We start from the raw sequence: 280,815 nt of genomic DNA, 5'->3' as shown, positions 1-280,815 counted from the left end.
CCCACTGTCATCAATAACATATGAATTTTCAAAAGTATGTAATACCACTCAAAGGGCAGGCATCCAATGCACATAACATCTTCACTTACAGTTACTGAGCACCTGTTTTTCCTAGCAAAGTAAGGTGGACCAGGGACTGCCTCTCTTAGGAAATACCCTCCATGGGGAATTCTAGGCTGAGTGGTTTAGATCAGTTCTAAGCATTCACATCATTATTCTTTTTCTTTGGAGTACTCTCACTTGGATTCAAGTTACCATTGGAGTAATAACAGAAAAGGACCAAGGAGGAAGCTTAGTCTGCTTTTGTTCTGGTGTTTATCCTCTGGTCCAGGCCAAAGGAAACTTTTTGTTCTGTGATCACCAGCTACGTTAGGATGTTGGATTGCAGCTTTTGCTGGTTCAGGTTCTGGGCCCTTAGCCATCTTTCCCTTTCTCTCTGTCACGTGAGTGGATTGAAATAATTATATTGATAGGGAGTTGATGTTTGAGAAGCAAAGCTGAGAAAAAAGAATGAGACTCCTACATTTGGAGAGAAGTGGAACTGCAAAGAATAAGAATGGAAGAGAGATGGCACTTTGTGTATATTTTGGGACTTAATTTTTGTGGAAAAAGAGGAATTATATGAAAACTGTGGGTACTATATTTTTTATAGGGTGGTGGCAATTTTCAAGCATTTTATATTGTTATTATTGTAATGTTCTTTCAGTACATATTTACTGAGTGCCTACTATCTACCAGGCACAAATACAATATTATTGGCTTATGTATGCAGTATTATGTTTTATTACATTTTAAGTACTGTAAATGTCATTGTCTAATGTACATTGTAAAATCATGAGCTTGGTTGAACCACACAGATTGAGTGTAATTCAAGGTGAGAATAGAAGTCACAGAAATGGATGACTTCTTGCCCTAGTAAGCCTAACTTCCCTCCAGGGTTAAGCAGAGATTTTTACCTGAAACTGTTCCATTGCTTGGTTTATTCCTGTTCTCTATCCTGATTCTCTCTCTCCCTTACTGGCTTCTCCTGACAGCACCTAAATCATTTGCTCACAAATTCTCACCTCAGGGTTTGTTTCTGAAGGTTCTGATTGTGTTAGTTTGGGTCTACCAATAAGCAGACACCAACAAGAATTTGTTATGGAGGGAGCAGGAGCAGGCAGAAAGCTGATGGACCACGACACAGGACTGATACCTGTGGGAGGAGAGAAGAAAGGAAGGAGGGCTAGGTAGGAAGTTTCTGAGTGAAACACAGCTCCAGGAAAGGTATGACTCTGCCAATGAGGAGTCCTCAGGTGAAACTTCTTGTCAGAAGACTCTTGCAGTTTGCCAGAATGAGCCTGAACTAGGACCTCTGCCATGCTCAGTCACTGACTAGAAATAGCCCTCGGAAAGCCTGGCCTCCGTGCCAATGTAGTGGATCCAGAGGTTAACAGCAAAAATGTCAGTCATTTTTGCTCCCTACAAGCAAAAATATCTGGGTGGAGCATTTTCAGGGCTGCTACAGTATCCTAGGGTATTCATATAATAACATTTTATTCATTCACTTTTGGAAAATATTTTCATTTGTTTATTCTCAACAAATATATATGAACCTGGCACTGTGAGCAGAAGAGTTCTTGCCCTCATGGAGTTTTTATATAACAGAATTTCATTGTGTGATAAATGCTGTGCAGGAAATAATAACATCTATTGAGTGCTGTTGTGTGCTTGAATTCTAAGTGCTTTACATGTATGAGCTCCTTAATCATCCCAGCAAACTTATAAAATTGACTCTTGGGGTGCCTGGGTGGCTCAGTTGGTAAAGCATCCTACTTTGGCTCAGGTCATGATCTCGCAGCTTGTGAGTTCGAGCCATGTGTCAGGCTCTTTGCTGTCAGCTTGGAGACTGGAGTCTGCTTCTGATTCTGTCTCCCTATCTCTCTGCTCCTACCCTGTTCATGCTCTGTCTTTCTCTCTCAAAAATAAATAAACATTAAAAAAAAAAAGTTTACTCTTTATTATTCCCAGTTTGCAGGTGTAGAACTTGAACAGTGCTGAAGTAACCTAGCCCTAAGGTGACTTGAAATCAGAGTGAGAGACTCAGGGAGACTGCTAGGGCAGTATGTAAATAGAGTTGTCAAGGAAAGACTTCTCTGAGGGAGTGATATTTAAGCTAAAACTTACAGGATGGAAAGGGATTCGTTGTGTATTTGTGAGGGTGGGATTTGGCAGGGGAAGGTAATAAAGAACATCCCAGGTAGAAGGAATAGCATGTACAATGGCTTGTGTTAGGAAGGACATCAGCATATTTGAGAACTGAAAGAAGGCTTCATGAGCAAGATAGAAAGCAGCAGACAATGAGGTTGGACAAATGGACAGAGCCAGATTGTTCAGGACCTTGTCCTTCATTGGGGTTTCATTCTCCTCTATGGTATGCTATAGCTCTCTGGAATCTCACTGAACACACAAAAGTTTGTTTTAAACGTTCTCTATTTTTTGCATAAACTGTTTCTGAGGAGAGTCATTTGCTTTTATTGGCCACCTTGCTTCCACTCTGGAGAGCTTCTGCTCTCCATGTTACTGGAGATTTTTCATTATGTATTCATGTTTATAAATGGAGGTCAAGATTGCTCAGTCCTAAGAGCTATTGCAGGGGTTATTCAGCACATTTCCCACTCCTCACTTGGCATTCCCACCCCACTTCATCCCATTCTTGTAACAGACAAAACAGTGGTGGGCATATGACTGGGCCTAGCTATCAGTAAGTTTTTGAAATTTTTCTTCTGTGTCTGGAAAATATGACTGCTATTAGAGTTCTTTTTTTATAAACAATAGAAATCTTCTCTGGTTAGTGTTTTGTAAAGCAAGCTATTTGGAGGGTATTCAGAAGCTTATACAACAAAGGCTAGAGATAAAGCTTGGGCAGGCTTCATGGGAAGCAAGACATAGCATCAGTCTTAAGATGCCCCTGATAACATCATCTCCAATGGCTTGTCTCTGCTCCTGGTTTCTGATCTCTGTGGACATTTGTTATCACATCACTGAACACTCATCACCACACCATGCTGCTGCAGCTATCCTTGCATCATCTCCAGCCCTAAAAATTTGCACCTCTTCCTCTAGGTATGAGATCATGGCTGAGAGTATCTGATTGGCTATCCTCAGGACTTGTGTTCATGCTGTAACTTCCAGAGTACAGGAAAAGTGATAACCATCCCTTCTTGCTTTCAGCTTCTGTAATGAGTCCCGTTTGGGATTTTCCTTCAGTTGGAAAGGGTCTTTGGATGCCGAGCAGTCAGTTAGAAAATATCCATTGGCCAAACTGGCTGCCCAGTACAATTCTCTGTTGTCTCAGGGGCTGTGATGAATTTTGACCTAACGTTGCCATCTTCCCCATCACTTGGATTAAGCCCATCTACGGAAAGAGAAAATGAGCCCAACACACAGAAACAGTGTTGAAAGATGGGCTATAGACAATGAAAAGAGGAGGAGAAATATATTAATTAGGTGGGGAGGAGAGATGCAGGGGGAGAGAGCAATGGGAGAGTGTTGGGAAGAGTTAACTGCAGAGAAGTTGGAGCACTAGGCGTTTTCATGTGAGGTGACTACTTCAGGGCATCTTCTAAAACAAACCATTCCCTTTTATAATAACTTAATGCTCTTTGGAGTCGGATTTCTTTTGTTTGGCATCAAAGAGTCCCAATTAATGCAGGAGCTGAGGTAGGTTTAATTTCCTTTTCATTTCTGAATCCCACAAAGTGGAGATGGGGCTACCCCATTCTGATGTTCTGAATGGGGTAGATTGACTTTTAAATGATCCAGTGCACTGGAGATTATGGTCTAGCAGGTGTGTACCTGTATTACCTCCTGTGAGCCAGGTGAAGTCTAATTGGATTTTGCTTCTGAGCAGTGATAGATCTTTTTTTCAATGCACAGGAAAGTAGCAGGAATGCCTCCTCTTGGGTAAGGCATGACTTGAATGACTGTAGACATGAATATGAGCCTATATTACATGCCAGTAAATGATCTGATAAATAGGATTCCTTTTCTATAGTAATAGTGACATTTAAGACCTCAATTTATGTCAACAAAGCTTGGGAAGTTTTGGAGCAAAATGGAAGAGTGTTTTAGTTTGGATTACCACCCTCCCCCCTCCTCCCCAGTAAATTAAAGACTTAATTTATTTGAAAAGTGATCCAAGGAAGCAGTGGAAGTAGGGAGAATGAAACAGAGGAGGAAAAGCCTTTACAAAGGTACCTTATAGTACCGGTCACTGCTATGAGTGAATGGAGCTCAATGGCACTGAAATCTTTTGAGAAGCTGTATATAATGTGCCTCAAAAGTGCCTGCCCAAAGAAAGGGGAGGAAAGCATTTATGCATTGACTTTGAATCCCTATTCATCAAAAGCTGACTTATGGGAGATCGTTGTTGTGCATATGCAGGAGCACATAGAGAGTTCCCACGGGATTTTGCAATAGTACAATATTAGAGAAGCCTTGGGGCAAAAAAAAAAACCAGGTGTATGATGCAACTGAGGTGAATCTGGCTGTGTGGAGCTGGCTGTCAACAGTGGCTAGAATAAAAAGTGGGTCCAAGGGATGTGAGGCAGGGCCAAGGGATGTCTAATATAAGGGGAGGAAATGTGCTGAATTCTTAATCATACATAAGGGGAACCAAAATAAACTCTTTAGTGGCGTCTTAGGTAAGCACAAAAAGTATAGATTAAAGCATATAGATTTTAAAAACATAAGTGATAAACATCAATAGAATCTAAAATAATATGTATACCCTTAAGATCACTGTAGATAATAAGAAAAAAATAAGTTCATATAACAAGAGTTAGAAGACAGGAAAACTGCAAAATCTCTTCTCTCTCTCTCTCTCTCTCTCTCTCTCTCTCTCGTGTGTGTGTGTGTGTGTGTGTGTTTAGATGGAGAAAGAGGGCATATGTATATCTAGTAAATTAAAGATTATGATTGTAGAAACAAAAGCAGACACACATCAAAGGAGGGATGGATCTAGCCTGAAGTTTATACAATTTGGGAGGGGTTGTCTTTAAGAAGAATAACAAAATTGTAAATACAAAATAAGATATGAAGTGAATATTTATTTGGAATGAGAAAAGAAAGGCAATCCATGACAAATGTCACAAGCATCGTGAAATTCAAAGTAATGTTAACTCTCTGATATCCCTCCATAATGCTTTCTCCTACATTTTTGACTGCATATTCTCTGATTACCTTGTCATAATACAGTATTTATATAATATTTTTATTAAAAAGAATAGAAAGCTAACTCAGCCTTTTACTTAGCATAGTGGATATTTGTTAATATTGGTAGTTTAGAGATTTTTCAGCCACACAACCCTTTATTGGGTATACCACTCTGTGATTTCCTTTGCGATTTCTTGCGCAGGTGATGTTTATTGCTCTAAGAACTTCAGTTCTTTAATTTCTCTTGGTATTAAGTCTATGTAATAGTTTATGTAAGAAAAAAAAGAAAAAAAAAGTTTATGTAAGGTAGGAAAATTAGTGGAAATTTGGTGAGAGGTATTCAGGAGCTGTCTATAGTATTTTTGCAACTTTTCTATAAATCTAAAGTTATTCCAAAATAGAATTTTTATTAAAAAATGTTAATAGACTATCAAATAAAGATCATGTCATTCTGGATCAAAAAAAGCAAGACTCAACTATATGCTGATGGTAAGAATACACTTTAAGAATAAGATCAGGGGAGGGTGGGTGATGGGTATTGAGGAGGGCACCTTTTGGGATGAGCACTGGGTGTTGTATGGAAACCAATTTGACAATAAATTTCATATATTATAAAAAAAAATAAGATCAGATAGATTTAAAGTAAAAGGATGGAAAAATACTTGTACAATCACTAATGATGAAAAATATAGCCTTACTGTATTAATTTTGTAAAATTGGAGAAATGAAAAAAAGTATCACTGGAAATGAAGAAGTTTCTTTCATAATTAAATGATACTTTCATTATGAAAATAATCTTTTTTAAATTTTATTTTATTATTTTTTTTATTTTTTGAGAGACAGAGACAGAGCATGAGCAGGGGAGGAGCAGAGAGAGAGGGAAACACAGAATCTGAAGCAGGCTCTAAGCTCTGAGCTATCAGCACAGAGTACGATATGAGGCTCAAACTCACTAATGGGAGATCTTGACCTGAACCGAAGTCGGAGGCTCAACTAACTGAGCCACCCAGGCGCCCCTGGAAAATCATAATCTTTAATGTGTGTGCATCTCAAAACAAAACCTCATAATACATGAAGCAGAAATTGGCAGAGCTAAAAGAATAAATAGAAAAATACATCATCATAGTTGGAGATCTTAATACTATCTATCTCAGTAATTATAGAATAAGCAGGAAAAAAAATGAGTAAAGCAAAGAATATTTGAATAACACTGCTTTCCAACTTGACATAATTGATACTTGTAAAATGCTACATCCAAGAAATGCGGAATGAATTTTCTCTTCAAGTGCACCTGAGTCATTACCAAAATGGACCATATGCTTAGCCATAAAGCAAGGGCAAAAACTTTTAAAGGGTTAAAATAGAATGTGTTCTCTGACAATAATGGAATTTAAAAATCAATAACAAAAGAGTATCTAGCAAAATCACTAAATATTTGGAAATTAAGAAACAAAATTCTGAATCGTGTACCAATTATGGTATATTTTGGTATTGTGTACCAATAATAACAAAAACACAATTTACTGCTATTTATGAATATAGCTAGAGTAATACTTGGAGGAAAATCTATAGCTTGAATATGTTGTGATATATATTTTATATAGCTTGTAATCATTAGAAAAAAGAAAGAGTTAAAAATCGATGATATAAATTTCCATCTCAAGAAGTGAGCAAAAGAAGGGCAAATTAAACCCTAAGAAAGTAGAAAAGTAAATAATGAATATAAAGGCAACAAAATAGAAAACGAACAGTAGGCAAATGAAGAAAACCAAAGCTGGTTCTATGAAGAGAGAAGTGAAATTGGTTTACCTTTAACAAGATAATCAAGAATGAGAAGAAAACTCAGATTGTCATTGTGAGAAATGAAAAAGAGAACATCATTACAGATCCTACAGGCACTAAAAAGATAATAGGACAGTATTTAAAATTTTTAAGGCAATAAATCTGCCAACTTAAAAAAAAATTTTTTTTTAATTTTGGAGACTTTTTGTGAAACACAATTTACCAAAACTGACAAAGAAGAAATCGGACATATGAAAAGTGCTATTTCTGTTAAAGAAATTGGATGTGTAATGAAAACCTTTCCAGAGAGCAAACTCCAAGTCTAGATAGCTCCACTGGTAAATTCTATTATAGAAGTAATAGTAATTTTACATAAGGTTTTTTTGAGAATAAGCCATGAGTGGACATTTACCAACTTGTTTTAAGAGCCTCGCATAATTCTGATTTCACAATCTTAAAAGTACATTATAAGAAAATAAAATTACAGACTAATGTCCCTATGAACTTAGGTATAAAAGTACCAAAAGAAAAAACTTAGATCCAGCCATATATTAAAAAGTTAGTAGATCATGACCAAGTAAGGTTTATCTCAGGAATAGAAGTTTGGTTTAATATGTTATTCACCATGTTATCAGAATAAAGGAGAAAAATATAAATATAAGCATCTCAATGGATACAGGAAAAGTGATAAAACTCAGCACCCATTCATAATTTTTAAAAAGATCAAGAAACTAGGAATAAAAAGGACTTTTTCAATCTGGTAAAAAGTATCTTAAAAAATCTTCAGCTAACATAATAATAATAAATTTTGAAATCTTTGCCCCTAAAATCTGGAAGAAGATAAGGATATTTATATTCATCACTTAAAAAAAATTTTTTTAATGTTTATTTTTGAGAGAAAGCGGGTGAGCTGGGGAGGGGCAGAGAGAGGGAGACACAGAATCCGAAGCAGGCTCCAGGCTCCAGGCTGTTAGCACAGAGCCTGACGCAGGGCTTGAACCCATGAACCATGAAATCACGACCTGAGCCGAAGTTGAATGTTTAACCAACTGAGCCACCCAGGCACCCCCATATTCATCACTTTTATTCAACATTATAATGACGGTCCTAGGCAATGTTTTAACACAAGAAAACAAAAACAAAGAATTCAAAAGTGTCTTTATTTGCAAATGGAATGATTTTTTAATGTAGGAAATGCAAAGGTATAAAAAAAGTATTTAAAAATGAACTATTTGTACTAATAAGTGAATTTAGCAAGATTATAGGATACAAGATCAATCAATCTATAGTTTTTTTCTTTGTGGTAATTCTAGAAATTTGGAAAATAGAGTTTAAAAAATAAATACTGTTTATAATAGCATAAACCACAACAAATACCTATGAATGATTTTTTTAAATGTAAAAGAATTTTATTTAATTTATTTATTTATTTATTTATTTTAATATATGAAATTTATTGTCAAATTGGTTTCCATAAAACACTCAGTGCTCATCCCAAAAGGTGCCCTCCTCAATACCCATCACCCACCCTCCCCTCCCTCCCACCCCCCATCAACCCTCAGTTTGTTCTCAGTTTTTTTTTTTTTTCAACGTTTATTTATTTTTGGGACAGAGAGAGACAGAGCATGAACGGGGGAGGGGCAGAGAGAGAGGGAGACACAGAATCGGAAACAGGCTCCAGGCTCTGAGCCATCAACCCAGAGCCCGACGCGGGGCTCGAACTCACGGACCGCGAGATCGTGACCTGGCTGCAGTCGGACGCTTAACCGACTGCGCCACCCAGGCGCCCCTGTTCTCAGTTTTTAACAGTCTCTTATGCTTTGGCTCTCTCCCACTCTAACCTCTTTTTTTTTTTTTTTTTCCTTCCCCCTCCCCCATGGGTTTCTGTTAAGTTTCTCAGGATCCACATAAGAGTGAAACCATATGGTATCTGTCTTTCTCTGTATGGCTTATTTCACTTAGCATCACACTCTCCAGTTCCATCCACGTTGCTACAAAAGGCCATATTTCATTTTTTCTCATTGCCACGTAGTATTCCATTGTGTATATAAACCACAATTTCTTTATCCATTCATCAGTTGATGGACATTTAGGCTCTTTCCATAATTTGGCTATTGTTGAAAGTGCTGCTATAAACATTGGGGTACAAGTGCCCCTATGCATCAGTACTCCTGTATCCCTTGGATAAATTCCTAGCAGTGCTATTGCTGGGTCATAGGGTAGGTCTATTTTTAATTTTCTGACTGCTTTCCAGAGCGGCTGCACCAATTTGCATTCCCACCAACAGTGCAAGAGGGTTCCCGTTTCTCCACATCCTCTCCAGCAGCTATAGTCTCCTGATTTGTTCATTTTGGCCACTCTGACTGGCGTGAGGTGATACCTGAGTGTGGTTTTGATTTGTATTTCCCTGATGAGGAGCGACGCTGAACATCTTTTCATGTGCCTGTTGGCCATCCGGATGTCTTCTTTAGAGAAGTGTCTATTCATGTTTTCTGCCCATTTCTTCACTGGGTTATTTGTTTTTCGGGTGTGGAGTTTGGTGAGCTCTTTATAGATTTTGGATACTAGCCCTTTGTCCGATGTCATTTACACATATCTTTTCCCATTCCGTTGGTTGCCTTTTCGTTTTGTTGGTTGTTTCCTTTGCTGTGCAGAAGCTTTTTATCTTCATAAGGTCCCAGTAATTCACTTTTGCTTTTAATTCCCTTGCCTTTGGGGATGTGTCGAGTAAGAGATTGCTACGGCTGAGGTCAGAGAGGTCTTTTCCTGCTTTCTCCTCTAAGGTTTTGATGGTTTCCTGTCTCACATTCAGGTCCTTTATCCATTTTGAGTTTATTTTTGTGAATGGTGTGAGAAAGTGGTCTAGTTTCAACCTTCTGCATGTTGCTGTCCAGTTCTCCCAGCACCAGCACCATTTGTTAAAGAGACTGTCTTTTTTCCATTGGATGTTCTTTCCTGCTTTGTCAAAGATGAGTTGGCCATACGTTTGTGGGTCTAGTTCTGGGGTTTCTATTCTATTCCATTGGTCTATGTGTCTGTTTTTGTGCCAATACCATGCTGTCTTGATGATGACAGCTTTGTAGTAGAGGCTAAAGTCTGGGATTGTGATGCCTCCTGCTTTGGTCTTCTTCTTCAAAATTCCTTTGGCTATTCGGGGCCTTTTGTGGTTCCATATGAATTTTAGGATTGCTTGTTCTAGTTTCGAGAAGAATGCTGGTGCAATTTTGATTGGGATTGCATTGAATGTGTAGATCGCTTTGGGTAGTATTGACATTTTGACAATATTTATTCTTCCAATCCATGAGCAGGGAATGTCTTTCCATTTCTTTAAATCTTCTTCAATTACCTTCATAAGTTTTCTATAGTTTTCAGCATACAGATCTTTTACATCTTTGGTTAGATTTATTCCTAGGTATTTTATGCTTCTTGGTGCAATTATGAATGGGATCAGTTTCTTTATTTGTCTTTCTGTTGCTTCATTGTTAGTGTATAAGAATGCAACTGATTTCTGTACATTGATTTTGTATCCTGCAACTTTGCTGAATTCATGTATCAGTTCTAGCAGACTTTTGGTGGAGTCTATCGGATTTTCCATGTATAATATCATGTCATCTGCAAAGAGCGAAAGCTTGACTTCATCTTTGCCAATTTTGATGCCTTTGATTTCCTTTTGTTGTCTGATTGCTGATGCTAGAACTTCCAGCACTATGTTAAACAACAGCGGTGAGAGTGGGCATCCCTGTCGTGTTCCTGATCTCAGGGAAAAAGCTCTCAGTTTTTCCCCGTTGAGGATGATGTTAGCTGTGGGCTTTTCATAAATGGCTTCTATGATCTTTAAGTATGTTCCTTCTATCCCGACTTTCTCAAGGGTTTTTATTAAGAAAGGGTGCTGGATTTTGTCAAAGGCCTTTTCTGCATCGATTGACAGGATCATATGGTTCTTCTCTTTTTTTTTTGTTAATGTGATGTATCACGTTGATTGATTTGCGAATGTTGAACCAGCCCTGCATCCCAGGAATGAATCCCACTTGGTCATGGTGAATAATTCTTTTTATATGCCATTGAATTCGATTTGCTAGTATCTTATTGAGAATTTTTGCATCCATATTCATCAGGGATATTGGCCTGTAGTTCTCTTTTTACTGGGTCTCTGTCTGGTTTAGGAATCAAAGTAATACTGGCTTTGTAGAATGAGTCTGGAAGTTTTCCTTCCCCTTCTATTTCCTGGAATAGCTTGAGAAGGATAGGTATTATCTCTGCTTTAAACGTCTGGTAGAACTCCCCTGGGAAGCCATCTGGTCCTGGACTCTTATTTGTTGGGAGATTTTTGATAACCGATTCAATTTCTTCGCTGGTTATGGGTCCGTTCAAGCTTTCTATTTCCTCCTGATTGAGTTTTGGAAGAGTGTGGGTGTTTAGGAATTTGTCCATTTCTTCCAGGTTGTCCAATTTGTTGGCATATAATTTTTCATAGTATTCCCTGATAATTGTTTGTATCTCTGAGGGATTGGTTGTAATAATTCCATTTTCATTCATGATTTTATCTATTTGTGTCATCTCCTGTTTCTTTTTCAGAAGCCTGGCTAAAGGTTTATCAATTTTGTTTACTTTTTCAAAAAACCAACTCTTGGTTTCATTGATCTGCTCTACAGGTTTTTTAGATTCTATATTGTTTATTTCTGCTCTGATCTTTATTATTTGTCTTCTTCTGCTGGGTTTAGGCTGCCTTTGCTGTTCTGCTTCTATTTCCTTTCGGTGTGCTGTTAGATTTTGTATTTGGGATTTTTCTTGTTTCTTGAGATAGGCCTGGATTGCAATGTATTTTCCTCTCAGGACTGCCTTCGCTGCGTCCCAAAGCGTTTGGATTGTTGTATTTTCATTTTCGTTTGTTTCCATATATTTTTTAATTTCTTCTCTAATTGCCTGGTTGACCCACTCATTCGTTAGTAGGGTGTTCTTTAACCTCCATGCTTTTGGAGGTTTTCCAGACTTTTTTCTGTGGTTGATTTCAAGCTTCATAGCATTGTGGTCTGGAAGTATGCATGGTATAATTTCAATTCTGGTAAACTTATGAAGGGCTGTTTTGTGACCCAGTATATGATCTATCTTGGAGAATGTTCCATGTGCACTCGAGAAGAAAGTATATTCTGTTGCTTTGGGATGCAGAGTTCTAAATATATCTGTCAAGTCCATCTGATCCAATGTCTCATTCAGGGCCCTTGTTTCTTTATTGATCGTGTGTCTAGATGATCTATCCATTTCTGTAAGTGGGGTGTTAAAGTCCCCTGCAATTACCACATTCTTAATCAATAAGGTTGCTTATGTTTATGAGTCATTGTTTTATATATTTGGGGGCTCCGGTATTCGGCGCATAGACATTTATAATTGTTAGCTCTTCCTGATGGATAGACCCTGTAACTATTATATAATGTCCTTCTTCATCTCTTGTTACAGCCTTTAATTTAAAGTCTAGTTTGTCTGATATAAGTATGGCTACTCCAGCTTTCTTTTGGCTTCCAGTAGCATGATAAATAGTTTTCCATCCCCTCACTCTCAATCTAAAGGTGTCCTCAGGTCTAAAATGAGTCTCTTGTAGACAGCAAATAGATGGCTCTTGTTTTTTTATCCATTCTGATACCCTATGTCTTTTGGTTGGCGCATTTAATCCATTTACATTCAGTGTTATTATAGAAAGATACGGGTTTAGAGTCATTGTGATGTCTGTATGTTTTATGCTTGTAGTGATGTCTCTGGTATTTTGTCTCACAGGGTCCCCCTTAGGATCTCTTGTAGGGCTGGTTTAGTGGTGACAAATTCCTTCAGTTTTTGTTTGTTTGGGAAGACCTTTATCTCTCCTTCTATTCTAAATGACAGACTTGCTGGATAAAGGATTCTCGGCTGCATATTTTTTCTGTCTAGCACACTGAAGATCTCGTGCCAATTCTTTCTGGCCTGCCAAGTTTCAAAAGAGAGATCAGTCACGAGTCTTATAGGTCTCCCTTTATATGTGAGGGCACGTTTACCCCTTGCTGCTTTCAGAATTTTCTCTTTATCCTTGTATTTTGCCAGTTTCACTATGATATGTCGTGCAGAAGATCGATTCAAGTTACGTCTGAAGGGAGTTCTCTGTGCCTCTTGGATTTCAATGTCTTTTTCCTTTCCCAGTTCAGGGAAGTTCTCAGCTATTATTTCTTCAAGTACCCCTTCAGCACCTTTCCCTCTCTCTTCCTCCTCTGGGATACCAATTATGCGTATATTATTTCTTTTTAGTGTATCACTTAGTTCTCTAATTTTCCCCTCATATCCTGGATTTTTTTATCTCTCTTTCTCTCAGCTTCCTCTTTTTCCATAACTTTGTCTTCTAGTTCACCTATTCTCTCCTCTGCCTTTTCAATCCGAGCTGTCGTCGTTTCCATTTTGTTTTGCATTTCATTTAAAGCGTTTTTCAGCTCCTCGTGACTGTTCCTTAGTCCCTTGATCTCTGTAGCAAGGGATTCTCTGCTGTCCTGTATACTGTTTTCAAGCCCGGCGATTAATTTTATGACTATTATTCTAAATTCACTTTCTGTTATATTATTTAAATCCTTTTTGATCAGCTCATTAGCTGTTGTTATTTCCTGGAGATTCTTCTGAGGGGAATTCTTCCGCTTGGTCATTTTGGATAGTCCCTGGCGTGGTGAGGACCTGCAGGTCACTTCCCCTGTGCTGTGGTGTATAACTGGAGTTGGTGGGCAGGGCCGCAGTCCGACCTGATGTCTGCCCCCAGCCCACCGCTGGGGCCACAGTCAAACTGGTGTGTGCCTTCTCTTCCCCTCTCCTAGGGGCGGGATTCACTGTGGGGTGGCGTGGCCGTCTGGGCTACTTGCACCCTGCCAGGCTTGTGATGCTGGGGATCTGGCGTATTAGCTGGGGTGGGTAGGCAAGGTGCACGGGGGCAGGAGGGGCAGGCTTAGCTCACTTCTCCTTAGGTGATCCACTTCAGGAGGGGCCCTGTGGCAGCGGGAGGGAGTCAGATCCGCTGCCGGAGGTTTGGCTCCGCAGAAGCACAGAGTTGGGTGTTTGCGCTGAGCGAGCAAGTTCCCTGGCAGGAACTGGTTCTCTTTGGGATTTTGGCTGGGGGATGGGCGGGGGAGATGGCGCTGGCGAGCGCCTTTGTTCCCCACCAAACTGAGCTCTGCCGTCCGGGGGCTCAGCAGCTCTCCCTCCCTTTGTCCTCCAGCCTTCCTGCTTTCCGAGCAGAGCTGTTAACTTATGACCTCCCAGACGCTAAGTCGCGCTTGCTGTCGGAACACAGTCCGTCAGGCCCCTCCGCTTTTGCAAGCTAGACTCTGGAGCTCTGCTTGGCGGGGAGCCGCCCCTCCGCCCGGGCTCCCTCCCGCCAGTCCGTGGAGCATGCACCGCCTCGCCGCCCTTCCTACCCTCTTCCGTGGGCCTCTCGTCTGCGCTTGGCTCCGGCGACTCCGTTCTGCTAATCCTCTGGCGGTTTTCTGGGTTATTTAGGCAGGTGTAGGTGGAATCTAAGTGATCAGCAGGACGCGCGGTGAGCCCAGCGTCCTCCTACGCCGCCATCTTCCCTCCGTTCTCAAGAGTTGGTTTTTTTTTTTTTTTTTAATTTTTTTTTTTCAACGTTTATTTATTTTTGGGACAGAGAGAGACAGAGCATGAATGGGGGAGGGGCAGAGAGAGAGGGAGACACAGAATCGGAAACAGGCTCCAGGCTCTGAGCCATCAGCCCAGAGCCTGACGCGGGGCTCGAACTCACGGACCGCAAGATCGTGACCTGGCTGAAGTCGGACGCTTAACCGACTGCGCCACCCAGGCGCCCCATCAAGAGTTGGTTTTTAAAAAAGATAAAAATTGGCAGGCTCTTAGCTAGTCAAAAAAAAAAAAAAAAAGACAAAATCAAATTAATGAAAGAGAAGACGTTGCAATTGATGTCACAGAAATAAAAAGGATCATGAGACTTCTATGAACAATGATATACCACCAAACTTGATTACTCATAAGAAATGAGTAAATTACTAGAAACATACAACTAATCAAGAATGAATCATGAGGAAATAAAGACGATTAGATCAAACTAGTGAGGAGATTAAATCAGTAATCAGAAACTTCTCAACAGACAAAAATCCCAGGGCCAGATAGTTTTATTGAATTCTACCAAACATGTAAAGAATGAATGCCAAAAAATTGAAGAAGAGGAAGCACTTCCAAATGAGGCCAGCATTACCTTGATATCAAAGCCAGAGGAAGACCCACAAGAAGGAAAATTACGGGCTAGTATCCTTGATGAAGATAGGTGCAAAGAATCCTCCACAAAATACTAGCAAACCAAATTCAATAGCATGTCAAAAGGATTATACATTGGGGCGCCTGACTCTTGATTTTGACTTAGGTCATGATCTCCTGGTTTGTTGGTTCGAGACTCATGTTGGGCTAATGCTTGGGATTCTCCTTCTCTCCCTAGCTCTCTGCCCCTCCCTCCTCTCTCTAAATAAATAGATAGATAGACAGATAGATAAACACCACAACCAAGTGGGATTTATTCCTGGAATACAAGGATAGTTCAACATATGCAAATCAATAAATGTAATAAATTCACCACGTTAATAGAATGAAGGATAACAATCACGTGATGATTTCCATAGATGCAGAAAAAAAACATTCGACAGTCAAAAATTAAGTATACTTCATGATAAAATCTCTCAACAAATTAGGTATAGAAGGAATTTACCTCAGCCGAATAAAGGTCATATATGAAAAGCCCACAGCTAATTATACTCAGTGGTGAAAAGCTGACAGCTTTTCTTCTAAGCTCAGGAACAAGACAAGGATGCCTGCTGGTTCACAAACTCCTCAGGAGCTTCCCAGTTGTAATCTGAAACTGCCCCCCCCCCCCCGCCCGCCCTTGCACACCACACATAGAGGACAGGAAAAGACTGAAGAAAGAGGCAGGCCACTCCAGATCAGTGGGTAGCAGGGTTAATAAGCAAGAGAACTTACATCTGAAGCTTGTTTTGGATGGCAGCAAGAAAAGTTGATCTCTATTCCTGTCCACTGAATCTTCAAAGTTTATATAAAGGCCTTACTTAACTGGGTTCAGTCACATATACTGACCAGATAGTCTTGACTTCACATCACTATCAGGAAGCTATGTCTTTGGGACATGCTCAGGGAGCAGAATCCATATTCCGTGGACAGATCAGAGGGTGAGAAGCCTCTGATTGCCAGGTCTAGCTCATGGATCAACTGGCTGTTATGTCTTCTTGATGACCTACCCCGAAACTTCACCTCTTGTGATTGGCTTTTGCAAACCCACATGCCCTCCTTTTCTGCAGCGGGCCCTGAGAAGTTGGCAAGATGTTTCAAGACATTGGAGGTGGCTATCTGGCTGCATTAGAGACAGATGCCACAGCAACAATACAGGCACATGTAAGAGAAAATACAGAATAAGACAAAAATTTTCAAAGTCAGTGACAATTTTTTTCACCAGAAACCCAGTGATCTGACTGATTTATTAAGTTCCCTAAGCTAGAGGGTCAGATCACAGAGGGCATTTATTTGTGTCCTCATGGGGATTTAAATAAAGATGACACGTTAGCAGACTCATCAGGTATGAGCACACAACATTTTGTTTGGATAATGGCACACGTGCCTCTTGTGAGACAGCAATAATCTCCAAGTCTGTTTTGGAGGACAGCTTTTTTCATTAGAGACATTTCAGTGTTCAGTAAGGACAGACTTTGTTGGCTGTCATCAAGGCTTTTGGGTGAATTTAGAAAGAGCTTCTTTCTATATGTGCCATAACATCCTTCAGGTCAATGGAAGGAACAAAGATGGTGGCCAAATGATCCTAACGGTGGGAAACAAAACGTGCCTACCTGGCAGTGAGGAGAGGGAGTTTGGCAGTTTTAGGAAATTGACCTAGTTGTTCATACCATACATGTTGGCTGGGGGAGATAGTACTGTCAGGTGTGAGGAGATGGACTGGGGGTGGGATATACCAGACCAGGACCCCCACCTTCTCTGCTCTTTCAATGGTGCATGTTCCATTCTAGGAGGAGTGTATTTCAGCAGGTCCAACTTGCAACAGGACAATAGGATCCCAAGGGAGATTGAGTAATTTCTCTTTACCCAAGTGTGTGAACTTACCCGTTCCAGTGGGACATCCCATTGCAAATTTTAGTAGATAACGCCTTTGACAGTTATCTGTCATGGCAGCATAGCATGTTGATCCATGGTGAGAGCCAGGGAAATGACTGTTTCCCATGATTTTCATGCCTTTACGATATTGGGTACATTGGCAGGAGTCCCCAGTCTAGCATAGGGGACAACAGGCCCTAATGTTGATCATTCAGATGATTAAGCCTGGAACAGTACTTTAGGTCATCTGTCCAAGGTAATTACTTGTTAGTGTTTAATCCACTGCTTTAATATTCTATTTTTTTCTTTTTACCAACCCTATTTGTGGGGAGATGGAACTTCTGTTTAATGTCATATTTTTTTGCCCAGTCTGATACTTGATGACTTTTGAAATATGACTCCTGATCACTGTCTAGTTGATGAGGGTATCCATACATGGTACTCAGCTTCTCTAAACCTCTAGTGATGGAAGCCTGGTTTTCACGGTGACTGGGAAAACCTTGGGTTAGGCCAGATGTGGTATCAACGCAAACCAAGATGTATTTAGAATCCTCACTCAGAGGGAGGGAGCCCATATAATCCATTTACCAATCCCTCACCGGCTGGGAAATCTAGTGGATGGCCCCAGAATCTTTTAGCACTTGCCTTGGGTGTTGTTTAGAACACACAGGACATGCTGCTACCACGTTAACCAAGTCACCATACTTCAAGGGCAATTCATCATCCTTGGCAGTATGTCATTCTACCTGAGCCCTGAGGTGGCCACTCTTTCTATGCATCCAATCTGCTGTAACTTCTGAAGGGTCATTTGCTAGGGCTTGTACCCGCACTAGGGCATCAGCTTCTTGATTGCCAGGTAGCGTCAGTGCCTTATGAGCTGGAACATGGAAGACAGTGAGGACCAGGCTCTTACAGGCGGACCCAAATGCCACCCCACACAAGCTGTTGCTCTATGGGGATATATTAGATTTCTGTTCCTTTCCAGAGCCAGGAACAGAATTCTAGGGGCACTCTGCCTTTCTTTTGTCTCTGTCACAGCACCTGACCCATACCTCCCAGAATCACAGACACATGTAACTCTAATGGTAGCCCTGCTTGGGAGATGCCCAGGGCTTTAATTGACTATACTAGTATTTTTGTCTTCTCAAAGGCGGTTTGCTGCTCTGATCCCCACCCCCACATGTGCTCTTTCTTTTCCAGGTAATACAAGGAACAGATACTGTGTCAGATCATGAATAAAATTCTTCCAACCCCCAAAATCTTTACAAAAACTTACACCTTTTTCATAATTTTAGGGGTTGGATAGGCTTGCACCTTACCAATCACAGCTTCTGGGACAATCCAAATCTTACTGAACCAAATGACTCACAAAACCTTATGAGCCTTGAGTTTTCTGGGGGTTCACTGCCCATCCTATCTCTTGTAGATGCTCTAGCAAAGCCTGTAAGGGTGTCCCACAGCGGAGGCAAATCTTCACATGTTAGCATTATATCATCAAAGTAATGGCCCATTTTACTGATGTGGGCTAAAGGAGAATGAGGACAGGTGTCAAGTGACCATCCCATGAGATATGGTGGGGCCATGTGAGTAGCTTTGGGGAGAAGCACTTGAAAGGTTTATTGTGTGTCCCTCCTACATGAATGCAAATTGATCTTAGTTATTAAAATAAAAGTCTTTTCCATAAATCTCCTCACAGATGAAGCACTTTCACAAGCACACTTTTTTTTTAGGTCAAAGCATCAGAGTAAAACAATAACTGTAAATCACAAAGACTTAAGAAATGACTATGGTTAAAGATCTGATGAGAATTCATTTTAATGTAATTGACAAGGGATTTGGTTATTGCTGTGGCAGACATTTTAAAATTATGACTGAGAACATTGTACCAGGACATATCAGATTTTTAGGAATTTGATACAAATAAACTTTAGCATCACTTATTTGACAGTACTTGCCATGAGATTTAATGAATACAAAGTCACATAGTTATATAAAAAAACTTAGCTCTTTTAATAGAGAAGACACCATTTTCTTAAAAATTCAAGGCTTGATAAAAGGCAAAACAGAATTTTTTTTCTTGGCAGATTATATTAAGGGTAAAAATGACTTTTATAATTTCTTATTAAGAGCAGACCAATAATCTAAGAAACCTTTGTCCTTTTAGTGGAGACAAAACCAAATTCTAATTTTGCACTAGTGTACTTTTAGTATTAATTTTTTTTTTCTTTTTAACCTTGCGGGCAGTGTTTTGGTTATTTCCTGGGGTTTTACATTTCAAAGATATGATAAAATTTACAATCTCAAGGGACAGAGAAAGAATGTAAGTTTTCCTCTAAGAGTTTTTTGGTAATTTCAATTTAAAAATTTCCTTTGGGGATCAGTTGGTTTGGGCATTCATCAATTTCCTCATCAATCACCACATCTTCTTTCTTCTCATCACTTCCCTGGGGATTCTCCCTCTTAGCATCCTAATCAGGCTTTATCCAAAGCATATTGTGCCCTCCTAGCTTTGCAAAACACTTGTAAAATAAAGTCTCCAACTTATTACCCTGCTCTCCCATTTTGTCTGCCATCCCCAAAGCTAGCAGACCAGTGGACACTCACATGTCCTACTCTAACCTTAGCTGTTCTGACTTTCTAACTTGAGCGTCAGCCTCGAGCTAGGCGTAGTGGCCAGCTTAACTGCCCACAGTAGAGGCCAGCCCACCGTGAAAGCCATGTGTTTCCCTTTTTCACTGCAGTGTGCTATGTGCAGTTTCTCAAACAAGCTCATTAAAGCAGCCAGTATTTTTGGGGTATCCCTGAACCGACATGGTGGTCTGCAAGCATCTGATATGCATGCTACTCCAACCCACAGAGTGGTCAATGGCCAACCTGGGATTTCCCCCATGATGCCTTTTTCCTAAGGTGCATTTTTTTGGTTTCCTGGCTGGCTCACCAATTGTTGGTTCATAAGCTCCTTGGGAGCTTCCCAGGTATAATCTGAAGCTGACTCTCATACATGGAGGGCAAGGAGAGACCAAAGAAAGAGGCCAGCCAGTTGAGATTGGTAGGTAGTAGGTTTAATAAACAAGGGAACTAACATGTGAGGCTTGTCTTTGGTGGCTGCAAGAAGAGTAGATCTCTGCACCTGCCTGCCAAGTCTTAAGTTTATACAGAGGTCTTAACTGGGTTCAGTCATATAAATCATCCAGATGATCTCAACATCACATCACTATCATAAGGCTGTGTCCTTGGGGCAGCCTCTAAGAGTGGAGAAGGCAAGCAGAATACACATTCCATGGACAGGGGAGGGGTGAGAAGCCTCCAAGTACTGGGTCCAGCTCACGGATCAACCAGTGGTCACAGCTTCTCGATGACCACTCCCAGCAATGCCTGCTCTCACCATTCCTGTGCAGTGTAGTACTGGAAGTCCTAGCCAGAGCAATAGGAAAGGAAAAGAAATAAAAGATGCCCAAATTGGAGAGGAAGAAGTAAAATTATTTCTGTCGCAAATGACACAATTTTGTATACAGAAAACTCAAAAGACTCGACCATAAAAACTGTTAGCACTAATAAATGATTTTAGTAAAGTTGCAAGATACAAAATCAATATACAAAAATCAGTTGTATTTCTATACAGTAGTACTAAACTATCTGAAAAAGAAACTAAGTAAACAATCCCATTTACAATAAAAGAAAAAGGAATAATATTTCAGAATAAACTTAACTACAGAGGTGAAAGACTTGTACATTGAAATTTTAAAACATTGGTGAGAGAAAATTCAAAAGACACATATGAAGATGCCCATGTTTATGGATTGGAAGAATTAATATAATATGCATACTACCCAAAGTGGTCTGCAGATTCAATATAATGTCAATCAAAATTCCAATGTCTTTTTTCACAGAAATAGAAAAAAATCCTAAAATTCAAATGGAACCATGAAAGACCTCAAGTAGCCAAAGCAATCTTGAGCAAGAACAAAACTGAAGGCCTCACATTTATTGATTTTAAAATATATTACAAAGTTCAATCAAAACAATATGGCATTGGCATAAAAAAGCCAAATAGGCCAATTGAACAGAATGGAGAGCCCCAAAATAAACTAGGCATACATGGTCAACTGATCTTTTTTTTTTTTTTTTAATTTTTAATGTTTATTTTTGAAAGAGAGAGCAAGTGCACAAGCTGGGGAGGGGCAGAGAGAGAGGGAGACATAGAATGCGAAGCAGGCTCCAGGCTCTGAGCTGTCAGCACAGAGCCTGATACAGTACTAGAATTCAGGAGCCGTGAGATCATGACCTGAGCCAAAGTCAGATGCTTAACTGACTAAGCCACCTAGGTGCGCTTGATCTTTAACAGAGATGCCCAAGGTACACAATTGGGAAAGAATGGTTTCTTCCATAAATGATGTTGGGAAAACTGTATATCCATATGCAGAAAAATGAAATTGAACCCTTATCTCACACCATATATACAAACTAAGTCAAAATGGATTAAAGACTTAAATGTAATACCTAAAACTATAGAACTGTTAGAAGGAAGCATAAGGAAAAAGCTTCTTGACATTGGTGTGGACAGTGATTTTTGGATATGAGTCCAAACCACAGGCAACAAAAGCAAAAATAGACAAGAGTGCATCAAACTAAAAAGCTTTTACACAGCAAATGAAGCAATCAAAAGAGTCAAGAAACAACTTACAGAACAGTAGAAAATATTTGCAAGTTTCTCAGTATCCACATAAAAGTGAAAACATATGGTATCTGTCTTTCTCTGTATGACTTATTTCACTTAGCATCACACTGTCCAGTTCCATCCACGTTGCTACAAAAGGCCATAGTTCATTCTTTCTCATTGCCAAGTAGTATTCCATTGTATATATAAACCACAATTTCTATATCCATTCATCAGTTGATGGACATTTAGGCTCTTTCCATAATTTGGCTATTGTTGAAAGTGCTGCTATAAACATTGGGGTACAAGTGCCCCTATGCATCAGCACTCCTGTATCCTTTGAGTAAATTCCTAGCAGTGCTATTGCTGGGTCATAGGGTAGATCTATTTTTAATTTTTTGAGGAACCTTCATGCTGTTTTCCAGAGTGGCTGCACCAGTTTGCATTCCCACCAACAGTGCAAGAGGATTCCCATTTCTCCACATCCTCTCCAGCATCTATAGTCTCCTGATTTGTTCATTTTAGCCACTCTGACTGGTGTGAGGTGATATCTCAGTGTGGTTTGATTTGTATTTCCCTGATGAGCATCTTTTCATGTGCCTGTTGGCCATCTCAGAAGACCATCTCTCAGAGGCCATCTCTCAGAAGACCATGGGGGAGGGGAAGGGGAAAAAAAGTTAGAGAAGGAGGTAGCCAAACCATAAGAGACTCTTAAAAACTGAGAATAAACTGAGGGTTGATGGGGGGGGGGGGGTGGGAAGGAGGGGAAAATGGGTAATGGGCATTGAGGAGGGCACCTGTTGGGATGAGCACTGGGTGTTGTATGGAAACCAATTTGACAGTAAATTTCATATTAAAAAAAAATATTTGCAAGCCATACATCTGATAAGGTGTTAATATCCAAGATATATAAGGAACTCAATTCATAATCAAAGAACCAAATAATCCAATTAACCATAAGAGGCTCTTAAACACAGAGAACAAACTGAGGGTTGATGGGGATGGGGGGATGGTGAGGAGGGGAAAATGGGTGATGGGCATTAAGGAGGGCACTTGTTAGGATGAGCACTGGGTGCTATATGTAAGCGATGAATCATGGGAATCTACTCCCGAAGGAAAGAGCACACTGTATACACTGTATGTTAGCTAACTTGGCAATAAATTATGTTGAAAAATAAAATATTAACACAACACATGCACACACATACACACACACACAAATAAATGGACAAAGAACCTGAACAGACATTTCCCCAGAGATGACATAAAAATGGTCAATAGGTACATGGAAAGGTGTTTAACATCATTACTTGTCAGGAAAGGGCAAATCAAATGGGATATTCCCTCACACTTGTTAGAATGGCTGTTATCAAAAAGAAGATAACAAGTCTTGGTGAGGGGGTAGAAAAACAGGAGCCTTTGTACACTGTTGGGGGGAATGCAAAATGGTGTAGCCACTACAGAAAATGGTATGGAGGTTCCTCAAAAAATGGAAAATAGAACTACCATAAGATCTAGCAATCCCACATTTGGGTATGTATCTAAAAAAAATGAACTCAGTATCTCAAAGAGATACCTGCATTCCAATTTTCATTACTGCACTGTTCACAGTAGCCACGATATGGAAACAACCTAAGTGTCTGCCAGTGAATGAATGGATAGAGTAAATTTATATATATATATATATATATATATATATATATATATATATATATATATATACACACACACACATATATACACACACACACACACACATATACATATTTAATGAAATATAGTTCAACCTTAAAAAAGAAGTAAATTCAGGTATTTGTGATAGCATGGGTGAACCTGAAGGGAGGATATTACGCTAAGTGAAATAAGCCAGACATAGAAAGACAAATACTATATTATCTCTTGTATATGTGGAATCTAAAAAAGTCAGACTCATAAAAGCAGAGCATAGCATGGTGGTTGCCAGGGGCTGGAGCATGGGGGAAAGGAAAAGATGTTGGTCAAAGGGTATAAACTTTCAAGTGTAAGATGAGTGAGTCCTGGGTGTTGAATGTATAGCATGGTGACTGTAGTTAATGGCATTGTGTTATATACAGATGGTCCCCTGACTTACAGTGGTTTGACTTAAGATGTTTTGACTTTATGATAGTGCAAAAGTGATATGCATTCAATAGAACTTTACATTTTGTGTTTCAGTCTTTTCCCAGGCTAGTGTTATGCCCTATGATAATCTCTCATGATGCTGGACAGTAGCAGCAAGCCACCGCTTCTAGTCAGCCACGTGATCTGGAGGGGAAACAAGCCATACACTTAAAACCATTCTGTACCTATACAACCATTACATTTTTCACTTTTAGTACAATATTCAATAAATTACATGAGATATTCAAAACTTTTTTATAAATTCTTTTTTTAATGTTTATTTTTGAGACGGGGGAGAGGCAGAGAGGGAGGCACAGAAGATCCAAAGCAGGCTCTGTGCTGACAGCAGAGAACCCAATGCGGGGCTCGAACTCGTGAACTGAACCATGAGGTAATGACCTGAGCTGAAGTCAACGCTTAACCGACTGATCCACCCAGGAGCCCCAATGCTTTATTATAAAATAGGCTTTCTGTTAGATGATTTTGCCCAACTGTAGGTTAATGTAAGTGTTCTGAGCACGTTTAAGGTAGGCGAGGCTAAGCTATGATGCTTGGTAGTTAGGTGTATTAAATGCATTTTTGACTTAATGATATTTCAAGTTATGATGGATTTCTCAGGATGTAACCTCATAAATCGAGAAAGATCTGTACTTAAAATTTGCTAAGATAGTAGATCTTAAGTGTTCTCATCACACACAAAAAAGGTAACTATATGAGAGGTAGTAGATATGATAATGAACTTGATGGTGGTAATTATTTCAAAGTGTGTATGTATATCAAAACATCATGTATCCAAAAAACACACAACCCAATTAAAAATTGAGCAGAAGACCTAAATAGACATTTCTTTGAAGAAGACATACAGATATTTAATATTACTAGTCATCAGGGAAATGCAAATAAAAACCACAATGCGATATAACCTTACACTTGTCAGAATGGCCATTATATATATATTAAAAAAAAAAAAGGAAGAAAAGAAAGAAATAACAAATTGGCAAGGATGTGGAGAGAAGGAAACCCTCATGGCACTGTTGGTAGAAATGCAAACTGGTACAGTCCTGATGGAAAACAATACAGAGGTTCCTCAAAAAACTAAAAATAGAACTACCATATGATCTAGCAATTCTACTTCTAGGTATTTATCTGAAGAAAATAAACTTTAATTTAATTCATTGCAACATTATTTACAATAGTCAAGATATATGTTCATCAATAGATGATAAATATAAAAGATGTGTGTGTGAATATATATGTATGTACATACACATACAGACATACAATGGAATATTACTTGACCATTATAAAGAATGAAATCTTGCCATTTATGACAGCATGGATGGACCTAGAGGTTATTATGCTAAGTAAGTCAGACAGAGAAAGACAAATACCGTATGATTTCACTTATATGTGGAATCTAAAATAACAATTGAGCAAACCAAAACATAAACAGACTCATAGATACATAGAAGAATCTGGTGGTTGCCAAAGGGGAGGAGAATAGAGGGGATGGGCAAAATACAGGAAAGTATGAAAAGGTACAAACTTCCAGTTATAAAGACATGGGAATGCAATGTACAGCATTGGGAATATAGTTAATAATATATAACAACTTTGTGTGGTGACAGATGGCAACTAGATTTATCATGGTGATCATTTCATAATGTATATAAATGTTGAATCACTATGGGTGACACCTGAAACTAATATAATATTGTACGTCAACTACACAAAAACAAAAAATCATGTTGTACACCTTGAATACATACTTTTGTCAATTATTCCTCAGTAACACTGGAAAAAATAAAAAATTATTATAATCATAAAAATTAGGTGCCATAGTAATGATTTAGAGAACGATAAATAGACTAAGAAAAGAGTATGAGGAGCCTCTAAACAGACCCACATATATGTAGAAGCTTTTTACTGTTTCATCGTATCACATTGTAAGACACTGTGACAGTTAGTAGGGAAATAGGAGATTGAATGATAAGTCATTCTGTGAAAATTGGTTATCCACATGTAAAAAAATAAAAATGGATCCATCGTATTATACCAAAAAAAAAAAAAAATCCAGGTGGATTAAAGACATGAACTGCAAAATTAAATTATTTAGAAAATATCCTAATTTCCTTGGAGTAGGGAGGGATTTTTCAAAATACAAAAAAATAAGCCATAGAGGAAAAGATCAATAATTTTAGCTACTTTATTAAAAATTTTTTTTTAAGTTTATTTATTTATTTTGAGTGAGGGAGGGGCAGAGAGAGAGAGGGAGAGAAGTCCCAAGCAGGACCTGGGACTCAAACTCATGAGCCACAAGATTATGACCTGAACTGAAATCAAGAGTTGAACGCTCAACTGACTGAGCCACCCAGGCACCCCTAATTTTGGCTACTTTAAAATGAATTTTGGGGGTGCCTGCATGGCTCAGTTGTTTAAGTGTCTGACTCTTGATATAGGCTCAGGTCATGATCTCACAGGTGTGAGATCGAGCCTTGCGTCGGGCTCTGCATTGAACCTGGAGCCTGCTTGGGATTCTTTCTCCCTCTCTCTCTTTCTGCCCTCCCCTGCTTGTGCTCTTTCTGTCTCTCTCTATCAAAATAAATAAACTTAAATAATTTCGGCTCATCAAAAGACACCATAATAAAAATGGAAAGATAGAACTTGAGTGGTAGAAGATATTTACAGCGCATATGACCAGTGATTAATATCTAGAATATATTGAAAACCTTAAAATCAATGAAAAAAATAGCAAATGACCAAGTTAAAAATGGCAAAAGATGTAAACAGGAAATTCATACAGAAGAGGAAACATGAAAAGCTGCTAACCTCACAAGGAATCAGGGAAAGGCATAATACAATGCTGAGATACTGTTTTCTCATCTGTCCAATTGGCATGAGTTAAAAAGCCTGATGAATGTTGCTGAGGAGGTGGGGCTCATGTATTCAAATGATGGGAATGTAATCTGGTCCAAATATTTTGGAAGAGTTTGGCACTCTAGTATTATTGAGGATGTAATATGCTTTAACCTACTAACTCTAAGTATAAAGATAAGAGGATTTCTTACACATGTATACAAAGAGACCTGTATAGGTTTGTTTCAGTACCATTGGTAATGCTGCAGATTTAGAAACACCAGTGTCAATCAATGAATTGGTGAATAAGTTGTTTTTTTTTTTTTTTTTTTTTCAACGTTTATTTATTTTTGGTACAGAGAGAGACAGAGCATGAAAGGGGGAGGGGCAGAGAGAGAGGGAGACACAGAATCGGAAACAGGCTCCAGGCTCTGAGCCATCAGCCCAGAGCCCAACGCGGGGCTCGAACTCACAGACCGCGAGATCGTGACCTGGCTGAAGTCGGACGCTTAACCGACTGCGCCACCCAGGCGCCCCGTGAATAAGTTTTAAAATATTCATTTGATGAGTGTATAAAGCAGTGAAAAATGAAGGAACTGGATGTACTTGTTTCAGTGGGAATAGATCACTGCTTTGGAGTGATCATGTTTTATACTTTTCAATAGAAATGTAATAAGCAAAATGAGAAATCCTGTGGAGGAGAGAAAGTTCTGTGGATTTCCAAGGACAAAGCATTTTGTAGACGAAGGTGTTTTGTTTTTTTTTTTTCTCCCTTAAAATATCATTTAACTTTGCCTCTTTCTATCCATAATAAGACTGATCTTAAATTCCATTGGATGCTTTCTTTGAAGTAACTGGTTCTTACCACAAGAGGTCAGCATTTGCATGGAAATATTTCCCTCAAAGTGGTACAGTGGAAAAATTGAGACCAAAAACAAAAGTGAATTTTTTGTATTTAGATGTATTCCTATCTGAAGTGGATTCTGGTACTGACCTTCAACTGCCTTAGTCAATGCAAATTTTAAGTAAGTTATTACAGAAAATGATATATATAGTATTGTATTAGAATGCTCAAGTTTTGTTAGTTCTGAGCATCTTAGTTCCCTGCTGCAGAATTGAAGAAGGCTCATCTTCACTTTGATGGTGTTTTTCTTTCTCTTAGAGGAAAATGAAGCACTTTGCCCCCAGGGCTAGAGGAGGTCTCTTGCCATTTGGTTCTGGTTAGATTTTCCACTACAATGTGTCTTCACCCAACTCCAGCTTACTTCCACCCACTTTGTAAATGGAAAATAGCAATGAATTTCCTGTTTTGAAGTCAGCACTAGACTAAATTGTCAGTGATGGCAATGAATCATAGGGACTCTAGATAGCATTTTTATTTAAACACCTTCTCTACAGTGCTTAGCACAGTGCCTTGCACTTGAATGTTTGCCCTAATGAAACAGAAACCTGATCAATCCATTCCCAGCTAAAAATCCATCAGTGACTCCAAATAGCTTTCAAGACCTAGTTGAATTGGCTCCACATTCAAAACTATTAATGATGTGGCCCTGACTAATCTGTCAGCCTTATTCAAAGGGTGTAATATTCATACCTATTACTTAGAAATATATATGAATACTAATACTTAGTTATAAAGTATGTCATCATTGTCTTTCATACTATATATACATGATCTCACTTATTCCTTTTTGAAATGTTGGATGCCAATGAGGAAACCAAGACTCCGAGAACTCAAATTTTTATACAGCTAGGATTTGAACTTGAATGTATTTGACTCCAAAGCCATAATTCTATATTACACTCCTCTCATCTTGCCTCTCCCCATAACCACATACTCTGCAGTCAGACTGAGCTACTCTTAGTTCCTTTCATGTCTAATAACTTTTGTATATGTCTTTACTTCTTCTGGAATGCCTTTCTCCTCTGTTCTAACTGGTCAAATCCTTCTTGGGTTTAAGACTTAGTTTTATCACCTGCTGTGGTTGACCCTGCCTGATCCATCTATTTGACTGTGTTCGTTGCACCTGCTCTGAGTTTCAGTCCTGAGTACTTTTTCTTAGAATGTGTGTGAGGGAGATCAGCAGAGGATTGAGGATGTAATTGCTGATGCTCTACTGGAAGAACCATTGCTTTACATGGTGCAGAACTCCATTTTTAACTTGAACTCCAACAAGGAAGTGATTCTTCCTTCCAAAGGGAGCAAAATAAGTCCACCTCCTTTGACCCCAGAATATGGTTACTAGGAGAGAGAGTACTGAGGGAAGCAGTAACTAAAGTTTCAACACAGAGCTCACAAGGTAGAGGGAATAGAAGGATACAAGGCTAGGAGAATAGAAAAAACTATCACCTGGGTTAACAAATCAAAGAAGTAGCTGTATTTGAAGACTAGACTTGAAATGAACTTTGAGCCTTTGCAAATAGAAAGACCAAAAGGACCTTGAAATTAAGGAACAACAACCCCCACCCAAACTACTACAGGGAGGATTTGCGTATTCAGAATGGGTGAATTCAGAGAAGCAACACTCCTTTCTTAAATTCTTGAGGTAGCTCATTGCTGTTTGAGCATGCTGTGTGGGAGCAGAAACTTTGGATTGATGGGTTGTATCTCCAACATTCCTTTTTATTTCTTTCTAAAAAAATTAGAAGCTAGCCTTTCGCTTAGATTTGTGGCATGAGTGTTGCCTTTCTTTTTTTTTTTTTTTAAACATTTTTATTTTATTTTTATTTTTTTAATGTTTTATTTATTTTAGAGAGAGAGACTCAGAGTGTGAGTGGGGGAGGGGCAGAGAGAGAGGGAGACCCAGAATCTGAAGCAGGCTCTGGGCTCTGAGCTGTCAGCACAGAGTCCGACACAGGGCTCAAACTCACAAACCATGAGATCGTGACCTGAGCTGAAGTCAGACGCTTCACTGACTGAGCCACCCAGGTACCTGGAGCGTTGCCTTTCTTACTTAGCTATGGCTTCTTCCTCTTTTCTATTTTCTTTGCAGGTTGAACAGTTTCCTAGTTGATGAGACTCTGGAAATTTCCAGGCAAATTATGGTTACATTTTCTTGAGAAGAAGGAATTCTCTATATTTATTTATTTTTGGGCAAGCACAAGCAGGGGAGGGGCAGAGACAGGGGGACAGAGGATCCGAAGCAGGCTCCTCGCTGACAGACTGACAACAGTGAGCCCGATGTGGGGCTCAAACTCATGAACTGCAAGATCATGACCTGATCTGAAGTTGAATGCTCAACTGACTGAGCCACCCAGGTGCCCCAGAAGAAAGAATTCTTTAAAGAAATGGCCTTATTAGTTTCTCATTTCAAGTATTTTCTTTTTATCATTTTGAAAATGTTCCCTATTTTGAAAATGTTTCCTATTGGAAAGAGAAGTGCCAGACAATTCTTTCATATGCATTTTTTTCATTTAATTCCCAACACAGCCCCTATGATGTGTTGGTATTATCCCTATTTCATAGAGGAGGGAATAAAGTCTGGTAGAGATATCAGACTGGTAGTAAGTCAGGAGCTGAGATTTGAATAACATTAAGAGTTTCCCAAATTTGGGGCGCCTGGGTGGCTCAGTCGGTTAAGTGTCCAACTTCAGCTCAAGTTATGATTTCCCCGTTCATGAATTGGAGCCCTGCATTGGGCTCTATGCTGACATCTCAGAGCCTGGAGCCTGCTTCAGATTCTATATCCCTCTTTCTCTGCCCCTCCCCCACTTGCACTCTGTCTCTCTCTCTCTCTCTCTCAAAAATAAACATTAAAAAAACTTTTTTTAAAATAAAAAATGGAGAGTTTCCCCAATTTGAGGAATAAAAACAAATTAAAAAAAATTTTTTTAACGTTTATTTTTGACAGAGAGAGAGACAGAGCATGAGCAGGGGAGGGGCAGAGAGAGAGAGAGAGAGAGGTAGACACAGAATCTGAAGCAGGCTCCAGGCTCTGAGCTGTCAGCACAGAGCCCGATGTGGGGCTCAAACTCACAGACTGTGAGATCATGACCTGACCTGAAGTCGGACGCTCAACCGACTGAGCCACCCAGGTGCCCATAAAAACATAACTTAAAAAAAAAATTTATAGTAGGGGTGCCTGGGTGGCTTAGTTGGTTAAGTGTCCCGCTCTTGATTTCTGCTCAGGTCTTGATCTCATGGTTTGTGAATTTGAGCTCCACATCAGGCTCTATGCTGATGGCTCGGAGCCTGCTTGGGATTTTTTCTCTCTCCTTCTCTCTCTGCCTCTCCCCTGCTTGTGCTTTCTCTCTCTCAAAATAAATAAGCTTAAAAAATTTTATATTTTAATCGTATCTTGAGCTTCAGAAATGATTTAAGCTCATTAGACCTCTTTTTTTTCCCTTTAATCCCTATCCTCTAGTTTCCCCCTTCCTCCCACCATCCTCCTCTCTGGTAACCATCAGTTCTGTATAGTTAAGAGTCTGTTTTGTGCTTCGTGTGTCTTTTCCTTTTTAACCCCTTTGCTCATTTGTTTTTTAAATTGCACATATGAGTGAGATTATCTGGTATTTATTTGTCTTTCTCTGACTTATTTCACTTAACGTTATACTCTTTAGCTCTCTCCATGTTGCAAATGGAAAGATTTCATTATTTTTTATGGCTGAATAATATTCTATTATATATGTACACACATATACATACCGCATCCTTTTTATCCTTTCATAAATTGATAGACGCTTGGGCTGCTCCATAGTTTGGCTATTGTAAATAATGCTTCAATAAACATAGGGGTGCATCCCTTTGTATAAGTGTTTTTGTATTTTGGGGGGGGGGGTAAATACTAGTGCAATTTCTGGATCATAGGGTAGTTCTATTTTTAATTTTTTGAGAAATCTTCATACTGTTTTCCACAGTGGCTCACCAGTTTGCATTCCCACCAGCAGTGCACAAGAGTTGCATGACATGGGACTTATACCTTATTAAATATAAATGCAGGGCCTGAAATCTCATGGTAGTAATAGATTGTTAGATGGTCATCCAGATGATTCCAAGTATGCTTATATTGCTGAGATAATATCTTGAGTTATTTTACTTATTGATTTCTCTCTGTGTTGTTTTTCTCCAGCCCTTTTCTTTCTTCTTCCTTCAGCCACTCAGGCAGGTACTTGGGTTCTATGCCTGTGACCTCACTGGAGAGATCTAGTGGGTCAGAGAAACAGAGGTTGTCTACAAGCTTTCTTGGTTTTTGTTCCTTAAGCCTCCAGATGAAAGCCATTTTTGAGTACCCTTCCTCCATGTGATGCTTATCTTCATACCTCCAGATCCACTCTCCATTTCCCTCCATCCTCATCTGTGCGTTGGAGGCTGACCCTTATGAATTGCATAACTGGACCCTCTTGTCTTTTGGCTTCTTCAGTTTGGTCAGTTGGAGGCACTGGCCTGAGATTGGAGGGGCACACCTCAGTGGCTGTTTGGACAGATGTCCTGCCTCCCACACAGTCCCCCATACTTTGGTGTTTGGGTTCTGTGAAAGGTTGTGGGGTTGTGATAAAACCCTGGGTATGTGAGGTGAGGGGAGCAAGGAGACTTGAGATTGTCTGGCTTCCTAGTGGAATGGTGGGCTTAAGTGAGAAACTAAGTTTAATTATAGAGAATTAAGTAGGAGGGAGTGCAAGATGGTGGAGTAGGAGAATCCTGAGCCCACCCTGTCCCATGATTACACCTAGATATCATTCACATCTGAATCAATAAGCCAGAGAGCAATTTGAATACTGGCAGGAAAAATTCCAGAACTAAACATAGAAAAGAAGCTGCATGGGAGAGGTTAGCAAGGGCAATAATGGTGGTCAGGAGCTGCCTGCAGGAGGGAGGAAGCTGCAGTTGCAGAGAGGGGAAAGCGCCAGGAAGCCCATACAGGGAAAATGAATCCCCATAACATCTGGCTTTGAAAACCAGAGGGGCTGAATTCCAGTGGGTCTTGGAGCCTGGAACTAAAAGGCAGCTGAGAATGTAAGAACACTAATTCGAAGGGATACATGCACCCCCATATTTGTGGCAGCATTACCTATATGGAAGCAGCTGATTGATGCCCACTGATTGATGAATGGATAAAGGTATGGCATATATACATAATGGAATATTACTTAGACATAAAAAAGAATGAAATCTTGCCATCTTCAATGACATGGATGGAGCTAGAGAGTATAATGCTAAGCGAAATAAGTCACAGAAAGACAAATACCATGAGATTTCACTCATGTGGAATTTAAGAAACAATACAAGCAAAGGGAAAAAAATAAGAGAGAGAGAGAGAGACAAAGCAAGAAATAGACTCTTAACTATAGAGAGCTGATGGTTACCAGGGGAGAGGGGGTGGGGGATGCGTTAAATAGGTGAAGGAGTGCACTTGTCATGATGAGCACCAGTGTTGTATGGAAGTATTGAATCACTATATTGTACACCTGAAACTAATATAACACTGTATATTAACTAAGTGGAATTAAAATAAAAACTTTTTAAAAAGTCAGCTGACTCAGCACTGGGTGAGCCGGGAGGGGGAGTTATAGCTGGGTCCGTACATAAGTGTACACACTGAGATTGATACCCACCCCCCATGACATTTTTTAAAAAAGGTTATCATTACAACAGAAATTCAAATTTTAAATTGTCATAGTGAATTCAATGGGACCCCATCTAAGAATGCACTTTGAGATACACGACATTATGTCACGCTAAACTTTAGGTAATAAAGTTCTTTTTTTTTTTTTTTTTAATTTTTAAATGTTTATTTTTGAGAGAGAGCATGAGTGGGGGAGGGGCAGAGAGAGAGGGAGACACAGAATCCAAAGCAAGCTCCAGGCTCCGAACCGTCAGCACAGAGCCTGACCATGGGGCTCAAACCCACCAACTGCGAGATCATGACCTGAGCCGACGTCGGACACTCAACAGACTGAGCCACCCAGGCTCCCTAGGGTTATAAAATTCTAAAAAGCTGGTTTCTGTGTGCCTGAATGAAAGTTGTGATTAAAAGTTATACTCTGGGAGGCAAAATATAGTGGATAAGAATGAGGAATCTGGAATCAGAATCTAGCTTTGCCACTTACTGGCTATGTGACTTTTAGAAGGTTGCTTAATCTCTCTGTGTCTCAGTTTCCTCATCTGTAAAAAGTACACAAAACTTTGAGGATTAAATAAGATCCTATGTGTAAGTGACTTAGGTGCACACAATAAAGCTTTCAACAAATGTTTATTATTATTATTACAAGGATTTCAGTATCACTAAAACATTCTTTGTCTCACTGATGTTTCATTGCCACTAACCCTGCAGTGCCCAGCATTGCATTGCATTCCTGCAAAAATGAATAAGGCATTTATCTTGCTTCCAAGCAGATGACTAGCCATTAGCCAAAAAGTCAATTCTTTTTCTTGGGTGTGCACCTAGACCTCTCTTGTACCCTTGTGGGTAGGCATAGAATCCAACTAAGTTCCAGCCAATGGGTTGTGAGTAGACGTTTTGCATGTCACTTTTGAGCCAGGGTTTTTAAGAGGCAGGGGTGCCTCTTCATACTTGTTCCCTTTAGTGTCTCGATGCAGAAAATGACAAGACTGTGGAGATGACACAGCCGCAAAACAGATGGAGCCTGGGTTCCTGAGTCGCCATATGGAAGAGAGCTGCCAAACAACTAGGAATCTCTCTCTCTTACGTTGAGTTATGCGTAAGAAATAAACTGCTGTGTTCGTTAAGCTATCGTATCCTTTTTTGAGGGGCTGTTTGTTATAGCAGCTAGTGCTACACTCTTTTCATAACTATAACCATGATGGAACACATGGAAAGTGTAGATTTCTGCCATCACATATGTTGTGTAGTTGGATTCAGATTTTCAGAAGGGAGAGGGAGGGGAAGAAGGTAGAAAAATGGAAATCTTTTCACATCTTGTTTTCTTTACTGAAACCTGATCCTCCTGGTCTCCCCATTGTGTCTCACCCTGGGCAGTGCCCCCCCTCCCCACTCCTGGCCCCACCTCTTTTCCATCATTTTGTTTGTTCGTCTTTCTCCCACGCAGCAGCCTCCTCAGCTCAACCATGAATGGCATCTGCTAGAAGTGCTGGCCCCTTTTTATATCTGGGTCAGGCTTTGTGTGTCTTTCTGCATTAGTGTAATAAAGCACTCTTCCTGACCCTCTGGTTCTTTTCCCAAATTATCAATTGGCAATTTTTACAGTGAAAGGTTGGTCTTCCAACAGTCCATAAATAATGTGACTTACTAATCAAAGGAATTTTGTAACTCACAGGGCACTTAAATTGTTTCATTTAAATAAGTTGTATTGTTATTTTTTGAAAATATTTTAAAATTCCAAGTTAGCTGTATATCTACCTCTGGTGGCAAAGTACCTTATTTTCAATCAGCACTATTTGCAATGAAAGGCCTATCTATACCTTCACTAAATGGCAAAAACAGGTAGTGGTTCCCATAGTATTTTATCACCATCCTCCAACCTAAATTATGGATTTGACAGAGATACTTCTCCGGACACAAACAAACACCCAGATTGCTAAAGCAAATCTGGATATACGGCTAGTCTGGCCAGTTCAGAGTGGGAGCCAGTGAAGATTGGTTCTGAGCGAGCTGCCCTCATTTGGGGCAGCACAGGGAGGCCTGTTTTGGGTCAATTCCAGTGGGGCCCTGCTCCAGGCTCTGTCTGGAGGCCTCCCCAGAGGGGAGGGGTGGATGGTGTCCAGTTCTCTCCCTTCTCCATGGCACTGCCAATCTGCATCCTTGGCTTGAAAGGTGTAATAACACAACTAAAAACAAACTGTAGGCACATTTTTACCTGTAGTTGCCAACTGTCCTGGTTTGACCGTTCTCGTCCAAGAAGTAAGCCTGAATCTTAGAGAAAAATAAGCACTTCAGAAACATTTGGAATTCTCTCTCTCTCTCTCTCTCTCTTTCTCTCTCTCTCTTTTAAACTCCCAAAGCCTGAAACCAAAAGAAGGCAATACTTCTTAAGTTGCTCTATGTAGATTCAAGAGCCTGCATTGATCATATTTGCTATCAGGACTTCATTTTACATTTTAAGATAATATTCCAACTCTGAAAAAAATTACTCTTTTGGCAGGTTTTCAGGAAATAAATGTTTACCATGTGAGGTTTTAGAAAAAAAGGAAGGGAAATTAGTCACTCAATACTTCGAAGCATCCAGCAACTTCAAAATCCCTGGAAAAATCAACACAACGCAGACCTCTTACAGATTTCTTAACTTTTCTATTCTCTCAGGAATGCCAGCCTCTCAGCTGGCTAGAACACAATTTGAGGACCAGGATTGGCCCAAACCAAACTGTGGTTTTTCATTCTTCTGTAGCAATGGCACTCAAATGGGTAATAACAGCTGCTGCCTCAAGTGTGCCCCTCAAAACTGGACAGAGTGGGATTTGGCGCACGGTTATTTTTCTGACCTGCTCTGTAGAGGGTATCATGTTCTGGCTGGTTGCTAGAGGAGTAGTGACCACCCACTGGGCAAAACATTTCGGGGAGAAGCCGTGTGTTCCTCAGCCCAGTGTTGCTCTCTGGGTTGGCAGGGTGGGTCGCCAAGGAAAAGTACAGACTTAAGTGTCAACGAGCCTCACTCATATCACGTCTCTGCCCGGAACCTACCACAGCAGGAAAGTTAACCAGACACCTACCGTCCATTTACAGACACAGTGGAAGAGAAGGATCACAGTATCTCACTGCTCACTGGGGAAGGGACTGCTGCCGTGTGAGAAGCCCTCTCATGGTGGCCTTAACAGAAAGTGGTGACAGCAATTGTTCCAGTGGGCAGAGATACAAACCGCATACTTGGAGGCTCACTTTATAAAGAGGGAGAAGTGGCTTGAGATACAGATTATTATGAACTGGAGGACAAGGGTGAATGGCTTGGCTGTTTGGTCAGGGCCATGGAGGAACCAGATTGGAAGGTCCGTGATAGGGTAATCTGGGGGAGAGTGATGAGGTTGTGGGCCCAAAGTGTGTGTTTCTTATATCCTACATTAATGCCCACCAGAGAACTTCCACTGCAGAGCAAGCTGTCAACAATGAGGTCGATAAGAGGTCTTATTTTGTGACTGTGGACAACTAGTGATGAGCCTTGAGGACACCAGACCACCCACCTGGGGGCAGAGTGATTTCAAGTTCAACTTGTCCTTACCAGAGTTGATACCCACATTGCCCCCATGTCTCTGTTAGCACCACCATCCAAGGGTGCTGTTGACATCCTGATCTATTGACATGGCATCCTGCACAACACTGTTGCAATGGGTACATGACCATGAGATCTACTGGTCTTATCAGATATTTGAGTAACCAGGAGTAGCTAGGCTAATCGGACAGTGGAAAGAGTCTTGAAGGCTCAGCTTGGGTGCTAGCCTCGGGGCAATAACCTATAGGGTTGGGGTGCTGCTGTTCTTTAGTGTGTAGTATATGCACTAAATCAGTGGCTATAGTGCTGTGTTCCCAATACCTAGAATTCACAGATACAGGAACCAAGGGGAAGGAGTATGTGTGGAGCCTCTCATAAACACTGCTTCTCAAGCTTGCAACTTCAGGCTCTGCCATATTAAAGGTCCTGATTCCCACAGTGGAAACACCAGGCAGTAATTGGACTTGAAGCTGTGGCTACTGCTAGGTCATTTAAATCGACTCATGTCCGTGGAAGAACTGACAAAGAAAAGAATCGCTGCTTTGGTGGGCAAAATTGACCCCAATTACTGCGAGGAATGGGTTGCTTCTACATAATAAAAGCATGGAGGAGTAGACTAGAACCCAGAGAACTTGCTTGGGTGTCTCTTGGTGCTTCTATGCCAGGGATAACAGTAAACGGGCAACTTCAAGAGCTATGGTTTGATGACGGCAAGGCAGTTCAAGACTCAAGGCTGAGGTCCTGGATCAGCCCATTGGGCAGGCAGCCTTGGCTGTCAGGAGCACTGGCCAAGGGTGACTGAAATTAGAATGGGTGGTAGAGGAGGGAAATAGAGTCTTTGTCCCACGATCTACTTCCCAGGGAACTGAAGAAGAAAGATCCCTAGCACCTGGCACAGGATCTGGAACAAAGCAGGGAGGCCCCGTGTGGTTGACCATATGAACGTCTTTGGTGAACGTATGATTGTGCAACTGCCTTGTGCTCTATGGTAAAGGTCCTCAAGTTAATTCATGATTGAGATGTGCTTAGGGATCTTGGGGCAAAGTCTGTATTGTGGCACGTGGCACTCCCAGCCAGTTTCAGCAAGGTTCGCTAACTGCCCCTCCCACAGAACCAGGGTCTCATGGTGAAGGCTCACACACAGCTTTGGAAATGCACCAAACCACCTCTCTGCTTGCCTCCCCAAGCCACTGTGTCACCAGCAGGAACTCATTATTCCTTCAGAGTCGGAGCGACAGAGAGAAATACAATCCTTCAGGCTTAACCATTTTCTTTCCCCCAAGTGAAAAAGCCAAGTCACACATGGCTACAATTTGGATGCTGTGTCACTTTCCCACTTTATTGCTCCACACATAAACTAGTTGAATGTTTTTGTAAGTGACTGAATGAATTTAGTTTTTCAATTACCCCATGTACCTTACCCTGATAAATTACCAAAATAAACAGCAAGCGTAGTATAATTACAGTGTTGCCAGTGGTCTGAGGCTTAGCTGGATGAAAAATTGCTTTCCCTCCACCCCTTCATTTCTCTCTCCTGGGATCGGTTGGTGGGAGATGAATTCTCCAACATCTGAGCCATCTTCTGAAATGTAATCATAAGCCTGGGTGGACCTGGAAGTGTTTTGCCTAATTGTGGAAGACTTTGAATAAGGTCAGAAATCTATCAGCTTTTCACCCTCTTCCCCACTTTTTTGCTCTCTCTACGTTTTGACATTTTGGAATCTGGTTCATGACTCTCAACTCTTAATGTTTCTAGACCATTCTCCTATTTGAGAATTTTGGTGGCATACTTGAAGAGATTGAAATGCTCAGCAGTAAACAAGCAATAAATTCCCACGTGATCACTGCTAGGTATAATGCTTTCTTGTGGCGTCTACAAAGCATCCACAATTATTACTTCATTCACCTGGCAGTTTTTCAGGCCTATGTTGTTGTTTGAGGTGACCTTTTCACTGCCCTGGCCTTTTGTTCACATGTTTAAGTTATTGTAAAATTTGCTTTTAGTACTGGATTGGTAAAAATCTACATTTTATTGCCTTACTGTAAGTTTCACACTGCTGGTCATTGCTTTTCACAACCTTCTCACCTCTGTGTTTCATCTTTTGGATAGCTCTGTAACAGGAAGTACTCTAGTTGTGCCCCAAATAAAATTTATACCTTGTGAAATATTTGGCTGTGTGTTAGCAATGGGTTTGTGAGATGCCACAGTCCTATATGTGACCTACCAGTTAGAACCATGGATCTAGCTGGTAGTGGTGATTTCTGTGAAGAAAACAGTCTGTGTTACTTTTGTTAAGAGAAAATTATCCAAAACTCGGAAATAAAGTAGAAGGATGAATGTATATATACATGTAAATGTCATCTGTCAAACTGACCAACAAACCCATCTAAGGGCCATCAAGACCTCTAGGAGAATGACACTGGGACAATATGTCAAGTATGGGTCAGACCTGTAAAGCTAGATGTTCATGAAGATAATTGATAAGTTGCCAATGATTTTTAGAACAGTTTTAGATTTACAGGAAAATTGAGAAGAGAGTACAGAGGGTGGTTTCCTCATGCCCTGCACCCACTTTTCCTTATTTTTTTTAATTTTCTTTTTAATTTTTTAAAATTTACATCCAAGTTAGTTAGCATATAGTGCAACAATGATTTCAGGAGTAGATTCCTTAATGCCCCTTACCCATTTAGCCCATCCCCCCTCCCACAACCCCTCCAGTAACTCTCAGTTTGTTCTCCATATTTGAGTCTCTTCTGTTTTGTCCCCCTCGCTGTTTTTATATTATTTTTGTTTCCCTTTCCTTATATTCATCTGTTTTGTCTCTTAAAGTCCTCATATGAATGAAGTCATATGATTTTTGTCTTTCTCTGACTAATTTCATTTAGCATAGTACCCTCCAGTTCCATCCACGTAGATGCAAATGGCAAGATTTCATTCTTTTTGATTGCCGAGTAATACTCCATTGTATATAGATACCACATCTTCTTTATCCATTCATCCATCGAGGGACATTTGGGCTCTTTCCATACTTTGGCTGTTGTTGATAGTGCTGCTATAAACATGGGGGTGCATGTGTCCCTTTGAAACAGCACACCTGTATCAGTGGATAAATGCCTAGTAGTGCAATTGCTGGGTGGTAGGGTAGTTCTATTTTTAGTTTTTTGAGGAACCTCCATACTGTTTTCCAGAGTGGCTGCAAATAATCCAGTGAAGAAATGGGCGAAAGACATGAATAGACACTTCTCCAAGGAAGACATCCAGATGGCCAACCAACACATGAAAAAATGCTCCATATCACTCATCATCAGGGAAATACAAATCAAAACCACAATGAGATACCCCCTTACACCTGTCAGAATGGCTAACATTAACAACTCAGGCAACAACAGATGTTGGCAAGGATGCGGAGAAAGAGGATCTCTTTTGCACTTTTCCTTATTTTTAACATCTTATATTAATGTGGTACATGTGTTTTACGTAGTGAACCAGCATCAATACATTATTATTAGACTCCATACTTGACTCAGATTCCCTTAGTTTTGACCTGATATCCTTTTCTGTCCTAGGATCCCACCAGGATACCGCATTACATGTAGTGGTCAGGTCTCCATGGGCTCTTCTTGGCTATGGCAGTTTCTACGTTTTTGATGACCTTGATAGTTTTGAGGAGTACTGCTCAGATATTTTATAGGATGTTCCTCTGTGGGAATGTGTCCCGTGTTTTCTCATGATTAGACTGTTTTTATGGGCTTTTGGGAAAAAGACCATGGAGATAAAGTGCCCTTTTCATTACATCATATCACAGGTATATACCATATATATAACATATATATATATGTTATATCAATGTGTGTCATATATATATATGTGTCATATATATGACACACATTGATATAACATATATCAATATGGTATATGACTACTCAGGTTGGCCCGGAGCACCTGGCAGAGGTAGTGTTTGTCACGTTTCTCTACTGTGCATGTACTCTTTTCTTCCCCTATTACACTCTGTCCTCTCTCTGGAAGGAAGCCACTGTATGCAGTTCATTCCTACAGATTGAAGAGTTTTGCTCTACCTCCTTGAGGGTGGAAGATCTACATAAATTGCTTGGAATTCTTCTTCATGGGATATTTTTTTCTTCTCCCCCACTTATTAACTTATTGAATCATGTATTTATATCATATTTATATGTACTCCTGGCTACTGGGCACTGGGTATACTTGTTGCTGATGGGGTTGTTGTTCCTCCTGGGCCCTGTCAGCTGCAGCAGGGAAATCTGTGTATGTATATTAATCTGTGTGTACACACATGTCTGTGGCTATTTCTATATGTAGCTGTCTGTAGCTATCGTAAGCTACACATGAGTTCTTACTGATGTCTCCAACTCCAACTACATGCATCATTCTAGCCTCCTTCCCTGGCTTCCCTGTAATTTTCACTTCAGGAGTAAGAAGGCTGATTTTTACCACCCACCATCCATTCACTTAATTGTTCAATTCCAGGATTCATGTAAAGCACTGTAATAACTGTTAATCTATGCCCCCCCTGGGAAACCACTTTATCTGCTGGGGGACAGTGCTTATGCCCAGCTCCTTCTGCCTTTAGTCTGTAGACTCCACTCATCTCCAGAGTTACTGAGGTCAGCACCCACCCCCTCCCTCTCCAGTAAGGTCGTTTCATACATTTGTGATACGGCCAGATTCTCATATCACAGTTAGCATTCCATCCTGGGATCCCTCAAGCTCTAAATGATTTAAAATGTTTCCCCCACACATTAGGGTGCTGGAAAGTTCTATGGGCTTTAATAAATGTATAATGTCAAGCATCATACAGTTTTACTGTCCTAAAAAAATCCTTTGTGCTTTGCCTATCCACCTCTCTCTTCTCTCTCCCCTCCCTCCTGGCAACTGCTGATCTTTTACTGTTTCCATAGTTCTGCCTTCTCCAGAATGCCAAATAATTGGAATCATACAGTATGTAGCCTCTTACTTAGCAATGAGCATTTAAGTTTTCTTCATTGTGTGTGTGTGCGTGTGTGTGTGTGTGTGTGTGTGTGGCTTGATAGCTCATCTTTTTGTCACTGACTAATATTCCATTGCACAATGTACCACAGCTTGTTTATCCGTTCATTTATTGAAGGACGTCTTGGTTGCTTCCGGTTTTTAGCATTATGAATAAAACTGCTATATTTCTGCTAGCAACCCTTTTTTTTTTCACTGACTATATTCACTTCTTGTGTATGCCTTTGAATGAGTTTTTCTGTCTTGCCAGTTCCCTCATTAACGTGTGCCCACTCCATTATTTGCATGAGAATTGTTTTTACTCTCTTGGCAATCATATGCTGACATGCTATTTTTATAAAATGCCTCTGGGATGATGTAAATATTCCTTCTGTGGCTTGGGGAACATGCTGTAGGACCTCAAGACTGGCCACCCACCTCATTTCCATAGGCATGGACCTTGATGTGGCCTTGGGATGGGTGAGCACTTCTAAGGGTGAGCCAAGGGGAGCATTTCTGATGAGTGGTGCTATGTGGTTATATACAAGAGAGTCTGTTGAAAGTACTACTTTGCTTTTAAAGCTCCTTAAGATGATTCTGTGTGCCCTTAAGACTTTCATCAGGTCATATTAAGGACATTATTAGTGTAAGGAGCATGGTGATAGAGTGGGATGGAAACTGCACTGGGTCTGAGGACCACTCTGTTACTCAGCACCAAGTCCATTAACACTTTAAGCCTCAGCTTCCTCATTTTTGTAAGGTAGGAAACATACAGCAACACAGTGATACTATGATGGAGAAAATATCCTAATCCACTGAGATGTTTGTTTAAAATAAATGAAATTATATGTGTGAAATACTTTCTAAGCTCTATAAAAGGATAAGTTATTACTGTCTAGCATAGGCGTTGACAAACTTTTTCTGTAAAGGAACAGATAGTAACTATTTTCAACTTTGCAGGCTAAATGGTTTCTGTTGCAACTACTCAGCTCTCCCTGTGCAATTCAAAAGCAGCCATAGACAGCAAATAAACCAATAAGCATAGCTGTGTTCCAATAAAATTTTATTTATAAAAACAGACAACGATCTGTATTTGGCCCACTGTAGTATGCTGTAGTATGCTGACTCCTTGTCTAGAGTAAGTGTGGAAAGACACAAACCACTCTCTGCCTCTTTCCTTCTGAAGTCTCTTCCAAATATAGCGCCGAGGAGGACATCCACTCATTTCCTGAAAGTCTTAACTCACAGACTACAAAGTCTCTAGGTGGGTTGAGGCTAACTTGTCAGCCTAACTATTTAGAAAACACAACTGCTTCCCTGCTTTCTACCTGGGGTCCCATCTTCTCTGTGGGTGGAGCTTAACCTGCTACGGGAGGAACTGCCACACTTGTCTATCCATAAAACTGCTCACCCACTCACTGGGCCATATTATTAAGTGTCTGGGATGACTGAAACCCTGTTATTTCTTTAGCTGCACCAGAGACTAGAAGAGTACCGCAGGAAGGAAAAAGACCAAGATCTTTGCCTGTATCATGTGAACCAGACACTGTGCTAGGAGCTTTTTGTCCTTGAACTCACTTAAAGCTTGCAATAATTCTGTGAGGGTAGGTATTGGCACACTTATTTCACATTTGACAAGTTTAAATTTTATAGTTAGTTCATTCAATTTTCCATGTATAAACATTTCTTCTGAAGTCATGACATCTCAGTTTCCAGAGAACAGAAAATTTCATGTTGTCAACTCAAGGTAACACAGTCACTTCTAGATTTAAATGTAGTTAATACGTTTTTACAGTTTAGTATAGTTTTCACTCAATTAGTGCAGGTTCCCCCTCCACTCCTTCACTCCTTGTCTGGGGGTGGGGTGAGCTATGTTTCTAGGGTGTTGGTTTATATAACATCCTGGTGGGGAGAGGTGGTTACCAGCCTCTGTCTCCTGTATTCTCCTAAAAAGTGTGTCTTTTCTAGTCCATGTGGTCCTCATGGTTTCTTATCATGTCTGTGAGGATCACACACTCCTCCCTCTTCTTGTCCCAAACCCTGGCTCCTTTTTGACTGTGGCTTGTGCTCAGTCACTTTCCTTTTTGTGCAGCAACTCACAGGAACCTTTTGCTTATGGTTCTATGAGGCTGCCCTGAAGTTCCTCTGACCTGGAAATATCCTTAGTCATTGTCAGGCTACCCCTCTGGGGCCATTTTGGATGTGAGGCTTTTCCTCAAGACCTGAATTCTTCCGAGTTACTTCCTGGGAAGCCAGACAATGGTCTCTTTGGCTCTGGAGATGCTTTAAGGTTATCTGGGATTTCTCTCTCCCCTTCTGTCCAAGGTTTTGGGTCCATAGAGGGGACCATTGTTCAGGGCACTTCTATTTTTTTTTTTTTTATGTTTATTTATTTATTTTTGAGAGAGAGGGGAGTTGAGGGGCAGAGAGATGGAGACAGAAAATCCGAAGCAGGCTCTGTATTGACAGTGACACGGGGCTCAAACCCCTGAGCTGTGAGATCATGACCTGAACCAAAGTCGGGAGCTTAACTGACTGAGCCACCCAGGTGCCCCAGGGCGCTTCTTATGGATCCAAACATTGGCTATAGCCCTATTTACTCTTGAAATTTTTTTTAATTTTTTTTTTTTAATTTTAAATTTTTTTTTTTCAACGTTTTATTTATTTTTGGGACAGAGAGAGACAGAGCATGAACGGGGGAGGGACAGAGAGAGAGGGAGACACAGAATCGGAAACAGGCTCCAGGCTCTGAGCCATCAGCCCAGAGCCTGATGCGGGGCTCAAACTCACGGACCGCGAGATCGTGACCTGGCTGAAGTCGGACGCTTAACCGACTGCGCCACCCAGGCGCCCCTTTTTTTTTAATTTGAGAGAGAGAGAGAGAGAGTGTGTGAGCAGGGAGGGGCAGAGAGAGAGAGAGAGGGAGAGAGAGAGAGAGACAGAATCTGAAGCAGGCTCCAGGCTCTGAGCTGTGAGCTCTGAGCTGTTGGCACAGAGCCTGACATGGGGCCCAAACTCATGAACCATGAGATCATGATCTGAGCCGAAGTCAGTCGTTTAACCGACTAAGCCACCCGGGCACCCCTGCCCTACTTACTCTTTATCCCACAGTCACTGAATCCATCTTTGGTCTTTTCAAGTAGAGAGAAATGTTTTAATGTCACCCTACATTTTTTCTGTTCTTTAGTTCATAGTATACAATACACAGAATCCTCAAGGATCCTAGTTCCTTAGTTCAACATTTTCTGTCACAAACATTTTTCTCTCTCAAACCCCCTGCCTGCTGCAGCAAAAAAGCTTTGTTTTCAAGATACCATCTCTGCACTAGGCTCTAATGAGTCCAATTCAGAACTCACAGGTTAACAATTATTTCTTTGAGTTTAGCACATTTGCCTTCCCCCTAAGAATAGTATGCATAGAGAACTGCTTTCATTTTGTTTGTTTTTTCCTGGAAACAAACATTATGAAAAGCTTAAGAACCGACTGAATACGGATAAGTTTAGGATTCTGTTTCTTTGTCTAAATGAGGAAGCCAAGGGAAGGGCACAAGGAGGGAGGAGGAGGAGCAACCTAGGATAGCATCTCAAAATATCATCCATGCATCCTCACCCGTGAGGAAACGGAGGCCCCCAGAGGCTAGACCACTCGCCCAGGGCACACCAGAGAGAGTGGGAGATGTGGAGGTCCAATCCAGGTCAGCAGCCAGCCCTGCCTGATTCCAAAACAAACCCAAAGTGGGGGGAGGGGAGAGTTATTAAAGGAAGGAGTTTTCAGTTTCAGCAGGTCCAAATGCTGCAGAGAGGCCCAGAGAGGTAAGAATGAAGACTGAGATTTTTCAAATGAGATAGATGTTCAGATAACCACTGAGAGGTTTGCTCTATGCCAGACTCTGTTCCCCAACACAAGACTGCAGACTCAGAAGTCTTGGTCCTGAGGCCAGGTGCTCCACTGAGGTATTGCTGACTGTGAGGAGCTCCCAAGGAGTGTGCATCCTTAAAATGTTTTATTCTGGGTGTCCAGGAGGGGGAGGTTCTAAAGACTAGAATGTCAGCAAGGATGTAGGGTACTTGACCATTACACAAGATACGTGGGTAGAGGAAGGTGCTGATTTGAAGAACATAGAAAAAGGTGTTGAAGGGAGTAGATAAAAGGGTTTGAGTGAGGACATGAGGGTGCCCCCAAATTTTCCACAAAAGAGAAGAGGCCAAAGGGCTGCCCCTCCAAAGATAGGCTAACAGTTGCCATCCACAATAGAATTTTTTTTTTTTTTTTCCTGGAGCTGGCATTGTCTTTTCTTTCTTTTTTTCTTTTCTTCTTCTTTTTTAAAATTTAAGTCAAATTAGTTAACTTATAGTGTAGTGGGTTTCAGGAGTAGAATTTAGTGATTCATCTCTTACATATAACACCGAGTGCTCATCCCAACAAGTGTCCTCCTTAATGTCCATCACCGATTTAGCCCATCTCCTCCCCTACCTCCTGACCAGCAGCCCTCAGTTTGTTCTCTGTATTTAAAAACTTTTTGCAAACTCTTCTAAGTAAATGATGTCAGTTTGCACACCCCCCCAACTGTCTGTGTGCTAAGCGTGTGGAGTCTTTGTCATCTTACCTCGGGAGGGTTGGCTGCTACCTGAATCTTAGAGGACAGATTTTAATTCTCTCTCTCTTTTTTCTTCTCTGAACCTGTCTTCCGTCCGTTAAGTGACAGCCAAGTTTCCAAGGCAAATGGCCTCACAGAGACCTGTCCCCTCCAGGACCTCAAACGAGGTGCCTTGCTTCACTTGTGCAGTTTCAATGGGCTTTGTCGTCTTGTGCTAGATTAGGAGTGGAGACAGGCTGGGGGAGAGGGGATGGCGTGTGCCTGGCGGGAAGAGGCAGCCTGTGGAGGAAGGCTGGCCTCTGCTGTGAGGACAAACCCTTGGCTGCTTGTTTCATTTCTTCTAGAAACAAACATTATGGAAAACTGAAGTTCAGATTAAATAGAGCTCAATTAGGATCCTGTTCATTTCATTTTTTTTTTTTTAACCGTTTCTTTTTGAATCTTATTGTGGGGAAGAACTCTTAACAGGAGATCTACCATCTAAACATTTTTTTATTGAGATATAATTGACATATAGCATTGTGTTAGTTTTAGGTGGACAACATAATGATTTAATATTGTAAAATGGTTACCATAATGGTATACTTAATACCTATCAGCACTTCTTAACCTTTTTTAAGTGCATAGCATAGTATTGTTGACTTTTGGCTTGATGTCGGCCAGCAGATCTCCAGAACTTACTTATCTGGCTTAAGTGAAACTTTATGCCTATTGATTAGTAACTCCCCACTTCCCCTCCTCCCATGTTCCTATCTTAATTCAGTTTGACTCCGGTGTATCCAGTGCCTCCTATGTACAAGGCACTGTGGCAGGTGGCTGTAGAAAGGTGAAATGAAGTCCCAGCTCCTGCCTCAAGAGGTGTCTGTCACCTATGGGGTAGGAAGGTAGACAAATATTCAGGTAACTGGCAGAAAGTCAGTGCCTTAAGAGAGGAAGAAAGAGGCACGAGAGAGTTAAACAAATTATTTCTGGTTGGGGTCTTCATGGAGGACATAGCATCTGAGGCAGAATTTGTAAGGAGAGCCTGAGTTCATTGGGTGGATAGATGTGTGGCTAAAAAGTATTCGACCCAGGGAAGCTCGCCATGGATATAGAAACTGTGGGCTTTTGCTCCTCTGTGGACCCGAGGCCACCTGATATAAAGCAGATCCCAGTTTGTTTCTCTGCCTTTTTTTCCCAGGACTGCCTGAGACTTGAGTATTGTATAAAGTTCCCAGCTACCTTGATTATGGAAATAAACCAAAAGTGCTTTCCTGGAAAGATGGGAATTAATATTGAGAAAAAGGATAAAAAATAGGTCTTGGAAGGGAAGAGAAGAGGGGGCAGAACAAACTTCACAAGAAAGAGGTGACAAGGGGAGCCTGGGTGCCTCAGTCAGTTAAGAACCCAACTCTTGGTATTGGCTCAGGTCATGATCTCACAGTTTGTGGGATCAAGCCCTGTGTTGGGCTCCACATTGATAGCATGGAGCCTGCTTGGGATTCTCTCTCTTCCCTCTGTTCCTCCCCCACCTGTGCTCTCTCTCTCTTTCAAAATAAGTAAATAAACTTCAAAAAATATTTAAAAATCGGGGAGCCTGGGTGGCTCTGTCCGTCCGTTAAGTGCCCAACCTCGGCTCAGGTCATGATTTCATGGTTCATGGGTTCAAGCCCCGTGTTGGGTTCTGTGCTGACAGCTCAGAGCCTGGAGCCTGCTTCAGATTCTGTGTCTCCCTCTCTCTCTCTCCCCTTCCCCTGCTTGCAATTTGTCTCACTCTCTCTCAAAAATAAATAAACGTTAAATATCTCTGTAGCTATGTGCCTCTGTCTCTTGGCCTAACAACTATCTCATCAATCAGTAGGCCCATAGGTGAAGGGCCATTTGGCACATACATTGAATCCTGAGGAGCTCAGGCCTGGACAGTTGGGTTCTTTGTACAGTTAGAGGTGGCCCTGTCGCTGGGAGTATCTCCACAGGTGGAGGCACAAAAATGAGATTAGTGTGACAGGAGGGAAGCGCACTGGGGCAGGTTGGTGCATGAGTAATAACAACCAGGAACACTCACATGGGCCAGATTCTGGGCTCTAAAGTCCTAACCTGTATTTTCTAACTTTATCCCACCCCCCAAACTGAGGCAGTCACTAGTGACCTTGGAGAGCATTTTTTCCAGAAGGCAGTGGGAGTGGGAGCCAGGTCTGCAAGGGGTAAAGGAGTGAGAATATGGAAGGGAAGTGGAGTCTGCAGGTCTAAGTCATTCTAAGCAATGTCTTTAATAGGAAGTGAGGGAGAAAGGGAAGCAGTTTAAGAAAGAGGAAGAAAGTCCCTTTTGATATTTTTCCTTTCATTAAAAAAAATTAGGTGTGTGTGGTGGGGGGGATAGGTGATAGAGAAGAGAAGAAGGGACATGTAGGCTGAAGATACAAGAGAAGGGTTTCTTGAGTGATGTATTCTTGGGGTAGGCAATGTGATGTGCCTCCCAGTGGTGTGGTGAGTTGGTTCTGGAAATAGGTGTGGATGAAGTCAAGGGGCACAGGGAGACAGGAGGGCTGTGGCCCAGGTGAGAGGGACTTCCTCCTCAACAAAGGGAATGAAAAGGTGAAGGCAGAGAGAGATATTAAAATGGGCAGGAGGGAATTAAAGACATAAACATGACACCTTAAACCATAAAATTTCTAAAAGAAACATAGGCAATAATTTCTTTGACATTGTTTCTAGAAATATTTTTCTAGATATGTCCCCTCAGGCAAGGGAAACAAAAGCAAATATAAACTATTGGGACTACATCAAAGTAAAAAGTGTTTGCACAGCAAAGGAAACAAGCAACAAAATGAAAAGTCAACCAACTGAATGGGAGAAATTAATATTTGCAAATGATATATCTGATAAGGGGTTAATATCTAAAATATGTAAGGAATTTATACAACTCAACACCAAAAAGAAAACATCCTGCAAATAATCCAGTTAAAAATGGGCAGAGAACCTGAATAGACATTTTTCTAAAGAAGACTGACAGATGGCCAACAGATGAATGAAAAGATACTCAACATCACTAATCATCAGGGAAATGCAAATCAAAACCATAAGAAATCACCTTATACCAGTCAGAATGGCTAGAATCAAAGACACCAGAAATACAAATGTGTTGGTAAGAATGTGGAGAAAAAGTAACCTTCATACACTGTTGATTGGAATGTAAATTGGTACAGCCACTGTGGAAAACAGTATGGAGCTTCCTCAAAAAATTAAGCACAGAATTACCACATGATCCAGTAATTCCACTACTGGGTATTTACCCAAAGAAAATGAAAACACTAATTCAAAAAGATATATGCACCTCTATGCTTATTGTAGCATTATTTGCAATAGCCAAATTATAGAAGCAACTCAAGTGGCCACTGATAGAAAAATGGATAAAGAAGATGATATATATGCATACATGTGCACACACATACAATGGAATATTACTCAGCCACGAAAAAGAATGAGATCTTGCCATTTGCAACAACATGGATAGACATAGAGGATATAATCCGAAATGAAATAAGACAGAGAAAGACAATACGGCTTCACTCACATGTGGAATTTAAGAAATGAAACAAAAATGTGACAACCCCACAGACTTTTAACTGTTTTAACAGAGAACAAACTTGTGGTTGCCAGAGAAGTAGTGGGCAGGGGGGTGGGTGAAATCTATAAAGGGAATTTAAAAAAATGGGCATGAGGAAGCTAGAAGAATGTACTTTGATTGGCCTCAACATTTTAATAAAGAGGCAGAAACAGCCATTTACTAAGAGTGAAGGAGGCATGGAGAGTGTTACAGGGCTGTATTGTGTCCCCCAGAATTCCTATGTTGAACTCCTAACCCCCTAATACCTCAGAAGGTGGTTATATGGGAGATAGGGTCCTTAAAGAAGTGATTAAGGTAAAATGAGGTCATTAAGGTGGACCCTACTATGACAAGTGCCGTTCTAAGAAGAGAAGAGGACCCAGGCACACAGAGGGAAGATCATGGGAGCTCACAACCATCTCCAAGCCAAGGAGAGAGGCCTCAGGTGAAACCTGTCAGTACCTCCATCTTAGACATCCAGCCTCCAGAATTGTGAGAAAATTCATTTCTGCTGTTTAAGCCACCCAGTGGTACTTTGTTATGGCTGCCCTAGCAGACTAGCACAGGGAGGAACTGGAGGCTAAAACACACAGGAGAAATTTCTAACAGTCAATGCAGGGAGTATCATAGAGAGTGAAGACCAGATGCTGAGGGGTGATGGTGTGCAGGTGAATTCAGATGCCACTGTAGGTAGGCATGGGAATCCTCAGCTGGGTTTCGTGTATGAGTGTGTGTGCACGTTCATAAACACACTAGTGTGTTTCAAGTGTTCGCTCATCCTCCTTTTGCAAAGATGTGATATGAACAGGTCTGATTTGAGAACTTGTCTGGTGATTAATATGTAGGATATGTGATTAATCTGAAAGCTTTGGAAAGTATTACAGCAGGGCCCCAGAATCCTAGCTCAAAGGCACAAAAAAAAAAAAAAAAAAAAAAAAAAAAGAGGGCGCTCTTCTCTCCCCTCAGCTCTCAACCACTCCTAATCTGTTCTATTTACACCAGCTTGGTATGCAGCCTTCCCGTGGTAAAAGGCAGATCCTTAAAGAAAACCACCATGTGATGATACAAAGTGTGAAAAATCTTTGCTTCCTTGTTTCATGGTGATCTTTTGCAGAGTTGTCTGATCTTGGGAGAGAAATAAAAAGTTGGTGGCTTCTTTTGCTTCTCTGCCCCCAGGGGCTTCTCTTCCCTGCCCAGCGCCCCTGAGACAGTGATATGCTAGCTGGACCCTCCAAGGGCCGGCTTTAAGTGTAGGGAGGGGCTCTCGAACCACCACGCAGGCCTGAACTTTCCTTGAGAGTTTAGGGTCTGTGTGATGTCAGTCTCCCCAGTAAAAAGGGAATTCAAATGACCAAATGTGATTTTTGGGGAGGAGAAATGGGGGATCTTTTTAAGCTTTTTTTTTTTTTTTTTCCAATGCACATTCACTTCACAGATTTTAGCAAAACGCTTCGTCAGATACCCTATTCTGATATTTTGTTCATCAAACATGGTTCACTTATAGGGTAGGCACAGGGGATTTTTAGGGCAGTGGAACTTCTGTATGATACAGTGATGATGGATACCTATTGTGAGAAGTGAGATGATTCGTTTTCATAAATACCAAATCAAAGCTGTGCTGTTAACAATAGGTTTACAGCCTATTGGAAATATATACACACCCCCTCAATGGAGTCCCAAACCCGTAGACACTTCATTTCGCAGGCTTTTTTTTCACGGGCTTTGCAATGAGCATGCGCCTAAGAACTGAAGTCTCTGCGTCACATCAGGAATGAGCATTTGTTCTAATCAGACCTTTTTTCTTCCATGGGCATAGGCAACTTCCGAATAAGGCTGTAACCTCTGTAGTACTCAGCCAATGAGGAATCAGGGGAGGGACTTGCACTCTAGGAGATAAATTGCCTGCTGTAGCTGCCCTGAGTGTGCCTGTCCATTAGACACCCGCTTTTGCAAGAAAGTTGATTAAAAGCCTCTCTTCACTGTGCTCCGAGTCTCTGCATCCCTCCTTTAACTGGGTCAGTGGGCTTATTTCTCACACCTGTCATTGTACTTTCTATGGATTTTGACAACTATAAAACACAAAAAATGAAACTTAATGTAAACTACTTAGTTAACAATAATGCATTCATATTGGTTCATCATCTGTAACAAAGGTACCACACCAATACAAAATGCATGGTGAGAACAGGGAGCAAGGGGGGATATGTACTTGCTGTATTTTCTGACCCATTTTTCTGTAAGTCTATAACTGCCTCATAGAAGTAATACCTATAGAGATAAGGAAAAAAAAATCAAGGTCCATGTATAAATGTCAGCTGCTACCCTCCACCCCCACCCACTGTTTTTATTTCCTATTCCCAGATTCCTCTACACAATAACTGAGTCCACCTTTGGAGACATGATTCTTTGGGTGAAGTGCTCCCTTCCCAGACTTTTTTTTTTTTCTAATTTTATTTTTTTAATTTACATTCAAATTAGTTAGCATATAGTGCAACAATGATTTCAGGAGTAGATTCCTTAATGCCTCTTACCCATTTAGCCCATCCCCCCTCCCACAACCCCTCCAGTAACCCTCTGTTTGTTCTCCATATTTAAGAGTCTCTTCTGTTTTGTCCCCCTCCCTGTTTTTATATTATTTTTGCTTCCCTTCCCTTATGTTCATCTGTTCTGTGTCTTAAAGTCCTCATACAAGTGATGTCATATGATATTTATTTTTATCTGACTAATTTCGCTTAGCATAATACCCTCTAGTTCCACCCACATAGTTGCAAATGGCAAGATTGCATTCTTTTTGATTGCCGAGTAATACTCCATCGTATATATATATATACCACATCTTCTTTATCCATTCATCCATCGGTGGACATTAGGGCTCTTTCCATATTTTGGCTATTGTTGATAGTGCTGCTATAAACACTGGGGTGCATGTGCCCCTTCGAAACAGCACACCTGTATCCCTTGGATAAATACCTAGTAGTGCAATTGCTGGGTCATAGGGTAGTTCTATTTTTAATTTGATGAGGAACCTCCATACTGTTTTCCAGAGTGGCTGCACCAGCTTGCATTCCCACCAGCAGTGCAAAAGAGATCCTTTTTCTCCACATCCTCGCCAACATCTGTTGTTGCCTGAGTTAATGTTAGCCATTCTGACAGATGTGAGGTGGTATCTCATTGTGGTTTTGATTTGTATTTCCCTGATGGTGAGTGATGTGGAGCATTTTTTCATGTGTCGGTTGGCCATCTGGATGTCTTCTTTGGAGAAGTATCTACTCATGTCTTTTGCCCATTTCTTCACTGGATTATTTGTTTTTTTGGGTGTTGAGTTTGATAAGTTCTTTATATATTTTGGATCCTAACCCTTTATCTGATATGTCATTTGCAAATATCTCCTCCCATAATGTCGGTTGCCTCTTCGTTTTGCTGATTATTTCCTTTGTCGTGCAGAAGCTTTTTATCTTGATGAGGTCCCAATAGTTCATTTTTGCTTTTGTTTCCCTTGCCTCCGGAGACATGTTGAGTAAGAAGTTGCTGTGGCCAAGATCAAAGAGGTTTTGCCTGCTTTCTCCTCAAGGATTTTGATGGCTTCCTGTCTTACATTTAGGTCTTTCATTCATTTTGAGTCTATTTTTGTGTATGGTGTAAGAAAGTAGTCCAGGTTCATATTTCTGCATGTCGCTGTCCAGTTTTCCCAGCACCACTTGCTGAAGAGACTGTTTTTATTCCATTGGATATTCTTCCCTGCTTTGTCAAAGATTAGTTGGCCATACATTTGTGGGTCCATTTCTGGGTTCTCTATTCTGTTCCATTGATCTGAGTGTCTGTTTTTGTGCCATCCTTCCTAGACTTTTTACCAAGGTTTGCCTTTCCCTCCCTACTCCTTCTTCTGTTTCTTGTACTAATGGTTTGAGTGGTTCATTGGGAGGTTGTTTATTCTGGTGCATATAGCACCATCTGGTGCATATAGCATATGGCTATAGAGAAAGGCTGAAATCTTGCCTGAAGGCTGAGGTCTGCCTTTGTGTTAACAGTCTGAGACTAGTGGATGGATGGGTCTGTGCAAGTAGGTGAAAAGCACTTCAGGGGGCTGGATGCCTACAAGGTGCTCTTGGATGGAAGGTTTTAAAGGTGATGCCTGGAGGCAAGCTGGAGCTAAGACAGGAGGAGTCTAGGTGAGACCTCTTTGCCCTGGAATCTTCTGTGGACTGTGAACTCTGGTAGTCTAACAATTGGTTGTTCTTTGTGACTATTTGCTTCTTATTGTGTGCTAGCTTTTATTGCAAAGCCTTCTGCAGATCTTCCAACCTTGGGAATTTGAAAGGAAGAGATTTGGTCCATACTTGGGTGTGAAGGGGCAACACTCCCCTCCCCGCTATGATGACTGTAGGGATTAGTGTGGGCCTGAGGGGAATGTGAAGTTTGGGGACACATTAGGCTGTGTGGTCTGAGACATTATCCTTCTAATCTTGGGAAATTGATTTATTTTCCTATGAGAAGTGGTATTTTCTTTCTTATATAATCTCTAGTACTAAGTATAAGATTATTTCTCAGAAATAGCAAAGGGGCTGGACCAGAAAGGATGAAACTCTGGGGTTCATTTAAAGGTTTACACAGTAGGGGTGACAGCAGACGATCAACCTTGCCTGCTTTTCATTGGTGCCAGGCAACTTCCCATGAGGGTTTTAGGTTGTTGGGACCAGTCTGCCCCTGGTGCATCTGCTCCCGGGAAGGTTCATTTTCTACCTGTATTTGGATAACACACTGGGTTCCTGGCTTCTCCTGCTTTGGTCTCCCTATGTGCCTGTTGTTCCACAGTACAACTAAGTGAGCTGAATTACAGAGGGAGGTAAATTGTCCTTGCAGGAGGAGGGATGTAGCAATCCCAAATGCCAGGGCCAGTTGACCAAGGCACCAATTCTTACTGCAAACTGGAGAATTCAATGCGTGTAGTCTTGTTGCCTGTTATGAAAACGGGGAAAGGTAATTTCTGAGGGGTGGGGAGGTCTATAAATAACTGCCAAATATTATAGCTATAGAGTATTGAAAAGTAAGCAAAAATGATTTGGGGCACATGATTTTTTCATGCCTTCAGCAAGGTATATGCAGTAGAGCCAGCTTTTCCTTATCTATTATAATTTATTTTTTTAATTTTTTTTAACGTTTATTTATTTTTGAGACAGAGAGAGACAGAGCATGAACAGGGGAGGAGCAGAGAGAGAGGGAGACACAGAATCTGAAACAGGCTCCAGGCTCTGAGCTGTCAGCACAGAGCCCGACGCGGGGCTCAAACTCACGGACCGTGAGATCATGACCTGAGCCAAAGTCGGATGCTTAACCGACCAAGCCACCCAGGCACCCCTATCTATTATAATTTAAAACTCAGGCATGGAAGCAGGTGACGGACTTCAATGGACTGGAGGGCTGTGCTTTTTCCACTGAAAGAACTCTTTCAAATGGACTCTGGGTTAAAAACTAACCACTTTTTTCTAGCCAACCCTCAATCTCTCTCTCTTTCTCTCTCCCTTCCATTCTATGTATGTATGTACGTACGTATGTATGTATGTATCTTCCTATCTATCCATCCATCTATCATCTAATTCTAGGTTGTTTTTTTTTTTCTCCTTTTTGAGAAATGTCAGGATCTGTATGAAGATGCTGGTCACTATTCCTTGTGACTGTTGATTCAGGACTTTTGGTACATTTCATCCTGTGAAGCTATAGGTATAAGGTTGAAATAAGTGAAGTTACAGTATAAAATGATTATTGCTTTACAGAGTGTCTATTAGGTGGCATCTTATAGAACCTGAAATCCAGACTATTATATAAAATGGGCCTCAGACTATACCTTTGGAGAAAAAAAAAAAAAAAAGCAGTTTCTTCTCACATGGTAGTGTCCTAATGGAGGCATAGCAAATAGTTATTTAGAAACAAGTAATTGTCACCATAAAAAAACAAGGTAGTATGAGTGGTACAACACATATGACCATTGTATATGCTGATTAAGCAAAAGAAAAATGATTTCTTTATTCATTTAACTACTTAAGAGCATCATGATAGAGTAGATTTGCCAGTCTACTGGGGGCACTTGCTTTTAATATGTGTGAGCAGGAGTTCCCATAGCCTCAGGCTTCTATGCCATTCTTCTAGCATCACTTTCCCCCCAGGTCTCCGTCAGTGCAATCTGGAGCTGCTTAGTGCAGCTGAGTTCAGCCAGCCTTGCCCATTGCACATATCCTTTAAGCTCCTCTTTAGTTGTGACCTCTTGGAGTTTGAAGTTTCAGGAGAGATACTTCCAGGGGGACTTGTGTAGGAGCAAAAAGCCATGTTCCTATAGATTATGAGCAATGGGTAGAGCCTGTGAAGAAATTGCTTATGTTGGGGGCCAGAGCCTTCTTTATCTATCTATCTATCTATCTATCTATCTATCTATCTATCATCTGTCTATGCATGCATTTGTGCATCCATTCATCCATCCATGTATCCACTCATTCATCCATGCTGTTTATCTATGCATCTGTCCATCCATGCATCCATCTATGCTTCCAACCTTCTATCAGTACATCATCCATTTCTCCATCATCCATCTGCCCCTATAGCCAAGGGGGAACACAAATTCCCTGATTTTGGAGATATTTGAATTGATTTTGTTCCTTTTGGGGAGATATAATTCAATTGAATAAAAAGTTAAAGGCTAGTGTACTGCATCAAAGTTTTCAAACTTTTTTTTAAACAGTGAATCTCGAGGCACCTGGGTGGTTCAGTCAGTTGAGCATTCAACCCTTGATTTCAGCTCAGGTCATGATCTCATGGTTCATGGGTTTGAGCCCCACATCAGGTTCTGGGCTGACAGAGTGGAGCCTGCTTGGGATTCTCTGTCTCCCTGTCTCTCTTTCTGCCCCTCCCCCACTCACGTGCACACACTCTCTCAAAAATAAATAAACACACACAAAAAAAACAGTGAACCTCAAAAGAAACCTCATATATGAGATAAATACATAGCCATCTGAAAAGTGATCTGGAGTTCCATTTGCTCTGCAAATACCCACCTCCCAACTACTGTGACAACTTCACAAGATCCCTTGGCTCCCCAGAGCACAGTTTACAGACTGCTGTGCTTTGGTATAAAGCAAAGTATTGATAATGTGCTTTGGGTGGTGGATCTTGTGGGGGATTAAGGGAAAGGAGAGCTCACTGGGGCTGGAGACTTTGGAGGAAGTGTTTTGAAGATGGGTATGTCTTGAAAGGGAGTCATGTTTGAACCAGGAGAGTTGGGGGACACACTTCTTGGCAAGGTAAAGGACAGAGATAGGATGAGTAAAGGCCCTGGAGGGGGAGATGGGGTAGAGGCAGAAAGGGTGTCAGTCAGGGTCCAATAAGGAAAAGGTGGCATAGTCAAGCTGGGTATTGAGGAGAGTGTAATGATGGGGTGATTGAGAAAGCTGCAGCAGGTTTAAGGAAAACAATAAAAGTGTGGAATCTTGGAGCTAGTGTATCAGCAAGCCATTACTAGGGGTAAGAGGAAGTTGCTACTCCTGGACCCAGGGACAGAACTGGACCACCGAACAGGAGGTGTGGCCTTTGGTAGAGAGGTCCCACCTATTCCTGGTGACCTTCAAGGAAAAGACGAGGGAAATAAATACCCCACTTAGCTCTTTCTCTTCTCCCAGTGCGTCTCATTGTCCAAACCAATTGGAAGCCAGGGAGGCCCTCTTCAAGGTGATGACAAATGTACAAGAGGACATACAGTTACTTTAACACTTCTCAAGCCGTTGGTCGTGTCACATCTGCCAATATTGGCCAAAGCAAGTCATGTGGCTGAGCCCAAGTCAAGGAGCAAGAAGGTCCCCTCCTCTCAGAGAGATGGGGAAATTGCCAGGTTGCCTGTGAAGAATTGGAACCAGTAATTCAGCCTATCAAAATTTCCCTTAAGAGGATGAGGTGGAAAATAGATTGTGCAGGAGGGGGATTAGTGTGAACAGCTTTGGGTGGTACAACTTCTATTTGTACTCCCACCCCCACCATATCCATCCTCCCTTCCTTTTATCATAATAGAATTTTTAGCTTGACACGTGACTGTATTTCACAGCTGAAGACAGTTTTTCCTAGCATTCCTTGCAAGTAAGTAAGGCTATTTGACTAAGTTCTGGGTGAAGAGATGTGAGTAGAAGTGGTATATATGGTTTCTGCCCTTAAAGGGATTAATTAACTTCTTTTCCCACCCTCTCCCCCAAGCCTGCTTCCTGGAATGTGGACGTATTGCTGAGCCCTCTTAGATCATGCTTGCTTCAGGATGGCAGAGCAAGAAGACTGCAGGAGGGCGGCTCCCCGGGCTGCTTATGTACCTATAGTCAGGTGCAAGGGAAAGAAGCCTCCAACTTTTTAAGGCTGCTGCTATTTTGGGTCTTTATTTCATCAGCCAAATCTGTAATTAATACAAATTCACAAAAACCTCTATTCCTTTGATACCCAATGGAAGGGATAACACAGAAAGAGGTACAAGTTTTGTTTTTGTTTTTGTTTTTTTCAGTCTTACTGGTATAAGGGAGAAGAGATCTCATAATTTTAGTTTTTCACCATGTTATCCCTATCTAGTATTTTGAAAGGATGCATTATCAGTGAGCTAGTTGCTGATGCAGTTTCCCTAATGATATTGGGACAGGTAGTGACAGGTCTGAACCAGTTCTGGACAATGCTGGTTCTATATGAGTGGAGGGCATGGCAGGCAAAGAGAGAAATGAGGGGAGAGAGCTCTTTGCCACTTGAGTATGTGTCATAACCAGGAAGTAGAGAGCAAGATTCCAACTTGGGCCCATTTGGCTCCAAAGCCCATCTCTCTTCATTTGGCACTAATTATATCAGAAAACTGGGAGAGGTCCAGCTACTCTAGAATCTAGAGTGGGTTCTTCAAACTAGCTTCTTTGGACATCCATGGCATTGGGGGCCTCTTTGCTAATTGACGTTGAAGGCAATGGTCTAGCACTTTTATCTAAACTGTGCAATTCAGGATTCCTACATTCTCTCTCTGGTCCTGTTAGAGAGAGGTAATCTTGGTGGTTTGAGATTTCTTGTGGCAAAGAACAAAATACAATGGGAAAATCCTAGGCTCTCAGGAAGGTCCTGGTTGGGAGTATAGAAGACAGTATGGAGGGGTGGAAGCTAGGCAGCCATGAGTTCAAATCCCAGTTCTTGGAAGATTATTTAATCAGTCCAATCTTTAGTTTTCTTGCATAAGGGTTGGAAATAGTATATGTCAAGTTCCTAACCTATAGTAGGTGCTACTATAGAGCCAGCACTTTGTGCTTGTTAATGTCAGGCCTGGCCCGGCTCCTGCTTCATGGCACAGGAATTAATTTTAAGAAGCTTGTAACTCTCTGCAGCTTCCAGCCATGATTTGGTGGGTCTTGGCAATTAGTGACATGTAAAGAATACACAAAACTCTGGGGCCAAAGGTTAGGAGACTGGTCAAAGGGCAATTCTCCATACCTGGCCAAGAAGACTAAATTGAGACCCTTGGTTATGCCCATTTTATGACCTGTCTGAATGAGTTGTTAGCAGAAGTCTCTACACTGGCAGCTTCCTCCTGCTCAAGTTGCACAGGTGACCCTGCTTTGCAAACTGAGGGCTAATGTCCTTGGATGGAGTTTGGAGGCTGGGACACAATCCTGACTATGGCAGGCTGGGGTGGACTGAGATAGTTTATTCATAGACCATTCATTGAAAAATATGAAAACCAGGAGTCCTGTCTCTGGGGAATTAATGTTAGTTTTCTTAAGCCTGCTTTTTTCTGGACTTTTGCTCAACTGGGCATGCTACATACTTATTTGAACAAGGATATCTTGGAGGAGAGGAAAAAGGATGAACAGGTGAAGCAAAATCTTTTCAACATCTGCTATGTGACTTATCAAATAAATATGACACCATGCCATTAAGGGATTCTTCTCAGGAAAATGGAACTGTTGTACAGAGAAACACCTCAAAAAGACTGAAAAGTCTATCTGTACTTGTAAAATTGTTGAGTATAATGGTAAGAAAAGAGATGCTCCATCACACTACCATTTAGAAAAGGTTTCTAAAGTTTTTCCCTGACTCAGGGCCATACTTGGGTAATAGAATGAATCTGTTTTATCATCTGATTCTTTCCACTCTATCTTCCATTCACGCTGATGGACTGATACAAATATAATAAGCATACATAATAACCAACTTTTAGCAACATGAATCCCTTCATTTCTCTTGCTTGGCTTCTTCTACTCTTCAGTTCTTTTAAGATTTCATAACTGACTGGCCACATTCACCTTTCTCTCTTCTCAATTCAGTAATTTTTAGGTCTCTCATCTAATCTGTAGATCATCTAACACATTGAAGGAGTTTTCTTCTGTTTCATCCAGATCACTTGTGCACAGTATTTGGCATGGAAAGAGGGATCTGCTCTACATTTTTTGGGAAAGGATTCAGACAAGAAGTGATGCTTGGGCTGAATCTTAAAGAAGGTACTCTCCAGGTATAAAATACAGGGAAGGAATCCAGGTAGAGTATGGGGGTGAGAAAGCCAAGTACAGGTGGCTTGGAAGGCTGTTTTGGTGCATGGGTGAGGGAGGGTAGGGTTGCAGCTGGAGGGAAGGCTGGACATGTGGTTGGGAACCTGGGATCCTTTTGAAGATTTTAGGCTAGGGATATGGGGTAGGATAGAGTTGGATTTTAAATTAAGAATGAGGAACCTGATCAGATTTGCATTTTTGAAGGCAACTATGACAGCAGTGTGGGCTAGGGACAAGTCTTCCAATCATCCTGTTTCCTCAGTTTTGCATGAAGATTAGAGGAGATAATGTATGTGAAAATGCTAAACATTTAAAAAATTATTCTTTTTTTTTTTTAATTTTTTTTTCAATGTTTATTTATTTTTGGGACAGAGAGAGACAGAGCATGAACAGGGGAGGGTCAGAGAGAGAGGGAGACACAGAATCGGAAGCAGGCTCCAGGCTCTGAGCCATCAGCCCAGAGCCCGACGCGGGGCTCAAACTCACGGACCGCGAGATCGTGACCTGGCTGAAGTCGGATGCTTAACCGACTGCGCCACCCAGGCGCCCCTTAAAAAATTATTCTTGTGTGACTTCTCTGAGTCATGAGTTAATATGCTTACTTTTTCAAGAAGAGACCAGCTTTGTCATCTGAGGCAAAAAACACATGCTTGGCATTGTTACCTGATTTATATAGCTCTCTACTTCCTTAAATATCTGGTTTTTAAAATGGGAGTGGCTATTACCATTTGTTGCCTACTTTAGCTTACATTTTAACTCCTACAAATTGGAAGGGTGAGAGGAGATTTATAATAGAAGATAATAGAAAAGAAAGGGTTTTTTTTCCCCTCCTGGTTGTGCATTCATTCTTTTAAGAACCATTAGAAAGAAAAATGTGGGGTGCCTGGGTGGCTCCGTTGGTTAAGTGTCCAACTCTTGATTTCAGATCAGGTCATGATCTCTTGGTTCTTGAGTTAGAGCCCCACATCAAGCTCTGTGCTGACAGTGTGGAATCTGCTTGGGATTCTCTCTCCTGCTGTCTCTGCTCTTCCCTGCTGCATGTGCATTTTCTCTCAAAATAAATACACTTAAAAAAAGAAAGAAAATCATTCTCCTTCTCCTAGTGTGTATCAGGTTATGTGCCTGAACAGACTTTATCATATCTCATTAAAATTCTCCTCCCAAAAGAGCATCAGTTGTGAGTAGGTGAACAGAAACCTGTTGTATAAAGAGCTAAATGTACAGAGAAGTACATAAGGTATCTTATAATGTGTGATATTCATCTAATTTTATTCAGTGTGTTATTAAGAAGGACCCCTGTTCCTCAAAAACAGAATTTTCAGAGCTCAAGTCAGAATCCTATCTCCTTAGTGATGGTGGGACCTAGGAAGTGGTGTCACCTCCTTGAGACCCTCCCCTTTTCTGTCAATGGCGAGGGTAGCAAGGCCTGCTCGATGGGGCTGTTAGGAGGATGACGTGAGATGGTCTGACTGAAGTACTTCCCGTAGTACCTGACAAATGACAGCACTGTAAGTTATGATTAGGGCTGGAGAGAACCATCTCAACTGAGAGAGCTAGCACTGTTCCCTTCTGATGATGGCATCACACATTTAAGTTGCTTCTGGGCATGAATATGAATTGACACTTAAAAAACAGGAAGAGGATGAAAAAGCAGATTGGGTTTAATCTATAAAACGTCTTGAGGGATTGGGTTTAATCTGTGGAAGGCCTTGACCTGAGAAAATACTGGAGTCCAGTGCTTGCCTTGTGTCACAGGGCCCAGATGACGGTGAGTGCTGGCAACCTGACCAGGCCACGTGAACAGGACAGCAGGGCATAAAGGTGCGAGGAGATGGTCGTTTTCAGCTACAGAGATGGCATGAATGGTGACCAAGGGTTAAGACAACATAGTCCACACGGCTGCAGGTGTGAAAGTCAAACTCTGTCTTTATTCTTTTACCATTTTATTTGGGATAGGTAGCAGCACTGCCTGGGGAGCTCCTTGGAAGGGGAGGAGAGGGAATCTGTTGGTTGGAAATCTTACCTTTGAGCATCAATTATATCTAATGCCTATTTTCCGCACATTTCATGTTAGACTTTTTGATGGCAAGTCAAGGTGTAGAAGGTAGATGGGCTCAGAGGAAAGGTTCTTTGCAACAGTTCAATGTAGTGGCCAAAAGTTTACTCTTGCATTTCATCATACGTGTACCTTGGAGTTATGTTTTTTGGAACCTGCCTTAAGAAAACACAAACTTTCCAGGTAGCATATAGCTGTCCCCATCTTGCTTGCATCTCTGCCTTGGTTGATGAGATGCCATACTTTGCTGACAGTCACTAGTGGCTCTGCTATTGGTCTGATATGAAGCACATTCATAACTCAGCCATAAAATAGGGCTTTCTAGATAGCCAGATTCTTTCCCAACAGATACCTCTCCACCACCCCTAACTCCACCAAAATGAAGTAGAAGCACATCCTGAGTTGACCACTTTCTCTGGGCCTGGCCAGGCACATAGTAAGAATGTTGGCTGGTGATGGGCTCAAAACACAGCCCACTTGACTGAGCCATGCATATGCTCAGGCTTGACCTACCCTGGCAAAATCTGCAAGGATATTTTTAGACATTTCAAGTGATTGACTCCTCTGAGGAAATGATACATTAAAAAAATATATATATACACACATATTTAATTATTTTTTTAAAACCACAACTGAAAAATTTCTTTGCCAATGGGTAGAATTAAGTCTGACAAGAAACCCTAAGAGTTTTTTTTATTAGTACCATTATTGTTTTCTTTGGCTCCATGTATTATATTGGTAAGATGACAAAAAAAAAAAAAAGAAGAAAAGGAAAAAATTGTAAAAAGGCAAATATTTTGTACAAAAATACAAAGTTTTAAAAGCTCTTTAAGTATATTTCATATCACTAAGAGTTGGCCTATATATCTGTGTGTCTGCATATTTTTCTTACATTTGGGATTTTAGAAATGTACGGTACGTTTACACAGTATAGTTCTCCGTAAAGCTCAACAACCAATGATAGTCTTTTTTCTGATTGGAGCAATCCATACTTTGGAAGATGTGATTTGCATAACTGTGCAGTTACTGGCTGAAAAAAATCTATGTGATTCAGTCCATTTGCATACTGAAAATCAATACATCATACTGGGGGGAACATTTTAGTTCTGAAATCCTTGAGTAAAGGAAGATGGTAAAGATAACTAGCTGTCAATTTTTTCAGTAATTTGTTTTCAGTGCTTTTTTTTCAATCTGGTGAGAAGATGATTCAATCAGAAAGAAGTATCCTTTGCCCTTGAGAACCATCTGAAAATCTGCTCTTGTTATTACATCACAGTCCATTATAATGCAGATGGTGGTACTACAAAAGAGGAAAAATAATGGGCGTTAGTTTTTCTTAAAGAATAACCATGTACAATTCAAAAAAAAGGAGCACATATTTTTATAGGAAAGATTCCAAAATACATCAATTATTTTTTTCAAGAAATGCCTATAAGTTCATATCCAGATTAACTAAAAGGTAAATGTCTCCTTTAAGGAGTCCATTCTGGGCTCAACTTAAATCTCAAGTGGCCAAACAAGGCAAACAAATGACAAACCTGGGTCACTTCTCACCCTCTACTGTAATTCTTTTTTTTTAATTGAATATAACTGACATACAGTATTAGTTTTGGGTGTGTAATATGATTTGATATTTGTATACATTGTGAAATGATCACCATAATAAGTCTAGTTAACATTTGTCATCACACACAGGAAAAAAAAATTACCTTTTCATTTATATCCAAATTAGTTAGCATATAGTGCCATATGATTTCAGGAGTGGAATCCAGTGATTCATCCCAACGAGTGTTCTCCTTAAGGCCCCTTGCCCATTTAGCACATCCCCCCACCCACAACCCCTCCAGCAACCCTCAGTTTGTTCTCTGTATTTAAGAGTCTCTTGCGTTTTGTGCCCCTCCCTGTTTTTATATTATTTTTGCTTCTCTTCCCTTATGTTCATCTGTTTTGTATCTTAAATTCCATGTATGAGTGAAGTCATAAGTATCTTTCTCTAATTTCACTTAGCATAATACACTCTAGTTCCATTCATGTTGTTGCAAATGGCAAGATTTCATTCTTTTTGACTGCTAATACTCCATTTTGTAATACACACACACACACACACACACACACACATATATATATATACATACATACATACCACATCTTCTTTTTTTTTTTTCAACGTTTATTTATTTTTGGGACAGAGAGAGACAGAGCATGAACGGGGGAGGGGCAGAGAGAGAGGGAGACACAGAATCGGAAACAGGCTCCAGGCTCCGAGCCATCAGCCCAGAGCCCGACGCGGGGCTCGAACTCACGGACCGCGAGATCGTGACCTGGCTGAAGTCGGACGCTTAACCGACTGCGCCACCCAGGCGCCCCCATACCACATCTTCTTTACCCATTCATCTGTTGATGGACATTTGGGTTCTTTCCATACTTTGGCTATTGTTGATAGTGCCGCTATAAACATTGGGGTGCATGTGTCCCTTTGAAACAGCATACCTGTATCCTTTGGATAAATACCTAGTAGTGCAATAGCTGTGTCATAGGGTAGTTCTATTTTTTTTTAATCTAAAAAAATTTTTTTTAATGTTTATTTATTTTTGAGAGAGAGAGAGAGAGAGTGTGTGTGAGTGGGGGAGGAGCAGAGAGAGAGGGAAACACAGAATCTAAAGCAGGCTCCAGGCTCTGAGCTGTCAGCCCAGAGCTTGATGCAGGGCTCAAACTCACGAACCGTGAGATCATGACCAGAGCTGAAGTCGGACACTTACCGACTGAGCCACTCAGGCAGCCCAGGGTAGTTCTATTTTTCATTTGCTAAGGAACCTCCATACCATTTTTCAGAGTGGCTGCACCAGCTTGCATTCCCACCAGCAGTGCAAAAGAGATGCTCTTTCTCCACATCCTCGCCAACATCTGTTGTTGCCTTGAGTTGTTAATGTTAGCCATTCTGACAGGTGTGAGGTGGTATCTCAGTTTGAATTTCCCTGATGATGAGTGATGTGGAGCATTTTTTCATGTGTCGGTTGGCCATCTGGATGTCTTCTTTGGAGAAGACATATTCATGTCTTTTGCCCATTTCTTCACTGGATTATTTGTTTTTTTGGGTGTTGAGTTTGATAAGTTCTTTATAGATTTTGGATCCTAACCCTTTATCTGATATGTCGTTTGCAAATACCTTCTCCCATTCTGTTAGTGGTTTTATCTTTTTGCTAATTAAACAGCTTTGCTGTGCAGAAGCTTTTTATCTTGATGAAGTCCCAATAGCTCATTTTTGCTTTTGTTTCCCTTGCCTCCGGAGACATGTTGAGTAAGAAGTTGCTGTGGCCAACATCAAAGAGGTTTTTGCCTGCTTTCTCCTCAAGGATTTTGATGGCTTCTTGTCTTACATTTAGGTCTTTCATCCATTTTGAGCTTATTTTTGTGTATCGTGTAAGAAAGTGGTCCAGGTTCATTCTTCTGCATGTCACTGCCCAGTTTTCCCAACACCATTTGCTGAAGAGACTGTCTTTATTCCATTGGATAGTCTTTCCTGCTTTGTCAAAGATTAGTTGGCCATATGTTTGTGGGTCCATTTCTGTGTTCTCTATTCTGTTCCATTGATCTGTGTCTGTTTTTGTGCCAGTACCATACTGTCTTGGTGATTACAGCTTTGTAAAACATCTTAAAGTCTGGAATTGTGATGCCTCCAGCCTTTGTTTTCTTTTGCAGGATTGCTTTGGCTATTTGGGGTCTTTTCTGGTTGCATACAAATTTTAGGTTTTGTTTTTCTTTTTTAAGCTCTGTGAAGAATGCTGGTGTTATTTTGATAGGGATTGCATTGAATATGTACATTGCTTTGGGTAGTATCGACATTTAACAATATTTGTTCTTCCAGTCCATGAGCATGGACAATTTTTGCATTTTTTTGTTTTCTTCAATTTCTTCCATGAGCTTTCTATAGTTTTCAGTGTATAGATTTTCACCACTTTGGTTAGGTTTATTCCTAGGTATATTATGGTTTTTGGTGGGAAAAACTTTTTTTATGATGGCTTTATTTTTATTTTTTTTATGTTTGTTTATTTATTTTGATAGAGAGCATGAGCACAAGCTGGGGGGGGGGGTGGGGAGAAAGAGGGAAAGAGAGAATCCCAAGCAGTCTTTGCACTGTCAGTGCAGAGCCCAATATGGGGCTCAAACTCCTGTATCGTGAGATCATGACATGTGCCGAAATCAGGAGTCCAATGCTTAACCAACTGAGCTACTCAGGTGCCCCTAAGTTTTTATTTTAATTCCAGTTAACATATAGTATTACATTAGTTGCAGGTGTATAGTATAGTGATTCAACAATTCTGTACATCACCCAGGGCCCATCATGAGAAGTCCACTCTTTAATTCCCATCACCTATTTCACCCTCCCACCACCAACTTCCCCTCTGGTAACCATCAGTTCTCTATAGTTCAGAATCTGTTTCTTGCTTTCTCTCTCTCTCTCTTTCCCTTTGTTCATTTGTTTCTTAAATTTCACATATGAGTTCAATCATATGGTATTCTTCTCTGACTTATTTCACTGAGCATTATATCCTCTAGCTCCAGCCATATCATTGAAATGGCAATATTTCAGTGTTTTTAATGGCTGAATAACATTCCTTTGTATTTATATATATACTGCACATTTATCCATTCATTAATCAATGGATACTTGGGCTGCTGTTGTAAATAATGCTGCAATAAACATAGAGGTGCATATGTATTTCTGAGGTAGTGTTTTCATTTTTTTCAGATAAGTGGCCAGAAGTGGAATTATTGGATAATATGGTAATTGTATTTTTAATTTTTTAGGAACCTCTATGCTGTTTCCCATAGCGGCTGGTATATTCCTACCAACAGTGTACATGGATTTCCTGTTTTCCACATCCTTGCCAGCACTTGTTTATTTCTTTCTGAGCACAGCCATTCTAACAGGTGTGAAGTGATATCTTATTGTGGTTTTGATATGCATTTCCCTGATGATTGTGATGTTGAGCACCTTTTCATGTACCTGTTGGCCATTTGTATATCTCCTTTGGAAAAATATCTTATTCAGGTCCTTTGACCACTTTTAAATTGGGTTATTTGGCTTTTTGCTAATGAGTTGTTTGAATTCCCTTATGTATATTGGGTATTGACAACTTGTCAGATATATGATTTGAAAATATCTTCTACCATTCCACAGGTGGCCTTTTTTTTATCCTCATGGTTTTTATTCAAATCTTTTTAAAAAATTTATTTTTATCCCCGTATAGTTAACATACAATGTTATATTAGTTTCAGGCGTACAATATAGTGATTCAATAATGCTATACATTGCCCAGGGCTCATCATGATAAATATACTCTGTAATCCCCATCTTCTATTTAGCCATCCCCCAACCCATCTCCCTTGTGGTAACCATCAGTTTGTTCTCTATAATTAAAGAGTCTGTTCCTTGGTTTGTCTCTCTTTTCCCTTTGTTCATTTGTTTTGTTTCTTAAATTCCACATGAGTATAATCATATGGTATTTGTCTTCACTTACTTCACTAAGCATTACATTTTCTTGCTCCATGCATGTTACTGCAAATGGCAAGGCTTCATTCTTTTTTTTATGGCTGAATTGTAAATATACACCACATCTTTTTTATCCATTCATCTATCAATGGATGCTTGGGCTGCCTTTTCATTTTTTTGATGGTTTTCTTTGTTGTGCAGAAGCTATTTAGTTTGCTGTAGTCCCATTTGTTTATTTTTGCCTCTGTTGCCTTTGCTTTTGGTGTTAGATTCAAAAAAGTCATTACCAAGACTGATGCCAAAGAGATTACTATGCTTTCTTCTAGGGGTTTTATGGTTTCAGGTCTTAAATTCTTAATCCATTTTGAGTTAACTTTTGTGTATTGTGTACATTTCATTCTTTTGCACATGGCTGACCAGTCTGCTTAACACTATTAAAGAGACTGTCCTTTTGCTGTTGTATATTGTTGGCTTTTTTGTCAGTTAACTAATGATATATGTGTAGGTTTATCTGTGGGCTGTCTATTCTGTTACATTGATCTATGTGTCTGTTCTTATGCCAATACCATACTCCTTACTATTAATCTGTCAGTTCACATATTCTGTTTTCTTTGTTATTCAGTCTTGGTAGGTTTATGTTTCTAAGAATTTATCCATTTTTTTCTAGGTTGTCAAATTTGTTGTAATTTTTCATAATAGTCTCTTATGATCCTTGTATTTCTGTGGTATCAGTTGTAATATCTCTAATTTCTGATTTTCCTTAAGTGAGTCCACTCTCTTTTTTTCTTGAAACTAGATAAAGTTTTGTTGATTTTATCTTTTAACAAACTCTCATTTTCACTGAGCTTTTATATTGTCTTCTTACTCTGTATTTTATTCCTTTCTGTTTTCCTTTTTATTTCCTACCTTCTACTAACTTTGGACTTCATTTTCTAGTTCCTTGAGGTGTAAACTATGTTATCTGACTTTTTCTTGTTTATAGAGGTGGGCATTTATTGCTATGAACTTTTCCCTTAGAACTCCTTTTGTTGCATCCTATAACTTTTGGTATGTTCTATTTCCATTTTCATTTGTCTCAAAGAATTTTTTGATCTTTCTTTTGATTTCTTCTTTGAGTAATTGGTAGTTTAGTAGCATGTTGTTTAATCTTCACATATTGGTGAATATCCCAGTTTTCTTCTTACAACTGATTTCTAGTTTCATACCTTTATGGTCAGAAAAGATGTCTGGTAGGATTGCAATCTCCTTAAATTTATTGAAATTTACTGTTTTGTGGCCTAATATGTGATCTATTCTGAAGAATGCTGAATGTTCAGTTGAGAAAAATATGTATTCTGTTGCTTTAGGATGGAGTGTTCTGTATATGTTGGTTAAGTCCTTCTGATCTTAAGGCTGATGATTCCTCATTGATTTTATTGTCTGGCTGATCCATCTATTTATGTAAGTGGGTTATTAAAGTCCCCTGCTATTATTGTATTGCTGCCTATTTCTCCCTTTAGGTCTGTTAATATGTGTTTCATATATTTAGGGGCTTCTATATTGGGTCCGTAAATATTTACAAATGTTATATCCATTTGTTGGATTGACCCCTTTGTTATTATCTAATGCCCTTCTTTGTCTCTTGTACAGTCTCTGTTTATTTATTTTTTTTAATTTTTTTTCAACGTTTATTTATTTTTGGGACAGAGAGAGACAGAGCATGAACGGGGGAGGGGCAGAGAGAGAGGGAGACACAGAATCAGAAACAGGCTCCAGGCTCTGAGCCATCAGCCCAGAGCCTGAGGCGGGGCTCGAACTCCCGGACCGGGAGATCGTGACCTGGCTGAAGTCGGACGCTTAACCGACTGCGCCACCACCCAGGCGCCCCTACAGTCTCTGTTTAAAGTCTGTTTGGTCTGATATAAATACAGCAACCCCATCTTTTGGCTTGTTTTCATGGTGTATCATTTTCCATCCCTTCACTTTCAGTCTGTGTGTATCTTTATGTCTGAAATGAGTCTCTTTTTGGCAGCATATACATGGGTCTTGTTTTCTTATCCATTCAGCCACTTTGTGTCTTTTGATTGGAGAATTTAATCCATTTAAAGCAATTGTTGATAGGTGTGTACTTACTGCCATTTAAAAAGTTGCTTTTTAAAGGGAATTAAAAGCAAAAATGAACTACTGGGACCTTATGAAGATAAAAAGCTTCTGCACAGCAAAGGAAACAACCAACAAAACTAAAAGGCAACCAACGGAATGGGAAAAGATATGTGCAAATGACATATTGGACAAAGGGCTAGTATCCAAAATCTATAAAGAGCTCACCAAACTCCACACCCGAAAAACAAATAACCCAGTGAAGAAATGGGCAGAAAACATGAATAGACACTTCTCTAAAGAAGACTTCCAGATGGCCAACAGGCACATGAAAAGATGCCTAACATCCCTCCTCATCAGGGAAATACAAATCAAAACCACACTCAGATATCACCTCACGCCAGTCAGAGTGGCCAAAATGAACAAATCAGGAGACTATAGATGCTGGCGAGGATGTGGAGAAACGGGAACCCTCTTGCACTGTTGGTGGGAATGCAAACTGGTGCAGCCACTCTGTAAAACAGTGTGGAGGTTCCTCAAAAAATTAAAAATAGACCTACCCTATGACCCAGCAGTAGCACTGCTAGGAATTTACCCAAGGAATACAGGAGTGCTGATGCATAGGGGCACTTGTACCCCAATGTTCATAGCAGCACTCTCAACAATAGCCAAATTATGGAAAGAGCCTAAATGTCCATCAACTGATGAATGGGTAAAGAAATTGTGGTTTATATACACAATGGAGTACTACGTGGCAATGAAAAAGAATGAAATATGGCCCTTTGTAGCAACGTGGATGGAACTGGAGAGTGTTATGCTAAGTGAAATAAGCCATACAGAGAAAGACAGATACCATATGGTTTCACTCTTATGTGGATCCTGAGAAACTTAACAGAAACCCATGGGGGAGGGGAAGGAAAAAAAAAAAAAAGAGGTTAGAGTGGAAGAGAGCCAAAGCATAAGAGACTGTTAAAAACTGAGAACAAACTGAGGGTTGATGGGGGGTGGGAGGGAGGGGAGGGTGGGTGATGGGTATTGAGGAGGGCACCTTTTGGGATGAGCACTGGGTGTTGTATGGAAACCAATTTGACAATAAACTTTATATATTGAAAAAAAAATAAAATAAAAAATAAAAAGTTGCTTTTTAGTTGTTTTATAGTTCCTTTCTAGTCCTTTCTTCTCTTCCTTTGTGATTTTATGACCTCCCCTACTGGTGTGCTTAGATTCTTTATCTATCAACTATAGGTTTTTGCTTTGTGGTTATCATGAGGCTTACATACAACTACTTATAGCAGTCTATTTTAACTTGGTAACAAGTTTGCTTTCTAAAGCTCTACAGTTTTATTCCCACTTCCCACATTTTATTTTTTTGAGGTCACATTTCATATATTTTTATCTTGTGTATCCTTAATTATTGTATAGTTATTTTTATTACTTTTGTCTTTGAAATGACTAATCCACCACCTTTACTATTTACCTTTACCATTAAGGTTTATACTTTTGTGTGTTTTCTTGTTCCTAATTAGCACCCCTTTTTCAGCTTCAAGAAGTCCCTTTGACATTTCTTGTAAGGCTGGTTTAGTGGTGATGAACTCTGTTAGCTTTTGATTATCTGAGAAACTCTATCTCTCCTTCAATTCTGAATAACTTTGCCAGGTAGCGTATTCTTGGTTGGAAGTTCTGTTCTTTGAGCATTTAAAAAAATATTCTTTGAATATATAATGCCACTCCCTTCTGTCTTGCAAAGTTTCTGCTGAAAAATCTGATAGTCCTATGGGGGTTCCCTTGTACATAACAAGTTTTTCTCTTGTTTCTTTTAAAATTGTCTCCTTGTCTTTAACTTTTGACATTTCAATTGTAATGTGTCTTGGTGTTGGTCTCTTTGGGTTCATCTTCTTTGGAACTCTCAAGGCATCCTGAATCTGAATGTCTATCTCCTTCCGTAGGTTAGGGAAGTTTTCTGCCCACCCCCTTTTCTCCTTCTACAACCCTTATAATGTGATGTTAGTATACTTGATGTTGTCCTATAAATCCCTTAAGGTATCTTCACTTTTTTCCATTCTCTTTTTTTGTTACTCTACTTTGGTGAGTTCCACTGTCCTGTGAATTCACTGATCCTTTCTTCTGCTTCATCTATTCTGCTCTTCAACCCCTCTAAGATATTTTTTCAGTTCTGTTGTTATATTCATCAGCTCTGTGACTTCTGTTTGTTATTTTCTATCTCTCTGGAAGTTCTCATCATGTTCATCCATTCTCCCAAGTTCAGTGAGCATCTTTTTAAATAATTATCACTGAGGTATAATTGACATACAAGGTTATATTAGTTTTAGGTATACAATATATTGATTTGGCAATTCTATACATTATTTAATGTTCTCTATGATAAGTATAATCATCTGTCACCATATGATGTTCTGACAATGTTACTGGCTATATTCCCTATGCTGTACTTTTCATTTTGGTGACTTATTTACATTATAATTGTAAGTTTGTACCTCTTAATCTTCTTTATCTATTTTGCCCATCCCTCCAAACCACCAATTTGTTTTCTGTAATTAAGAGTGTTTTTCTTTGTTCATTTGCTTCGTCTTTTAGATTCCATATAAATGAAATCATATGGTATTGGTCCTTCTCTGAATTATTTAACTTAACGTAATGCCCTCTAAGTCCATCCATGTTGTTGCAAACAGCAAGATTTCATTCATTTTTTATGGCTGAGTAGTATTCCTCTGTGTGTATGTGTGTGTCTCTCTCTCTCTCTCTATATATATATATATATGCATGCACACACACACATCTTTATCTGTTTATCAATGGACACTGAGTTGCTTCCATATTTTATCTATTATAAACAATGCTGCAGTAAACATATAGAGAGTGCATATATTTTTTCAAGTCAGTGCTTTCTTTTTCTTTGGGTAAATAGTACTGGAATTGCTGGATCATATGGTAATTCTATTTATCATTTCTTGAGGAATCTCCACACTGCTTTCCACAGTGGTTGCACCAATTTACATTCCCAACACTGTGCACAAGTGTTCCCTTCTCTCCACATTCTCACCAACAGTTGTTATTTCTTATCTTTTTAATGTTTATTTTTGAGAGAGAATGAGAGCAGGGAGGGGCAGAGAGAGAGGGGGGGTTTGAGGATCTGAAGTGGGCTCTGTGCTGACAGTGGATGCTTAACCAACTGAGCCACCCAGGTGCCCCTATTTCTTGTCTTTTCGATACTAGCCTGGCTATTCTGACTGGGGTGACGTGACATCTCCTGATGGTTTTGATTTGCATTTCCCTGATGATCAGTGATGTTGAACATCTTTTCATGTGTCTGCTGGCCATGTGCATGTCTTCTTTGGCAAAAATGTCTATTCAGGTCCTCTATCCATTTCTTAGTCAAAAAAAACATTTTTTTTTTGGTGCTGAGTTGTATAAGTTCTTTATAGTTTTTGTATATTAACCCCTTAGATATATTATTTGCAAATATTTTCTCTCATTTACTAGGCTTTTAGTTTTACTGATGGTTTCCTTTTCTGGCTCTTTAAAGGTGGGGATTCAGTTTCCTATTGCCCTCCAGCTTCCTGGGGTTTTAGCCCCACTGATGTGATGTCCCTCCCATTTTCAGTTAGTCATAGTCGGGGTTTGGTTTCCAACTATATCTCTGTCCTTCCTACCTTTTATGATGTGGCCTCCTATGACTAGTTATGAAAAGTCTGTTTTGCCACTTTTCAGGTTGTTTTCAGAGTTAAGTCACATGGTGGTAGCTGCTATCTTGGTGTGTCCTTGCAACAAGGTGAACTCAGGATCCTCCTACTCTGCCATCTTCCCTGGTGTTCCAGTTAGCATCTTTATGACCATTACTATGAGCACTTTATCAGGTGTATTACTTATCTTCATTTTATGAAGGTTTTCTTTCCCCTGAAGTTTTATCTTGTTCTTTTGTTAGGAATATTTTCCTCTGTTTCTTCATTTTGCTTGATTCTCTCTGTTGGTTTCTATGTATTAGAGGAAACAACTACCTCTCCCAGTCTTTTTTTTTTTTTTTTTTTAATTTTTTTAAATTTAAATCCAAGTTAGTTCACATATAGTGTAATCATGATTTCAGGAACAAAATTTAGTGATTCATCATGAGCACACAGTGCTCATCCCAACAAGTGCCCTCCTTAATGTCCATCACCCATTTAGCTCATCCCCCCACCAAACTCCTCTCCAGCAACCCTGTTTGTTCTCTGTATTAAAGAGTCTCTCATAGTTTGTCTCCCTCTCTGTTTTTATCTTGTTTTTGCCTCCCTTCCCCTATATTCATCTGCTTTCTTAAATTCCACATATGAGTGAAATCATATGATATTTGCTTTCTCTGACTTATTTCGCTTAGCATAGAACACTCTAGTTCCATCTACATTGTTGCAAATGGTAAGATTTCACTTTTTTTGATCACCGAGTAATGTTACATTGTGTGTGTGTGTGTGTGTGTGTGTGTGTGTGTGTATGCATATATATGTAGCACATCTTTATCCATTCATCAGTTGATGGACATTTGGGTTCTTTCCATACTTTGGCTATTGGTGATAGTGCTACTAGAAACCTTGGGGTGCATGTGCCCCTTCGAATCAGCGTTTTTGTATCCTTTGGATAAATATCTAGTAGTGCAATGGCTGGGTCATAGGCCAGTTATGTTTTTAATTTTTTGAGGAACATCCATACTGTTTTCCAGAGTGACTTCACCAGTTTGTATTCCCACCAGCAGTGCAAAAAGAAAAAGAAAATTTCCTTTTCTCTGCATCCTTGCCAACATCTGTTGTTTCCTGAGTTGTTAATTTTAGCTACTCTGACAGGTGTGAGGTGTTGTCTCATTGTGGTTTTGATTCCTATTTCCCTAAGAATGAGTGATGTGGAGCATCTTTTCATGTATCTGTTAGCCATCTGGATGTCTTCTTTGGAGAAGTGTCTATTCATGTCTTTTGCCCATTTCTTCACTGGATTATTTGTTTTTGGGTGTTGAGTTTGATAAGTTCTTTATAGATTTTGGATACTAACCCTTTATCTGATACGTCGTTTGCAAATATCTTCTCCATTCCATCGGTTGCCTCTTCGTTTTGCTGATTGTTTCCTTTGCTGTGCAGAAGCTTTTTATCTTGATGAGGTCCCAATAGTTCATTTTTGCTTTTGTTTCCCTTGCCTCCAGAAACATGTCTCATAAGAAGTTGCTGCACCCAAGGTCAGAGGTTGCTGCCTGTTTTCTCCTCTAGGATTTTGTTGGCTCCCTGTCTTACATTTAGGTCTTTCACCAATTTTGAGTTTATTTTTGTGTATGGTGTAAGAAAGTGGTCCAGGTTCATTCTTCTACATGTCACTGTTCAGTTTTCCCAACACCATTTGCTGAAAAGACTGTCTTGATTCCACTGGATATTCTTTCCTGCTTTGTCAAAGATTAGTTGGCCATATGTTTGTGGGTTCATTTCTGGGTTCTACTCTGTCCTATTGATCTATGTGTCTGTTTTTGTGCCAGTACCATACTGTCTTGGTGATTACAGCTTTGTAATACAGCTTGAAGTATGGAATTGTGATCCCTCCAGCTTTTTCTTTTTCAACATTTTTTCTGGTTCCGTACAAATTTTAGGATTGTTGTTTCTAGCTCTGTGAAAAATGCTGGTGTTATTTTGATAGGGATTGCTTTGAATGCGTAGATTGTTTTGGGTAGTATCAACTTTTAACAATAGTTGTTCTTCCAATCCATGAGCATGGAATGTTTTTCCATTTCTTTTTGTCTTCTTTAATTTCTTTCATAAGCTTTCTACCTTGTGTAGGCAGACACACATTGGAAGTCAGACATTCAGGCAATAGTGTTTAAAATATGCAAATATATACAGTCCTGTGGGACCATGAGTATAAGGTCTGCTGGCCACCAGAGCCAGGTGATCTGGAGGTGTACCCTCAGTGGCAGTTGCAAAAACCAAGGCTCTACATGAGTATACAAGCTCCTTTCTGGGAGATACCAGTGGGCTTTCATGAGGCACAGGGAGAGTACAAAGTATCCCCCAGCCTCTGTTCCCTAGGAGCACCTTAGATGTGTGCCAAACCTGATAGGTTCCCTAGCCCACCACACATGTGTAAGAGCTGTCCTGGGTACCTAGCCCACCAGGAGATTCTGGTGCTCTGGAGCACAGCAGAGAGCATGGAGATAGTGACTGCCCTCTGAGGAGAGGTCTCTGGAAATGCTTACAATCAGTCCTTAGATACGTGCTTAATTATAAGCCTGTGCCTCCAGCTGCAGCCATGATGATAAGCTAACAGGCATCTTTCACAGATAGACTGAGCTTCTGGGACTGTTACCTGTTGCTGTGCCCTGGGGGTGGTCGCTGTTTAACAACTCTTTCTCTGTTGGTATAGTCCTGTGGGACCCATGTCCACTGATACCAAGTCATGTAGAACTGTCCCCTGGTGGCAGCTGCAAAAATTAGGGCACCAGACAAGCATCTAAGCTCCTCTTTGGGAGACACCGATGAATCTGAGTGACTCTGAGGGAGAGGGCAAAGACTGAATCCACCAGCCTCTGTTCCTGAAGAACATATGTATAGGCTCCTAGATGTGTGCCAAACCAGAGGCCTGTTCCTTAGGCTCCTGGACAAGCAAATAGGCTTCTTTCACAGAATGACTGAGGGTGTCTTGCAGCCTGCTGTCTGTGCAGTGTCCTGGGGCAGTAGTCAGTCAAGAATGGTCTGATTGCTACAGTCCCATAGAACCCAGGAACCCAAGTCTTCCCGGCCTCCAGAGCTGGGTGATCAAGGGCAGTCCCATGGGCAAAAACCAAGGCACCAGACATTTATCTAGGAGATACTGGTGCCGTGGAGCAAGGCCGAGGGAGAGAGTAAGGATGGTGCCTGTCAGGTCTCAGACAGTATTCCAGCAGGCTCCTAGCTACGTATGTTAAGTTAGATGCCTGCCCCCAGGCCCATGCTTTAATATAAGCAAATGAGCTTCTTTCATGTAAATTCTGGGTGCAGTTGACTGCCTGTGAGTTGGGCCGTGGGGTGGGTGAGTCCAAGTGTGCAGGCCCTTTAAGACCCCATTTCTCAGTTTGCTATAGCCTTGTGGGTCTCATGGATGCAAGGCCCTTTGGTTTTCAAAGCTTGAGGTTTTGGGGGCTTGTCTCTCAGGTGCAAGTCTTAAAACTTGGGGTACCGGATGTAGGGTTCTCCTCCGGAAGAAGCTCTGGGTTTTGAGCTCCCCTCTGACTGAGATGTCACTGTGCAGGAGGGTGGGATTTATGGCAAGATTGTGTCCCCACCTCTCCTACCCGCTTCGATGTGGTTTTTGTTGTTGTTTGCCTCATGTGTAGCAGTTGCTCAGCCAGGCTTTAAGTTTTTTCAGAGGCAGTTATTCCATATGTAGCTGTAGACTTGGTGTGTTTGTGGGACATGCCATCATGAATTGGAAGGGGTCATTTCTTGTTTAGATATTTGTAGTTGTCCCCTGTAACTGACCAGGCTGGGAGTTCTTTGTGAGTCTCAAGACCTGTGGCACTGGAGACTATTGCCTGGTATTCAATAAATGCTGAATGGATGTATGGATAACTTGTGTCCTGGTTACTGTCAGTAATGGTTTGAGCAAATGTATTTGAGGTTTTTGTTTACCACCACCGTTTTTATAAAGGCTTTATGAGATATAATTCACGTATAAATTTTACCCATCTTAAGTATACAATTCAGTGGCTTTTAGTATATTCAAAGATGTGTAAAATTTAGAAATATCTAATTTTAGAACATATCATCACCCCCAAAAGAAATCCATACTCATGAGGATTCACTCCTCATTCCTTCCTTCCCCCACCATAAATGTTTAAACCTAGGTCTGATGAAGAAAACTAAGACAACCATTCTGCAAAGGGTCATGTATTAAATGAAACTTTAGATAGGTATCTTTTGTAATTAAAAAAAAAAAAAAATTATACACAAAAGGCTCTTAGTCTATACCCCCGAAAAGCTTCTAAGCCGATCTCCCTCCATTATCAGGCATAGCATCTGGCTCATAGTAGATGCTCAGTAAATACGCATGGAATTGAATGCTTAGTCACCTAAATTGTCCACGTATGAAACTCTATAAAAACGATGATAACACTGGTACCATATTTATTAACTGACAATATTACAAGATAGTGACCTAGAACAGTTAATCTGATATATACTTCCTAGAAGTTAGGCACATTTATTAACTTGTTTAAACTCTCGTGAAAACCCCATGAAGAGGATACTATTATTTCCCTAAGGTTAACAAGCTGCCCCACCGGTAAGAGGCAGAACCACAGGCTGTAGAACCTGACTGCAGAGTCCGCATTCAGAGCCCTTCTACTCCTCACATCTCACCCTTTGACAGAATATAAGCTGTGCAGCTCGCTCTTCAGTCCCCTCTCCTGCTTACCTGTCTCTCTGTCTTTTTCGCAAATGAAGTTATTGATGTCTTCACACTGGAAGTCATTCCACTGCCCAGCATAAATCAGCCCAGCACAGTCTTCTCCTGGCCCATGGCCATGACCCCAGTTATCTGGCTGTCCAGCTTTCCAATTTCTTTTAACAAAACAGAAATGGAGTGTTATTTGCATGTCATGCAGAAGTTTTTTTTACCCAAGAGCAGCATATAAATATAAAAAACGTAACTGAAGCCATGTCATTTGTCCTGGAATAAAAATACACTGTTTAAAAAGCTGTGCCTGCTCTTAGAATAAAAAGCAGCTGTTTTGCAGAGTGGTGTGTGATGCAGCACCTCCCTGTGGGCTTGTTATCTTTGAATGAAATCAACTCCTTGAGCTGCTTCATCACAATGCTGAGGGAGTAAATCCTTTGGCAACATAGTTAGATGAGTAACTTTCCAGTGTGTACTGGAATGCTGACTTCTGGGCGCGTGTGAATATGTCTGTGTGTGAATATATATGCACGCTGAGGACACGACACACACATACACAGTCTCTCTCACTCTTATGGGAGCCCAGAGGGATCCTTGTGCATCTTGATTCCTTGCCTCTGACAAGTCAAAGCATCACACAGAGAAAGTGAGGGACCACCAATATACACATTTACGAGAATTTACAATTAGAAACCCTTGGTTATGGGTTGTCTGGCTAAGCTGCAGATAGTTGACTGCTTTAGAAAGAAATAGTAATTGAATCTTACTGAAAATGACTCAGACATTTCACTGCCTTTTTGGGGAGGGAAATTCTCAAAAACATATTTTCTTCAGGAGTTCACTGGGGGCTTGTTAACTTGGATGCCACAGCTTAAAATACCACTTTGTCAGAGTTCACTGTTCTTGATTGTCTTTCTGTGCAATAAATTAGTTGTGCTTCCAGGACTCAAAACTTGAAAGCTCAATTTTCTCTAAGAAGCAGGTTCTTGCACAGAAATTTGTGGTTACTGCCTGAGAAGACAAGCTTGCCTTGCGTGGAGGGTCTAAAAAAACATGTGCAGCAGAAGGCTCTTCCCATAAATGATGACTCACTACCCCATCAGCCATAGGGTGTCCTAGGGTAATCTGAGGATAGAGCCCATATTGCTCTACATCTTTTCACAATAGGATCAGTAAGACTAGAGGACAGTGGGAAATGACAGGTGAAATTTACAATTAAAAGGTGGGGAAACAAGGCAGAATTGACTCCCCACACCATATAATTCATATATATGTAAATGTATATAATATATAAATATATATAAAAAATATATATGTACACAGACATATATATGGATATATATATATATGGATTTTTAAAAAATGTAAAGTGACCTCACTTAAATCTAGTGATAAACAGATAATTTAGAGAAAACCATCAACTAAAAAGAATAAAAATGGGATGATACTTAGGAGGGAGTGTTAGAAATATTCATTCACACATTCACTCAACAGATATCCAGACAGTACCTACTATGTGCCAGGGATGATGCTACATGATGGCAACATGATGGGTTAGGGTTGGGTTAGGGAGAATTCCCTCCCTCGGAGAACTTATGTAATAGGCAACAAACAAGTGAATTAAAAATCTCAGACTACCGCGGTGATTGGGCCAAAGACAGATGAAATTAGAAGGAAAAATAGTTTACTTTCACATCTGCTTTTTTTGTATATTTCCATCCACCCTGTAGGACCCTTCAGCAATGTCAACAATGCCTGAGCAGTTTGATCCTGTTGGTGTACATTTGGTTAATTTCTGTCAGTAACATGAAGGGGTTTTATTCCAATTTTGTTTATAGAATTTGAGGTCTGTAATTCCTGAATGTATAATGATGGGACATTTGATATTCTTTATCTCAGTTAATTGGGAAGTTGTATAAATAGGAGTTCTGAAAGAAGACCTGCTTAGTATTTTTCCCCTGCATTTACTTCAAGTTAAATAGATAAAAGGGATTTATAGACTAGACCAAAAGATAAGTTAAAGATAAGAGACAGCCTTTATCAGGGTGCCTGGGTGGCGCAGTTGGTTGAGCCTCTGACTCTTGATCTTGGCTCAGGTCATGATCTCATGGTTTGGTTCCTGAGTTCAAGCCCCACATCAGGCTCTGTGCCGATGGTGCCTGATTGGGATGCCCTCTCTCCTCTCTGTCCCTCCCCCGCTTGTGTGCTCGCTCACACACTCTCTCAAAATAAACAAACTTAAAAAAATTACAAAAAAGAGATAACCTTTATCACCATTCTCCATTAATTTTTTAAGTCATTGGAATTCTCTGCATATGGTACTCAAGTTTTTCCTTCGGGACCAGAAGTAGGATGCAGTTCTGTGGGTATGAGTGTGTGACTTAGGTGATACTAGTGTGGATGGGCGGTGGGGTAACCTGAAGCCGGGCTCCAGGAGGCAATTTGTCTTGCACCCAGTCTCAAAACATATCTTTGGAAAAGCCAAAATCACATGGAGTGATTTGTAGCAAAACCCCCGAGCCTGCATGCTTGTCATTAAACAGAATAGAACATGTCAGATAAAGAGAGTGTATATAGTTTAGAGAAGAATTTCAGGTTACACCGCGCCTTAACTTCCTTTACAGGTAGATTCTAGAAAGAAGATGGCTGAAGCATGGGCCCCAAGTCCCTGAATCCCATATTATAACACATATCCCAACACACATTTGTACCTGGACAGCATTCTCTAAGTACTCCAGGGACCTTGGAAGCACTTGGACTCACTGCTCTTGTCAGCTGGAAACACACAAGCACATCAGCTAGTGGGTGTGAACTCCCTCACCCAGGGTTTTGGTTTCTCCTAATGGTGGCAGAGCACAAAGTCTCAATCTTGGGAACAGCCCCTTCCAACCTCACGACTTAGTACTTTCTCATCAACCACAAGACTGACTGAGGCCTCATGGCCAAGAAACTTCTGCTGGTAAGTTTGAGCCTGGCCTCAAAACAGGAAAATCTTAGTAGTGAGAAGTATTACTTTGCTGTAGAATGTTCTCCCGATACCAGGGTCTATATAGGTTTCTCTCTGGTGGCCTAGCCAATGCCACTCTGACAGAAACATGAAGCGTCAACCAGAGTGAGTTTTTAGTGAATTAGATGACTCTGAAGGTTCCCTTCTGGTCTCCACCATTCTATGGCTCTACAGTCTAAAAACACAATACGTAATATTATAACGGAACAGTCTACATGGACAGAGGCAACCCAGGTTTTATCTTTGCAATGCAGAGATGAGAGTGTTACGCATAACAGCATATTCCTACCAAATGAGGTTCTGCTCAGGGGACTAAGAAGTGGACAAGAGGAATAGAGGAACTTCAAGTGTGTTTTGGGAAACCCTCAGGAAGATACTCACATCTTTGGTGATCTAAGTAAGGTGGGCAACAGCAAGCAGAGCGGGCTGGAAAAGGCCTTACAAGGCTCCCTTTCGGTTGTGCTCTGGGCCAAGTCAGTGGGCAGAACCTACATGCCACTTGTGTCTGATTCCTGCACTCGTACCAGGCAGCCTCTGTAAACAGTGATGATCTCTGCCAAACAACGTACTTGCATGTATTACATCCAGAGTAGAAAGATCAGCTTTGATGTGTTCCTAGGCTCACTGATCCTTTCTTTCATGTGTCTGTGTTCTGTTTCACTGCTTTCCAGTCATTATTGTTTCCTTCCTTCTACTTATTTTGGGATTGACTTGCTTTTCTTCTACCCATATAAAGTGGAAGCTTAGATCATGGATTTTCAACTTAAAAACTTTTTTTCAAGGGCTCCTGGGTGGCTCAGTTGATTACCACCTGGCTCAGCTCAGGTCATGATCTCACGGTTGGTGGGTTTGAGCCCCACATCAGGCTGTCTTCTTTCAGAGCAGACCCCGCTTTGGATCCTGTCTCCCTCTCTCTGCTCCAACACAGCTCACGCACATGCTCCTTCTCTCTCAAAAATAAACATTAAAAAAAATAAAAAACTTTTTAAAAAAACCTAAGTACTTTAGAGGAGTCTAAACACTGTTTTAACTGTATAAATTTTGATATGTTATATTTTCATTTTCTTTGAAACATTTGCAAGTTTCCTCTCTGATTTCTTCTTTGATCCATGGGTTATTAAGATGTGTGTTCTTTAATTTACAAATATTTGACAATATTGCAGATATCTTTTTTGTTGTGATTTCTAATTTAATTTTGGTCAGAGAACATACTCTGTATAATTTCAGTTCTTTTTAAATGTATTGAGACTTGTGTGATGGCCCAGCATATAGTTTATCTTGGTGAATGTACCGAATGTGCTTGAGAAGAGTGCATTTACAGCTCTTGGGTGAAACAGTCCATAAACATCAATTAAGTCAAGTTAGTTAATAGTGTCCATCATATCCCTACTGATTTTTCTACTTATTTGCTCTATCAATTACTATAAGGAGAATGTTGAAATCTCCTTTGAAGCCCCACTCTTTGCTGTGTCCACATTTAGGGTTGGTGTGTCTATTTTCTTGATTGTGACATGGTCCTGGAAATCAGACTTTTTTTTACATGAGCAGCAACAGGTCTCACTCATTGTTGCCTCTGTACTCTGGGAAAGATCCTCTAGGCCAGCACAGAGGCTGGCTCACAGTGGACTCACCAGGATAATTCACTGAATGTTGACATAGGACTATGGGCCCCTGGATTCCAATCTCCAGTCAGGGTTTGATGCTGGCCAGGAAAGAAGTTTTCACAGTTCTGTGGTGAAATGAAAAGGACAACTGTGTGTGTGTGTGTGTGTGTGTGTGTGAGAGAGAGAGAGAGAGAGAGAGAGAGAGAGAGAGAGAGAGGGAGGGAGGGCCAAGTGTCTTCTTGGAAAGGACTATAGACTTGGTTTTTTAATACCAAGATTTGTTGATAGGCAATTTTTAAAAAACATGTCCTTAAGTGGCAAATAAAATGTTGGCAATGTATTTCAGCCCTCCATGCTTTCCCTTGGAATTATATATGAGTGTGGACCCAAAAAGCATCTGGGAAACTGTCCTGGGCAGCATCCTGAGCCACCACAGATTGAGGCAGGTCGTATATTTTATTAGAAATAAATCTTAGTGCAGGTGTGTGTATGACCCAACCCTTTGGCATCTAGCATCCATTCCATGTTATTACCCTTGCTTTTTGTCTGTTTTTTTTTCCAGCAGTCTTTGTCAACTAGGTCTCAGCATAAAAATGGAGGTGGGGGGTGGGTAGGCAACAGGCAGGGAGAACCTTTTATCTCTTGTCTATTTCCACTTCAACGGTACCACAAACACCTGAAACAATTTCAAAAGGGCTGTGAGATTGAGGCTGTGGGTGGGTGTGAAGCTGTGTGTGTTGGAGGAAAATGGTAAGAGGACATCTAGGAGACATGATTGATTCTTCTGCAGCCTGGGCAAGGCACAAGGTTGTGCCTTCACAACCCTGGTGTGGGATCTGAGTGAGATAACTATGTGTGGCATCTGAGTAAGGATACGGTAAAATACGTAAATGCTAGGTAGTGTTATTCTGCAATTACTGACTAGTATGAAGATAGTTGAAATTATGACAAGAATAGTGATAATACTGATACTAGTAGGTGACATTTCTTGAGCACTTCCCATGAACCAAGTACTGAACTAAACGCTTTATATACATAATCTCATTTAATTTTCACAATACCAACATAGGTCCTTCTGTAATACTGCCAGGTGAAGACATGAGATTTCACATGGTGGAGTAACTGGCAGCTACAAATGCCACGTCAAACCCTGGAACCCGGAACTCACTGCATTGGCTCTTTTTCTAGTTTGAGCAGTGTTTATTATTCTATGTCAAATTAAATTAGCCTTCCATTATTGAGGCCTCATAATATGTCTGCCTAATTTATTCTTGCTTTTAAAACTTGATCCTGGGGACTTTTCACGTACTACATATGTGTTCCTCTGGGTGGAAAACGAGAAGTGCAGTGTGTGCTGTGGTTAGGGTCAGAAGCCAAGGCTCTCAGGAGGCTCCAGGGTGGCTGTGGCTGGGGAGGAGTTCCCAGCAAGGTGTCTGATCATCTAATCCCTCTCAGGTCCCAGGTACTGACACTGGTGCTCTCCTCCCAGTCACCAAATTCCTGTTGGAGCCCAGGGAAGAGGAGAAAAGTTCCCCTTTGGGAGAGTTGGCGCAGACAATAATGCTTCAGCTCAATCCATCCCATATGGGCCAATCTAGTTTTTTTCTTGGAGGAAGGCTTAAGATTGAATTTCTCAGTGAGTCTAACCCAGACCTTTTATGCACTTATAGTTGTGAGGAAAGTGGAGAAGGCTGATTTTTTTAAAGCTTGCCCCACCCTTTGTAATGTTTATTTATTTTTGAGAGAGAGACAGAGAGTGTGAGCAGGGGAGGGACAGAGAGAGAGGGAGACACAGAATCTGAAGCAGGCTCCAGGCTCCAAGCTGTCAGCACAGAGCTCAATGTGGGACTCAAACTCACGAACCCCAACATCATGACCTGAGCTGAGGTCGGATGCTTAACTGACTGAGCCACCCAGGCGCCCCTAACTTTGCCCACCCTTAAAAAAAAACAAAAGATCCTGGCACTCCTGTCTGTTGAAGATAAGATTTATGCTTTATCCTCTAAAGGGAGATGCCTTCCATCTCCACCACCAACCCTCCCAACTGTTTCGCGTCTCCTGAGTACATCTCTGCCACGCTGGGTGCTCAGGGTGGGCTGTCAGCCAATTCCCCGAGCGCCAGGGTGTGGCATAGCTTCCTCTCCCCCAAGGACAGGTGCAGAGGGAGCCGACAGGATATCTGTCAGGCCAGCAGGCAGAAAGCCATTTGCCCTGTGGGCACTGTGAGGCTCGCCTTCGGAGCAGACCTAAAACCTTCTCATGTTCCATCTTAATGTTTGGTCACTGTTTTGTAAAGAAATGGCCTTACTCAGGTTTCTACCTATACCCTCTAATCCTGGTCCCGTGGAAGATTTAAAAGTACAAAGCTAAGCTGCCTGTCTGTCTACCTGTGCACAGGCACACAGAAACATTTTAAAAACTCTCACTGGCTTCTCCACCGCCTCTGGCCCCTGCTTCTCCTCCTTGACAGCTACAGGCTCGGCCTCAATACCTCCGACACCATCTTAGTCCTGAAACACCTCACTGTCTCCTTCCTGGGTGCCGTGGTCCCTGCTGTCTCCAAACCACGCCTGCTTGAGCCTCTGCAGGTCTGCCTTCTCTTCTCCAGCACAGGAAAGGTTGGTTATTCGGAGGTGAGTTTGCATAAATTCTGCTCCATGTGGTGCAGCTTGTTGCCTATTTTCACATCCATTAGAGGCAAGACAGGAGTTGGAAGAAGTGAAATTCAGATTGGTACAATTCAGCCACCATATGACCCTTGGGCAGGATTAGGGAAGGAGCTGACATGACAGCCCCAGGATTGAATTAGGGGCACAGAAGTCCCCATGAGCCTGGGAGTCTGGGCAGGTTTTATAAAGGGCTTCCATTCTTTGTCTTTGCCTTTACAGAACTCAGGTCACACTGGACTTACAACACACAACTTTGTTCACGGTGCACCTGTCATAAACTTGTAGTTCATAATCACACTCTGGCCAGAAGCCCCACTGGGGTCAGGGGCAGTGACGGTGTTATCCTTAAGGGAACTCCCAGCTCTTGTCAGGAACAGGGCTGGGGCAAGTTCTGATCGTGCCTGAAGTAGTCTGGGCTTCCTTATCCTTCAGAGCACCATTTAAGGAGAACACCTCAGTCCAAGTACCATACTGTGAGCTTTTATGAGTGTCTGATTTTTTTTTCCCCCATATAAATGAAAAAAATTCACTCCATGAAAAGAAAAAGGAACCTTATGTTATAGCACAGTGATTCTCAAGCACACATGGAAATACACAACACTTGTACCAGAAGCCTCAGTGTGAGGGGCATCTAGGGCATCGGTGGTTAAAGAAGAAACTGCAGGGGGTCAGGCAAACGGTGAAAAACAAGAGCAGCCCAAGTCTTCCCAGGGATCTGGAAGGCTCTGAGCACTCACTTGTACTCTGGAGACGTCCCATCCAGCCACTTCCATTCATTTTCGTGCTCCGAGTCTGTGAGGCCGATCCAGTGGCTGTCTCTTCCTACTATCTGCTTTTTTATCCATTGCTGAAAAACAAAACAGTGACAATGTGTTATTATTTTGGGGTCACACATACCTGGGGGAATTCCCCTGTCCCCTGCAGCATTTGGGGGGAAAAAGGACATTTAAAAGAGGATGTTTGTTAGAGCACATACATGCTTCTGCTCTCTTTTTTACTGCACCTGTTTTGTTTTGCAGTGTTTTGGGGCTTCGACACTTTCTCCTCTTATAAGTTTGTAAGTAACGTTTATGGGACGCTTTTCCTCTTGTAAATCACCCAGACAACTCAATGAATCCCACCAGGCTCCATCCCTCTCCATCAGCTGTCACTCCCATGTTCTAATACTACTAACAACCGTGGCATTATTGAGCTCTTCCTTTGGCCACGTCCCACGTCCAGTGTGTCACATGCCACATGTCTTTAAGCCTTCACAGCAACCTATGTAACCAAGATAGTAAGTGGCTGGGCTGAGATTAGACCCAAGTCTACACAGTCTAAAGCCCAGGCAGCTGACTGGATGCTCATTCCTGGCCAGTTATTGCAGGAAACATCTGTTTTCAGGGTTGTATCTGCTGGAGATACTTAGGGAAAAGGAAGGAGGCCACTGGAACAGTGTGGCACCAAAGCCCATTGGCATGGTTGCTAGAGGGACCTCAGTTTCAGTCTCAGCTCTGCATTACTTTTTAATCCCATAAATAAAGCTATTGAACCTTGTGGGGCCTCAGTTTTCTTATCTGTAAAAAGGGGATAATAATACCCCTAGGTTCTAAGGTTGTTGTGAGGTGTAAAGGAGAAATGCCTTGTACCGTGCCTGGCACACAATAGGGGCCTAGGGAGTAGTCAACATCGTTATGTATGGGCTCTACCCCGTGGTCTTCTCTGCTCTTCCTGACCCTGCTGAAGCCACAGATCTGGTCCCTTGCACCCACCCCTACAGTGTTCATGCCCCTTTGTTTCTCTCTCCACAGGTGTTTGATGCCAGCCTGCAGGCTTCTTTTCCACATTACGGCTCTTTTGACAGCCACCAGAGGCGGGGTTTGGGGGGAGCCACAGATCTCCAGCTTAATAACGCAGTATCTTCCAGGTAAGAAGCAAGAGGACAGAATTCCCGTGCCATGAATGCTTCTTGTCACTGGATAAAGCCCAAATCTCCAGAATGTGGCCTTCTGTGTTTATGTGACTATAGATTCTTGATATCTTCGAATCCCCAGTAAGCATGCAATTTCCAGATGTAAAATATCCTTAAATTATAGTTTTCTCCAAGTATGCTGCAAACATACCTGTTCCTCTCTTGTGTTTATGAAAACAAGATGTGAAGACTTGTCTTCACAGAAAAGTTTTGCATCCTCAAAAATGTCTTTCTCAACCGAAAAATAGTAGCATTTGTCTGTGAAGTTCTTCCAGTGAGGTGGGCAGCCTAGGAATGCAAATGTTTAAGATTATTAATTAGGGGCGCCTGGGTGGCTCAGTCAGTTAAGTGGCCGACTTCAGCTTGGGTCATGACCTTGCAGGTCGTGAGTGCAAGCCCCGCTTTGGGCTCTGTGCTGACAGCTCAGAGCCTGGAGCCTGCTTTGGATTCTGTGTCTCCCTCCCCCTCTGCCCCTCCCTGGCTCATGCTCTGTCTCTCAAAAAATGAATGAACATTAAAAAAAAATTTTTTTAAATATTAATGAAAACACAAACACACACACGAAGCACTATGCCTTTCTTCAGTTATATGTCAGAGGCCATGGCTTTGGCCTCACTTCCCTCACAGGCCAGGAGTGAGCAGTTCCAGCGTCTGTGTGTGAGCCTGTGACTGCCCTTGACAGACACCTTGGGAGCTAAGACTGGTCCAGGAGGGCAGGCCACAGAGCACACAGTAGTCAAACCTACGTAGCCTGGAAAATTATTTTTGCTGGGTCTTAGTTCCTCTGTGTCTGGATTAGTATTTATAGTGACAGAAACAACAACAAAATGCAATGCAGATGTTCCACATCAGTCTGGAGTCAAATGGAACTAATCAGTAACTAGATAGATGGGAGCACCCAGAACCAAAACTGGGCTTGTGGAGCTACAAGGATGACCAGAGTCGTGCTTAAGGAAATCAGGTGGAACTGGGTGTGATTCAAGGGAGAGAAAAATAGGCTTGGTTGATAACCAAACACTGAGGGTTTTGCCAAGTTATCAAAATTTAGTAAGCAAATTTAATAATTATAAAAAAACTAGAAGCACCATAACACCTTCTCGAAACAATGAAATCTGGGCTTTAGTAACAAAATTCCATCTACGTAGTTACTGAGGGATGTCTATCCCCCAGATTGAAGGGCATAAAATGAGAACAAAATGGGTGGGGGGTAGCCAGCCTCAGACTGTCACAAAGGAAATGTCTGGGGACGCATTTGTCCCTGAGGGCTTGACTTAGCTAAACAAACAAGTGCTAGAGAACCTGATAGTGTTCAGAGAGAAACACATGTGCCTGAGTGACACTGCCTGCTGCAGAGGCCTGTGAGAGCAACGGGGTCCATGCCTGCCCACGTGGTGCCTTCAATGCCAAGAGAAGTGGGGAGTGGGTGGCATATGGGCTGCATGCTGGGGGCTGGGCACAACCCCACACAGTGCCCTTGATCCTGGTTGTGAGGGAGGGCTCAGACTTACCATTGGCCTCAGGTGCAGAGGTTGGCTCATTCTGTAGGGCCAGGGGCATCGCTGCCCCTGATGGGCCTGGGGGACCAGGGGGGCCCTTCGGGCCTGGCATGCCTGGCACCCCAGGCAAGCCTGGCAGCCCCCGAGGTCCAGGCACCCCCGGCTCTCCCACGGTGCCCTGCAATCCCTGGAAGCCAGGAGGGCCCTGAGGGCCAGGGAGTCCATCCTTGCCTGGTGGGCCTGCGGGGCCTGGGTCTCCACTGGGGCCCTGAGGGCCAGGCTTCCCAGGGGATCCACGGGAGCCTTTGGGGCCCTGCAAGCCTTTGGAGCCTTTGCCACCACGCTCTCCAGGGGGGCCAACTGGCCCAATTGGGCCCCTCTCACCAGCGGGGCCGGGTGGACCAGGCTCTCCCTTCTCTCCTTTTTGTCCTTTGTTGCCAGTGGGACCAGGGGGTCCCTGCTGTCCTCTGTCGCCTTTTGGACCCCTGGGGCCAGGAGGACCTAAAACATAAAAAAAATGTACATGGCGTGAACAAAAATCCATTGTGAGTGATAGTGAAGAATTTATCTTATAAAATATCTAATTAAAAAAAATCTAGACATATAAAATATATTCATTAAAGGATTGCTTCTTGTTTCACTATACTGTTGTCGCTGGTATTTTTTTCAAACAAAAAGGTTTCTTAACTAAGCTCACCCTTTCTGCTCCAAGCATTTAGAATATATTTTTTTTAATGTTTTTTTTTTTCTTCCTGTTTTTGAGAGAGAGCAAGCAAGCGCACAGGGGAGGGGCAAAGAGACAGGGAGAGAGAGAATCCCAAGCAAGCTCCATGCTGTCAGCCCAGAGCCCGACGTGGGGCTCAAACCAATGAACCATGAGATCATGACCTGAGCTAAAGTCGGATGCCCGACCGACTGAGCCACCCAAGCGCCCTGCATTTAGAATATATCTTAACGGCACACAACCCTCCGGTATCCACTGATGTTTTAGGGGGAGGGACAGCTTCACGCCAACAACCACAGCAGTGACTCACACCATTCACCTGGGCTCCCTTAGTCGTCCGGGACTGTTCCATCACCAGGAGAAAAGCGGTGCAAGTTGGGATGGGGATTCTCTCCTACTATTTCCTCTTCTTTTCATAGAGTTGAATGAAATATCCCATCCAATGTTGAGAGGCACCATTCTGCTAATTCATCCTCACCAAGTGGCAGCCTCTCCTCTGACACCTCACTCCCGCCCTCCTGGCCCCTCTGCCAGTGCTGCAGGGATGCTGCTGCCCTTGAGGCTGAGCCTTGCTCACCTGTGGAACAGCTCAGAGGGTCTCTGGGGGAAAGTGTTCTACGAGCTGGGCTAAGTGTCATTTTCCCCAGTTTGTTAGTCTAATAATGCAAATAGGGCTGTGGGCTACGGAAAAAAATAGGCGACCATCTAATTGGGCAAGGGAGAGGAAAAACAACAACATTTTTCCCCCAAAGTAAGAAGGCAAATAGCTGCTCATCCCTTGTCATCCTAGAGATGCTCACACGACCTGGGATTTTTTTATTTTCTGTAAATTCTTAGAGGTGACAGGGAACTGCACACAAACATACCACAACCAGGATTTATATGGTGACTTGACAGTTTTTGAGCTAGTTTCACATACGTTATGTCATCTGAACTGTATCTATGAGATTATATTCCCAGAGCACATTTGAGGACGTGTAGGGCCAGAGACACCAAGCTCTTATTCCATGCTAGCTCCTCAAGACAGATCTATCCAGGAGAATGAGACATGAACAGTTACAGTCTAGTGGTGGAGCTGGGATGGTAATTCCTGTCTTCTCATTGCAATGACTGTATCTAGGAGGACACTATTCTCAAATATTCTACTCCCCGGAACTTTTGAGTGTCTGAGATCTCATTGTTCTCTATGTGAATAAGTAAAAGAGATACACACTCGTTCTTTCCATAGAAGTGGAAAGCCTTTCAGGCTGGACGGGCAGAAGTACTGGGGAGAGGGAGAGTAGACAGGCCTCCCACCCTATGTTTTTCTTGATCCCCTTACCCTACTCCTCCCCCACCAGCTGGTCAGGACAGAACACTGAAGCAGGCCTTCCCGCCTCAATGGGGAGGGGGCGTCTCTCTGCCCCACTCCCCTCTCTAGGCCTTGATGGATGTCCACTGTACCCTCATATTATCCATGGCCCTAACTAGCCCACCCATCCCTGTTCTCCCGTAGCAAGAACCTTGGCTCTGGACTCAGCTTTCCTCATTTAAGGTACTCATGATGTTGCCCTGGATAGGATGTTACCAAGCTGTAAGAGAGTTCATGCTAATGGTTAGGACTAGCTTCAGTGTGTTTTTTTTGAGAACCCTGTCTAGGGGTCTTTCTCATCTGCTTGAGAAGACTTTGTAACGAAGAATTTTCTCTCCGAACCCAACTCACTGACTTTTGCCCACCAGCTCCTATTGGCTGCTCTCCATCACTAGCTCTCCTGGCCCTTATTTCCATCTCATAGTTGGACAGTCCATTATCTCTGGGATGTCCTGCCAGCACCTCCAACCTGACATGTCTAAAACTGACCTTATCACCTCTTTATTGTTTATGCCCTTCTTCCATCATCCCTCATCCTACATCATCACAACCACCTCTTCCCTCTGTCCTTCATCATGACCCAGTGTGGGGGTTCTCTTTTTGGCAGATTTTTATAGTATCCTCTATAGTAACTGCTCTTCCTACCTTTGATTGCTCTCCATTCATTCCACTCTGTATCTTTCCCTCATTTGTCCCACAGCTCTGATCTCCACTTGCCCTAAAATATTTTGTCCCCACTACCTGGTCATGTGGTATTAAATCAGGGTTTTCATGACCTGGTCTAACATGTCTTTAGTCCATCCTCCTCTGCACTTCTGCATATCCCTTCTCTTAAAATTGCCTCTGCTCATATCCATCTGGAGAACTGTCATCCACCTACCACGTAATCCTCCCAGGTGGAAGTTTTTCCTCTTTCTCTAATCTTTTAGTACTTGTTTGTTCTTTGAGAACACTTCTCCATCTAGCAGCTAGCAGTGTCTGCTATATAGCCTTATTCAGACAGTGTTTATCAAACCAATGTGCATCACAGATCTAAATGCCTAGCATGCTGATGCCAACAGTCTGGGCCCCAGGAGAGACCAGAAGGGAGAGATTTGGGGGGAGCAGCGATTTGCTTGGTGCCCCTTACCTTTCTAAGAAGTAAAGCTCCACTCAGTCTATGTATCAGGATGCTCCTGGCTGCTGCTACGGAATGGGTCCTGGGGAGATCTTTCTTGACTCTACACACATTTAAGAATTGATCCAGTAGTCTCTTCATCTGCAATCTGAGGTGTTTTTTTTTTTTTTTTCTTTTTAAGCTGAGGAGGCTCTTGGAATGTATTAGTAAAGATAGAGAAGGTGGATTTTCATTGTCAAATCGATCTTCTGTAAAAAAGTATCTTAGTTCCTTTGTGTGGTTGAGAAATAGTGCCCTAGAGATTAATAGTGGGGATGGTGGTGTGTGCATTCATTCCTCCATAATGGATGTAGTATTATGGAAGGTTCTAGCGGAACAATACTGACAAGACAACAACAACAAAATTCTAATTTAGTTAGAATAATAGCAAAAATAAAAGTAGCTTTTCTTCTCACCTGTTTCTTTTTATGGTCTATGTTTAGACTTTAGAAATCCAAATAATGAAGAGGTTTTTTTGGGGGGAAATTCAAGTGCTTTAGATTCTTTATTCTTTATTCCTTATTCTCCTTATGGGTTTTGCCAACAATTAGTGTTTCTCAATCACTCACAACTGGGTTTGGTACTATACTTGTAGGTTATGGGAAATGGGTTTACTCATGCCCATGGAATAGTGACTATTCTGGGACTTGTCTTCCTGACATGACAGGGAGTTATATTTCTTCCAGAACACCTTCCTCTTGTTTCTAACAGAACTCCGAAGACACACAACTCTCTACTCCTCTCCAGGTATGAATCCGAGACCTTCCTTACGTAGGATGACAGCTTTTCATTAATCTTATTTCTCTCTGAGGTTGGGTGGGTTTATTTTGGTGTTTAGCTATTTCCCTCTGAACTGAAGTGCTTCTCAAATGTCCCCACTCACTCCACACAAAAGTTGTGGCTTATTTTAAGAATGGCATCAAACATGGATCCCACAGTCAGTGCAAAATATCAGCAGGTGCTAACTTCCAGATCTTGGGAAGGAAGGGAAAAGATGTCAATATGCAAGGTTTTGCCTCTGATATAAAGGTCGAAAATCTCTTTTTTAAAATACTTATTTTTGAGAGAGACAGAGCATGAATGGGGGAGGGGCAGAGAGAGAGAGGAAGCCACAGAATCTGAAACAGGCTCCAGGCTCCGAGCTGTCAGCAAAGAGTCTGACATGGGGCTTGAACCCATGAACCTTGAGATCATGACCTGAGCTAAAGTCGGATGCTCAACCAACTGAAGCACCCAGGCACCTCCAAATTTTTTAATTTTATTTTTAATTTATTTGAGAGAGTGGGGGAGGGGCAGAGAGAGGGAGGGAGAGAGTCCCAAGCAGGCTCTGTGCTGTCAGCGCAGAGCCTGATGTGGAGCTTGACCTCATGAAACCATGAGAACATGACCTGAGCCAAGATCAAGAGTTGGATGCTTTACTAACTGAGCCACCGAGGCACCTTGAAAATCTTATTTGTGATGCATTTCCCAGCTGGATTAGAATGAAAACTGAATTTTTTACAGGAATTGCTACATCTCTCTTAATAAGACAAGGTTGAATATCAATGACTATGGATAAACTCCTGACAAGCACAGTGTTATCGATTTCTTCATCCATAACTGCCCCAGCCTTGGGAGAAAACCATCATGACACTAGAGAAGGAAGCTGGCACTCTACCTTCCAATGCTGGGCTAAGTAAAAATGTACTCTATGTGTCCCATATGTAAGAGGATTCATTCATATACTTAAGTATTCAGTAAGACTGTACTTTGCTCACTAAGAACTAGAAATTTCCAACTTGTTTCTTTTTTTTTTTTTTTTTTTTTTAAATTTTTTTTTTCAACGTTTATTTATTTTTGGGACAGAGAGAGACAGAGCATGAACGGGGGAGGGGCAGAGAGAGAGGGAGACACAGAATCGGAAACAGGCTCCAGGCTCTGAGCCATCAGCCCAGAGCCCGACGCGGGGCTCGAACTCACGGACCGCGAGATCGTGACCTGGCTGAAGTCGGACGCTTAACCGACTGCGCCACCCAGGCGCCCCGAACCAACTTGTTTCTTTTTAAAAATTACTGAGGAAAAAAAGCTAAAACCACTGGCTACCTGTAAAATAGCCATACTGGCTACCCGTAAAAAAATAGATTATTAATGCCAGGGGTATATCTTCTTCTAGGACCTGGGATGCTAGCATCAAATATTAGTATCTGGACGATCCCAAGCTTTTAGGTCTTACTTGAATCTTTAATTGGGCAGCTGCTGAAATGAAAAGAAGATGAAATACAAGACAAGTCACCCCTAGTGCCTTAAAACAGCAACAGTGAGATAAATGACCCAGGATTATTTATGAGCTTGGGCAGTAACAACTTGTGTTCAGAGTCGAGAATGTGGTAAATGCTACATGTGGAAGCAGATGTGATGTCCCCCTTCAGAAGCAAATTTGAGATTTGTTTTCAAGACCAAGTGAGTGGCTCCCTGGCTCAAGATTCTGAAATGCCAGAATACCCAGGTTGCTGGTAAAGCCACTGCAAGCTCCAGAAATGCCTGAATATGACCTAGACCAGATCTGTGAGCAGCCTGTGTTTTACTGCCAGCAAAACATCCTCCCTGTTCCCCACCCTCCAGAATTGGGAGCCTTGAACACCTGAATCCTCTAAACAGTTTAAATTTTTTTTTTAATGTTTATTAATTTTTGAGACAGAGAGAGACAGAGCATGAACGGGGGAGGGTCAGAGAGAGGGAGACACAGAATCCGAAGCGGGCTCCAGGCTCTGAGCTGTCAGCACAGAGCCTGACAAGGGGCTTGAACTCACGGACCGCGAGATCATGACCTGAGCCGAAGTCAGACGCCCAACCGACTGAGCCACCCAGGCACCCCAAAACAGTTTAAAGAGGACAGGGTAAATTTACATCACTTTGCTGTTTCTGCTTTGGAAACCAAACTGCAGGCCCTGAGGAGGACCAGCCCTGTGTCCTACCCCTGAGAGAAGTTTCCAATTTGTTTTCCAATAAAGCAGAAAGTACACAAACCACTTCAATTCTTACTGCCCTGCAAGATTTTGGAGACTTCATTTTAGAACCTCTAGTGGTAAGATTAGAAGATGGAGAAAACTAGTCGTATAATCTGAGACATTTTTTCTTCTCATTTTTTTAAAATATGAAATTTATTTTCCAGTTGGTTTCCATACAACACCCAGTGCTCATCCCAATAAGTGCCCTCCTCAATGCCCATCACCCACTTTCCCCCACCCCCCATCAACCCTCAGTTTGTTCTCACTGACGTGCTTTAAAAGTACTTGTTTGAGGAAATTTAAAAGATATTATTTGGCAATAATTTTGAAAAATAATTTGATTCTTAACCTCATGTTTAAGACAGGCTTCTGGAAAGCCACGGAAGCTCCCTCTCCACAAATATACCCTTGTCCTCAGGGTATATTTAAACCACCATTTCTCACCAACTGGCCACAGTTCTGTTTCTATGCCCTCAAATGCCTGCTCTCAAAGGTCCTCAGACAAGCAGTCTTCTTTGAGGAAGCATGACAAGAATGGCAGTTGGCAATGAGAGAAATTGAGGCCTCCTGCCTGATCCATTCAGCCTTCCTACGTATCTGTCAAGGTCCAGCTCAAATGTCAATCTCTTACACCTCAACCGACTGTTCTACTGAAAACAAACTCTTCCACATTTCAACTTCCCAAACATGCTATCTTTTCTCTTACATCGTTGCATAGCAGCAGGGGCTCATGTAGAAGCATCAGTTTGGGAATTAGATCCAGGGTTAGTACTCTCTGACATTGCTAGCTCCTTGACCTTGGATAAGTTACTCAGGCTCTGTGCCATGGTTCCCAGCCCTGCAAATGCGGAATGCTGGTAATTCCTACCTTAAAGAGATGGAACAAGGAAAACAGACAAATTAACCCAGTGCTCAGCAGTATGACTGGCATACTGCAGACAATGGACTGGAAAGTGAGTGAAAGCTAGCTGTCAGCAGCACCTGACTCTGAGTCCTCTCCAAGGCTAGGCACTGGGCTGCCAGCAGTAAGTACTTTTGGAACCAAATCAACACTGACCCCATCTGGACAATTTTATTCCTTGAGCACACGAAGCTGTTGTTTGGCACTGTGATGTAGCAGCTGGGGCTGCAGCAGAAATCCTGGGTAGGCACTGAACTTACTCACATTTGAGTATGAATATTAGCCAACTGCCTGCTAGGCACTGTACGAAGAGCTTTATTGACATTATCTCATGAAGTTCTCATAACTCTAAAGGTAGATGCAGAATAGGAAACTGAGGCAGGGAGAGGATGAGGAACTTGGTATTTGTGTTCAGGTCTATTTCCAGAGCTCTTGTTCTTGCCCACTAAATCTGTTGCCTCTCTCACAAGAACAGAGGAAGGGAGCCCTCTGATTGTGCTAGGAAGATGCACCTTGCATTCTTTGCTTCCTACCCGAGAGTGCACTGTGACGTTATGACGAGTGAAGTCCTCCACATACACAATGAGCATAACGATAGTTACATTATTTGTAACAAAAACAAGGCTTTTCCAATAAAGTATTTTTGGTTTATGGATAAAGAAATAATTGTTGCTGGGATTCAACCTGGGGTTTAAAATCTATTTCCAGTTATCACCTAGCTTCAGTGCAAGCAGGCAGCTTCAGCTTCTACTTCGCAATGAGGCCAATGTCTGCTGTGACCGAACGGCATGCACCATATGCGTGAGGGCTCATTAAGTGCAAGTCCAAAGGATTTCCCTGGAAGCGTCAGGGTATTCTGAATCTTGCAGAGGCAAGCCCAACATAACCCAAAGTTAATCCAATCCTGCTCCATCCTACTTTATCTCATCTTTCCCTCATCCTCAGGAACCAGATTTGCTGGGAGGGACAGAGGAAAGGCACTGGAGAAGTGCAAGGGGAAATGGAGCTCTGCCCCCAGTCTCTTCTTCCATGGGAACACCTCGTGAACATTCCTGTTCTGGAGGAAGTTGAACAGATGGAATAGAATGGGGGCAGTTTGTTTGGCCTGAGAAGTTTCATTTACCTCACAGAAAGTGCAGGTAATAAAAAGACCAAGGATAAAAGTAATATAGGAAAGGCATATGTGAAAAGGAAAAAATCATTCAGAAACCAGGATTTCAGGTGTTTCAGAAGCACGGAGTCAGAAACCTCATTCTAACAGATATGTTCCACTTAATATGTCTAAACGGGCCTCTCAACCTGAACCTCCCCAGTCTGTCCATCTACCTACTTGCTTCAGCTAAAAACTAAGGAGACATCCTGCTCCTCTCTTTCCCTCACCCTCACAGCCAATCCACCCATCAGCCTCATCTAGCCACATACACTGGCCCCTGACCCTGTGTTCAGTTTCTGTCCACACCCCTCCACCACCACCCCTACAACACACCATGCCTCACGGCTGCTCCTCTGGGCTTCGGACACTTTGCGTAGGAAATTCTAGGGTCTTGGGCATCAAATGGGGTCAAGAACAGGTTGATGTGAGCTCTGAATACTCGCAGCCCCTTGAACCTGTAGACTTCTCCCCCTCGGCAGAGTACAGCCAGAGGAAGCCAGTCAGGGCTTCTACAGCAGGGCCCTATTGACCACGGAAGGGTAAGGCTGCCCTTGAGTCTGCCTACAAGACTCCTGCTCAATGATGAGACCCATTTCTCTTATATCCACGTCACTCATATCTGGCCCATAGCTCCTCACTGGACCCCCATCACCCTGCTTGTTCCCCTGTAATCTATTCTTCTCCCACCTCACCCCCTGACCCTGCACCCAGAATGACCTTTTAAAAATATAAATCAGACCATGTCACCACCTTGCTTAAAACCTCCCTGTCGCACTTAGAACGAAATCCCAGCTCCCTGCCCTCACAGACTACTTCAGGGGCAGCTGGGGACTGTAGAGGAGGGTCACTCACTTTCAGCGATTACTGACGGGGTTGGCAGCATGGGCTCTGGCACCAGGAAGCCTGGACTTGATACTATTTAGCTATTTACCATCTCTGTAAATTTGAGCAGTTTCCTTAAACACCTCTCTAAACCTTAGTTTCCTCATCTGTAAACTGGTTATGATCTTATAAGTTCCTATCCTACAGAGCTTGTGTAAAGCACTCAGTATACTCACATTCAACATTAGCCAATAAAAATAGTCACAATAATGGAAACATTAATTTAAAGCCAGGGTCTGAATGTTCAACTATAAGCTTTTCACACACTTCCCTAGCTGACAAGTCACACTGTCTATACACACTAAATATGTCAGAAGTTTACTTGTAGAAGACAAGCTAGCAATTGGACTAATGGAATAATAAAACCATAAAACTTATAGCTGGAAAATGGCCAGAAAACTACAATAGGATTTTCTAAGGTTTTACAATGACCACAGAAATTTAGCAAGCTCTTATTTCATGTGGTTGCATTATCTATTGAGATATGCCCTCATTCTGAATTTGAGAAAAAACAGGGAAAAACTAGCCCCCTAATACCTTTTTTATCATTTGAAAACCTGTCCCTTATTCAGAGTATGACTTACACCCACAGTGTCCCTGCAACTGTCCACCCCCCAGTTGGGACACCCATATTTCTCAGGGAAGCCATTATATTTACAGGCAATGCCAATTTTTATAAGCAACATCATATAAAACCAAAATGTTTTCTATTAATGAATACTCATTAGTCTTTGTTTCACCCTCCTCAGATGTCATTTAAAATCTCTTCCATGTGACAGTCTTTAAATAGCTATAGATAGCAGCCTTGTCTCCCACTAAGCAGTCTCTCCTACAGGTTAAAGTTCCCAGGTCTTTCAATCTTTCCTTGAGCACATGTAGACTGCATAATCCTGGGCAAATTTTTCTGAACATGCTGCTCTGTGAATGTCCCTCTTGAAAGGGACCCCTCCAAAGTACACACTATCCTCCAGGGGTAGTCTTGCCACACTGAATGGAGTAAGATATCACCTCCTTCATTTTGGACATATTTCTATTGATATAGTCAAAGATCACATTAGATTCACTGGCAGACACAGTGACTTGCTTACAATCAACTAAAACCACCATGCTTTTCATGCATACTTCTTTAAGCCATGCTCTCCCATCAACATTGTTCTATTTGTTTTTTCTACCTACCAGCAGGATTTTACATGTATTCCCTATCTCCTTCATTTGTTGGTATCTTTTTATTATTCTAGCCTCTCCAGGTCATTTTGGATTATGATTCTGTCATCCATGGGCTAGTATATATAGTTTCATGTCATACAAGTATTGGATTACCAGGTCATCCATATCCTCATGCTAGTCACGGACAAAGCTATTGAGTGGGCCCCTGCCATCTGCCATCCAGACTTGCTGCCAGCCTCACAGGGGCTCATTAACTACCATTCTTTAGACCCATTCTGTGGTAGACACACCCTAGGGTCATCTCCAATGACTCATACCCTCGTGTAATCCCTTCCCCTTGAGTGTAGAACCTGTGACTTGCTTCTAACCAACAAAACATGGCAAAGATGATGGCATGTCACCCCCTTGACTTACATTAGATGAGATGACGTTACATAACACAGTCTCAGCAGACTGGAGCGAGAGACTCCCTTGCCAGCTCTGAAGAAGCTGCAGTGTTGTCAGATGGTCACATGGCAAGGAACTGTAGGTGGTCTCTAGGCCAGTACCCCTTACTCCCCTGAAATCCCCCAGGAACCTCAATCTCACATTTGCAAGGACATGAATTCTGTCAAGCACCTGAGGGAGCGTGGAAATGGATCTTGACCCAGTCAAGCCTCTGATGAAACCTCAGCCCCTCAGTGACAGTGCACCCTGGTGAGGGACCCTAAGCAGAGGACCCAAGCCTTGCCCAGACTCCTAACCCACAGATATTGTGAGATAAGAAATGGGTGTCACCTGGGTGGCTCAGTCAGTTAAGCATCCAACTCTTGATTTCAGCTCAGTTCACGATCTCATAGTTTGTGAGTTCAAACCCTTGTCAGGTTCTTTGCTGACAGCATGGAGCCCGCTTCAGATTCTATCTCTCCCTCCGCCCCTGCCCTGCTTGCTCTCTCTCAAAATAAAAAATTAACTAAAAAAAAGAAAGAAATGGGTGTTGTCTTAAGCTTCTGAGTTTGTAATTTGTTACATAGCACAGAAAACCAACGTAACCCATAAACCCATCTAACTGTGCTATAATCCAGTAGCTATTTTTACCATCTTGTTCTTAACAGCATTAGTGACAAATGCCTTGGTAAAATCCAGATATGCTATTTTTCATTCTCCTAGTTTAAACAATCGAATAACTCTGTTAATATGCAGAAATAAGTTTAGGTTCACCTGCTTTTGTTTTTTTAATTTTTTTTAACGTTTATTTTTACTTTTGAGACAGAGAGAGACAGAGCGTGAAGAGGGGAGGGGCAGAGAGAGAGGGAGACACAGAATCTGAAACAGGCTCCAGGCTCTGAGCTGTCAGCACAGAGCCCGACGCGGGGCTCGAACTCACAGACCGTGAGATCATGACCTAAGCCGAAGTCGGACGCTCAACCGACTGAGCCACCCAGGCGCCCCATCACCTGCTTTCCTAATGAACTCCTTGTGATAACTGCTGCTTTCCTGAAGGTTCACAAATTATCCTCTTCTCAGGCTTGAAGACAAATTCCCATTCTACACAGTGTGTAGAATCCACCTATATCCTCTTTTTGAAAATCAGCATTATTTTGCTTAACAGGTAGTCTCCTGATACTCTAAATCTCTTGATTTTTTTTTTTAAAGGTTTACTTATTTTTGAGAGAGCGAGCATGAGTGAGGGAGGGGCAGAGACAGAGGGAGACAGAGGATCAGAAATGGACTCCACACTGTCAGCAGAAAGCCTGATGCGGGGCTTGAAGTCTCGAACCGTGAGACTGTGACTTGAGCCAAAGTTGGACACTTAACCGACCAGCCGCCCAGGCGCCCCTGACCTTCTATTGATTTGAGCTACCTGAGGGCAGAGACCACCTGGACTTCTCTGCATACCTCAGAGGGCTCAGCACAGCATCTTTCACATAGTACTTTCAACTTAAAACCTGTGAAGATAGTTTATGACTAAAAAATACTATTATTATATGGTTGCTGCAAATCTCAGAAGGAGACTTAATTTGAGCCAAATATTTTCAATTTAGATGGATGACCTGGATGAAAGTAAAACTCAGATTTTATATGCAAGTCACATTCTTTCTCTCCTCTGTGGCCTTATAGTTACTGGGATGGCCATCCATCCATCTGCTCATGACACTTAGGAATAGGAATCTCTGAGGTGCCTGGGTGGCTCAGTCATTTAAGCATCTGACTCTTGATTTTGGGTCAAGTCATGATCTCCTAGTTCATGAGATACAGCCCCGCATCAAGCTCTGCAATGATAGCACAGAGCCCGCTTGGGATTCTCTGCCCCTCCCCTGTCATGTTTGTGTGTGCGCGTGCGCGCACACACACACACACACACACACACTCTCTCTCTCTCTCTCTAAAAATAAATAAACTTAAAAAAAATTAGGAATCTCTGTGACCTAAAAAAATTAATCTTGCTTTCAAAGGAGCCCAATTTATAAAGACTTGAAAGAGCTAGGCACTGACAAAGTCCAAATTCAACAAATATTTAATGGACTGTCTTTGACCACTGACCACAAATTCATAGTTAAAACTTTTTTCAAGATGTGGAGCTTAATCTCCCCGGGTTGGACTTAGTGATTTATCAGATTATGGTGGAAGTGATGGTATGTGACTTCTGAGGCTAGGTCATAAAAGGCATGTGACTTCTCTTTGTGTTTTCTCTTGGATCACCTGCTCTGGAGGTGCCAGCTGCCATATTGTGAGAACACTCAAGCAACTTCACGTTGTGAGGAACTGAGGCCTCCTGCCAAAAACCATGTACGTGAGTCATCTTGAAAGCAGATTCTCAGCCCCAGTTAAGGTTTTGAGATGACTGCAGCCCTTGCCAATATTTTGACACAACCTTATGAAAGATACTGAGTGAGAATCCCCCAGCTAAGCCACTCCTGAATTCCTAACCTACAGAAATGGTGAGATAGCAAGTGTTTATTGTTTTAAGTTGCCAGCTTTTAGGGTCGTTTGTTATATAGCAATCAATAACTAACACAAATAAATTCAGAATTTTCACTTACCTTGTAGTATTGTAAAATTCTTGATGAGCTGACCATGCTTGGAGTCTACCAGCTTCATTTCTTCCATAATTACCGATAAGTTGGCTACTTCAGTATCTAACCTTGACCTCATCATGTCTTGTTGCATCCTGAGAGAAACAGAATCCAAACGGATGTTGGCCAGTGTGTTATTCAAGGAGGTCAGGTCATCTGTGTGTTTGGTCAGCGTATCTGTGCAAGTCGTCCTGACTTCATTCAGATTGCTGGTCAGCGTCCGCAGGTAGTGGGCAGTGTAACTGATGTTGCTAATGATGTTCACAATATCCGTCTCAAAGAGCTGGAAGCGTTCCTCCAACTGGCTGAACTTGATGGCTGTTCTGTTCTCCGCATCCTTGTGTACGTCCTGCAGGTCTTTCAGGTTCTGCTCATTGGCTTGTGAGGCTGTGGTGATGTTGTCCATCTGACCTGTGAATGAACTGAGCTGGCTGTTCATATCCTCCAGGGTGTCGTTGTTAGCTTTGGCCAAGGCAGAGTTATTGGCAGCCAGCGTCTGTAAACTCTGCACTTTCTCCTTCAGCCAATCAGTGTCCTTCTTGGCTTGAAGGAAAACCTGCTGCAGATTTTGGAAGTCGTTCTTGATTCGCTGGATGGCCTGGCTCGTGTCATCCACAGACCGCTGCAGATTAGTGATGAGGTTCCTCTGCTGCACCTGGGTCAGGTTCAGGTTGTTGAGGTTCATAATAACCACGTTATGAGAGTACATTTGGCTCTGCAGATTGCCCTGCAGCACGCTGGTGTCTTGCTGTAGATTGGTGACATAGCCATTATACGCTTGGAGGGTTTTGTTTACAGTGGTGATGAGGAAAGAGTTATTCTCCAAAGTTTCCTTCAGGTGACTCTGCCTGTCCACCAGCGCATCCCCACTTGCCTGTAACTTCTCCAGCGTGTCTTTGTTCTTGCTGGTTTTCTCTGTAATCTCACGAAGCTGCTGACGAAGATCCAGTATGTCTGATCTGAAGGTAGAGAGTTCTGAGTTGGTGCTTATAGCTTTCTTCCCAGTTTGGTCCCCTGGAATAAGACATGTTTTGTTACTTAGTGATATGAAGAAATGTTCACTTGAGGTCAAAGATCCCAAAGAGACTTAATTGGTATGCACTGCGTATTTCAGATATAAAATTTGTGATATATGCAGAATGGTCTATGTTAGTAAAACCCACGTGTCTATTAAAACTGGGTCCTGGAAAAGTGGAAAGGGTACTAACTTTGTAAGTGCTTTTCTCAAAGAAGGAGGGAATTCTACCAGATTCTAGAGCACTGGGCAGGGTGTCAAGAAGGCAATAAACTTTATTAAATTTACCATTAATTCCTTCCAAAAAAATGGAAACAAAAATTCAAGGATAGAACTGGAATCTTTCATTTAAAAAAAATTTTCATAATTCTTCAATGCAGTTTAGAATATTTCAAATAGGAATTGACTGGAAATTTTATAAAAGAGCTTTTATTAAAGTGTATTTGTGGTACTTTTTGATCAGGATTGGTCTTCAGATTTTTATAAACATTTTTTTTAATGTTTATTTATTTTTGAGAGAGAGGGAGAGACAGAGCACGAGCAGGGGAGCGACAGAGCGAGAGAGGGACACAGAATCCGAAGCAGGCTCCAGGCTCCGAGCTGTCAGCACAGAGCCCGATGTGGGGCTTGAACTCACGAGCTGTGAGGTCATGACCTGAGCTGAAGTAGGACGCTTAACCGACTGAGCCACCCCGACGCCCCAGTCTTCAGATTTTCAAATGCTTATTTATTTTTGAGAGAGAGAGAGAGAGAGAGAGCGCACAAGTGAGCACAAGCAGGGGAGGAGCAGAGAGAGAGAGGGAAACACGAAATCCAAAGCAGACTCCAGGCTGTTAGCTGTCAGCACAGAGCCTGACGTGGGCCCTGAACTCATGAACTGTGAGATCATGACCTGAGCTGATGTTGGATGCTTAGCTGACTGAGCCACCCAGGCGTGCCTGGTCTTCAGATTTTAACTGGCATATGGAGTAGTTTTTGGGGGTGGGGAGAATCCAACTCTAAGATTGCTCTTTAACTTTAAAACGTAGACGCCTTTAAATTAAATTGTGAGGAAAAACTCAACACACAACACAAAAATTAATGTCCTTCTGGGTGGATGTGAGTTTATAGCAATGTCATTCTAAAGAGCTTTGGTCTTTTAATGTAGAATTAGAGGATTTAGTTTAATGGGTCATTCTTGTTGCAGATTACCTAATTTTTTCAGGTCGCTTTCCACTGCTGTGAGCTTGTCATCATAGGTTTGGCGAGATGTCTCCATGCCACCTGTAACATTGTCCATTTTTTCTACAACTAAGATTTGGAAACTAAAGATTAGTACACACACCTGCTCATAATTTATTTTTCAGTTTCAACAAAAGACCATTTCATTACAGAATACAGGAAACAGATTGACACAAAAAGAGTATAAATGAAATCAAATATGAGGAATAAGCCATTCTCGTAGAAAAATAACTTGTCACAAAACCCAGTGATAGTTTATTTGGTTGAGAACTGTATGTTCTTATGATTCTGTATTGCCTCAGATGTTCCAGACATTGTTTGAAACTAATTTTTAATTTTTATGTGTTATATAAGCTTTTGATCTTTATTATTTTCTATAGGAACTTCCATAGGTAGATCATTTACAAAATCTCATCATTCATCAGACTCCCTACTATTCCTGGAAGGTGGTACTCACTTATCTGGAAGCAGAGTCCATAGCAAAGAACACCTAGCTTAATTCTATAAACAGTCTTCGTGAAAGGGAAACAGTGTTTGCCGTTCTCTTTCAGGAGGCCTGAAAAATTTGGTTCTCCTTAGTGACAAGTGAATCTGTAGTTTATCAGTTCCCAAGGAGATGCCTAAGTAGGTTTCCAAACAATGATCTACGAAGACTTTTCCTTTTTTTTTTTTTTCTTAGCATTTTCTTGATTGTACGCGATAGGGAAAGAGTTAGTGATACAATGTTAAGTAAAAGCTTCTGTTCTCTTTGTTCTCAGAAGGCAGTCATTCTCTATGGTTGTGAATATGGTTTCTTTCTAAAATATCTATGAAGAGTGTATTTCTCCAGCAGTGACTCCTGTGAGATCCAGCCTCCAGCAGCTTGAGATGCAGTCTTTCTTGGTATCAACGGCTTTCTGAAAATACGGACTTTATTTTTTTTTAAGCATGAATATGTTTTGTATGTTAATTGTGAGGTAATGGAGCCAGTTTGTTTTTATTTATCAAGTGTCCCACCCATGCAAGGCCATGTGAGAAGATTCCCCTGGCTCCTATCAGGAAGCAGAAGTATGCTGCCATGTGTCTGTATGACCTAAACTGACCCAGCCCTGTGGTGCCTAGCACCTTCCCTGGAGAACCTTGCCATGCTGTCACTGTACCAAATACCTTCCCACCCAAGCCCTTCCATGTGTTCTTTCTACCTAGAATGTTCTTCCCTGGACTCTTCACCACGCTAAGCCCTACTTGCTCTTCAAGACTCAGCTCATTACTTCCTGTGGGAAATCTTTGCTGCCGGGCATCTTGCAGAATTCTTTTGGCAGGTAGTCCTTTCCCTACTGTAGGACTTCCTTCAATGTGTTATCATGGCTTGTTTACTATTAGATCCTTTAAGGCAGGAAAATGTGTATGCAGTTTTATCCGTACCTCTTAGTGCGTGGCACTTAGCAGGCATTCAACACATATTTGTTTATAATGCTATTTATTTAAATAAATGAAAGTCTGCCTGCTGGCTACTGAGGCCTGTGAAAAACTGGCTGAGCTAGATAGAGGTCATGCAAACAAACATACAAACCAGACGCCCCAGGGAAGCCTCAGCACTGGCAACTAGTACAACATCCAGTTGAATGATGATTGTTTTTTTGGTAAGTGACTATATAGACAAGAGAGGTACAGTTACAGTAATCTGTACCTTAGGATTGTTAGATAGGCATGCACATTCATAAATCCCTGAAACTGAACAAAATGTTTCATCTGCATTTAAGCAAAATTAAACTTTTAAAAAATAAAGTATAAAATGTTTATGAGTTAAGATTCAGTTTTGATCCTCAAATCAAAACACATGCCTCAGTCTGTCCTCAAACCACACACAGGATTTTAAGTCCTGCCCTTTTTTCCCCCGGAAGCCGAAAAAACCTCTAAATATGCTGACAGGCAGTCATTTTTCTACCCTCTCTAATTTTTCTTCCATTTTAGTTTAAAAAAACACAGAACTTTCATGGACAGATAATTCAGGTTTGCGCAAAGGGAATGAATACATTTGTTACAAACAAATAACAAACCTGTTAGGTTTCTCTTCCGCTCAGCAAGGAAGCTATTTGCCCCGACCACAAATGCTAATGAACTGCTTACATGCACTGGGGTGTGTGCGTCTGTGTTTAAAAATAGGATCTGGGTATAAAGCTGCAAACTTCAGGGCTGCAAAGCTGGCAGCTTGGTATTACATAAAAATACCCAGCTGATGGACATCCAGAACCAACACTTGCTGTAATAGCACACAGCAATTTCGTCAATTTTTACTCTTATCAGCACAAGTTGTTAACCTGGAAAACGGTGGCAGAGCCATCCTCTCTTAGACTAGAAACTCAGTCTATCGATGCAGACCTCTGTCTGTAGATCCCTCTCCTGTGAGGAAAATGAACATGAAACAGAAGAGTTCCTAGCAGTCTGTTTTTTTCATGGGCTCCGCTTTACTAGAAACTGTTTAACAGAGAATTTTTCTTTAGAATATTGCTGCTTCAGATATTATAGCTAAAGGGTCAGCCCTCTTCAAGTACCCAAAGCCTAATTCCCTTGGATAATCTGACAATAATCCCTTTTCTACAAAAGCATTTTGGTACCATCCCTTGGCCTGGACCATCAACCTCCTTCTCTCTTAATGCCACCCATCCTTCAGGGTCCACTCCAAGATGACCACCCCAACTATGCTCAGCCTTCCCAGATGATCGGATTCCACACCACACCAATGATAACACCAATAACAGCCTCTCTTTATTGAGGGCCTACTCTTTGAGAGGTGCACTGTGCCATCACTGCAGTTAATCCTTAAAACTGCTATTTCACAGATGATGAAATTGAGGCTCAGAGATGTTCAGTAGCTTGCCCAAAATTACACAGCTTGTAAATGACTAGGGGGCTGGCAGGCTAGGATGTCTAATTCCAAACCCCATGCTTTCTCTATAACTCCACATTGCTACTTATTTACTATTTCTTTTTCCTAAATATGGTTTTCTCCCACAAGAGGCATAGCTCATGATGGTCCAGTCCCTGAGGAAAGGAACAGCAGCAAGGCACAGAGCTCCTGCTTGGTGCTCATGAGTGTCTGTCCCAGGCTGAATGGGGGATTGGGTGAGGGGAGATACCCCTGCATTGGTACCTGGGAATTCTGGGAATACCAGCTGCACTCCCCTGGAATGCAATAAAGACATTTCTACCTTGAACACTATTTCAGGTTTCATTACAAACACTTAGGAGATATGGTTGTATGGTGTTACCCTGGCTTCTAACGTAGCCAACTCAGTGTGATTTGATGGACGTAACTGCTAGGTTAGGAGAGCTTAGCAGCAAGGTAGACCTTCTGTGACTAGGAATGTTGAGTTATAGGAGATTCTTCTTGAGAAATATTCAGATTTCTGTCTTTCTTCTTTATCCTCATTACCTTAAGATGGATGACTGCTGGGAAGGACAACTGAGTACAATTTCCCCGTTCAGGGAATGTTCTGGAGGAAACACAACTCACTGAAATTAAAAGATGGCTTCTGCCACGGAAGCTCCATGACTGAGGATAAAAAACCCAAGCAGAGAATGACCCAAGCTGAAACTGTCCAGGAACACGCTTTCTATAAAGTAGCTCATGAGTGTCATGGTCACAGCCACTGTACAGACCTGTGTGGGTGACTCAGCAGTTCCCTGACTTGTGCAGCAAATTCTCTAGAAGGAACTAAGTTATATCCCAACTTGTGGCTGTCTGAGTGACATAAAAGGAGAAGTAAAAACACAATTTTGAGAAAAACAGTATGGAGTTGCCTTTGCTAACTCTGATACATAAAGCAGTTTCTATTTTCTTTCCTTTCTAACTTCTCCTTCAGAGAAACATCTTCTTTGTCTGAATATTTCTTTTTCTTCCTTTCTTTTTTGCAATGGACAGAGTTTCTCTAGACTTCAAAGGGAGACATGGGAGGGGAGAACTAGGTCTTATCTTTCTGCCTCTTACAATGTGCGGTTAATAGAATCTTATTAGCAAGAAAGAAGAATCACTGTACAAGAGAAAACACACCTGGAAAATATCCACACTTTAGTTTATGAAGACTATGTTTGGAAACCAAAACTGCATGTTGTATTATCTTATATTTCTAAGTAGATGCCTGAGAGATGGGGGCCCCTGAAGGAGGAAAAAGGGGCAAGACTATCATCTTGTGTCCACTTGTACTTGGTTCCCTCAACCTCTCCCCACTTCATCCTGGACAGATGACACCCACGGAGAAGGACATGCTGATCTTCAGGATTTTAGGCTTACAGGTAGGGATCTGAGTGGTAGCAATGCCTTAAGTGCAGAATGGTTTTAGAGTCCCTGGGAACCACCTGATTGTCTTTACAGAAGTCAGCCCTGATCTACAATCCATCCATCCATCCATCCATCCATCCATCCATCCATCCATCCTCTCATTAATTTATTCAGTAACTTCACTTGGTGCCTAATAAGTACCATGAGGCTAGATGCTAGATGGGAGATATAACAAACTAAAGATAGGAGTCTCTTGTCTTCATGGAACTTATAGTTTGGGTGGTAAGACAGACAAGCCCACTTGTCATAATGATACAGTGTGACAGGGGCACCTAACTCAGCCTTCAGGGGGTTCTTGCAGGATGTATGTCTGAGTGAAACATGAAGGGAAAGAAGGTGTCATTTTAGGTAGAGAGCAGAGAAAAGGTGTTCCAGGCAAATGGACCAGCACACGCAAAACATGCCAGAGCTGAGAAGGGCTTTCAAATGTCATAAAAATGGAGGAAACATCTGTACTTTAAAAACAAAGAAAAAAAAACCCTCCTCTAAATTTGGATCTTTCTGTATCATTCTAAAGGCATCAAGATCCAGATCTTACTTCTTTGCAGTGGTAAGAATTACAAAATCCCATATGGTGGTATGCTCTTCAAACCTTTGTCATCTCTCTTTCAGTAGTAAATGTTTGCTTTCATGGTATCACATAGTACTAAGCCCTAAAGGTACTTATTAAATGGCCATTTGCCAAGTTTCTCCTTTATCTGAGTTTGCTGGAAACAGTCAAGGAGAAGTGAGCAGTGACCTAAATAACTTGGTAAAGGAGGAGAGCCAGTCTGAATTACCTGGGACATAAAAGACCCTCCTTTTCCTCACTAGGATCCCTCCCTACTCCTTGTCCTGCCTTACCACAGTTTAATAACCTTTCTTAACATTTACTTTGTTAATACTAAGTTGGATTAACTAATCACAAATGGATAAAATTACATGGTAATTTTCCAAATTTCCACTGCTCAAATTCATCAGTCAACACACTATAGGACACACATAATTTTCTCCGTGTGTGACCTCAGAGATGAGACTTCCAAGCCTCACCTATATTGAGTATTTTTAACATTTTGCCATTCTAATGGCTATAGCTGTATAAATGCAGTTATGAAGAGGAAACACAGAAATATGGCCACTATCTAGTAGGACTAGATGGACAGGTGGTTCAATGACATCATCTTTGCTCATCTCAATCACCTTGAAAAATGGCATTATTAATTGCCATTTTAAGAAACAGTAAACTCAAAGAAGTTATGCTTCATACCCAGGTTACACAACCATGCAGAGGACTTAGCATGATGCCTAGAATATCAACAAGCACTTAATAAACATTAATTGTATTACAAGCAGCAGAATCAAGAATGAACTTGACCATCTGGCTCCAAAGCCCATTCTCAATTCAACACATTGGGTTTCCTCAGGAAGCTTCTAGACACTGGGAGAGAGGAGACAGAAGTTACAGCTTGGGGGGAATTCACTTTGAATCTTTTTCTCCCCAAGGAGAGTAAATCTATGAACCAAGAACCCGTGGGAATTCTCCCCTGTTAATCTGTCAGTTCTGAGGGAAGGCAGCCGAGATGACTGCTGAGTGAAGGTTTTGAAGATTAGCAGACCCCACGTCTGCCTCTTGCTAAAACCAGATGACATGCCTGTCTCACATATCTTTGGTGGAAAGGCTTCTATGGCTGTTTTCTGTAAAAAGGTTTATGTAGCTTGTGATTCTGAATCATGACACCTTTTACCTGCAGTATCTAGAATGGGTGTGGTGGTGATGGTGGTGAACCTGCTTTGTTTCCAAGTCTGAGGCAATAATTCTCCACTGACCTGAAACCAGACACATTGAAAGAATACCTAACATCCTATAAAGTATTGTTGAGGTGGCAGTGCTCCCTCTGTGTTTAACTTCTGCAGGGCAATATTTTTATGGAGCTATATAAACAACAGTGGTCACAGTAAATGTGCTGAAGAGGAAAAAAGGGAACTGGCTGCCCAGTACCTGAGTAAAGTAAGTCGTATCTCTGGAGACTGTGTTTGGCTTACCCTGTGTCAGTACAATTTTCCTGTGTGCTGACTCAGGGTTTCCATAGCACCTCTTAGAGAGAAGATGAAAAAAGAGGGTGGAACTAGAAACAGGTAGGAAAATGCAACAGTGAGAAAAATTTTTATAAGTCATAGAGGACCTTTCTTATTGTTGAAATGAGTCAAAAGGACTCTGATCCCACAGCTACAAGAGGCTCAAGACACAAAGTTTATGATGTTGCTTACTTGTGCGTTTGAACTGAATTAATGAAATACTTCATACTTGCAAACAGGGGTGTCTTTTTTTTTTTTCATGTTTAAAGTCATAAAGAGAAACCTGCCATTTGGAAGGAAAAAGGAAAGAGTACTTACCTTTGTATCCCAAAATGGCTACTGTGATTGTTAGCAAGGCACACAAAATGTATAATAATATGATAGAAAACTTCAGCGCCCAGTTATTTTTACATTTGGTACACTGCGTTCCTTCCTGGATACCTGTAAGAGAAGTCAAATTTTAATAATAGTAACCAGAGATCTCATTTTGAAAACTATCTTTCTGCATGTTGCTTCAAACACTATGATTAGGAATAATTTTTCTAGGGCGCCTGGCTGGCTCAGTTGGTTAAGCATCCAACTCGTGATCTCAGCTTAGGTCTTGATCTCAGGGTCTTGAGTTGAGTTCAAGCCCTGGGTTGGGCTCCATGCTGGGTATGGAGCCTACTTTAAAAAAAAAAAGTAATTTTTCCACATGCCTTACCATAGGATGAGTGGTATTTTTTTTAAGTTTATTTATTTTGAGAGAGAGAGAGAGAGAGAGAGAGAGAGAAAACACGCGTGCATGCAGGGGAGGGGCAGAGAGAGAGAATCCCAAGCACACTCTGCACTGGCAGTGCAGAGCCCAACATGGGGCTCGAACTCATAACCTGCATGATCATAAAAGATCATGACCTGAGCCGAAACCAAGAGTTGGATGCTTAACCGACTGAGCCACCCAGGCGCCCCAGAATGAATGGTATTTTAAAATTAAACATACCGGGGCGCCTGGGTGGCGCAGTCGGTTAAGCGTCCGACTTCAGCCAGGTCACGATCTCGCGGTCCGTGAGTTCGAGCCCCGCGTCAGGCTCTGGGCTGATGGCTCAGAGCCTGGAGCCTGTTTCCGATTCTGTGTCTCCCTCTCTCTCTGCCCCTCCCCCGTTCATGCTCTGTCTCTCTCTGTCCCAAAAATAAATAAACGTTGAAAAAAATAAAAATTAAAAAAAAATAAATAAATAAAATTAAACATACCACTTTAGCAACACAAAGACTTTGAATAATGCCATTATGTTGTAATTTAATGTTGTTGTATTTAATGAGATTGGGCATTTGCATATAACTTTGTCTCAGAATAATTTCAGATCAAATTCCATAATTATAATAAAAATCTCTACATGACAAAAAAATAATTATAATTTCAATAAAAATCTCTACATGACAGAAGATTTTAAACACCCAAATCTACTTGTTTCAGCTATTATTGGACCTATCACAATTCAAACACACCAATCAAAAAAACTGTGGCCTGTCCCTTAACGTTTGTTCAGTGGTATACTCGAGCTAGTTCCTACTGGCTTTACAAGAGTCAGCTGTTACGTGTGTGGGAATCTGGGTAGCTGGTTGTTAAACTGTTGGTAGCTTGAAGTCGGCCCAGGAGGGAGTGTTTACACCATGGAAATTAGCAACCACCATAAACTGTGACAGGCATTCATCGCCCCCCCCCCCCCCCCCGCCCTCCCGACACCGAACTGGTTTACTATGCCACTGGCTATAATGTACTATAACCTGCAGCAGAAAATATAGGTAACTTCATGATTAAAATGCTCAATATATAACTATTGTTGTACATTATACGTATACAGAAAACAGACACTGACCCTTATTTACGTTATCACAGTGACTTGAATAACGACTAGGAAACTAGAAAAACCAGACATTTTTGATGAAAGGAGGTAAATTTTTACTGCTTACAGTTCAACTTTTTGAAAAGCATTCTAGTCTAAGTGGTAAACCACCATCACTTCTGCAAGTGACTCCAGAAACTAACCTATAAAAAGGGAACTTTCCATTAAATTGATTAGAATCACAGAAGACAAAAACGGTGGACATTTAAATGTGAAAATCACATTGTAAGAAATATCGGGAGATTCCTTGTTTTCCTATGTGTGTCTTACTAATAGTGTCCCACAGGAGCAACAGCACATAAAGTACTGATCTCCTATAATTGTGCTCAATAACTTTTGATGGGTAAGTCGTGAGGATTAAGCTTCAGCCAAAGCTCCCCCCTTCTGGTTTGCAATTTTACGCATAGTGCCCTTCTTCAGTGAAAAGAGTTCTTCAGCTGTGTTTAATGCAAAATGATGAGAGAAACAGCATAGAACAATGACTCCATTTTAACTTTCAGGGTTTAACCAATCCCTCTGGTGTTCTGTGCTACAGACCCAAGGGGAGGGGGTTCAATCCATCTGTTCCATGACTTAGAGCGGTGATTCTCAAGCTCTAGGGTACATGGGAGTCGTCAAAATACAGCCTTTCTAATTCAGGAGGCCTGAGAAGGTGCCTGAGAATTTGGATTTCTAACAAGTTCCCAGGGGATGCTGACACTGCTAGTCTGGCCACCTGCTTTACAACAGCGCTTCTCAAACTATAAAGTGCTTACAAAACACACTGTCAAATGCAGATTCTGATTTAGCAGTCTGAAGTAGGAGCTAAGATTCTGCATTTCTAACAAGGTCTAGAAGATGCTTAGTTGGAGACACACATTATGAGGAGCTAAGGTTTACTGAGAAGATGATGATGCCGGATCAACCTTTGGGTAGCCAATCCCTTGAAGGTGAAGCTGTAAAGTCAGACTCCATGGTCAAACAGACCTAGAGAAAATCAACTTCTTTGTTATCAGTTTTCCTATTTCTTTCACTCTGTTTCCTTTTCATCGTCCTTCTTTAATTGCCACCTGTATGTCTCTGCACCCCCTCTCCTGTCCAAAACTACCTTGGTACCATCTTCACCAAACCAGATCTCTAACTTCCACCAATGTCCGTATTTCCATCCAACCTAAATAGTACCACTATCTGAGTCCCTCACTCAAAGACACACCCAAGTCTTCTTTTGTACTTATTCTTTAATTCACTCAGTTGCCAGGCTCTGCGAACCCTCCCTGGGGATATTTTTATCACTATTATCTCATCTATAGTTTCTTGCTGTTCATTTACTGCCTACACTGTACCAGGTTCTGAGCCAGGTACTTTCCACACAGCACCTTTATTTGTAATCACCCTTCAAGGAGGCATGGCAGTGAGAGCTGAAATGACATCCCATAGACATCACAGCCAGGATTCAAACCTGGGTCTGCCCAACTTCAAATGCCATGATCTCACTTTGCCATGGTGACTCTCTCTGGTCATCCCTTCATTTCGATTTCACTGGCCCTTCATCTCAGTGGGAGCTTCTACTTCCATTCCCACTGGAATACGGCCTCACCCTGTACTCAGATGCTGTTGTCCTCATGACAATGCCAAAGAGAAAAAAACAAAAACACTTCAATAGCTCATCCTTGAATAAAGGATGAACACACACACACACACACACACACACACACACCCATCAGCTCTTAGATTCTCTACAATTTGGCAGCTTAAAACAAAACAAAGAGCCCTTACATCAGTCAGAATGAAAATATTTTTGGAATTGGGGGGGGGGAGTGTAAATAGACCCACAAATATGCCACATCTCATGTTCAGAAACCATAAACTTGCTTTGGTGGCAACTATAAACACAGGAAGATGATAGACACAGCAATGCTGGACCAACCTCCCTTGGAAAGACTGGATGACATTTTTATGACTGATGGGGGAGGGGGTTCATTCCTTTTGGATTTTAGGACTGTGGTGGGTGAGCTCTTTATGTCTCTCCAGGGCTATTTCTTGCATTCCATTAGCAGAGCCTCAGAAGAGTTGGTCACCAGAGAGGTTAGGATAGATAACAGAATCTAGGGCGAGGAAGTTGCTTAGGGGTCATCTGGTCAAGTGTCATTGTGTTATTGATGGGGAAAGTGAGGCCGGCGAGGTAAAGCAAATCAGGAGCCACGCGTCCTCACTCTCAGGGAAAGGGTCTTTCCCTCCCATTCTGGCCATGTGTGCTAGGACTGTGTTTACCACCGGACATCTTGTGCATGTGGTATTCATGCAGACCTGCTCCCAGACCGCTGTCACTGGTTCATATTCTGAAGAGCAGGGTCATTTCCTCGTGATGTGCCTTTCTCCCTGCTGGCCTAATCAAGCATTTAATCAATATCAGATGGCACCGCCTGGCCTCCCTTTCCACTTGACACACTTTCTGTGTCTTGTTTTTTCTCTCCCCAGAGACTTATTTTTAATAAGAATTCTGTTTTATCTTTCCCTCTCTGCCCTCTGCTGGGAGGACACCTGGCCAAACATACAGATGCCTACTACAAAGAGATCCTGCTGGCTCACGTAGCTGGGGGACCCCTCCTCCTTGAACCTAGATGGTCACAAAAAACATTCGAGAGAGATATCCCCCTGTTACCAGCCTTTGTACTGTTTGTTTTCTCAGCATTACTTTCCAGAGACTGGGGACTTTGTTCCTGTTGGAGGGGCTGGGGGTGGAAGGAAGGGCAAGGGAATCAGTCTGCAGAGCGCTGGAGATAAGGCATTCTAGTTCAGGAAATGAAGCAGTTTTGCCCCTGTACCACCAGGACACTCAGCGGATCAAAAAACCTGGCCCAAATAGCACATTTGTGATTCAGCAGGCCACAGACAGAACGTGCCTGAAGGATCCATGCTTTTCTGTTGGTTATCCCTCTTAAACTAGCTCCCACTGAACTTGATTCTTGGCTCATGTTTTAAATGTGTTTTCCAGGGTCCTAGTCTTTCTTATGCAAAAGTAAGTTTGGGGGCCCAGTGAAATCAGAATCACTCCCAGTTAAGTCCTTGGGTATCGCACGGAAGTTCAGAATAGACTGACAATATGATCCCCAGGGCCCAAATTCAAAGTTCCTCGTGTTGCCCTGTTTCCAATAACACAAGTTTAAAGTAAGAAGGATGGGGGGCGGGTGGGGCCACTGATCAGGGGGCTGGCGGTTAGCTGGTTGGAGAGAATAACTGCAACACTGCAGGAATGACAGTGCAAAGGGCCAGAATTCTCCAGCAGAGAATTCCTTTCTGCTGTGGTTCTCCATAAAGAGCCCTCCCAAGTGCTGCGGTCCAGGCTCCAATCCAGTCTGTTTTCCCAATCTGTTTGGAGAACAAAAGGGTCTCCTTCATTCACTATCATACTTTTCTGCCATCACAAGGATGGCTTGTCTTTTGAAACAGACTTGTGCTGATCAATGTCCTTACTTGTCAGGTGAAGAAGCCTGGCACTGTGGGCAAGTGTGGAGTACTCCTGGTCTGTCCTAATTATCACAAGTGTCTATAAAAGCTCTGTGGTGTTGTCATAAAAATCATATTACCAGAGAGGAGCTTCAAAAAGCTGGTGGGTTGCAAAATCCAGAAAACCACAGGTTTTGATCCCAGATTTGCAGTGACCTTTTCATGTGGTTTTTTTATAGTTATTAATCTACCGCCTGGTGGCATATATTCCCATAAGCCCATGAGAATGATTTGGCTCTAACAGTAAAACTGATGATTCAAATAAACTCCTACAATTAAAATGCCCTCAAAAACAACAAAACAGTAAGAGTTAACATCCTGGTTAGTTATTTGGATATTATGCAATATCATTAGAACAAAAGTTAAATACATCAAACACTTTAACCCACAAATAATTAGTTTTTTTGCTTATTATAAAGGCCATTTACTAAATGGTGGAATATGGATTTAGTTAGCAAAAATTTTTTTTATTAATGAGTAATTTAGTTCCCCAAATATAAATCCCAGCCCTGGACACCTTATTATGCCAAATTTCCTAAACGATGTGGAGAATCATGAAAACGGAAGCAGGACAAGACTTGGGAATGAAATAACTTTCCGCACAAAATAAATGAAGCCTTACAGCATTTCTGCATTCATAAAAGTATATTCAAACCAGGAAAATTATTTAGAGGAGAGTTTGAAATCTTCAGTACTCCTTCTGAGCTTATATTAATATTCTGCACATTTAACAAGGGTATAGTTTTTTTCATTAAAACAATTATATATATATATATATATATATATACACACACACCAGAACTGACTGCCATATATATATAAATATATATATGACTGCCATATATATATATAAATATATATATATTTATATATATATATGGCAGTCAGTTCTGGTTTGGGTTTAATATTTTAAAAAAGAGTATGTATTATTTGTTTAAAATTTATCATTAGTGCCCTGCCTACTAAAAAAGAACTGCTGTAGGAAAAAGCCAGATGTAATGAGCCACTCAGAGTATATAGTGTCTGCCAGAATATATACTGTCTCGACAGAACACCATTATTTTCTCTTTGTGGCTTTTAAAATAAGAAATCCTTTATTATATGAACCGTACACAAATGCTTTCGATTCTGAGGAACGGAATCCGGGCTCATCAGGGAGCTCAACCATCACATCTCCTGCATTTGTCCCTCCTCGCTGGCCCCCCTCCTCTTGGCTCCAGTCCTGTTCATTTTATCCTATGGACACAGAGTGAGCTGTCAACAATCCTGTTGATACATTTCAGCAGCCCTGACTACTTCATTATCTGGCACTACCAAACAATGTCCTTCTGTGATTAGGCACTGAATCTTTTAATGAAAAGGACTTATGAAAATGCAGCTCCAGCTCAGGCCATCAGAGTCTGTTGTATAACTGAGCCAGACACATACACTGCACAGGTATCTGGAGGAAGGCCACTGAACATTTGTTTAGTGGGTGAGAGTCTGCCGTTGCTGCTAAGGCAAAGAGGCACTGCTGAGGACGGCTGCTCTTCCTGAGGCCCTGATATGTGCCAGGCACCCTCTCCTGGTTACTTACGATCCCTTTCACAATTCTGCAAAGTAGGAATTCTGACCCTAATGTTACAGAGTTTGGGAAAGTGGGCATCAAAGAGGTTGACTATCCAAGCCAGTGAGCGGCTAAACTGCGAGCTGAACTCATAGTTATCATATGCTGCTTCTCCAAGCTCACTGACTTCCAGAAGTGGAAAGCAAAACAAAGTGAGATTAAGGATGCCTAACAAGATAAACTGTAGAAAACTGACAGGTTAGACTCTTAGAAGCACTCTGTCAAAACAAAGCGGTGTAGAAACATCTTTTCAAACGTTGATAGATAAGCCTTTCTCAGAAATGAGCAGTAAAATTCAGTCTCCAGTAAGTTAACTATTACAGGCCTGGGGCTTCTACTGACTGTAATTTCTCTCTGGCTCTTCTGTGATGACATACTGAAAAGCAAGTTAATTCCACCCTAAATAAATGCTCATTATCTCTGTGAGAGGTCAGGACTGTCTTGAAGGTTGGCTGGTAAGGTCTATTGGCCTTTCAGGGGAATCACCCACCAATGGTGATGGAATTTTTGGAATGGGGTGGGCCGAGAAGAGAAGGCAGCTTTATAATTTCAAGGCAAACTATGAGACGTGCAGGGGGCTTGCACAGTTTAAGCTTGGAACCAAAGCAAGTTGGTTGCTCCTAAGGAGTTTTCTTCTGAACTTCTAGTACATGACACAGTAGCCACAAAAGCCGGTCTCCAATGGACCATTTAACAGGAGGTTCACACCTGCAGAAGTTGGGTGAGATAAGTTAGTGGAAAGAAGGAGGTGCAAGAAGGATTAATTAGATGGTGATAAAAAAAATAATTTATCTGTAGATTCTTAACCACCCCCTCAAACAAAAAATCTGCTTGAGTATATTGGGATAACCTTTTCACAAATACCAGCTTGACCCAATGCTTCAGAAACCCATGGTGTTCTCCACTGCCATAGTAAGTTCCAGGTGGCTCAAAGTAGATTCCAAGATGCACACCAGCTAGCCTCCTCTAACCACACAGGTCTGAAGAACCTCAGGGCCAGGAGGAGAATCAGTTGTCATCTAGGCCAACATCCATCTTACAGTGAGGAAACTACAGCCCAGTGAACTCCACTGTCTGCCCCATTCCACGGGCCAGCCTTGTCTTTAGGATTCAGGTTTCCCGATTCTCTGCCAGAATTCTAATCTAGACCCCCAAACCCTGCCCACCTCCTTATGCTTCTTTCTTGTTACATCCCATTTATTCATTTATTCAAGAAATAAATATGGAGCACCAACTATGTACCAGGCACTGGGTATAATGGTCAACAAAACAGACAACAAATCTTGGCTCTTATGGAACTTACACACCAGTAGGAAGATATAGTAAGGTGTCGGAAGGTGATAAACACTATGGAGAAAAATCAAGCCAGGAATGGGCAAAGGGCTTGTGGGAGAGGAGATGGATGGCTATTTATTTTTTTTTATTTTTTATTTAAAAAAGAAAATTTTTTTAACGTGTATTTATTTTTGAGACAGAGAAAGACAGAGCATGAAGGGGGGAGGGTCAGAGAGAGGGAGACACAGAATCTGAAACAGGCTCCAGGCTCTGAGCTGTCAGCACAGAGCCTGACGCGAGGCTCGAACTCACGGGCCGCGAGATCATGACCTGAGCTGAAGTTGGCCGCTCAACCGACTGAGCCACCCAGGCGCCCCTGGATGGCAATTTAAATAGTGTGGTCAGAGAAGGCTTCAGAGAGTAACACTGAAGCAAAAGCTTGGGGGAATGTGGGAAAGAGCACCAGGGTACCTGTGTGGAGCTCACACTGCACTCCCCAAACATTCCCCAAACATGTGCTCATTCCTTCTCCAGGTCTTGAGATCTGTCCTCCTTCTCCCTGCAAAACGTTTCCTCTCCATCAAACGACTTCTTTTAAAACTTTACTCACACATTTGTGAATCCTTTTGTAAAATTAGCCCCACCCCATGCCCAGCTGGGCCTGAACCCCTTTAGTACCTGTGTGGTTTACAGTGTATAAATCTATACTCATTTGGGTTTTTGAAGGCCATATGTATGGCTACCACCTCTTGTAGGTGTGGAAATTTTATTTCTCTGCATGATTGCTTTTGGATATCTCTAAACAAACCAGTTATTTCTCTCTAGAACCCTACACATCAAGCCGTTTAACAAAGTGAGAAAAGCAGTCTCTGTCACTCCCTCAGTGAAGGTCTCTCACACAAACCGGAAGTGGCCACTTCCCTCAGCTCTCAGGTGCTGGGATTTCACAACCTTTTCTCCCATCTTGCCTTCTACCTGATGAGTGACATGCTGATCTCACTTGCGGGCCAGGATGTATGCAGCCATCCTGGGAGAGGCATTCAGCTCAGAGGCCTGACAGTCAAAATGCAGACATTCATAACAACACTGCCTGGAACAATCAGGAGCCCACAGCCTGAAAGGAAGAGTTTTCTTTTTCACCACGGGAGTTGGGGAGTGCAGTGGGGTTTACTGACAAAAGAAACTCAAGGCATTCTTTAGACCCCAGCCCAGCCTGAAATGAATCCCAAGATCTAATGTGGGGCATGCAGCAGCATTTCTATGTTTTTTGTCCCTCAGTACTCACAAAACTAAATCCAGTAGGGCAAAGATGAGAAAAGTGAACCCGCAATCCAACATCTGCCTTGAGTGTTGTTGCTTTATTTTTTTAAAAGATTTATTTATTTAAAAGTTTATTTATTTTTGAGACAGAGAGTGTTCTCACACAAGTGGGGGAGGAACAGAGAGAGAGGGGGAGACAGAGAATCCCAAGCAGGCTCCGCAATGTGAGTGCAGAGCCCGACATGGGGCTTGAACCCAGGAACCCTGAGATCATGACCTGAGCTGAAATCAAGAGGTGGACCCTTAACTGAGCCACCCAGGTGCCCCAGAGTGCTTTTGCTTTAAAAAGTGTTATTTGGGGGGCAGCAGAGGAGCTAATATCATGATGATGGGAACCCTGCTGAGCCAAGGGGGAGTGAGTCTCAGCTAATGATAGTGTATTTGCTGTTTATCACTGAAACAGTGTTGGGACATGTGGAAATTATGCTGTGGAGCAGGTGCTGGCATAAAAAAGAGACTAATCCACTCTCTCTCACATACCTACTTGATTTTTTCAAACCAACAGAACTAGTGTTTTGATGGGAAAAAAAAGGGGCCTTGATGTAAATGAAAATATCAATCAGCCTGACAGACATTCCTCATTCCTTTATGAATATGTGTTTTTTACTTTCTTCAAGTGAACACTGTAGTGGAGGACACTTAAATTAAGGGAAAAGTGAGCCAAGACAGAGCACCAAATTTTACTGTTGGTGTTTTAAAGTAATTATCTACTCTGCATTGAATGTAGCCCCAGTTCTGAACCTTGATGAGAAAGGAGTCAATCAACTTGAAATGACCCAAATGAGGAAGAGTTGGCAAATAAATAATGAGGGAAATGGGGGGGGGGATCTATTTTACAGACTATGGCCCAGCGGTGAGAAGAATGAGGTCCCCAGATTCGGTGAAGAGCATCCCATTCACCAGCTTGTTATTCTTACTTGTTATTAAGGGCGGACAAAGGACAGAGAGAGGAAGAAATGTTTCCACGGGGCAGGCAGCTATGGTTGTAGAGGTCAAAAGAATATAAAAATGGAAACCCACTACACAAGAGAGTCAGAAGGCATGCAATGAATTATAATTGAACATAAAATAAATGGGAAGATGTATGCTTATTAAATTTTCCATGACTTTGTAAAGAGTTCGCAGAGTTAAATTTAGGAAATTATCTAAAACTGAAATAACTACATAAAAAAAAATGGATAAGTGCACACACTTGTATACATATGCACACACACACAAAGTGATTTTCTTGACAGTAGAAATGTTTTAAAAATGGATCTCTAAGTCAAAATCCAAATTCACAATTTCCCATGGATTCCTCAGGTGTGTGCCTGAGCCAGCTGACACTGACTGGTGAGAACCAAGTATTTGTATCTCTTCACAACTCTACGTTCAGTGACTTTACATTGGCAGCTTGGAACTGGTCACACTGGGAGTATTTACACCAAAAAAATCAGCAAATGCTACAAATCAGGGCTTTTGTCCCCTGGAAAGCTGGTTGTTAAACATCTGCCAGCACACTACTCAGCCTGGTTCAATTGACCCATCACATTTAAACAAATCAAACTGCTCTGTCCATCTGGAGTAATCACTTGAGAAGTTCGGGATTGTTGGACAGAGTGAAGATAACACTGGACCTTTGTTTCTTCTCTCCCCCTCCAGGTTATAGAGATCAGATGCGTATTCTTATTAGTGAATTTGTGCACATGAGATGTTTTGAATTCAAAATTTCCAGGGATACTTAATACATTTCAAATTCATAATCTCTATGGGGTACAATAATCTTCCATTCCTAGTGAAACTGACAATGTTTAGGATTCAATTCCCACATGTCTGTTAACTTCATACCATGGATACAAGTTTGACTTAATTCTGACCAACCAGCCTGAAAGTGAATTTTCTTCTCGCTTTGGAGATGATGTGCAGAAGGGTTGGCCTAGTCTGTCACCTACATGAAGTTAGTGCAGCAAAGTTAAGAGGTGGAGCATAGATGAATCAGTCTAAGGACAGAGAGTTGTGGAGGGCACATCAAATGACAAGCCTCAGTCTGGAAGACATTCTCTTTGCCTCCTAAAATTCTGAAGGAATTAAAACACCATCTGCTAGGCCAAATAATAATCATAATCATAATCATAATAAATTTTAAACATTAAAAATGTCCAAGAGTCCAAAGGAGCATAAGATCTCTATACATTCATGAGATGCACAAATATCTGTGACAGCATCCATCAGACCCAGAGACAGACAGAAACAGGAAAACATCAGAAATACACCAGCTGAGCTGCAAATAGTGGAGGCAGAATACCTTTTGAACTTGACCTCTTGTAGCAGAAAATTGCAAAATTTGGTCAGGGCCACATTAGCTCTGGTTCATTATTCAGTGGAGATCAGAGATGCAGACAGTATACACACAATTTCACCAATATGAACTTCTTAGGGTCAAATCACTTAATTCTACTCCATGCTCCACAAAATGCATTTTATTGCCCAAATGGCCAAACAGCTTTTAATTACATCAGTAAACTGGTTAAACAGATGGAAAGAAGAGGGTTAGGACAAGTTCTTAACAATGCTGTCTAACCCTCACCTAAGTCAGGGTTTTCTCCACTATGCCAGTGAATGTGGAATTTGAAATTGGTATCAGAATCACCCACTAGTGAGTCATTCATGTATTTCATTTCTAATTTGTAGCACATATTTATTTACATTAAGTCCTAGTAAGCTAGATATAGTTGGGAATGTAGTGTGAGTTCATTGCTTATTATTCTTTAAAATATCCTCTGGTCCCTTCCAGTAAAGAAGTACTTGTCTTGAGTGGTCACTGCACAGTGGGATGCGAGGGACAGGCCTGGCTTGGCTCAGCAGACCAAGGACACACACCCCTTCTGGGTGTGCCTGGGCACCTGGGCACCTGGGTGTGCCTGGGGCACCTGGGTGGCTAGGCCAAATAATAATAATAATAATAATAATAATAATAATAATAATAATAATAATAAATGCCCGACTCTTGATTTTGGTTCAGGTACTGATCTCACAGTTTGTGGGTCTGAGTTTCACATTGGGCTCTGTGCTGACAGTGTGGAGCCTGCTTGGGGATTCTTTGCCCACTGCCCCCCTGCCCCCGTCTCAAAATAAGTAGATAAATAAACAAACAAACAAACAAACTTAAAAACAACAACAACAAACCAGGGCCTAAGCAGGGATCTTCCTTCCTGGAGCGGCAAGACTTCCCCATGAAGTCTTGGAAGTGTTGGAAAAGCTCTCATCCTATTGCTAACAGTCCGGCAGTGTGATCCTACAATCAAAAGACAGTGCTATTTCATTACTTTGACGTCACAGATGGCCCTGAAGAGGAATTAAACAAGGATTCAGTGATTCACAGAACATCCATTCCTAAATGAGGAATAGAATAAAGTCTGGACTTAATAACTCCAGCTAGTATGTGATGTTCCCTCCTGCCAGAAAGCAGTTGTGTTGTAGCAGTAAAGCTAGTAAAGACAACCAACCACCTGTAAATACAGTCTACTGGTTGCCTTGAAACAATCTGTCACTTTATATAGCACTTAGGGGAAACAACACCTAATAAACAACACCTAGTAAAGCACAGGAACATATACTACAGTAAAAGGAAAAATCCCACTTACAACTGTGGTTATGACAGTCCTTATAAAATTAGAAGCACTAATTTACTAGGGTATACAGAGCCCCCAATGACTATGTGATTGTAGATTTACTCAATTGTATCTATGGGACTAGCGTGTAGAAGTAAATCTTCTTGGCTTGGAGCTGGGTGGGAAGATCTGTCGGTTTCCATCTACTCTTGCTTACTTCCCAGGCACACAAAACAAGTGGGCACAAATCACCTAATGGAAATGTTTGTTCAAGTGGGGCTGGGAGAGTCAGGGGCTCAGGGAGCACTCCTCTCAAGGCCTTCAGCTGTACAGGCTTAGAGTAGGAAGGAAAGGATCTCAGAGTAGGAGACAGAAATAACCAAAAAAAAAGTTTTTTAGAAGAAGAGCAAAGATTTGTGAGTATCTAGAAATAACAAAAGAAAGGGGAGAGCTGTAGCAACAGAGAAATGAAAATAAGCAACAAAAGGCCTTGAAAGACACTATAAGGAAGGTTGATATCACTGAGTCATTTGTGTCCCAACAAGCGGGGAAATCCTGAGGTGGAATGTCTATGCTCCATGCATTGGAACATAGAGATGATATAGATTATTTCTGTTAGTAATGAAGAGTGGGTTCTAGAAAGTAAAGAGAAAACAAACTAGAGCATGATACAAGTATCTGCACAAGTCATAGAAAATTACTTGGACATCTAGGGCATAATCAAGTAAGTCTGTTAGGTAAAGAAATGAGTACCAATGGAGCTCCTGCTGTTAAAATGCAGTGATTCTTAAGTTCCCAAATGGCCAATACTAAGGTTTTATAGCTGCACACCTGGTCCTGCACACCTGGTCCTCAGAGTAGGGTGAGACTTTGGCTTCCACTCAACCCTCACCACCCCTCCCACCACGGACATCATGGCCAGGTGCTCTTGTGTGGCCCCCACTGGGACCCAAACACCGTGGCTCAGCCCACAGGTTGGATGCTCCCTACTTGGGGTGCTATGTCTAGACAATGAAAGCATTCTTTTTTAGTAGACCCATTTCAGAGTTCTTCCTCAACCTCAATTATTTTTCCTCTACCCACCCTCATGAAACAGGTAATCAACTGAAGAGACCAAACTGACTCTATTTTTACTGCACTATCTCATTTCTAGTAAGTCAAGTACTACAGTTCTGAAGTCTCTGAGCCACAGCTGGGAGCAAACTAGTCCAACCCTTAAGATGGTGCAGAGGTGGGAGCAAAATAATTTCCCAGCTCTATCATCTTGTAGGGGATACCTATAAGTGTCATTTACTGACACTGGGCAGCACTTTTGGCAAAGCAATTTCTGACAAGTGGACATGTAACGTGACACAGGAAGCGTACTGATACCTCCCAAATAGGGGATCCAGTTTTTGGTCTGATCTTCCAGCAGAAAAAAGGTTCCGGCCAAAGAGGTTAAACCTCCTCCCATCTTTCCAGGAAACAGAGATTACAGCTTTGTAGCAAAAGATAATGAATCTTTTTGAGAGACTGGTATTGTTAAATTAATTAAATCAGGAGGCCATTAGACTGAGGTGGCTCTCATGCCCTGGCAGCCTACATAATCAAACCAAAGCCTAAGTCTGTAAATGCCTTAAGGTTACAAAATCCCAACCCAAGAGTAGCCAATCACAAACAGCCAACTAGGCCTAAGCATTAGCCAATCAAATATTTTCCTTTCCTTGCTTCCGCACCTTCTCTTTAAGTCTTTCCCTGGGCTCCTAACCACTTCTGGTTTGCCTGCCCCAATTTGAACAGATGTTTGCTTAAACTCTTAAAATTTTTAACATGCCTCACTTTATCTTCTGACAGGATTTTCAAGTTAGAGAGGAACAGAGACTAGGGCTCCCTGTGGCCAGGATAAAACTGAAACGTTGCTGGTGTTGGTGGACAGAAACACAGACTGAACCGGTAGCAAACGTTTTCATAGTTTTCCTTTTTAAAGTTCTCATCTCAATAAAAAATGTGAAATTTCTATGCAATTGAAGAACAAAATAAACCGGCTTCTGTTTCGTAATGTGTATCATGGATCTTCTCCAGTTATCAAATACAAGCTTAATCATATTTGACCATGTTTCTGATGGTCCTAGTTTTTCCCCTCCACAGAAAAAAATAGGAAGGCTTATGGATGTTCCTGACCCTGACGTGAGAAGCAGACATCTCTTTAGTCAGTGAGACTAAACAGTGGGGGAAGAGCAGGGTGGACCTATGGAAGCAGATTCAGACAGGACCAGAACTATTTCCTTAGCCACAATGATGAAGGGTTTTTACCAGTTCCTTTAGTGAGGAGGAGCTGGAACCTGATATCAAAACCCACTGTATGTTCTTTATAGTTTATTGTATATAATTATGTACCATAAACTGTGCAGGGTTTGCATTCCAGGGCGTGGGATCAGTCATTCTCAACAAATCCTTTTGTTGACTTCTCTAAGTCCCAGCTAAGAACCCCTTGAGGGCTTCTCTGCACTGGGCCCCATGGACTAATGTGCCCAGGGGAAGCAGCAACCCACCAAATTCCGCCTGGTGTGCTTCGGGTACATCTGCAGATGAGCGGCAACCAATAGATATGCCAGGTGCATAGCCTGCCTTCAGTACAGGAACACGTCGGGATGTGCCAGCACGACTTTAGGAACGTCTATTTCTATCACTGCACTGCTGCGAAGTCACTATGCTTCCCTATTAAATTTTCGTCTCTTTTCCCCTTTGCAGCTTGGACCTCATGTTGTGTGTGAGCTCTGTTCCACTAAGGACCCAAGGGGATGTGGGTGCTTCCAAATACCTAAGGCCTAGGTTGTTGTTTTAAACCATTTGGCTCATGTGCATGTCTGTAAAGCATTGCTAAAGTTGGAGGTGTTTCAAAGGCAATGAGGAGCATATGAGAATAAGTGATCTAATACAGCGGGTGAATTCCTAGCAGTTTAGTCACTGAGCATGGAGGCAAAACAGACCTTGTGTGATAACACACCTTGATGTCCTCAAAAATACATTCCATGCCTTCCTAGAGACCATGATTTATCTTTCTATCTTAGAAATCCTACAAGTAATATTTGTTAAATAGAAATTTTACAGATTCTTAATATTAGGAAACTAAAAGATCCCTTTAAGCCCCTTTTTGAAATGTGTATATTGCCACATGCTGGCATATAGGTTAGTGCACTAGCATATCCATATGTAAGTATGGCCTGCAATTGTGATGATGTACACTGGACATTATTTCAGGAGATCTCTGGGCTCTAGAAGCTCGCCATACCTAAGGCTCAGAGTTTGTGATGCCTGGCCCCTCACAGGAATATAAGGATATCATAATCTTTTCCCAAAGGAATTTATAGGTGCTAGTGAGTTCTCTGTCTGCCACACTGCAGGGGGCAAGTTCATTGACAAACATGGCTTTCCACATCCTTGGTCTCCACTGGTTCTCTTGGTTGCCCAGCCAAAGCAATATTTATCTGTGAGTCCCGGTCCCAATAACTAATGCAAATGCAGCAACACATTATGAATCACAAGTATAGACCACATTAGCAGTATCATCGAGACAATCCAGTGCAGAGAGGCAGCAAAGGACAGAATCATCCAGAAGGGAGGCTGGACCCAGATAGAGGGGAAGTTGGGGAAAGCTCATCTGCTGTCAAAATCAACAAGTACAATGTTGACAGTGGAGGCCCAGATGTCCTGTTAAGAAATTTCCTACTTAAACAGTCTCAAAAAGTTGGCAACTATCCTTGTGGGAACCAACAGCAGGGGCAGCAGCTGTAGTGAATGAATCAGAAGTGTCCTTTCTACACATCTGGCTTCATCTTCATCATGCCCCTCCTCTGCTCAAGTTCTTCTGGTAGCTTCTCATCTCACAGAGACAAAGAGCTAAGGCCCACAAAGCCCTACACAGTCTGTGCCCCAACCCTGACCTCTCTGACCTCATCTGCTCTTTCTACTCCAGCCACACTGGTCTCCTTGCTGCACCTTGGATACACTAGACATGTTTCTACAGGGCCTTTGCATTTGTCTTTTCCTCTACCCAGACTCTCTCTCTCTGGGATATCCTCATGGCTCCCTCTCTCCCTTAAAGTCTTTACTCAAATATCATCTTGTCAGAGAGGCTTTCCCTGATCATTCTTTTGAGAAATAACAACACTACCCATCCCTCACCATTCCCCATTCCTGTTTTATCTTTCTCCATAGCACTAAGCACCATTTAACATGCTACTTATTTTACTTATCTTTTGTCTTTCCTCAAAAAGAATGTAGGTTTCATGCAGGCAGAGATTTTTGTCAGTCACTTCCAACTCACTACTATATCCCCAAGGGCTAGAATATGGCTAGTATGGTGCCTACCCCACGTGGTTGTTGAGAAGATTAAATGAGTCATGTCAAACCTAACAGCACAGAGCATATAACAAGAATTATGTAAATGTTGGCTATTATTTGAATTTTGTTTTATTTTATTATTTTAAAAAAATGTTTATTTTTGAGAGAGAGAGTGTGAGCAGGGGAGGGGGGGAGAGAGGGAGACACAGAATCCGAAGCAGGCTCCAGGCTCGAACACGCGAACCACGAGATCATGACCCGAGTCAAAGTTGGACGCTCAACTGACTGAGCCACCCAGGCGCCCCATTTTGAATTTTGTTTTAAACTTCATGACAACCTAATGAGTAATTACTACTATGCCATTTTACGTATTAGGAGACTGAAGCTCAGAGTAACTCACTTGAGGTGACATATTAGCAATTGGCAGAACCAGGATTCAAACCCAGATCTGACTCTTAAGTTCTGTGCGCTCATTCCCCTCACTCTGCTTTGTAATTCCCAGCACAGAAGAGAGGCAGCAATCCATTCATTCTGGAACAAGCCCACAAAGCCTGAGAAGGCTCCAGCCCAAGGGAGTGGGGGGCAGGGAATAAAGTTTCTCGAATCCAGAGACCTTTGTATTGCGTGAATCTGAAATGGCGTGTGGCATTCTGTTTACTTCCTAACTTCACCGAAAAATGTAGAAGAGCCTGCCAATTAAAAAATGTTTTCATGACCCCAGAAAATCCATGTATTGGAGACATTTACTTTACACAGTCATTCTACCATAACAGGAAAAAGAGGTAGAGAGAGGAGTTTATTATAACAGCTGCTTTCATACCCAAAACAAGGTTTGGCTGTTTTTGGCAAGTTGTACCGTCCTAATGTTGGCAAGAAGCTGATGGACTGCGTGAGTTTCCTTTCAAAAGATCATTTTGCTTCCTTAGAGAAACCCATGACTGGGCTATCTAGTGTGAATTGCAGATGTTTGTTCCTCCTTTGCTCCTCTGTCCTCCTGGGGCTTCCACCCTGCCCAGGCCTAACCAGGTCATGAGCTTGTAAAGCAGAAAGAGCGTAGGTTTTGGATTCACAAAGATCATGGTTAGAATCCACTGTTTCTTTTATTAGCTGTGCAGCATTCTGAGACTCAGGGTCCTCGTCCACAGGGCTATGTGAGGAGTAAGGAAGGCAGACGTCACTCCTAGCATGTTACCAGGCACCGCCAGCAGCTATTATTATAATAATATAGTTTTTATGATGATTTTTAAGTGGCTAGAGGCTTGAGTCCCAATTTCCTCTGAGGGTTCGTTTGAGACATTCCACTTTGCAAAATGCACATAGCAGAGGATGTAAAATGCAAATCCTCTCCTGGGGGCTTTTTAAAGAGTGACTTACCTGCACACCCCACCCCTTCAAACCTACAAAGTAGGCAAGAAATGACAGAAAGACAGATGTCAGAATCTCCCTGCAAATGTCGTTACTCTTGGGCTCCAAAAGGAGAGGAAAGGGAAGAGATAGAAGGGGACCTGATGATGGCCTGGAGGCTAGGGCTTCACTGGGTTTTAAACTGGAAATCCTACAGGAAGCAAAAGGCTCCTGGTTCCTAGAACTGGGGCTGTGCTGGGCTGCGCCTCCTGTGACACACCAAGTACACAGCGGCTGAAACCATTTCAATGCTAATGATTTCCAGATGGCGGGAGAACAACCAGCACGTGATGCACTCAGCACAAGTGAGCCCAAGGGATCTGATGCCCATCAGCAGGGCTGGTGGCCCACACTCATAAAGAACCTATATGAACTAGAAATGGACCCCCAGCAAACTTGGATCCCCTGGCTGGACTGTACTATTCCAGTACTGGATCAGTCAGCACAGAAGTCACCTCCCTCCCTCCTCCAGCAATGCTTGCTCCCCAGCATCCAAGTCTGAGGCTCACAGACAACACAGGTCTTGTTGCACAAAGGAAATGAGCTTCCCAAAGCATTTGGGAGATGTGTGCTGGGCTGGGTTTTTGGACCCATGCTATAGTGGAGGGAATCCTTGGCCACTGCTGGCAGCTTTGAAGACCTATTTTTGACTTCAAAAGCCTTTAATCCTCTGTCTATTCAGAGCCTGAACTTGGAGCATTTGCCTTTCAAAGAAAGATAGGGAAGCCAATGAGCAGCACGCGGAAAGAAGATTCAAGGAGCACCCCTCATTGGGTACCTTTAAGCCCTACTCTTGGGCTCTAGCCTGGCAAAAAGTGGGGTTGGGGGGGGCTACATCCTTCCCCACTGAGAGGACTGAGGTTTAATTCAGACATTAAAACATCCCATATCCCAAATACCAGTTCAACCAAAAGGAAAATATGTGATTGTGCACGTCAGCCCCAACCCCATATCTAGGGGTGATTGTCCAAATATTTAATAAATGCTTTGGCATGGGCACTGATCAATCAGACGGAATATACCATGGTGCTCCCTGCTGAGCATCAGCCCTACCTATATCCTGACAGAGATGTTTTAAAAATACCACAGCAATTACTTGTGGGTGGAATATCCCAGAGCAGCCAACACTTTCCACTGTTGACACGCAGCTCTCACTGCCTGGAACTTTGCCTGGAGGGCGCCCTGCTCCATGGTCACCTGGCCACAGAGAGCTCAATGGTACATCAGAAGATGGACTGCATGCCCTAGTTGTGAATTAAAAACAAGAACTGTTATAAAAGTAGACGATGAATGGCTATTTTAAGTTGCTCCACTGTTTTGGGAAAGGAGCTGTGAGGACAGGTGCCAGGGCTTGGAGAAAATTCTTCCATTCCTGTCAAATTGTGTAAAAACCCCAAGTGTATTGCTTTGTGAATGAAAAAACTCAGATGTGATTGCCACAGGTCCTTCAGCAGGAAGACCCACATCAAGTCCCGAAGGGCATGGCTAGGGAGGGAGAAAGAAAGAAGCAAACAGCACCCAATGCCCAGCCTCCAGAAACTTAAAATCGAAGTCTTTGCAATTACTGTCATAGTTGTAGATAACTAGGCTCCTTCCATGCAGCAGTCTCTCACTACTCAGCAGGGAAAGACTGTAAGTGCTAAAGGAGATACTGACAGAACCACAGTTTGTTTTGTCTTATTTATTTGTTTGTTTGTTTGTTTATTTATTTATTTATTTATTTATTTATTTATTTATTTATTTATTTATTTTAAGAGACAGAGTAGGGGGGGTGCAGAGAGGGAGGGAGGGAGAGAGATCCCAAGCAGGCCCCATACTATCAGCACAGAGCCCAATGTGAGGCTCGAACTCACGAACTATAATGATCAGGACCTGAGCCAAAATTAAGAGTCAGATGATTCAGGTGCCCCTGTTTTGTCCTTTCAGGACTCTTCTGACACAGTGTTTTTCTTCCCAATCTATTTTCCCTTCTCCTTCTCACTCCTAGTAGATCGCTACCTTCTCCATTCTCACCTTTCTTTTCCTTCTTTCCCTAGAGCCAGTTCTCCATGGCAGTCTCTTTGATTCTTAGCAGCTCTATTTCTTTCTTTCCAACAGTGCCTTCAAGAACCTTACATCTGGACCACCAGAAAGAACCCCGAGTGCTTGTGACTGAGGATGGAGTGGGGCAAGGTAGAAATGTGAAGGATGGTTTCCAACAACATGCCCCCACCAGCCCAGGATTCCTTCTGGTAGGCCAGAGCTGGAGGGACTGTTCACTCTTTTATCACAAACTAGAGCTTCACTAGGAGAAAAAGTTAGAACAGGTCACTTACTCCCAGCCCAGATCCATGCAGCCTAAAAATTCTGTTAAAGCAAAAAAGGAAAATTGGAGGATAAAAGGAAGAAATAAAAGGAATAAAGAGCAGGAGAGAGAGACTCAATTTCAGAGTGATCACACTGGATACAGGTCAAGGTTCAAAATACTAAAACTGTTTTTAATGTTCCACTAAGTAGCAGCCTCTCAGTGCCTCTGACAAGTGATTTAAGACAAGTGGTCTGCTCCCAAGGGGGCTCATGAATCTCCATGCATGACGGTTAGATCGAGAGAGTCTGGAGTCACACAGTTGGAAAGGTGGCAATGCAAAGGTCAGAAATACAAGGGAGGAGTCCATCCATCAACCCTGACAGGCGGGCATGCCCAGGACGGCAGAAGGGACAGGAGCCATCTGGTAGCTTTGCTTGCAAGACCAGATTAAGAAAGCACTAGCCCAGAAACCACAAAGGAGAAGATGGAGCTGTATTTCCGGAGGAAAAAGCAAAGACTTCTACCCAAAGCTGAGGTAAGAGCTTTATTTTATTATTTTTTTTTCCAGTGATGAAGAAAGAATTCTACTTCCCTCTGATTTGAATTATTTTTAGCATACATGCCTCAGCTTTGATGCCCAACACGTCTGGCCATGTCTCTCTTCCCCTGCCTGAAATTTTTCAGTAGCTTCCCACTGCCTAGAGCGTAAAACGTAAACTCCACCGCATGGCACCAAAGGCCACCACGAAGAGACCTCTGCCTAACACTTCTTGTCTTCTTCCCGCATTCTCAGCTCAGACTTCAGAGGACTTGCACCTTCCAGAACACATTACACTGTCTCATGATTTTCCCTCTGCTTCGAACACTTTCTCCTGCTTGCTTGCCTTCCTGCCCAAATTTTACTCATCCGCTATAACCCATCTAAAACTCCAGCTCCTCTGTGAATCCTGACTTCTAAGGCGTTCCCTCTCCTGGATGCCCACAGAACTTGAATGTGTTTCCATTCTACTAATTATCTTTTACCGTAATAGAGACTAGAGCTGTATCTTTCCATCTTTTTGCAACCAGTGCCTAGCACACAGGCAGTGCCCCAAACATATTCAGAATATTCAGATATCATTTGTTTGAATTCTACATGTATACATATTTAATTACACACACACACACACACACACACACACACACACACTGTCATCACCTCCTGCATCTCTAGGGTTGTGGGTTCTAGTTAGGACACTGGTTAGAAGTTTTTGACCAGGGCCCCAAGGTTGGGACAGATGTGATGTGATGAACAGAGTGAGTGGTCTATCAGAAATCAAGTTTGAAACCTGGAAATGAATGGCTTCAAATGCTTAGAAGTATTTCCTATCCACAGTCCTTAGTCTTCAACTCAGAGTATAAATGTTTGCAAGTGGGGGGTAGGGAGGTTGTAAATCAAAGTGAGTGAGAGCAGACAGAGCGGGTACAGGGTCTTGTGCAGAGTCTCACTCCTGGTCCCCCCCTTCCAGCCTCCTGGGCAAATGGCCCCTGGCTAGTGGCTCTATATAAAGAGTCATTTATTATTTCCATCCATTTTAACTAGCCTTTTCCCAAGAACCACAGAATGTCAAAGATGCTGAGGTAAGCACTTGAGACTTTTGTAAATGTCAAAGGCAGTGGAGCCAGACTCCGAGAAAGTCAGGTAAGTGCAGGAAGGGACCCCTTGCATTCCAAAGCATGTGCAGAAAAGTGTAGAAAGGTACAGAAGTGGGTATTTATGTACAAAGGAATTTTTGAAATAGTTCATTGTACAGAGATATAATTCTGCTCCAAAACCTCAATTTTCAAGAAGTCTGGCATGAAACTGACAGGAGGAGAAAGGGGTATCTAAATCTGGAATATTCTGCACTTCTGAAACTGGGTGTAGTTGGTAGTTTGTAGGTGTGCTCACCTCTCATCAGGAAAGAAACTGCTGGATTTACAAATGTCAAGAACTCATTATTTGGGCACGTTAAACAAGCATACCAGGTCTGTGATCTTCTAGAGATCTAAAAACTGCTACTGCCACCACAGGGGAGACAGGAGCTTTACTAGGAATTAGGAATACACTGCTATAATAATCCATAATATATTCATGGTGGAGTTGGAATAGTATTTTCACTATACATACCAGGTACACAGTGGGTTAAACAGGCATTGCAGATGATCAGAAGGTAAAACATTATTTCTAGAGAGAAATGTATCTTTAAATGATCAAACATCTGCCTTACAAATTACTTTGCCTGTTCCAAGTTAGGAACTACCTGTATAAATCATTCAGACACACTGATGAAAAAAAAAAATCCCCTCTTCTACTTTTCATGCAGAGTCAAGAATATAGGATCAATTAGTTTCACAAGTGTATAGTCTGACTTACTACTTTATACAGCAAGTTGCTCCAAGGAAGGTAGAGTATCTCCTAAGTGTTCTGCATTTCATCACAGTGGAGCAGGTTTTTGTAACCTAGCAAATGTACGCCATGCAGAAATAGGACCCAGAAAGACTGACAGCCTGGAATTCTGGAGTGAACCCAATACAATGAAATTCAATACAGATGAAGTGCCTCCCTTACCTTAGCAGTATGGTGTGGTGGAAAGGGCATGACACACATTTCGCTCCTGACACTCCACTTATTAGCACTCTGCCCCTCTGAGCACTAGCTTTCTTCTCTGTAATGTGGGCATAATTACATGCACATCACAAAATTATTGTACAGATTAAGTGAAATCATGCATTTACAATGAATATGGTAAATGTGGTACATATTGGGCCAATGCATCATAGTTACCTCTTCTTTCCTTGTAAAATGTAATTCCCTTTTTGGGGTGTCTGCCTGCAGACAGAGAACACACTTTATGGTCTGTGCCTCCACGCAGTACGTTTTACAAGACAGTCTCCACATAAGAAGTCTGTGGTTTTCTAGTATTCCCTGTGGGAAAGTCCAGCTAATTCTAGAGTCCAGGATTGGGAAGCTCATTGCTGTGGTACACCTAAGCCACATCCTCCTACCTAGCCTTTATCAGTATTAAAGGTGAATTTTTTAATTAATAAAAAAAAGCATCTGCTGAAATATAAGATGGGGTAATGGCTTAGTAGTAGCATGAGGGAAAAAAGACTAGGAGTTTAGGTGAGTAGCAAATTCAATATAAGTTAGGGATCTGGTGTAGCTAATGTGTAATATGTAGTGTGATAGAGGTATGGAGGGGAGTGATACCTCAGGAGGGAGACTGTATGTCCCCATATCCCAACTCCCAAAATGCCTTGTCATAACATCCCATAGCAAAACAAAATACCTGCCAGAAACATGATAAAATGTGGAACATGAAAACATGAGCTTACCTAGCTCAGCCGTGAAACTTAAGTTATGATTATATTGGTTTTGTATTAATGCAACATAATTAAAGATTAAAACCTAAAAACCAAGTAACCCTAGTTCCATCTTAAGGAGAAACCTACCAATTCAACAACAGGTTATAGCTTCTCCTCCACCCTAACCACCCTCCCCATCCCTTCTCCACACTCAGCCCATGCACCCAGGAATGCCTTTGATCAGTAAAGACTCTACAGTAGTGGTTCTCAACCTCAGTTGCATGATATACCCCAGAAGTCTGTACAAATCTTGAACCCAGGTCAGTAAAATCCAGGTGATTCCAATGCACAGTCAAGGTCAAGAACCACTGCTCTAGAATGCTGGTCCCACTTGAACCCAGAGGATGGTACCAGTTCTGGTCCACAAACTTGAGGAAGATTGGAGAGAGTTGGGAGCCTGTTCAAATGAGAATGACCAGGATAGTGACAGAAGGACAACTGGCAAGGGACATGGAGATGAGGAGAATATACTCAGGGGGTGTATAATCGATACTTAACATACGTGGAGTTAATACTACCCAAAGCAATCTACATATTCAGTGCAATTCCTATCAAAATAACACCAGCATTATTCACAGAACTAGAACAAATAATCCTAAAATTTGTAGGGAACCAGAAAAGATCCCAAATAGCCAAAGCAATCTTGAAAAAGAAAACCAACGCAGGAGGCATCATAATTCTGGACTTCAGGCTATACTACAAAGCTGTAATCATCAAGACAGTATGGTACTGGCACAAGAACAGACACTCAGATCAATGGAACAGAATAGAGAACCCAGAAATGGACCCACAAATGTATGGTCAATTAATCTTTGACAAAGCAGGAAAGAATATCCATGGAATAAAGACAGTCTCTTCAGCAAGTGATGCTCGGAAAACTGGGCAGCGACATGCAGAAGAACGAACCTGGACCACTTTCTTACACCATACACAAAAATAAACTCAAAATGGATGAAAGACCTCAATGTAAGATAGGAAGCCATCAAAATCCTCAAGGAGAAAGCATGAAAAAACCTCTTTGATCTTAGCCGCAGCAGCTTCTTACTCAACACGTCTCAGGAGGCAAGGTAAACAAAAGCAAATATGAACTACTGGGACCTCATCAAAATAAAAAAGCTTCTGCACAGCAAAGGAAACAATCAGCAAAACTAAAAGGCAACCGACAGAATGGGAGAAGATATTTGCAAACGACATATCAGATAAAGGGTTAGGATCCAAAATCTATAAAGAACTTATCAAACTCAACGCCCAAAAAACAAATAATCCAGTGAAGAAATGGGCAAAAGACATGAATATGTCTTCTCCAAAGAAGACATCTAGATGGCCAACCGACACATGAAAAAATGCTCCACATCACTCATCATCAGGAAAATACAAACTGAGATACCACCTCACACCTGTCAGAATGGCTAACATTAACAACTCCAGCAACAACAGATGTTGGCGAGGATGTGGAGAAAGAGCATCTCTTTTGCACTGCTGGTGGGAATGCAAGCTGGTGCAGCCACTCTGGAAAACGGTATGGAGGCTCTTCAAAAAACTAAAAATAGAACTACCCTATGACCCAGCAATTGCACTACTAGGTATTAATCCAAGGGATACAGGTGTGCTGTTTCGAAGGGACACATGCACCCCAATGTTTATAGCAGCACTATCGAGAATAGCCAAAGTATGGAAAGAGCCCAAATGTCCATCGATGGATGAGTGGATAAAGAAGAGATGGTATATATATACAATGGAGTATTACTCACAATCAAAAAAAATGAAATCTTGCCATTTGCAACTATGTGGATAGAACTGGAGGGTATTTTGCTAAGTGAAATTAGTCAGAGAAAGACAAAAATCATATGACTTCACTCATAAGAGGACTTTAAGAGACAAAACAGATGAACATAAGGGAAGGGAAACAAAAATAATATAAAAACAGGGAGGGGAACGAAACATAAGAGACTCATAAATATGGAGAACAAACAGAGGGTTACTGGAAGGGGTGAGGGAGGGGGGATGGGCTAAATGGGTAAGGGGCACTAAGGAATCTACTCCTGAAATCATTGTGGCACTATATGCTAACTAATTTGGATATAAATTAAAAATAAAATAAAATAAAATAAAATAAAATAAAATAAAATAAAATAAAATAAAATAAAATAAAAAGTGTTATGTGAAAACAGAGATGGGTCAGTTATAAGTGTATATTTCAAACTTCAGGAAAAATTTAAAAAAAATTTTTTAATGAAAAAAAAAACTAAATAAAAATAAAATACCTGGAGCCCTGTCAAGTGTAGGAAAAAAACCGTTTTGTTCTCCCTGCATGACTATCAAAGGATGGAAACTAGAGGGAAATGATTTCAGTTCAATCTCAGGAAGAACTTTCTTAGAAGGAGAACTCTTCAAAGATGAAGAGGCCCTGAGGGAATGCACAACCCACAGCTGGACGTGAATGAGCGCAGACTGGTGTGAGGCCCCAGAGGCCAGAGATTCTATAATGGGAAATCAGGCATCAGATGGGGGATCAGACTGGACAGCTTTTCAGGTCTGGTGCAGGTCTGTGATTTCCGGGGCTTGATGCTAGTAATGGACTAAGTTATCAACTTTACATGATGAAGAAAAAAATTTCGTTTAACTCAGGAAAACAAACCCATTAATAACTCTTACCTAATGGGTAAACATGAGTGGGCTGGGATGTAGGAACAAACTCAAGAAGACTAAAATGCCCCAGAGCTCTTTCCACAATACCATACAGTTCATTAGAACAATTCAAAATACAGCAGTGAAAGGCAGCTACGCTGAATGCCCTCTCTGCAGCAGCTCTCCAGGAGCTATCTGATTTGAGAAGGCAGACACTCTGGAGGAGCTCCCTGCTGTTTATATGGCTGTCCAAGTTAATTATCCCTATATTTTCAGATGAAGTGAATGGTAATCTGTTTATCTAGGTCAAATGTTTGGAGCTGCCTCTGTCCCTTGATAGTCATACAAAAATACATAGTGTTATCCTTCTGGGCATTATAAGAAAAGATCAGGTTAAAAAAATAGCATCTACTTCTTTATAGGTTCAACACAGTAAGCCCTTATTTCTAAAGTACTCTAATTAAACCTAACTCTAAACAAGTAGTTTATAATGGGATTTTTTTAAAAAAGAAAAGAAATTTTGAATTCATGCCATCTTGTTGTCCTGAGATTATGAATATGTTTCCCCATAGAGATAATGAAAAGCTGACTTCTGGTTTCTGCAACCATTCCTAAGAGTAATCACTTCCACTGAACAAGGAAAAATGCATGGTACTACCATAGACAGCTAATAAAGTGCAGGTATTGATTACCAGAGCAAAGAGAGGTGTTGGACTGGAGGAAGAAACTTTATATGTAACAATGCATGTGGGGGAGGATGTGATTTAACATGCAAAATAAAATCTCTGGAAGGGTAGGTGTTTCCTAATGTCATCTACGATTAAGATGTACTTTAAGGTCATCTCATTTTGGATCAAGTCAGTCAGAGTGAACTGAGGATAGAGTTAGGGTGGGTATGCCCACCTGGGAGAAAGGATTAATAGTAAACGTGCTGTGGGTGGGGATGGGAATAAGGACAGTCTTGGTTTGGTCCTGGAGGAATGGAACCTTTAGAGGACTACAGAATCACTGAGCAGCTAAAGTTACAAACTCCCATCCATCTATGTCCCTTTGAGCCACTTTTCTGTACTAACTAGATCCAACATGTCTAATGTTATTACATGCAAGGCATCTAACCAAATGTGAGCATACAGCAATGATGGGAAGACTAAGACATGCCTGCTGCCATCTTCGAGTCTCAGGAGGATAATGCTATTAAGACCTCCACACTCGGGGCGCCTGGGTGGCTCAGTCCGTTGAGCATCCGACTTCGGCTCAGGTCATGATCTCACAGTTCATGAGTTCAAGCCCCGCGTCAGGCTCTGTGCTGACAGCTCAGAGCCTGGAGCCTGCTTCAGATTCTGTGTCTCCCTCTCTCTGCCCCTTCCCTGCTCATGCTCTGTCGCTCTCTATCTCTCAAAAATGAATAAAAGTTAAAAAAAAATTAAAAAATAAAAGACCTCCACACTCAAAGTGCTATCTGTGCACCAGCAGCAATAGCATCACCTGGATGGAAGCTTCTCAGAAGCAGAACGTCAGGCCTCCCCCCAGACCTACTGAATCAGAATCCGCATTTTAACAAGATCCTTAAGTGATTCCTTTGGCTCATTAAAGCTGGAGAAGCACTTTGGTAAGAGACCTTAGAATTTCTATCCTCCCATTTAAAAATAATAATAATAAAAAAAAAAGACTATTTTTAAGGCAGTTTTAGGTTTGCAGCAAAATTGAGGGGAAGGTACAAGATTTCCCATGTACTTCCTGCCTACCCACTTGCACAGTCTCCCCCATTATCCACATCCCCCATCAGAGTGGCACATTTGTTATAGGTGACACACCTACATGGACACATCATGATCACCCAAAGTCCACAGTTCACATTAGAGTTCATTCCTGATGTTGCACATCTTGTGGGTTTAGATAAATGTGTAATAACGTGTATTCACCATTATAGCATCACACACAGTAGATTCATTGCCCTAAAAAACTCTGTGCTCCATGTATTCACCCCTCCCTCCCCATTACGCCTGACAATCACTGACATTTTTACTGTCTCCATAGTTTTGCCTTTTCCAGAATGTCACACAGTTGGAATTATACAATATGTAGCCTTTTCAGACTGGCTTCCTTCACTTAGTAATATGCATTTATGTCTCCTCCATGTATTTTCATGGCCTGATAGCTTCTTTATTTCTAATGCTAAATTATATTCCATAATCTGGATGCATTATAGTTTATCCATTCACCTACTGAAGGACATCTTGGTGGCTTATAAGTTTTGGCAATTATGAATAAAGCTGCTATAAACATCTGTGCACAGGTGTTAGTGTAGACATAAGTTTTCATCTCCTTTGAGTAAATGTCAAAGAGTATGATCGCTGGATTGTATGGTAAGAGTATGTTTAGTTTTACAAGAATAACCTTTCATTTCCTAGCTACAGAGCTGAGGCCCAGAGAAGTTAAACGACTTGCCCAAAGTCACACCATAAATTCATGGAAGCCAGGCCCAGAACACACATTTCTTGCTGCTTCATCTGGAAACATATGTTGTTATGGGAAAATAATGAATATGGAAGCCAGGGAGACCTGAATTTGGAAGCTCTGTGCCTCAGTTTCCTCACCTGTGGCCACTACGATGCTAATACTTGCCTAGTAGCATAATTGTGAAGATTTAGTGAAACACCTGAAAGAGCTCAAGGTCCACAAAAAATGTAACTTCCAAAAAGTTATTGTTCCTATTGGTACCTTCCAGAGGCACAGAACCTCTGAAAGGGGCCAGCTGCACTCCTCACTGAGGCTTCAAGGGCTCTCCACGTGGTGAGGAGTTTTGTTGGGCAAGAATGGAGAACTCTACTTCATCTGCTGAAGGGTGGGGTACCACACTGCTGCCCATGTTCTTTAAGACTGCTGTCCAAGCTTTATATAGATCCCTGGATGTTTCCAGTGCTGTTTTCTAACACAGTGACAAGCTCGCTTTTGGCAGATTAATTGGTAGAGTTGTCAGCACAGCTGCCTTTTATTGCTAATAAATGTGGGTCCCTCTGAGCTGTGGTCTTAATTATTTGTTATTTCTTTTTCCAAGGGGGGTAACATATGTCCTTCTTTAGCTGGTGTTTTCTTGCATCAGGGCAAGAAACTGAAGGGTGCACTGAGGCATTTATCATATGGCAGTGACTAGGAGCGTTAGAGAAAGCAATAAACTAGCAGAAGCTGGAATACCCTTCTACTAGCCTTTTTCCTTTTCTCGATCCTCTCACTCCCCCCCTTTCTCCTCCCCACCAAACCCGTGCTTAAAGGCAAGAGGCAGAAAAACTTCTGCATCCAGTTTAAGCCCGATGATAAAATTTCTACTGGTATAATATTGTGATTTCCCTCTCCCCATTTAAGAAATGTTTGAAGTGGGGCACCTGGGTGGCTCAGTCAGTTGAGCGCTGACTTCAGCTCAGGTCATGTTCTCATGGTTCGTGGGTTCAAGCCCTGCATTGGGCTCTGTGCTGATGGCTCGGAGCCTGGAGACTGCTTTGGATTCTGTGTCTCCCTCTCTCTCTGTCCCTCCCTGCCCATGCTCTGTCTCTCTCTCAAAAGTAAAAAATTAAAAAACAAAAACATAAGAAATATTTGAAGGCTTCTAAGCCATAGGGCAATCCCTCGGTGATATTTTCTTATGCAATATTTGAGAACTATCAATCTCAGCACCATTGATTCAGATACAACTATAAATGACTGTATTTTTATAGCTCTTAAAAATAATGTACTCTAAGAAAATTCAGAAACTTTGTTGACAGTATTTACAGAATTATGCAAAAACTGTTTTGATGAGTGTAATCACTGAACAAATCATGTGTAATTTGAAAATCTTCAAAATCCTGTTGGATTTATCACTGTTTTTCCTTACATGTAACAAAATTAATGCCATATAAAGCAAAATCCTGCTGAGTTTACTTTTTATCCTACCAAGAAATATTCAGTTCAGCCAATTGTTAGCTCTTTCCAACATTGGGGATCTAAGGGAATCAAAGGAAAATGTAATCCATGCGGGAACACATAGGTCTGTTTTCAGCCAATAGTTTCAGTATCTTCCCCACAAAATGTTTTACTAGATTTGCTGCTAGGCAGATAGATGTGAGCTTCACCTTCTTCATGTCTACCTTCTTGTCAAGGGGCTAGGGAACTGTAAAACAATCTCAGCTGGACAACAGGAGGGATAATGAGCAAAAAGAACTTGGTAATAAGCCATCTACATAATTGGTACATGAAAAAAATCAAGCTAAAATGGTAATTTTTAAGGCTGTTAGTAGCACTCAGCTTCCACAAAGGCAAGACACAGTAAACTACTTATTATACTATTTTATTATAGTCAAATACCACCTCATTTTAAATGGAAGCCTTGTAAAATTGAACTAGATTGATGTCTTAACCAGAGTTATCTGTATAATCTCTAACTAAATCTGCCTAATTGGGTCATCAGCAATGGCTCTCTTGGCCATTAGTCTTAATTAGCATGGCGCCATCAATACTGCACACACTCACATGCCTTCCAAGTAGCAGCTAGCATTAGCCACTTACCTTTTTTTTTTTTTTTAAAGAGAGAGAGTGCATGTGTGGGGGTGCAGAGCAAGAGAGGGAGGGAGAGACACACAGAGAGAGAGAATCCCACTAGAGAGAATCCCACACAGAGAGAGAGGGAGGGAAAGAGAGACACACACAGAGAGAAAGAATCCCATTAGAGGCGGGGGGGGGGGGGGAGAGGGGAGGGAGAGAGAGAGAAGCAGGGATCACCCACAGTGGGACTCATGCTCACCTGAAGTGGGGCTTGAGCTCACCCAATGCGATACTCAAACTCATGAACCAAGAGGTCATGACCTGAACCAAAGTCAGATGCTTAACCGACTGAGCCACCCAGGCGCCCCCACCCGCCTTTTTATGAAGAGATTCACTCAAACATATGTATGTGGGTCTCCCCAAATGCCAAGCATACATCCAGTGAAGGTGGTAAACCTCAACTTTAACTTACTGAACTGATTAACTACTTGTGGCCAGCCAATGTCCAAGAGCCACTATGTCACAGGGATGGACTAAATAGAGATAACACTGGAGAAACAATGGGAGGTATTCCTGGCAATGATGGGCTACCAACTAATTAATGTGACCCTGAAGCCAGCTTTTGTCACAAAATCAGAGTCCCAGGGACACTTGAAGAGGAGCAGGCACATCAGTACTTGTAATAACTGACTGTGCTTATAAAATTCTCACTCACCATTACTGCTCCCTTTCCTTCAGGCCAAGGAACACTTGGGAGATCACACACCTTTCGTCCCAAGCCAGGGTCTGCTTTACACTTTCAACATAGGGAGAAGTTTGGAGCCCTCCTGTCCCCATCACTTTGGAGTCCTCCTGTCCCCATCTCTGCATTGCTCTTCTTTCTCCCGAATGCCATCTACCTGTCTCCCGGCTCCCGGTGAACTCACTGTGCCTATCAGCTAGTGGCATTTCCTCACTTGCTGCCCTCTCCAATGCCCCTGGATTCTGATGACCTCTTCCTTCTATAACATACATTTCCTCTCCTGGTGAGTATGTAAGCCAGGTGTTAGAAAGAAACAACTTGTCTGTATGATTCACAATTTATTGTGAAAATAGAACAACTAGCCACAACTCTCCCAAGGGTATTAACAATTGAAAGGATGAGCTTATTGACAATATTGAATTTATCATTGATAGACTTCCAACCAGTGTAACTTTGAAAAGGAAGCTGTTTCAGGCAGAATAAGGAAAGGATGTTTGAAAAGATACCTATATCCATTTCACACACACACAGCCATGCTGTACAATACTATGCAGCAATTTTTTAAAATGACATAGTGCCATATATACTTAAGTGGAAACTCTCCAAGGTACTGTAACAGCAAGCCCCTTTAGGGATTCTTTAATCCAACCACAAGGTCAAAAATAAGGTCATCACTGGTCTTCTCCCACTATTTCAGAATAATCATCCCCTCTGCTCCACCTACTCCCTGAGAGAATCAAGCTCACTCAAAATGCCACCCACAGACTCAAGCCTGAAGAACAGAGCTGAAAACCTGGCACAGCACCTCTGAAAAATTGTTCAGCACTGACCCTGGCCAATGGATGTGGAAATCTCATCTGTGGTCAAAATCACCCTCACAGATCAGGCCACAGATGCAAATCCATTTTCTGCCATGGTATCCACAGACCTCATCTACAGCTTTCTGATGACTGGCTTTCATTCTAATTGAAAGGCCAACGATAAGATCCTGATGGAATTTTTCCTTAACATTAAAAGCACAAAGGGGCACCTGGGTGGCTCAGTCAGTTAAGTGCCTAACTTCGGCTCAGGTCATGATCTCACGGTTCGTGGGTGCAAGCCCCATGTGGGGCTCTGTGCTGTCAGTGCACAGCCTGCTTCAGATCCTCTGCCCTTGCCCCTCTCTAAAGTAAGTAAACCTTTAAAAAACGCACATATAAATAAAAACATACAGCAAACACAATGTCAGACTCTAATTTCACAGGATGCCATGTCAACCCGAGGCCTATCCCAGGACCCGTAAGTGCTTTGCCCAGCAAGGGGCTAAAGTGCTCCAAATCACATCTGCATTTCCCAAGAGCAGGCCTCAGATGCTCTCAAAATCTGGGAAGGGAAGCCAGTCCTGCTGCACAAACGGTGGTTTGTTACGGAACAGGCCTACGCCTGTTGTCCTGTGAGCTATTTTTGAAAAAGAGGCAAGATGAGTAAGTTGAATTAGAATCTTTCAAAGCAGAAACTACTTTCCAGGACCCAGATATTTTCAGAAATGTTCCATTAACTATTTCAAGGCACAAAAGATCATTTAGCAAATGATCTTTACTGTACTTAAAGGTTAAAAAGATAACAAAGGCAAAGGCTCCTTTGGTGCATGAATTATAATCCTAAAGACTTAAGAAGGCCCTGTTTTCCTAATGCCCTGGTCACAGTACAGCAGCAGGTCACAAAGACAGAAGGACAGTTCTTGCCTGCTACACTGGTGGGTCAGACATCATCCCCATAGCAGCAAACTGGGATCTGTTAGGAAGTAACCATGCAGGTGGCTGAGGGAAGCTGTGTGTTGATGGGGAACTGGTTCCACTCTTTCTCTCTTCCTTCCTTCCTTTCTTTCTCATGTGAATTTCCAGTTTTACTGCAGAGCCATTTAATGGCTTTTTCCAAACCAGTCTCAGGTTTGGATGTCAGAGTCTTGTTTCCACCGACTTAACATGAACTCCATCTCTAACAACTTGGGAGGTTGGAGAGAAGAAAGCTCTTTGGGTATGTACCTACTTTCATCTTGTAGACTCCCAATGTTTTGAACTGAAAAAGACTTAGGAGATGATACATTCTCTCATTTGAAGAGTATGTACCAACTGGATGCCAAATGGAAAGGGGTGCGTGGTAATGTGTGTGCCCAAACAGAAAAGAGAATAGGGAAAGACGTTCTGGAATGTTTTACCCTGATTGATTTGGGGAGGGGTTACTTTGGGGTATCTTTGGCAAGTAACTGCAGCAAAAGTGTCTCCATTTTTCAGCAAATACACAACATGTTATAAGTTAACAGGCAGTATGCCATATTAAGATCTGTCATCTCCTCTTGGGCAATAAACTGGAGATATTTAGTGCTATCTTGAGATCACCTTTTTGAGTGCCTGTGGCTCTTGTTGTAAGAACTCTTGTTGATTGGGAGGAGATTCTGTCTTTTGGGACAGTAGTTTATAATTAGTGCACTGTGCCATCGATGTCTGAATTTTACTTCCTATTTGTATTTTTGGGGGGGACCAAGAGAAAACAGCCTACAACCACAAATTCCCTGCTGCACACCAAAGTAACTAGATACAAGTTAGCTCTTTGGATGTTCAATGAAAAAGTAGGTAGGAGGCAGCAAGAGTTTATTTTCACTTAAGTAGAGTACTCAGAAAACCAATTATTACAATATACAGAGTTCAAGTTCATCCTTACATCTATAGTAAGTACCTTTGGGAAGATCTCGTCATTTAATATCAACAGATAAGATTACTTAAAGTTTATACAATGTTTTTGGAACTAATCTTACATTATACTGAGAACATGCACGTCCACACACTCATGTGTGGCAATAAACTTTGTATGTTTAGTAAATAGAAGACCGAAAGAACAAATCCTTGGATGGTCTCTGGCCCATGAGTACCTGGGACCATCCAGGGAGCACAGGAAATAGGAAGTACATGGCTTTAGCATTTCTGCCTAAGGAGTTGATATTTTTTTCTGGGTTAAACTGCAGGGAGCCTTCCATCCCTACAGTGCATGGAATTTTTTCCAATTGGCAGTATATAGCCTGGTGGCTGCTGAGCACAGTTATCATAACCTACAATTCACTATTCTTTTGGATAAGTCAGATACATCTTGGAAGAAAGAAAAAAATAAAAGACCCAGGTTATGACCCTTGTTCTCCTACCCCATGTCCATGTCAACTTGGTCAAGCCTTTACTTTTCTCATCTGTATTATGGGATAATCATACCAGTCCTGCTCAAAGTTTTATGCAATTCAAATTAGATGCTGGGCTGGAATGATGGAAATCTACTTTATAAATTGTACAATGTTGCATAAATATGTGGAAAGTGTGTTTTATATGTGGTAAAATTTACACTCTTTTAGTTTACATGCTATTTGGTGAATGCCACACACACACACCAGCCTGTTGGATCTATGTTTATGCTTCACACTATTGCTTCAGCTGCTAAGGAAAAGGGCTAATGTCAAAAGATGCTCAGCTCACAGCTTGACTTGTATAATGTAAGGGCTCTTTATACATCTACCTTCAACCTAGAGTTCACAGCAAGACACGTGCTGTCAGGTCAGGGAACTCACTTTAGCAACCCAGTCCTAATTCCAGGTCAGCTGGAGCTGAGCCATGGATTACACTATTAGTCCAGAATGACAGTTACTTTCCTTCTATGATTAAACATCTTTGGAAAGGATTTCTGTGTTACATAACCCAACATTCAAACTCTTTTGTTCTTGAGTTCTTTGACAATGAATAGAAGCTTAAGTTCACTGCCTGCTGTCCAATACTTTTTAAGAGTCCTGTTGTAAGAAATAATATTCATGGATGATTGCCTAAAAGATACGAAGAACTTCTATCCCTTTATATACCCAAAATTGTATCCGCACATCAAGCCAAATGATCAAAAAAGCAGCAGGCTTAGGCTGAACCGCTCTGGCCCTGTGTAGAGCTGCTTTTACTGAATTACACTTTGGCAGTATGCCATTGGCTTGCAGTGAGGGACATTATAAGAAACAGTTCTATAAAAACTGCTAGTGTAAGAATGTTGTTGAAGATATTTCCACTGTATCTCCACATTGAGCATTTGATGAGAATCAGTGGAGAAACGTCCCTTGGGTCTTAGTTCCAGCACAAACCTGTTTCTCTGGCTTTCTTGATATGGGCACAGGAAAGTGCCTATTTCCCTTTTTGCTGTGGTTTTAGGAAGCACAGAGTCAAATTTTTGTGCTACCTCTAACAACTAACTGTACTTAAACTGTATATGAACAACTAACTTTCATGGTCTTTTCCATCCTCATCCCTCATACTTTCTACTGTTTAATTTCTTCTTAATGTGTTTATTATGTGTATTTCTGTAAACTCTCCTAAATTTTTGGAGAACAAATGTGCATTTAACTTGTGGGCCCTGAAAAGGCTCTGCCAGATCACATCTGCCTTTCCAGCCTTGTCTTTTGCCATTTTCTACCATGACTCTGGGACCCAGTCACACTGACCTGCATCATGCCTTGACTATGCTGTGCCCTTCTGTGTTGTTCTCCATCTGTCTATGCAGATTCCTCTGCCTGGAAGACCCTTTGCCTGTTTCTTAGTCAAGTGAAATCCTGGCAGAACTCATAGTTTCTGTCTTTGTTCCTGTATGGCTTTTCATCCATGCCACCAGGATAGCATTTATATTATCTCCAGTACACTAGGTATACACCTGGGTCCTTTGCTAGATCATAAACTCCTTGAAGGCAATTTGCATTTATCTTTGTATCTCCAGCGCCTCACCACAGCTCCATATCTATATCTATATATCTATATATCTATATCTATATCTATCTATCTATCTATCTATCTATCTATCTATATATATATATATATATATAACAAGTGCTCAACAAATGTTTGTAAAAGTAACAAGTCAATGAATACTCCAGAACCAGAACTGGGACCCCTGGGAGACTCGTAACGAAGTTTGATAACAAGCTGCATTTCAGTATTCACATGGGCTTCACAGTGGTGGCTGCTGGAGGCACAGGTACACATGCTGGTATCTTCCAGAGTTTGAGATAACTGGCTACATCAGTCTTTCCTCAGAGCAAACCCCAATCCTCCAAATTTCTTCTGGAGACAGGAATACAGGGATGCTTTTTTCCTCCCACGACTCTTGCCTATGGCATTTGCTACCTAGTCAAATTCCAGCTGTTTGGCATTTGTGATGCTAACACCACAATACCAAACCCAAAATATAAAAAAAGCTACACCTGATTCTGCTTTTTGATTCCACGGGACAGAGAAGAGGGGCCCAGGTAAAGGCAGCAGGTAGGAAGTAATCTGGTATACTGGGGGCCTCAAGGGTGCACGCATGCATATGAATGTTGAGGAAAGCTAACACCAGCAACCAATGATTCAATCAATTTTCCAAACACTGGGATGGAAATGATGCTACCACAGCCTCCCCTGTCCTTCCAGTGCCAGCATAACTTCTCGTTTGTTCAAGAATCCAAAATATCCACTGGATGATGAAACAGAACATGAAAATAGCATCACACTGTTTACAGAAGAGTCTTGCACCAAAACACATTCAAATTGCAGAGCAATTTTAATATAGTAAGCAGTAACTTTCTGCCTTGGAGCTTTCCCATTTTTGCCTTTTGCTTGGTGTTTGCTTTCCTGGAAACCTCACAGTAAAACTAATAGGACTACTACAGTTTCAACAGGAAGACCACGGAGTCCAACACCTCCATTTTACAAGTGGGCAAGCCGAGCCCCTGTCAGATACACTGAGTTGTCAATGCTACACAATGAACTGGCAGCAGAATCAATGCTTGATACTCAGACCATTGTTGCTCCCAGGATCTCATGCCAGCTGTCTCCTGGTAGTCCTCAGACAAAAATTAAGTACAAATAACCAGAAACTCCTGGGAGAATAAACCAACCCACTTGTTTCTACATTAATGCCAACTCAGTTAAAAGAAAAGAAAAAGCCCTCTATTAAAGGGCTAACAGACTCCGTTAAACATCTGAGCAAGTGATTAATGTGTACAGGGACAGGGACAAGGTTGCAAAGAAATGTTCTATCTTCGAGCTTGGCATCTGGGACTGATTCTGTAAACACTTGGAGAGAGCCTAGCATCTGCTGACCCAAGTGTTGGAAGAAGGAGAGGAGGTGAATGAAAGCAGGGTGTGCAAGAATGCAGCAGAAATCTTGGTCTCAGATCTCCTACTCTGCTGACGAATGTGTTATGTATGTCACTTGGCAACTGGGACATGGCGTGCATCAGCAAAAAGACACTCAGGGTTTCTGCAGTTGAGTTGGGAGGGCACAGGGCTCTACAAACAGTTCACAATTCAGTTGGAAGTGCCATAAGGAACACAAGAGTGCTGGTGCCTTCTGGTTTCAATTCTGGCACAATATCCCAATTTTAGGGGGCCACATGTGTCCACAATCCCTGGGCACACACAGCACAAGGCAAAGGCTCATGTTAGGATGTACCAACTCAACCACGGGAAGGGCACTAGACTTTTTTGAGTTTCTGATTGCCTTTTTTAAACAATAAAAACATGGATCATAATCCTTCCCAGAAAAATGTGAGGTTAAAAGTTTAATCTGAGTTCACAGCACACACATTCCAAGGGGGCACTGTACTTGGGGAAATTACTCACCTAGAGTTTATATAAGTTCCGAGGCGATTAGAGTCAGCCGACAAATTGGAGCCAGGACACGTTTACATTTAAGGCTTAAAATGTAGATTCCTCTTACAGAAAGAAAGAATGAGGGGGGAAAATCACCCAATGTTTCTTGTTAAGGGACCAGACCCCATTAAGTGTCAGTCCATCATCTCAGAAAGTGTGGGAGATGCCAACACATGATCCCTCTCTGTCCCTCTTGAAAAGCACACGTCACATCTGCTTGCTATCAGTATTTATCTCACAGCGTGCATCTGACTCATTTGGAAAACTCAAAGCACATGTTTATTCCTGCTGAGGAATCAGCCATTACTATGCAGTTTTACAGGTCTTCTGTAACCCAGAGCACACTGTGATGAAAAGAGCTGCCAGGGAGGCGGGCTGGGCTCTCAGTGCTGCTTGGTTTGATTACATGGCTCCCAGCTTTGTATGTGGAGAGAACACCTTCCCATCCTCCAGTGAGCTCTCTTTCACTTCTAGTCTGGGTCACAACTAACTCCCCTTCTTAGTCACACAGTGGGTGAAGACCTTAAAGCAAGTGTGTCTGGGAAAGAGTGGCAGCAGTTAATGAGAATGAGAAACACACAGCTTGTTAATTGTTGGAAATTAATGGCATTTGTGCAGCAACTCAAAAAGACTTGGTCACAAAACGAAATCTACGTGCTCTTCCTTTTTTTTTTTTTTATCCCTGCTGTCTTTGGGGTGGCTCCTGGTGACTGCAATACAATTCTCACACTGGGCTTCTCTGCACCACCTAATCTGAATTCAAGTGGCTTCTCTAACAACACTGAAGATGATGGTAACGTGAACCTATGTTACCTGGGCCTACATAAAGCCACACTCTGGGATGAAGGATGAAAATTCATTAGACTTAGTGTTTTGCCTGTTGGATCTTTTTTTCTGATTTTTGGCTCTATTCTGCCAAAATTGACTCCAAAGCCGTGGCAGGACAACATAAGTGTCTTTGCATGACTTAGGAAAAGGTGCCCCTCCAGGCAGATCAGCCCTTCTGGAAACCCTTCTGCAGAGCCAAACCTGCACAAGTGACTGCAGCAACCCTGGCAAGAGCTTTTCCTAGGCCTTGTCTTTCCAGAGACCTTAAAAAGTGACAGAAACTCTAAAGTTTATTTGCTTTAACTGGAAAAGCCACACTAGGATGATTAAATGCAAGAGGTCAAAGGTTCTAATCAAAACCTACCATGGGGCATCTGGATGGCTCAGTTAAGCGACCACCTTTGGCTCAGGTCATGATCTCACGGTTCATGGGTTTTAGCCCTGAATCGGGCTCTGTGCTAACAGTGTGGAGTTTGCTTGGGATTTTCTCTCTCTCCGCCCCTCCCCTGCTCACATGCTCTGTCTCTCAAAAATAAGCATTAAAAAAAAAACCCCACAAAACCCTACCATATATTTTTATTTGTGTTTGCTGAATGCTGAGTCCCACAGAGGGCTGGATGGCAAGGCTGGCATGAGTTAGCCATACCCGATGGGCCTCCATCTGGCCAGATGAGCTGATAATCCTCAGTTTGCCCAAGAACCAGCTGCCAGACAGAACTTGTTGCTTTGGTGAGTTTGTGTCCACTTTCTTAAGCTGTGTCCTTAGTTCTGCATACCTCTGGAATGACAGGGAGATTTCCTGTCCTCCTGGTTTGTATATGCCTTCCCACTTCTTGTCAGTGGCCTTTATCATCCCTCAGATTTTGCAGGCAGGCCTGTCCTCTGTGGCCACTCTTAACTTTGAACAGACCACCAAACTCTGACCACCAACTTTAGTAGGTGCTATTTCCTAGTTCAATGGGTTCCAAGCATTCGAACATAGAACCCCCAACTTCATTACTTTATTTATTCTTTGTTAACTGATAAATTATCAATGCAGGCTATCACATCACTACTTAATAGTTCAAAATACACTTAGAGTGAAAGCTATTGTAACAGTTACACATGTAAATTTTCATCCATATCCCCCAGTGACATTTTAATAATTTTGATGGTTTTTTGGCTAATGCTTGGCAAATCACAAGAGACTGTCACTGTGTCTACCCTGTAACACTGTCACCTTATAATGTGATTGGCAAACCATTTTTGGGAGGCATAGGAGAAGTGTTTCCTGTGTTCAATTTTTGTCTATTTGGTTCTCTCAGGGATGTACTGATAGAATGCTACCTTTAATCCATGGTTCCTTTATAGGAGTCTTTTATTTTTATTTATTTTTTTAATGTTTATTTTTGAGAGAGAGAGAGAACGAGAGCATGTGCAAGCATATGGGCAGGGGAGGAGCAGAGAGAGAGAGGGAGACACAGAATCCAAAGTAGGCTCCACATAACCTGTCAGCATAGAGCCTGACGTGGGCCCCAAACCCACGAACTGTGAGATCATGACCTGAGTCGAAGTCAGACACTTAACTGACTGAGCCACCCAGATGCCCCTACAGGGGTCTTTTAAAGTCATATGTTCATTTCGTGGAGGTTAAAACTAGACAATACAACTGTTAAATCCATTCAACTAGGTACCAGTAACCAAGCATGGAGTACTCTCTGCCTTTGAGGACTTGGAGACAAAAGTCTAAAGATTGGCCCACTCTTTCACTTAGGGTTAATACCATGTCACCCAGCCAGGAAAAAATGCAGTGGGTTTTACAGCCACCAGAAACATGAGAATTTCAGAGCTGACTCCACATCTACATCATTTCTGGTTCAGAGCACTTCCTAGCAAGAGAAAGGAAGTTACAGATACCATGTATGTCCAAATGTCTTAAATGCCTCCAAAGGGAAGCAGGTAAAGTATACAACCTAACTTTCTAGGCTTAAAACAAACAAAACAAAACAAAACAAAACAGGGTCTGTCTTCACTCATCTTTCCTCCATGGGCACTTCAAAAAAAGCACGGGAGCTACAAGACAGCAGCAAAAGGCATGCTGTTCCTCCTTCCATTAGCCCACATTGCCTTACCTTCTGTAATAATAATACCTACAGTCTTAACACCTTCTGTAAATTGATTTTGTCACCCCATTCTAGGTTTGAAAAATTAGAGCTGCTATATACATTTTCAATCCGAAGGGTCGTGATTTCTAGTTTTTGAGGAATGTTGCTACTTTATCCAAGAAAAGCAACCACCAACAAGATGAAAGGAACTAGCCACAAATTCCCCTTTCCACCCACTTCTACGGTAAAAACACAAGATCAGCGCATTTCTCCAATGTTGCCAGTGAAGACTTTTCTCCAATGCTTGAATACTGGCCCTTCTGAGCCAGGTCTCCCCTCTGTGCACAAGCCTCTCTCTCTGACGGCAGAAGCATCTCTGTGCATTCAGTGGGCCTGATACAAGAGAGGGAGTCTGGGAGAAGGGTGGGGAAGCTGACTTAGCAACTTAGCAGGGTCAGTCACAGGAAAATTCTATCGATGGGAAAAGCAGATTCAAACTGTGCAAGAGTTAGAGGAGTTAGTTAACCATAAGTTAACTCTAAGTTAGCTTCTCCAATGAACTCTCTGATTCACTGGCATCTGTAATGAAGTTCAAAGAAGTCAGTTATTATAAAGAACAAGAAGAAAACCAGCACTGAAGCCAACTGAGGCTAGGGATTGAGACATCCAGAATCTCTAGTCTTTTCTGGAATGGGGGAAACATGTAAGCTGACAGCTTTGACCTCAAGTTCTACGTGCTGCCTCTTTTTGCACTAGGTGATTCTAAGTGCCCATGGACTTAATACAAGAAGAAAAGAAGGAATTAAAAGCTGGCCTATATGTAGTATCCAGACCTAAATCCTAACCCAAACATATCCAAATTCTTCTGATCTTGTTAAGATCAATGTAAGCAAACAAAGCAGGTCCAAATAATGCCAAGCAGTTGAGGGCCACCCATGTATACCAGGCTACTTTATCAGCAGCTCGAGGCACTATTTATAAAAAAGCAAAACCAACCAAATAAACCAACAAAAGACAACACACAAAAACAAACCCAAAATGTGATCCCAGAAAATGCACAATGGAGTCTGAGGTTGAGGACATTTTCCACCCTGTCTCAGGACTGAATTTCAGATGACTGGGGTGGGGACCACCAGCACTAGAGACCTGGGGTGTGTGACAGGGAAATGAGCCAGGAGAGCAACTTAGTTGAAAAGATACTTCTCGGGGGACCCAGGTGGCTCAGGCGGTTAAGCATCCGACTTCAGCTCAGGTCATGATCTCGTGGTCCGTGAGTTGGGGCCCTGCGTCAGGCTCTGTGTGGACAGCTCAGAGCCTGGAGACTGCTTCAGATTCTGTGTCTCCCTCTCTCTCTGCCCCTCCCCCACTCATGCTCACTCACTCACTCTCTCTCTCTCTCAAAAATAAACATTAGAAAGAAGAAAGAAAGAAAGAAGGAAGGAAGGAAGGAAGGAAGGAAGGAAGGAAGGAAGGAGGGAGGGAAGGAAGGAAAGGTACTTCTCAGTCCCAGGTGGGCAGCTCTGTGCCCTTGTAGCTGTTCCTAGTAGTTGGGAGTCCTTTCTGTCAAACTCTCCCCAATGGCAGGCCATGCTCTGCCATCCATGTCATGTCATTTACTAATTTATTTGTCCATTTAGCAAATATTTATTAAATTCCTCCTAAGGGTCAAGTCCTGGGGATATACGCATGAATGGAACACACATGGCCTCTACCTTCATTTGGAGCTTTCTCTAAGTCTCTCTGGCAGGCTGTTTGCTTGAGTTTTAATCCTGGTTAACATGTAGACACTGTGGGGCAGAACTAGACTTGGCTGTTGCCAGTTGTTAGTTAAGCAGGGTTTTGAAATTCAGACTGATACTGAGTACCTGGAAGGAAGCACTGGGGCAGATGTGTGGTGGGAACCATGGTAGAGCACTTGGGAAATTAATTTTCATCTGTTTCACAGTTTGCTTGGGACTAGCCCAAGCTATAACAGACCCCGGTTCTTGGCTCAGTCCTCAGACAACCCTTGTTAAAGGGGTGTACATGGGGGGGGGGGCAATGACTGGAGAGGCTATATTTATTCAGAGTCTATAGAAAGTCCCAAGACACAGTTTTAGCTAGACTTTCAGCTCTCTCTTTGTGTAAGTGATTAACCCTTTTCATCTCCATCTGCGTCCTCAGTGCAGACTGAGGTAGTGCTTGGTAGTGCTTGGGAGGAGTAAAACTGCAAAAAGACAGTGGCAAGTGGATATCTAGAAGCTGGAAAGGGCACACATAAAGTCTAATCTGGATAATCTCTGGGTACTGGATAATGAAGCACTGGTGTGCTCTAAGAGTGGAGCAACTTTCAGTTTAAATCACGCCAGCTGAGTGTTCAACAGTTTCTAGAATGAATAGATCCTTCTGATCTGTCATAAGTTCATGCACTTGGAATAACCAATAACGTATAGTTAAACATGTAATAAAACTTAAGGGAAAAGAGAGTCCAGGGCGTGCAGGGGAAATGAGCTATTACTCCTCTGGCATGGAAAGGCCATTGTGTTTCATGTATGATTTGACCATGCTTCAGGAAAGCAATTTTAGCTTTAAATGGCACATTTCCTTTCTTCTTTTATTAGGCTTCCTGAAGGGTTATTTCACCCCAGGTACTTTCTTATTCTGAGTAGTATTTCAGCTGTTTCGTGCAAACCCAGATATCTTGCAGAGATCTTAGTAATATTTGGTATGTCACTAACGGTCAACAACTGGCAGACTGTGGTTCTGGAATCCTGAGCTGCATACTTGAATCTGTGATGGATGTTTATAACTGTCGGAATGTGTCTTCAATCATCACAGAAATGCCTGAGCACATGGCTGTCTATTGCGCAATGGAAGACGTGACTGACCATGTTTCTTAAGATGGGCATTTGTGCCATTATTTATTATTGTTCTGGTAACATTTACTATTTTTGAGGTCTTGTTGTTCTGTTTTAAGAAATAACAATTTGAGTGTTCCCCCCACCGCCCAAAGAAATAGCCTCAACCTTCTTTCCCCAAGTTTTGTAGCAAGGCAGCATCTGGGAACATATGGTTTCAGCTTCCTGAAAAATAAACTTTCCTTTCTTATTTTGTTAAGATGAATTCTTTATTCCTAGTGAAACCAAGACTAGATTAGTTAATGGAATTTTATTTCCTTGGAATTTATCTACATGGGAACATCAATCTCATTAGAGCCTCTGGAGGCAGGGGCTAATGGAATGTAGACTATCTTGCACATGAATGTCTTCTAATCATGAAACAACAATTCTTACCTAGGAGCCACAAACATGTGCTTTTTTTCAATACTATCTGCACTCAGGCTTGCTTCAACCTTCTTAGTATTTAGGTATCTAAAATTAGTTATTCATGAGTGAAATAAAATATTTGTATTTGCATTATAGTTCTTCAGATCTGTAACCAGTTCACACCAGCTGGCCTTTTAAATAATTCCTCTGTAAAATCTCCAGTAACTCCGCCACTCAAAGCAATGCAGTTACCTTTGGCTTCCTTACAGGGATTCAACCTCTATTCCAAGGGAAACAGACCAGGTTTTCAAAAAGCCAAATGGTCCTTGGCGCCTTAGCTGCTCATGAAAGTACAATTATTATCAACAGAAAAGATACTTTCTAATTGTCACCAAGGACTTGTCCTCAGTGTTTTGTGATCTCAGATCAAAAGTCTCCAGGTGTCGTGGGTGGGGCCAATGCTAGCACTTGGCTTAGCTCCACTGTGCATCCTCTTGGCATCTCAATGTTCTTGTTTATGAAGCTGGGCCATCTTATCCTTTACAGATACTCCACAAAGTACCTCAAAGGAATATGCTCAAATACTTGCTTCTGTATAATTCCTGGAGGCATGGCACTGGCCACATCATATTGCATAAGACTTCACAGCAGGCTTCAAACCTTCTTTCTTCAGGGTCCAGGGACAGGAAGGCTGAAAACTAGCTGTGTTACATGATGGTCTGGAACTCAGAGGACCCGAGGTGGCCTGAAAGGGATGGGTGGCTTCTTGAAAGACCCAACACTTAGCTCTGACAAAGTCCTCCTCTACGTTACACCAGCAGAAAGATCTAAACACTGGAAAGCACAGTTAATACATTCTGAGTCCAACTGCTGCTTCACCGCACTTCATGGTTTCCTCACCTATACAATGAGAGTTGGATATTCAACAACCTTCAGGACACCTTCAGGTTTGTTGCGTGACTCTGTAATTCCATTCTAGTCAGAATCATGTCTTAGCAGACTGTGGTGGAGCAAAGCTGCAATGTAACTGTATGAAAGAGGGAACTTATGATAGCCTGGCCAGATGACACAAAGATGAACCAGAAGTGAGGTATAGAAGATGCCCATGTCTCATCTCCTGTAATCTAAAAGATCCAGAACTTCTACTTTCACATAATAAAGTAGTTGCCGTCTTAGCAGTAGTTGAATTAGGGCTATTTCCATGGCTGACACAATTCCACTGCCACCCCCATCCCCCACCATGGGCAGCAGTGAACGTCTGTTCCTTGCTTTCGGGTGTGTGCGTGGGAGAACTTGGTGGATTAGGTGTGCACAAAAGCAGGAAACGTGTACTGGGCACAAAGTGATTAAACAACTATGGCCTGAGTTGCCAATTTGGGGGAGAGTCTATAGTGTTAAATAGTGTTGGTGCTTCTGACAACGAGCAGTCCATGTTCACTTCTTTAAGGGTTAAGTTACTCTGCCCTTCAAAAGGACTTTTCAACTCCCCATCTGTAGCCTTAGCATTCAGAAGAATGCTAATCCTTGGAGGACTTTTAAATACTTGCTTCTTAAGAGCTAAACTTTAAGAAACAAAGACTAACAGCTATGTGTAACCAGCTTATGAAAGACCTTGAGGTAAGAAGTGCAAACCAGACCAAGTGAGACAAGATCATGATAGAAAGGACTCAGACGGGAGCAGAGCCCCACTAAGGGTGACCAAATCCTCAGGGATATGGAACCAGCAACTGATAGCAAAACCCATTCTCTTCTTTATGGTTTGTGGTGTCTACACAAGTTGTATAAGGTCCTTACTTATCAGAGGGTGTGTTTTTAATCACTCCCAAGAAATTCCTTTGCTGTCTTCATACAGACCCTGGGTTTAAAAAAAAAAAAAAAAACAACCTTTCAGAGGTTGTTGTAAATAAACATATGACCTGGGTAGACACAGGTGCCTATAAAAGACAAGATTCTGATGCCCAGAGTGGGAAAATCCAGACTAACAGCACCCATTTGCCAAACCTTCCAATACAGCACTGTGTGTGCTAATACCACTTATAAAAATGCATAAAACAACAGAATATGAAGCAAAGAGTAGCTTCTTTTGCCTTCAGTGACTCTTTACTATCCAAATTTCTGAAAAAACAGCTTGGAATGAAAACCTATCAATCTAATTTCTGCTGGAAATTTCAATCCAAAAGATAAATGGAGACAAAAAGATTAAAAAGTTGTATTTCCATTAGCTAACCAAAGTGGGGAGCTGACAAAAGTATCCAGCTTGGACAAAACTAAAAGACAAGTTATCTTTTCAAATCTAAAATGTCCATACTCTCTATGGTCCCAATTTTTTCAGGTCCCTGGGCAGCCTTCTCATTCCCCTGAAGCCAAGCAAACATGAAAAAGGGATGGTTACATTTTGTTCTCACATACCTATGGTTCTAAAAAAAGGGGGGGAGGGGTTGGAAGAGGTTTTCTTTTGCTGCTATAGAACTGGAAGGACTCCAAGATCCAACCCAGGGCATCTTCCTTTTTTTCCCCAAATGTATTCCTAGTTGGGTTTTTAAATTTACTTTAGGTAAAATGAGAATAGCAAAACCATCTGAAAATTAAGCACGACATGGAAACTCTGATGCTTTTATCTTCACACACGGCAGCCCTGATGTGCTGGTAGGATACAGTCATGAAAGCAGCCCTAGATAAACTTCGGTGACTTCTGATCTCTCAAAATCCGTTTATTCCCTTGAACCAGAATAATTCCTATGGCTCTGTTTATTAGCAATTGTTTTTCAAAGTTTGGAAAAAGGAGAGGGGGGGAAGCAAATGATAAAACAAGAATATCACTCCTCTGCCAGCGATTTACAAGATACTAAAATAAATTAAAATTTACTCTAACAATATGGAATCCCAAAGTGCCTTTCATATATTTAAAGATATGATCAGTGTGATAGAAATTTATGAGGCACTGGCTTATGGTGTTATAAACCAAGGCTTTTTTTTTTTTGACCAAGTCATGAACTTGTGTTACTGAATAAAATGAAATATTCAAAAGACAGATGGAGCCACATCTTAATATAAAGTGGAACTAAGGATGGGGCTGTAAAAATTGGATGAAAAAGTAGCCACTCAGGAGCGCCTGAGCGTCAGTCAGTTAAGCGTCTGACTCTTGGTTTTCGCTCAGGTCATGATCTCATGGTTCATGAGATCAAGCTCCACATCAGGCTCCACGCTGAAGGAGCCTGCTTGGGATTCTCTCTCTCCCTCTCTCTCTGCCCCTCCTCCACTTTGCACTCACTCACTCTCTCTCTCTCTTCCAAAATAAAAACTTAAAAAAAATAGCCATTCCAACACAGGACTTTCAACCAAACTGATTTATTCATGGCCATATGGCTGGCAGTCAATATGAATGAATCAGATATGCAATGATGGGAACATCTGGTTTACCTTCCCATCTCCCTCTCACCCCACCCCATCCTATTCTCCTCTGGCCACATCTACTGGGCTCTGACCTTCGACCTTTCTTCCCTCTCTGGCTCCCTGCTTGCCCCTTGGACTGGCATGGGACACTAGCCTGGCCCTCAGTGCTCTCTAGGATTGGCCTGTACCCCTCTTTGGTTCATTTTGCTCTTGTATCTCTGGGTAGTCACCTCCCCACTCAGTGTTGACTCTAGATGCCAAGTTCAGATTTGGGTATCTGGCCAACACTCTGAGCAGATTGATCCAGACCACCAGGAGGGACAACTAGTGTGCGTTAACAACGGGTACCATAACTGAGGGTTGATGAGGGTTGGGGGAGAGGGGAAAGTGGGTGATGGGCATTGAGGAGGACACCTGTTGGGATGAGCACTGGGTGTTGTATGGAAACCAATTTGACAATAAATTATATTTAAGAAACAAACGAACAACAATAAAAAAAAAAAAAACACAATAGGTACCATAAGGTGCCTTTATCCCCCAGGCTGCTCTTCCTGTGTTGAGGCCACTTTATCTAGGCTGTGTTTTGATAGCAAGGTATTGTGTTCCTTGATTTCACAGCTGCTTCTGCTGGAAGAACATAAGTGTAGAGGCCAAGAATCAGATCAAGCTGGTTGAGGGAAGCACAGGGGCAGGAATGTGAGTTTCCTGTGGCTGAACTGCATCCCCAGCATCAATATTGAGGTGGAATGTTAAAGAATGTTAAAGAAATGCCCATCCAACCCCATTTCAAAAAAGCTCTCCTTATGATATCTAGAAGGACATAAAGTATGAAAAATCTCAGAGATGGAAAAGGTGTCAAGAAGTCTTAGTTAAAATATGATATGCATATGTGTATAGAGAGATTTATTATAAGGAATTGGCTTGTGGAATTATAGAGGCTGAGAAGTCCCAAGACTGGCCTTTGGCAAGCTATAACCCAGGAGAGCTGATGATGTCAGACTGAAAGCCAGTTGAGACCCAAGAAACACCAGTGTTTCAGTTCAGTCAAAGGCAGGAAGAGACCAAGGTTCCAGCTCAAGGCAGTCAGACAGAAGGACCCAGTTACTCCCAAGAGGGTCAGCCTTTTTCTTCTATTCAGGTCTTTGACTAATTGTAGATGGCCACTCATATCAGGGAGGGCAATCTGCTTTATTCAGTCCACTGATTCAAATGTTAATCTCATTCCGAAACACTCTTACAAACACACCTAGAATAAATACTTGACCAAATGTCTGGGCACCTCACAGCCCAATCAAATAGACACATGAGATTTGACCATCACAGAAAGTGACCTTACAGATTACAGGGAGCAAGGAGACTGCGAGGTGTCAATCCTGGCTGCATATCAGAGTCACCTGGGGACTTTAGAAATAGCTGTCTGGGCCCCATCTCGGGCCAAAAATCAGAACCTCTGTGAAATGGAGCCTGACATAATTAAAAAACCCCCAAAAACAAAAACACCTGCCCAATGATCTGATATGTGGTCATAATTGCAAAGCTCTGGACTAAAAGGAATACAATAAATGGTTGGAGAAATGATGAACAGATGGAATCCAGTTGCTGGCACTAGCCTAGGAGATGAATTTTTAGTAGGTCTTCTTCAGAATGCAAGAGGTTAAGTCAATTTCTTTGGTTTTCAGCATAAGAGGATTTTCCAGCTTGGCGTGGGGAATGTATCCTGGAAAGTGTATGGGTTTCAGGGTCTGAAAGACTTAGGTTCAATCCCAGCTCTACCACAGAGTTATTTAGCCTCTCACAAATCCCCCGCAACCCCCATTTCCTAACTGGTAAACTAGGGATAATGATGGCTGAGTCGACACTCTTAGAAGGTCAGCACAATGCCCGACCCTGACAGGATACCAGCAAAGGCCATTCTCTTCCTCTAAACTCAGCAGGGATCAAGTATTATTAAAACTTGAGAACCGAAAACGTTACCATCATACATGTAATCCCATCTATGTTTTCAGTACATAAATAATACATCACATACCACATCTCTTTTAGCAGTCTTTCTTTTCAATCACTATCTTGTACCAAAAACTCCTGTGGTTCATAAACAGAAAAAAAAAAGATGTCAGATTTTGAACTTGAAAAGGTATGAATGCAGGATTAAACTTGAATTATTCATAGCTGTCTCAAAGTTGAAACTCTCCAAGGAATTCAAGTATTGCCAAATATTGAGGGAAAAAATGGGGGAAAATAAAAGGGAAGAAAGAGATGAAGATGATTTCTTTAAGTCAAATTTCAGAGACAGGAAATAGGTCTAAAATCAGTAATGTGTCCAAAGCCCCTCAAAAAATAATTTTGCCACAAATTAATTCACACTAAAATAAGGCTTGCAATGCCTAACTCAGAAATGATCGTGTTTGACAATTATTATCAGCTTATTAACCTTAAATGGAGCAATGATTCTTCAAAACCAAAAGAATATCATTTGGATATTCTGCTAGCAGACAAATGTTTTTAAGTTCTTAAAGAAATGTTTCCTTTCCCCAAAATGTGAGCATTCCTATAAAGAGTGGCAATGACTTCTTTTACTTATGATTTTTTACATATGTATTTACTTATGAAATCAGTCTATTACATTGCAGGCACAACTTACATAGCAATACTGGAACACACTAACATGGTGAGTTCTCTCACTGATTTGATCCAATAGGTATTTATTAGTTTCCTACTGTTAGTATAAGACTCCTCTCTAACTATGCAGGTGTATTTATATTTATACACAACAACCACACCTATAAGAATACGGTTCACCTAACTGAAAACTGATGTGGAGTTGCATGGGATTTATTAGGTATGCACATGCAAAAGAAGCAGGAAAGATCATCTCTGTCCTGGCTGAGTTAACAAGCTGAGTGAGGCATGTGGTGGAAGGAAAATGTCAGCAAATTACTAAATTGTGCGATCTGGAACAAGTTACTTAATTTCTCTAAACTTCAGTTCTCACCTCTGCAAAATAGGGTTAATAAATACCCTCCCTGTAGCATTATTTTTGAGGATTAAGTGAAATTATGCATAAAGTACCAAGCACGCGGTAGACACTTTTCCTCTTGCATAAACCCAAGAAACAAATGTTTCCTGCAGGTGGTTTGGTGTCCTTCTGGTTTGTTAAGTGGTACTGCGTGTTCGTACAATATTGAGCTTGAAAACCAAGCTGACTAAAACTAAAGCTCCAGGACTTCCAGCTTCCAGGGAGATGAAGTGGATGCACTTACTCTCGTTTTTCCTACTAAGTAAAAATGAAACCCTGGACGTCAAATATTAAACAAATGTGACACTGTAAGAGGAAGGAGAAGGCAGACTAGTTAGAGAACTCAGGACACATGGAACAACACAGTGGTGCGTTGTTCTTATTTCTTTGTATGTCAAATACCCCCAACAAAACCTGCTTTGGAAAGGGGCAGCCTTGCAAGGTAGTAAACTTTTAAATTAATAAACACTGTGCTCCAGGGGCGCCTGGGTGGCTCAGTCAGTTAAGTGTCCGGCTCAGGTCATGATCTCATGGTTCGTGAGTTCGAGCCCCGCGTCGGACTCTGTGCTGACAGCTCAGAGCCTGGAGCCTGCTTCACATTCTGTGTCTCCCTCTCTTTCTCTGCCCCTTTCCTGCTCATGCTGTGTCTCTCTCTGTCTCAAAAATAAATAAACATTAAAAAAAATTAAAACAAAACAAAACACTGTGCTCCAGCTAAACATTGCACACACAAAAAATGTGACCCAACCTCCCAGGTGGGGAGCCTAGACTTCCACCCTTGTGAGGCTGTAATAAGGTGCCCAAATACCCGCAGTGGGGTGGTGGTGGTGTCAGGACTTTCATTATAGCCTAGTGATAATGAGGCCACCCTGCCTGTGGTGTCAAAGGAGAACCTCCACCCCTGTCCAGCAATAATGCTTAATAATGAGCAATGATAATAGTGAACAAGAATGACACCCCTCAAGTGTCAACACAGCCTGAGTAGGGGACCTGCATGTCTGCCTCCACCTAAACAGTAATGAGGCAATGCTCACGCCTTCTTCTGCCGAAGGCCCAAGAAAGCCAGTTTAAAACAGGGTTTCAGTAAAATCCAGAGTCTCATAAAATAATATGAAAATAACTGAGTTTCAATTGAAATCACTTGTCATACCAATAAGCAGAAAAATCTCAAACTCAGTAAAAAATAACAATCAACAGCTGCCAGTAATGAGATGACAAGAGATTTTAGGATAACCTGACAAAGATTTTAAAGCAGCCATTATAAATTGCTTCTATAAATTGCTTCTTGTATTGCAATTATGAATATATTTCAAATGAAACAAGTTAAAAAGTTAGAAAAGAAAAAGAAAGTTTAAGTGTAAAACCAGATGACCTAAAGAAAAATGAAATGGAAACTTCAAACAAACAAAAATGTAATAACTACAATAAAAAGCTCATTGGAAGGGCTCCACAGCAGAATGGACGGAACAGAGGAAAGAAACAGTGAACTGGAAGACAGAAGAATAAAAGCTACCCATCTGAATAGAGAGAAAATAGATTAAAAAGAAAATGAAGAGAACCTCAGGAACCTGTTAGAAAAATCCAACATTCATGTCAGCAGAGTCTTGAAGGAAAAGAGAAAGAAGGAGGAGCTAGAAAAGTACTTGAAGAAATAATGGCTGAGAAAACTTCTCAAATTTGGCAAGAGACAGAACCTACAAGTTCAGAAGCTGAGTGAACCCCAACCAGGATAAAGCCAAAGAAATCTATGCCAACACACATCATCATTAAACTTCTGAAAACAAAAGACAAGAAAATATTTTGAAAGCAGCAAGAGAGAAACAACACTTTACCTACAGGGGAAAAGCAATTCACACAACAGTGGTTTTCTCATCTGAGAATATGGAAGGGGGAACAAGATTTTTCAAGTGCTGAGAGAAAACAACTGTGAATACAGAATCCTATACCTTGAAAAAACATACTTTAGGAAGGAATGGAGAAATGAAGACACTCTCAGAAGAAGGAAAACCAAGAAAAATTGTAGCTAAAAGACCCACTCTGAAAGAACAGCTAAAGAAAGTTCTCTAAACATAAAAGAAACTGTGGAACATCAAGAAGGAAGAGACAGTAAACAAAAAAAAGATAAATGCAATAGACTTTTATCTTCCTTTGGAGTTTTCTAAATTATGTTTGATGGTGAAGCAAAATTAACAGGACTGTTTGATTTGGTTCCAAATGTATGTAGATGAACTATTTAAGACAAGTATATTATAAATGGAGAAAGGTAAAGGGAGGTAAGGTTTCTACACTTCATTTGAATTGGTAAAAAGAAAATAGCAGTAGGCTGTGATAAACTATGTAGATACACAATATAGTATTTAGAGCAACCACCAAAAGAAAGCTATACGAAAAGATACACCCAAAAACACTATGAATAAGTCAAAATGGAATTCTAAAAAATGTTCAAATAACCCACTGAAAAGCAAAAAAAAAAAAAAAAGAAAAAACAAAAGAAAACAGAGAATAATGACAAAAAAAATAAAACAGATGACGTAAGCCCTAACATATCAATAAATCCATTAAGTGCAAACAATCTAAATAAACCAATTAAAAGATAGTGAATGGCAGAGCATATTTAAAAGTGTTACTTAAGAATATGTTATCTACAAGAAACTCATTTCAAATATAGCAATATAGGAAGGTATATTCAAGTAAGAGGATGGAAGAAGATACATCAGACAAATATTATCAAAGGAAAGCAGGAGTGGTTATATTACTATCCGATAACGTAGACTTCAGAGAAAATAAAATGACCAGAGACAGAGAGGGATACTACATAATGATAACAGGGTCACTCCAACAAGACTTGGAAATCCTAAGTGTATGTGCACCAAACACCAGAACTGTAGAATATGTGAAGCAAAAACTGATAAAATTGAAAGGAGAAATAAACAACTTAAGAATTATGGTTGAGAAATTTAACACCATTCTTTCAACAATTGGTTGAAATTGATTTTCTTTTAAGTTTTTTTTAAATGTTTATTTATTTATTTTTTGAGAGACAGAGAGTGAATGGGGGTGGGGCAGAGAGAGAGACACACACAGAATCCGAAGCAGGCTCCAGGATCTGAGCTGTCAACACAGAGCCCAATGCAGGGCTTGAACCCACGGACCATGACATCATGACCTGAGCTGAAGTCAGACGCTTAACCCACCAAGCTACCCAGGCACCTCGAAAATGATTTTCAACAGCAAATCAGCAGGACATAGAAGAACTCAACACCATCAACAACCAACAGGGTCTAATTATAATTTCTAGAACACTCTGCCCAACAACTGCAGGATATACATTCTTTACAAGTGCCCACAGCACGTATATCAAGATAGACCAAATCCTGAGTTATAATACAAACATCATCAATTTAAAAGAGTTGAAATCATACAAAGTGTGTTCTCTGATCACAATGGAATCAAACTAGAAATCAGTAACAGAAAGATAACACTAAAATTTGCAAACACTGACACTAAATAACAATCTGCTAAGTAATCCATGTGTCAAAAGGAAATTTCAGTGAAATAAATACATTGAACTGATGAAAATGAAAATACAACATATCAACATTTGTGGGACACAACTAAATCAGGGCTGAGAGGAAAATATACAGCACTAAATATATACATTAGAAAGGAGAAGGTCACCTGAGTGGTTTAGTTGGTTGAGCATCTAACTCTTGGTATCAGCTTAGGTCATGGTCTCTCAGTTTGTGGGATTGAGCCCCGCGTCAGGCTCCATGCTGAGAGCACAGAGCCTGCTTGAGATTCTCTCTCTCCCTCTCTCTCTACCCCTTCTAGTTCATGCTCTCTCTCTCTCTCTCTCTCTCTCTCTCAAAATAGATAAACTAAAAAAGAAGAAGAAAAGTCTGAAATCAATAATCTAAGCTCCCCGCTCAAGAACCTACAAAGAAACAAAATAAACCCAAAGCAAGCAGAAGGAAGGAAATAATCAAGATAAGAGCAGAAACCAATGAATATTAAAATGCAAAAACAGTAGAGAAAATAGTAAACTGAAGAGCTGGTTCTTTGCCAAGATAATAAAAGTGACAAAAAATTCACTTCAGTGGAATCGACAAAAAATATATATGTAAACTACCAACAGTATCAGGAAAAAAATGGGATATCACTACAGACCCAGCAGACATCAAAAGGATAATAAAGAAATATTAAGAACAATTCTACATGAATAAATTTGACAACTTCTATGAAATGAACAAATTCCTCAAAGAAACCCAAACTACCACAACCCACTTAACATGAAATAATATATGTATTCCTATATGTATTGAGGAAAATGAATTTATTTATTTATTTATTTATTTATTTATTTATTTATTTAAATTTTTATGTTTACTTATTTCTGAGACACAGAATGCAAGCTGGGGAGGAGCAGAGAAAGAGACACACACAGAATTGGAAGCAGGCTCCAGGATTTAAGCTGTCAGCACTGAGACTGATGTGGGGCACGGGCTCAAACTCACGAATGCTGAGGTCATGACCTGAGCTGAAGTCGGACACTTAACTGACTGAGCCACCCAGGAGCCCCTAATTTATTTACTTTTTAAATGTTTGTTCACTTTTGAGAGAGAGAGTGAGTGCAAGCAGGGGAGGGACAGAGAGAGAGGGAAACAGAGAATCCAAAGCAGGCTCTGCACTGTCAGCACAGAGCCCAACACAGGGCTTGAACTCACGAACCGTGAGATCATGACCTGAGCCAAAGTCGCCCACTCAACCAACTGAGCCACCTAGGCACCCCATGAATTCATAATTTAAAAACTCCCAAAAAGGAGTGGAGGAATTGAAATAGCTAAAACAATTTTGAAAAGGAATCATCAAATCAGAGGAATCAATTTACCCTATTTCAAAACTTTATATAACTACAGTAATCAAGATTGTACTGCACACGTGATTCAGAACAGAGAACCCAGAAACAGACCCCAAACATGCCCACCTGATTTTTGACAAAGGCACAAAAGCCATTCAATAGAGGAAATTTAGCATTTCCAACAAACTATGCTGAAGCAATTGGATACTGACAAGCAATTCTCACACCTGATATAAAACTTAACTTGAATGCATCACGGACTTAAACATAAAACAAAAGACTTATAAAGAAAAAGTAATAGAAGAACATTTTTAGGCTCTTTAGTTAGGTAAAGAGTTCTTAGACTTTACACGAAAAGCAAAATACATTTAAAAAAAACTGGTAAGTTGAACTTCACCAAAATTAAAACCTTTGCCTTTGGAAAAAAGTCCTGTTATCTAAGAAGCTGAAAAGACAAGCTAGAGAGAGGGAGAAAATATTTGCAAACCATATATTCAAACAAAGAACTAATATAGAATGTATAAGGCATTTTCAGAAACTCAAGAAAAAAAAAAAAACCCAAAATTTTTCAATTGGAACATAGGCAAACATGAAGAGACATTCAAAGGAACATGAAGAGACATTTTGCCAAAAAGATAGACAGATGGCAAATAAGCACATCCAACATCATCTGCCATTAGAATGATGTAAATTAAAACCAACATCAGCAGCCATTAGAGTCATGTAAATTACAAGATATCCAACATCATCAGCCATTAGATATCCACCATCACTAGCCATGACGGTAATGTACATTAAAACCACCATAATATATACCACTACACATCTATCAAAATAGCTAAAATAAAAAATAGTGATACCACCAAATGCTAGTGAGGGTGTGGAAAAACTAGATCACTCTAGAATGTGAATGGAATGTAAAACAGTGCAGTCACTCTGAAAAAAAGTTGGGAGTTTCTTAAACAACTAAATATGCAAATACTATATGATCCAGGAATTGCATTCCTTTGGCATTTATCCCAGAAAAAAAGGGAAGACTTATGTTCACAAAAAAAATCTGTAAATGAATGTTTATAGCAGATTTATTCATAATAGCCACAAACTGGAAACAAATCAGATGTCCTTCAGTGAATGAATGACTATCCCATGGAATATTACTCAACAATAAAAAAGGAAGGAAGTACTGATACACACAACAATCTTAATGAGGCTACACAGAATGCTCAGTGTGTGTGTGTGGGGGGGGGGGAGTCAACCATGAAAGGTTACATATAGTACAATCCTATTTATACATTTCTTGAAATGACAGAATTATAGAAACGGACTACTGATTAGTGATTGCCAGGGATTACGAGAAGGTGGAAGGGAAGGAAGTTAGTAAAGCTATCTACATAAGGGAAATGTGTGGGAACCTTGAGACAAAGGACATTTTCTGTATCTTGACTCTACCATTGCCAAAATCCTGGTTGTGATAGTGTCCTATAGTTCTGCAAGATGTTACCACTGGGGGAAACTGGGTAAAGGATACACAAGCTTACTCTGTATTATTTCCTACAACTGCATAAGAATTTACAATGATTTCAAAACAAAATTTAAGTTAAAATTTAATGCTTCAGAGGTGACTTGCAAACTAGTAAGGAAAGTAAGCAAAAGCAAAACAAAACAAGCAAAAAATAAACACTCATGCAAACGCTGACCCTTAGAGGTAGAAGAACTTTTAATTATCAACTAGTTTGATCTGTTAATCTGAAGATAAGAAATGGAGGCCCAGAAAAATAGAATAATTAGCACAGCTTTTCTGGATAAATGTGCAATAACATGGAGGTTTATTCAGTTGCCTATCATCCTGACATATGAACCTAATTATGTTGTAATTCACATCTGTCTTTCTTCAACTACTAAATACTCTGGTGTTGAATACGTTAGGCTTAAAATAAGTTGGACTGAAAAAAAATAAATAAGAAATGATAATCAACAGCACTAGTTCCTGGTCAGGCTACTGATTTTCACTGCCCTCAACTGAGTTATCATCATGCTAGGAGATGTGGGTGAAATATTTTTAGGGTGGAGAGATGACTTTTAAAACTCTAGATTCTCCAGTTCCTTTTTTTTTGCTGTTAAAGAAACAAGAAGGTCCAACAGATCAAATTTCAAAATGAACATGTTACATGTACTGACCCACAAAAAATTCAGTTTGAGAACTGTTTAAGGAAAAAGCAAAAGCTAACAAAGAGCAGCCAGGAATATCTAGTAAAGTACTTATCACATGCTGGTTATTGTAGATGATTCCAACATTAAGCAGAACTGAGTTTCATGAGATTATCTGATGTAGAGGAAAAAAAGAAAAGAAAGATGAATAAAATCAGAGGTTGAAAAGGGATGTACTGAGAGACACTGTCACAATATCTAGGAGTTATACATCTCTAACTGCTCTCCCAACATTTTATTTAAATATCTTGTTATTATATCCTACAAGAACTTCACAAGCCATTGAAAGTGGCTTCTGTGTCTCCTCTCTAGTAGGGAATTTCTCCTGTTAAGAGCAGGGAGATAACTTCAAATTTCCATCCACACAATGAGGCTTTGGGACTCTTCCATGACCTGCTGTGCAGGCACTGTTCACATGCTTCTCTTGAATGTGTCATGGGAAAGTACCAGCTCTAGTGAAGACTGAAGTCCTTAATCAGAGGATAGATCTTTTGCTCTAACAATCAGAGTGACAGATCTCTTCACCTAAAGTATGTAAATAATAATAATAATAATAATAATAATAATAATAGTAGTAGTAGTAATAGTAATAGTAATAATAAAATTAAAGTTAGAACATTCATCTTGCCCACATTCTGGACAGCACAAGATAAAGTTTGGTAAACAAATTGGGGGGTTATAGAAAGAAGAAGGGAGGAAAAGGGCACTCCAGGTAGAGGGTCCAGCATGTGCAAAGGTATTGATGTGTGGGAAAGTATACCTGGTTTAAAGAACTGCAGTAACTAGGCATTGTTCTCAGGGTTCTAGTGGTGACCAACAGACAAGGTCCCTTCTCCATGAACCTGCCTCTGAGACAGAGTATGGGGGCTGGGAAGAAACACAAAATAAATAAAATAACATGAAAATTTCAAATAGTATTACACTGAGAATCAAAGTGGCTACTTTACATTGGGTCCTTCAGAAATCAGGAGGCTAACAGATCATCTAGGCAGAAAAGACAACAAGGAAACATCTGCCTTAACAACATGTTAGACCAGATGGACCTAACCTATATATACAGAACATTCTCTCCAAAAGCAATAGAACACACACTCTTCTCAAGGGCACATGGAACATTCACTATGTTCAGGATAGATCATATCTTAGGTCAAGTGTTAATAAATTTAAGAAGAACTGAAATAATATCAAGCATCTTTACCGACCACAATGGTGTAAAAGTAGAAATTAATTACAAGAAAACTGGAAAATTCACAACTATGTGAAGATTAAACAACATGCTACTGATGGGTTGAAGAAGAAATTTAAAAATTCCTTGAAACAAATAAAAATGCAAATACAACAAACCAAAATTTATGAGATACAATAAAAGCAGTTCTAAGAGACATTCATAGCAATGAATACTATCTCAAAAAAAAAAAAAAAAACAAGCAAAAATCTCAAACAACCTAACTTTATACCTCAAAGAAATAGATAAAGAAAAACAAAGTACAAATTGGTAGAAGAAAAGAAATAAATATCAGAGCCGAAATGAATAAAATAGATACTAAAAAGATAATAGAAAAGATCAATGAAACTAAGAGTTGGTTCACTGAAAAAGATAAAATTGACAAGCCTTTCGCTAGGCTCACCAAGAAAAAAAGAGAGAAAACTCAAATAAATAAATCAGAAATGAAGAAGACATTACAACTGCTACCACGGTAATAACAGAGGACTGTAAAAGACTACTACCTGACAACCTAGAAGAAATGAATAAATTCCTAGAAACATATAACTTGCCAAGACAGAATCATGAAGAAACAGAAAATCTGAAAAGAATGGTTACTAGTAAGGAACTGAATCAGTAATCAAAAACCTCCCAACAAACAAAAGTCCAGGACCAGATGGCTTCACTAGTGATTCTACCAAACATCCAAAGAATACCAATCCTTCTTAAACTCTTCCAAAAAAATAGAAGGAGAGAGAGTTCTTTCAAACTCATTTTATAAGGCCAGCATTACCCTGATACCAAAACCAGACATGTATGGCAGCAAAAAAAAAAAAAAAAAAAAAAAAAAAAAAAAAAAAATCACACATCAATATCCTTAATGAACATAAATCTAAAAATCTCCAATAAAATATTAGCAAACTGAATTCAATAATATATCAAAAGGATCATACACCATAATCAAGTAAGATTTATTCCAGGGATGCACAATGGTTCAACTCCACAAAAATCAATCATTATGATACATCACATAATAAAATGAAGGATAAAAATCATATGATCATCTCAATAGATGCAGAAAAGCATTTGAGAAAATTTAACAATAAAAAACTCTCAACAGTATGTATAGAGGGAAAGTATATCAACATAATAAAGGCCACATATGACAAGCCCACAGCTAACATTATACTCAATGGTAAAATGCTGAAAGCTTTTCCTCTAAGATCAGGAATAAGATAAGGATGTATACTCTAACTACTTTTATTCAACATAATATTGGAAATCCAAGCCAGGGCAATTAGGCAAGAAGAGGAAATAAGAGACATCCAAATTGGAAAGGAAGAAGAAAATTGTCATTTGCAGATGATGTGGTATTATATATAGAAAACACTAAACTCCACCAAATAAGTGTTAGAACTAATGGATGAATTCAGTAAGATTGCACGATACAAAAATCTGTTCCATTTCTATACAGTAATCACAAACTATCAGAAAAAGATTAAGAAAACAATCCCCTTTACAACGGCATCAAAAAGAACAAAATACTTAAGAATAAATTTAACCAAGTAGGTGAAAGAGTTGTACACTGAAAACTTTAAGACATTAATGAAAGAAATTAATGGAAATAAATAAATAGAAAAATATTCTGTGTTCATGGATTCAATGAGTTAATGTTGTTATAATGTCCATATAAAATAAAATAAAATAAAATAAAATAAAATAAAATAACCCATACTACCCAAAAAAATCTATAGAGTCAATGCAATCCCCATTGAAGTTCCAATGGCATTTTTCACAGAAATAAACAATACTAAAATTTGTGTGGAACCACAAAAGATGCGAATATCCAAAGCAAATTTAAAAAGAAGAAGAAACCTAGAGGCATCATGCTCCCTGATTTCAAACTATATTTTGAAGCCACAGTAATCAAAACAGTATGGTATTGACATAAAACTGACACACATCAAAAGACCAGAGCAGAGTGACCAGAAATAAACCTGCACATATATGGTCAATTATGAGAAAGAAACTAAGAATATACAATGAGGAAGGGCAATCTCTTCAATAAATAATTGGATGGATGGATGGATGGATGACTGGACAAACTGAACAGCCATATGCAAAAGAATGGAACTAGAAAGTATCTTACACAATACACAAAAATTAACTCAGAATGATCTAAAAACTTGAATGTAAGATCTGAAACCATAAAATTCCTTGAAGAAAACACTGGTGTAAGCTCCTTGACATAGGTTGTGTTTTTTTAATCTGACAACAAAAGCAAAAATAAGCTGGGGCACCTGGGTGGCTCAGTCGGTTAGCGTCCAACTCGATTTCGGCTCAGGTCATGATCTCACAGTTCATGAGTTCAAGCCCCGCGTGGGGCTCTGTGCTGACAGCTCGGAGCCTGGAGCCTGCTTCAGATTCTGTGTCTCCCTCTCTCTCCATTCCTCTCCTGCTCATGCTCTGTCTCTATCTGTCTCTCAAAAATAAATAAATGTTTAAAAAAAAAAAAAAAGCACAAATAAGCAAGTAGGACTACACCAAATTAAAAACCTTTGCACAGTGAAGGAAATCATCAACAAAATAAAAGGGCAACCTATGAAATGGGAGAAAATATTTGCAAATCATATATCTGGTAAGGGGTTAATATCCAAAATATATAAAGAACTCCTTTAACTCAATAGTAAAACAAAGAAACGAACAAAAACTAAAAAAAAATCTGATTAAAGAATAGGCAGAGGATCTAAATAGATATTTTTCCAAAGAAGATATAAAGATGGACACCAGATATCCTCAAGGAAATACAAATCAAAATTGCAATGAGATAAAATACCCCACATCTGTTAAAATGGCTATATTCAAAAAGACAAGAAATAACAAGTGTTGGTAAAGATGTAGAGAAAAAGGACTCTTGTGCACTGGTGGTAGGAATGTAAATTGGTGCAGCCACTATGGAAAATAGTATAGAGGTTCCTCAAAAAATTAAAAATAGAAGTACCATATGATCCAGCAATTCTACTTCTGTGTGTGTGTGTGTGTGTGTGTGTGTGTGTGTGTGTGTGTACACACACACACATACATATTATTATTCAATCAGAAAAAAGAATGAAATCTTGCCATTTGCAACGACTTGGATGGACCTTGAGGGCATTATGCTAAGTATAATAAGTCAAAGAAAGTCAAATACCATATGATCTTACTTATAAGGAATCTAAAAAACAAACAAACAAAAAATCAAGCTCATAGAATCAGAGAATAGACCAGTGATTTCCAGAGGCAGGGAGTACAAAATTCTAGTTATAAAATAAATACATTATGGGGATTTAATGTATAGTACAATGACTATAGTTAACAATACTGTATTGCATATTTGGAAGTTGCTAAGACAGCAAACCTGAAAAGTTCTCATCACAAGAAAAAAAAAAATGTCGCTACATAAGGTGATGGATGTAAACTAGTTCATTTGTGGTGATCATTTTCCAGTGTATACAGATATCAAATGATTAAGTTGTATACCTGTAATGAATATAATGTCGTATGTCAATTATACCTAAAAAAACCCTAAATCAATAACAATAAATTAAAACTAAGTCAGGAAGCGGTTATTAAGCGGAGCTCTGAATAACAAGGAGCTAGTCATACTCATACAGGGAGTAGCTACTGCAGAGATCCCAACGCAAGTAGAAGCTTGAGGAGTGAAAGAGGGCCGCTGTGGCAGTGAGGAAGGAATGTGGAACCGGGAAATGTGTCCTGTAGCTTACTGCCAACATCTGCTTACAACTCAATGGAAAAATGGAAATGTTTGCTAATGTTGTTTCAGCTTGAACAAATAACAAAATAATTTATTTCCTAGTCTCTTTGTGACATCTACAGATGTATGGACGATATTGGATCTACCCAAACATTTACCAAGATCGGTTCAGACTTGGTCTCCAAACTCCTCATTTTCCCTATCATCAGCCTGGCTCCCCTTCCCTAGAACATGGCCACAGCTGAACCATGTTCCCAAGGCCATTGTCAACATGTCTATCTAGTGACATGAGCAGAGACTTGTCTTGCCCTTCCTTCTGGCCAGGAGATCATGGTGGGAAATGGACATGGTAGAGGGGCTGAGATGGTGGATCCAAGTTCATTACTATCAGCATCAGAAGCATGATTAACAGAGAGATTTTACTCCTAAGGCCTGCTGCTGTCAGCAAGTTCCAACAAACACTGGTCATTGCTATAGCAACTGATTTCACATGCATCAGGAGAAATCATAACAGTATTAGCTTTTCCTGGAAACAGTCAAAGTTGAAACTGCCTGCAATTAGAGTGTTCCCATTTCCTCTAATAATGCCAGTGCTGCCCTGTTCTTTGTGCCTTTCTCTCACTGCTCTTTCAGTCCTCTGAGGCCTCCATTTTTGTCCCTGAGAAGGCTGGTCCTGGTCTATACAACTGAGCCATTTGTATGCTGTCTTAAGACTTCCAAGGCCAAGAAACAGGGTGTATGGGTGTGGGGGAGTGGGGATTCAAGAGGTAGACATGACAAGATTCAGAGTTTCAAGTTCTGGGCGTGGGCACTAGCTCTACCAGTCAGCCATGTGACCAATCCACAAGCAGTTTACTTAACCTCTCTGTACTTCTGTTTCCTCATCTGAAAAATGGTGCTTTAACAATACCTCTCATGAGATCAGCATGTGGGACAAAGTCTCTAAGAGCTGTCAAACACTAAGCATGTACCTGAAACCAAAGATCTTTTCTTCATTTCAGGAAATTAACACCCAAAATGATGAAATTTATTAAAAGTTCTTATCATGGTCATTGACTTCCTTTTATCTATATTAAGGAATACAAAGATGCCATCAGTGAAAAGTATGCAGCTAATCTAATTCTGGTCCTGTCTCTGCCACCATGAGTAGCCATGTAATGTGGGACACTTAACCACTCAGAGCCTCCACTTCCTCATGAACAAAATGAAGACAGTAATACTCAAGCACAGATGTAAGAATCATTTAATACATCTTAAAATTCTTTGGAAAATATCCAATAAGTGCAAGGATATACATTTGGATATCCTACTATACGCTGTATATAGTTTAGATGATTACCAAGTCATAATTTGAGTTTGAAGTCAAAATTTTTCCATCAAACAGTCAACAATCTTCATAGAGAGAGAACTCTGAAATGAGCTACAGCTGAATATCTACTTTTCTAAGGTAGGTACAGAGTGAGATAAAAATAATCTTCTTTTTGTCGATATGCTAAACGCCATGCGGTAGAGATAACCACAGATTCTTTGTGATTTTAATCTTCCAACTGAGAGGTGAAGTCTGTCCTCTGCCCTGGAATCTGCAGGGTGGGGTGTGGGTGTCTCTGTGAAAACTTAACCAACCTAACCAATATGGCAGAAAGAATGCTGTAGCCTGCCAATTTCCAGGCTCAGTCTTAACAGACCAGCAGCTTCCCCTTTCTGATTCCTGAAGAATTGTTTTTGGAGCCCAGAGCAACCATGTCAGAAGGCTACCCTGAGGCTGCTGTTCTGTGAGAAAGCTTGCACTTAGTCACTTGGAGAGACCATATGAGGAGAGAGACCTGCCCTGCTGCCCCCAAGTTTTCCAGTTCCAGCCATTCCTATGATCCCAGCTGAAACCCCAGGGTGGTGCTGCAGAGGCGAGCTGCACAGAATCCTGAACCCACAGACCAGAGATATAAGAGTAATAAACTGCTTTATGCCACTAGGTTTTGGAGTGGTTTGTTTCACAGCAATAGATAAAATAGATAACTGGAAAATCATCCAAACATGAAATGATAAAATATCTCATGGTTATTTATGAGTGTATGTGTCACCAAAATGAAACTTCAGCCCCACAGTTGCCTCAGTCCTAGAACAGGAAAACATTTTCCTATGGCTAGCTGCCAGTGGGTGTCTGAGAAATTATGGGTAACTGGAATGAGTCCTCAGTATTTCCAAGTACGGTGAAAAGGGGAAAAGCCTCATTAAGTTTTGTAAAGTAACAAAATCTATGTAGGCTAAAATCTCTTCTGCAGAAATCTGAAAAAAAAAAAAAAAAAAAAAAAAAGAAAGAAAAAAAAGAAGTCTAAAAGGCTAATAAAAGCCCTCAAAAAGTTTCTGGGTGAGGGGAAGAGGGCTCTTGCCTGCCACAGTCGAGGTTAAAGTTGGTATTGGACAGTAACTTAGGGCTGTATAAATACCGTACCATTCATTCGAAATCATGTAGACCACTAAAGGCAAATCACTTTATAACATAATTTGGCAAATACTCATGCAAACCCACAAAAGGTAACTAAGAAAGATTCAGACAGATATGTTAAATTCATTTGTATTGTGTGTATGTTTTTTATTTTCTGTACATTATGATGTTTTGACACCTTAAAAAAACCCTTTCTAGCTGAAAAGAGACTGCCCCCTCCCCTGGGGATAGACAATTCTTGGAGATAGCAAAGGGCCCAGCTGGGAGCATGCCTTTGATATGCAAACTAACCAATCCAGAGCCAGACTTCCTCATTCTGTTCCCTTCACCCTGGATACAATATTCCTCTGCCTTAATCATCCCAGGGCCAGGTACCAGGCAACTAGAGACCATCCCCATTGCCAAAATCCTTCAGAAATTATTCAAACTAGCCAATCCTATTTATCCTGCTCTGCCCTTCCTTTCCCTCAGAAACCCCAATAAAGATTGTAGCCTTCTCTTACCAGGCCATATCCAACATGGACATTCTTAGAACATCACTCAAAGGGTTACATGTTCAAAGACTTAGCTGAGGTCAAGTGTACCTGGGGGAGAAATCTGGGGTGGGTGAGGTTACACTAGTTTAATGACCATGGGATTACAGAGAGGCTTTTCTTGGCACAGAGACCTAACAACCTTCAGACTGGTGCACTGATGTCAGTGAGGCCTAGTCTGGGAGTACAGATGGGTTACCACGTCTCCCATTATAATCAGAAAACCAACCCAGAAACTGTGACAGTAAAAGAAGTCATCATGTCCCCTTCCTTACAAAGGGGAACAGGTGAGAAAGAGGAGAGAAACTTAGCTGCTTAATTCCAAAATTCGGTTTCTCATGTCATCTAGCAGAAAACAAACTTACATGGCTTTCTAAGTACCTACTTCAATTAGTTCCTACAAATAAATATCTAAATGGTTGCATAGTTTTATTTTTTTTTTTAATTTTTTTTTCAACGTTTTTTATTTATTTTTGGGACAGAGAGAGACAGAGCATGAACGGGGGAGGGGCAGAGAGAGCGGGAGACACAGAATTGGAAACAGGCTCCAGGCTCTGAGCCATCAGCCCAGAGCCTGACGCGGGGCTCGAACTCACGGACCGCGAGATCGTGACCTGGCTGAAGTCGGACGCTTAACCGACTGCGCCACCCAGGCGCCCCAATGGTTGCATAGTTTTAAAAAGTACACACAGCTTTAAGTTGTTCATGACTACAAACCTTCTGAAAGTGCAGCCTGTCTCTATTGCTGAGTTACGAAAACTACATGTTAAGGTTAGAAGGCTGCACTTTACTAGAAATACAAGATAAAATTGAACCTTCTTGCCTGGTGATATGTCAAATATGTTTTATTAATAACCCATGTTAGTGGACAGCAGATAGCAAAAAAACATACAAACATTATGTCTCAGTTCTGCCTTGAAATGCTCCACTATCAGCAGAAATCAAATTTCTTATCTTCTCAACTTCCAAAAACACTGCCTTCATTTTCCTACAGTGAAAACAAATTAAGTCAAGTCTTTTATCCTCTTACAGATCCTCTACCTTCACCGCTGCTCATCTTCTGCTGGTAGGTTGATCAAACAGGCAAACATGGACAAACAGGAGACAAACTCAAAGGAATGTAGGAGAAATTTGGAGGTGTAATTAAAAGAATTACATGTCTGCCTTTTTGTGTCTTTAATTTAGGAAGTCAGTGGCTTAAATCACGTACTTCACAGCATGAGTAATGCACAGAACGTCTGTGCTGTAGCTACATTTAAAAGGACTCTCTGCCACCCAGACTGAAGCTAAGTGGCACTTTTTTCACCTGATCAAAATACTTAAGTGATTTCAGCAACCGACTACTGGTGGTAATCTTATCTGGACATTCCTGCCATTTGGGATCTTTCTACCAGCTTCTTCAAATAGACTCCAAGCTGCCATTCAAGCATTTTTAAATACTGCCAACTCATTTCCTAGATGAGGGGCCAAGAAAGGGTTTCTTGCATTGGGGTCACGCCAGCTGGATTGGGGTTAAACATTCTCACGCATCATGTCAGTTTCTGGACATCAAGCTCATGGACATCAAGCTCATGGACAGCCAAATGACTGATGCTTGAACCACTAGATTGCTGTCTCCTTCCCCAGATGGTCTCATTAGTTCTTTATTTGATGCGGCAAACCAGCGTTACCTGAACAGGACTGTGAGTACAAAGGCCCTTCAGGAAGCCATGCCTGTCCAGCCCTATCAGGTTAACAGATCACCAAAGTTAGTGGCCTTCTTGCCAGGCCATTGGCCTTTGGTTCAGGCAATATATAAGCCCAGAGGAACACATACAATTATGTGTAATACCATGTTACTCTACATAATACTATGTTATTTGCTAATAGTGGGCAGTAAATTTGGGGCCATTTTGTTTTTTTTTAATTGGAAAATATATTTATCAATAGCAACCCAAAACTGTTCCTATATTTCTGATGGCTTCTTTCGTTGATAGACCCAGATGATGCCCTCTCTTTCCTAAGTCTTCAGTTCAGTTTCCTTATCACCATTCTACTCCTAACTCTCTCAAAGTCAAATGTTTTGAGTATAATTTACATGTCACTCCATTCACTGATTCACTTTATGTGTGTGTTTAACATCGATTTAACGTTTGCTAAGTGCCAGACCACGTGTTAAGAACTGAGATATACAAATGCATACTCATAGGAAGAATTCAAAAATGAGAAACATATAAGCTAAATTGTGAAAGTACCCTTTATCTTTCCCAAATTTACTCCTTCTTTAGAGATAACTATTGTTAACTATATTTTCCGTATCTTTTTAAAAAAAAAACATTGATATATATACATGCACTCACACACAGTCTATGCGTGACAGTCTAAGCATGTACCTATGGGAAGTGTTGGGGGTGTATGTGTGTCCATGAACAATTTCAGATATGGTATTCATGAGCTTAAAAAGTACATATTATTGAAAATTATAATAAATGTTCTTTTTAAATTCTCACTCTGATCTTTTTGTTTATACACATTTTCAGAGTTTGCAGAAAGAAGACACCACTGGACTCACAGCCAACCAGCACAGAGGCTTCTGCTCTGTAAATATTCCTCTCACTCAGTGATTCAAAAAATATTTATTGGGCTTAGACCATCTTCCAAACACTACACCAACTAGGAGTACAAAAATGAAGATGTAGCCTTATCCTTAAGTCCAGAACACATGAATTAAAATGAGTATGTGTACTATTTTTCCAAATAATGTTCTTATTTTTTAAGAAAATAACCTCAAAAATCCTTTTGGATTGAAAGAATTAAAATGATTTAAGGAATTAAAGTTAGTTGTATCAACTGTCAGGTGTTATGATAGTTGTTGAAATATTAGCTCGCCCAGGTAACAAGACATGACGACTCATTATTAGTGCAGGTCTCCCTGGAAGAGCCTTAAGAAGTAACGTTGCAGGTAACTTTAGAAATGGGCAGGTTTTTATATCATACTGGCCACACACATAGTAAGGTTGATAGTAAGGTTGGTTTAGGAGCACTCTGTTTTCACTTGTTTATAATTGAGGTTGGCTGATGTGGTCCCTAATACAGGGACAGGGAAAGATGTCTCCTCCTCAGGAGACAATCATGCAGGTTGAGAGAGCTAAAGGGTTCATTTGGTTTCTTGTCCCTCTTTCCAATTGGGAAGGAAAAGAAAGTGATTTTGGAATGTGCTACAGATGGTCTTTCATAGCTGCCACTAAACTCAGTTTTAAGAACAACATCTTCTAGTGAGAGAAGAAATTACACAACAAATGTCCCTGATCATTTTTCTACATAGGGCAAAAGCCCAGTTATAAATTACATCAAATACTTAAATCATAGCATGACCTACAAGTGACCTTTTGCCTTCCGTCAGTCCAGCCAGCCTGGTGGCTCCCTCCAACCACTGTCACCATGGATGCTGCATTACAGCTGAGATGGAGGGTGCAAGGAGATTTACTTACGTAACCCACAGGGCCGTCTCTGTCCCAGCCCTCCGCTCACATTAACACTAAGCAGTATATAATTTAGAAAAGGGGAAATGCGATCATAGCTTTTGCCCCCACACTGCTATGACATTCCAGGCTTTTATGTTCAGGAAGCTCCGTGTTGATCTTGGCGTCCCCATGGGTTAAAATCTTGTTTAAATGTTGCAGCCTTAGAATAGTCTTTGAGGTTTTTCTGTGTTGTTTTATAAAAGGCTTCTGCCTGATTATTTACAGATGCTGTCTCTGAGAAAGCTGAAAATAGTCTCACTACGAATGCTGAAGTTTGAACTCAGGCTTCCCTTACTATTTTATGGTGAACAGTTCAATAGCACTCACAGGTTGGGCTGGTCAACTGGCTTTTAAATGGGGTTTCTGTCAGTGTCTCCAGCATTGAGGTTTCTGTTGACTTGACCTCTGCCTGTCAAAGGAGTTATTCATATCTGTGCACTCATTCAACAAATATTTGCTGAGCCCTACTACGTGTCAGGTATTATGTTAGGGGCTGGAGACACAGGGGTGAAGACCAAGGCTCTGCCTTTGAAGAGCTCAGTCTAAGGAGAGGAAGTAAGTATGATAAACGCTGTCACAAATGCTGGGGTCCCCTCACAGGGCACAGGGAAGGGAAGGTAAACAGGGAAGTCAGCTCAGTTACTCAATCTCTCTCCCACCTTCACCTGGCTCTGTTAGTCACAATAGACAAGGTAGGACAATCAGGTATGGTTCCCTTGTCTCAGCTTTTCCCTTCTTCATATCTGAATCAAGCCTCTGCCTTGGCAGGGCAGTGGGGGAGACATGTTCTGTAATATTTCAGATTAAGAGAGACCCAATCTTGTTCTTCAAAATCTCTAGAGAAGAACTTGGTAGAACCTTCATAAATGTGTCCACAGCATTCACTAGCTTAGGCAGACAGTTCTTCAGTCTCCATAACTATAACCCTTGAGGTAAAGTCACTCTCTTCTGCAGCAGGCATGGTGGAAAGACTGCCTCTGTGGAAGCATCTGCCCATAGAGTCCCGCTGTGGCCTGCTCCTTTCCAGGCGAAGCAGTCCTAGCCCCTCCTACCAGAGCTCGCTCAACTCCTCTCAATGCTTTCAGTGTCGGGTCCTGGACTCACTCCAAACCCTCCTTATCCCTTCTCAATTACAAAACCCAGAACTGGGCCAGGAAAGGAGTGTGCTGGGCCAAAGACTTTTCCTTCCCAATTCATGCAAATTCCTGAGAGTCTCCACAGGCTGGTTAAATGAATCTCTTTTTACAGGATAACCAGGGGAGACTCTGGGATGACAGCACTGGGGGAAGAGGTTGAGGAGAGTAAAATACCGTTCTTACAGGTTTAATTAAGGACACATGGCCCCATGGGCATCAACATTACCACTGCTGGCACCATGAACTTCTCTCTGGAGCCATCAGGACATGTGGGTGAATATTGGAGAGGTGCTTTTGGATCAACAGTAGTGCCATAAATCACTGTTACTGAGTTAAAGACCTCTCCATGTGATTTACAACTTGCAGTAATAATGACCTGGTGAGTTTAAGAACTCACCACTCCATCTCTTATTCTAAAGTCTCTTCTTAAAGAAAAATGGACCAAATCTAAGCTGAGAGCAATAACATCACATCCCATCTTTCTATAGCATTCTTTTTATTTTCCAAAGTACTTTCCCACATGTAACTTCATCACCATAGCCTTGTGCAGTGAATCTTAAATACACTAACTTACAGCTAAGGAAAGATAGGCAAAGAGGTGTTCTGTGACTTGCTCAAGATCACAGTATCACAGGAAGTATCAGAGGTTGGCCTGAAATGCAGGTTGGCCTCACCTGTCTCTTTTGTACTCTACTATTTGCAAAATATATCACAGCTTATATGGCAAATTTTCCTATCTATTATCTTATTGGTCCTCAAAACATTCCTAGCATGCAAATAAGGAACTTGCAATAAGAAAAAAAAAATGCAGAAAATAATTGTGAAAAATTCTGAAATGGATCAGAATGATTAATGGGTGTTATCAGCAGAAAACTAGGCATTGTGTGGTGCAGCCTTCCAGGTACCTGATTGTAACAACCAACTGATTATCTCATTAATGAGCGAATTAAATAAATCCTTGACACGTGTTCATTTGATATCTGAGAGTCATCATTTACCCTTTTAAAATAATCACCCTTTAACAATGGCTAACACTTCTTAAGCACTTACTAGAAACCCTTACTAAGGGCTTTACATACACTGAATTCTCACAGCCATCAGAAGGCAGGCACTCATAATCTCCATTTTCTAGATGAGAAGATAGAGGTTTAGAAAGATTAGATAGCTTGCTCAAGGTCCCAGAGTCAGTAAAAGAGGGAATCACTTCTCTCTGAGGCCACTGCTATTGATTTTTCCTTGGGGTCTACAGTATCTGGAACTAAATAATTAGGGCAGCAAGGGTCCTCAACAGGGGTGGGCATGTGAGTTCCTCTGGAGCAATTGTGCATGGTGGTCTGCAGTTCATGCACCATGAAGTTAAAGTCATTCTCATTCTGGTTGTTGATCAACATCCTACTGATAGACAATTTCCAAAGTACTTTCCCACACGTAACGTGTACTCGATGTCATCTGTCTCTCACGCAGCATGAGTTGAGGGAAGGTAGTGTCCTGGATATAGCACTGGCCCCATAGTTAGAAGAGGTATATTCGTGGGGCGCCTGGGTGGCTCAGTCGGTTGAGCGTCCAACTTCAGCTCAGGTCATGATCTCGCAGCTCGTGAGTTCGAGCCCCACGTCGGGCTCTGTGCTGACAGCTCAGAGCCTGGAGCCTGTTTCAGATTCTGTGTCTCCCTCTCTCTCTGTCCCAACCCACTCACATTCTGTCTCTGTCTCTCTCAAAAATAAACATTAAAAAAAATAAAAAAAATTAAAAAAAAGAAGAGGTGCATTCCTGCCCTGGCTCAGCTACTGAAAAGCAGTGTCACCCTAGACAAGACACAATTTTTCTGGTTAGTCTAAAGTAATGAAGAGCAGATGGACAAGACGGTCAAGGAGGAGGACAAATTCAGTTATGCCCACAATGCTAACAAAGACAACGTGCATGGAGTAACGTACGTGGGTCCCTGCCCTTTCAGTACTTAAATCTGGGCCTCCGGGGAGGGGAAAATCCTCATTTAAAAACTGGTTAAGAAGCAAGAATTGCAGGTCATCCAGTACACATAGGTGGAAGCGTTCTATATCTTGTCCCCATGGGCAGAACTGTCCTGGGTGATCCCCACAAGGCTGAGCCCTTTGGAAGCCTCTTCAGTGGATCTCTGGGGGTAACTCAGGGATGCAGCCCTCTTGGAAGAAAAGTGAAACTCTATGGCTGGGACTAACAAGACTGAGGCTTATCTATGTAATTACTAATCTCTAGAGGAAAAAGATCTTTTCTTATTCATCTTTGTGTCTGCCCAGTGATTGACACAGCTCATAACTAATCCTCAAATGTTCACTGAATATAACTGAAGATAAGCCCATAGCTAGTTAAATAATTAATACAACGAACATTTATTAGACATCTACCACATGCTTGGTATTATCCCAAATGAAGGAGATGCCAAGCCCACCGTACCACGTTCATGTGGGACATGCACCCTGGATTCCACTCTCCTCTCTGGCTGTCTTTGGGAGGTATTATTTTCTCCTTTCAAAGTTGTCTTTGGTGTTAAACTATTGTCTTTTAAAAGTGCACAATTCTACATGAACTGTTATCTGCCCTCATGGAGGGCCTACTTAATGACATTTTTCTGGGTCACCTGGGTGGCTCAGTTGGTTAAGCATCCGACTCTTGGTTTCAGCTCAAGTCATAATCTCACGGTTCATGAGTTTGAGCCCTGCATGGGTCTCTGTGCGATGACAGTGCAGAGCCTGCTTGGGCTTCTCTCTCTACCCCTTTCCCACTCATGCACATACTCTCTCTCTCTCAAAACAAATTAAAAACTTAAAAGAATAAAAAGTAATGACATTTTCCCAACAAATGCTGACTGAATGTTTGCCATGGGTTATGCCATGTTCTGTGTGCTGGATTAAAATGGAGAAAGTCTTTCCTCCCACAGAGTTTATGTTCATTTTAAGGTGAGACAATGGTGGGAGGAAACAGATGAAGCTAAAAGAAAACTTTTTAAAAGGCATCCAAATTATAAAGAGAGAAGTAAAATTGTCTCTATTTGCAGATGAAATGATACCATACATAGAAAACCCTTGGGGTGGCTGGGTGACTCAGTCGTTTAAGCGTCCGACTTCGGCTCAGGTCGTGATCTTACGTTCACGAGTTTGAGCCCTGTGTCAGGCTCTGTGCTGACAGCTCAGAGCTTGGAGCCTGCTTCAGATTCTGTGTCTCCCTCTCTCTCTGCCCCTTCCCTGCTTGTGCTCTCTCTCTCTCTCAAAAATAAATAAACATTTAAAAAAAATTTTTTAAAAAGGAAAATCCTAAAGACCACACCAAAAAATGGTTTGACTAGTCAACAAATTTAGTAGTTGCAGGATACAAAATCAATATACAAAATCAATATACAAAAATCAGTTGCATTTCTATATATTAACAATGAACTATCAGAAAAAAAATTAAGAAAAAAGTCCCATTTAAAATTGCATCAAAAAGAATAAAACAACCTGGGAATAAATCTAACCAAGGAGGTGAAAGACCTGTACACTGAAAACTGTAAGACATTTATGGAAAACTGAAGATGACACAAATAAATGGAAAGATATTTTGTGTTCATGAATTGAAAGAATATTGTTAAAATATCCATACTACCCAAAGCAATCTACAGAGTCCCTGCAAATTCCCATCAAAGTTCCAATGGCATTTTCACAGAAACAAAGCAAACAATACTAAATTGTGTATGGAACCACAAAAGCCTGCTTGTCAAAGCAATCATCAGAAAGAACAAAGCTGGAGGCATCAGGCTCCCTGATTTCAAACTATGTCATGAAGTCACGGTGATCAAAATGTATGGTACTGGCATAAAAACACCCACACTGATCAGTGGAATAGATTAGAGGGCCTAGAAATAGGCCCACAATGATATGATCAATTAATTTATGACAATGGAGCCAAGAATATACAATGGGAGAAGAATAGCCTCTTCAATAAATGGCCTTGGGAAAACTGACAGTCACATGCAAAAGAATGAAACTGAACCCCTATCTTAGACCATATACAAAGTCAACTCAAATTGGATTAAAGACTTGAATATAAGACCTGAAGCCATAAAACCCCTAGGAGAAAACACAGGGTATAAGCTCCTTGACATTGGTCTTAGCAATGATTTCCTGGATTTGACACTGAAAGCAAAGGCAGAAAAACAAAAATGAATACGTAGGACTACTTCAAACTAAAAAGCTTCTACAAGGCAAAGGAAATCACCAACAAAATAAAAAGGTAACTATGGAATGAAAGAAAATATTTCTAATTGGGTTATTTGGGTGTTTTGCTATTGAGTTGGATGAGTCCCTTGTGTATTTTGGATATTAGTCCTTTACTGGATGTGTGGTTTGCAAACTTATATTATACTAGGAAACCTTAAAAAATTGTTAGAAATCTTGTCTTGAGTTTCAAAAATAAAATAAAATAAATAACCTAAGCAATAAAAACTCACACTTTTTTTTTTTTTTTTTAATTTTTTTTTTTTCAACGTTTATTTATTTTTGGGACAGAGAGAGACAGAGCATGAACGGGGGAGGGGCAGAGAGAGAGGGAGACACAGAATCGGAAACAGGCTCCAGGCTCTGAGCCATCAGCCCAGAGCCCGACGCGGGGCTCGAACTCACGGACCGCGAGATCGTGACCTGGCTGAAGTCGGACGCTTAACCGACTGCGCCACCCAGGCGCCCCATAAAACTCACACTTTTTATATCTCTTCAGATCAAGTTAAATGATGGCAAAGAAGGTTGATTTTCATATGATTCTGTGGTAGTTCCCATTTTCAGAGAATACAGAAATCTGATCTTTTTGTTAAAAATAATTGGTTACTTCAAGTTACTCATTGAATAACTCCAAGTGGTCAGAACAGATGCCACGGATTGCTCAGCAATCTATTATCATGGCTAAAAAATGATTGATTAGAAATTATATCCAATTGATACATACAGACACATGTCTGTGGGAGCTCATTTAAAAGGAATTAAATAATGTATTATACCCCTAATGAATCAGCATTGCATTTAATTAGGTAACTAAACACTGTATCTTTTTTTTTAGACCTAAATTAAAAATTATAAGCCAATATAATTTGGGAGAATAATAATTAAGACACCACACTATATATAATGGCTTTCCATTAAGATTTCATTAACTTAATGTTTTTCTCCCTTTGGATTAAATTACATCAGGCCAAAATGAACTTGCCCTAGGGCAAATTTTCTAAGGAATGAATGTAACATTTACTAGGAAAGACAAACACAGTAAAATAATTTTTTTTTTAGATATTTTTTAGCCAGATGGAAGGCTTTACTTTAAAAATGTAAAAGGTCATAAAAGCCCCCTTTTGGGGGGCAATCATAATTTTTTTAATAGGCCAAAGTGAATATTCTTAACATACAAATGTGACTTTTAATTCTTTAAAATGCAGTGGGGAGTAAGTTTTCCTGAACAGTAAGAAGGAAAATCCCTCTGAGATTATGAAGCCATAGAATTTGAGACTAAAATTTGCTCACATCTGCTTCATGTATGTGTTTTCTTAATGAAAGCATTTTGTCTCCCCACTAGTAAGGATGCAGATTTCAAAGTATTTACACTATTGTTAGAATAATGTGTGCCACACGAGACAACCTCTATACATGGCAGATTTGATAAACAACGCGAACTATTTTCTTATGCAATTCATTACCAACACAAGCTAGCAGAGAATATGCACCAGAGTGAAAGGGAAGGTAGGACTGTGTGATGGTTGATGTCAATTCGAATGTCTGATTTAGGCCAATGTGAATAATGAAATCTTAGTGAACAACCAAATAGGGAGAGAAGCCCTACCATCTATGAGTGATTTCCCATCACCTTATCTATTGCATCTAGCACTCTTCACTTGCTAATCCTTATTGCCCTTATTTTCTTTAGTGGGATGATTCTTTTAATTATACTCCATAGACAAGAAATGTTTATCAATTTATAAAAGTTATACATTTATAAATAAATTTATGAATTCATAAAGGACTGTTTAAACAATGTTTTCCTCCAATAAGAGAATTATTAACTATGCATATCTTTTCTTCAAAATGAAGTGATAAATTATAAATAATGTATAAGTATAATAACGGTACTAAATTTAGATATGGAAATTACCCTCAAAGCTGCTGGGTGTGAATAATCAAACCTTTCCTATTTATGCTTCTGGCTGAGAACGAAACAAGTGATGGAGACTTAAAGAAATGGAAAAATCCTTCACACGGTTTCTTGTGACCATGAGTGGAGGGCAAAGTCTTTTTCTCTAGAGTCCAAAGACAAGATAAAATGTCTGTGATTTGAAATCAGAATGGATCTGCTGCTCCACTAACCATGGCTTGAGTATTGCCATAAACCTCTGATGGAGGATTCCCCAGTACGAGGCTGCAAATGGCAGTTCTTGCCATCTTGATATTTTGTAAAGAGCCAAGGATGTGAAACTTCACATCAGCCAAAATTATCCTTGTCCATGTCACACTCTCTGTGGTGAATTTGGGTGGTTCCTCCTTTGCCAGTGATTCTTCCTATTGCCCCACACAGGTGGTCTCCCTTTAGGGTCATCACATCTGTAATTTCAAAAGACTCTAGGAAAAGGTCACCCAACCTAATGAGGGCAAGTATGTCCTCCACCTGAAACCCAAGAGAAAGGCTTTCACAAAATCAGCTGCTTTTGTCAAAATACTAACGTCCTTGGTTTCTTTACAAGTCCTGATTCCACATTCCTGAATTTCAAGGTAAAGCGTATCTGAAGTCGCAAATGTTCTACAATAGGAGAAAATCTCTGCATCCGTTCTCTTTTAATGGCATGTATCTGTTAGCTGGGACTGGAATTTTCCTTGTTTCTTCTTTCCCACCTAGGAATCCAGGGCCGGAGAGGGGTGGGAAACCGGGCCTCCCTGCGGCCGGGCCTCTGCCTGCCTTGTCCATGCGGCTGCTATTTCCCTGGGCCCCTGGGCCATCCTGGCGGGTGACCTGGGTGAAGCTGTCCTTAGCCCTGGTGCTCTGTGCCTCCATCCTCGGAAGAATTTTTCCAGTCCCAACTTGTGCTTCTGGCTTGAATGTGTGTGAGCTGCCCTTATTGCCCCTATTTTAATTCATAGCTCTTATCACTGCCTGGCATCACAGGTTTATTGTTTATTAGTTTATTTCCTGTCTCTCTCAGTAGAATGTAAACTGTCTCAGGGCTGGGTTCTGGTTTGCTCACTGCTGCATCCCCAGCTCCCGGAACAGGACCTGGCACATGGAAGTTATCAATAAATAAATCCTTTGGAGAACTACAGACTCTGTACCTAGATAACTTTGCTTATTAATTACCCCTATTTTAAAAACTTTAATTTTTCCAGAGCTCTTTCCTAACTGCCTAATTACTTACTAGTGAATAAATTATTTATAGTGCATTCGAAAGATAATGTTCTCTTTCACTTACATGTTACATTTGAAGCTTACAGTGAATTAAAAATCTCTAAGGTTTTATTTGTACAACAAAACTGCTAAGAATATGAGAATAAATGGGCTAAGCTCAATTTATTAATCCAACTGAGTATATAAAAAGTAGAAATTTAAATTCTTTAATTTAAATTTAAAACTTTAAATTAAAAAAATTTTTATTTTTATTTATTTATTTTTTTCAACGTTTATTTATTTTTGGGACAGAGAGAGACAGAGCATGAACGGGGGAGGGGCAGAGAGAGAGGGAGACACAGAATCGGAAACAGGCTCCAGGCTCTGAGCCATCAGCCCAGAGCCTGACGCGGGGCTCGAACTCACGGACCGCGAGATCGTGACCTGGCTGAAGTCGGACGCTTAACCGACTGCGCCACCCAGGCGCCCCTAAAAAAATTTTTAAATAGTCGACTTTAAATTATTTTCAACCTACCTTCATATCACCACAAAAAACAATTACCGTACAGACACAAGTCCACCTGAAGATCTGAATATTCTAGGGGCACCTGGGTGGCTTAGTTGGTTAAACATCTGACTTCAGCTCAGGTCATGATCTCATGGTTCGTGAGTTCAAGCCTTGCATCAGGCTCTGTGCTGACAGCTCGGAGCCTGGAGCCTGCTTCAGATTCTCTGTCTCTCTCTCTCTGCCCCTCCCCTCCTTGTGTTCTCTTTCTCAAAATAATAATAAACTAATAATAATAATAAACATTAAAAAAAAGAACTGAATATTCTAAAAAAGGGAAAACTTCTACTGTAAAGTCATCATCATATGAAAGAATATTTTTAGGACCCAAAATGGAGAACAAGTAATAAAACTAGTTTTCGCAGGGGTGCCTGGGTGGCTCAGTTGGTTAAGGGTCTGACTCTTACTTTTGGCTCAGGTCATGATCTCAGGGTTGTGAGGTAGAGAAGCCCCAAGATGGGCTCTGTGCTGAGCATGGAGCCTGCTTGGGATTCTCCCTCTCCTCTGCCCCTCCTCCTCCCCTGCTCCTGTGTACTCTCTCCCTCTGTCTTCCTCTCTCTCAAAAAAAAAAAAAAAAAAAAACCAACCAAACCAAAACAAATAAACAAACACTAGTTTTCCTGACAAGTGTTTTGCTAACCAAAAGGACCAAAATTTTTAAAATACAGGATGATCCCCTGATGGTACCCTTCATCATCTTTCCATGTAAACGGTTGTCCACTTTGTATTTGAGTGGCAACATATAGGAACCATGATCACATCATGCGGCCTCTTACAGCTGGTCAATACATTTTATCTTGACAGGCTTACTATGTGGGATTTGCATTCAGCGCTTCGTTCTCTGCATCTTGTCTTATACAGAAGATTCTTCAGGACGAGAATCATGCCTTATTCACGTTTATTTCTTGAGGCACTTTGGAGAGTGCCTCGTACACACTTGGTGTTTAATAAAATCTTAATTGAATGAATGAGTGACCCATGGAATGTGGAGGAGGAAGGAGAGAATAAAGGACCACTGAGGTGTCTAGCTTGGGTAAATTGAGGAAAGTGGGAACTCATGAGGAGGAGTCTACTGGGAGCAAGCTAATGAGTTTGACTTTGGATGTGTTGAGTTTGAAGTGCTATTGTATCTCTGGGTTGGGGTATCCAGTGAGTAATTGGAAAAACTGGGCCACAGCTCAGGAAAAGTACCAGAGCGCCTTCTCTCACATTCATTGGTTCTTGGTTCCTTCCAACGTACAGAGGGTTATGCTAGAAAAACAGCAGCAACAGTAGTAGTAGTGATGATGATGATACATGCTAACACTTAATGAACCATTGCCATGTACCAGGCATTATGCTAAGAGTTTATATACATGATTTTATCTAACTGTTACAGAAACCCAATGAGGTAGTTCTGGTATTATCTAGGGAGATTTAACTTGTCTGTTGTCACAAGCCTATACCTTAATTATTTTACAAAAATCCAAACAAACCCAAGAAACCTTGAAGAGTATATAAGGAGAGTACTGCCATCCTGAACTCTACATATCTTTTCTATTTGTTCCTCTACACGCAGGTCTGGAACTGTTTCCACAATGAACCTGGGCTTGATTATGGCCATTCACTAACCTCATTAATTTATTAATTCATTTACTGACAAGTATTTATTCAGTTCCACATACTATGTTAAGTGCTTACACCTACATTAAAACAAGTACTAAAATAATGTTATCACTAACAATAAAAATAAAAGATATAATAGTAAAAGAAGCAACAGATGACATAGACATTCCTACTACAAAAGGAGCCTGGGTGTCCAAGAATTCACACTCAGCTCAGCTACTGCTAATCTGACTAGGAAACCTCATTTAGCTTGGCTGGGTCTCAGACTCCTTATGTAGAAGCTAAGGGGGAGTTCTGCTGTACTGCCAGTGTGAAGATACAAATTCTTTCCGAACCATTTGATATATTAGAAAACAATTTGAGCATAACATGAATTTCACTTTGTTGCTAATGCAAAATTTCTTCTGTGACAAACACTAAGTGAATGCAGAAAACGTCATCCAGCTGAATTGAGCCATGTGCAAATACACAAAATGCGCAGTGTGTGTGCGTGCCTCCCCCCGCCCTCCCCACGCACATTTTAAACACCACCCAGCTACCTCGGTTCCCTGTGTGTTGTGAGCCATTCCCATCCACATCTGGTGTTAGAACTTTCTATCTGATATCAGATAACCTTCCTTCCACCCTTTCACAAAACTCACAAGCTACAACCCTTTCAGTATCTACCTCCTCAAACAAACTTCTCAACATAAAGTGCCACATTTACCATAGTATTTACATGCTTCTTAACATATGTTTCTTTAATGTGTATAAAACTGTGCTAATCTTTTTACAGAATCTTATCTTTTTTAAAAAACATATGTCACTGGTGAAGTCTTTGAGTGTTGTGCCCTGTGCCCCTTACCCTACGTTTCCCATTAGTCTGTGGTTTTTATCACATGATTTTGCATAGTGCAGTGGTTTTTAGGAAGGCAATATGCTGCATGATAGCAGAACTGACTGTACTCGGATCATGCTTAAATTTAACGTTCAGTTCTGCAAAACTTCACTATGTCATTCCTAGATTGAATGTTTACCTTTGATAGTCCTTTAAACAAATCTTAACATGCTGAATCACATCAACAGGAGGCTGAAAATAAAAAGAATTTAAGTATGAACTTGTTTCTTCCCCCCTATAAGGGAAAAAAGGACCAAGTCATACCATTTAAATGACCACACATTTGCTGTCCATTTTGCTACTCCCTCAGGAAAAGCACCTACTTCCTTGCATTTGAAAATTCAGCACTTTAGAAAGGCTGGCCCTTGGTTTCCTACACAATCAAGGATGCTTGGGGCTTCATTTAAGGTAGGACTGGTATGGGCCCAAGAAACTTAATATAGTCAGAAGATTACTGGCATGTGGCTGCCAGTTTTTTCTCTGAGACTCCTATGGCAACTGAACAGCTGGCTTCTTACGAGATTCTGGCATCTCGAGGAGGCCCTGAAGTCAAGTTATTGCTTAGCCCAGAAGCCGATCAGCTCTAGGAGTCACCACTTGTGGAAGACAACACAAGGTTTTAGAGGCCGGTCCTGATCATCACCTAAATCTAGGTCTGCTCTGTTTCTTAAAAGGCTGGAGAAGAGATCTGCTGTGGCAGGTGGTAATCTTCTGAATATAATCATGGGAAAAAAGAGAAGAAAGAAGGAAGTTTAGGGGTGCCTGGGTGATTCAGTTGGTTGAGCGTCCAACTTCAGCTCAGGTCATGATCTCACAGTTTGTGGGTTCGAGCCCCGCACTGGGCTCTGTGCTGACAGCACACAGCCTGGAACCTGCTTCAGATTCTATGTCTCCCTCTCTCTCTGCTCCTCACCCGCTTGCGCTCTCTCTCTCTCCCTCTCAAAAATAAATAAACATTAAAAAAAATTGTTTTAAAAAGAAGGAAGGTTAAGTACCCTGCAAGATTGTCCATAAAAATCAAACTCCTATCCCAAGAGGGAGTCATTACACAATTATAGGATGCCGTCTTATTACTACTAATACTATAACACTACTGAACTATTATCCATATATCATTAAGCCATTCTTACTGGCTGGGAAAAAGGAACAGGAATTATTAGAATATATGCTTTCCACTGATGATGTAAAACTGTGAAAGAACATGCCAACCACTGAAAAGTGGTTCAAAGCATCATTTGACAATGGAAGAAATAAGGGAAGATACACAGTGCTTAAAACTGAAGATACTTTAAAAATACGTAAACTGATAATGGTTGATAATGACCCAGAGAGATAAATGTGGTACATGGTATTTCCATGACAAATCTCCATAATTGGGGGTGACTTGCTTTCACAATGAACCTTGCACTAGGTTTCTATCACCCATGTTTCTATATTGTCTGAGCAGCCACATCTAGCTTATTCTTCCTCCACAAGGCCTCTCCCGGCCACTCTTCCTCACTGTCCTGATCAGCTCAGGCTGCCACCATCTCATGCCAGGTGGGATGCAATGGTTGTCAAACTCAAACCCCTATCTGAGGTACCTCCTCTCTTATCACTTCCCTACTCACACAGCCATCAAAATTATCTTCCCAAAATTCATATTTGAAGCTTACTTTCTCTTCTGCAATCACACAATGGCTACCTTTTCCTTACAGAAGTCTTTGGATGGGTTTTAGTGCAAACATCATCTCCACTGCACCCCACTGTTCTGGTCTAAACTATCTTTTCCTGCTTCATCTCCCATCCTGGCCATCCCTACATCCCCCAGTTGAGCCAAAACACTTGCCATTCACAGAAGTGTCCTTCCTATATGGCCCCTGCTCCAGGCCAATGCTCAGCCTAGGTTGACTAGCAGCTTTCTGGTGTTATTTAGTACTTATTCCTGATACTGTAATTCTCTTCACTTACACTTCCCTAGCTGGATTCTGAATTTGTTAAAGATTTTAGCACCCAGCACACTCTCTTGCACATAATGAACACTATTAATATTCACTAAATGTAATTAGGCTGAACTTATAAAAGAGAAAGGATGAGAAGTTAAATTCATAGAAATATATGGCTGACATATATCTGAAGTCTCTCTTTATACATAGCTTTTTCCTGAATATTCTGAGGTAGACAAAGCATTCAGAATTTTGTCTGCTCAATAAGAATCCTTCTGGATATCTAAAATATGAATATTGCATTATACTGAATAGCCTCCTACACATAAGTTGAAGACACGTATTTGTTCTCAAAACACAACAAGTGTCCAAATATAATGACTATTATTTTGATGGGTTAGGCTAAAGAATTTCCTGGAACTTTGCACTCTTGTTTCTGATAACACACAACAGAAATCTGGACTGAAATCTAGACTCTTTATCTTCTGTTCACAGCAACTGTCCACAAAAGACTCTGATTGTGTTTCTGGCAGTCAGATATTCTTAATAACTGTTCACCTTTCCCCTCTGGTCTTCCATGTGTCTGTGTTGTCTCTGGAGAGAATTTAAGTCAGAATCCGTGACTAATGTGCATAGTATGTCAGCCAGACTATTGCTACGAAATAAGCTCCAGCTAGCTAGCCATCAACTCTTTGTTGCTTCTTGGTCAAGTTACTAGACTGCATGAAAAAACACTACTTAGTGATTAAAATACTGCTCAAATAGGCCCTGCTCTGCCACAGGACTAACTAGACAAAGGGGTCTTTCTCAGCTAGAGATCTGTTTATTTTACAGGTAACAAAGGAAAAAAGAAAGGATGGCTTTCAGGAATTTAGATGTGGGACTCTACTGTGTAAATGTAGTTTGGTACAGACATTTCATAGATCTCTTCTGTGTTCAACTGGGATTTTCAGGCCTTACTTCCAGTTTATCTGGGAGTCACCTGAATCAAAAGTCACAACCAGAGGTAGCCATCACAAGGAAGCATTTAGATTTCCTCTAAAGAGCCACAGAAGAGTTTTATATTGTTCTTTGATGATCTTACATGTGTTCATCTTTCCTTCACAACCAGACTGCATGTTTCCTGAGGCCAGGTTCCATGTTTTATGTTTTGTTTGTATTCCTCACACGGCCGACAGAGTCGCCAGTGTTGAAATATATAGCACAAGCTCATTAAATATCTTCAATTAATTGATTTTGCTATAGAAAGTAGCACACTACTTGTGTCTTTCAGAGATTTCTAGCTCATGACTAGAAATAACCACATATTTATATGATCCAGCAGCTTCTGAGGTGAAAAGCATTCCCTGAGTAGAATAAAATTGAAGATGGAGGGGGTGGGGGGCAGTGGAGGAAGGGAGTCAGCAGTCACTGAGGAGAAATTACAAAAATTACAGTAGGCTGTCTTGGCCCAAACCAGGGACTCTCTAACCAGGACTCTATATTTTCAGAGAACAGCTCCATTAAATATTGATGATTGGACTCTGAAAGCCCTAGAATTAAATTCCAATCCTGTTTTAATTTTATGGGCTATGCAACATAAAGACCGAGGAAGAACATCTGGGCCACTGGGCCACATGCACATGTTCACAGCTGGAAGAGATCATAGATGACCCAAGTTAAATTAGCTTCAGGGTGGCCACCTGCACCACATTTTTATTTCTCTCAAATTCTTTCCCCTGCCCATTTTGACCTGTCCCATGACTCTCCACTTAAACCGATTTTTTTTTTTAAGTCTATTTCCGTAGTCTCTTTTCTCTCATACTCTCGAGTTAGTTTTCATTGCATTGGTGGTGTATGTGCACACACATGGAATGAGGCACTTGCATCATTTGCTCAGATGATAGCTGGTTGAGTTATCTTTCTTTAGTATATTCCTAAGTACAATTAGAAAGGACAGGAAATGACTCCAGGGCTAAAAGTTTTATTCTGATTTGGGTAAGTGGTTTGAGTCAACCCAGATGGTGATACTTCATGTCACAGCATGTGACTGAAAAGAAAAGTCTTTGGAGAAATAATAGGAATGACAAGAGCTTGCATTTACTGAGCCCTTACCAGATGCCAGGCACTTTCTCCTAAGCTCTTTTGCATCTATTAATTCACTTAATGGACTATTTGAGCTACAAAAATGGGTTTTAAAACAAGGCTCCAATATTTCTCTAGCAACTAATAAAATAGACTAAGGAAAGTAGAATTTAAAGCTTTGACCTGTCATCCCAAAGCACACATATTTCTGAAGAAATATAATTTTTAGAAATTTATAGTCTACGTACACATGGTACATGTATATAGTTGAGTATAATTCAGCTTTGAACTCTGGGATATATTTTGAGTTTAACTTTTAAAAAAATGATAAAAGGGGTAAGATGACATATGTGCTAGATTGTAAAGTAAAAGCCATATTCTTAAATGAAAGTAAAAAAGAAATTAATTTGGCCATAGAGATACTGTTGGATCTAGAAAAGTAGACATGAGTGATTTCAGATGTTGTACTCAGAATGCCAGCATAAACCTTACTCTCTTACAACCCGGGCTGACAAATAAATTAATAACTTACTTTTCCTAACTCCTTTCTTCCAAGTTGATAGCTTAGCCTCAAATATAAAATTGTACTATATCATGGAGCTAAAATTCATTCTAAATTTTAATATACTCAATATTTCTGCCAACTATTATTTTTAAACACATTAAAATCTTAAGTGAACATATGTCATTTTATTTGCAATACTTTAAAAATTTACACATCAAGTTTAGCTGTGCTTTATAACAAAAGAAGAGATACAATGCAAGATCAAAAACTCTCATTCCACAAAATCCCAAGCACCCCACATCTACAAACTTTCACTGAATCTCTCTGAATAGTCACAGAAAGAACAGAAGAAAGAACAGACTAGAAGTCTGGGGGCAAGGCCATAATTATGGGAAGTTAAAGAAGCAGCTGGCAGGAAAGAATAATAAATAAAGGAAGCAGGACTTATAATTTTGGATAGGAACTGGCTGTTCCTATTAACATGCCTCAGCTATCTGGGAAACTTTTTCCAGAATTAACTCAAACTTCTCTACCTTCCTCTGACAGTGCCCTTGCTCTGAGAAATCAAGGGCATCTCCTCATTCTTTGTAAATACTTCCACAATGGCACATTCTTCACTGTTTTATAATTATTTGTTTCCATGTCTGCCTTTTCCTCAAAACCATGAACTTAAAAAAGAGATTTTTTTGTTTCCTTCATAGGCACTGTCCGTATGCCTATACCAACCAAAATAGTAGCTCATCTGAAGATGAGCTTAATAGTATTTGTTGCATGAATGAATGAATGAATGAACAAGCAAATGGAAAGAGGTAATTAGGCTGGCAAGGGAGAGAAAACCTAGAACACAGAGAAGAATACCCTCACAGCCACAACAATTCAAATTTTCTGAACCTCATGGTTTCCAGAAGTATGAAGTTTTTTCATTTTTCCAACTTTCTCTCTCTCTACCTACCTAACAATGTGTATCAAGATATAATTCACATACCATCTATTTGGAGAATAGCACATGCAGTAATAATAATTAGGAAATACTGCTAATACCTTACATTTAAATAGAGTTTTACATAAAAGCATTTTCAATATGTTAATGCACTGGATTCTCCCAACATTTCTTAAGCACCCGACTTCGGCTAAGGTCATGCTCTCTCAGTTCGTAAGTTCGAGCCCCACATCTGGCTCTGTGCTGACAGCTCACAGCCTGGAGCCTGCTTTGGATTCTGTCTGTCTGTCTCTGCCCCTCCCTTGCTTGTGCTCTCTCTCAAAAATAAATAAATAAACATTAAAAAAAACATTAAAAAAAACAGACAAGCATATCAAAACTACCATGTGATACAGTGAATGCCATAATAAAAGAATGTAAAGTCTCTCTCAGCATTATCATTCTGATTTCCTTTACCATTTCTTTCTCTTAAAATGAAGTTCTGGAATCTAATAACAAAATATTGCTTCTGATGACCATCATTAGGAAATGGGAAGTGTTACACACAGGGATTCTGAGCCTGTGAGCCAGTGCTGTTCTCCTCAATGCTGGGGATGTCTAAGGAGTCAGTCAGACAATGATTCAAAGAATGAAGAAGAGGTTACCACGTGTGAAATGTAGGCTGGCATTTCCCTTCCTTCATATTCATGCTGTGGCTCTCTGATTTTCCATCACCACAATATTTCCTATAGAGATGGATTATAAAATTCAAGTCTTCGATTGTGACATCTACATAGAGGGCATTTGAATATTTATCTGCAGCCATGACTTCTCTCCTGAGCTCAGTGGATGGATCCACCTCTTTGTGGATACTTCTACTTTAAAATCTTACCGTGACCTAACGTTGTTTACCTCAAATTAGGTAACAGCAACAGATTACCTCACAAGTGTTCCTGATTCCAACCTTTCCTTTCTTTTAACCCATTTTATACACTAGCATATACAAATGCTCCTAAAACTGAGGTTTGTAGTATGCCTTCCACTACGTGACACCATCCAAACTTTCTAAGCTGATCTGCAATGAACTCCTACTCTCACTCATGGCAGGTTACCGACATACTGGATTGGAGCAGAGGCAGAAGCTTGCCTCTGGCACTTGATTGCCATGACCTTGGGCAAATAGCTGAGCCTGCTAGGACTGAGTAAAAATCCCATGCCAATGTACAGCCCCAGAAGTAAGAAAGGCTTACTTCCTAGGTTTTCTATGTTCCTGCCCTTTGTTCTTTGCATATCCTGCCTCTCCAAAGTGAGTTCAAGTATCACCTTGCTTGTGAAAGTTTCTTCAAGTACTCTGGCCCAGAATGACTTCTGCTTTTTCCAAACTCCCAGGACCTTTACTTCCAGCTCTTTTCATAATCCTAGAGCCATCTCTTGGAAATCTAGAAGTCACTGCCAAGAGTTCATTTGGTCCAGTCACTTGCTGGCTGGAGAGTTACCTCTTTTTACTGATCACCCAAGGCTGTCTCATATACAATCCATAGTGTTCACTAATTTTCTATATGTGTGTTAACAGGGAATATATATATATATATATTATATGAAAAATATGTATTCTGTACATGCATATTCTCTTTCCAACTAATGCATGAACTCTCCAAGAACAAGTACTTCTCTAATATTTCCCATAGCACCTAAAACAACGTATGTACTTGAGTACTGAACTGACTTTTAAGTATCTTCAGATTGGAGTTAAATTATTGGTCAAAATCTCCAAATCTGGAAAAATGGATGCATTAATTTTTCATGGCTGAAAGAAACCACGGGTCAAACCTGGAAGAAACTCAGTTAGCTTGTATCTCACTTTCATGTCTTTCGGTTAGTAAAATAAAACCATTCCTTTCATTTAAATATCCTCTTGGGCCTTCTATTGAAATGGTGGTTAAGAACAGTTGGCTCTGGACGTGTGGCTGTCCTCAGGTTTTCATGGGAATGTGCATCTGTTGGCAAACCCTGAGGTACTCTTGGTTCCCAATATGTGCCTATGTGCCCTTAATGGTGCTTAATGGTGCAGGGCGAGGGGAAGGGGAACCACTGGAAATGAATCATGGAGGCTGGAGCATAAGAATAAGGGTTAGATTATGATGGGAAAGAGAAAGCAAAGAAAGGAACATGCTCCAAACTTTTGTTCAAACATCCTTATCAGAAACAAAGTAATGAGAAAATGTCCTTCAGTATATTTATTTTATATATGTGTGTGTGTGTATATAGGCGTGTATATAGGTATACACGCACACACATATATACACATATATGTGTATATATACACACCCACATATATACATATATATGTGTATATATACACACCCACTATGTTTGTCCATATTAAATAGTATTACAGTTTAAATGTCCTTTTCTTTTGTCAAATAAAAATCAACCACGATCATACTGCACTTTGTAGATCACTGGTATAAAGTCTAGACTCCATAGCTAAGAGCTGGTCCAGTGCAAAAGCTACAGTGGGTGAAAATGCTGACATAATTGAAACAACATGCCATGTGCACAGCTAATAAAGCCATGTTCCCACTTCACCTTCAACGGTCCTGCCAGAACACCCTCTGTGCAAAGAGCCTCAGGACTGCCCTGGCCCACACCCACTTCACCTCCAGCCATCCCACCAGGGCAGCCTCAGCACAGTGTACCCCAGGACCCTCAGCCCACACCAGCCATAGCCCCAACCAGCCAGCCAAATTCACCAAGTACACATGGTCTACATAAGGGACAACCATCCACAAGACCATTCCTTCAAGTTTAGAAGTAGCTGTTCAGCCTAAATCATAGAAACAAACACAGAAGGTCAGGTAAAAGGGGGAGACAGAGGAATATACTCCAAAATAAAGAGTAAGATAAAACCTCAGAAAAAGAACTAAATGAAACGGAGATAAGCAATACACCTGACAAAGAGTTTAAAGTAATGATTGTAAAGATGCTTAGCAGGCTGAGGCACTTAGGTGGCTCAGCCCAGCATCAGGCTCTATGCTGAATGTGGAGCCTGCTTAGGATTCTCTCTCCCTCCCTCTGCCCTTCTTGCCCCACTCATGTGCTCTCTCTCTCTTTCTAATATAAAAACTAATAATAATAAAAAAAGATGCTCATCAGGCTGGAGAGGAGAGTGGAAGAAATCAGTGAGAACTTCAGCAAAGAGATAGAAAATATAAAAAATATAATAACAAAGCCATGCAGATAGAACCCTGAGCCCATATTTACACTGCAGTGTAAACATAAAACATCAGAAGTAGTCTTGATATGAAATTAATTTATTTTTGAGACATGATATTCCCAGAAGTGGCTTATAGTCCTGACACTCTCAACTCTTTCTGAAGCAATATATATATGTTTTGCTTCTTCGTGTTGTTTTGTTTTGTTTGGTAGAGGGGAAGCAGGAGATTGGATAGAACAGGGAAAGATAAAGTTAAAATACAAGTACAGGTATGAAAAACAAGAAAACTATTTTTCTCCCATGTGAAAACAACTTAAAAAAATTTTTAATGTTTATTTACTTTTGAGAGAGAGAGGCAGGACGCAAGCAGAGGAGGGCAGAGGGAGAGGGAGACACAGAATCTGAAGCAGGCTCTAGGTTCTGAGCTGTCTGCACAGAGCCTGACGTGGGGCTCGAACTCACAAACCATGAGATCATGACCTGAGCCAAAGTCGGACGCTTAACTGACTAAGCCAACCAGGCACCCCTGGAAATAACTTTTATTTTAAAAATTATATATCTCTATATAAATGAGATATACATATGATATTTCCATATTGCCTTAAAGCAAGAAATTTAGCATTGTCAGGAACAATATCCTGAAAGCATCTCACCAGGTCTCATACTCACAATAAATGCAATTCTCCAAGCTGCCTGCAAGATCTGACAGAAGGGAACATGTACAACACTTTTCTGGATCTAAGCAAATACTTACTCATTGATTTGTTACGTTTTGTTTTTATTTTGCCCATTTAAGCTACTTTTACTCATTAAGATACTTTTTTTTTTTTTTTACATATGACTTTAAAACAGAAGTCAACTCTGACTTGTTGCCCTCTTCTTACGACATTCACAGTTTGTTTCTTCCAGTTGGAAATGTTTTTCCCACGTGATGTTTGCACTCTGAGGGGAACATATAATAAAGTAATCAAACCTGACCGGGACAACAATTTTCATATGGAGAACAGAATGCCAGGGAAAAAGTGCCAGATCATACAGCAACATGCGCTTGTTCTTTCAATGTGGCACAAAGTATGCATCAGCAGATTCCAGCTAGTGTGGATTTCAGAGCACCTGGGGAAAAACCTTATCAGTCTCTCCTAAGTTAAAGCTACATTTCTCAGCCTTGCTCCTTTTAAGTGGTAGATGTTGCCTATGTTGTATGTCAGCTCTTACTCATTTCAATGCCAATTATTCATATCTGTGAAAGTTCTAATAGGGATGGACTGACATTTAACTTTTTTTTTTAATAGAAGAGCTTTGTTGAGATATAGTCACATACCATATAATTCACTCATTTCAAGTGTTCAATTCAAGGGTTTTTAGTATAGCTGTGCAACCATCACAATAAGCAATTTGAGAACATTTTCATCACCCCAGAAAGAAACCAAATACCCATTAGCATCCTCCAGCTCCTGCCCCACCCCACCCCATCCCTAGCAACCACTCTACTTTCTGTTGCTATAGATTTTCCTGTTCTGACACTTCACATGAAAAGAATCATTTTGTGTATGATTTCTTTTGTTAACATAATATGATCAAGGTTCATCTATGCTGAAGCATGTACCAGTACTTCCTTTTTATAACTGAATAATATTCCATTTTATGGATTATACTACATTTTATTTACCTATTCATCAGTTAATAACACTTGGGTTGTTTCTCCTTTTTGGCTATTATGAATAACGCTACTATACGCATTTGTGTGCAAATTTTAGGTGGACATGTTTTCATTTCATATCTAAGGGCTGAATGGCTGAGCCATATAAAAACTCTATGTCCAATCTTTTGAGAAACTACCAGACACTTACATTCTTGTTGATGTAAACAAGTTTTGTAAACAAAATCAAATGTGAAATGCAAAAAGAAAAAAAGGAATATTCTGCCCCTTTTCTAAAATAATTTCCAAACCTTTCAACATTTCAGGACTATTTGCATAAAATTTTTACTATGTTACTGGCAAATTATCGTCTTCTTAGAGCAATTTCAGTTGATATTAATGTATATTGCAACATTCTGTCAGCCATTTATTTGTATTAAGCAACCATAAAAGCAATCAAAAGCCTTAATTTAATTCACATTTTCCATTTGACTTCTCCCTAATCATTGTGAATTATTTTAGCCATTTTTCTTTAGAATATAAGATCTTTGAGTGCATATGTACATTAATAGGCTTCCAAAAAAAGTATGCGATTATCTTTGACAGTATGCTTTGAGTGTTCAGGACCACCTTCATAGTTATTCTTGATCATAAGTATTGGTTTATCTTCCCATGTTCAAGATACTGACTATTGATGGGCTCTTCTAGCTCATGTGATTGGACAGAGTGACTTCCTGCTGAGAATTACATGCCCATTAAGTTAGATTAAAACATGCTGAATCCCTCTTTATGAAAGATTTTTCACACTGTATAGATAACACATGCATTCAGGCTTTCTCCTTGGCTTATGGCCTTTGTTAACCAACAAAAATGGTTATATTTTAGTAAATACTTTTTCTATTAGTAATTTGGGGTCAGCCATGGTTGTACCATCTAAGAAATACTTGGATCAGTCAGTGGTACCTTCCTATATGGAGACATACCTTGCTCCTCTGAGCAGGATCTGACTTCATCAGAAGGCAATCAGATCTCCACTCAACCTCCCCTGGGCAGCATGAATATTCTCCATTTCTCATGGGGGTTGAGGCAAAGCAGAGTAGCCTACCACTTCTCGAAATTCACCATAGTTCTTCCTAGCATGCTGAATGGCGGCCACCCAGTCTGTCTTCTTCAATAGAATTTGATGACTTCACCAGACCAAGTGAAACAGATCCACCATAGAAGCACTCCAGGAAAAACAGCAGAGCATAACCTCGGAGTGCTGAGAAACTGGTGTACTGCTCTTTATGGGCACTGTCGAAAGTTGGAGGGTACAACCCAGCTTCTCCTTTTGTGGAATTCACCCCTTCACATATACTTGACAACATTATGAAGAAGCCGTTTCTAATGCTTGGATCTTTCACTAATGTGTAGTAAATATACAAGTAAAACTGCAAAAGCAGATCCTGTCATCCCTGATTTTATTAAGTATAAATGTACTGATCACTTTGTTTTCCTCTAGCAGAATACACCAGTAAAATAATCTTATGGGGAGAAAAACTCCACCCTTCATTTTTATAATTATCAAATATTTTAGAACTCTTTCCAAAAATTGTCAACAGTCAAGGTAAATGGTAATTTGAGGGTGTAGGGGCATGGAAATCTGACTTTGGGGAACAGTATGTATGAAAATATGTATCTAAAAAGCTCAATGTGGAATGCAGCACCAACTGCAAATGAAAAACAGTAATTCTGCTGCTTTCAAATACCCAAGTGGTGGCCACAAAGTCTGTCTTTCTCTAAAGCCTGTCTGCATCGATACCTTTTGTGTCTCCTGAAAATATTACTTTGTGTAGTAATCTTTATTTTAACCACTTTGTCATCATCGTGGGATAAACACAATCGAGTTTCCAAAATGAATCTGGGAGGCTGGGGTTGTCTAGATAAAACATGACTGACTGTTTGGCAAACAATTGCTCACAAAGGACCTGATCCTGTAATCTTTGTCTTGGCAGAACATTACTGTAGTATAACTCGGTTTGGCAAACCTTATGTAAAAATAGGACCCTTGACTTAAGATACAGTGTAAACAGACTGACTTCCTAAAGCCCTCAATGGGTCTGCGGTGAATGAATGCTTAAGCGCAGACTCTTCTATGGAAAACCAAATTTACTTGAAAAGTAATGTTTCTCTTCTCTATTTTTCATAATATATGGGCAGCCCAAGCCCTACTCCTGTACCAAAAACTTCACAGTTATTGTCCAAATTCCTATGGAATCCAAAAGGGAGATGGTTTTTAACTACTGAGGGACTTTGAATAAAATGAGATGTGTGTGAGGCCATTATGGTTGTCAGTGGCCAAAAATATGCATAAATTAGAACAATTAACTAAACAAAAATGACTAATAGAAATTTGTGGGGAAAAATCTTTTTAACTGATGCTGTTTCCATTACACAAGTACCAAAACCCTTCCTGATGAGTTTAAAAGATTTAGAAAAACTACTGTATTATACATAAATTTAATGACAATAAAGCAGTGCCTTCTGTTGTAGCGTACAAAGGAATAAATACTACGGTTTCTTTTAAAAAGTAATTTTCATTGAAGGACTGATGTACACTATGTTCACAAACAATAAAAAAGAATTAATAGCCAGATACACAAAACAAGGTCATTTTTCTGCTCCTACAGAAATGACACCTGGGGGGGGGGGGAGTGGAATAAATATTGTTTACTTGAATTCATGTCTTTTTTTGTTTGTTTTTAACATTTATTTATTGCTGAGAGACAGAGACAGAGAATGAGCAAGGGAACGGCAGACAAGGAGGGAGACACAGAATCTGAAGCAGACTCCAGGTTCTGAGCTGTCAGCACAGAGCCCAATGTGGGGGCTCGAACCCACGAACCGTGAGATCATGACCTGAGCTGAAGTCAGACGCTTAACCAACTGAGCCACCCAGGTGCCCTTACTTGAATTCATGTGTTTCATTGAAATCATACTGAAGTCTATATACAGTTGACACTTGAACAATGCACTTAGAGACACTGACCCCACAAACAGTAAAAAAAAAAAAAAAAAAAAAAAAAAAAAAAGGCCATATATAATTTCTGACTCCACAAAAACTTTACTGATACCCTACTCTTTTTTCAATGGGGGGGAAGGGCAGAGGGAGAGAAAAAAAAATTTTTTAATGTTTAGAGGAGGGGAGGGAGAGAGGGAGAGAGAGAGGGAGAGAGAGAGGGAGAGAGAGAGGGAGAGAGAGAGGGAGAGAGAGGGAGAGAGAGAGAGAGAGAGAGAGAAAATCCTAAGCAGGCTCCAAGCTCTGTGCAGAGTCCAATGTGGGGCTCCAACTCACAACTCTGGGATCATAACCTGAGCCAAAATCAAGAGTTGGACACTTAGCCAAGTGAGCCATCCAGATGCCCCCTAATAGCCTACTCGTGACCAGAAGCCTTACCGATGACATAAACAGTCAATTAACACCTATTTTGTATGTTACCTGCACTATATACTGTATTCTCACAATAAAGGAAGGTAGAGAAAAGATGTTATTAAGAAAATCACAAGGAAAAGAAAATACATTTATACTGCTGTACTATAAAAAATCCACATGTAAGTGGACCCATGCAGTTTAAACCCAGGTTTTTCAAGGGTCAACTGCATTAACGTTTTTTTTTTTTTAAATATAGAACAACCTTTTTAAAAACAATGATTGTCTTTTGGGGATGGAGTGTTACAGCAGACCTCTACATTCTAAAATACACATTTCTAAACTAATAAGAAAAAACCTGTCACTTAAAAAAATAACTCCAGTGTGAGAGATTTTCTCTGAGGCGGAGTTGAAGAAAAGTATGTTCTTCTCACTGTTGTTTACAGTCGAAATATACAAATATCAGAGCTTGTCTTGAAGGCCACCTGCAATGCCATGAAGTCTCTGAAATGCTGTTAACTAGCTGCCTTATGAGCTACCATAATGAAGCTTCCTCAGCAAACTCACACAGGGGCTCCCATATTGAGATGCTTTTCTAGAATGTGGTGAAAACCACTATGCAGGCATGGAGGTGTGCCTCTCAGATCTGCCGTCAAGACAGTACTTGCTGTGACTGCCAGCTACTATACTTTTGGGATCTCCAACAATGTTCCTGCTGAGGCCACACTGTCCTGCGTCTGCTCCCAGTCAATGACTGGGCATAGCAGGAACACTAGATCTAGGTCAGTTCTCAACATGGGATGCTTCTGAACAGGCAGCCTCTGCTCTGGGGCTCCCCATCAGGCCAACTGATTCCGTCCTTGGCTGCACTGTAGTCTGAGGCTTCTCCTACCCAGTCCTCCTTCCTTCCTCCTCTCTTTTCAAAGGTGTCAGACCCCTACAGTCTGAAGGCTCTCTCTGGTTATTCTGGCTTCTTCACTCCATTATCCTTCACAAGACATTTCCACCAATTAATTCTGTGTTGGCATGTGCCTTCCAGCGGACTCAAATAAATGTAGACACCTTAGGCTCCAACCTACATTCTTGTGAGAAAAATGGGAGCTGAGCTAGCCCTGGGATACCTGTAGTATACACACAGATCTTTAAATGAGAACAGAATGTCTGGGACACATCATCCAAACACCTTGTGCTCTCCAGCTCAGACCTGGCTTCCCCTCTCTATTGCAAAGCAGTTCCTAGAAACTCGATACTAACTCTGGTTTAGACATAGCCAGGAAACATTCTTCTTTTTAAAAACAATTGTGTCCCCAGAAATTACATAACATTTCAAAAATAATATTGTTATCAGTAATAAAAATATGACTAAAAAACTTTCATTGAGATATTTCTTATGATTTTAAACAATTTTCACTTATATAATTTCATTTTATCTTTTATTATCATGTCAAATATGTATGCTAGGTAAATCATTTATTAATAAAATATTTAGTGAAAAAATTAGGCACAGATTGCCTTCACTTGCATTAGGAAACATCTACTTAAAGGGAGAATGTTGACATCAAACAAAGTATTAATAAAATACAAGAACTTTCTCTTTATTCACTGTGGCAAAATACACACAGAATTTACCATCTTAACCATTTTTAGGTATAAAGTTCAGTAGTGTTAAGGACATGTTGTTGTTCAACCAATTTCCAGAACTCCTTTCATCTTGCAAAACTGAAACTCTGTACCCATAAAACAACAACTTCCCACTGCCCCGTCTCCAGTCCCTGGCAACCACCATTCAACTATTTGCCCCTGTGATTGTGACTACTCTATGTAACCCTAAGTGACATCATGCAGTACTTGTCCTCTTGTGACTAGCTTATTTCATTTAGCATCATGTCCTCAAGGTTCACTCGTGTTGTAGCATGAACGACCTTTTTTTTTTTTTTTTTTTTTTTTTTTTTTAATTCCTTACTTATCTTCCAGGGACACCATACCTTCCTGATTCTCTTCCCACCTCTAAATTTTTACTGGATCATCCATCTTTTTCCATCTACCTCTTTAACATGGACATTCTCCAGAGTTCTGTCCTTGGCCCCCTCAGGTTCCCTGTAGGTGGTCATATCCACTTCTGATGGTTTTCACTGTCATATATGTTGTGGTCATTTCCTCTCCTGTGGACTTCAGACTCATATCTGACTAACCGCTGAACCTTCCACCTTGGTACTAGAGGATCTGTGGTAAGCAGGTAACAGCCCCCAAAGATCATCAACTCCAATTCCTAGAATCTGTAAATGTTACCTTATTTAGAAAAACAGTCTTTGAAGACAGTAAGGATTCTGAGATGAGATTGTCCTGGATTACCTGGGTGGGCTCTGAATAAAATCACAAATGTTCTTACAAGGGAGAGGCAGAGAGAAATTCAACAAATGCACAGAGAAGAAGGCAAAGTGACTGCTAAGGCAGATAGAAAGGATGGGCCCAAAAGCCAAGGAATACCAGCAGCCACCAGAAGCTGGAAGAGGCAAGGAGCAGATTCCCTCCTAGAGCCTGAAGAAGGAACCCACCTGCTGACATCTTGATTTTGGCCCAGTGAAAACTGATTTTGGACTTCTGGCCTCCCAAACTATAAGAGAAGAAATTTCTGCTGTTTTAATCAACCAAGATCATGATAATTTGTTTTGGCAACCACAAGAAACTGATGGAGTACTGTATTAATTTTCTACAACTACTGTAACAAAGTACCACAACACAGGACATAAACAGCAGACTTGTTTTCTCATAGTTCTGGAGGCTAGAAGTCCAAGGTCCAGGGATCAGCAGGGTTGATGCCTTCTGAGGGCTGTGATGGAGAATCTCCTCCCTGCCTCTCCTAGCTTCTGGTGGTTTGCTGGAAACTGCTGGTGTTCCTTGGCTTCTGATACATCATCCTGATGTCTGCCTTCATCTTTACATGGTGTTCTCCCTGAGTGGATGTCCTCTGTGTCCAGACTGCCCCTCTTTATAAGGACATCAGTCATACTGGATTAGGGCCCATCCTAATGACTTCATCTTAACTTAATCTGCAAAGACCCTGTTTCCAAACAAGCTCATATCCACAGGTACTGGGGAGTTAGGACTTCAGCCTCTTTTGGGGGACATAATTCAACCCATAACTTGTCTATTCTCTTGCTGCCCCAAATTCATGTCCTTCCCATGTGGAAAACACACTGACCTCATCACTTATATCTCCCCAAGTCTTAATCATTCCACCATCAACTCAAAGTCCCAAATCTCATCATCTACATCATGCAAATCAGTAATGGGTAAGACTTGGGGTAAGAGTCATCCTGTAGCAAAATTATTCTCCAGCTGTGAAACTGGACAACTGGTTATCTCCTTCCAAAATACAACTGTGGAACAGGCATAGGATACAAGGATACACATTCCTATTCCGAAAGGGAGTAACTGGAAGGAGAAAAAAGGGACTATGTTGTCCCAAGCAAGAAAGAAAAGTAACAGGGCAAATTCCATTAGATTTTAAGGCTTGGGAATAATCCTCTTTGGCTTCATGTTCTGCCCTCCAGGCCCACCAGCATGGCGGCCCCAGACCCAGCCCTCTGGAATCAAGGAGGAGGCACTGACCCCAGGCCTGTGTCCTAGAGGACCATGGTGATGACAGCAGCCCTGGTGACCTATGAACTGCCTTCAGGCTCATTCTTCCCTTTTCCTGAAGGATAATACATATTCTTGGCCAAACAGCTCCATTGACCCATCTCCTCCCTATAGACTCCTAGAAGTCTGATAACATCCTTCCCTCATTTTATCCCATCTCTGGCCCCTTTAGTCCACACTGGAAGTATTTCTGCTGAGATGGTTGACACCCTTGATGCTCTCTGTATGGTAGACTTTCTTGTTTTTTTTTTTTTTTTTTTACAATATGGACAGGCTGAGAATTTTCCAATCTTCAGGTCCTGTTTCTTTTATGCTTAACAATTCCTTCTTCAAATAATCTCTCTTCTCTCACAGTTTCCCAAAAGCAGCAAGGAGATACTACACCATGCTTTCAACACTTTTCTTAGAAATCTCCACAGCTAAATATCCATGTTTATCACTTATAAGTTCCACTTTCCATCCGACAGAACACAATCAAATTCTCTCCTACTTCATTACAAGGATTGCCTTTCCTCCAGTTTCAAATAACACATTCCTTATTTCCATCTGAGAACTCACAAGAAGCACCTTAAGCATTCATATTTCTAGCAACAATCTTTTCATGATGATTTATGTATTCTCCAAGAAGATAGAAGCTCTCTCTACAGCTCTCTTGTAGAGAGCCCTCCTGTTCTTTCTGAGTCCTCACCAGAACCACCTATAACATCCACATTTGTACCAAAATCTCTTTAAGGCAATCTGAGCTTTCTCTAGCAAGCACTACAAAACTCCTCCAGCCTCTACCCATTACCCAACCCCAAAGCCACTTCCACATTTTTAGGGATTTGTTACCACAGCACCGAATGTATTAGTTTCCTAAGGCTGATGCTGTAACAAAGTACCAAAAACTGGGCAGCTTAAGCAACAGAACTGTATTCTCTCCAAGTCCTGGAGGCTGCAAGTCCAAAATCAGTGTCTGCAAAGCTGATTCCTTCTGAGAGCTGTGATGGAGAGTGTCCTCCATACCCGTTCTAGTTTCCAATGGTTTTCTGACCATCATTGGCATTCCTTGGTTTCTGCTCATCATCCTGATCTCTGCCTTCATCTTCACATGACATTCTCCCTGTGTGCATGTCCTGTGTCCAAATCTCCCCTCTTTTTATAAGGACCCCCATCATATTGGATTAGGGTCCACCCTAATGACAGCTTAGCCTGATTATCTGTAAATACACCATTTCCAAATAAGGGCATATCCACAGGTACTAGGAGTTCGGAGTTCAACATCTTTTGGGGGAACATAACTCAACCCATAAATACCTCGAATTCAGCATTATGCAAAACATAATTTATCCTCCTTCCAAACAACATGTTGCTCTTCCTATACTCCATTCGTGAGATAGTAACACCACCACCACTGATCCATTCAGAAGTGTTGGAGTTCTCCCCGATGCCTTGCTTTCCCCTGAACTCCATGCTCAATCCTGCTTATTTTACCACCTAATTATGTATGTATGTATGAATGTATATATGTATGCATGAATTTATTTTTTGAGGGGGGCACACACATGAGTGGGGGAGGGGCAGAGGGAGAGGGAGAGACAGAATCATAAGCAGACTCTACTCCTGGCACAGAGCCCAACGCGGGGCTCCATCTCGTAACTGTGAGATCATGACCTGAGCAGAAATCAAAAGTCAGCTGCTTAACTGACTAAGCCACCCAGGGTCCCCATATTTCAATAATATTTTATTTAACCCAACATGTCCAAAATATTATCATTTCAATATAAAAACAGTTTTTTGGATGAGACTGCTCTTTTTCCCCCTATTTATTTCCAGTATAATTAACATACACTGTTATACTAGTTTCAGGTGTACAACATAGTAGGTCAACAATTCTATACTCAGTGCTCATCACAAGAAGTGTCCTCTTAATCCCCATCATCTATTTCACCCATTCCCCGCCCCCCCACCTCCTCTCTGGTAACCATCAGTTTGTTCTCTACAGTTATGAAGAGTCTTTTTCTTTTTTCTTTGCTAATTTGTTTTGCTTTTTAAATTCCACATATGAGAGAAATCATATAGTATTTGTCTTTCTCTTACTTATCTCACTTAGCATTATACTCTCTAGCTCCATCCATGTCATTGCAAATGGCAAGATTTCATTCTTTTTTTGTGACTGAATAATATTCCATTGTATATGTGTGTGTGTATATGTGTGTGTCACACACCACTTCTTCTCTAGCTATTCAGCTACTAATAGACACTTGGGCTGCTTCCATATCTTGGCTATTGTAAATAATTATGCTATAAACACTGGGGTGCATATATACATCTTAATTCGTGTTTTTGGATTCTTTGGGTAAATTCCCAGTAATATGATTGCTAGATCATAAGGTAGTTCTATTTTTAACTTTTTGAGAAACCTGCATACTGTTTTCCACACTGGCTGCATGGGTTTGCATTCCCACTAATTGTGACAAGTGCTCCTTTTTCTCCACTATCTTCACCAACACCTGTTGTTTCTTGTGTTTTTTATTTTAGCCATTCTGACAGGTGTGAGGTAATCTCTTATTGTGGTTTTGATTTGAGTTTCTCCGATGATGAGTGATGCTGAGCATCTTTTCATGTGTCTGTTGGCCATCTGTATGTCTTCTTTGGAGAAATGTCTGTTCATGTCTTCTGCCCATATTTAAATTGGATTATTGTTTTTTGGGTGTTGAGCTGTATAAGTTTTTTATATATTTTGTCTATTAACCACTTATCTATCATTCACAAATATCTTCTCCCATTCAGTAGTTTGTCTTTTTGTTTTTCTGATTGTGTCCTTTGCTGTGCAAAAGAACTTTTTATCTGCCTAAGTATTTATTGACTTCATCAGCATCTCTCAATCTCTCCAGCTAAAGCCTTTAAGTTAAGAGTTTATGTGCTTATCATCTGGGCTCATGGGCTCATTCCCCATGCTCTAGTCTTGCACTTCTCACATCTGCCCTCCTATCTTCTGAGCTCCTTCATATTGGAATCCCACTGGCCTCACACAGAACTCACATAGAAGACACTCACTTAGCAAATGATGACCAGTGAACTCATTCAAGAAACTGCATTATATACACAACACTAAAACTATCCCATTTGAGGTCTTCCTTGGGATTCACAGATAAATTCTCCTATTGAAACAAAAGTTATGATAGTATTTCTGAAAGTGGGATTTTACTAACCTTTTGATAGAGGGTACATCCTAAGTATCAGTCAAGATGGTGTTTTATACACCATTAGTTGAAAAGATAGTTACATCATAGAGGAAAGATATCACCTTGACCTTTGTCACAGCATTTGCTCTCCCTTGAGCATCTGTAATATCTGTCCATAGCTCTGATTAGGCAGCTCGTTACCTACTGCCTTACACTTGTCTCTATTTTTTTTTATTATGTCTTCTCTGACACCTAAGCTGCTTGAAAAAAAAAAAACAAACAAAACAATGTCGCATATTTTTGAATGCCCCCACAATGCATGGGCTAGTGTTAACAGAACAGATATTGGCATCAATCATCACTCATACAGATTGTGTTAGAAAAAGAAGACCAACTTTGTGCACTTCTGTCTCCAATATATATGTTTTAGATTAGAGCTTAGGTTCTGAAAACAAACAGACTTGGTTTCAAATTTCTCCCACCTACTAGCATATAACATTAGATGATTTATACAGCCTCTTGAAGCCTCAGCTTCCCCAGCAGTAAAATGGGATCCCTCCCTTTAGTGTCTCTTGTATAGGACTATACTAAGGATCAGCTCAGATAAGGCATGTAAAAGTGTCACACAATGCCTGGTACATGTAAACACTCATGGAATGGTGATTATCAACATCACTATTAGTTTTTATTCCTTTAAGGGTTCTGACTGCTGCTTCTAGAAATCTCCTCTTTGGCAGTAGCATCCTCCTCCTTCTCCTCATCATCATCAAAGAACATTTCTTAAGAATCTTGGAAGAAATCCCGCATTTCCAGGTGTTGGGCTCTGGCAGGATTCTGTGGGAGTACAGAAGATCAGCTGATATTACCCCTGACAAAACCAAAAATTTTCCCAGTGCAAGCCAGGATTCCAAGATTGGATCTCCAGCACTTGTAGGCTTGCTTATTTTTTAAATTACTGTGTTCTGCCGATATGTTTTTTGCTGTGTATTTATTTCTCTTCCACTGAACTTCACATCTGTTTCTCCTGCCACACAAGTACCTAAGGGCCTTGGGACCAGACACTTTTTTTTTTTTTTAATGTTTTTATTTATTTTTGAGACAGAGAGAGTCAGAGCATGAGCAGGGGAGGGGCAGAGAGAGAGGGAGACACAGAATCCGAGGCAAGCTCCAGGCTCTGAGCTGTCAGCACAGAGCCTGACGTGGGGCTTGAACTCACGGACTGCGAGATCATGACCTGGGCTGAAGTCGGACGATTAACTGACTGAGCCACCCAGGCGCCCCAGGACCAGACACTTCTAACAGGAGCACAGGGCTGCTTTAGAGGGGTAAGGACATGGCCTTTGTCCCACCAAACAATGCCACTCAGGCACTCACCATCAGAAATCCTAATCCATGGGAATTTGAAGCTAATATTCCACAAATTGAAAGAATGTATTCAAAACATATCACCCTAAAAAGCAGCAGGAAACTAGTGTTGTTGGTTTTTGGGTTTTTTTTATGGCACACTGTCAACTCCATCTTCTAGTACACAGTGAGCTCCTCAACAATAAAGAGAGGTCTCTGGGGGGCGCCTGGGTGGCGCAGTCGGTTAAGCGTCCGACTTCAGCCAGGTCACGATCTCGCGGTCCGGGAGTTCGAGCCCCGCGTCGGGCTCTGGGCTGATGGCTCAGAGCCTGGAGCCTGTTTCCGATTCTGTGTCTCCCTCTCTCTCTGCCCCTCCCCCGTTCATGCTCTGTCTCTCTCTGTCCCCAAAAAAAAAAATAAATAAATAAACGCTGAAAAAAAAAAATTTTAAAAAGAGAGGTCTCTGGGATTTGATGGTTTACTCCCCCACCTTCCCTAAACAGTCCAACTTCCCCTACTTAAATATGGTGGTGAATTTAGCAAGGAGGAATTCTGAATCACTGTCCAATGATCAGCATCACTGAGCGTGTTCTGGAGATCGACAAGGACAGGAATGTGCTAGGAGATGTAAGCACAGGATCAACTCCCGGCCAGGTTGGGCAGCTCCAGAATTTGGAAATTAATCAAGAAAGGAAAGAAAGGGGAAAATAAAAGGAAAAGAGGAAAAAGAAAGTTATCAGGCCCCGACTCCCCTGCTCTTCCCGACACACATGAAGAGCACAGACCAAATATCTGAACATTCCTGACCCCACCCTTTCCCTTATACCCACATCAGCAAGCCCAGTCAGCTCAGTCTCTAAAATATACCCTGAACCCTATCACTTCTCCAGGACCGCCATTCTGGTCAAACACACCATTATCTTCCATCTGGTCTACCAACATACTTCCTTAGCTATCCCTGCTCCCACACTTGCCTCCTTATCCCTCATACCTTATAATCACTTTTCCATAGAGAAGTCAGAGTGGCTTATACTACGAGATGCAAGTCAGACCACGTTACTTTTCTACTCGAACCCTACTAAGGCTTTCCAAGACTCCAAAATCCTCCCCATGGATGCCAGGTCTTAACACTTCCCACTTCTTGACCTCATATCCTCCGCTTCCCTTTCATTTTATTCTAGCAATATCTGGCTTAGTACTGTTCCTAGAACACTGTAGACTGTTTCTACCTCAGGGTCTTTTTACATACTATACCCTCAGCGTATAATGCTTCCCCAAAATCACAGCATCCATCATCATTTCATGTGTGTCCTTGTTCCAATGTTACCTCTTCCAAGAGGTTTTTCTTAATCATCCTGTCCAAAACAACCATTCATCTCCCTAGTCCTCTGTCTTGTTATTTCTCCATAGCACCTTGTCACTATTTGAATTTTCTCATTAGATTATTACCTATCCCCCAACCAACCTGCCTGAGGATAGGTGCTTTCTATCTGTTCTCCACTGTATTCTCAGAGCCTAGAACAGAGGCTGGCATATAACAGATAGTCAACAGTATCTCAATAAATAAATGTGGAGCCATTGAGATTGGCCAGAAAGGGTTTCCTATAATCAGGATTTTTAGTTTTATTTTCAAAGAGACGAAGGATACATGTTGGTTGGAATCATACCTGATGATCTCTATTGTTCCTGCTCTTACTGATGTCCAAGAATCTCCACTACCCCCACAAGCAGGGCCACCTTTTACAATCACAGACCACACACCATCACTCAGATGGTGCATGTGAGCCAGACAGAAACAATATGAAAAATCAGTTTTCCATTCCATGATTGTGTGGTACCTAAATGGAAAGCTACACTGGAAGATAAACAGAAATGAAAGGCACCATGATGCTATAATGTTATCTTTAAAAAGAAAGTGCAACCTATTTTAAATGACACAATACTTAAGTGCATCAGGCATACCCAGGCAGGGTGTGAAATCAGGCCATATGTTAGCCCTCAGGTGGAATTATAAAGCACGTGGCTGAAGGCTGACTGCTTTAAGAGGGCCTTGCATTACATTATATAAAGAATTTTACTACTTTTCTGAATTGAACTTAGCTACGGAATTGAGAGAAACCATCTGACTTCCACATTTACCCTGTCTCACAGAGGTGGGGCATGGTAGCACTAAAATCCAACAGGCACACTGTAGCCATGCTCCATTCAAATTCTCAGTGCAGAACTACGATGTTGATGTTATATTGTGTTTAAACCTTAATGAAAGATAACATTTCTTTCTCTCTCGCACAGTGCTCAGTTCTATAACCTTCATACAAAATACAGATCCTTGCTGGGGAGTTTGGACCAACAGTGTGCTGTGAGCAACTTGTGCTCATAAGCCAGGCCCACACAGATGAAACACTTCGCACAAAGAAAGAAAAGCTTCCCAAAAACCTCCTCTGGAGAAATACTCTATATTGGCTGGATTCTCTCTTCAGTGCCGGAAACAGCAGGATGACTTCTAAGTTACCAATGATCTGTTCTCCACATCACTGGAGCCTTCCCACACCTCAGCTCAAGAAGGTCACAAGCCCACTTTGGGTTAAATGCTCTCACAGCTTACTGGAAACCCACTGATGGCTGATGCAGTGTTTTGAGAATAAACTATGTAATCGTCAAGATTTCCAAAAGGCACAGTTTCCCTTCCAACAAAGAACAGATTCTGACTGAACTGTGGGATGTGGGCAGTGGTAACCCCTGAGCTGCTCACCTTTTTGATTCTGGAGAGATCCCACGTGAGGATGAAAGTCTGTTGGGAAGGCAGATCAGCTTTCCAAGCAGAAAATAAACATAAAATACAGGGGGTAGGTAAGAGCTATGCAGATAGGGCCACACAATACACAACTCTGAGATTTCAGCCCCCTCCTTCTGGTCAAGTGGTTAGCCCTAGCTCCTTCTCTGAAGATGAGCCTGGGAACACCTTCAAGTTCTTAAATGTTTCACTGCTCTCTGGCAGTGTTTCCATGGGCATTTTGTTCGGAAGGTAGTTTGCTCATGTCCCTGGGAGTTTTCTCTTGGCAGGGATCAGTACAGCTAGGTGACTGCTCTCCCTTAATGAGCCTTAATTAGATTATGTTTAACAGCACGGACTGCACAGGGAGGCATGCTGATGTGCAGACAAGGAGTGGCTTACCCTGTAAATTAATAGGCCTGACTGGAATTATGGAAGCTAGCTGTGTAAACGCAAATGGAGCCCCCTAAGCCAACAGTCCTTGGCCTGCTGACACAGCTGCACCAGAGTACCCAGTCACTGGAGCGCCAAAGGATATTCAGTTACAGTGAAGAAATCATAACAGAGACAGGAAACAGATCAGCACACTCTGGATTTAACACCCTCCCTGGGGAACTCGGCTGATTTTGAGCCTGCAGATGTTTTTAACTCTGCCTTGAAGAATGTCCATGTCACATGCTCAAGCTGATGGAGTTGAGTACAGTAGTCAAGCAAGGCTTACATATTCAGAGAGGGGACTGAAATTCTGTTGATTCGAACTCCTCATCTCTGAGACTGAGGTGGGGCAACTGATAAAATCTGCAAAATCCTTTGGTGGATTTGCTGAGCTGGCTGGAAATAGATGCCTAAGAAGCCCAGTGTTTACATGAAATGAGGTGTAAATGAAGTCAACTAGACTCTTCCATGAAGATCCTGCCGTCCCCATGGTGGTGGGGTTTCTCAGCTGCTTCCCCCTTGTTGTTATTCTCACTGCTCCATACCAAGTGGAGGAGAATGAAAACAAGCCTTCTCCATTCAGCACTTTCAACATCACTGCCAACAAAAACGGGATCCTTGACTATTTAGAGCTTATGACTAAGGGGATGGCATATCTTAGGCAGGATATAGGTCGTTTTTCAAAAGTTACAGTAAATTTGCAGAATTGGAAATTTATCTTTTTAAGTTCTTCCGACTGAGTTAGATAAATATGTCTAAGGCTGAATAAAGATGTGGTTTGCCAGAGGTACTGCATTTTCTTTGGGGCAAAGGGACCGCTGGACCCTGCCAGGAAAGAGTTCAGGCAAGAGGAGGACTATGGATGTGAGATAAACCTCAAGTCTGACGTGAAAAAAGAGAAAAATGTTCAGCCTTGCTTGTGATTTTTTTTTGTTTTTGGTCCCATTTGCAGTTATTTTACTCTTCTAAATTTCCTTATCTATAAAACAAGTAATTTTTAAGAATGCTCTCAGAGGACCCTGTCAGGACCAAAAATTCTATCAGTCATTTCCTAACATACCCTTGAAACATCCCGCTGAGGACATATTTTTGTTTCTCATGTTGAAAAAGCAATGATCTTTTTAACTGCTACTGAATTGAGTTTCGTGTTTGAACAGACACACGTTTCTGGCAATTTAGAGCAATTCTCCTTTCTCCACCTGAGTTTGAGGACTTATCCAAACAACTGAGAAGATGGGAGGGTGGTGGGGCCGGGGAGAGGGGAAGCCTGCTGGAGCTATCTGGGCTGGCCCTCTCTGCAGAGGCAAGCCTTCACTTCTGTGAATGGGAAGCAGTTCTGGATGGAAGTAGAGACTTATGGGGCGGCCTGGATCACTGTTGGACAGTTCCACCTGTTAAAAGAAGCCCCTCCTTATTTTGGACTTCTCCCATCTATGTTCTTGTCTGAAGAATTTATGACCACAGATTCTCTCCCCAGATGATCACTCCCCAAGACTTCTCTTTCCCAAGTGGAGCTATTTCTCCAATTTCCTCTGTGCTCTACCACCACACCTGGTTCTTACTTGCTATCTAAATAACAGGTGGATAGAGTTGGATCACCCAGATTCTAATGAGGAGCTTAGATGGATTAGGGACTTAGGGACTTAGGTGTGGGCAGAGAAGTTCATCTTGTATTAAGACATGAAGGGTACCAATGAAACGGACTTTGCCCTGCCAATCAGCTCTAAGTCTGGAAGGTCATTTGTTGTGTGTTCTTGTTTGGAGTTACACAGGGCTCTTACATCAAGGTCTCCTTTTGAGTGAATGACCACCTGGAAAAGTAAGCATGCACAGTGCCCGGTACATATGTATAGAATGTATTTAGAAGTTAAATCCTAAATCAGACAGCTTTTCTCACACTTCAGGTTCCTGAAAGAGTGAAGGGGCAGGATGCCTGGAAGAGACTGACCAGAGCGTGGTATGTAAAACCTGAGTGTAGATAAGAGGAGCATTTGAGATAGTTCTGTCTACCTTAAAACTCTGCTAATGCCAGGTCTACGTCAAGAGACCCCAAACCAGCTACCTCTGCACACCAAGACAGCAAGTATTGCCTATGTGCTAGAATACCTTTGCTTATTCTTTTCTCCATCTTCCTTCCAGAAGTTTCATGGAAGTAGAGCCAGGGCCAGGATACAATTTCCTGACTCTCCCATGCCTCTTAGTTATGGAGGTAGGACAGTACAGGAGGGAAAAAGGATACTGAGGAGCTTCTTAAAGGGGGATCATTGCTCGTAAAGTTGGCCCTAAAATCAACCAGAAAATCTAATAAAACACATGTGTTCAACACAGAAATTAGTTTATTGGATCATTCTCTCTCTTAATTACCCCGTTTTTCAGTAAACCATAATGACCTCTCAGTACTTCCCAGGGGGACTTCCCTAAAGTTCTTCCTTTAAAATGGACAAGTGATGAGTGATGATTGAGTAACCTGCCAAATCCTTCACTTACGAACTCATCAAGAGAAAGAAGAAAATAGACTTAGTTATTTTGATTTCGCAGTGAGCTCAAAGAAACAACATCAGTAAAACAGTTAAGAATGTTTTTCACGAGAGACATCATTTAAAGACAAGTGGAATCTCTCTGCTGTCATCCAAGAACAAAATCCTGACTGGCTCCCACCTATTTTTCTCCTTCTTCTTCCATGGTCACTTGGGATGGGCCATGGGAGAGATCAGGATTCTTCATTTACTCTATGCCCTAAGGTTTTATGGACTTTGTCTCACCTTTTGAATCCATTCCCCCAACACCACCCCAAGTTTCATTTTACACATCAGCGAAAGTCTCAGCCAAAGGGGAAGGAGTTTTCTTCCCACTAGAGTAGAATTCAGGAATTTATCTGTCTTAAGGTCTGGAGTCAAGCTAAATTATGTTACCTGGGGATGGTGCCAAAAAAAAGGTCTGTTCTCTTTTCTGAATCATGAAACCACCAGTGGTAATCTTATGTCCAAATAGTTGAGATTAAAAACACCAGTACATAACGTGTGCTTTACAGAAGATGGCTGCCAAGTATGTTACGCCTTCAACATAGCTCTCCTGGTAATCTGAAAACTGACCTTGAACAAAAAAAGGCAGGTGAGAAACACAGGGCCAACTCTAAGATTAAGTGGTATCCACACATATTAGTTGAAAGATCAGCCTCGCCCAACATTTCCCCAACAACTTGCCACATGTATATTGTCTTTTTTTCTTTCTTGGCCTGCAATGTCCACCAGTCACTCTCCTGAGCTACACAAAGAGAGGGGACACTGTCCTAGGCCAGCATGTTACTGGGAGAGTCAGTGAAGGAGTTATATTCGATTATCACAGGAGTTTGTTTTAATGTCTTTATGGTCACGTTTCTTTTTTCTGTGAAGGCTTTGTCTTATTTTGTTGGTTAGGTGATGAATTAATTTTGAAGGAAGGCTGGTCAGTTGGTCAGTCAGCACCCTTCTGTTGAAGGCTGACTCACTGTTCTCAGTCAAGGGACAAATGGATTTCTGCTCTTTCTTTAGTGATTAAAAAAAAAGAAACTTGCCAATAACCATCTGAATCTACCCAAAAGAGAGTTAAATTTTTTTTCTTTTCCAGTATTCAAAAAATCAAGCCTAGAAAATAGTATATAATAGCACTGCCGAATAGAGATATAAGCCACATATGTAATCTAATATTTTCTAATAGCCACATAAAAAAGGTACAAAGAAACAGGTGAAATTATTTTTAACAGTATATCTTATTTAACCCAACAGATCCCAAATATTATCCTTTCAATGTGTAATCAATATAAAAATTGTTATATTTTACATTCTTTTTGTCACATTAAGTCTTCTGAATCTGGTAGATTTTAGACTCACAGCATATCTCAGTTTGAAGTAGACACATTTTTGAGGGCTCAGTAGCCACACGCAGCCCCTGGCTACCACACTGGCAAGCTCAGATGTAGCCCTGCCCCACACCTCACCAACTTAGGGAAAGGAGAACAGAAATATTAACCGGATTTTCTTTTTCACATGGTGGCAAACTGAAGTATACTGTAACCTATAGATATGGAGATGTAAATAAATGACACCATACCTAAAACCACTCTCAGATCATTTCAGCTCTATCCTCTCTAGTTAATACAAATCACCACTGTACTATAGCAAAGTAATTGAAGATGGGTTTTCCCCCTTTGGGGGTAAAGGACACAATGAAGGAGTGGTGCAGCCACTTTGGAATACAGGCTGGCTGTTCCTCCCAAAGTTAAACACTTCCCCAAGAGCAGTGAAAACATACATCCACACCAAAAACTTACACATCCATGTCCACAGCATTATTCATAATAGCCAAAACATGGAAAGAAGCCAAATGCCCATCAAATGATCAGTGAATAAATGTGGCACATACACAAGAATATTATTCGGCAATAAAGAGGAGAGAAGTACCGACACGTGTACAACACATGTGAACCCTGAAGACATGATGCTAAGAAGTGAAATAAGCCAGAGAGAAAAGACCATTGTATGGTTCCATTTATTTTTTTATACTTTTCTTTAATGTTTATTTATTTTTGAGAGAGAGACCGAGAGAGCAAGTGAGCGTGGGTGGTAGAGGGGCAGAGCAAAAGGGAGAGAGAGCATCCCAAGCAGGCTCCACACTGTCAGCACAGAGCCCAAAGGGGGGCTTGATCTCATGAACCTTGAGATTGTGACCTAAGCCAAAGTTGGGGTCTTAACCGACTGAGCCATCCAGGCTCATTCATATAAATGGTGCCATTTATATGAAACATCCATAGAGTCAAAAAGGACAGGAAAATCCATAGAGTGAAAAAGTAGCTTGGGTTACAAAGGGGTAGGAGGAGTTGGGGAGAAGAGGGGAATGACTGCTAATAGGTACAAGGTTTCTTTCTGAGGTGATGAAAATGTTCTAAAATTGATTGTGGTGATTATTGCATAATTCTGAATACACTAAAACTATCTAATTGTACACTTTAAATTGGTGAGTTGAATCATATGTGAGTTATATCTCAATAACACTGTTATTTAAAAAAAAAAAAGTAACAAAAGATGACTCCACCTAATGTATGAGGCCCCTGAACACCACATTTTATCAAGTGCTCATATGAGATTGCCCATGTGACCGCAGATATATGGATACAGAGGCATTCTACCAATACAAACAATGGGTGAAATGCTGAAGTATGTTTCTTCTATTTAAAGAAGGCAAAGCAGAGAAGCTCCAGGTTAATTTCTCCCTAGCCAGAGCCTATAAAGAGAAACAAAGTGTAGAATCTCAGACTGAAGACCTCCCTGGTAATAAGGAAAAAGCCAATCTTTCCATAGGAGGGTTGGCGAGAGGGGGTTTGACGACAGGGTGACAGGTCTGCAGAAGTACAGGCTCATACCGTGACGTCCCGCTTCCTCCTGCAATCCCGCCATCCTCCTGGGCAGCTCAGCACTCATTCACCACTCACTACCTCTTCAAGATGGGTTTCCAAAATCAGCTTCAGACTTTAGGACCCTAGCGCCAGCCTTCAGCATCAGGGCTTCCAGAAGGCGATTTACTTACCCGCAGACTACTGTCCTCCCTTATAGTTTGATACTTCTTTTACAATGTTTTGTTCTAGGCTTAGTTTGCCGTTGTTTTTATTTCCCCGAAACCAAAAACGTTTCCAAGACCACACTGGCACATTGGTGAACTAACAGCTGCTTCGTAAAAAGCGCTTATTATTTGTACCTGACTATCCATGGTTGCATTTCAGCCACTTCCCGATAACCAACCAAACCAAAAAGATCTATTCAAATCAAGAAAGTAACAAACCACAAAGAAAAATAATTAGTTGCCTAATTGTCTCAATGAAATGAAAGGGGGCGGCCTGCGTCCTAAGCAACATAAGTGCCTGGATTCCTCTGTGGTGGGAGCAGGGTCTGTGCCGAGCTGCAGCCTCGCGTGTTGACCTCTGAACCTCAGTGCCAGATACTATCAGCGACCACAGGAAGAGTCAGCAGACATCCTGGAGTCACAGATTACAGTGTCTCTCTCACTTCATTCCTACTGTCACAAGTATGTTATCAGCCTGTTCGCTGGTGATAGCTACAGCTCCATCTCCTGTCCCCTCACTGCCCCTTTCTCCTCTTTCTGTGTAACATTGCGAGGCAACATCACATCAGTCACCCTCAATATCCCTTAATACCCCTTTTGCTATACAGACTGCTCTGTTAAAACACTTTCAGAGACGGGCTATTTTAACTGAATCAAGTCTAAATTCTTTCGTCCTGGTTTTCAGCTGGCTAGCTAGCCTGGCTCCTTACCCACCCCCCCACCACACCCTCCCTACAACCCCAGCTCCAGTCAGGAAAACAGTTTCCCTCTCTGGGGGCCTTTTCTCCCATCCCCACATGCTCCCTAAGCTAACTCCTGCTCTCCTCACCCAGAGCTCCAGACTACTACAATGGTTTTCCTCTTCCTTTCTTGATTTCCTTTGGACGCACCTTCACCACAGAGAGCTACTGTTGGAACTCACTGGCATTGTTTGCTACTGTTACCTGTCAGTAACTTTTGTCTCCTTAACTTGCTTGTAACATGCTGACCACAGGGACCAAGATTTACTATTCTGAATCTTCCAGGGCATCGAGCACATATTGGGAGCCTAAGCCACACAGCATTAACAACTATCACTGGATACTGGATTACAGAAGACTGGTACTTAATGCTCCTTGATTCCCTTGCTGTATCTTCAGTCTGTCTCTGCCTCAAGACCCTCCCACTGACTGCCTAGGGACTCCCTCATTTTAACGCCCCTTCCCTTAAACAATCATTCTTCCCTATTGCTTTCTCTGATCACACATTGCTCTCCTCCCTGCAGAATTAGTAACCTTAGAATCCGGGTCCTCTATCTATCCTCTATTTCCTTTCAAACATCTTTCAAACTATAGTATGATTATGTTGATTTTTTTTCCCTCCTCTGTTAGACCACAACGACCATAAATACTGATGCCATGTCTCAGCAATACAATCCCACACTCTAGCACAGGGGAAGGATATAATAGGTAGATAACAGATACTCTAGGATTTTATTCCAGGAACTCTCATGGAGGGCCCAGGAATCATGCAAACTTCTTCTTCCTAGTGAAAGTTAACTCTTTTCACAGAACTTGGTTGAGGAGTCCTTCTTCCCAGCATGCAGAGATGGGCTCAGCCCCAGGGTCCAGGGAAGCCGGCGTGCCCTCCGGCTCACCACTGTTGCTCTGGGGACCTCTATCTAAAGGTAGCTTCCCCCCAGCAATAGCACTGTTAGGAATTTACCCTAGGGATACAGGAGTACTGATGCATAGGGGCACTTGTACCCCAATGTTTATAGCAGCACTCTCAACAATAGCCAAATTATGGAAAGAGCCTAAATGTCCATCAACTGATGAATGGATAAAGAAGTTCTGGTTTATATACACAATAGAATACTACATGGCAATGAGAAAGAATGAAATATGGCCCTTTGTAGCAACATGGATGGAACTGGAAAGTGTTATGCTAAGTGAAATAAGCCATACAGAGAATTAGAGTGGGAGAAAGCCAAAGCATAAGAGACTCTTAAAAACTGAGAACAAACTGAGGGTTGATGGGGGGTGGGAGGGAAGGGAGGGTGGGTGATGGGTATTGAGGAGGGCACCTTTTGGGATGAGCACTGGGTGTTGTATGGAAACCAATTTGACAATAAACTTCATATATTGAAAAATAAAATAAAATAAAATAAAATAAAATAAAATAAAATAAAAGGTAGCTTCCCCTCAGACTGCAGACTGTACTCTCCCTCAAGCCTCCTTAAAGATGGCCTCTTCTCACTTGCTTTCTGGAAAGAAGGGAGATAGGAACAGACCTAAAGAAAATCATTATGGAAAGTTTGTGTTTCACACTCACCTCTCTGAATTCCTGCTCTACATCTCAACACTCTTCTTCCCCAATCCTAGGTGCCTTCATTCCAAAGCTCCTTGAACCTCTTATATCTCTGAAACATGAACGTTTTATTAACAACAGATTCAAAGACCTCAGCGAGATTTTATGGAGAAAGTAATCTGATTAAACAGTGCAGCCTGAAGTGCAGGTGACCATTAAGAACCACCATTCTTTCTAAAACTTCCTAGTGTATTTGTACTTCACAAGAGGTCTATAATCTTAAATTTAACGGAAATAGAGTAAATTCAAATGAAGCAAAAGGACTGTCCCAGTATCTTTCTGAAGAAGCAAAGAGACACCTGGTCCTACCTTAGAGATTTCCAGGTGCTTCAGCAGGTCCTTGCTTTGCTCAGTCTTCTCCCTTTGACCCTAGTCACTCTCTGACCTCCTCCTCCCCAAGGTTGGGGAGTTTGTCTCCTCCCTTCTCAGACCTAGCCACTGCTATCTTTTACTTTTCCTGGATCTGAGTCTGTGCTATAACTGACTATTTGACGTGGGGTCTGAGCCTCTGCCTTCCCTGAATTCAACTTTAGAAAATATTCTTTGTCCATACACAGGCACCTTTGGGGAGAGGCCTACCAGATCATGGGCTTCAGTAAGATTTAAGAAAACACCCTAAGTACGATGCACATCATAAGCACACAAAACATATCACTCTTCCTTTCTCAAATATTTATTGAGCTGAGGAACCATCCCAGGTACAGTAATGAACAAGACACTCTGTCCCCATTAAACTTACACCATGGCTAAGAAAAAATATTTAAAAACAAAAAAAGTAATTGTAAGGATGCAAGGGTTTGTTCACTCCCTTCTGCCTATAAGCCCTGCCCTTGAGGACTAAATAAGATCACTTCATACCCCAATGTCGAAACCTGCTGCACACTCTGCTCCCTCCAGATCTTCCCACACATGGGTCCTTCCCTTCCTGGTGCTTCCCTGAGCACCCTGGAACCCCAAATTCTTCCACTCTCTCCAATCGGGGGTATACTTACCCTCGCCCCCACCACATGCTCATCCAGGGTATACATACCATCCCCTCCCATCGTGTTCAGCCTAGGTATACATACCAAAAGCACCCCCCCACCCTTGTGCTCAGCCATGGAGAAAAAAAAAAAAAAAGAGACTCTGAACTTATCAGAATCCACCTTTTGTAGGTATTTGCAATTAAAATAGGACAAAAAAGTTAATACTCTTCTTCCCTTCATTCTAAATGCTGACTTATTCACTCTTTTGAAAGTGAGGTTAACTATATACAAAGAGGCAGAGAAGGAAGGAATCAATTTAATAATATCCTAGCTGGGAGAAGGACTAGCTGAGCTTTTAAAATATAAGTGTTCCCACTTTACATAACCACAATCTCAGAGGAAGGAAAAAAGCTCCAAAGCAGAGAAGACCACCTGGCACCTTTTTTTTTTTTCTTTGGTGGATGGATTCTAATACTTGGTCATTAGCCTGAGAAGGTAAGAAAGTCACTGCTTCCAGCAAGCCATCTCAATACAGAGCATGGTTCAAGTGATTTCTTTTTCCTTTGTTGATAACTAGTAGATTTATGTTTTCATTCAATGTGGCTTTCATTAATATGAGAAGCACAAAGAAAAATTTCATAATATGATAAATATAAACAGATCACTGAACTGAGAGAAACTGCAAGTTTTCTTGGGATTATTAATGGAAACGTTATGCTTTTTATTAAATTTGTAGACATGTATATTTGAATAATTACCCACTAATTTTATGAAGCTGGGAGGGACCAGAATCTTCCATGATTGAGTGTAGAAATCTAGAATAAAGTGAGTTCAAAACACGTAAGCCTAGAAAATACTTCAGTACCTCTAAAGTTACATGAAGAGAACCAAATGGAAAACCAATAATCATGAGATCACTAATATTTTGAACAAAACTAATGAGATGAGAGTTTTCCATCTGTCAATTTTTACCAACTAACTTTTGTTTCAGAGAACTGGAAAAATATATCTAAAGGGAAGGTACCAAAATATTTACTCTGAAGTGCTGAAGTAAGTAAAAGTAAAAACCAGTACTATGTATGTAAAATCAGGGTCACCTAGATGGGTCAGTCAGGTAAGCATCCAACTCTTGATTTTGGCTCAGGTCATGATCTCACAGTTCCTGAGTTCGAGCCCCACATTGGGCTCTGCACTGACAGTGTGGAGCCTACTTGGGATTCTCTCTCTCTCCCTCTCTGTTCCTCCCCTGCTTGTGTTCTTTCACTCTTTCTCAAAAATAACTTGAAAAAAAAATAAAGTAAAATAAAATAAAACGTAGGGGTGGAACAGAGCTCTGGATGACATTACAGATCACACCCATAACAGTGCATGGCCTAAAGAAGGTTTCAAAATCACCTACTCTACTCCCTTCATTTTGCAGACTGGCTTATTTGAGACCCAGAGAGTTTACATCATCTTGTAAATTCACATAGCTAGTTAGTTAATACATATGCAAAAAAAAAAAAAAAAAAAAGACTACTTCTGAACTCCATTCTTCAAATATCCAGTCATGCATGCACATGTAGGGGGGTGTGCATGTGTAGACAGAGAGAAGGAGGGAGAGACAGCGTGGGAGAGACAAAGCTCAAATGAAGTACTGAACTCAGTTATTTTCACAAAATCTAGTTTTCTATCTTTGTCTTTCTGTCTTGATTAGTAATGAGCATTTGTGGAATACCTTGTAAGTGCCAGGCGTTTTGAGAAGTACTTCACTTACATCAAATAATCCTCATAATGCCCTGTGACGTAGGTGGTTTTGTTATCTCTCTTTCCATAAAGAGCAAATGAAGGCTTGGTGGTATAAATTTACAAGTTTAAGGTCACTTGGTTTCCCTGACCTCCTCATTCACAGGCTTCACTGTTTAGAGGAGGCACATTTTGGTCTACCAAAAGTGCAACAAATAGTGAAGGCTTCCAAACCAAATTATTTTATGCACACTTTCTGAACTGTGTTTTAAACGAATATAGCTGCTGTTAAAAAGCAGAGTGGATTCACATGGCAGCAGTTTAGAAACAGCTGTGGTCGCTGGTGTGTACACCATATGGAGATGGAAATTACCTTCCAACCTTCTTTCACGGGCTCATATCAAACAGATTCTTACACTTCATCCTGAATCTTTTCTGTGGAGCAAAGGAAAGAGACTCTGCATATGCCCTCTTCACTTGCACAGACGGGAAGGGGCGGGTACAAAGGAGAGTCCCAACCTTACCCGGAAACCACTGAAGTTTTGCCAATAGCGAACTGACAGCAACACTGGAGACAGAGAGAGATGGCTCACATTCCATCTGGCATGTGGTGCCCTCTATTGTGCCTTTTGAAATTCTGCTGGCGGGTGGGGAAACAATTTGTAGGGCTGGCTGATATTTTTCTTTTATGCAAATGTACCAGTGTTGGAAAACGGTCTGCTTTTCATTAAATCGGAAATTCCCAAAGGCAAAGCTTACATCTCCCTTCTTTACTGTGCATGATGCCCAACACATTATGGATAGTTAATAAATGTCACATCATTTTCATATTGCCTTGACTAACAATGACATTTTCCCATGAGTCTTGCTTGCTTCAATTTCTCAGCAAATCTCAAAAACTGCATCTATTTCCTAAGAAAAAAGCACTGTGTAAGGCCCATCTTCCTTGCCTGAATCTCTTCCCCAAACTCCTATTAATGCTTCACTCGCCTTTTCTCTGGGCCAAGGGATATCTCCTCCCACAACCCCCAGCTGTTCCCCAACTCTGTTTCCATTCCCACTTGCAGAATTTATTCACAAATCTCTGACACCCTGGTTCATATCACTCCCATCACAAAATGGCAGCTCTCTCTAAACTCCCTATACTTTATGAGTCTTTGGGGGAACCCTTTGAGGAGGATTCTCAAGTAGGCTATCAGTAGTATGCAGATTTTTTAAAGCATTGTTTTTTTGTTTTCATAAGGATTATTATACCTCTTATTTTCTGAGAAATTGAAAAAAAATGAATTATAAATGCCAATGATAATTAATAGTCAGGAAAGGGACCTTGTTTTCTTTATCTTTGTACCGCAATTCACAGCACATGGTGGGTAGTCAGTGAGAGCTCATATGAATGATAAGTATTTCCATCTCTCCTCAATTATCTCAAAAGCAATTCAACAGTAAGATTTCTATGTAAAATGTGAGGTAGAGCAATCACTATATCTTCATATTCTTCATCAAAAGGGCCCAGTAAAGTACTGAATATGAGCTATCATGAGGACTTCCTCTTCCAAGTACAAAATGAAATAAAACCCAAAGGGGAAGAATATGCTTATCTCTCACTTACACTGCTTTGAATGCCTGAGCTTGGATTGAAAACTCTATCATCTAAAATGTCAACAGTAATTTTACTTATGCATTTTCCTGCTTCACAGAACAAGAACGTAATAAAAAGTCTGTCTCAAAAATTAGAGAACAGAGGCATCTTTAGGCATTTAGAATAAGAATGTATTCTAAGTTTCTGCCAGAACTTTTGCAGACTGCTAGTTCCATTCTCCTGTTTTCCTGACAAGTCTACAGTTCTTCATCTTCTCAGTGTATGAAAAAAATTGATCTGTGTATGGAAATATTTACACCAATCAAAAAAAAAAAAAGAAAAACTATCGTAGCATATGAAAAGAGAAGCTTGTTTCAATCAGGGCCAAATGTCAGTTTTCAAAAACTTATAAAAAGGCTAAAAAATGAAAAACATCGGAAGAAGCACAAAGTGTTTATAGTTATGACTCAGGAGACCAGTTTCACAATGTTTCCTGTGGCAAGAGTTGTGTTCACTAAGAATACAACATGAGAGTTGTATTCTTGAGAGTTCAACACCTTTGTAGCTCCATTTGTAACAAAATTATAAGGCACTGAAAAGTAAACTTGTAATTATTTTGTAAATAAACTGAATTTTTCAATGTGCTATATAAAACCTGACAATTTTGTAAGTGGAACAAAGCATAGGTAATAATGGATCAGATTATAAATAAATCACATTGTTATTTAATAATTAATAATTACTCAGTCTAAATTAACATTAAATTATAAATATGACAATACTATATATAATATTATGTTAAATACCATGGCTATTAAGTTCTACATAATAAGAGCGGTCAAAGTCCTTAATTCCTCACTATACATTCTACACCTAAATGATTAGCCCAAGCCAACCAGAGCCAGCCCTACTCCCTTCGTCCATGCTGATTTAGGAAAAGACTGAGGCTCAATGTTGGCCAATGACCTGTGACAGAGGGTCTACTGAAGGCTTTCTGGGATAGTTTCCTTGCTTCCAAAAAGACACTGAAACACAGATTCTTTCACCAACCTGGACCCGCTGCAGCAGCCACCGTGTGACCATTTCCGTCACTTTTCATAACACACACTTGTATGCAGTTCTCTTTACATGCAAGATACTGTTCTAAGTATTTTAACTCATTCAGTTCTCACCTCCCTATAGGTAGATACTCGAATTACCCCCATTTTTTGATGAGGACAATGAGGCACTGAGAGGCTGACTTACCCAAGGCTGTCTTGCCACTAAGTGGCAAAGCCGGAAATTCAAGCCAGGGTACATCTCTCAGCCATGAGGATGCTATGTCACCTCTCCAAGAAAGCTGCTCTTAGCCCCCAGCATGTGTTTCTTCCCTTTAAAATATCCTCTTTGCTAGTGGCCACTAGGTCTTTAATTATTTTTAAAAAGGCCTGCAAGACAATAGACTCCTTCGATATTCCCTGAACAAAGTATGATCCTGGTACAGGGAAGAGTACATAGGAGTGAGGGCAGTGAGGTTTTGATGGAGGGAGGACAGAAGGCGGAAAGGGTCAGAGGGCATGAGGCCTACCAGGCTTCACAAAGGGAGAGCCGAGGTAACGCAAACACGGGAGGCTGGTGCCTGGAAAATGGAGGGGAAGGGAGCAAGAGGGTTGAGAGTTGTCAGCAACTTACCGGCAGCCACAGGTCAGTGCAGACCGACTATATACCTGGCCCCTCTTCTGTATTACTTGTAAGTGTTATAACTCACACATCCTGCAAGGAAGGTTTTCTTATTCCCATTTCCCAGATGAGCAAAGTGGTACTTCAAGAGTGGGTGATTTGGTGGCAAGGGGCAAAGCCAGCATGTGAACCAGACTATAGGAATCTAAAGATGAGCTGGCATCCTGCAGAGCAGAGGCACCAGCAGGGACTGTGAGGGAGAAGAGGAGCCCTCCAGCTCACCACTTTGCTGAGGACTGTGTCTTCCCTCAAAACCAACGACTCTCAGACATCATTCCCTTCCCTGGGGGGCCTCCAAATGAACAGCTCAAGTCTTTCAAGGAAAATTTCAGAGTTCATCTGTTTTAAGTTACTTGGAGTTGCTACCAAAAGGAATCACTCTTTCCCACCCTACCCCTAACGACCAAGCACTGGAAACAACCTAATGCCTTCATGCTGTCTGAGCAGAAAAATGGCTGAGGAGATTTTTTTTTCCCCTTAGTTTTTCCAAAAATAAAAACAAACCACATTCAGCTTCAACCCAATTGTAGGACAAACAAATTATTCTCCCTCCCCACACTCTTACCAGGATTCGTAAGCAAATGCAAACCAGGAAAGGGCAGGGAGGAATTCTACTTAAAACGGTTGAAAACTTCAGGGCTCAAGTATTCAATCGACACATATTATGAATTATGAAACATGAGACCATGTATAAACAGCTGCTGATTTAATCCACATATACATGTGATCGTGTGTTTTCCCATCAAAATCTTGAGATGCAGGGCACGTGGGTGGCTCAGGTGACTGAGCATCCACCTCTTGATTTTGGCTCAGGTCATGATCTCACAGTGCATGGGATAGAGCCCCACCTCGGGTTCTACGCTGACAATGTGGGGCCTGCTTAGAATTCTCTCTCTCTCTCGGGGAGTCTGGGTGGCTCAGTTGGTTGAGTGATTGACTTCAGCTCAGGTCATGATCTTGTGGTTGGTGAGTTCAAGCCCCACATCGGGCTCTGTGCTGACAGCTCAGAGCCTGAAGCCTGCTTCAGATCTGTGTCTCCTTCTCTCTCTGTCCCTCCTCTGCTTGTGCTCTGTCTCTCAAAAATAAATAAGCATTGGGGCGCCTGGGTGGTGCAGTCGGTTAAGCGTCCGACTTCAGCCAGGTCACGATCTCGCGGTCCGTGAGTTCGAGCCCCGCGTCAGGCTCTGGGCTGATGGCTCAGAGCCTGGAGCCTGTTTCCGATTCTGTGTCTCCCTCTCTCTCTGCCCCTCCCCCGTTCATGCTCTGTCTCTCTCTGTCCCAAAAATAAATAAACGTTGAAAAAAAAAAATAAGCATTAAAAAATTTAAAAAAAAAAAAAAAAAGAATTCTCTCTCTTTTCTCCACCCCTCCTCCACATGCTCTCTCTCTCAAAAATAAATAAGCATTTTTTTTTTTTAAATCTTGAGATGCTCTGAGAATGGATGGATCTGTGTGTTTCTTAGCCATGCATGGAGTGGAGAGATCATGGGAACTGAAGTCAGGTTGAATACAAATGTTGGCCATGCCACTCAGCTCTAGGGGCTTCAGTCCTCCTCACCTGCAAACTGCAGGTAATTCCCACTTCAAAGGATTTCTGAGAGAATTAAATGAACTAATGAGTGGGAAATTGCCTAACACATAATAGATAGCCGAGAAATGAGAAATGATGCTTAATGGTTTCTTTCACATGAAAATGGTTTAAATAAAATCATAATCACATGGGAACACCATGTGGAACAAATTTTTTACTGATGAGCTAGAAGGACTAGGCAGGGAGGACCTTGATAGGAGCAGAAGTGAAACCTGGACAAATACTGGTGCAAGAGATGGTGTGAATATCATCTCTAATGATAAAAGTTAGGAAACCTGCTTAGGTTATTTAAAAGAAAGTGACAGCCACGGAACTCCCGTTCTTAGGTCTCAGGAACCCCGCCTGCCTGACTGGAAGCAGAGAGTAGGGTGAGATATTCTACGAATCTCCTTCAAGGTGACTCTGACTGAGAATCTCTTTTGTGTCTACTTCTCCACAAGCCATTTGACACCAAATTCTTAAAAAATCAGAAATATCAACTTCATTAGCATTCACAAAGCCACATAAATAAAACCCTCCCACAAAGTGATGCAAATGGCTTGAACATTTCCAAGAAATCAGATTCCTGTTTCCTGCCCTAACCTGGTCTCTGCCCAGGGTCAGTCCTTTGCAATTGATCCTATATCATTTCCATTCAGAGATGCTTGGAAAAGGTGCAGCTGAAAGGCCAGCCCCATGCTGAGCTTATTGAGTCATTCCTGACAGGAAATGATGGACATTCCTGGCATTCTTCTCAGGGACCCCGGTGAGCTCTGCCGGTGTCAGTCCTGCAGGCCGTGGTGAGAGGGATGTGGGGATCCCTGCTTTGTTGTTGGAGGTGGATGACTTCAAAGCAGTGCCTTCACCAAACCCAACCACGGAAGACAGGCTTCTAGCACAGTCGTGGGAGAGAAGAGACAGGCAGCCTGGTCCCCAAACCCAAATAACCAGAAGTTGAGGCATCAAGGGTTTATCTTGAGCAGCTTCCCAAACACAGTTCAGCGTCCTCTTGGTAAACTTTTTCAATCCTCTGCATTGAAAGCAGAAATGCACCATGTATCTCAGAAAGAACTCTTCTTTCTGACTGTCTAAGCAAATATACGTCACTATTTTTCAGGAGCCTGTGTGGTCTTCCACACCTTTAGACATTCAGTTCCTCTAAAACTCTTGGCAAGAAACAGCTCAGTGATTTAACTGAAGTCACTGATTTGAATTTTATGTCTTTGGAGGATGGTGTAGGTAAGGGGTGGGGCGGGGGGCATTCTGGAGCAGGACCGGGCTCTATTCTACATAGATTTCTCAGGCTGTTTCCACGTGCCTGAAGGTTAAATTGCTAAAATATTCTTGCTAAACTGAAATTATCATTCAAGAAAAGAAAGGAAAAAGAAAAAGCCCAGCATGTTTGAAACTTTAAATACAGGGGGGCCTGTGAAGTTGTAGGCGAACAAAACTATTCAAGGGCACACTTCCCGGAACATACTTAGGAAAAGGCATCTGATACCCTTTCTGGGACTGTATCCCTTAAATAGTTCTCTCAGAACTTCCTCACTTCGTTTTTACAAACGACTAGAATTCTACTCCACAGAGAATGCTTCTTTAACTTTCTGTTACTCTTTCACAGTTTGCAATTTTTCAGATCTTTTTCTCTTCATAGCTATTAATGCTCCTCATAGCTGAGCCCAGAGGAAGCAATTTTGTCAGAGCTTTGTCAAATACAAAAAAAACGAATGTTTCCAGCCACTCCCAGTTGGTCACTTGCAACCCTTAAATCTACCCATGATTTTCACGGACGGAACCACGTATCTCTTGCTCCTCTACCATTCCAGCTTTGGACATCCTATTATTATACCAGATCATATCCCAAAGATAACTCAAGAGAACCCAAAGCAACCAAGGAAACAAAGTTGGTCTAGACTCCCTTCTGCCCCAGCACACAAAGGAGCAAAGCAGGCTCTAGAGGGAGGGCCCGCGACATCCAGTATGATGTTCACCATGAGATGCACACACCACCCACCAGGGTGCTGGGGCACAGGACTGCTGTCCCCAGATCTTCTCACCTGTCCTAGTTTTTAGCAGTAAAGCAAGAGATATGATAGAACAAGAATTCATGAGGTTGCTAGAAATCAGAAGGTTCCAGAGGTCTACTAAATCCTAGGCACTATGTTCAAGCCACAGGGCCTAATATTAGGTTCCAAGAAGGAACCTAATATTAGAATAAGGGTCAACACTTATGGGATGCTCACAGTGTGCAAGGCACTGTGCTAACCCAGCATCATATCTAATTCCACAACTTCATGCAGTTGGCCTATTATGATCCAAACTTCATAAGTGAGGAAACAGACTTCACAATTTTGGACACTAACGAACCCGAGGTCACACAGCTGGTGAGTAAACTCACACACCTGGTTCCAGTGCCCATACACCTAACCACTGCCCCCACAATGTCTCAGGAAAGATGAAAAGCAGCCATCAAACAGGAAAGATGACACCTGGCCTGCTGTCCTCATGGATTTGTCGTGAAGGAAAAATATGTTAAGTCCTTTAGAAAGATAAATGTGATACACAAATGTGAGCTGGATTTGCTATGATCATTTCTACACATGTTCTGGAATTCACCCCTCTTCCCACACTTCTCCCCTTCTCCTATGGAATTCTGATACACTTAGCCCTTCATTCAATGAAGAAAAGACATTCTTCATTCCTTCTACTCCACATCATTTTCATGAAGAAAAATTTAAGAAAACAAAACCTGGGATGCATTCATGTTGATCATATGACTAATCGGAAGGTTTCAGGAGACATTCTTGGATCAATTTATCACAAGTTCCAAAATTTATAAATTTATATTTATCCCTTATAATATGAAGTAATTCTCCTTCCTTTTCTGCTGACTACAATAAAGAATACTAGTGCCACGTGATATTTTGAAGAAAACAGTAACTGAGAAATATGTAGAAAGATATCATTATAGTATAGATCATACTCTATCTCTAGAAAGTAAAAATTTAACATACAGGTGCCTCATGTTTCAGAGAGTGAACTCTGCCAAACTGTAACTATAGTTATATCCCAAATTAATTAGCTCTGCATACTGAGTCCAAGAAATGCTGACCCTGAGAACCTGATTAAAACTTGTATATGCTTACTTCATTAACCTTTCGAAGTTTCTCCTCATTGAAGCCTCTGTTAGAGAAGCAAATGCATGGCAAACCTATGAGATTTAACTCTGCCTCTTCCCCAGACACCTGTCCAGAACTTTGGGAAAGGGGCTAACAAGTGTGACATAAAAAGAGGCTGAAGTGGGGTGCCTGGGTGGCTCAGTTGGTTGAGCATCTGACTTCGGCTGAGGTCATCATCTCCTGATTCATGAGTTTGAGCCCCGCATCAGGCTCGCTACTCTCAGCGTAGAGCCTGCATCAGATCCTCTGTCCCCCCACTCTGCCAGCCCCTCCCCCACTCGTTCTCTCTCTCTCTTTCAAAAATAAATAAAACATTAAAAAAAAAAAAAGAGCAACTGAAGAAAAACAGAAGACCTACTTAAAACCAAAATGCAATAATGAATCCCCAAATAGACAAAGGCTGGTTGTCCTAATATCATGCCACGCTAGATTACCAGAAAAGATCACCCATTTTGCACTTTATTATAATTTTGTACTGCATTTAAAAAAGCAAAATATTATGTAAACTGCTACGATTTCATGTAGCAAATGTTTCTGAATAACTGTATACAAATAACTTTGCAAACAAGCCACCAAATAACAATTGTTAGAACAGTGAGTGGCTCCTTTGCCCTGTGAATAACAAATCCCTGGTTCATGTGTGGTCTAAATTCAAGTTGTGATTTGCATAAATCACAACAGACCCTATATGTTACCCCACTCAGACCACTTGCTAAAACTCTTGCCACGCCTCTCTGCTCATGATCGCCAATATTGGTAAGTTTTTACCATGCCTCCTCTGAGTCATCAGTCTATGATTTCCACACATAATGTAACCACCACAAATTAAATATTTCAGCAACTTATCATTTTTGCGTGTTTTTCACCAAATCCCCATCCATCTAGCTAGTTACATAGCTAGTTACATAGTCATGAAATTTTAAAAAAATTTCTCTCAAGGTCACTCTTTTTAAAGGAAACATTTTCTCATGGCTCTTCTTATTTCTACTAACGTCCAAAGAAAGATCTGAAATCTATTGATTTCCAAAATAGGCAGGTCAACATTGATTTTGCCTTATTTTTACAAGTTTGATATTCCTCTTTATTTCTACCTTTTCATTTTTGTTTTGTTTTTCTTTCCTTTATAATTCCTGGGTTCATCTTTGCTCCTGCTACCACCTTCAGTGAACCCACCATGGCAGTGCAGAACAACACAGGGCACCAATCCCGAAACATGTAATGGGCAAAGAACAGCAGTGTGGAGGAGGGGAGAAAGTACTGAGCATCCCTGCCAATGTACGAATGGAGTGGCCATCGGCTTGATGCCAGTGCATTCCCATCATAAAGCCCGACTTTTTCACAGAAAGAAATGTAGAAGTGTATATCCAGAAGGAAAAATGTAAAGCAATGAGGGAGCCAGAGCAGCTGGGGACTGTTAACTTTAATCAAAATCCAGCCAGGAGACTTTTTTTTTTTTTTTTTTTAGTCAACAGGAAGTAGATTCATTCTCTTTCACATTCTCTCTCTCCCATTCTCCCTGCCCCACCAACACACACACACACACACACGCACACACACTCATTATTTTCTCCTCTATCCTTCTTCATTTCCTCTTGCCAAGGCACAGAAACACCCTGGACAGAAAAACCCCAGCTCCTCTGAACAGTCTTCAGAACTTTAAGTGTTCACTGCCAGTTCAAAACCAAATTGCAGAGCATGAGAAGCATGGTCAAAGAGAGACGAGCACTGTGTGCGGCAGTCTGGGAGGCAGAGGAGCGTGTTTTGGTTCCCTACGGCTGCTGTAATAGATTTCCACAAACGTGGTGGCTTAAAACAACACAAATCTCCTCTCTCACAGTTTGAGAGGCCAGAAGTGTGAAATCCACTCCAGTTGGCTGGAATCAAGATGTTGGCAGAGCCCTGCTCCCTCCAGAGGCTCTGACCAGAAAATCCATTTCCTTGCCTTTTTCAGCTCCTAGTGACCACCTGTATTCCTTGGCTCGTGGCCCCTTCCTCCACCTTCAGAGCACACCACCTTCTCCTGTCAGTCGTCAAATATCCCTCTCCCTCCTTCTCATAAGGACACTTTGATTGCATTTAGAGCCCACCTAGATAACCCGGGATAATCTCCCCATCTCAAGATCTTTAACTTAATCACATCTGCAAAGCAACTATTGCCAGACAAGGTAACATTCAAGTTCCAGGGATCAGGATGTGGATACCCCTGGGGGCTGCTATCCAGCCACCACAGGGCACTTGTGTCTGGCTGGGTGACTGGAGAAAGCCGCCTTCTCACTATACACTAGGTTATGAAAAAGGAGCCCTGAGGAAAAGAGGCAGAGATGTTTTCTCAATATCAACATAGAGAAATCACGTGTATTTTTGCTCCTGTCCTGTCACAGATTTACCTGTTTCATCAAGTTTTGCCTATTAAGCTGACTGGTTTATATTCAGCGAACCCTGTGAGCATCCCATCACTTTCCGTGCCTAGGCACGGCTTCTGCTCCATTACCATTACCCTTGGTGTTAGGAGAAATCGTCCACCTGTTACAGGGAAACTCAAAACTTCCAGTCAAACCTGGGCCTCGGAACCACACACATCCATGTGTGTTAAAGGTCCAGCAATGGCGCTATCACCGTATCTCGTATCAAGCACAGAGAAGAAGAGCTTGGTCGGCACTCACCAAACCGCTTGTAACCGAAGGACTGCACCTCCTCCTCCTCTGCAAAGTCGTCTGCAGGAAAAGCAAAGGCACAGTGTTAACCCTGGCAAGGCCCAGATGCACAGGGCCAACCTGGAATGCAGCTGCTGGGACCCCACCAGCTCCACCCTCCCCCACCTGCTCCACCCTCCCCCACCTCTCCACCCTCCCCCACCTGCTCCACCCTCCCCCACCTCTCCACCCTCCCTCACCAGCTCCACCTTCCCCCACCTCTCCACCCTCCCCCACCAGCTCCACCTCCCCCCACCTCTCCAACCTCCCCCACCTCTCCACCCTCCCCCACCAGCTCCACCCTCCCCCACCTCTCCACCCTCCCCCACCAGCTCCACCTTCCCCCACCTCTCCACCCTCCCCCACCAGCTCCACCCTCCCCCACCTCTCCACCCTCCCTCACCAGCTCCACCCTCCCCCATCTTCTCCACCCTCCCCCACCTGCTCCACCCTCCCCTTTGCCCACAACACGTGTCCTTCTGCTCCCAGAAAACATGCCACACTTTCTAAGAAAAGCTATGGGGTTCCTGCACTGGCTGTTCCCTCTGGCTGGAATGCTCTTTCTTCTGCTCTTGATGAGACTCCTACTAATCCAGGTCTCAGCTGAAGAGTGACACCTTTGAGATGCCTTTCCAGACCACAACCCAGACACTCCCTGTCACACCACCCTACTTTAATATTACTCTCTGACATCCTCCTCATTTATGTGTGTGTGTGTCATCTTGCATCCTGTGAGCAGAAACTTTTTCTGTTTTGTTTCACGAACGAATCACCTATGCCTAGAATGGTGCATGCCACAAAGCAGGGGCTAAATGAATTTTGTTGAATGATGACTGAATAACCAGCTGTCCAAAGGGTTATGTTATCATCACATAACTGAGTCTTAAGCCCTTCCTCTCAGATGCCAGGCTCTGGGGTCCTGTGTTTCACTAAATGTGACATCTCAGGAGCCCAGCATGGCTCCTGCAGTGACAAACAAACCCTTCCCACTCCCTTTCCATTGGATAACCAGGACCAACAGATGGTTTTCCAGTAAATACATTTCAAAAGACAGACTTGCTATGGGAATTCCTAAATGTAGGGCCCCTCTGGAACAAAAGAGATAGGTCAGCCAAGCTTTCTACCAAAAGATCTAAATCCAGACCCCCAAGACAGATGTGATGTGATTCCTTATCACACTGACAAAGAACCTACTTTACAGTTCTGCCAGGTGTGGGTCTAGTTTCTTGTGCACTTAAAGGATACTTCTGACAACAAGTAAAGTGTCAAGATGAGGCCTTTCCAGGGAGCCCTAACCAATTATTCTTGAGCTGGTCACCATTATTGCACCAGCATTCAGTAATCTCCATTATGCAGTTCAGTTCAAAAGCATTTATTTGGCACTTACTGTGGACCAGAGATTGCCAGGCAGTGGGGCTTCAGAAATGAGTGAACATAGTCCCTTCCCTGAAGAAGCTGACAAGTTTTCAAGAAAGAGAGTCAAGGAGGGGGAAAACAAAGCCTCTGAGATCATTTTTTTCAGGCCCCAAATGGAATGCAGGACCTGGATGTATCTGAACCTTGAACTGTTATAGAAAAACCCAAGAGGCATGGTATCTGTAATACAATGTGGTGGCCTCAGAGCACTAGTTTGTTGTGAAGTGCTATGAAAACACCAGTGAGAGAGCAATTACTTCCAGCAGAGAATGGAGAAGTGTGTATCTTTATTTTACCATTGTTTCCTTATTCAGAGAACAGGAAAGAAATCTTGCTTGGAATGCAGAAGGCCAGGTCTTCATAATTAAAGCAGTCTTCTTATGTCAAAGATTGAAGCTTTAGGGGTGCCTGCGTGGCTCAGTTGGTTAAGCATCCAACTTTGGCTCAGGTCAAGATCTCATGGTTCACGGGTTCGAGCACTGGGCTCTGTGCTGACAGCTTGGAGCCTGGAGCCTGCTTTGGATTCTATGCCTCCCTCTCTCTCTGCCCCTCCCCCGCTCACAATCTCTCTCCTTCTCTCTCTCAAAAATAAACATTAACATTTGTTTTAAAAAAAGATTAAAGCTTTAGTTCTTTCTACATGGAAGAACATGCTTACAACCAAGAGAACAGCACCTTTCTCAGTCACTCGGTGACTGGTTAGTTTCACAAATACCTATTAAGCTCCTCTGGGCCAGCTTTACTAAGTAATCCTATCATATTAATGGCTGAAAGGCTTGGTCTAGTCTCAGTTAAAGAGAAATCCTTATCTACTGCTTCTGCAGATAAATAAATCCATTCATTCATTTACTTATTTATTCACTCAATAAACATATGCTTATAGCCTAATGGGGTTGATGAGGCATGAAGACAGGTAATGGTGTCACCTAGATGTCAGCTTCCCCTGCCAGTTCTAGCCCCTCCTCCACCAGGCCACATCTGAGGAGTCTACTCACAGACTCCTCAGACATTGTGAAGCAAGGAGGCATCACTGAGGATCACACAGTGGAAACAAAAGAGCGGTTTATGCTGTACCTCTGATAGCAAACAGCTCACAATTTCCCGTTAGACATTTCTGTTCTCCTCCCAAAGCTTCTTTTCAGCAAGCCTACCATTAGTTTGTTTGTTTGTTTTCTTTTTCCTCTCTGATCTTTTTCCCATGCAGCATTTAGTCTGACTAACTCTTGTCTCCTTCCTGAAATTTCCCTGGGAACTTCAAATGTCTCATATTTTTGTTACTAAAACAGTTCAGCTCTGTCTCCAAATTAACATACTCAAACCTATTAGGGGTTCGAGAAAACAAAGGCCTTCCAGGTGACCCCTAATAGGGCTCAAGGAGGATCTCCTGCTTCTTGTCTTAAGCCTCATTCCAAAAAGATCAGGACCTCTTAACAGCGGCTACTAAAAGAATACAAACAACTATCTCATCCAACTCTACAACTAGACAGAAAATCATGAGACCTAAGGGGTACACGTCAAGTACCATAGATCACATCTCATGTGGATGATCCGGGAAGGTCTCATAGAGAGGCATCTTAAATGAGTCTTCTCAACGTTTTTTCTTTGGAGGAAAAAAGAGAATTTTGGAAACACTGTATAGTATGTTCCTTTCTTGGCGATTCACAAGGGTTTTTGAACCCTTATGAAAGAGGAAAAAGAACTTAACTTTGTTTTACTCGTGTTTTCAACAGTTGATCTTAGAATCCTCTTCTCGTATCCTTAAAAGCCAGGTGAAGTCAGTCAGGTAACACTTATCTGTTGTTCATTTGCATAGTTGGCTGGCCCCCAGAGCCCTCTGCCATGTTTCCCCAGCTGTGCAGCCAACAAACAGCCCATTCAAGCTAGTGGTAGAGCCAGGCATTTAGGGGATGGAAAAAGAGAAAAAGGCCAGGGCTGATGGCTCTGTGGCTGCGTGGGCAACCCACATCAGGCTACACGAGCCCCAGGAGAGAGGACAAGGTCAAGTGTTCTTAATGCCTAAATGCTTTATTTTTTAAGTTTATTTCTTTTGAGAGAAAGAGAGAGAGAGAGCATGAGCTGGGGAGGGGCAGAGTGGGGGGGGGGAGGAGGGGCGGAGAGAGAGAGAGAGAGAGAGAGAGAGAGAGAGAGAGAGAGAGAGAGAGAAAGAGAGAGAATCCCAAGCAGGCTCCATGCTGTCAGCACAGAGCCTGACAGGAGCTCTATCCCACGAACCTTGAGACCATGACCTGAGCCAAAATCAAGAGTCAGATGCTTAATCCACTGAGCCACCCAGGCACCCCTCTTTTTTTTTTTTATTTATTTTGAGAGACAGAAAGAGAAAGCAATACCTGAAGATTTTAGAGGGGAAAAGACTACAATTCAGCCCACAGTGGCAGACACACAGGTTTGAGGAAGATAAATAAGCCTGACATGATGTGCAACGTTGCATTCTATTCTCAAAACTTTTCCTCACGCTCTGTAGACCCAAGGGAAGTGCATTGTAGATTATCTTTACAGTACCGAGGGCCCCCAAAAGTGGTGTTCTTAAATAAGGATATTCTCCCTAGAGAATATCCAGTCACCTCAGCAACTTGCCACTTTCCAGAATCTGTCTCTGACACCACCTAAGCCACACATCTGTTGCACCCCTATGCAAGCAAGGATTTGGCTAAGATGAAAGGCCTCTAAGTTCTGGCATGGCCCTAACCTGATCCCTGCTTGTAACAGCAGTTTGTCTGCAGAGAGGACATAACCTTAACATAACAAAATAACAAAACAAGTTTAAAACAATGTGAGACTTATATCTATAGGCACATGCTTTTAGGCTTCCACAGCTGTATTTCCGCATGTTTGTTTCAATACCTATGGGCTACCCGGTCTTCAGTTTGCCTGTTTCAAAAAGTGATTTTTATTTGTTTTCTTTACTTTCCTTGGTATGTGGCACAGAGCCACACTCGCCAGAGGTTTCATGATAGAGAACACTGAAGAGAATTCTGTTGATGATTGACAGCTTTGAGTCCTGCTATTTCAGGGTACCATGGGTTCAAGTGAAGATGTTCCAATCAACTTAAGGACCAAGTGTGTGACACCCTACAGTTAGAATATACCTCTCCATTCCTTACACTCTCTTTAGGTCAGTGCGACAGCACTTTCCTCCGTCTATCCCACGTTTCAGTTGCTAGTTTTCAGGCCACCAGATAGAAAGCCATTTGAAAATAGGAAACTTGTTGCATTGTATGTACCCTCAGCAACCAGCACATTTATGGCACCTTATAGGTACTCAATAGTTGTTGAAACTCAGCAGATTAGAGTTATATATGTGTCTATCTCTACTACCAGTTGATGAATTCCTAAAGAAAAGAGATTGAATCTTACTCTTTTTAAATATTCACCACATTTGGGGAAGATAAAAGAACTAATATTTAGTTAATATCTTCCATATGTCAGATACTTCCTACTCATTATGTTTCTCTGTTTTACAGATGAGAAAACTAAGGCTCAGAGGAGTTACACAACTTGACCCCAGGTCTCACCGTTTGTGAGGAGTCAGACCAACACTAAGACCCAGAATCTGGCAGCAGTGGGGGGAGGAGGGCTCGAGTTCTACACCATGAGGACACCACAGTCCCAAGAAACTGAACCCTGTGCTAGCAGAAAAGCTAAGGTGCAATGCTTTATACCACAGAATGCTGAAAAGGCTGAGGAATTTGGGACACAGGTCACTCTTGAGGGAGAATCAATGTAAGGCTAAAATAGGAGGACTGGATGAACATATATTTAAGAAGCAGTTGCCTATAACCAAAAAGACAAATGGCAAATGTTGGCAAGGATGTGCAGAAATCAGAACTCTCATATGCTACCAGTGGACACGTAAAATGGTACAGCCACTTTGGAAAATGGTCTGGCACTTCTTCTAAGGGTTAGGCCACTTCACTTCTAGGCATACATGCAAGAGAAATGACAACACATGTCCACACAAAAACTTGTACGCAAATGTTTGTAGCAGTATTAGTCATAACAGGAAAAAGTGGAAACACCCTGAATGTGCACAAAATGATGAACGGAGAAATTAGGGTAGAGCCACACAATAGAGTATTATTCAGCCCTAAAAAGGAATGATGCGCTGGCATGTGTTACAATATGAATGGACCCTGAACACATCATGCTAAGTGACAGAAACCAGTCACGAAAGACTGCATGTTGTACAACTCCATGTATATGAAATGAAATGTCTACGTTAAACAAATTCAGAGTTGGAAAGCAGATTAAAGGTTGCTTATGGCTAGAAGTTTTAGGGGAAAATGGGGAATGACAGCTAATGGGTATGGGGTTTCTTTCTTGGGTGACAAAAGTGTTCTAAAATTGATTGTAATGATGGTTGCAAAACCTGTGAATACACAAAACAAAACAAAAAAATCCAAAAAAACCCACTGACTTGTACACTTTAAATGGTTTGTGTGGTACATGGGGCAGTGGGGCGGGGCGGGGGGGGGGGCGGGGAGCAGCTGGACTTCCCAAGTCCCCTGCCAAGGGAAGTGACTGTCCCTCCCTGACTACAGCAGAAGACCTAAGTTTATTTTTCAGAGAAGTCAGAAACAAAAGGTATCTTGCTTAGAAGACACCAGGAACAGCTGAGATGAGGGGACTGCAAGGGACTCAGAGAAAAGGTGAACGTTTGCACACTGAATGTCCAGACACGTGGTCCTCCTCTCCCAGTCAGCCAGACTGTGCCCTCTAGGTCAAAGACTGGAAGGCTTTTCCTGGGAAATCTGACCAGTTAAGAGAAAAATAAACGAATGATTCTGATTCTGGGTGGTCCCCAGTGGAACAGCTCAGCCAGTTCAGCCTAGAGTGACAGTCACAGTTCACAAACCCACCAAAACAAAGAGGTTCTAATCAACCTTTACCATAGTCTGTTCCTACTGATAAGACCCAGACATCTGACACAGCCTCTAATATGAAAAAAATATATATATATGAACATAAAGAAACCAGATAGGGGTGCCTGGGTGGCTCAGTTGGTTAAGTGTCTGATTTCAGCTAGGGTCATGATCTCGTGGTTCGTGAGTTCGAGCCCCATGTCGGGCTCTGCACTAACAGCACGAAGCTTGCTTGGGATTCTCTCTCTCTCCCTCTCTCTGTCCCTCCCCTGCTCATGCACATGCATTCTTTCTCTCTCAAAATAAATAAATATTTAAAAAAAAAAGGAAACCAGATAAAGAAATTTGGAGGAAAGACATATGATATGAGACGAAAAAAATTTCATAAAAAATTTCTACCAATATCCTTAGAGAGATAAGAGAAGATAACATATCCATAAAATTAGAACAGGATGGCATAATTTAAAAAATGAACCATAAGAGAAAAAGAAAAAGCTCTTGGAAATTAAAAGTATGATCATAAAGGGGCACCTGGGTGGCTCAGTTGGTTAAGTGTCTGACTCTTGATTCTGGCTCAGGTCATGATCTCCTGGTTCATGAGATTGAGCCCCATATCAGACTCTGTACTGACTACACTGAGCCCGATTGGGATTCTCTCTCTCCCCCTCTCTCTCTGTCCTTCCCTGCTCATACGCTCTCTCTCTCTCTAAATAAATAAATAAATAAATGAATAAATAAACATTTTTTTAAAAGTATGATCACAAAAGCAAAAATTTAATAGAAGAGTTGGAAAATACAGCTGAAATATTCCAGAGGTTGGGAAGGAAGGGAAACAAATAAATAGAAAAGAGCAAAGCCAAAAAAAAAAAAAAAATCAATTCAGTGGATCCAATATTTAAATTCAAATAGCAAGTGTTTTAGGTAAAAGAACAGGGGTAGATAATTATCAGAGGAAGAACTAAACAAAATTTTTCAGCAGTGAAGGATGAGTCTCCAGAGTGAAAGGGCCAGTTTCCTCCCAGCACAAAGAAAAGAGATCCACTCCAAAGCACATCACTGTAAAATTTCGGAACACTGAGGACAAAAAGAAAATCCTAAAAACTTCCAGACAGGAAACCTTAAAAGCTTACAAAGGAAGGGGAAGGGGAAGGGGAAGTGGAGGAGGAGGGGGAGGAAAGGAAAGGAAAGGAAAGGAAAGGAAAGGAAAGGGAAGGGAAGGGAAGGGAAGGGAAGGGAAGGGAAGGGAAGGGAAGGGAAGGGAAGGGAAGGAAAGGAAGACCTCACACTCACACTTCTTAATAGCAAAACTAAAAGAAAATAGATCAGTGCCCTCAAAAATTCTAAGGCTATGGGGCGCCTGGGTGGCACAGTCGGTTAAGAGTCCGACTTCAGCTCAGGTCACGATCTCACGGATCGTGAGTTCGAGCCCCACGTCAGGCTCTGGGCTGATGGCTCGGAGCCTGGAGCCTGTTTCCGATTCTGTGTCTCCCTCTCTCTCTGCTCCTCCCCCGTTCATGCTCTGTCTCTCTCTGTCCCAAAAATAAATAAATGTTGAAAAAAAAAAAATTTGGGGCGCCTGGGTGGCGCAGTCGGTTAAGCGTCCGACTTCAGCCAGGTCACGATCTCGCGGTCCGGGAGTTCGAGCCCCGCGTCGGGCTCTGGGCTGATGGCTCAGAGCCTGGAGCCTGTTTCCGATTCTGTGTCTCCCTCTCTCTCTGCCCCTCCCCCGTTCATGCTCTGTCTCTCTCTGTCCCAAAAATAAATAAACGTTGAAAAAAAAGTTAAAAAAAAAAATTCTAAGGCTAAATTATTTCCTACACAGAAATCTCTCCAGTGAATGAGTAGGTAATACAAAGATGTCTTCAGACCTACACAGTCCCCAAAAATGTACTTCTCATGAACACTTTTTTCGAGACATTTGAGAATGCATTCCACTAAAATAACAAAGCTAGAAAAACACGTGTGTGTGTATCCGTGTGCATGCACACATGCATACACCCTAATCTAACCCTAACCCTGAGTAGGTCAGAAAGCTCCAGGGAAGATTTCCTCAAAAATATGGAAATGAGAGAATATCTACTATAGGTGAACACATGTGTAGAGATTCAGAAAAGTGGAAGAGACTCTGGGGATGAATGATGAGATATATATATATATACACACACACACATACACATAGGAAGCTAAGCAAATAAAACAAGAGAATTGTTAACTCCAGAGGAGAGAAGTTATGCATAAAGGAAATATGAGTCAGCTGTGAATAGCATTTATATAAGTATAGTAATATGAACACTGAATGCTGATTTAATCAAGATTGTGATGTAACTATTTTGGGATGATGGAGGGCAACAGACGGCATCCATGAGGGTTGTTAGGTGGAAATGAAGGGTGAAAGAACTAAACCTTATCTGCTATAAAGGGGAGTCAATATGGGGCGCCTGGGTGGCGCAGTCGGTTAGGCGTCCGACTTCAGCCAGGTCACGATCTCGCGGTCCGTGAGTTCGAGCCCCGCGTCGGGCTCTGGGCTGATGGCTCAGAGCCTGGAGCCTGTTTCCGATTCTGTGTCTCCCTCTCTCTCTGCCCCTCCCCCGTTCATGCTCTGTCTCTCTCTGTCCCAAAAATAAATAAACGTTGAAAAAAAAAATTTTAAAGGGGAGTCAATATGTATGCCTAAATCCCAATTAGCAATTAGTACTAATTGCTAACTAATTGCTAACTAGTACTGCTGTAGTACTAATAGTAATAAGGAGGAGGAGGAGAAGACCACAAGCATTTCACTTAAAGACAAGGGGTTGTGACAGATCATCCGCATAAAGGACTACCAACAATTCTTTCCATCCCTCCACGTGCAAGCCCATTTCCACTCTCTTGAATCTGGGAGAGCCCTGTGACTTGCTTTGGCTGATGGAATTTGCCAGAAGTAGCAGTGGGTGACCTCAGGAACTGGGCCCCAGATGCCTTTCAGCTTCTGTTTTCACCCTTTGGCAACTAGCTGCCATGTGAAATGTCCCACGACCGTGCTGGACTGGAGGCCCCCCTGGAGAGAAGATCTGTGGGAGAGCAAGAGATGACGAAGGGGAAGAAGCCATTCCAGCCACCCTGCTGACGCCCGGCCCTGGGGGTGCAGCTGACCAGCATGGTCAACACCCCAGGAAGCAGAAGCCGAGCCGAACTACAGAACCCTGAACAAATACACAGCTGTTGTTTTACGCTACAGGGTTTGGGGATGGTTTGTTAGGCATCAGAGGATAACCGCAAGAAAAGTAAATGCCAAAAGAAAATGCTAAAAATGTTCTCAAGAGATTCCCTCTGGGGACTGGAAAATGATGATATGAAGGTGGGCCGGCAGGAAACTGCTGTTTTTCATAATAAATCTCATTCACAATAAATATTTTTTGACTCTTCAAACTATATACATCTCTAATTTTGATTTAAAAAAAAATAAAGCCAACAAAACAAAGGAATGTGGGTGCAAGATAAAAGTCAGGTAGACAAAAATGAAAGTGCTGATGACCAGAAAAAGGTCCAAAGTCCACCCTGTTCCAAAGAGCCAGTGTGAAGAGTTCAACCTGAAGCAACAGAATAAGAAGTTTGGACTTAGAGCCTTAAATCCCTGGCACAAAGTATGTTCTGACAAACGCCAAACTGAACAGAGCAAGTTCAGACTTCCTTAGGAGCCAGGCTGAAGGACCGTGGACAGAGTCTGCTAGGCTCAGTGATGCTGTCCACATGTGCGTATCCATCGGCTACTCTATGCTGTTTCTACCTCGATGCAGTCCCAGCTCTTGTACAGCCATCACTGTTAGAACAGAACAGCACAGTCCTACCAGCTGTTAGAATGTTTCCATGCTTCCAAACCAGCTGGTGAACATACGCTGCCTGCTGTGAGCATTCCTGCAAGCTGTTCCTGTGGGTTCCCACCACCACTACCTATCATAGCAGGTCTGGGTGGTGAGGAGAGGAAAAAATGCCCCTGCATCCCTGGAGCCAAATACCCAGTGTCATCTGGACCCCTTAGTCTACAGTTGCCCTCCACTGGCCACTGCTGCGTGGAGGCACCTTCATGGCACTGCAGAACTGTGGCCTCCACAGAATGTCACCTGGGTTACTAAATATTTTGGGCATCTCTTTGGACACCACTGTGCTGTTCTGGGGGACTTTTCTCCTAAAGCCAGGCTGAGCCAGCCAAAGCTTGGGCTCTGGAATTAGAAGACCTGGGTTTGAACACTGGCTCCACCTCGTCTGGCAACATAAACTCAAGGCTGTCTCTCATTCTCCCATAAGATGGGACCAATAATTCCTATCTCACTTATTGTTGGGAGGCAAACAGGAATTGATATGTGAGAAACACCCAACACATACTTAATGCTTAATAAACATGAGGGGTCTTTCTAAGTAAGAGGACAGAGGTGGTAACAGCGGTACTCTGCTTTAAGGACAAAAATATTACAAAACTTGAATGTTCATGAAATACAAGATAGCTTTAGGTTTGGGTAGGGACCACTTATATTTTATTTTTTATGTTTGAGAGAGAGGGAGAGGGAGAGAGAGAGAGAACACACCTGAGCAGGGGGGATGGGTAGAGGAAGGGAGAGAGAGAAAGAGAAATAGAAAGAGAGAGGATCTCAAGCAGGCTCAGTGAGAAGCCCAACATGGGGCTTGATGTTGGGGCTCAACCTGAGCCAAAATCAAGAGTCAGATGCTAAGCCAACTGAGCCACCCAGGTGCCCCAGGTAGGGACTACTTTAGTGCTCAAGTTTCAAAAGACTCAAAGCTCCAGTCTGAAGTGAGCATTTGGGGGAGGTCAACAGCAGGGAAGTTTGATTAGCAAGAGTATTATGTGGGGTGGGTTCAATTTGGACCCTAGCTAACTGGCACTGAAATATCTATCTGATATTGAAGAAGATTTATCTTAACAAATTTGGGCTGTAAAAACTGAAGACAGACATTCTTTTTATTTTTGAGAGAGACAGAGTGTGAGCAGGGGAGGGGCAGAGAGAGGGAGACACAGAATCTGAAGCAGGCTCCAGGCTCTGAGCTGTCAGTATAGAGCCTGACTCAGGGCTTGAACTCACTAGCCGTGAGATCAATGACCTGAGCCGAAGTCAGATGGTTAACCAACTGAGCCACCCAGGTGCCCCAAAGGCAGACATTCTTTAACCTTGATTTAACCTTAAGAGCCGTACTAGTACTATCTGCCCTGGCTTCATAGCTTTATAAATATAAAACCTAACATGGCCCTTGTATAGTTTGGTTTGCCCATTGGCATTTCTGGGCCATAGTTGTTAAGTATTCTGCAAGTGAATGAGCTCAGTGCAGTGTAATATAATACTGAGGTTCAGCATAATTTTGATGGGGTAATTAGATCTGCCTTCCAGGCCTCCCCACTACCCTACTCCAAATGGATAAAGGAATTTGTAGCAATTTAAACACTTGTAGATTACCCCAAATATTACAGAAGATTTATTTCAATTATTCAGCTGCTTTCCCAATTTTATGTTTTATAACAAAAGGATCACTTTTTGGTTCAATAGTATAAGTTTGTTGTTGTTTTTTTTTTAAGTCACTATTACAGACATAAAATGACCCCAATTTGTGGTACAACTTATGGTTCTGATTCTTATAAAAACAGCAAATACTTGCTTTTAGGGTAAAGAGAGATACCATACCTTTTTTCATTCCTTTATATTCCAACAAAATTGAGGTGATTTTTTTTGTTACTTTTACCCCTAAATTGGGAGTGTAGGCTAAACCAGATTTCCCCTGGGAGCCAACTTTAACAACTTAAAAAGAAAGAAACAAATATGACACTCAAAACCTTGATCCCCACATCTACCATTCATGGCTAATTATAGGGCAGAGGACATGCCTCTCTTTGTTTTATGATGGACCTCCTCATCCAATCACATTGTCAGGTTAATAATAAGAAAGTCCAGAGCAGACGAATCACTGCCTCAAATTTTATAAGGGCTCTGAAACGGCCTCAAATACATGGGTCATCTGTCAAGGAAAACTAATGCTGTCCAATTCTCTGGAGGCATGCAAAAAATAAGTGCTCTTTGTTAACTAGCCCCCTCCCAAATAATAAATAAACAACTGATATATCTGTTTTGTTTTGATATCATTTAACTTTCTGTTTAGGTTATCCAGACAATTATGCCAAAGTGATATACTATAATTAATTACAAATAATGGACCAACATTGAGCTCAGGAGACAAAGTTTGAGAAAACAGTGATCTTCTCTCACCTCCTACAGTGAAATGCCTCACTTCAAGGTTTTGCGGTGCCTGGATGTACCATTTCCCTCTTCAATTACAATTAGAATAAAGCAATCTGAAATATGAAATATAATTCAAGGTAATGAATCAGCTTGCATCATCCCTCCAAATGAAATTATCCCTGTTTTCAGCTAGGTTGCCCTCTCCTCCTGTCCTCCAGCAACATTTATTTGAACTTCACATAGGCCCCATTTCACCTTTTACCTTAGATTCCAATTGTTTGTGCATAAGCCTTGCTCTGCCCACCAGACTGCAAGCTCTTTGGGGACAGGAGCTGTATAATATACTAAATAATGTAAATAATATAGTATATAATGTACTAAATATTTGAATAGATCTCAATCATATACTAAATGAATATTTGAATATATTTGATATAAAGAATATTTGAACATATTTAAATAATATATTAAATAAAGAGTAAGTGAAAGCTAGTTAAGATTTGGTGGCCCAATCATAAATAATAAAATACAAATATGACAAATCAGTAGGAAATCAACACTACCAGTGAAATAGACATGATCTCATACAGTGTGTGTGTGTGTATGTATATATATATATATATATATATATATATATATATATGCCTCTGTCCTAATGCTTCCTTAGAGACGAATTTGTTTTATGTTTTGATTCTTTGATGTCGTATTTTTACTGGATAAATCTGGACACTGGATTTCAGATACATACCTTTAAAAATAGTATGTCATTATTAGTAGGCATGTGAACAATAGTGCTCCTGGAAATTGCATGCTCTTAGGCAAATTAAATGTATTTACAAATATTTAATCAATTTTCTACCACTACCACAAATGAGAAAATTGTATGATTTTACTATAGTTTACAAACTCACTATAAACATGGCCCCTGCATTTTCAGTATGGCTGGTTTTTATATAATACAATGATGATGATAACACTAGAGACAACAGCTAAAGATAGACCAATGTGAGCACTGTTCCTATAGAGAGCACAGCTCCCTCCAGTCTCTGAGGTCAGCTTTAACACATTTGTAATTTGAAAATTACTTTTCTCTCAAAACTGAAATTTTTTCTTCATGGTATAAATTGTTTCACTTGATTAACTTAAATGGTTCATAAGTGGCAATTCTATTACTGCCTGGAGGAGGCAGCAGGTTAACAATTACACAGTATAACAATAACTAAAACGTCTTGAGTTTTCATTAAGTGCTAGACACTATTCTAAACAATCTATACCAACCTATTTAATCCTCCACACAACGAACAAATAAAAATGGCATTGGGTAGATGCCATTACTATCCCCCACTTGACAGAGAAGGAAACCAGGGGAGGTTAGGTAATTTTCATGCGGTTACCAAGTCCTCTGGTTTCAGAGTCCACACCCCTTGCCACCACACTAAAATTATCAGGCTCAACTCCTGGGGTCACTATGTATAATTACATTTTATGAAATGGTTATATTTTAAAGTATGCATTATCAAGTATAAAGTTGAACTATTTTGCCTGTGAATAATATGTTGTTACATAAATATCGGTTTCTTAACATTTCTAGGTCACAAGGAAGTGACTTAGGCCCAAAGAAGTGCAACTGCTTCCACAAAAGCCAAGCACAAGTCAGGCAGAATGTCAAATATCCAATCTCAGTCTAGTGAATATGACCTCATGTGATACTGAGTTATAGTCCCAAACCATTCATTCAAGAAAACATAAAAGAGTCATATTTAATATATCAAAGTCTAATAAATTTAATTTTTAAAACTTCTCCCATGCTGAAAAACACACTTCCTTTATATTCTAAAGAGTATTAACTGAGGGGCGCCTGGGTGGCGCAGTCGGTTAAGCGGCCGACTTCAGCCAGGTCACGATCTCGCGGTCCGGGAGTTCGAGCCCCGCGTCGGGCTCTGGGCTGATGGCTCAGAGCCTGGAGCCTGTTTCCGATTCTGTGTCTCCCTCTCTCTCTGCCCCTCCCCTGTTCATGCTCTGTCTCTCTCTGTCCCAAAAATAAATAAACGTTGAAAAAAAAAAAATTTAAAAAAAAAAAAAAAAAAAAAAGAGTATTAACTGAATATTCATGATAAATTCAGGGATTAGCTCTTTGGCATCTTAATTTGATATCACTTATTTCTGTTTACGCTGGTTTTCACTGCCATATAATTACAAAGGACCCTTAAGCAATCAGCAGGATCTTTTCAAGGCACTATATTGGTTTGGGCTCTTCAAATATCACTCACTTAAACAGAAATCAAATCACTGATTGAAAAGTTACCTCCCTCAAGCTTTGTTGCTATGGTTAGAAACAGCGGTGTCATCAGTAAAGAATGAAATACTTTCTATGAAGAATGTCCCTATTTCCCTATCCGTTGCTCATAATGTTTATTTACTACCACTACTACTATTTTATTTTTATGTATTTTTCTTATAACTGATCGTCTACTGATGGTTACAGTCTGTTCTTGAATATGACACTTCTGACAATGTTCCATTGTTTCATGGCAAATCTGTCAGCAAAACTGTGGTGCAGAGGCTGTTTTCAGAGTTGTTGGATTCAGTGAGCCACTCACATTCATTCAGTCATAAGCAAAACCTCCCAGAAGATAAACTGTACACATGGCAATGACTCTGGAATATGATATATCTTTTACAAGAGCTTCTGTCTAAAGAGGCTCTTCTAGTGGCTGGCTGTAGAGCACATCAATTTCTTCAGACCTTTGATGCCAGGTTATTATAGGTCTGAATCCAGATGGTAGGACTTTATGTGGCTCACTTAGTATCTAGTGGAATGTGACACACAGTAGGTACTTAACAAAGATGGGTTGATTGAGTGGAATATTAGAGTTTGGCTAGGAAGGAGTCTAAGCAAGAGCTGTCATGTGCATTCTGGAGTCAGAATGTCAGAGTTTGAATACCGGTTTTCCCACTGACCAGCTAGGTGCCCTTAGATAAGTAACTATATCTCTTTGAGCCAAACTTTTCCTATCTGCAAAATGGAGAAAATAAGGACACTCAGCGGGGCTGGTGCTCAATAAGTGTCAGCTATTATTAGAGAGAAAAATAGTAAGTGGGCATATTAAGTGGCCATCAGTCACACCTAAGAAGTTGTTAGCAAGCGTAAACCTTGGTACAGATCAACCTCGTCCCTGCCATTTATCTTCCAACATATGACCCTGTTTCCTTCCTCCAGGCCATTGACAGGAACTCTGGAAGCTGAGTGGGAGTGAGCCGGTGCCTTCACAATGGCAGAAGATGGAAAGGGCAGAAACAGCCTGGTAGAGCTGACCCCATGGTGGGGTTAGATTCTTCACAGATGATTACCTTCCAGACCTAGAATGCTGTCCAGCCCCCACTCCCCCTGACTGCCTGATTCTCTTCACTCAAGACTCACCAGCTGAAGCTCCAAAGCACCATGGGTACACACGGCCAGCAAGAAGGCTGTGCTCTACCACCACTCTGGGCCTCCTTTCCCAGGACCCCCCTTCTTCCTACCATGGGGAGACATGTGTCAGATTTGCCACCTGAGAGATTACTCACATTCCACGTTTACCTGAGGCAAAATATATTTTTTTTCTATCACAAAACTTAAATGTCTATTTTCCCATCTGAAAACTTACTTTGGCAGCAGCTGCATCAACTGTTTTAAAATACTATTTTAATAAGTGTTAATTCAGAAAATTAGACACCTGGTTATGCTGTAGCTTGCAAGCCATCATCTGCCAGCTTGTCCCAGTCACACCCTTATCAGTAGATGAACTGCATGGTAAAAAGCAGGGGGGAGGGGACATAGGAGCAATCTTGGGAAACTGCAGAGACCACAGAAAAGATCTATACTTAGCAATAATTAAACCTCAGATTAAGAATGTTAAGCATCCCCAAACTAATGAAAAGTCAAAAGTATAATTAGATTGTAAATTTGCCTTCCAGAGGAAGGTCAGCCCCAATTCCAAATCAGTGAAGGGGAAAAGGCCTCATTTTGTTTCCATTTCCCCTCAGAAAACATGATGCTTTCAATGCAGCTGGCCCTTACACGCTTGTTTACTTATCCCAGTTAAGGACAAGAAATCTTAGAGAGACAGTGGTAAAGCAAGGAGTCCATGAGTCCAGAAAAACAACTGGCAATAGACATATACTGCTTACCAGTGCATTTTTTAAGTATTCTTGCCAACAGTATTTCAGAAATGTTTATATACAGGCGCACAAAAATAAGCAGCTGAATACTATGATTTGATGGCACCAACCTCCTTCCTGTGTTAAATCAGAACTGGGACCACTGTGGTCCCAGTTGCTAGTGGCTGTTTTGGGCCATCTCTTAGACAACAAGTGCTGCTGCATTAAAACTTACCAATATTCCCAACTTTCAGAACTAGAAACGTGATTTAATAATGACACACCTAACTCTGGAGGAGTCAAATTCCTTCAAAAAGAATGTGACTATTTATCCAAAACCATGAGATTTATGGTGTAGCACAGCTAATTGAAAATGAAACTGGAAATAAATTAAAACAACTTCATGTTTTAATAAGTTTGAAAGACTTCGAGTATTGCAGCACAACGCAAGTAATTTTCTTCTGGAAAAGATATAATGATGTCATTATTTTGGTACTTGTGATTCCAGAGATCGAGGAAATAAACAGAGACAAGTACTTGCTGAATGCAACAGATAGGTGGCGCTGTGGCTCATGGCAGATGTGGAATTACACTCCAAAAGCCAGGTTTATTACATAGACCCTGTCCCAGGTTGAAACATCAGAATTAGAAAGTCAAGTAGGTACCTTATAAAAGCATTGGACTCGTACAGGAGCTAAATTTTTGCTTTAGCAAAAAAAAAAAAAAGTTCTGTAACTTCTAAGGAGTCTACTAATTTTCTATTTATCTAAAGAATGTTTTAAGTTAATACTTTAAGCATTTGCAAGGTTTGTCATTGACCTGTATCATTTAGGGAAGTTAAAGTCTAATGAAACATTGGCTTTCTTCAGCATAATGAGTTAATAACTACGAGACATAATCACAAACCCAAGGAAAACTTTGGATTGGTTACCTATGGCAAATTGTCAAAATAATTCCACTCGGTAAAGGCAGCCTTCCTCCTTGGCTAGAAATACACTCTCTGCTTGGCTTCAGAAGCCTTGTGTCCAATTTCTTGGATCCACCCCCTTCCTGACTGCTGCACCTACTGTGGGTTACTTGGCTACTTAGTTGTCTGAGACTTACCCTTCTTCTAGTCTATACCAGAAGTTATCATACCTGGTGTCCTAGGCCTTTCCAAGGAACACAGGGAAATTGGCAGAGCTTGTCTTTAGTGCTTACCACACTCCTGGACTCCAGTTCTTATAAGTTCTAGATTCAGTTTCCACATCTGTAACGTAGGAGTTAAAATACCTACCTCATACCATTGAGGATTAATTGATAGAGGGCTTGTAGAGGGTGTAGCACAGGGGTTGGCACTTAGTACATACTAAAAAATTATTACCATCCTCTCCTTTCCCCACCTCAGTAACCAGACAAATGAATGTAAGTTATATGGCAATAGTTGGTAAGCAAATCTCTTACAGAATATTTCCTTTGAAAAGAGGCCTTCAAAGCAAGTAGTCTACCCTGGGATTCACCAGTACCTTATACCCCCTCCCCTACTGGGACACAAGGTAAGTGGGGCCTTCAGACAGTGCCTGGATCACAGAGGGTAAGCAATGAGACTTCTCCGGGGGGTCTGCAAGCTGGTCCAGAATGCAGCGTAAACTTCACAAATGTACATTTAGGACTTTCAGGTGTGTCTTCCCTGGCAGATTTGAATTAACACTTAAAAATACCCAAATTGCAGTAATGGCCATTTACCCAGTCAAAAAGCATGAAATTTTCAGGGTTCAGGAGCCCAGATGGGAGCTGATCTTCCCAAAAGCTCAGAAACTACTGGCCTCAGGGACCAGCAATAAGATTAACTTCTGGCTCAAATGAAGGTAACTGAGCCCCAGAGTAACATTTAGCCACGTGAACTCTTTCCTTTCTGGGAGGATCCTTTAATCAGTGCTAGCCAAGGAAAGTGTGTTTCCTAAAATGTAAATGAGAGAAGACAAACTGAGTGGAAAAACAAGAAACACACACCACTGCGTTTTGAAATTCCCTAGCCAGAAAATTGTATCATATCTTTCGTTTCTCTTCTGGGGAGGGTGACTTTTCACCTGGAGTTCAGTCCCTGCCTTTCCTCGAGTCTCCTGACTAGGAAACTAACACCTTGGAAGGACAGCTAATTGGTAGGACGGTATCGCTCCGGATACTTTAGCGAGAACTTCCTTCCAGAGAACGCTAGAGGCAAAAGTTACTTTTCCAAGCGTGTGGGGCTTCCGAGACACCTCCCTCGGACCACAGCCCTGGCAAGTCAAAGCGATCGCATCGCGTGGTCTCTGGTGGCTGGAAATTCGGTCACGGCGGTCACATGGCATTTCGCACCCAGCCCCCTCACTCAAGCCCGGCCCGTGTTATCCTAGCACAAAACTAGAAACTCCAGTCTTGTGTAAACACCACGCCAGGCCATCCCGAAATGATTCCCTTTTGATGCCCGTTGCAATTATTTATCCCACATATAAATCAGAATTCTGTTGACCGATCTCACTGTTTCTAATAAATAGAAAGTTGCCCTGCAAAGCCCTCATCCTTGTGATTCCACTTAAAGGTACGATAACATCTGACACTCCCCTAAACCGGCCTGCAGAGGACACCGCCCAGGAGACGATCAACGGAATGATTTGTGTCACCTCTGAGCACACGTGGGCACACCAACTGCACAGGCGGGCACATGGAAGGGACGCGGAACCGAGAGCAGTTATTTTCCAATCGGTGGGTCTGATGGAGAAAGATGCCAAACGCATTTTCCGAGCCAGCTGAACTCCGCGGGCACCTAATCATTGCCAGATGTGGGGAGGGCGCACCGAGAACATCCCCGAGTCCCGAAGGAAACACCCGGCTGGCAGCACGTCGACTTCTCGGATGGGGAAACTGCACCAGCCGAGCGGAGAGGACCCCCAAACACAGTGTGGAGCGCCTCAGAGCGGAAAACGGACTGGGAGGAATGAGGATGCCTCCACTCTCCTCGGCATGTTTTTTCAATTAAAAAGTTGGGAACTGGAATCTGTAAACAACGACTTAGGGCTTCAAACTACTTCGCAGAGAGACACGATGGGGAGAGGAATACTTGCACGCCCCCAAACCCGAACCCCTGGGTCTCCTGCCCTGCGGAACTGCGGGGCGGAGGAGCGCCCCACGCGTGCACGCACGATCCCCGCGCCGCATCTCCTCCGATCCTCCGCCCGGAGAAAGTTCGCGCAGCTTGCACCTCCGCCCCCTCCCGCGCGTCCCGAAGCCCGCCCTGCGGGCCGGGAGCCCAGCGCAGCCCGCCGCCGCCCTACCTTTCATGGTGACCGAGGAGACGCACCGCCAGCCAGGGAGCTCCGCGCAGCCGAGGAAGTTCGCACTAAACAGCGGGTCACTGCGCGTCCATGGCAGCCGCGCCGCGCGTCGGCCGTCTGCGCTCCAACCCTTCCTCGCCGCCACCCGCCCGCGTTCCCCGCTCGGCGCTCTGTGCCGCGGGGCTGCCGCGCGCGCCGCTCACCCCGGGCGGGAGGCGCCGCTCCCGCCAGCGCCCCTCCCCCTGGCCCGCCGGGGCGCGCGGGCCGCCGCGCCCACGCCCCCTCGCGCCCTCCCGCGCCCGCCCCGCCCTCCGGCCCGTGCTCGCCCCTGCCCAGTCGCTTTCTCGCCCGGCCTCTCCCCCGCGCGGTGTCTCGCCCCGGGTCTCCCTTTTCTCGTCGCACCAGCGGCAGAACGATGTCGGAAGAAGGCGTCTTCCAGTCGGTCAAATGCTCACCCTTGGTGTGCGCGAAAAGTGCCGCTGCTGGGCTTGTTTCTAGACCCCCAAACTACCTAGAGAGTGGGGTGAGAGAGTTGGGGAGCGGTAGTGTCACCGGGGTGGCGGAGTAAGCATGTCCTTTCCCCAAAAGTCTCTGGGGCATCCAGGATTAGATCAAACCGAGATGAGAACGTCTTCGGGGTTCCAAGTTTCCAGGTGCGCTTGTGGACACCCGAAGGAAGAACGGGCACAGGCGACCGCGCTGTCACCCCGGGAGAGCTGTCGCTAAATCCGAAGTCACAATTAGATGCTCTCCCTACAGAACTCCGAGCAGGATTACAACTTTGGACCTTCAAGAACACAAAGACACAGACCAAAAAATCCTCTCCGCTCCCCTTGGTTTAGAAAAGTCACCCTTCTACCCACCCCCCTGAATTGATAAGGTTGAGGGATGCTGGGCTACTGAGTGGCTTCTTCGTAAATTCCCTCCATTGTGGCCCGTCATGTTGTCCCAATGTGGGTTCCACCCCCCCCCCCCCCTTTTAGAACCTCCTAAGCAGACCCATTCGTTGCTTTATTGCTTTAAAAGTTTCAGTGGTGAGTGGATCTGTGGGGAGGGAGGTGCAGAGAGACTTCTTCAACAAGGATGGAATGAAAAATCACCATGCACTTAGTAACACAGCAAAAGGAATACAATTCTGCCTGGGCGGTGGTTACAGCTTTTCAGATTTCCTCTCCTGAGGATTTGGTAACGCGGTGTAAACAACCCACTGATTCATTCTAAAACAGAGAATTCTGCTCTAGAAAAAGGTAGTGCCCAGAAATGAATACATTCTAAAATATTTTAGCCTCTCCATTCCAGAGTCCTTCTTTTGTCAACACCAGCGGGGAAACTAGCAAAGAAAAAGGTAAAAAACAACACTTTTTATTTCACTTCAGGAGTTAATTAAACGTTAGGGTCCCTGGGGACTTGCTCCAGGTCTCACCAATGTTACCTGCCTTGTCTTGCTGGGCAAGTGAGGGTGGCCAAAGGAAACCCAGATTATGGATTCTCAGCCCAGAATTTACTAACCAATGTTGGAATAGAGGAAATCCATCAGTTTCTTTGTGTAATAATTTCCCCAGCTGAAAAATGGAGAGGATTCTGGCTCCAATATTTCAGTTAAAAAATTATTTTAAAAACATAAATTATAGCTATGACACCAAAAACAGTAAAAGAAAACATAGATAAATCGGATTTCATTAAAATTCAAAACTTGTGCATCAAAGGACACAGTGTGAAAAGGCCACCCATGGAATGAGAGAAAATATTTGTAAATCATATATTTTGTAAGGGACTAATATCCAGAATATATAAACAATGCCTACAACTCAACAGCCACAAAAAACAACCCAGTTCAAAAGTGGGCAAAGGACTCAAACTGACATTCTCCAAACATTTACAAATGGCCAATAAACATATGGAAAGATGTTTAACATCTTTAATCATTAGGGAAATGCAAATCAACACCACAATGAGATACCATTTCTTATCCATTAGGGTGACTATTATAAAAAATAAAAATGCTTTTAAAAAAGCAGAAAACAACAAGTGTTGGCAAGGATGTGAAGAAATTAGAACCTTATGCATTGCTGGTAAGAATGTAAAATGATGCAACCACTGTGGAAAACAACATGGTGCTTGTTCAAAACAATGAAACAGAATTATCATATTATCTAACAGTACTACTTCTGGATATATGCCCCCAAAGAATTGGAAACAGGGACTCGAATAGATATTTGTATACCTATGTTCACAGCAGCCTTATTCACAATTGCCAAAAGGTAGAAGCAATCAAAGTGCCATCAATAGATGAATGGATAAATAAAATGTGGTATATATTAACAATGGAATATTACTCAGCCCTAAAAAGGAAGGAAATTCTGACACCTGCTACAGCACGATGAACATGAGGGCATTATGCTAAGTGAAAAAAAGCCAGTCACAAAAGGACAAATACTGTATGATTCCACTTACGTGAGTCACCCAGAATAGTCAAATTCATAAAAGACAGGAAGTAGAATGGTGGCTGCCAGGGGCTGAAGGGAGGAAAGAATGGGGACACAGTGTTTAATTGTTACAGAGTTTCAGGTTTGCAGGGTGAAGAGTTCTGGAGATGGATGGTGGTAATGGTTGGGTGATAATGTGAATGTACCTAATGCCACTGAACTGCACACTTAAAAGTGGTTAGGATGGTAAATTTTATGTGTACTTTACCACAAAAAAATTCTAACCAAAAAAAAAAAAAAATGAGATTGAAGAAAATCCCATAAAACCCCAAACCTATGATGTTAGTTATAACGAGCCAGACTCACAGACCTGCTGATGAAGAAGCAGGCTTGGCAATTCTTCTTATTCTTTTTTAATGTTTATTTATTTTTGAGAGAGAGCACGTACATGCAAGCAGAGGAGGGGCAGAGAGAGAGAAAATCACAAGCAGGCTCTGGGGTGTCAGCACAGATCCTGACATGGGGCTCAGACTCATGAACTGTGAGATCATGACCTGAGCCAAAATCAAGAGTCAGAGGCTTAACTGACTGAGTCACCCAGGTGCCCTGGCAATTTTTTAGAGGACAGTTTTAAGGAGGTCCCTGGAAGATTGCCTCTTTCAGCACAGGAGCCCCCCAGGTACATCCCACAGGTCCCCTGCCTGCCACCCCCTCTGAGTCCCACTCTGGAGGGTTCAAGGGCTGAAGGTGTGGACACATGCAGATCATCAGCTGACCAAGATTTCTCTGATCAAGATCTGTGAGAGAAGTTGAGGACCCAGCTGGGGCTCAGGAAGAAAAGGGAAAGGTAAAGAAGAAGAGGGTAGTTGGCAAGGACTGAATCATACTGGGGAAGATGCTTTGAACTCCTCAGTGGAAATGGGCTACAGGGCCTCTAGGTCACACGAGGCCTCCTCACCACCAGCAGCAGCACCTGTGTTCTGCATTTGCACTACACTTATAAACTTGGGGAAGTTATTATCTCAGTTAATCCTCCCCACAACCTTGTGCTAGGTATCTCCTTTTTACTAATGAAAGCGCATATCTCACACGTCTCCACCTCTTTCCATCTCCCATTAAAGACGACTCGAGCCCAACTGGAATTTTCCAAGGACCCTGTAGGTGGCCTCCCCACACCCACTGTTGCTTCTCCTCCACTCCAGCCTCCAACACGCAGCAGCTGGAGAGGCAAGGAAGGACAGATGAGAGATGGGAAGCTCTACAGTTTCCCCAGCTTACTACCTTTAGAGAGTTTCCAGGCCATGATATGAAAATGGGGAACCCAGGCTGAGCCCAGTCGTCTCCTTGAGTGAAGGAGAAGCTGATAGGGTAGGAAGACCAAGGCAGGACAGAGCACTGGAGGGGAGAGAGTGGCGGTCAGTTTGTGGCAGGATCATTCCAATACCTTGATCTCTGACCATCTGTATACTTCCTCTCTGGTGGGCAGCCAGTACCTTCCAGCAACTGTCAGAGCTACTACCACCTTCCATTTGCCCACTCATTTTTCTCCTCTCCTTATACAGCTCCTTTTATGCTGTTTTAGCCAAGCTATTTAGTGTCTCCCCAAACATCCTGTACTTACTCCACCTATGAAGCACTGAGCCTAGCTAGCATTGCACATCTGAAAACATCCTCCTTTCTCCATTGTATCAGTATATTTATTTACATCCGCTTTATATTTTTTAGTTTTTTTTTAATTTTTGTTAACGTTTATTTTTGAGACAGAGAGAGACAGAGCATGAACGGGGGAGGGTCAGAGAGAGAGAGGGAGACACAGAATCCGAAGCAGGCTCCAGGCTCCGAGCTGTCAGCACAGAGCCTGACACGGGGCTCGAACTCACGGACCGCGAGATCACGACCTGAGCCGAAGTCGGACGCTTAACCGACTGAGCCACCCAGGCGCCCCAACATCCGTTTTAAAGACACAACTTTTTAAAAATGGGCCCTTCATCCAGCAAGCAAGACTTACATGATTACTAATAATTGGCACTGTGCTTCACACTGCAGAGAATGCAAATTTGGGTCAGATGGTCCCTCATCCAGGAGTCTGGTAGGTGAGATAAGATATTCCAGAAAGGATCCATAGTAAAGACAGAAAGTGGGAGATGGCCAGTGTCATGAGACATACAGATAAAAGGCCACAGAAGGAAATAAGGTGATGATTTCTGACTAAGGTAACATGGAAAGCTGGGCGCTGAAGGTTAGTTGAGATTCAAAAGAACATGAAAAATGCTCTCTCCCTCCAGACCAGTAGGTTGAACAATGGCATCAGGGAACCACCTATATCAGAATCACTCAGGGGTGTTTTTATAAAGTTCAGATGGCTGGGCTTCCCTTCAGACTCCTGAATCAGAATCTTTCAGGAAGAGGTTTGGAGTGCTTCCATTTTCTAGCACTCCCCAGCTGAGTTTTGTGCTCACTAAGCTTGGAAGATCATCACAGTAGACTATGAGTTTCTTAAGAGAAAGACCACGTCTTCTTCATCTTTGTAGCAACAGCTTCCAGCAATTAACAATCAAGTGAAAGACTGAATAAATGGAAAGGGGATTAGCAATGGAAGACAGTGCCCCAAAAAATGCAGAGCAGGGAAAGCAGAATGTATGGAACATCCCTTAACATAGCCCTCTGTGGATGACACATGCTCTGCTTATTCAGGAGAATAAGCTTGTTTTCTGAGAATATTGGCTTCTACAGGTTGGTCCTCTGAGTCACTTCATATTTTCTCCCATACTTGACAAAGAATAGACTTTATTTTGACTGATGAGTCATTGTGCTGTTAAGCAAGTCCACTAAAATGTAAAGATCCCATAAAGAAACTAAGGGTGCTGTAATGGACACGAGGTGCTCTGTCTCATTCTGTCTGCATGAAAAGGTTTTTTGGATGAAGAGGTAGTTTTCAGGTCTTTAAAAGCTTAGGTTTTTGTCAGTTCGTGTTCTTTTTCTTTAGTGTTTAAACAAACAGCATTTTGGAAAAGGGCTCTGATTGACAGCTGCTTCCCTTGCTCATCCCCAAAATCTCTATTCTATTCCATTCGATGTTTCACCGTTCAAAGGATGAGTCTGAAATTGCTCCTCTAGCCCACTACAAACCACTTTGGTTCTCGGGATGGTACTGGGGCCTCTTTTTAAGTTCAGTGAAGAGGCAAGGGGCCAAGAAAACAGAAACGTGGCTCTTGAGTCTCAGTTTGGAGACCAGGGTGTATCTTGAGGTAAGCAGCAATTACCTCATCATGACCTGAGAGCTATGAGGTGGATGACCATTAATTCTGTTCCAGCTCTCAAAACATTGGTGATTGCTTTCCTACCAGGCTTCAGATGTTTAACACCTATACATTTCAGATTGACATGTGTAAAATAAAATTAAGAGTTTACTTTTGCTTTTGATATGTGTCTATTGCAGTGACATAGATGAGAGGGATTTACTTTGGCTCATGTTTCATTTGGCTTTGTCACTCATTTGCTCTGGAGATGAAGTGTGTTGGATGTGAGAAAACCACCATCTGGTGACCACTCAAATTGGACTCCAAGGCCGGTTCTGTGAGAGGTGCCTCTCTGATTTAGGGCAGGCCTCTGACTTCTCTGGGTCTAAGGATTCTCACTGTAAGATGAAGGATTTTAGACTAGGTCATCTCCAAGATCCTTTTTGGCTCAAAAACTCTAACATGAAACACATACAAATACTATTTAAGTACAAAATAACCACACAGAAAATGTGAAAGTTGGAAATTCAGATACCTTTTGGATATATATATTGTCATATCCAAAAGGCATCTGAATTTCCAACTTTCACAGTGATCAGCTACAAATATATACATATATATATATATATATATATATATATATATATATATCTGATCAGGATATAATATCCTGATAAATATATATATATATATATATATACACACACACACACACACACACACACACACACATATATATATGTACACACACATGCACACACACATGCATTTGTAGCTGATTGCTTTTTAAAATACTGGATTTCCTCAGGGTGCCTCAGTGGCTCAGTGAGTTAAACATCCAAGTCTTGATTTCGGCTCAGGTCATGATCTCATGCTTTTGTGGGTTCAAGCCCCACTTTGGGCTCTGCACACAGTACTATGCAGAACCTGCTTAGGATTCTGTGTCTCTGTCTCTCTGCCCCTCCCCTGCACACACACACACACAGTCTCTCAAAATAAATAAACTTAAAAAAAACTACTGGATTACCTCAGAGGTACATCTTTGTGTATCCACAGTGATATTCTCAGTGCATCGTAAACATTCAGTAAATGTTTGTTGAATGAATAAATGAATGAGTATTCAAATGCATTTGAAACAGATGCAAAAGCTAGACTAATTTATCTGTCCATCAACTTTCACTGACCTTTAAAGTAAACCCCTTCTTTAGAGTAATAACAGTAGCCATAGCTGACATTTATTGAGTGCTTTCTATGAGGGCTTATTTAGCCCTTGATACACAGTATGTATCTTATTTATCGGATTCAGAAAATACTTGAGGCTTTAGGGAAATCACTTAATTTGAATATCAATTTTCTTCCTATAAGAAGTGAGGGCTACATTTTTAAAAAAATTTTTGTTCTAATGTTTATTTATTTTTGAGAGAGAGACAGGACAGAGCAAGAGCAGGGGAGGGGCAGAGAGAGAGGGAGACAGAATCTGAAGCAGGCTCCAGGTTCTGAGCTGTCAGCACAGAGCCTGACGTGGGGCTCAAACCCACCAATCATGAGATCATGACCTGAGCTGAAGTTGGCCGCTTAACCGACTGAGCCACCCAGGCACCCCAGGACAATATCTTTCTTGCAATATTTTGTGAGGAATTAAAGATAATGGTTTAAATACTTCACATATTACCTATTACTTAGGAGGAACTCATTAAATTGTAGTAATTTTCTCATAATTAATGAACTTATTTATTATCTTCTATTTTGCTTTTTTAAGGTAAAACAGAAGACCAAATTGAACAAAGGTAAAATAATCTTGTTCAATTATTTCATGTGAAATAACAATTTGGCTGGGTAGGGAAAAACCTAGTAAAATTAATTTTAAAGCTGAATGATAGAGTATCTTTAAAGAGACAGTTTTATTTTTAAAAGCAAACAAGTACAAAAATAGTAGAAAGCCTAAAAAGAACTACCTTCAGGGATAGATTAAATTGTTTATAATTCATATGTACATTGTTACTAAATACAGTCCGTTCAAGATATTTGAACATAATCTATTCTCTAAAGTAATTTAAACATTAACTTTGTGAATATTGTTTATACTATAATTTGATTAATAATGGTGAAAAGGTAAACTTGCTCTAGGCTTTTGTCAAAATTGTTACAAATTCTAAATAAGCATATCAAGATTGGTAAGGCTTCACAGTGTGGTCTTATTCCTATGTGGTATTACCTGTTGATATTATAGTCTTTCGCGATTGGCAAAATTTTACTCCTTCATATAAATAACTAGCCATTTCCATTGGAGTTTTTGACCACACTACATTTTACACTACATTTTTTATTCAAGATTAAGATCCAATAATTCTTTCCACTTTAGTTATTTATATCTTCATTGAAGCAACACATTATACATTGAGGTTAAATTTTTCTTTACCTAGAATGTGCTTTCTCAGCACATAAGAATAGCGCATATCAATATTCTAAAAGATTTACTTAAAAATAAAGAGCACCAGGTCAGGTAGGGGCTGGGAGAAAATTTTTTTAAAAATAATTAAAAATAATAAAATAAAAATAAACAAATAGCACCAAAGTGCAAAGAATTTAATAAGATCTTTTATTTGCAAAGACTTTTCGCTGAATTGGAAAAAGTGTTCATTGTTGATTGCTCCTATGCTTCTAGTGAATTCTCACATTGCCCATTAAGCTGATTTGCTCTATAGATTGTAAAAGTTGTGGATTTTCTTTTTTTTTTTTTAAACGTTTATTTATTTTTGAGACAAAGAGAGACAGAGCATGAACGGGGGAGGGTCAGAGAGAGGGAGACACAGAATCTGAAACAGGCTCCAGGCTCTGAGCTGTCCGCACAGAGCCCGACGCGGGGCTCGAACTCACGGAGGGCGAGATCATGACCTGAGCTGAAGTCGGACGCTCAACCGACTGAGCCACCCAGGTGCCCCAAAGTTGTGGATTTTCAATCACATACAATTGAAATATTTAGTATCCATATAGTAGAAACTAAATCCCAGAAGTGTTCCACAACTTTTCCAAGTCCAAGACAATCAAGAATAATGTTCCATTAAGATTCCTATTGAATGTATTCAAAATAAACCCATCTCAAATTGAATATGATTTTCCAATAACTTCAGTTTAGCTGAATGAAAAACCCAAGATTGGGAAGAGAGAATAGGAATTTTGTGACTAAATCTACAATGCTGCAGGAACATAGGAATGTGGGTAGCTTAAAGATAATTCTTACCTTTTATTTAATATTGTCTATGGAGAAGGTACAGCTAATGAAATCTTTATAAATTTTTATAAGATCCCTAGAATCCTAGGGATTATTATTATTTTATTATTTATTTATTTTTAAAGTTTATTTTATTTATTTTGAGACAGAGTGCATGGGAAGAGCAGAGAGAGAAGGAGAGACAGAGAATTCTAAGCAGGTTCCGCACTGCTTGAGCTGGACGCAGGGCTTGAACTCACGAACCATGAGATCATGACCTGAACCGAAATCAAGAGTCTGACACTTAACTGGGTTAGCCATGCAGTCCCCCTTTAGAATCCTAAAGTTTAATGTGCTATAAGGAAAATGCCCACAAGTTAGACCCTAGGGTCCTGGTACCAGCACAGATCATAGCTAATTCTGCTGTGGTCTCACTACTCTCTCAAGTGTCCTTGCGCGTGCTCTGGGAAGTCCATTTCCCCCATTTTCCTAGCAGCTTCTCCTGACCTTCCCCAGGACCCTGCTTGACACCCACCCTCTTATTCTCTGCAGATATGAACTCATCTCCTCCTCTACAGAAAATCGGAGGTTATCTGGCAGGAATCCCCTCAGGTTCCCATGCCCTCCCCTACACCTACCCCTTTAGAACTTATCTTGCCTAGCACCTGGCCTCACCACTTCCCCTAATTATCACAGGCAGAGGCATCTCATCTGCCATGCAGGAGCGGCTCTCCACCCAGCTGTGTTCTCAAACCCCACCTCTCCCTGCTCTCATGTCCCACCCTCCCTCATCTATTATTTCTCTCTCTCTCTCTGTATCTCTCTTTCTCTCTGTAGATTCTTCCTTTACTTCCTAAACCCTTCTTCTCGTCAGAGCCAAGCTCCTGAAGTCATCTACATTTTAAAGTGTCCACTTCCAGGAACTGTTCCCTCTTTGAATGTTCCAACATTGCCCACATGTCTCCTGCCACACGGTGGCGCTGGCCCTGCTGTAACAAAGGTCATTCAAGCCGTTCAAACTGCCAACTCCAGTGGACACTTTGCACTCCATTCTTCATTCATTTAACTTCTCTTCTGTTGACACCCAACTTCTTGAACCTTTCTCTTCCCTCTGATAGCTGTCAACATGTCTCTGATTCTCCTACTAACTCTGTCACTCTTGTGATCTTCAATGTGGCTTTTCCTTATCTACCTTGCTTCAAAATAAGGATGGTCCTAAAGATCTTAGCATCTGTTCTGCCTTCAAGTCTTCAACAACTTGTTTCTGATGACCTCTGTTTCCTGCCTGGACTTTTCTGAGTTTTTGTGGACATTGTCCACAAATGTCCAATTGCTTACTAGATATTTCAAAACCTTTCTCTTTCATGTAGTGTTCCAAATTTACTGGCATGAAATTCATTGCAGTCACTTGTATGATTTTTTAAAAAACATATCTGGAATAGAATGATATGTTCACACCTTTACTATGGCATCATGGTGGGTGGAGTATACTCCCTGCCTCTTGACTTTGGGCTTGTCCACTTCGGCCATATTTGAAGTAACCTGAAATGTACCTATGCTCTTGGGCTTGCCCTCCTGCTCTCTGATGATCTGTTATGAGAAGAACATGACCCAGTATCTGCTGTCTCTCAGCCTGGGTGCCCAAATGGTAAATGTAAAGCCAACTACATGCCCCAGCCCAGGACCTGAAGGGTCGGTGAGACTTGACTTTGGACATAGGGCCCAGGGAGCTTGCATGGAGGCTTCTGAAATGTATTACACAGGTAGTGATAAGCACAGAGAAGAAAGATGAAAATAAACCAAAACCCTCCCATTCAAAGTAAGCCTGTAAATGCAAATTCTCAAAACACTTAGGGAAAAGGAATACAATAAAGTATAATGTGTTAGCAATTATCACCACAGCAAAACTTTTGCTGTACAGCAAAACTCAGTAGCTTAAAAACAGCCATCTATTCTCAAGCAGGCTGCCACCTGACTGGGCTTGGCTGGACTCTAGGTTCTAGGATCCAGCTTCTGGTCTCCAGGTTCCAGGTTGATTTCAGGTCTGGTTTGTGTGTCTCTTATCCCTCTGAGACCAAACGCTACCTAAGGCATGTGGTTGGCTTCACATTTCCCATTCAGGGGCCTTGGCTGAGGGACAGCAGGTACCTAGTTCATGTTTCTCTCATAATAGATCATCAGAGAGCAGGAGGGCAAGTCCACCAGCCCAGGTATACCTCAAGTTACTTCAAATATGGCCAAAGCCAGTCACACTGATGAGCCTATATCTGGTCATTTAGTCAGAGGGTGGCTTGGTCCAGGTACTGGCTGTAAGCTGCATTTGCATCTTCCTGTCTCTCTAGGTATAAAACTCATATCAGATGGCTCAAGTGGCAAGGTAGTTGGATCTATTCTTAGTTTCCATTCATGCAGGAGTTAAAACCAGCCCCTGGTTTCTAGGGCTGAGCCTGGCTCACTTCTTCTATCTTGCCTAAGTTCTTTTACCCCACAAGACATAAACTCCACCTCTACCTGCTTCCAGACCCTGAGCTCAGCAGGCCACAGCTTCAGGCCTGCTTATCATTTTGTATGTATTTCTCTTCTAAACCTAGTCCAATGTTGTATTTATTTTACTTTTGAGATACCAATGTCTTTTTAAGTTTCACACTGCTCTGTGTTTGAAGTGGGGAAAGAGTGCTTTGAAACATGAACTGACAATGCTATCTTGACTACAATTTTCCTGGACATTTCTACCTACGTGCTGACCAAGCACTTATACCTCTTCCACTCAAAACAGATTCCATTCACCACTTTCCCACAAAACCACTACTTCTGTATTCCCACTTCTGGTTAATGTTACACTATCTCTCCATTTGCTCAAGTCAAAATCCTCATTCATTCTTTTCTTCCCACCTTCTGCATCTGCTTCCAGTCTATCAACTCCTCCCCCATGCCAACCCTCAGTCCCATCTGTGAAGTCAGATCACTAAAATGCACACCTTATGCTGTTACTCCATAGCCTGAGAGTTCTCAGCTTGAGAATAAAGTCCAGACTCCTTAGTGCAACATAGGCCTGATCCCACAGGTCTGATTCCCTCTGAGCCTCAGTTCCCGCTACTAATGTATCGACAATTCCTTGACTCAGGCACCCTGTTTCTGGCTCCATGTTTCTTTTCATGCCCTTTGCGATAACAGAAATTCCTTTTCCTGAACCACAAGCCCAAGCCCTACATCTACCACTCCTCTTCTCTCCCCTCTCCACAGCTCATCTGGGGAATCCTTGAGACCCAAGAACCTCTTGCTCTGAAAACAACTTCCACAATCCCCTCACCCCCAGAGTTAACTGATCTTTTGCACGTTTGAAGAACCTGATATTACACCTCCATTAGAGAACCTATCACACCAACTAGTGTGTGCTTGCATACACTTGTTTTCCCATCTAGGCTTTAACCTTTGTAAGAGCATTTTCTTTTTCAATACGGAGCATGCACCCAATGAACACTTGCTGAAGCCTTAGGATTAAACACAGGTGAGCCTTTTTCTCACTAGGTCTTTGGTTTTCTCATTAGTAGGTGAAGAAATAGACTGCATGGCCTCCAAGAGTTCTCTAAGGCTCATCACACTGCCATTGGGGTGCCTCAAATGTACATTTTAAGTATAACTCACATGAAAATTTTTATAGATAACATCAGTAAATCTTTGATGTTTCAGGCCTCAAAAATGATGGCAGTGAAATTGATAGTTGTTTTAATAAATGTTTCTAGTTTACCCTCGGCTTTGGGGTGGTTTTTTTTGATGTTATTGTTTTAGACTAAAAATGTAAAGGAAGACTGTCAAGTAAAAGGTATTCTACTCCAAGTATATATTGCACACAGTTACATTTGAGTCTTTAATGTAGTATTTATGTTTTTATTTAAAGTACTTGTTTACTGTTTTATTTCAATGGGAATCTCTTATTTGCAGTTGTTTGGATTTTGTGTTCTTGTTTTAAGGATTTAAAAATATATTCAGTGGAGACCTTAGCTAATGTGGTACAACTGAGCCATATTGGAAATCAGAAATTTCATTTCAATTTCTGCCTGGCTTGGCTGCTCAGAACTTTTCAGGTCCTTGTTGAAAATCTCAAGCATCTGTATACAGCAACTGAAGTTTGGTTCAGGTCATACATGATGAAAATTTGCCATTCATTCATTTCATTCATTCAGGAAATATTCATGCAGCATCTATTAGGAATTGAGCACTGGGAACACAATAGTGACAAGATAGAGTAGTCTCTATCCTCAAGGATCTTTGCATTTGTTGGGGGAAAGAAGCAATTAAATAAGCAAGAAAAATATGATGTGTAGTGCTGATGAGTTAAACAGCTTTCCAGCGCAAGTAACATAACCCTACTGTAACTGGGTTAACCACAAAGAAAATTTATATATGCCTGTGTCTTCAGAGGTAGGCTGGCTTCAGCAAAGCTTGATCTAGGCAGTTCAAAGCATGTGGCCAGACCTAATACTCCTTTCTCTTTATTTCTCAGCATTTCCTCCATGATATGGGCTCCTTTGTCATCAGAACTCGTATGATTCCAAGATGGCTTCAAGCAACTCCTGAAGCTGGAGGCTACATATATCATTCACTATGGTGGGGAAGAGGGAATCTGTGTCCCAGCATTCTCTGCATTTGAGCAAAAGTCTCAAGATTTCTTCTTATTGGAGCAGCCTAGCATCTGTGTCTGCCCTGAACAAATCACTGTGAGCAACTGGAAGGGATGTGTTGATTGGGGTAGTCTGCATCATGTGGTTCACCCCAGGGACAAGGGATGGAAACTGAAATAGAAACTGTTGGGGCGCCTGGGTGGCTCAGTTAAGTGTCTGACTTTGGCTCAGGTCATGATCTCGTGGTCAGCAGATTCAAGCCCCATGTCAGGCTCTGTGCTAACAGCTGAGAGCCTGGAGCCTGCTTCAGATTCTGTGTCTCCCTCTATTGCTGCCTTTCCCCCACTCATGCTCTCTCTCTCTCTCTCTCTCTCTCTCTCTCAAAAATAAATAAACATTAAAAAAAAGAAAGTTGTTGTGAAGGAAAGAGGGGGTGGGTGCTAGGCAAGCAATCTATTAATGTTCACTAGAAGTGCTGTGATAGGAAAAGTACAGAGTGTTTTGGGAGGTAGGATAACACAGTATTTAGGAACATATGTCCTGCCTTGTTGCTCAGATGTTGAATTTGGAGCACCCTTGGCAATAGAAATCTTCATAGTTGGAGCCACCACACACCAAAGAGACAAAACATGCATCATATTGTGAAAAGTACCAAATGCAAGACTGGAAATACTGATACTGACTTTCTGGATTTAAGAAATTTCAATACTTGAACTATAATTGGATAAAGGAGAGAGATGATGAGTGATCATAGTTATTAAATATTTGGCTTTGGTACAACAGGATGAAATCTTGATTATCAGATAAAAGGTATGTCTAAGCATAACTTCAAATGATGTCATTATTTTATTCATTGGTCTTAGATCAAGCTAGAGATAAGATAGTCTGCTAGACAAAATTCATAGTGGGGTAAGTTTCCTCAGATAATAGCCACTCATTGTCAGGAGTCAGTCATTTATTCAACATACTAGCACATTTTTCTTGACTGTCCATCTTGTGACTGACAATGTTCTAGATGCTGAGAGTACCTACAAAGCATCTGGGGGATTTGACTGTCAGGTGTGAAGACAGATGGAACAAATAGTCTCAATGTAGTCCATGCTACAGGGAGATTTGTAAGCAATACTAAGGAGTGAAGGAAAGAGGGTGACAGTCTCCCTGGGGAGTTCAGAAGTGTCCCATGAGAATCAGAAACCTATAAAGCAGTCACATTTCCACTAACAATAGCATTAAAAAGAATGTGATTACCAACAATGCAAAGTTTATTACAAAACTAAAATGAACTCCATCCTAAACATTTAAAACTGTTCGGAGCAAATAATGCAGATAAGGAAAACAGTGACAAACTGAAGTGACAAACTCTTCACTTCAAATGAACAGCTTTCCTCCCCTCCTCTCCCCTCCCCTCCCTTCCCTTCCCTCCCCTTCTCTTCCCTTCCCTTTCTCCTTTCTCTGCCCCTCCATCTCTCTCTCTCTCTCTCTCTCTCTCTCTCTCTCTCTCTCCTTTCCTCCCTCCCTCCCCCCCCCCCTTTTTGGTGAATACTTCTTTTTCTTGGTGTAGCTGTTTGATGGTTAAAATGAACCAAATTACAGTTCTGTGTGGTTGACTCTTGAATGGTCAATCCAAAGATAGGAACACGTCACCTATAGGATATATTTTAACATGGCAACTTCCTTTAATCTATACATTTACTAAAACTATGAAACATATTTCATTGAAACTAATTTTTCAAAATATATATTAAAAGAACCATCAATAGGCAAGGTGGGACTCAGTAGTTACCCCCAGTTTTCTGTCTTTCACGCTTATCTATCACCCTCTAGCCCTGACCCCTTCCCACCATTTTCTACCCCACTCACTTCCCACCACCTTTAAGTAGCTAACCTCTACTTATTCAGACCTCACCTTCTCCAGAAAAGATATCCTTCAACCCTCCCAGAACAGCCAAGTACCCCTCCTTGGGGGTCCAACTTAGCCCTTTCACTGTCTTATGACAATCTTTTATGTATATATATATTTTTTTATTTGTTATTTTTAGAGAGAGAGAGAGAGCATGAGCAGGGGAGAGGGGCAGAGGGAGAGAGCAAGAGCGAGAGCGAGAGCAAGAGAGAGAGAGAGAGAGAGAAAATCCCAAGTAGGCCCCAAGCTCAGTACAGAGCCCAACGCAGGACTTGATCCCATGACCCTGGGAACATGAGCTGAGCCAAAATGAGTCCATGCTCAACCGACTGAGCCACCCAGTGTCCCAATCTGTTTCTATTTTTAAATAAAACACTGCATCATGTGCACTCTTTTATCCTCTGTGCCTCATGAAGAGAAGCTCAAAAAACATTTGAGAAATGAATGAAAGAATTTGGTCACCATATAAATCAATAGCTAGAATTATAGTGATAGTGAATGTCTATTAGGCATGTGTAATGTATCAGGCACTGTGCTAAGCATTTTATGTGTATTTCATTCCATCCAATCTTCACAACAGCCATAAGAGGTAGAGACTATGAGTCTCCTCATTGTACAGATGTAGGCACTGAGGCTTGAGGGATTAGGTAACTTGCTCAAAGGTAGAATGAGACAGGGTCAGAACTGACTCCAAGTCTGATCTCACTCCAGAGTTCACGCTCTTAGTCACTCAATTTTTCACTCTTCAACAGATGTCCTTACAGAGGGAAGTTAAAACGAGCCCATTCTTAGACGTTCTACTGTCTTGAAACAGGTATCTTTTAGATTATCTCTTTTTTTTTTAAAAGAGAGAAGGAAAATGTGTGCAGGGAGGAGGAAGAGGAGGAGGAGGAGGAGGAGGAAGAAGAAGAAGAAGAAGAAGAAGAAGAAGAAGAAGAAGAAGAAGAAGAATCTTTTTAAAAAAATTTTTTAGTGTTTATTTATTTTTGACAGAGAGAGAGACAGAGCATGAGCGGGGGAGGGTCAGAGAGAGAGGGAGACACAGAATCTGAAGCAAGCTCCAGGCTCTGAGCTGTCAGCACAGAGCCTGATATGGGGCTCGAACTCACAGAGTGCGAGATCATGACCTGAGGCGAAGTCGGATGCTCAACTGACTGAGCCACCCAGGCGCCCTGAGAGAGAGAGAATCTTAAGCAGGCTCCATGCTCAGTGCAGAGCCTGATGCACGGCTCGATCCCTCATCCCTGGGATCATGACCTGAGCCAAAATCAAGAGACACTCAACCAACTGAGCCATCCAGGTGCTCCAAGATGATCTCTTTTTGCACTTAGTTCTTCAAACTTCACAATGAAAGTTTATATAGACACCAGTCAAGTTGACTGATGATGTCATTCTATAACACTACCTCTGAAATGGCATATTTCAGGCTCAGAATTCTTTTTAACTCAACAGGCCCTGTGACATGGAAAAAGGAAGAGAAAGAAAGAAAGAAAGAAAGAAAGAAAGAAAGAAAGAAAGAAAGAAAGAAAAAGAAAAGAAAGGAAGAAAGAAACAGAATGGCCTGAGTCACAACTCTTGATGACTCCATCTTGAGCAAGCTGAGGGTTTTAGGCAAATCACTCAATCGCTCTGGATCTCTGAATCCTTGCTTGTAAAGTGAGAGTCATCTCTAGCACTCATATTCTGTGATCCTTCCAGGATCTCCAGCTGTCTCCATATTATATCTTGAAACCTTATACAGTGACATGTTTTGTGAATTTAACTTCGGCACTTTCTTTCTCAGAATGTGTGTCTAGAAAGGCAGGATAAAGTAAAGTTACAGACTGCGTTAACCTTCCAGAATAATTGCTAATTCTGGCCAAAAAGAATTGCCTTTGCCTGAATGCACAGGTTTGTCTGAACCTCCCTAACCAAACTGCACAGTCTCTGCAATTGCAAAAAGCAATTGGGCTTTTTGTTGTCCAGATACTAATTGTAAACATGACCTTTCTGGCATTCACAGGGAGAATATGCAACTTTTGAAGCTGAATCCCAGAAGACAGAATCTTAATTGGGAACAGTAGAAAGACATCTATTTCAGTAGAAAATTATCCATAGTTCAATGTGGATTTGTCTGTAATTATTCCCAAGTGGTTCTTTGTTCATCAGAGCCACTGTATCTAAAATAGATAAAAGTTTTTCTCAGAGAAACAAGTTGAGGAAGCAAAATACCACACCAAAAGCAGATGTGGGGAACACTTGGTGTGGCAAAGGCAACTCTTGGCAGAGCTGCGGGTGGAAGGAGGTAAGTCTGATGGATTCACCCACAGCCAGAGCAGGGCTTGTCAAGGCATCAACATCCGCCCCATAAGTGGGGTTCCTGTTTCCTCTGAACAGGTAATCAGGGGCCTTCAAGTCTGGGTGGTCTGTTTTTCCAATTTGTGACGCTTGGTTGTATTATCTTATCACTTTTCCCCTTTCCAGTTTCCTCTCCTCGTCCTCCCAACCCTCCCCTCCTTCTCCCTCACACTCTCCAACACCCCTCCCCTACTTACAGACTCTCTCTCACATACAGCCCATAAAGTCATACTTAAGACCCATTCTCTCATTTAAAAATGAGAGTGAAACACAAAGGTTATTTTCTAACATAATAGAATTTGCATGTCGGAAGTACCATTAGCAAGCATGTAGGCAAACTCCGCATTGGACTGCAAGCCTGCAGGCTGGAGCAGCTTATGGGAGTGCCTCCAGTTGCTATATACCTAGAGCAAGGATTAAAATCCAAGTCTCCCAACACCCAGACGTTTTCAGCATCATCTGATTACAGCCAAACCTTCGACATTTATAAAGTTCTGCACTTTACAAAGCACTTTCCCACACGGGTCTTAGCCTAGGTGTTAGACCAAGAGGCTCTTTATAACCCTCGTTATTATTTACACATAAAACAAGACTGAAAGAGCAAGTATCCTTTACTGGATCACCTGGCTATTAAATGGCAGAGGCAGGGTTTGAACTCTGGAGCCTTAGGCCATGTGCTTGCCATATTGTCTTCATATGCCCTCTCATGCTTGCATTTTAAGGCCAGTTTTGTACACAAATTTATAATTGTGTTAACAGAAATGATCTAGTTGCAGTGACAAGCTCTTAAGTATGAGATTAGCACTATAAAATGATTCCAGAAAAGTCTATTTGCTCAGATGGTGCTTTTTGGCTCAACATGTAAACACCATGGCCAATCTGGACACATTTACCCAAAGTCTTCTCTTCAGTATAATGCTCTGGATTTAAGGCCTTATCTACTGTATCATCAATCTCGTTCTGAAATTCAGGATAGAAGGTACATGCTAAAGTAGGAGCAACAACAGTAATTACATGAAAAATACAAGTCAGAACCAGCAGTCCTTGGAATTAGGCCCAGTGGGCCACCTGCAGACCCCTCCCTGGAGATCTACAATTGTGGTGACATCAAGTGACACTAAGGCTATTTGGGGGCCTATGTTTTGGTCTATTTTTTTTTTTCAGTTAGTGCTATATCAAAAATGTTTTCCATGCCCACAAATACATTTCTATAACAGGATTTGTGATAGCAACATAGAATTCTGCTTCATATATGTACCATATCTCTTCTAGACAATCCTAGATTGTTGAATTAAGTTCACATCTGATTTTTCATGTTACTAACTGAAAACGTTAGTAACATCTAAATCATTTGTTATGACTCCTTTCCTATTTAAAGATAATATGAGGGACACCTGAGTGGCTCAGTTGGTTAAGCATGAGACTTTGGCTCAGGTCATGATCTCACAGTTCATGGGTTCAAGCCCCGCATCAGGCTCTGTGCTGACAGCTCAGAGCCTGAAGCCTGCTCTGGATTCTGTGTCTCCCTGTCTCTCTGCCCCTCCCCCACTTGCACTCTGTCCCTCTCTCTCTCTCTAAAAAATAAATTAAAATATTAAAAAAAATAAAGACAATATGAAAAACCTAAGACTATAGAAGGTCAGGTCGATGTAGCCTTATTTACAGACCCTACATTTTCTCCCTAAAAGGTATTTGTTCAATGGTTTACTTGGTGCCACTTAAAAGAAGCTGGTATTGGGGTGCCTGGGTCACTCAGTCGGTTAAGCGTCCGACTTCGGCTCAGGTCATGATCTCGCAGTCCGTGAGTTCAAGCCCCACGTCGGGCTTGGTGCTGACGGCTCAGAGCCTGGAGCCTGTTTCAGATTCTGTGTCTCCCTCTCTCTCTGACCCTCCCCCGTTCATGCTCTGTCTCTCCCTGTCTCAAAAATAAATAAACGTTAAAAGAAGCTGGTATTTATGAGAAAGAGAAAAGCTTATTAGTAATTATTAATGAGTATTCATTAGTAACACTAATAATAATTAGTAATTATTCATGAGTATTCATTTGTTCATTCAGCCAGTCAGTCAGTTATGAAATATTTCTTGTGCTCTTAAATATTCCAGGCACTGTGCTAGACATGTACTAGGTAGAGATGATTTAAGACAGATTCACAACTTGGCCAAAACTCACAGTCTGGAGGCATGGGGGTGTTAGTGTATGTGTCAGTATTCCCACCTAGAGAATGAGCTCCTTGAAGGCAAGAATGAAACTCATCCTTTCATGCCCACATGGCACCTACCTCAGTGATTTGTGCTGAGAGGTCCATGATCAACATTTACTATGGGAACGAGCACACTTGACATAATGTGAGTGACTGAAACCACTGTACTTTCCAAAAATGAGGAAAGGACCCATGGTTATATGAAAGAAAGGAACGCAATTATTTTCCTGAATTCAAAGAGCCTGAATTTGAGATTTATGGGGAGTTGTATAAGAGCATCTTATCTTTCGTGTTGGCTTCTTTTTTTGTTTTTTTGTTTCTTACCTGTTATTATTTGTTTTGGGTCTTGTCCACTCAAGACATTAGTTACTAGTTACCCAGTTTCTTTTTACTGAATATTATTAAAGTTAAACTCGATTAACAAAAACCTTAGTAAATACTAAATGACTATTAAAATATTAACCAGATACTGTTAATAATAAAATTGCCTATTTATTCTTATACCCAATAACTTGGGCATATCCAATAGCTTTCTTTCATCCATGAAGTTTGCCCAAATGCTAATTCTTAGAAGAAAATTGTTATCATTGGTCAACTGAAATTTAAAGAGCTACCAGGTTTTTTAATTAATTTTTTAATTATAGAGAGAGAGAAAGAGAGAGTGTGTGCAAGTGGGGAGAGGATCAGAGAGAGAGTGTGTGAGAGAGAAAAAATCCTAAGCAGGCTCCATGCTCAGTGCAGAACCCTATGAGGAGCTTAATCCCATGACGCTGGGATCATGACCTGAGCTGAAATCAGGAGCGGGATGCTCAACTGGCTGAGTTACCCAGGTGCCCCTATATATCTTTTAGAAAAAGGTTTTAAACAATCTTACATTCTGAAACAACTTTACAAGACATTTTTATTTTCATTTTTAGTGACAGAAATCTGTCTCTCCGCTTTGTGAAAGTAATTTTGAGGAGTTGATATAATTAACCTGGTTACAAAATTAATCAGCATCCAAGCAAGAAGAAAATTAGAATCATAGAAACTTAGAGCCAGGAAATGCTTAGAAAGAATATTTAGGGGCACTATATAGATATATGTTTGCAATGAGGTTCTGAGTCCTAATAAAGCTGGGCATTGATAAGGGAGAAAATAATGTTGTGGTCTAATGATAATCAATACATAATTTGGTAGGCACAGATGGGAAACAAGAATGAATAGAACATAGTCCTTTCCATCTAGCTTAGAGAAGGAACTATTTATGGAAGTTATGGGGTGAGGGAGGAGCAGTGGCAGGACTGTCTACCTGATTTATGGGGCCCAGTGCAAAATGAAATGTGAGACTCATTTAAAAAATTATTAAGAATGCCAAGACAGCAACAGCAGAGCATTAAATCAGGCACAGTCTGCATACTCATGAAGCCAGCC

At 41.3% G+C, this 280,815-nt stretch overlaps 1 protein-coding gene, 2 long non-coding RNA genes and 1 pseudogene across 3 annotated transcripts; 2 read left to right on the top strand and 2 right to left on the bottom strand.

The window, feature by feature from the left end:
* Positions 1–62,520: 62,520 nt before the first annotated feature.
* On the bottom strand, positions 62,521–259,709 carry COLEC12 (collectin subfamily member 12). Its single transcript, XM_045457892.1, has 10 exons — positions 259,467–259,709; positions 239,487–239,537; positions 111,673–111,795; positions 104,949–105,047; positions 102,710–103,756; positions 89,378–89,866; positions 88,021–88,157; positions 86,656–86,765; positions 78,657–78,802; positions 62,521–63,968 (listed from the first exon to the last, which is right to left on the bottom strand). The coding sequence occupies exons 1-10, from the start codon at positions 259,471–259,473 to the stop codon at positions 63,949–63,951; spliced, it is 2,229 nt and encodes a 742-aa protein (XP_045313848.1). The 5' UTR covers positions 259,474–259,709; the 3' UTR covers positions 62,521–63,948.
* LOC123587847 lies at positions 105,282–144,877 on the top strand. The gene is made up of 3 exons (XR_006707560.1): positions 105,282–109,253; positions 132,339–133,063; positions 144,501–144,877. It is a non-coding gene; the product is annotated as an uncharacterized LOC123587847 (long non-coding RNA).
* Positions 188,610–190,307, bottom strand: LOC123587846 (annotated as a pseudogene).
* On the top strand, positions 214,821–233,677 carry LOC123587849. Its single transcript, XR_006707561.1, has 2 exons — positions 214,821–215,146; positions 215,394–233,677. It is a non-coding gene; the product is annotated as an uncharacterized LOC123587849 (long non-coding RNA).
* Positions 259,710–280,815: the final 21,106 nt, after the last annotated feature.

Source organism: Leopardus geoffroyi, chromosome D3, assembly GCF_018350155.1.
Source record: "Leopardus geoffroyi isolate Oge1 chromosome D3, O.geoffroyi_Oge1_pat1.0, whole genome shotgun sequence".
NCBI lineage: Eukaryota > Metazoa > Chordata > Mammalia > Carnivora > Felidae > Leopardus > Leopardus geoffroyi.
This window is presented reverse-complemented; position numbering and strand designations above follow the sequence as displayed.

Excerpts from the sequence above, each read along its gene's own strand:
- COLEC12 (XM_045457892.1), bottom strand. Across the intron at positions 88,158-89,377 it reads CTCTGCACCTGAGGCCAATG|GCTGCCCACCTCACTGGAAG; the intron begins GTAAGTCTGAGC and ends TTGCATTCCTAG. Across the intron at positions 63,969-78,656 it reads CGAAAAAGACAGAGAGACAG|TACCACCATCTGCATTATAA; the intron begins GTAAGCAGGAGA and ends CCTCTTTTGTAG.